Below are 255,882 nucleotides of genomic sequence, written 5' to 3'. Positions count from 1 at the left end.
CACTTGAGGTCTTGCTTCACTGCTGCCACCTGTAGGAAACTGTCTGAACTTCCAGGGAGAAGTTGGTTGCATTTTTCACAATCTAATTAAAATTAGCTCCACTATTACATGTGGATCTAACACCAGCCAGTTGGAGCTCATGTCCACCAATCAAACCTTACTTGCAGAATCCTGCCAGTGATTTAAAACTAACAACACTGCGTAGTCCCCAATGTCCAGTTAACATTTCGTCTGTAAATAATAATTTAAATATTGACCAATCACACTTCGCCTTTTATAACGTTATTTGGGAGCATACAAATTCTAAAAATATCGGGCGAGTCTATTTTAGTGGCCAGGGTACAGCGAACCATACCAATACGTACGGGGTGGGTTATCAGTCTTCAATTTTACATTAAAAATTATTTATTTATTTATAAAAAAAAAAAAAAAACTAAATTAGTCTTCAGTTTTACATTACAAATTATTTATTTTATAAAATAAAACATGTTTTAAGGCATTCGTAATTCACACGAAACATGTCGTATACCCTCAGGATAATTCGGAATGTTTTCAAATTATTTTTAAATCACTGGAAGGATTCTGCAAGTAAGGTTTTGATTGGTGGACATGAGCTCCAACTGGCTGGTGTTAGATCCACATGTAATAGTGGAGCTAATTTTAATTAGATTGCATTTTTCACAGTTGTTACACCAATGACAAGTAAACCGTGGGACACGTACTCAAGTACTTCGTAATTTAAAAAGTATTTTGGTGATTTACTTTTGCACATGCTACACTATATCTTGGATCATACACTCGACATCTGTATTGGTTTTGTCCATATCAAACCAGAATTGATAATGCTGCTTAATGATATTATAGTAAGAAGTGATGTAGGGACACGTTACACCAATGACATTTGGTATACAATATGTGTTAGATCAATAGTATTTCAGGCATAGAGTGGCATGTATTGTAATCTGTTCCATTAAATATTCATATGCAATATTAATGTTAATGAAAAAATATATATATATTAAAGATTAACTTTAAAAAGTCGCCAGGACCAAAAAGTTCCATCTTCTGGAGAATGACTCTGTGAGCTTTAGGAGGATAAGGAAGTATTGTCTGGAAAGTTATAAATTAGGCAAATTTTATGTAGGGACCCTGAAATGTTTTGAAGCAAAAAAAATAAAAAAATAATTGTGATTTTTTGCAATCGGAACAGATCTGCCGGCTACGGTTTTTCGATTTAAGCCAGTGCATCACGACTAGCATATCAAAGGCTGTGGTATCTGCTATTCTGTCTGTTGGGTGGTGTATATACTGTATATAAAAGATACCTGGCTACTAACGTAGCAGGTTTGCACTCTAGACTATACATGTCAAAAGTACAAAATGTTTGACATCCAATAGCTGATGATTAATAATTCAGTATGCTCTAGTGGTGTCTTTAAACAAAACAAACTTTAACTTATCCATTAGTCCCCCTCCACCCCACCCCTCAATTAAAACAACCCAATTTTACCATAATATATATTAAAACAATTCCTCACCTAACAGCAGATCAATTACCAATCTTGGGTAATTTACAATAAATACTGGTAAGACATTTTATTATTCCTTTATTGTTATTCTTAGAATTTTCAACTTGATGGTTTCTGCCAGAGGCTACTGAGGTTAAACTTGTATACCCTAAAATCTTGGAAATTAATAGATATGTTTAGATAAATGATAGTAAAAGAACTGCTGTTTATAAATGGGCATGTGCTTGAAATGTAATGTCCTAACCCTAATTTCAAAACATTTCAAACCCATAACCACCTAGATGAGGCACTTACATCTGTTTTGTTTTTATTACCTACCCTAAATATGATTTTCTTTTGGAGACAGTAGTTTTGTTTTTCATCATTATTTTATACCCTAAATTTTAGCAAGGCATAGGCATTTTTCTTCTTGCACATGTCATCTTATATGTAGCTTTGTGCAACTTTCTAATAGAAATCAAATCACATCATCAAAGTTAAATACATTGTTCACTACTTTTCTTAATTTACTGCAATACTTTTTAATTTTATACTTTGTTTAGTCACATTGATTTTGTTTCCTGTTAAAAATGTTTTTCTAAAATTAAATTAAACTTTAAATTAATACAACGATATATAATTAAGTTACAGACTAATGTACTTCTTCAAATGGATGTGAAATACTTAACATGTTTGTTTTTATATATTTCAGCAACTGGACCAGTGGATGTGGAGTCATTGATTAGATGTCGAAAATGAGATTCTGAAGACAAACTATTAAACAAATTACATTGCATCTTGATATTGAGAACAGAATGATAGAAATAATAGAACAGTTTCAACTGATATGTGAAAGAAAAACTGGGGCAGGGGATGAAATTGCTGCTGAAAATGAAACACTTTCAACAATTTCATTTAATACAATATTTTTTTATTTTTTTTGTGTTTGACATATTGCTGCTAAGGAGTAATTCAGACTTCCAAGACTTGGGATTCAGTTTGACACCACCCATCAAATGGTAATCCTTAATTGCTCAGTTGACTACAAGTTTCGAGGATAATAATTTGGAGATGGATACATTTTTGAATAAATATATTTATCTGTACCAGATTGCATGGGGATTAATATGTAAAGACCCTCTCTCTGAGAAAAAAGAAAATGTTAGGAAGTATTCTCATAATAAATATTAAACAAATTGTGCGAACTGCAATCTGTGGTTTAGTTTCATATTATATATATATATATATAATTTTGCCTCTTTTATATATATATATATATATATATATATATATATATATATATATATATATATATATATATATATATATATATATACATGTACATTTTTTTAATTAAATTTTTATTTTGTATTTATTATTATTTTGTAGGCATGGGTTGTCTTATAATATTTATTACTATTTTTATCTGCCTATGCCTCTAGAACAGATCAACTTTGTGAGTACATTTTGTGTGACAGTAGGATAACTAATGGGCAGGGGGGGGGGGTGAGATTGGGGGGCAAAAGCTTCAAGTTTGATTCCCAACAGTTGTTGCCACAAGACATGAGTTTATAATTTATTTAAATACTGTTGTACTGGCTTAATTGGCAAATATTTTACAGACTGTCCAGATATCCTACCTTTTCATACTTTTTGGTCTTTGTCCTATTTTTCCTACTTTTTCTTCAGAATACTTAGTTTTTCCTACTTTTTTGTTTGAAAATGCCACGAATTGCTGTTAAAGTGTGCATATTCCTTGTGTTATTATAAAAGTCATCAGTTATGGGAATTATTTTAATTTTTCTTGGCAGCAAGATATATCTCCCAATTTATGACACCATATACTCTCAACATATTAAAATTACACCCTCAAAGCCAACATATTTTCCAATGATTAATATGATTATAATGTACAATGTGTATGTATGACTTCAGAATCTATAATACATTATGGAAAACTTAAATTAATCATGTTAACTCTGTTTTACTGTGCATCAGCATTCCTATGCATGTAAGTATGTATATTGATTAACCCTTATCAGGCTGCATTGTTTTTTTTTAAATTTCAAGAATTTGACCTATCATACACTTTTAATGATATCTCTCTTAATATTTGGCATATTGAAATAAAAATATACACACGTATTCTATAATGGACTGGCTACTTTACTACAATATTTTAAAATAAATAATTTTATTTATGTTACCATGGCAACAAGTACAAAGTTAAAAAGATTTGTTCTTTGATACTACTTAATAAAAAATGTATTTTCAGTTAATAAAGTTCTTGTAATATAAGACTATATCTTTATTTATTAACTATATTTATGTTTTTAATGGATTTTTCCCCTAAAAAAAAACTTTATTTGATAAAAAATGACATGAAATGATTAGTACTATCAGTTTTGTTTCATCATAATTTTCGGCATTAACTACAGTTTTAAAAGTGTTACTATTGCTACATTTTTTGTTAATTATTCTTCAAATTACACACACCTTAAGAATATTAAATGTCCTTTAAATTAATATAATGTTTATAATTTTTAAAATCTGTTACCATGGTAACCACTGCAAATTGGGTAACTGCCAAAAAGGTGAAATTGAAGCAGGTTTAATTTTACCAAAATCATTGAATAGTGTTATTATAATCCTCTGTCTGTTAACAGACCATTATACAACAAGAATGCATCTGATTAATATTAAGGTCCTGAGGTCAAAGGTCATGTACATAGTTAATAATGAAAACAGTAGTTTCCATTGGATTACATACTAAATCATTTAAGAAATTTCTTCAAACATCTTACTTATGAACTTCAAACTAGGCAAACTAATTAATGCACATATTACTTTGTAGGTCATAGATTATCAGGTCAAAGGTCAAGGTCACATTAAAAAAGGGCAATTATTGGGCATTTCTAATCAAAAAAGATGCAACTGTTGGGCATTTCTCACAAAACTTCTTACATAAATTGTTAAACAAACCGACCTAAAACTTCTACTATGCATCACCAATCTATATTTTGCTTTTGGGGTCACCAGGTCAAATGTCAAGGTCACAATGAATAGAAAGAATCAATTGTCAATGTATTTTTTATGGAACCGTTTACTTATTGACCTTAAACTTCTAACTTAAGAACTTCAAACTACGCAAACTAACTAATGCACATATTACTTTGTAGGTCATAGATTATCAGGTCAAAGGTCAAGGTTACATACAAAAGAGGCAATTGTTGGGTATTTCTAACAAAAAAGACGCAATTGTTGGGCACTTCTTACAAAAATGGCAAAGAAACTGACCTAAAACTTCTACTGTGCAACACTGATCTATATTTTGGGGTCACCGGGTCAAATGTCAAGGTCACAATGAATAGAAAGAATCAATTGTCATGGAACTGTTTAAGAAATTGACTATAAACTTCTATCTTATGAACTTAAATTAGGCAAACTAATTACTTTGTAGGTCATAGATTATCAGGTCAAAGGTCAAGGTCACATTAAAAAAGGGCAATTATTGGGCATTTCTAACCAATTAAGCAAATACCTCATTCTGATTGGCTAAGAACAATGACCTAGATTGACAATTCTTTGTAGTGTAAGCTGACTGCCTGTGTCAGAAACGTGTGTATACGCTATTGAGTTTGTTGTTAATTGATGTTGTTTTAAGTCTTCTCAGCATTAAATTTTTGATGTAAATAAACAACACTAGTAAGTAATTGTAACATAGAAGGTGTGTTTTTGATAATTAGATACTAGTAAAAAAAATATTTGTAATGAATAAACAATTATTATTTATTAATAACAAATGGAACACTAATTAATAGATGTGCTACTGAACGTTTTTTTTTTTTTTTTTTCTTCTTAGTTCATTTAATTATTATTATTAATTTTTTTTTTAACAAAACTGGCCCCATGTCTGGGAATAAGCCCACCCCATGCTAAGCTCACAATGAGTTGTCTTGGCCCCCTGGGCTTATTTCCGGTCAAATACGGTAATGAAAAAAACTATATGTCAAAATTACCAAATGTGTGACATCCAATAGCCGATGATTAACATATCAATGTGCTCTAGTGGTGTCGTTGACACCCCCCCCCCCCCCCCCACACACACACACAACAACACACCTTTTTGTTGATCTTTGCACGGACATTACTTCAAAAATAGGAAGTTGCGCTGTGACGGAACATGCTCTTAAATTTGTTTTCGCCTGTGGCGATTTTAATCGTGTTAGAGGGCCGTGTGCAGTTTAATTGCACTTAAGCCCAGATGGGCAACTTGTTACGTAATACTTCGCGCGATCGGGCATTCCAATATGCACTTAGTCCAGCTGGGGAGGCCATGTGGCGAGTAGTTACGTAATACCTCTGCGAGTGCGGTTTTTACAACCGTGATTGGCGACGATGGCGTCAGTAAGTCTGACGATCAGAGAGAAATATATCGACACTAGTAGAGTGAAATATCAGATGATAGGGGGAGGTACCGCCTTGTACCCCCAGGCCAATTCTGATTTTACAATAAATAGCTAGTTTTTAGAGATATCTAGGAGAAAACGAAAAGGAAGCTCCCAGGGAACGTAGTCCGTTGGACTTTGGTAAATATCATTTCTGCTCTGTGTATAACCTTGATGTGATTGATGTGACTTTAAATATTTTAATACTGTATTATACCAATATTCTTTAGACAGTGTCTTCGGTCATCTGACGAAGTAAATCGTAGACTTTTTGTTCTAACATTATACGAGTATTTGGTAATATAAAGCTTAGCCAGTCATCCTAGACGACCTAGGTAAACTGTAGGTTATTGTCTTTATTGTGATAAGGTACCAGTATTAATTCTGTGTTACAAGGTTACTGAATGAGTAGTTAGGGGTAATTAAAAATTAACCCGTTAGGAATAGAGCTGTAATTCCTTTATTAATTAAGTTCCCCTGGAAGCGTTCCTAAATTATCACACGTTACTGAACGAGTAGTAAGGGTTAATTAAAAATTAACCAGTTAGGAATAGAGTGGTAATTCCTTTATTAATTAACTTCTCCTGGAAGCGTTTCTCAATTATCACACGTGTGGGTGTGGTGTAACGGTGAAGTGATTCGCATATTGTGTAACTAGACACCTAGAGATTAACTAATTAAGTGATCAGTTCTGGGTTGTTATTATTGCTGTTATTAATTAACTACTACGGCTGTACTTTTGTCAGCGTAGATTAATACAGATTCCAAAGTGTATTGTGTTTTTGTTGTGTTTCTAGTGAGCTAAAAGTGCTATATATATATATATACTTTATATAAGATCGTATCTCTGATCATACCTAGAGACGAGCCATACTAGGGTTTAACAGCCTGTTACAGAGAGATCTAATAGATATAGTTAGGAGAGATATTTTCATAATCGTGTTCTATTCAGTTACGGGAATTATAGAATCCCCGTGACATGCGCATTTTAATTAATGTTTTCACTTAATTTACAATTACTGTAATAACTACTTTTGACTTACAAAGTCGTTATCAGAACAATTTTTTTAAAATAAATAATAATAATATGACGAAAAAAGTACGAAACATATGCACACCTTTGAAAAAATAAGATCGTCTGTTTAAACTCGCACAGAAGATATCGCATTGAATGTGTTGCCGAAGATCCCAAATGATATGTGTTACCGAAAATGGTTAAATCAAAAGAAAAAGTTGTATTCTTCTACCAAAAATGTATTATATCGAACAATGTAGGCCTATTACTAAAAACTACGAGGCTGTATCGAAACAGGATACACCTAATTTGCATATCCAGGTCAGACTTCTTTGTCACGTGATTCTCCATTTAACTGTCGGTCGGAAAGCCCGAAACCATGGAAATTAAATATTTTCGATGTCAGTTTTATTTTAATCTAGTGTTCACCATTAAAATAATTTATCTTTGGTGTCAAATATCATTTTGACCGCCTTTATAAAAACGAAACTACTTTTATCAGTTAGCGATGTCAATGCGATGGATTCATTTGAAGAATATAAAAATAAAACGAACAGAAAATTTTATCCCACGTTAGAGGATTATTTCCAAAAATCTTTATTCTTTTCTCAAATCTATTTAAATCTTTATCAAAACATAATAACGAAACTTTGTATCGGTTCAGGCGCGTGTGCAATTTAGGGTTTCAGGGTGGAAACCCCTCCGTATTCAAGGAAATTTTCTCTTCCTTTCCCCCCCCCCCCCCCCTCCCCCCCAATATATTTTCCGGAGCATGACCCCATAAAACTGCGCTCGTCAGAGTAAGAACCCCTCTCCCTTTCTTGTTAAAATGCCTGCATACAAGCATAACCACGTCTACTGGACTAATGCAAATGCAGCGCCTTGCCACTCCATAATTATATGTGTTGAGAATACATAACCTACCGGTAGTTTCATTTAATGTAAGAGTGATTTGATGGAAGTTGGGGAGAGAAACAGTACCGAGCGTAAATGCAGTTCACCTTTATTAGTACAACAAAAACAATTCTTCTTATTATTATTTTTTAGGCAATTCATCTTTGTGAATAGCTATATAGGCCTGTAAATCGCATGTAAAATTACACTGCATTACCGTACCATAAAGTTTAGTGATTTTTTATGAAGTACAACAATAATAACTTAGTGATTTAATGCACATCCAAACAAAAACCAACAAAAATTTAAAAAGAAGGAAAGAAGTAAAAACCCAAACCCCCAAAACAAAACAACACAACAACACTGATATTCGTTGATACATTAGCGCTACTGATATCTTTCGTGATGAAAGGAAGTGGTACTTGTGCTGTCAAATGATCCATTTTTGTAATAAATATCAACTGCTTTATAACATCAACAAATCATTTTTTTTAAATCGATTGGGAAAGGAGAAACAATGACATCACGTGATCAGCTGTCGAAAATGGCGCGAATGTCCTTTTGGGTACCAGACGTCGTCAAGTCGTTATAGTAAAACGTGTTCCATATAACTACGTTTTAGTAATATTTCGAAGTGAAACTACACTGTTCTTGTAATTCTGGTGATATAGCAATGTATGATACAGTTCGTTGTAGCATATGTGGGTAGGCCTACACTGAGGAATAAAAACTGCAACATCATAGATTAAAAACAAACTTATCTTTATTTTTTATTTATTTTTTAAATTTGCAATAAACACCCATTCTCAGCTGTCAGTTGTCTATATCTTTGAGGATTTTATGCACCTATCATCCATTAAAGGGACATTCCTGACTTTGTTGGAATGCTATAAAGTTTCCGGCTAATAAAACCTTTTTTAATTGTTAGAATGACAATTTACTTACATTTCCTTGTCCAGAATATCTCTATCTGTATATCCAATGTGTTTTTGGTCCCCCAAATGTTCGTAGTAGCTCAATATGCATTTTTGCCAAATATTTTTTCGTACGTATCAATTTATTTTTCCCTTCAACTGTCAAATAAAGTCTATTTTTAGATGGCGGATTCCCTTCGACTTGTCATGCATTTGAAGCGCATCACGTGACCTTTTTGTGACGTAGAGCACATGTAAATACCATGCTGCCTGATCATTTCGTACCCTAGTCATTTCGTACCATTGCAAAAAGTCATTTCGTACCTTAGTTAGTTCGTACCATTGTGAGAAGTCTTTCCATACCATAGTCATTTCATACCAGTATATAAAAAACGAATCGACCATAGCATGAAAGCAGTGTTTTTTTTGTTTTGTTTTTTAAATTTACTTTGACAGTTTGAAAATCAGAACACATTATTGTGCAGCATATCGTTATTGATTTACCATAACACCATCTTCCATAACACCTGTCAACTGTTATTTCCATTTTACCTGACAAGAGCCGTATTTGGTATGTACTACTAACGGCCAACTTCGATGTTTTCTGAAATTGGTTCCAATTGACCAAAGTGTGCTTTTTTTACATTCATAATTAATAAATATGCTAATAATAATAAATAAATAAATAAATATGAATAATTTTTTTCAGTTACCAGCTGAAATGGTCGAATATTACTTATTATTACTTATTATCTTATTTGTTTAAGAAATAAACAATAACAACCACTGAAAACATTGACTACCCTATCGATTACCAAATCAGCCAATTGCTCATGTTTATTACTTATACACAATGACAATATTTTTTTATTTTTTTTTGCTGATCAGAAACGCCCTTAAATTAACAACAAATTTGTTTCAGTGTATGGTACGAAATGACTTGATCTTTTTTTAGGGACAAAATTAAATATTTAATGATTTATAAAGTCAGTTGCAGGTGGTGTTTGCATCTTATATACGTAATTAGATTGGGTACGATATGACTTTCAATTTTGCAATGGTACGAAAGGACCAAATTAGGTACGAAATGACTATGGTACAAAAGCACCAAGCTACGAAATGACTGGTACGAAAGGACCAAGGTACGAAGTGACTAGCAATTGGCCGAAACGACCAGATACCCATAAAATTGCACCATCACAGTATTATGAGTATAATGCTTGGGTTGGGGCGAGTTGACTAATGGACAAAGTTCCGATCTTTCCAACATCTATAGATCTCTATAGCTATAAGTACAAGTGACCCTAACCCTAAATGCTAGAACGATCAGAAGGCTTGCCAGGCCGAAGGCAATAGAAAAGAGACAAGATCAAAAAGTTGTTGAAGTTGAAAAAAAGAAAGAAAAAAAAGAACATTATTATGAAATCTTGGAATTGTTATCGGCATCATTTTTACTTGTTTCTTTTAAAATGCGTCCATTCGTATCGCTTAGTTTAACGAAAACATTTTTTGTTATACTACTGACTTGTAGGAAACAAATGGAAAGTCGTTGGTAATCAATGATAAACGTCAATATTAAAAAATAAATAACATTAAAAACGTGCTTTCCATACGGTTCGTCCACTGGACAATTCGTCCACGGACGATTGGTCCACTCGATGACTGCATTTTTTTCATACATATTAATAGTTATTTCTTTGACATTGTAATCGTTTCTTAACATTATTTTGTGGTATACTATAACCAAAAAAGTAAAATAGAGTTAGAATTCAACATTAATATCCATTTTTTATTAACTGTTTGTATTCATTATCATGCCCCGGACGATTCGTCCACTGACGATTCGTCCACTCGCTCGTACATTATCTCGCATGTCACGATATGGTAAATAGGTAATGCAAGCCTCCGCGTCGGAAGACTTTATTTGTGTTCTCGTCATCACTGCGACCTCTGACCTTCACCTTTCCGCGAGGATTTCAAATAATCGTGTCATGGGGAATCCCGAAAGTATTGTTCTATGTAAGTATTTCAATTTCGCATTTTTCATTGATTTTTTTACACAAATGTATTACAGGTGAGTTTACTAATCCATATTACTGTCTATTTTATTAGCTTTAAAGTCAGGAATGTCCCTTTAACGTTTCCATATGTAAAAAAAATTAAAACAGTCAAACCATAGCGACGCTATGATGACGGTTCCATGTGACGTCATAATACTTGACCTAGAACGTGTTAGTCCAGCAGATATGTGACAAAATTGTGCCTTTTATGATAAAAGCATGCAACTTTGCATGATGCTAGGACATACCCTAGTGACAAAAATTAGATATAAGGACATTGCAGATTTGTCCTCTGGGAGCCATAGCGGCCATTTTTCAAAATGGCCGCCATGACTAACGCAAGATCCAATGCGAGTGTCTGAATTTACCATATTTTGTGTCCTTTTTAGAATTAATTACACTGATTTATACATATGTCCATTGTACATGATGTAGAGGTGATAATTTATACAAATTTCAGGGACAGTCCCGGAATATAAGCTAAACGACGTTATTTTTTCCCCCTCATACACGTGTGCAATCATTCATGGTCAGTGTGTCCACCAAACTGGTAGAGAGCAGTGCACTTAAGTACAGCCGCCAGTAGTAGGGGTGTATAGTAGGTGGTTACAAGTGCCTCTTAACAATGCTGACTGGCCTCGGTGGCGTCGTGGTTAGGCCATCGGTCTACAGGCTGGTAGGTACTGGGTTCGGATCCCAGTCGAGGCATGGGATTTGTAATCCAGATACCGACTCCAAACCCTGAGCGAGTGCTCTGCAAGGCTCAATGGGTAGGTGTAAACCACTTGCACCGACCAGTGATCCATAACTGGTTCAACAAAGGCCATGGTTAGTGCTATCCTGCCTGTGGGAAGCGCAAATAAAAGATCCCTTGCTGCTAATCGGAAAGAGTAGCCCATGTAGTGGCGACAGCGGATTTCATCTCAAGATCTGAGTGGTCCTTAACCATATGTCTGACGCCATATAACCGTAAATAAAATGTGTTGAGTGCGTCGTTAATAAAACATTTCTTTCTTTCTTTCTTAACAATGCCAGAAGTAACTACTGAACACTCCCCGAAGAGGTCACACTAGGCCAACAGCTACAAGCTGATGAGGAATGGCAGCCTTGAAACACTCAGAGTGCGCTCCACATCCTTTTCTACAACCATATATAATGAGTTCTCTACATGCATTGGTAGCCCTAGGCAAGGTTGTCCAAATTGGTTACCAGCTGCTTGTGTTACCTTGATGCCATCCTTATTCATTTGGTGGTGGGAGTTCTGGTGCACAAACTAGCATCTGGCCCCAACAGCGTGATGGCTGGTACATTATCCTTTTCACATACTGTAGAAGGGTTGCCTTTGTAGGAGGTATTTGATCGAGTACTCTTTTTGGGAGGGTTGAAAAGCACAGGTGGCACTTGGTGTTGTTGTTAAGGCACCAACAACTAGTGTGACTGCATTTGCTACTTTCCAGATGGCCCAACTTCCATCCTTGCCCTTAATACCGAATGAAGACAGTAAAGCCATGGAACATGGGCAATGAAAGGCACCTGTCTGAACTCAAGACATGAGATATCTCATGGACAGCCAGGTATCGAAAATGTCCAGTACCAAAAGCCACCCAGATTTCAGAGATATTGAACAGTTGCTATGGTGCCAAGACGCCAGTGTGTTCTTCACTGACAGCATCAGCTACATGAAGCAATATTCGTGTGTCTGCCTCCTCTTGGGTATATCGGGCTATACTGGTGACATCTCTTGGCTGTTTGCATAGGACATTTTGAAGATGTGTGCCAGGGCTAGAGCTGGGTGTGTAGGACGTTTCACCAAATTATGTATAAAACTTCAAACATAGTAGAAACTGAGATATTTTCAAAAATAATATCAATTATGACATAAGAATAATTTCGCCATATTAAAATAAAATTAGCCATGTGTCCAAATGACCTGGCACTGTTTCCAACAGAACTGATTTCTTGGTAAGGTAGGAAAACAGTTCAGTCTTAGTAATCCATGCCAAGTTCCAGGAATTTTACTCAATGGCTCCATGTGCCTTTTCCTCTCATGTTTCAAGTGCTTGAATTCAGACTAGTTAGGTTGTAAACATCCCAGATGGCATCATTCCTTATAGCCTATTGTAATTGTGATACCAGATATGTGAGGAAGATCTGACCTGCATATTCATGGAAATTCCTGGTTTCAACATGTTATTTACAGCTTCACCATCAAGGATGCCTACCTCAACATGAGGTCTGTTAATATTGCAATCTGATGTAATAAGCTCCTCTAGGCAGTACACAAGGGGTCAGACTCAGTTTCCCTACATGTGGCAGTGATGATGGCCAGGCTTGATTCTCATGCTAAAACAACTCATCCAAGTTGACAACCTTTACCTGACAAGCAACGTCAAGTCTGGGAAACTGAGCAGACATTTGCTGTTGTACTTTGGATTTATTTCCAACTGGATGATGTTTAAAGAGCGGCAGAAATTCTCGATTGGTTCTTGGATGGATTTCGTCTCTAAAACATGTTGTTCTTTCACAAATATTCCATACTGATCCTGTCCTAACCTCTCAAATCTGCGCATGGTATAAACAATAGCATGGTCTGCAATGTATCGGCCGTCTAGTTTCTGTAGATTATCACTACTTTCACAAAATGGATCCCTTCTATGGTATTTGTCAGTGACTTGACATCTCAAAGAAATTATTTCTGTGTTTGTTTGGTCTGTTCATGTTCCGAATTTGCTGCCTTCTTCTGGCTCATCTCCATGGATGACTCAAACTATTAGTCGAGTTATCTCTGGTCCACATACCATCCAGCACCTAAGAACTGTCGGATTCTCTATCAGGCTTATAGCTCCACCATCACCTTTCACAACAGCGTTATGTTGGGTCTAATCAATGGTAATAGCAGGGAAAAGTCTTCTTGACCATCAACCTGCCTTCTAAAATTCGGAATATAAAAGAAGATGACATTCTTTAAGTGTTACCAAATCTCTCAAATGGACTGGAATCCATCTGGCATAATTTGTGTGATGTAAGGCAAAGAAGAATGGGACAATGTTGGTTAATGTATCAATGTACAAAAGAAACTTTGTCATCTGGATTGCAGGAACAAAGATCAAGACTTTCACTTCCAGCTGAAGAACCATGAACCGAACCAAAACTAAAACTGGGGACTTGCTTTAGCTCTGATACTTCACCGCTCTTCTACAAGTCTGCGGTTGCACCATGTATATGCCTTTTGTAGGAGTATGTGCAGGCTACAAGCTGTGACTTGATGAGCTTTATGAGTGTGTGTTACATTTGTAGCTTTTAAGAAAGAATCTGCTATAACTGCAGAGGCAACTCCAGCTTGTATAAGGGCATCTGTCCAACTACTGCCATCAAATAGATCCCTTACCTCCTTAAGGGCTGTCGTATCAATATGAAGAGCACCAAAGAACACAATAAAATTGTCTTCATCGTGACTTGCTGGCCGGGACCACGAATTCGTTTATCAGTGGCATACAAAGGTTGATCCAGGGTAATTATTGCCACCTAATCAGAATTTAAGATGTATGCATGGAAAAATTGTAAAAAAAAGTTAGGTTTTTTGTTTAACGACACCACCAGAGGGCATTGATAGGCTATTGGATGTAGAACATTTGGTAATTCTGTTAAATAGTCATTGTGAGGACACCTGTTACATTTTTCAGTTAGTAGCAAATGATCTTTTTAATATACAAGTCGTGGCGCACTGGCTGGAACGAGAAATAGACCAATGGACTCACCGACAGGTAATAATTCGGAAACATTGTAAGAAGGTGCAAAATTACGACACAGTCATGACTCTTTTTTATTAGTACTGTGCGTCCTGTACTACTTATAAAACAACAAATCATATATATTGTGAATGAAAGCAATTAAAAAATCATAATTTGTTCTCTATTTGAGTTCGGTGATACTATAAATTTATAATTAAAATTCAAAAATCATTAATTAAGGAACAAATAATATAGTAAATGGGGAGAAACGCTACCCTTTCCCATAGACAATTCTCTCTCATTCAGGATATGCTCTGGGATGTTTAACAAACTACACCTCTATATGTGCAATGGACATACCTATAACTCAGTTTAATATGAACCTTGTAAATACTTGCACTATAATTATATAAGCTATTTATTGGCATAGAACATATAGACACCATAGTTTCTTAATTATTATAATTCCGTTTGGCTCATACTCCCTACATGATGTGAAAAGGCATATCCATAAATCAACGTAATTAATTGTGTAAAGAATAAAAAGTAAGCTAAATTCAAACCCCTGCATCAAGTTGTGTTGTGACCATGGCGGCCATTTTGAAAAATGGCCGCCATGGCAACTACAGGGAAAATCTGCAATGTCCCTATATCTAGAAATAACTATTTTGGTATGTTCTTACTTTATGCCAAGTTTCATGCTTTTATCATCAAAGGCACAATTCTTCTATAATTTTCACCAATCTGCTGCACTATGTATACACGTCTGCAGCACTCTACGGGTTAATTAATATAGTGTACAGTAATTTGAAATAACTGTATAACGTGACCGTTACATAAGATTCACATTATTTTTGATAGAACACAAAATACATGTACAAACTAAGCACCACATAAAAAGGTGTTTTGAGCATGAATAATGTCGCTACGTACTGTTTCAGTCCTACTTTTGTTCTACGTTTTCCTACTTTTGTCCTACATTTTCTATATTTTCCATGGGCGGATCCAAGGGGGGGGGGGGGACCAGGGGGACGCGTCCCCCCCAAAAATTGTTCAAGTGCCCTCAAAATGTCCAAGTGCCCTTTTTGTTTGTAGAATTTTTTTTTTTTTAAGTAAACAATAATTATATTGTAGATAAATGAAATCAAGATTTTCGTGTACATGCGCAAGCTTGCAGATATGTGTCTGTGTTATTGAGTCTCAATGGGGCCCCATTGAGGTTCTAACGCGAGTGACGCCAATTTACTTCATTATTGCTAGTATATTATGACGTAGAACTGTAGGAATTCATATTAATTGTAAATATCAAAACTTGTAGTAAGGTGCCCTTTTGACGAGTCAATGTGCCCTTCTTTTTTGGTCCCCCCCCCCCTAAAAATATTTCCTGGATCCGCCCATGTTTTCATTCCTAATTGTGTCCAACTTTTTCAAAAGAGTGTGCTAGACAGCCTGATTTTATAAAGAAGGGATGGGGCACCCAAACGTAAACAGTCCTAATATGTCTTGTCAGAACGGAGACGGGCCAATATGTCAGTATACATAACTGGAGGGCCAAAGATGTGGTCCCCACCAACCATGGGCGTATAGGGACTCTTTGATTTAGGGGGGCTGGAGGGGTTGATTTGCCTGACATTTTACCCAGATAAAAACTGCCCGAATTTTTCCCACTGTTTTGCCCGAATTTGGGGGGGGGGGGGGGGGGCAATTGCCCATGCCACCAACCCACCCTCTGGCTACGCCATTTGTGGGGGTTTTGGGGGGGTTTTCGTGTATGGCTTTGGTTTCATAAATAGGGCAAGTGCCGTATATCCGTTGATTCAAGCTGTGCAGCTATGTAAGAATACACCCCCATAAACATCGCAATCCCACACTCTAAACCACTGCCTGCATAATTTTGGCACAGGCGACTGTATCCTGCTATACTTTTGTAACCTTTCGTGCATAAAATTATGGTACACTGATATCATTCCCACACGCCTTGTATTTTAATGTTACTGCTCACGCCCCCCCCCCCCCCCCCCCATTCTTGTTTTTTTTAAACAAAACATTTAACGCAACCCGACCAAAAACAAAGACGGTTTTAAACGGGTCGAGGCCGGGTCGTCGCCGCGCATTCTATTCTCTTGTTCCTCGGCATATCGGGATTCCATTAATATAAAAGTCGAACAACAACAACAACAAAAATTAAGATGAAAAAGAAGAAAAAAAACAAAAAAAACAAGACATTTTAATTTATCAATTCTGACAAGAAAAACGAGCATAGGATATTTTAAATGTTCTTTTGGTTGCATTCGACGTTCACTTCTGGGTTCTTTAGCCCGAGTACTCTGACTGTAAGAGAGCTAGACGGACATTTGGACATAAACACGCTCTCATTACAGTCAGAGACCAACCTATGTCTTTTTTTGGCAATTCCTGACTACCAAACGGTAGGTAACGAGTCCCGCTCTAATACCACAACAATCCTATGTTTGACGTCAAATACCTTTACATCAATCATTTTCGAGTTAAGTGATACCAAAAAATCCACATATTAATCACTAATACACATACTACAGAAAGAAACCCGACAGCACCCACATTCAGCTACGCTTCGTGACACTCCGTCGCAACAATTACAAAGCTCGGCGATCTATTTCGAAACTGGGCGATTCCGCCTTGCGCAGCAGTTTACAGGGGTCGTCTCATAAGAGGAGGCAGTACGTAGCACATACTTTGCCGTATCCTGTCGATAACACCCCAAATGTATCCTTCAAATTCAAAATGGAATCAATAATGTGTAATTGTTTTGGTTTAATGACGTAATGAAATCCAAATTCATCCAAAACGGCATTAGCCAACTCTTCCATGTTGTAACTTCGCTTGATATGAGACGGCCCGTGTAACTGCTGCACAAGGCGGAATCGCCCAGTGCGCGATCACGTGGTCTACGTCTCGAAATAGATCGCCGAGCTTTGCAATTGTTGCGACGGAGTGTCACGAAGCGTAGCTGAATGTGGGTGCTGTCGGGTTTCTTTCTGTAGTAAGTGTATTAGTGATTAATATGTGGATTTTTTTGTATCACTTAACTCGAAAATGATTGATGTAAAGGTCTTTGACGTCAAACATAGGATTGTTGTGGTATTAGAGCGGGACTCGTTGCCTACCGTTTGGTAGTCAGGAATTGCCAAAAAAAGACATAGGTTGGTCTCCGACTGTAATGAGAGCGTGTTTATGTCCAAATGTCCGTCTAGATCTCTTACAGTCAGAGTACTCGGGCTATGGGTTCTTGTGCTTCGATAAAATTTACTGAAGTAAAAATGGTTACGTCGATTTAAATCACGTTTTCATCGTAAATGTACCCTGTAGTGAAATACTTGAATGTCTCCTCTTGTCGTCTTTTCATTTAAACAACGATATCTGTAAATAAATTAAGGCAAAAACGTAATCGGCAGATCGGTTGATTTTGCTTACAACATATGCGAATTGGCAGCCATTATTGAAAGTTTGTCTAACCTTGCGTCACGGTGAACGTGGTTAACTCGTCATACGGAGGGGTGAGGTCAGGTGAGCGCGTTATCATTGTCCTACGTCCCATCTGCGATTATTGATGCGAAACGCTTGCCGATCACGCCATACAGAGATGTCAGTAGTTATACATCATATAGTAAGTGAGTGTACACGACACTACCATCAAAATGGAGATTCCTTTCACAAAGAAAAATATATTTAGTTTCCTACTTGTGGTGGTTTTCTACCTGTTGATTCGGGAATATGTTTTTTACAGGTAAGAATATGCCATTAATAACCATCAGGAGGTACTCTCTTTCCACGTTTTGTGTTTCTGATGTCGTTAAATATAGTACCGTGTAGTTCTTACAATATAGATGGTAACAAGGCGGAACTCTCCACGTTTTGTGTTTCTGACGTTGTTGCATAAATATAGCACCTTGTAGTTCTTACAAAAGAGGGGCCGTATGCATGAGGAGCGGATAAAACTAAACGCGGATAGCGGCGAAACGCGGATTGCTAATCGCGTTTAAATTTATTCGCTTTTTGGTATGCATAAACGTAAATGACGTCGCGAATAGCTATCCGGTGGCGTTATTTTTAGATTGAGGGAACTCCTCGCCGCGCATGGCATTCTGGAACCTAACGTTGCGCTTTTGTAAACAAAAGGAACAGTGTATCGTTTAATATTTATAAATAAATAAAATATATAAATACATTTATTTATAAATACAATACAATTAAATTAAATTAAATTAAATTAAATTAAATTAAATAAATTAAAAATTAAATTAAATTAAACTAAATAATAATAATACAAAAATAATAATGAAAATAAATAAAATTAAATACATAGTTATAAGAATTGTTTGTTTTTTTAAATATATATATAGCAAACCAGTTATTAACAGTCATTAAAAGTGCAGTATATATTTAGGAAGGGGTGCAAATTAAAAACAAATAATAATAAAATAGAGGCAAATACTCTTGCCGAATAAATGAAAAAAAATGGAGGACCAAGATATAACACCCAGCATACTAATAAAGTATAGAAATGCAGATACAGAGGGAAATAACTGGAAAACAGGTCAATAAATAAAATAGTTTGTTATGTTTAACGACACCACTAGAGCACATTGATGTATTAATCATCGGCTATTGGATGTCAAACATATGGTCATTTTTGACAGTGATAGAGAAAACCCGCTACATTTTTCCATTAGTAGCAAGGGATCTTTTATATGCACCATCCCACAGACAGAATAGCATATGCCACGGTCTTTGATATACCAGTCGTGGGAACAAAAAATAAAATAAAAAATAGGTCAAACACCAACCATAAGCGTCCTGGGGTGGGGGAGGCAATCTTCGAATTCGGGTAGAAACGAAGAAGACATTCGGGCAAAATGAGCTGGCCTTAAAACCTTTCTCTATGTATTTCAATCATTCTACTGACTATTATTTTTAACTGAACTGAACTGAACTGAACATTTATTTCTCTCAGGCCGTAATCCACGGCATATGAGGAACAATATATAATACAACAATTCACACTTTTTAACAAGATGACAGAGTAAAACTATTCACATAAGTATATCTACATAAAACGAACATGGGAATATAATTATAAATAATTGGTTTGGGTTTGCATACACAATAATAATACAATAAAGCTATGAGCCGGAGGGCTTGAAAGTATTCATAATATGTTTACAAAATATTGCAAGTTTTCGGAGGACACCAGTTTTTTTACAATTAAATAATTCGTGAAATTTATATGTGTTTGGTTTGGATCGATAATATTTCGGTATATATTGAAGTCTGAATTGGTTAAAATATGGGCATGTAAAAATATAATGGAATTCATCTCCGATGTCGTTAGTGTTGCATAAAAAACACAATCTATCATGTAATGGTTTACGTATCCATCTACCTGTCTCTATTGGAAGATTGTGGTTTGATACTCTAAAACGTAACAATGGGCAACGTAACCCATGTAAAAGGAAGGAACTGTTTTATTAACGACACACTCAACACATTTTATTTTCGGTTATATAGCGTCGGACATATGGTTAAGGACCACACAGATATTGAGGGAGAAAACCCGCTGTCGCCACTTCACGGGCTACTCTTTTCGATTAGCACCAAGGGATCTTTTATATGCACCATCCCATAGAGAGGATAGCACATATCACAACCTTTAATATACCAGTCCTGGTGCATTACCTGGACCGAGAAATAGCCCAATGGGTCTACTGACAGGGATCGATCCCAAACTGACTGCGCGAGCACTTTACCACTGGGTTACGTCCCGCCCCACTCCCCCGTGTAACAATGCGTGGTGATTCTTATACAGGCGTGTGTGCAGAGGGAGGGGGAGAGAGAGAGAGAGAGAGAGAGAGAGAGAGAGAGAGAGAGAGAGAGAGAGAGCCCTAGAGAGAGATGGGGGGGGGGGTGGAGAGAGGAGAGGAGGGGAGAGGTAGGGAGGGGTAGAGGGAGAGAGAAATAACAAAGAAATATTACGCGACAGGTAAATTCTTTACTCAACTTGATTACCTGCACTTGACGATGATAATATACTTTTTGTCCGAATTTATACAAATAAAGAATTGTTTTTTCATGTGGATTATGATCCCCACACCTACCCACACACCCCAATCCTACCACCACTGCAACAGTTTTCTTTTGGTTCAGTAAACAAAATGGACTGCATATTTATGAAAATAAACACCCAGTGAAACACACTTGGGGTTTTGTTAAAATGAATTACGGCATGCACAGTCATAGTCTAAAATATGTAGGCAGAACTCCCAAAAGAGAAAGGGAAACTGCTTTTAATACAGGGGCAATTTTCCGTTATCATTATTTAATAGCCATACAAAAGTAATATTAAAAAACTAAAAATTTAAAAATATTTTTAAAATCCAAATACAATTTATAATCTGGAATAAAAGTTAGATTTTAAAATGTCATCAGTATTATTTAACACGCATAAACAACTTTTAGAGGCATATCTAAGACATAGAGTGCTCAATTATGGACACAAGAATGGAACTTTTAATTTTAGTTTTTCATTAATTTGTCATTGCTTTCAGTCAGCTCTACAAAGATTTGATTTCCATTATTGTACCGAGTGTAATAACATTAGTCCATCCAACCAACTGTATCTTAAATAACTAGTGATGTTAACTACTAGTATTTACACTTTTAATACATAGGGACTTAATTCCATGCTACACGTATATATACTCTATTCCATGTTGAAACTTAAAATACGTTTTGTGTTTCTGATGCTGTTACATAAATATAGCACCTTGTAGCTCATACAAAACGGATAGTAACCAGGCGGTACTCTCTTCACGTTTTGTGTTTCTGATGTTGTTACATAAATATAGCACCTTGTAGCTCATACAAAACAGATAGTAACCAGGCGGTACTCTCTCCACGTTTTGTGTTTCTCATGTTGTTACATAAATATAGCACCTTGTAGCTCTTACAAAACAGATAGTAACCAGGCGGTACTCTCTCCACGTTTTGTGTTTCTCATGTTGTTACATAAATATAGCACCTTGTAGCTCTTACAAAACAGATAGTAACCAGGCGGTACTCTCTTCACGTTTTGTGTTTCTCATGTTGTTACATAAATATAGCACCTTGTAGCTCATACAAAACAGATAGTAACCAGGCGGTACTCTCTCCACGTTTTGTGTTTCTGATGTTGTTACATAAATATAGCACCTTGTAGCTCATACAAAACAGATAGTAACCAGGCGGTACTCTCTCCACGTTTTGTGTTTCTGATGTTGTTACATAAATATAGCACCTTGTAGCTCTTACAAAACAGATAGTAACCAGGCGGTACTCTCTCCACGTTTTGTGTTTCTGATGTTGTTACATAAATATAGCACCTTGTAGCTCATACAAAACAGATAGTAACCAGGCGGTACTCTCTCCACGTTTTGTGTTTCTGATGTTGTTACATAAATATAGCACCTTGTAGCTCTTACAAAACAGATAGTAACCAGGCGGTACTCTCTCCACGTTTTGTGTTTCTGATGTTGTTACATAAATATAGCACCTTGTAGCTCATACAAAACAGATAGTAACCAGGCGGTACTCTCTCCACGTTTTGTGTTTCTGATGTTGTTACATAAATATAGCACCTTGTAGCTCTTACAAAACAGATAGTAACCAGGCGGTACTCTCTCCACGTTTTGTGTTTCTGATGTTGTTACATAAATATAGCACCTTGTAGCTCTTACAAAACAGATAGTAACCAGGCGGTACTCTCTCCACGTTTTGTGTTTCTGATGTTGTTACATAAATATAGCACCTTGTAGCTCTTACAAAACAGATAGTAACCAGGCGGTACTCTCTCCACGTTTTGTGTTTCTGATGTTGTTACATAAATATAGCACCTTGTAGCTCTTACAAAACAGATAGTAACCAGGCGGTACTCTCTCCACGTTTTGTGTTTCTGATGTTGTTACATAAATATAGCACCTTGTAGCTCTTACAAAACAGATAGTAACCAGGCGGTACTCTCTCCACGTTTTGTGTTTCTGATGTTGTTACATAAATATAGCACCTTGTAGCTCTTACAAAACAGATAGTAACCAGGCGGTACTCTCTCCACGTTTTGTGTTTCTGATGCTGTTACATAAATATAGCACCTTGTAGTTCTTACAAAACAGATAGTAACCAGGCGGTACTCTCTCCACGATTTGTGTTTCTGATGTTGTTACATAAATATAGCACCTTGTAGCTCATACAAAACAGATAGTAACCAGGCGGTACTCTCTCCACGTTTTGTGTTTCTGATGTTGTTACATAAATATAGCACCTTGTAGCTCATACAAAACAGATAGTAACCAGGCGGTACTCTCTCCACGTTTTGTGTTTCTCATGTTGTTACATAAATATAGCACCTTGTAGCTCATACAAAACAGATAGTAACCAGGCGGTACTCTCTCCACGTTTTGTGTTTCTCATGTTGTTACATAAATATAGCACCTTGTAGCTCTTACAAAACAGATAGTAACCAGGCGGTACTCTCTCCACGTTTTGTGTTTCTGATGTTGTTACATAAATATAGCACCTTGTAGCTCTTACAAAACAGATAGTAACCAGGCGGTACTCTCTCCACGTTTTGTGTTTCTGATGTTGTTACATAAATATAGCACCTTGTAGCTCTTACAAAACAGATAGTAACCAGGCGGTACTCTCTCCACGTTTTGTGTTTCTGATGTTGTTACATAAATATAGCACCTTGTAGCTCTTACAAAACAGATAGTAACCAGGCGGTACTCTCTCCACGTTTTGTGTTTCTGATGTTGTTACATAAATATAGCACCTTGTAGCTCATACAAAACAGATAGTAACCAGGCGGTACTCTCTCCACGTTTTGGGTTTCTGATGTTGTTACATAAATATAGCACCTTGTAGCTCTTACAAAACAGATAGTAACCAGGCGGTACTCTCTCCACGTTTTGGGTTTCTGACGTTGTTACATAAATATAGCACCTTGTAGCTCATACAAAACAGATAGTAACCAGGCGGTACTCTCTCCACGTTTTGTGTTTCTGATGTTGTTACATAAATATAGCACCTTGTAGCTCTTACAAAACAGATAGTAACCAGGCGGTACTCTCTCCACGTTTTGTGTTTCTGATGTTGTTACATAAATATAGCACCTTGTAGCTCTTACAAAACAGATAGTAACCAGGCGGTACTCTCTCCACGTTTTGTGTTTCTGATGCTGTTACATAAATATAGCACCTTGTAGTTCTTACAAAACAGATAGTAACCAGGCGGTACTCTCTCCACGATTTGTGTTTATGATGTTGTTATATAAATATAGCACCTTGTAGCTCATACAAAACAGATAGTAACCAGGCGGTACTCTCTCCACGTTTTGTGTTTCTGATGTTGTTACATAAATATAGCACCTTGTAGCTCTTACAAAACAGATAGTAACCAGGCGGTACTCTCTCCACGTTTTGTGTTTCTGATGTTGTTACATAAATATAGCACCTTGTAGCTCATACAAAACAGATAGTAACCAGGCGGTACTCTCTCCACGTTTTGTGTTTCTGATGTTGTTACATAAATATAGCACCTTGTAGCTCATACAAAACAGATAGTAACCAGGCGGTACTCTCTCCACGTTTTGTGTTTCTGATGTTGTTACATAAATATAGCACCTTGTAGCTCTTACAAAACAAATAGTAACCAGGCGGTACTCTCTCCACGTTTTGTGTTTCTGATGTTGTTACATAAATATAGCACCTTGTAGCTCTTACAAAACAGATAGTAACCAGGCGGTACTCTCTCCACGTTTTGTGTTTCTGATGTTGTTACATAAATATAGCACCTTGTAGCTCTTACAGAACAGATAGTAACCAGGCGGTACTCTCTCCACGTTTTGTGTTTCTGATGTTGTTACATAAATATAGCACCTTGTAGCTCATACAGAACAGATAGTAACCAGGCGGTACTCTCTCCACGTTTTGTGTTTCTGATGTTGTTACATAAATATAGCACCTTGTAGCTCTTACAAAACAGATAGTAACCAGGCGGTACTCTCTCCACGTTTTGTGTTTCTGATGTTGTTACATAAATATAGCACCTTGTAGCTCTTACAAAACAGATAGTAACCAGGCGGTACTCTCTCCACGTTTTGTGTTTCTGATGTTGTTACATAAATATAGCACCTTGTAGCTCTTACAAAACAGATAGTAACCAGGCGGTACTCTCTCCACGTTTTGTGTTTCTGATGTTGTTACATAAATATAGCACCTTGTAGCTCTTACAAAACAGATAGTAACCAGGCGGTACTCTCTCCACGTTTTGTGTTTCTGATGTTGTTACATAAATATAGCAGCTTGTAGCTCTTACAAAACAGATAGTAACCAGGCGGTACTCTCTTCACGTTTTGTGTTTCTGATGTTGTTACATAAATATAGCACCTTGTAGCTCATACAAAACAGATAGTAACCAGGCGGTACTCTCTCCACGTTTTGTGTTTCTGATGTTGTTACATAAATATAGCACCTTGTAGCTCTTACAAAACAGATAGTAACCAGGCGGTACTCTCTTCACGTTTTGTGTTTCTGATGTTGTTACATAAATATAGCACCTTGTAGCTCTTACAAAACAGATAGTAACCAGGCGGTACTCTCTCCACGTTTTGGGTTTCTGACGTTGTTACATAAATATAGCACCTTGTAGCTCTTACAATATAGATAGTAACCAGGCGGTACTCTCTTCACGTTTTGTGTTTCTGACGTTGTTACATAAATATAGCACCTTGTAGCTCTTACAAAACAGATAGTAACCAGGCGGTACTCTCTTCACGTTTTGTGTTTCTGATGTTGTTACATAAATATAGCACCTTGTAGCTCTTACAATATAGATAGTAACCAGGCGGTACTCTCTCCACGTTTTGTGTTTCTGACGTTGTTACGTAAATATAGCACCTTGTAGCTCTTACAATATAGATAGTAACCAGGCGGTACTACTCCTCTAAAAATAAAGCATGTACAAAATAACTATTCACAGAATAGCGACCAACCAATATTGCTCATTAGTTCTGTTAAAGGGACATTCCCGACTTTGCTGCATTGTAAGATGTTTCCGACTGATAAAGTATTTCTACGATTAAACTTACATATTAAATATGTTTTCTTGTTTAGAATACCAGTGTCTGTATATTCAATGTGTTTCTGGTCGTCTTAATATTTGTAAGAAGCCAAAACTGGATTTTGTCTTCAAATAATTTCGTACGCACGAAAAAATCCTTTTTAGGAAATAAAACGAAATTTAACCTAGTAAAAATATTAGAACTATCAGAAACACGTTTAATATGCAGCCACTAATATTTTATGCAGAAAAATATATTTGATATGTAATTACAATCGTTAAAAAGTCTTTGTTAGTCGATAACATCTTAAAAATTGCAGCAAACTCAGGAATGTCCCTTTAACCCAGTTGTATGTATGTATGTATGTATGTATTTAAGAATGAATGAACGCACTGGCTCAGGAATTTTTTTTAAACTAAAAAATTATTATTTTCTAATTTTACCCAGGGATTTGAAATTGATTTTAAATTGACCGTTGGGATATACAAACTATAACTGTTTTTTGGTCAGTCTTGTTTTAAATTTATTTGGCTGTTTATCAGCCGAATACGATGTATTTGTTTTTAGCAGATTGTTAGGAAAAGGTATAACAAAGAAAGTTTTAAGTGAAAGTCTATGTATTCTGAAATATTGTACGATTCTGATCCACTGTCTGAAATTATCGAACGACCGGGTGGTGTGTTAATATCGGTCCCTGTTTCGACTGGCTTGTGGATTTTTGGAAGTAGATAAAATTTCCAGGTTTTTGATTGTGACCTGGCTTCTGAATATTTTACTTGTTTTGTTTTAAAATTAATAATGTGTGTGTGTTTGTGTGTGTGTATGTGTATATATATATATATATATATATATATGTATGTATGTATATATATATATATATATATATATATATATATATATATATATATATATATATATATATATATATATATATATATATTCTTCAAAAAAGGTAGGGGAACTATAATAACAATTGCCAACATTGTAAGGTATATTAGCTGTGGGGAATGGTTATATGATAATTGTGAATGAAAGGGACAGACCCTAGTTTTTAAACACTAAGACATATTGTTTACTATTATAACTGTTTTTGATAACTTAAATCATACTTCACTTAGATTTTATGGTTTAGATTATTAATTTCTGTACATTCGAAGTGTTTTTGGCCATCCTGGTGTTTTTAATATCACAAAATGCATTTCTCATATTTTTAAAAATGCACGTGCGTCTGAGAAGTAACAGTTATGGAGTCGAGTTTTAGTATATCTTTAGAGGGTATTTCACCATGTCAAAGTCACAGACTCGTGTTTCACTCAATTGTAACTGTATTCAAATGTGTTACAGGTTTGTAGATTAACTAAACTTAGTGTTAATTTTCATGGGTTGAAACTAGGGTATGTCCCTTTCATTGGGCAAACATTATAACCGGTAGTTCAGTATTACAGTAAGTTGTATGACCACTAAAGATCTTGAAGGACGACTGGGGTCAGAAGTGAAATTTGACGGGTTTTTTTATCAGTAATAGGTGATACCGTCACGATGTGTCAGACATTCATTCAGTCCACAATGGCCATTTGAGGGTGTCTGTTCCACTCCTCTTGCTGCGCCTGACCAAGTTCCGCTAACGTGGTCGGCGGTCTTTGACGTTGACGCAGTGTTGTAATTCCTTTATTAATTAAGTTCCCCTGGAAGCGTTTCTCTATTATCGCACGTGTGTGTGTCAGCGTTTCTCAATTATTACACGTGTGGGTGTTGTGTCACGGTGAAGTGATTAGCATATTGTGTAAACTAGACACCTAGAGATGAACTAATTAAGTGATCAGTTCTGGGTTGTTATTATTGTTGTTATTAATTAACTACTGCGGCAGTACATTTGTCAGCGTAGGTTAATAGTTTCCAAAGTGTATTGTGTTTTTGTTGTGTTTTCTAGTGAACTAAACGTGCTATAATAATATATACTTTATATAAGATCTTATCTCTGATCATACCTAGACGAGCCATACTAGGGTTTACCGCCCGTTACAGAGAGATCTAATAGATATACAGTTAGGAGAGATATTTTGATAACCGTGTTGCATTCAGTTACGGGTATTATAGAATCCCCGTGACAGTAGGTCAAAATTCAGCTGTGTCTATTTTATTTAGGGACCATTTAGATGTTTTGTGTAAAACTAGGTCGGTGTATACGCTCCAGTAAACCCAATAAAGGTAAACACGAACCAATTGTTGAGACGACCTGGACACGTGATGGTTTAACTGGTGCATAGCTCAAGTCGAATGGGAAAATAGTTCACCTTTTACGGATGGATAATTATGCAGCATGATGATATTATTAACGCAGTGAAATAAACCAGACGATGTAAAATCATTATATTAGATGTCTATGCTGGAAAAGCACTACGTTGATGTATATGTGTGTACATGTATTTATATACACTTCGGACATTTGTTTTTTTAAATTGAATGTCTGAAGTATATGGATGTGTGTTGTGCATTGTGTTTGCTGTGTGGGTTTGATGTGTGTGTATGTATGTATGTATGTATATGTGTGTGTGTGTGTGTATGTATGTATGTATATGTGTGTGTGTGTGTGTGTGTGTGTGTGTGTGTGTGTGTGAGAGAGAGAGAGAGAGAGAGAGAGAGAGAGAGAGAGAGAGAGAGAGAGAGAGAGAGAGTTTTGTTTGTTTGTTTGTTAATGCCTGAAAGTATGTTCTCATAAAGTGTATTCATACACCAAAGGATGTTAGTAGACGTTTTTCAACCTGGACCGATTAATATACGGTACTACACATATTTTAGAAATGATACTACATGTATATCTGTTGTTTGTTATATCACCACCACTCATCAGCATCATCATCATCATCAGTAACAGCAGTAGTGATAGTGTAAATGAAATGTAACAACGACAGTAGTAACAGTACTGGAAGTGATGGCTATGGTGGTTACCATAATAAAAAAATATTAAACTCCCAACAACAACATAATGTTAATATTATATCAGTGCTTGTAAGGTTTTTTTTGCTGAGGCTACACCTTTAAAAATAATACTAGTGTTATACTGCTAGTAGGGTTCCTGGTGTACTAGAGACATCAGTACTGCCTAACTATTATTATTATTATTATTATTGTTATTGTTATTATTATCATTATTATTATTATTATTATTATTATTATTATTGTATCCACCGATGAAAGGAAATATAAAAACCAAAGGAACAAAGTAAATAATATGAAAAAAATAGCTAAAGAGGAATTTGCAAATACGTTAGACAGTAAACTGATAGAATTGTGTTCAGAAAGTAAAACTACATGTTGAAAATATTTTAAATATATTATAAATAAACACAAACGTCAGACGGTAATTCCCTCATTAAAAGAACCAAAAACACATTTATTGGTTGCATTTCTATTGCTTCAGTAGATGGTACAAATAAAGAACTCCTTTCTCGTCAACCACGGTGTAAAGATAGATTTGAGTCATTAGTAATAAATGCAGAAGAAATATCGGATATAAATATACTAGCACCAAATAAGGCAATGGGTCCAGATGAGATTAGTTACAAACTACTTAAACGTATCATCCATTCAATCAAAGTCTTCACGTACATCTAAATTCCCTAACAGATGGAAGATCGCTCATGTTAAACCTCTCTTCAAAAAAGGTGACAAATGTTATTCTACTAACTATAGACCGATATCGTTACTAAGTTGCATTGGAAAAATATTTGAAAGAATTGTATTCAAACATTTATATAATTCCTTTATATCCAATGACCTTCTGTATAAATATCAGTGCGCATATCGCCCTAATCACAGTGCTGTTCATCAATTATTAGAATTATACTCCCAAATTTGTGAATCTTTGGACAAAAAGGAACACTTCTGTACTGTGTTCTGTGATATGTCAAAGGCATTTGACAGAGTATGGCACAGACGATGAATCCATAAACTTGAAAACTATGGCATAACAGGGAATGCACTAAATTGGATTAAAGATTATATATCAAACAGAAAGCAACGAGTCATCGTAAATGGTACTTTATCAAATTCAGGCATTTTAATGGCCGGAGTACCTCAGGGCTCAGTATTAGGACCTTTATTATTTTTAATTTATATTAATGATATTGCAGATAACCTAAACTGTGTACCGAGACTATTTGCTGACGATACCAACATAACATCTTCATCTAATGCTATCTCTTCCACTGAAAACAATCTTAACTCAAACTTATTAAAGCTTCACAAATGGTCCCCAAAATGGCTTGTATCTTTCAATCCAGATACAACTAGCGTTGTACTTTTTACAAAAGCAATCATACAGCCAAAACCTAACCTTGTATTTGGTACCAAAATATTAAACACAACATAAACTCATAAACATTTAGGTTTAACCTTTTCAGAAAATGCCAAGTGGACAACACATATTAATAATATTTGTAAATCGACTTCGGTAATGATTTCTGTACTCAGGAAATACAAATATTTATTAAATCGACAAACATTATTGAAAATATATATATATTTTATCCGCCCGATATTAGAATATGCATCGGAAGTATGGGATGGGTGTTCTTTAGTAGAGGAAGACAATATTGAAAAAGTACCATTAGAAGCCGCCAGATTAATCACGGGTTTGCCCAAATTTGCATCTAGAAAGGCTTTGTATTACGAAGCTGGATTAGCAACACTTACTTCCAGGCGTATATTCAAAAAGCTGTGCGCAATGTTTAAAATAATGAAAGGTATGGCTCCTGATTTTATTATACACAGTATACCACAAACAATTGGACAAAGATCCCCTTACATGCTAAGAAATCGGAATGATATTTCTCTACCCCCTGCTAGAACTAATTTACTTCAATCATCATTTATCCATTCGACAATAAAACTTTGGAACAATCTACGGGCTGAAATTCGAAATCGTCAAAACATATCTTCATTTAAAAAAAACAATAAAACCTGATGTCCCATGCGTTGCGCCATACTATTCATTTGGTATTAGAAGAGAAAATTATTACATACCAAGTTAAGACACAGGTGTAGTGATTTAAAAGCAGACTTATATCGAGTTGGTCTTAGCACCGATTCCTCATGCAGTTGTGGGTATAATTTTGAAAACAATTATCATTTTTATTTCATTTTATTTTGTTTATATTATTTCATTTTATTTATTTGTTTAGTAGTAGTAGTAGTAGTAGTAGTAGTAGTAGTAGTATATATGTTTTCTTTTTTATTCCAGTACCTTTCCCTCAAAACAAGCTGTTATTTTAATATATCATATATGAATTTAAAAATTGAAGGCGTTCTAGGCTCGGACTCAAATGAATCTTGACAACTATTTCTCTTTGGATTTTTTACTTTGATTTGTGACTGCAATGGTTGTGTGTATGCCTCAATATTCGACTCATAGTAATTTGTCATTACTTTTTCCGGGGAAGCATGTCTTAACCCCTAATAAAGTTCGCTAGCCACAGTTTATAGTCCAGGTGTAGATGGAGGGGGTGTCACTTTGAAAGGGGAATTTATGGGACTAGTATTTTTGTGTAGCTGACACCTTCCTGTAGTATGATCTGCCTGTTGATCGCACCAACTCTGGGGCAAAATACTAGTTTGACCCCTTTCTTTGATCTTACCCGGCCTATTTTACAACTTTTGTTTTTGCTATCAATGTGAAGGTTTATAGGCATTTACTCCATCTCCAAATAAGTTATATTAATAACCTTGGTACCATTGGATAGCTGAATCCAATAGCGTTCCAACTAATATAAACATTTAATCAACAATGCATGATGTATATACGAATACACTCGAAAAGAAACCCTACCCCTCAATTATTTGGCATTTTTGGGGGGGAAATCACATTTCGAATGATATAATTATAAACGTTTAGGGTCTTTGTCAATAATTTTATGTTTATTACCAGGGCCAATATTTCAGCAATAAAATGCATATATAGTGTGGAAATATCTTTGAATTTAGAACGCTACTAACATCAAAAACTAAAGTATACCCCTCATCTCAGAATTGGGTTATTTGGACACTCTGTAAAGTATGTAGCCATATATTTTCATTAAAACCAAAGCAAAGATTTGCTAAAGTGGTCTCAGATACACTGCAGATATATAGCTATCAAAACCAGGGGAGGTTACATACTTTCAGATTGGAGGGGTGGGTTGAGGGAGGCGGGGTGGTGGTTAGAGATAATTATTTTGGGAGGGGGGGGGGGAGGTGGCTAAACTACAAAAAAAAACCTCATTAACATTTAGGTTTTAGAGGTGAGTCCCTATATAAAACCCCAAAAAGGTGTCACAAAGGGACTAACACAGAGAGGTCCTAACATTGTTCTGTTTCAGCGACATGAAAAAATATGTATAATTTTAGCTGCAAATGTTTCAGTGGCAAAACGTGGCATTTGTAGGGTGTATACTACCAAATCAAATCCCATAGACTACAATAGTAACATATGTGGCTAAAACTCCTACCTGCAACGTATCAACCGACATAAACGCCACGGATATAAATACTACCACCCTTTACACTTAAAGTGAATCAGAAAAAAATGGGGGTCAAAATGCTCGTTTCTGAGATAACGGGTAGCGTCTATGACTACCCTAGTTTCGCACAAAATACGAGTACTTTTTTTTACAGGTACCCTATACATGTTTCAAGCACAAGGCTACTTGACACATTGGTACTAGATGAAATAAAATTGCACATTTGTTTTACCCAGATGAAATTATTATTTTTTTACAACCAACACACTCACATTTGTAACCAATCACAGGACTTGTGGTGTTCACTTCTCTATCAAAAGTTGGGTGCACCTCGAACTTTGACCCAGCCGGAAGTTATTTGGTTTAGTACTACCTATACTGATAACATACATTTTTCAATAAGTGTCCAGATATGTGTCTTTATGACAACCGGATCTGGTGTATTCTGACATAAACTGACAACCTCACTGAAACTGTTGTTTCTACAGTGCAACCTAATATAATGTACACCTCAAAAAGCATATATATTGCATATAGTTTTGTACAAATGCAATATGTCATATTAAACAACAAAATGTTTTAAAATAAAACTCCTAACGATATTTACTTTCAGTTGGGTGTGTGTACTCAGGTATATATGTAGAGATAGTCAGAGTACCTCTACCCCTTTAAAGAATTCCATTAAAACACATGCACTTGATTGACCCCTAGATTATGAAGACCTTAACAGGCACATCAAAGAAATATCAGTATTAAAAAAATACACTGTCTGAGGAAGGAAACACAAACATGACTGTACCTGTATGAAGTATTGACTTAATGTCCTGAACATTAGTGTTGGGAGGAAATCCTGTATGCTGGGTGTGGGTGTCTTCAAGTTACCAGGTGTGGGAATTTCAAATCCATCGGCCATGCTGAACCATCAAAACTATTGGCAGACACCAATATTCCTGACTATATTTTATTTATAGCATACTGTAGTTGGAGGTTTTAATAGTTGTGATATCTGGAATAATCATGCAGCTTTAACACATTTATTTTTGATTAATTACTGAAAAAAACTATTTTTAAATGACAAAATTACCCGAACATCTATTTTCTTGCATTATTTTCTAATCCGGATGAATACAATATGTACATTAGATGTATTCCTACAATCTGTAATCCAGCATTTTATTTAGCTAGTAACATTAGGTAATACAGCTTTAACAATAAAATAAATTATCAACTTAATCCAAGGCAGATAATCAAATCTGAAAAAATTGGTTCTGAATCTAGTATAAACTTAAAATGCTTTTTATGAGAGCTAACTAAGTGATTATTAAAAAAAAAATGATCTGGAGATCTAAGTATATGTTTAACAACCTTATTGTTATGTACAAATAAGAACAGAAGGCACAATAGTGACAACAAATTTAATTATGTTTTTGATAAAGTTTTTCTTCAAATTTACTTTAAATTTTGCATAAAACTACAAATTTGTCTAAAATATAACTTAGCACCCTATAAATATGTCAAAATGACAATAAAAATCAACTTCTTTACAAATTTGAGTTTTCAGAATTTCATACATAAAAAATTAACAATGTTAATGGAAACTAAAGACATTAACCCACTATTGGCACATGCTATTTTTAATATAAAAATAAATTGCTATTAAAATCTTAGTTCAGGTTGCCTATATATAATACCATATTTAAGAGCAGTTGTATATGGCAAGTCAAATACCATGTAAAAAGAAATTATTGAAATCTTTACAGTATGAATTATAGGCCAAAACCAACTTTTCTTCAGTGCTAACTTTGATTCAAACTCCATTCAGAGCCATGTACAGAGATTATTGTCAAGGTCAAGGTCATTGTGAACTTGCATGATCGAGTGATGGCTAATTAATCAACCAGTATAGTTTAATTAAATAAAATGACAAAATCATCATATTTTTTATTATGCACTGAATATGTGCTATAGGGTGTATACTACCAAATCAAATCCCATAGACGACAATAGTAATATATGTGGCTAAAACTCCTACCTGCAACGTATCAACCGACATAAACGCCACGGATATAAATACTACCACCCCTTACACTTAAAGTGAATTTGATGTACATGATCAAATGTAACATGTCTTTTGTGCTGTTTTTACAAATGCTTTGCAATAAATAATACGTACTACTTAAATGCATTTTTTTTGAATTCTGTTATCGAATGCAGATTCTTAAACTTGAGTACACCTACAGCAAACGTTCAACCAACTGCGAGGGTCCCCTCCCGTTTAAAAAAAAAAAAAAGTTCAGGGTTATATTTTCAAGTACCATGATTTTCATTTTTTTTAAATAATAATAATAATTATTATTATTTTAGTATTCTCTACACGTTATGTGATATAGACGTTCTCAGTAACTCCGATTTCTCTGTAAACAAAATTGTAATCAGAACAGAAACTACCCACTCACTAAGGAAATGTACTTTACGTTTCTAGGTTAACACTTTCTAAATGTATTTTCTTTCCTTTAGAGTATAAAACATCAGTCGAACAGAAATATAGCAAATAGCCACGCACGGTAGACTAAATTGAATACGTTTTAGTGTTAAGTTTGACCTAAAAATTCCGTGAGCAATGTGACAAACTTAATGATACAACAGTTTTCTCTTACCAAACGCTACACACATTTGGACAATGTATATATACTACTCAAAAGAATTTAAGGGTCAAAAATTTATAACCAAATAAGTTTCAGAGTGTATTAGATTGATGATGTAAACTACACCAATTTTTTTTTTTATTGTTCCATATTTACAAAAAACACACAAATAAACATCACTGTATACAAGAAAGTCACATGACATGCTGTCAAAGTTGAAGGTTGTCAAACATGGATTTTACACATTAGAACATTCGTTTAATAGTGTATGAATCCACCCCTGGCGCGAATACACTCGACACATCGTTGCCTCATGCTGTTGATCAGACGTCTGAAGAACTCTTGGGGAATGGCCTGCCACTCTGCCATAAGAAGTTGACCCAGATCATGAAGGTTGGCCGGAGGGGCATGGTTATCCCGGACTCTCCTGCCTAATTCGTCCCAGGCGTTCGCTATTGGGACCAAGTCAGGCGAATATGCTGGCCAATCCATCCTGGCGATACCTTGTTGTCTGAGAAAGTCCGTTACCACCCTGGCGCGGTGGGGTCTGGCATTGTTATCCTGCAGAACTGCCCCGCCGCCAATCTGCTGAAGGCCTGGGAGAACCAACGGCCGGATAATCTCATTCAGATAGTGGATTCCATTCAGATTGCCATCCACCACATAGAGGGGGGTCCTGTGGTAGATAGAGATGCCGCCCCACACCATGACGCTGCCACCACCGAACCGGTGACGTTGTCTAACGTTAACGTCAGCGAAGCGCTCCCCAGGACGTCTGTAGACACGAACCCGACCGTCGTTGAACTGGAGACTAAACCTGGACTCATCAGTGAACATCACTCGACCCCACTGAACACGTTGCCACCGCAGATGAAGCGTGCACCAGTGACGTCTGGCCGTTCTGTGACGTGGTAGGAGTGATGGTCGAACAGCCTGGCGACGGCAGCGTAGATTATTGGCTCTCAGACGATTACGTATGGTTTGATCAGACACTCGAGTTCCAGTCGCAGTCCGCAGATTGTCACGTAATCGGCGTGCAGTGGTTGTGCGTTGACGTAGAGCCATATTGGTGATGTAGCGGTCCTCTCTATTTGTAGTGCTTCGGGGTCTTCCCGAACGTGGACGATTTCGAACAGAATTCGTTGCTTGCTACCGTTGCCACAGTCGGCCAACGACACTCTGACTGACACCAAGTCTCAGAGCAACATTTCTTTGCGTATTGCCACCCTGAAGCCAAGCAATAGCCCTTCCTCGATCTTCGATAGTCAGTTGAAGTCGTACCATTGTCGAATTTGGAGTGTGCACCGTACACGAACGCAAGCTCCAATTATACGGAAATTCAGCATTGGGAACATGGAATACACGTGCAAAGCGTGCAAATGAAGCGCTTTGTGAAAAAGCAAGTTATGGGCACTTAGCAGACCTTTCGCTTTCGCCCTAATATACGTGCAAATGTAAGCATGTTTTCGTCATTAGAACTAGTCGACAGTGTCAATGACAGTGGATTTTAATTCATTTATGGGTTGCTTAGACCCACTTTCGTCAAAATGGAACAATACCATGCGTGACATTATGGTCTAGCTAATATAATTGACATTCAGAAAATAATGTCGAAAATATCGTCTGACCCTTAAATTCTTTTGAGTAGTATATATATTATTGCCCTCGAGGATTTTTTTTTTTTTTTTTTTTTTTTTGGACCCTCCACTGCATTCATTTAAAAGTATTTTGCTCTGTTCAGAAATGTATTGCGAGTTATGGTCTTTAATGTGTCAAAAGACTATAATTTAGTCATTAATTTGTTTTATATAGGCAACCATTCCTAGTACACTTTAATGTACTTTGTATTAATAATTAAAAATCACTAATATCTATAAGTTAAAATATTCTTTAAAGTAAGCTAGTGTCACGCATTCTGAGTTTCTAGGTTACCACAAGTATTTCATCCTTTAAAAGTAAGACACAGTAAATTGCGAACAAAGTACTGTTTGTATATAAATGTAGCAAAGAGTCTCGCTTGACACACTCAACAGAATAGGTTTTATGTTTGAAGTATTAGTACTGTGGTCAGTACGTACTTGCAAAAGAAACATACTCTCCTGATTGAAATTATATTACTTAAGGTCATAGATGACACCTGTTATTTCTATAGGTAAACAATCTCTCACAGACTCCACGAAATCTGGAGTTTCTATGGTATCGCGTTAAAATAGTCTCGCATGGTTGAAAATTCAGAATGTGTTTTATATTTGGAAAGTAAGCGTTTAATCCAAAAGTACTTTGACAAAGAAATATACTCCCATCAGTGAAATTAAACAAAATAATTTGAGATTCAGATATCAGCTGTGATTTCTATAGTGAATAGAAACTTAACCATGACATAGCAATTTTTAAATGTATGTTAATAGTCCACAGAACGGCAAAAAAAATGTCAAGTCAGTAACTCGTGGGTACCGGTTTAAAGTTAAATCTCATTGGTCAATAGTAACCTGTCAATAATTTTTAAGTTGTTAGTTATTGTTAACCGTTTCCAACAAAACTGGTGAACGCAAGTATTTTCACAGCATAGTATATAATTTTCAGTATCTTAAACAAATAAGGATAAACTAGTATTTGCCATTCTTAATTTTGACATTAGATTGTCTTTTAGATATCCTTCAAGAAAATTAATTGAATCACCTACTGTGCTTTATTTGGATTTTATACGGGCTTACCTAATGTTGTTTCAATTTGGTTTACCTACTGTTGTTTCACTTTGGATTATATACTGTTGTTTCAATTTGGAATACATACTGTATTATCTGTTTATTATTATATCGGATTACACTCTAGTTATATCACAAATAATGACAATAAAGAAGTAACGAATTAAATTAAGCTTGCAGTGTATAAGTAATATGTATTATAAAGGTAGGAGTTACAGGGTCAGCTCTGGGTGAGAAAACAATTTTGCCAAATGATATTTAAATTAAAATTACATAAACCTTTTTCACTATTTTTAAAAACCATTTTAAATAACATTTTTAAAAGGTATTTACCAATTTAAATAAATTTGTTAATGTTTTAACAATTATTTATGAATTTAAACAAAATTTGTTAATGTTTCAAAAATTATTTTTCAATTTAAATAAAATTTGGTCATGTTTTAACAATTATTTTTCAATTTAAATTAAATTTGTTAACGTTTTAAACAAATATTTTACCAATTCACAGTTGCCAGAATTGTCTACTTTTCACTATGGTGCATTACTTTGCCGTATCCACCCATGATTATCTACTGCCGTGATTTTATATTTGGAATACCTACTCTGAATATGTACCAGGAAACACCCTAGTTCATGCAAATAAAAAAATTAAAGTATTTCTTACAGTGTTTTGTTAGATATATAAAGAGGTATAACCAGAATTACCTGTGGTACACAATTATACTGCTATCTAGTAAACTAGTATAAGACTAATGTTTAAAAATATAACAAACCAGCGTTTTGTGACACAATCTATTTATTTCAAAACGTTTGTATAACAACACATAAAGTGGATACATGATTGTGTACAATATTTAACATATTAGTATGTGCAGGAAATACAAGGCGGGCTACAATATCTAAAATATTTACATCTAAAGTTATAAACGAATACATCATTCTGTAATGTATCTTTACTAAACTGATTCACAATATCGCTCATCATCAGGTCAGTTTTACACTTTTGTAACAAGTAATACAAACAATAGAATCCACACGTTTTAGCGTTCACGGTTTGAACGGATTTGTTATCGTACACGTAAGATGAAGAATGTCAGTAGTATAAGGGCCTTCCTGGGGCCATGACCTACTTTCCGTGACCTTGACCTTGGTGTACTTGGCAGGTGTGAGTCATAGTGGTGTGGTCTACTAGGGTGAACGCTCGCCCGTGTCCCTGACCGACTTAGGTTGGTACTGATGTCCTTGGACTGGCCCTGACCGACTTAGGTTGGTACTGATGTCCTTGGACTGGCCCTGACCGACTTAGGTTGGTACTGATGTCCTTGGACTGGCCCTGACCGATTTGTTTAGCATTGATCGACTTATAAGGCAGTGACTGGTATACCTGGGCAGGTGTGCGACCTTGGTGTAAGTCATAGCCTTGACGTACTTGGTGTGTGACTCGTCGCCTAGCCTTGACAGGGATGGTGTAGGATCCCAAATTGCTACTAATGGGAAAGTGCAGCGGGTTTCCTCTCTAAAAGTGTCAGAAGTATGTTTCACATCCAATAGCCGATGATTAATAAATCGAGATGCTCTAGTGGTGTCGTTAACCTACCACTTCTAAGGACTGCCCGACGCGAGGTAGTGTATTTAATTTTAGCGCGCTGAATGATGAATGGTTATCACTGTTTACATCCGGCAAGTGATGGTATCTTGTGTTGTCAGTCTCTAAATAAAATACTCTACGGAACTTCTAGAAGTTAAGTTCTCAAAGTCTGGCAGAAAGACGAAACGATTGAAATAGGTGAAAAAAGGAATTCTCGTTCTACACTATCTGATAGCGCATTCACAAGATTATTATGAACTGACCTATTTCGTCGCTTCATCCCGCGAGCACACACACACCCACACATATATATGGTTTAAATGACAGGTTTTGCCAATGTCTTGGTAGCTCAGTCGTTAATGTAGTCGACTTGAGCGTGAAAGGTACGTCGTTCGTATCTCATGTGGTAGAATATTTTTTTTCTATTATTATTTTTTAAATTAGTTTATTTATTTATTTATTTATTTGTTTTTATTTTATTTATTTATTTATTTGTTTATTTATTTATTATGTTCAAGCAGAACCCAATACAAGCATCCTCTAATAACCCTGTGTGGACGGGACGTAGCTCAGTGTTCCCTTGATGTGCGGTAGGTCTGGGATCGATCCCCGTCGGTGGGCCCATTGGGCTATATCCAGCCAGTGCTCCACAACTGGACAACGACCGTGGTATGTGCTATCCTGCCTGTCGGAAGCGCAACTAAACGATCCCTTGCTGCTAATCGGAAGAGTAGCCCATGTAGTGGCGACAGCAGGTTTTCTCTCAAAATCTGTGTGGTCCTTAACCATATGTCCGTATAACCGTAAATAAAATGTGTTGAGTGCGTCGTTAAATAAAACATTTCTTTCTTTCCTCAATCAATATCTGTGTGGTCCTTAACCATATGTCCGTATAACCGTAAATAAAATGTGTTGAGTAAATAAAACATTTCCTTCCTCGTAAAATAAAGATTAATTGAATACAAATATTTATTTTTAGTATTTTGTTTTAGTCATAGGGAAAGAAAGACATATTTGTCTCGAAGAAAGGAATGTTTGTTTGTTTGTCATCGTCCCGAAATGAGACATTTCTATGCCCGGATGCTGACGTATGCTCGGTGGCCCATACAATTACGTCAAAAACCAAAAGAACTTGCTAAGGTCGGTTTCTACTACACGGGAGACCACGATGCCATCACCTGCTACTGTTGCGGACTTCGCGTCTACCGATGGAAGAAGACAGACGACCAAGTGATGGAACATCACAGACTCTCTCCAAGATGTCCTTATGTGAACAACCTGTTCAAACATTAAATGTTTTAGACACTTGTGTGCTATGTTTTCATGTTGTATGTTGTGAATAAAACCGTGAATAACAGGTTTTGCTTTCTTATTTATGTCCTGGGGTCCACGAGTGTGTCTCTGGACGTGTCCCTATGGTAGTAACACTGGTAAAGGGTAATATTTTGGTAACGATTATTTTGGGGAGCTCGCACGATGAGATTTGTGCTTGGGAGGAGGGACACTGGTCATACGTATCACACACATTCAAACATTCCTGTACCATATCTTTATGCGTCATAAGGTATATAAGTAAAATAGTTTTGGAAAACTCGTCATTTGAGGTAGAACTTTCAGAGGAGCAACATGTCAGACCAGTACAAGTTATATGTACCCGACGTGGATAAGTGGACCCGTTTTCTATAAACTGCAGGCAGAAGGTAAACTTCAACCTCATTTTCCAGTGCAACGTGGTGGGAAAAGTCAGATCATGTACAGTGTGGATCGATGTCTAGAACTCTACGATCCCACGTGGAAAAAAGAAAAAGAGGAACAGAACAAGTCCCGGACACCCAAAGTCGTCATGGTCTCCCCAACACAACAAGTGGTAGAACAAGCCAAAGCCGATCTGAAACGGAAACATCAACAACAACAACAAAGTGGTACGGGTTGGAAAGCCCCGAAACTGCAGAAGCATTTCTAAATAAGCTATAAAAGGAACTATGTGGGTCAGATATCGTCATTTCATTTAGAGTCGTCATGCAGAGCACATGTTCAGAATGTGGTTTCACATTCTCGAGGAGAGACGCCATGTTAAGACATTTTCAACAAAAACATGCTAAAGGTCTACTACCACCACCACCACCGCAGCAGCCACCACCACCACCACCACCACCACCACCACAGCAGCAGCAGCCACCACCACCACCACCACAGCAGCAGCCACCACCACCACCACCACCACAGCAGCAGCCACCACCACCACCACCACCACCACCACCACAGCAGCAGCCACCACCACCACCACCACCACCACCACCACAGCAGCAGCCACCACCACCACCACCACCACAGCAGCATCCCCTAAGATTGCTACATCCCTTCACCATGATCGTGTCGGGACCCACGTCATGTGGAAAGACATTTTTGGTATACAAATTGTTGAGAGATGGTAAAATCCAGCCGCCTCCCCAGTGCATCATCTGGCTCTACAAACGATGGCAACCCCACTATGATATGATCAAAAAGGTTGCTCGAGTGAAATTTGTTCAAGGTATACCTGAGAATTTGGAAAAGGATCGTTATTTGGATCCCAGAGTCAGAAATCTCATCGTGTTGGACGACCTGATGTGTATGGCTAATAAAGACCCAAGGATCACCGACCTGTTCACAGAAGGAAGTCATCACAGAAACTTATCCGTCATCGCTATCAACCAGAACCTGTATCACAGCAAGGACCCGACACAGAGAAGAAACTGCCATTATCTAGCGCTGTTCAACAACCCCATCGACAAGCAGCAAGTTCTGACTTTGGCACGGCAGATGTATCCGGAAAACACTAGTCATTTCATGCATCAGTTTGAGGAAGCTACCCAACAGGCCCTACGGACATCTCTTGGTGGACTTGAAACCGACCACACCCGAACATTGGCGTCTTCGGCCTAATGGTTTAGAGACGGGGCCGTCCGAATGGTATAAAAGCACGAGCGTAATGGCGAATGTCTCAGAAGACGTGCAACCATTGTCGGCGAATGTCTCAGAAGATGTGCAACCATTGTCGAAGAAAGAGCTCTACCTGCAAATTATGCAAAGGGGCGCATTCAAGAGAAAACTACCAGGCATACCCGCCTACGAAAGTGACGACGAAGAAGAAGATGATGAGGTAGAACCCTATCTGAAAAAAGTCAAGAGGATGCAGTCTTGCGATACGTGTGGTCTGGTCTTTAAAGACGGAAGCGACTTGCAGCGACACGTGAAAACGTGCGAAAAGGGAACTGGAGAGCCGTCGCCCGACCTGGAAAACGAAGGCATTCGTCTCATGGTGGAACGTGAATTCAACATCAATCGTGACTATCTCCAAAGCAAGAGGAAACGCTACGAAGAAAAAAGCATGTCCCAAGATGCCATTGAAAGAAACATGAAGACATTGCAATGGAAGTTATTTAAAGACACGTACTCTCGCTTTCTGACATATATGCATTACTTTGACAAAGGTCCCAACACCAGGAACATTTTACAGTTTGTGAATCCAGACAAAGATGTGAGACCACAGATTCGTTCTAAATTAAATCAGTATCGTTCATGGATCGGCGAATATTTGGATGAACAAGACGACGACGATACCGACAATGAGGAGGACGACAGTGATGAAGAGAAATGAACACTCGTATTATTCGCATGTCGCCCTTAAGGCCTCTCGGTGTAACCCAATGTGTGTCCATTTCATGTGTAGTTGTCTCTAGAGAGACCAGTGATTGTAATTTAGAAATAAAACAAATGAAAAACCAAACCATTGCATTTGTTTTTTGTGTTTTTTACTCTATGACTAGATTTGTGATTGGATATTTCTACCGCTACTTTATAGTAGCAAGAGCTGTGTGTACAAGACAGAACATACCACGACCTTTCATATACCAGACATAATACACTGGTTGGCTATAGCTTAATGGGCCACCGACGGGGATCGATCCTAGATCTACCACTGTATTTACCCATTTGGTAATTAAAAAGTCCTGTAAAAAGGCTTATACTCTAGGGAAATACTTGTGTTTAAAATGCAGTTAAAAGATCATAGGTTAGGTTGGAGGGTTGAGTTGCAGTCACGCGTTCTTTCTTCAAAGCAGTGGGTTAGGGATGTTTCACACACACACACACACACACACACACACACACACACATTCCTTTCTTCCCTTAACAAACATCCCTTTCTTCTCCTTAACAAATATTCCTTTCTTCTCGTTAACGCATATGCCTTTCTTCTTAACAAACATTCCTTTCTTCGAGACAAATATGTCTTTCTTTCCCTATGACTAAAACAAAATACTAAAAATAAATATTTGTATTCAATTAATCTTTATTTTACGAGGAAGGAAATGTTTTATTTACTCAACACATTTTATTTACGGTTATACGGACATATGGTTAAGGACCACACAGATATTGATTGAGGAAAGAAAGAAATGTTTTATTTAACGACGCACTCAACATATTTTATTTACGGTTATACGGACATATGGTTAAGGACCACACAGATTTTGAGAGAAAACCCGCTGTCGCCACTACATGGGCTACTCTTCCGATTAGCAGCAAGGGATCTTTTAGTTGCGCTTCCCACAGGCAGGATAGCACATACCACGGTCGTTGTCCAGTTGTGGAGCACTGGCTGGATATAGCCCAATGGGCCCACCGATGGGGATCAATCCCAGACCTACCGCACATCAAGGGAACACTGAGCTACGTCCCGTCCACACAGGGTTATTAGAGGATGCTTGTATTGGGTTCTGCTTGAACATAATAAATAAATAAACAAATAAACAAATAAATAAATAAATAAAATAAAAACAAATAAATAAATAAATAAATAAATAAATAAACTAATTTAAAAAATAATAATAGAAAAAAAAAATTCTACCACATGAGATACGAACGACGTACCTTTCACGCTCAAGTCGACTACGCTAACGACTGAGCTACCGAGACATTGGCAAAACCTGTCATTTAAACCAAATATATGTGTGGGTGTGTGTGTGCTCGCGGGATGAAGCGACGAAATAGGTCAGTTCATAATAATCTTGTGAATGCGCTATCAGATAGTGTAGAACGAGAATTCCTTTTTTCACCTATTTCAATCGTTTCGTCTTTCTGCCAGACTTTGAGAACTTAACTTCTAGAAGTTCTGTAGAGTATTTTATTTAGAGACTGACAACACAAGATACCATCACTTGCCGGATGTTAACAGTGATAACCATTCATCATTCAGTGCGCTAAAATTAAATACACTACCTCGCGTCGGGCAGTCCTTAGAAGTGGTAGGTTAACGACACCACTAGAGCATCTCGATTTATTAATCATCGGCAATTGGATGTGAAACATACTTGTGACAGTTTTAGAGAGGAAACCCGCTGCACTTTCCCATTAGTAGCAATTTGGGATCCTACACCATCCCTGTCAAGGCTAGGCGACGAGTCACACACCAAGTACGTCAAGTCTATGACTTACACCAAGGTCGCACACCTGCCCAGGTATACCAGTCACTGCCTTATAAGTCGATCAATGCTAAACAAATCGGTCAGGGCCAGTCCAAGGACATCAGTACCAACCTAAGTCGGTCAGGGCCAGTCCAAGGACATCAGTACCAACCTAAGTCGGTCAGGGACACGAGCGAGCGTTCACCCTAGTAGACCACACCACTATGACTCACACCTGCAAAGTACACCAAGGTCAAGGTCACGGAAAGTAGGTCATGGCCCCAGGAAGGCCCTTATACTACTAATGTCTCTTTAAAAAATCTACAAACATTGGATTGTAATATTTGGGTGGTTTACCAAAACTATCGAAAAACTCTGCTTTATTATTATTATCAAAATAGAACGCCACCCAGTGATGACCAGGTAGGTGAGATGGGTCTGTGTTCACGATACAGCCCCAGGGATTGAACCGTTTCGTGCGTGGTAGTGTGTCGCTCGAGTAAACACCTACAATGTGTGAACCTAAATCTGGGTCACAGTCAATCGCGCACTGAATCTGCTTTCCATTCATGATATTCTTTATTTGATATACACGTTTCGGGTCTGGTCGATTTCAATCAGGCTAGGAAATTCACCATACACTATACAACTGACGGTTTTTGTCAAAGCCGATTTAAACTGTACTTCTAACCGTAAATTACCACTCTTAAGCAAACTTAAATAATCAGAGTCCACGAAAACGGGTTCGAGACTGAACACAAACAGACCATTTCCAAGCTCAAATTCAGTTCTTTCGATGTAGTTTCCAGTGTCTTGACCCCATCTGCTGACTCCCTCGAACAAATTCACATAGACACTCACGTCGTCTGCTTCGACTGGTCGACCGGGAACACTGACGCTGTCCAGATACAACGCCACTGTTTTTACAAACGAACTCTGAAAATTAAACGGGTTCTTTGTATACGACCCGCTTACGCCGTCACCGTTGACAAACCCGACAACCAGTTTGCCGGGACACTGCGACTAACACGCTGTCCCACACGTAGCTCTGCTGAGACGAAGGGATGCTGCTCATTTTAACTTCGGTTTTAATGAACGGATACAAGGCGTTAGACTTTTCAAACAGCTTGTTGTGCGTTAAAATAAGTGCACTGTTCATTTTCAATTTACATATCTTATAGTAAATATCTAGAAGCTCGATCTTGTACTCCTGACCCGACTTGCCAGCCATCAAACAAAATGGGATGGAGCTCCGAAATAACTTAAGTGTCATATCCACCCCATTCACCAGATATCTTCCTATGTTAAAAATATCTATACACAGGGGACCTTCCATGGTAACAGTTTTGCTGACAGCGATGTGTGCTCCTCGATCCGATACTCCAGAATTAGTACCAGTGATAGGATCGGTGCTTTCGATATCTGCTTGTGTCTCTCCGACGTCCTTGTAAAACAGTTGAGACTGGAGTTGCGATTGTTTATCTTCTGCTCCATAATTCAGTAAGGTTTGAATGTATGCTTTGTAGGGATAATGATTGTTCGCCGAACTCACCAGTTGACCTTGTAAATACACAGCTACTTGCGACCACAGAGCTTGCATGAATAAATTTACTGGCGCCACGTGTTCGTCCTTACCTAAAACCGTTCCATCGAAATGACTCACTTTCAGTTTAACATGTAAACGACTTCGTTTCAAATCCACGTAGTCACTTCCACTATTTGAAATTTGAAATTCTACTGGTGACGAATCTGTAATTTGACTAACAGGTCTAACATCGACGTAGTAATGTTGAAACACACTCGTTTGGTATGGGGGCATAGTAAACAGATCCAAAGCACTGGGTAAACCTTCCACAAAGTCTTTGTCTGTGAGGAGTGACATATTGTTTGTTGTTGTTTACGTTTATACAAATATATCTTTTTCACTAACAGCTGATTTGTACTTCGTTGTGGGAGCTAGTTTTTTCTGTACTGTCATGCGTCTGACTTTTTTGCTTCTGACAGTTCGATCACCAGATTTATGTTTAATAGCCCTGGTACGTTCCTGTTCAGCTTCGGCCCTTTCTACCACATCTTGTGTTTGTGACGTCATTTCTATTTTAGGTTTGTGCTTGTTGTCCACGTCACTGTTTACATGTCTCGGAATCATTGGAATCATATAAGAAAACCACTTGTCCTTGTAATTCCCAACTCCAGATCCAATCTGCTTATTTGACTGAACAACATTCTTTGTTCGTTTATCAAAATATTTTAACCATTTATTAACATCAGGAACGTAAAGTTTTCGATCCATGGTAATTTACTCTAAAAACGGATAATGTCGTAATTGTAGTGTCACACTCGTGCTCTCTTTGATAAATGAGACTGGAGTGGCGGATGCATCCTTTATATGTATTTCAACATAGGAACTCTCTGCCACTACAATAGGAATGTTCCACATTGTATTAAACTCATACCGTGGCCCGTCTCGTAAATCAACAGGTCTTAGTAGTGGTACAAAACTATAGCCTACTAGACTGCTGTCACACAAATTACACAACACGTCCACTTGCAAATCATTCATACTTTGAATATCAGTTTCTCCAAAATTCAAATCTACAAGAGACACAATCCACACACCTTCAAAAGTTAACCTCTTGTTTAACTTTACTCGAAAATGATAGGGGTTGTTGTCAGGAAACACTGGTTTAGAGTCAGTACTCTTCAATATAATGTACTTCTCCATGTCTCACGCAGTTTTCAGTTCTCCTTCTTCTACGTACGAATCGAAGCTAGGTGGCCACCCTAACCACCGAACCAAATAGTACACTTTTCCCTTTTCCTTCTTCTTTTTTAACACTTTTTCGATTTTCCACAGAATGTCTTGATTCTTATTCACTTTCTGAAGTTCGGCTGTGTAAAATATACCTTTCAGCACTTCGTCGTGAAAATCACGCAGTCTGTACACTGGAATACCCTGTCGTCTACTTCTAGAATGTACTTTAAACAACTCTTCTGTCCACCTCAAATCCTGCTCCTTTGTGAATGATTTACGCAAATAGCTGATTCTCGTTAAATCACTCACTTTAAATACAAATTTTGCTAATGGTTTCTTTACTTTAAGTTTCTTAACCATGGGCTCGACGTACAGATGTCGCCACACTTTAATTTCATTCTTTTTATTTACATCAGCCGGTGCCCAATGTCCCAGAGACGAGTGTACTGTATTGTTATAATTATTCACTAGATCTGCTAAAACGTCTATGTATTTTTGTGTATTGTTGTCAGAGGTATAGCGCGCGAGAAGCGAACGCAAAGTCCTTATGTACCTCTCAACATAGTTACTTTTGATATCTTCATTCTGCGTGACAATCAGTTTAATGTTTTCTTTTGACAGAAACTGTTTGAATACTCCAGCGAACTCTGTACCTTTGTCCACCCGAACTTTCTTGGGTATTCGACTGTCTTTTAAAACAGATTTGAATCCGTCTAATACCGTCTCCGGCCTTTTGTTAACTAGTGGTATGACCCACGCATATCTTGATAAAATATCAATAGCTACAAGCAGGTACCTAACTCCATTGTTAACATTTGAATGACGACTAACGTCCATCAAATCCATATCAAACATCTCATCTTTTTTGTTAACACGAACACGGAGACGCTTGAATGATCGACTGACCGGCTTGTGCAAACTGTATGCATCGTTGTCATTCATCCATTGTGTTACCGTACTCAACTTATAGTTTTCTAAACCACGTCTTTTCAAAGCGTCGTGAAACTTCTTCGGACCATAGAAAGCTCCAGCGTCTCTCGGTTTTGTATAATATTTTTCAAGTTCGTTCTTGTCACGTTCATTCTTTTCAGTGTTAGGTTTCACTCTGAACGACATCACTGAACTGACCTAATGTATTCTGTGACGTTAATTTATATCTACGCACATGTTCACTTTTCAAATCGATCTTCCAATCGCAGCATGTTCAATACTTGTTCTTTTAGTATTTCCATCCATTCAACAGTTTTAATATTAATATCCAAATAGTCTTTGCATTGGTACTGACACAAAATAAAACCTGGGGTTTCTGAAACATCAGGATCATCAAAAACAAGGCGTATCCACCTGGCACTGACGTCGATTTCGTTCAGTTCAGTTAATGCTATCGGATAGTAGCGTTTAATCATATCATCGTGGGACAATGTTTTACAAGTATGAGTTCTTTCCTCATCAAACATGCATCTCATACACATTTTGCTGAATTAGTTTACATATCTCAAACGCATAACTCAGTGATAACCAATTCTCTAAACATATTCTGTTCTCATCTACATCCACTTCATCCACGAGAACACGAGATGGTCGTATTTTCCTGGTAATTATTCGCTTGGTACTGTTAGTCGAATCACAGAAGGAACTTTTAGCATCCATATCGCATTCCGTACGACTCTTAAACCAGTGGTTAAATTTTCTTACTATTGTTTCATCAAAACTGTATTCGCATCTTAAAACATATTTCCAACTGAAGTAGACATCTTGTTTCTTGTCGTCAGTGTTAATCTTCTAACGCAATTGTTACAGATAATGATTAAAATACACTTTTCTTTATCTTATAACACATATTCAAATGCATTCGTTAAAAGACAAGTTGTTATTGGATAATGCTAACAAATGAAAACTGGTTTCAACTGGTTTGCTAGTCAAAAGAGTATTTCAACATATATCTCTAAAATAACACCTTTCAAAAACACCCGCTTTTCAAAGGGGGTCATTGTACCTATTGTCCCCGATACACGCTTCAACAAAAGTAACCCGGTTTCCTACGTATTTCGTAGCGTCTATAATAAGCCTCAGAACTCGGTCAACGTTACAATAGACGCGTGTCACCTATTGTAACTCCGAACAATACTCGGAACTCGGTCAACGTTACAATAGACGCGTGTCACCTACTGTACCACCGAACAATAGGTGCATATCTATTGTAATAATGTCAACAATCAGAGACGTCACCATTATACTGAGAAAGAACAATAGGGGATGTCTCCATTGTACTAAGAGAGAACAATAGGGGACGTCTCCATTGTACTGGAGTGGGGACCCATTGTTCCGGAGGTGCATATCCATTGTATTGGAGGCGTATCCATTGTATTCCCATTGTTGTCCCCGCTACTACAAATTATACTACTCATATATAATATTATATACCGTCGAACTTGTATATAAAAAACACTCAAGGGACCAACAGAAAGTGGCCGTTATGGACAGGTGGCCTTTATATAGAGGTCCCAAAATAATCAATCGAAACCCTAATTTATTTCTCTATAAAATCTTATTATTAATTGTTGTAACAGTTTAAGTTCCTTTGTTAATTCCAATACCCTCAAGAAAAGAAAAACAACATAAAACAATAAAAGTACATGTTGCTCCAAATTGCCCTGCTATCTTTCTAGCACTTAAACGTTCTTTCTCGGACATCCTGATAACTTCTACTCGTTGTTCTAAAGTTAAGGCAGAACGATTTTTCGGTGGCATTTTGTTTGATAGTTTGTTCATAAATAAATAAAACAAAACTAGACTTTATCTTGCTTTATAGTGATACCATCTCGTATCCTCCGGAGTCGGGCCGGCCGCACCACTATACCAACCCATGACGACTGGACTATACCCAAGTTTGATACTCTCTCTCATTCAGACGGATCCGGCTGTATGTATGTGTGTATGTATGTATGCCCCCACAAATGACTGTCAGGTCAGATGACGGGAATTAACGTGCTTATATCAATTTAATGTTCAAGCACGCTCGTTGCGAGCACGATTTCTGACTAGGGCCAGAAACTGTGCTCACAACGAGAGGGGTGGGGAGAGTGTTAGTAAAAAAAAAAAAATAATAATAAAAAAAATAATAATAAAAATTAAAAACGTTTATACATTTGATTAGATAAAAATACTAATTAATGGTTAAATAAACTTTATTTACAAGGAAGTTAAAAAGTGTTTATACAAAGGGTTAAAAAGGGTTTCTACAAATGATTAGGTAAAAAGTAGAATATTGACAATAAAATATGTCTGGTTAATCTGGTATTTATGTCGGAGGAGAGTAGACGGAAAGGTCTGCCCCATTTTTAATTCATTTCCCTAGGCCGTCCCATCCACCACCTCCACCATAATGGAAATGTTAAGAATTGAAAAGTGGAGATTGATGAATGATATCTCCATATTAACCATAACATGAACCCGCATAAAACTGTGATTGGTGCTGTGACTTAACTTAAGTCAAAAGAGCTATCACCTAACTTTTAACATCCATTTAAAACAATGAGAAGGATAAAAAAAAAGTAAATAATAAAATAACAATAAAACAATAATAATAAGAAAATAAAATAAGAAAAAAACCCACAAAAAACAACAACAACAAAAAACATGTCATAATAGTAGATTAAAAGCTGTTAATGTAAGTAGAAAGGGAAAAGGTGGATTATATTTTAGTGTCCAGTCGTATAAAAGTAAAGTAAAATTGTGGGCAATATTAATGTTAAACCCCCTCTGGAATCCCAATAAGAATACCAATCCATACGAGATGTAGTTCCAATAGGGGTCACATAATTATTAAAATACCTAAAATAATTTTGTTTTTATTAATCACATATGGTTAAGAACAAAAGTCAAAAAGTTAAAACGTATAAGGATTACTAATATACAGCGTATTACTCCTGCCAGAGAGATTAGACGCAGTGTAACCCTTGATAAATTAAACGTATAAAACACAGCATAAAACATAGAACATAACACACACACACACACACACACACACACACACACACACATATATACAGCATATATACATATACAATTATAAACAAGGGGGAGAGAGAAAAAAGAAGAAAAAAAACCCGGACAAACGAACAAAAAATCCACATTTTAAAAAAATGGAAAAAAAGAGGGAAAAAAGTGGAGCCAAGACAAAAGACTAGGATGTAGGTTGATATATACAAGGGCGTCAGCTATTAAAGGGACACACCCTAGTTACGGCTATTTGTTAACCATTACGGCGTTGTTTTTCGCTATTAAACCCCATTTTTCACAAATAAAATTGCATTTACTTACATTTTATTATTTAGAATACACATTTCCATTCACCTGAAGTGCTTTTTGGTAATCCTGATGTTTGTAAAACCACGAAATGCATTTTTTTGCATTTTTTCACAAGACGTTCTGTCGAGAAAAACCGTTAAGCAAGCGAGGTCCAATCTATTTTTAGAGGGGATATTTCCATTTCAATGTCACAGACGTTGGTATATCACGTGACCGTTATCATTTTGGTTCGGTTTGTTTTCTCGTGCACGGTTCGCGCAATCAACATCCGATTTGTTGTTGTTCATTTGTGAGATTTTTCTTCACAGTTCGTGAACATTTTCAGTAACAATAAAGTTTAGACAAGTAAGTGTCTCAATACAAAACGTTACAAACCCTTAAAACCAATAATTTTGCTAAGTCTTATGATATCTGGAGAGGGGATACAACCAGGACAGAACAGTTGGAACATGTCCAGGAGAGGTGAAACGAACGCACCCCAAGTCTGTGAAATTTGTCGTGACGGATGGATGGAACTAGGGTATGCGGCTTTAAGTTCTATATTTGAGGGGGATATTTACAGTGCATGTAATGTCTAGGGTATATGAATGAAGGAAGGAATGTTTAACGACACCCCAGTAGGGCTATATGAATTATGAATACTGCGGATCCGGCTTCTCAAGATCTGTATTTCAGCACAGCACTACACCTTCAACGTGTATCGACTGTCAATCTATTGGTTTTCTTGACGGGATGCAACCCATCTCGTCCCTTTAAGCTGTGCACCCAAACGGCCTTAACGAGGCCACTCGCGTGGACATATCGATCGGACTTTAAACTTTTAGATCTGCGTTCAAAATTTTATGTCGAAATTACTTCTTTTTAAAAAATATTATTAAATAGTCCGATCCTCTCTTCTTTTTCTTATTTACTTTTGGACTGTCCTAAAATGCTCCAAATTATATAAATATTCGGCCGAGCAGTCAATTTTTTATTTATTTTTGGCTTGTAACCTTTTCTTTTTTATTATTTATTCTATTAACTTTTTTACTAATTGCTATTTTCAAAATTCTGCCCATTTTCTCTTATCGGAGGTCGGACTCGGGATGGACGTGTTCGAAACCCTAGTATATGGGCACGTTAAACTAGTTATCATCATCACAAAACTGAAATTTACTTTTATTTAATTGGGATGTATTACTTAAGTGACATGTTCTACTCATTATTAGTTTTATGTTGCCGCTAATCCGTTGGTACGGTACTTGCACTGGGATTACGTCGCGAACCGCAAACAAAACAATTTTGGTAAACAAAGGTCGCGATTTGCCAAAGCATACCGGCATAATTAAATCCATTAAAGCCGCACACCCTAGTTCCATCCAGCGAAAATAAATTATAATTTGGTTAATCTACAAACCTGTAACACACTTAGATCACGTGTTTATCAAATGGAGTGAAAAAGCAGGTTTTATATCGATAAATACCATGGGAAACCCCATGTCCCAATTGCTTGAAATAATTTTGAAAGTTAGTATTTTGATGTCACCGGTAGATGTCGCTCGAAGCACAACAATGCCTAAGTCACGACAAATTTCACAGACTTGGGGTGCGTTTCTTTCACCTCTCCTGGACATGTTCCAACTGTTCTGTCCTGGTTGTATCCCATCTCCAGATATCGTAAGACTTAGCAAAATTATTGGTTTTAAGGGTTTGTAACGTTTTGTGTTGAGACACTTACTTGTCTGAACTTTATTGTTACTGAAAATGTTCACGAACTGTGAAGAAAAATCTCACAAATGAACAACAACAAATCGGATGTTGATTGCGCGAACCGTGCACGAGAAACAAACCGAACCAAAATGATAACGGTCACGTGGTATACTAACGTCTGTGACATTGAAATGGAAATATCCCCTCTAAAAATAGATTAGACCTTGTCTGCTCAACGGGTTTTTCTCAAACGTGCGTCCGTTTTTAAGAAACACGAAACATGTATTTTGGGTATTACAAACACCAGGATTACCAGGATTACCAAAAAACACTTCAGGTAAAGTGCAATTTCAAGTAAAGTGCAATTTTATTTGTGAAAAAATGGGTTTAATAGCGAAAAACAACGCCGTAATGGTTAACAACTAGCCGTAATTAGGGTGTGTCCCTTTAATGTTTGCCGCTTGGTGCAAACTGCTTGTGAACAAAAATCATGACCAGTTAACAGTAGGAACTACTCAGACACCTTGATTATAAATGCCTTTGATAATACCGCAACAACTTAGATACTGTAATACATTCTGCTTTCGTAGGCTACAGCCAATGAGAAGTCGCCTTGTTATCGAGTAACGATTGAGCTGAACTAACGAATGCAAATTATACAAGCGCCGGAACCGAACAGCTGTTGACATTTACCAAATTAACAAAAGGATTAAAATAATGCTTAGTATTAGTAAACGTATATTTGTTTACGACAATAACATCATATGATAACATCAAAATAATTTATTATTTGTTGAGTCGAATCAAATCGCTAAACTTTCCGGTCACGTGACACAACAATGGCGGCACTGCAGAAAAGGATGGGATTTATCGGGAACTAAATCGCTGTACGATTATATATGGTGGGAAGAATTTGAAAAAAAAATGGGGGGGGATATTTTGGCCGCTAATGCAGCTTCAGACCTAATTTTTGCTCAAATATAGTGGCCGCGTTGGACAGGTGGCCGCTCTAGAGAGGTCAAATAAAGAAATACATGCGTTGGGTTTTTGGGTGGTCGTTATGGGCAGGTGGCCGTTATATAGAGGTGCTCGTTAGACCAAGTTCGACTGTACATGTTAATGCAATAAAATATTTCAATCAAACACCACTTATTATAGGTAGAAGCATTCCGAATCGTATGTCACCGTGTCAAAGTTCGAAGTGTACCTAACGTTTAATTTAAGAGTTAACTACCTGTCCTTCCATCGGTGATAACGTGACTGCTTGTTGTTTCAGTAATTTAGTTTGAACAAACTGCTTAGCAACTATTGTGCTTTAAATATGTTCGAGGTCCTACTAAAAGTTGGGGCATTTGTTGTGTGCAACTGAGGTAGTCAAAGACACTTCCCGCTATATCTGAAACGAACAGCTTAACACCCCCATTTTAGAGAGAGAAAAAACCTTTTTGTATTGTAGCCATCAGTACATCAACTTAGTTCTTCACTTTCTACCCATATTGTTTTCACGGTCGAGTTAGCACTACATTACATTAGCTTAAGATGTTCACTATATATATATAGCTCTGTACCTAGTGTATGGACTCAGCTCTCTCATTCTACATAGGGTCCCCCCCCCCCCCCCACACACACACACATACACAGCGGTGCTACATTACATTAGCTTAAGATGTTCACTATACATATATAGCTGTACCTAGTGTATGGACTCAGTTCTCTCATTCTACATAGGGTCCCCCCCCCCCCACACACACACACACACAGCGGTGCTACATTACATTAGCTTAAGATGTTCACTATATATATATATAGCTCTGTACCTAGTGTATGGACTCAGCTCTCTCATTCTACATAGGGTATCCCCACCCACCCCCACACACACACATACACAGCGGTGCTATGTTTAATCTAAGTTGCTGGAGACAGCACCTTCCAGTCCACTCTCCCCCCCCCCCCCCCCCCCCACCAGTCCTAGTAGAACTACGTTCGGGTTTTTCTTTTCCTTCTAGATAGTTCTGTACACGTATAACAATACATCGACTCAGTTCTTCTATTACTCATAGATTTTTTCCACAGCACTACATTAGATTAACATTATTGCTATATAGTATTCTGTATAACAGCAGTAGTACATCATCTTAGGACCACAATTAATACCCTATTAGCACTAAATTCGTTTAAGATGTTCGTTCTTGATAGTGCTGTACCAAACTCAGTCTTTTCATTATACGTAGGTTTGTCAAGAGTATATTACTTTAAGATTTCCATTCGAGACAATGTTGCACATATAGAATGCTAAACGACATAGCCTGTCATACAGGTTTGGTATCTGACGAGCGAAAGAGAGTCATATACCAACACCCGTTCACGAGTTTCATAAAAATGGTATGAGAGGCAAGTTAGTTTAGTATTTTATTTATTACAAACCAACTGCAAACAAGCCGCAACGCAGATGTCGGGACCTACTACACGTTATATTTCTGCGATTTGGGTCAGAAAGTGACCTACGTCACGCTCACCTCACGCCAATATTACACTAGTTAGATATTGAGTGATTGTTATGACATGAGCAATATCGCTCACTGGTGTGTAATAAATAAAAACCTCAGAGTTTCCATTATGCATAGCTTTGTTAACAGTTTGCCATTTTCTCCACAGCACGACGGTTACGAAGCCACCAGAGATTCTAGAAGAAATGATTAGTATTAAAAAGGCACAGCTTATTGAATCCATGTATGTGAAACCACAATACGTACATCATGACAAAACCAATAAACCAAACCACTGTGTTGACAGTTATGATCTGGATCCAAAGAAACCAGCCGCAGCTTCTATGTCAAAGATAGTCTTGCTAGGAAATGAACGGAAATTATTTGAACTTGGGGAGAAGATAACAGTGCGAATGACACTTAGCGATGGGAATGGTAAAGCCAAATCAGTAGGTGGAGACCAGGTCAGAGTGTGGATGGTAGAACCAGCCAAGAAAGCCAATTCTGCTGGATATGTTATTGACCATGGGAATGGTACATACACGGGTCATCTAAAAGCATTGTGGGTAGGAAGTCCCGTTATAAAATCTGCGATAGCTATCACGTGTGAAGGTATTGGTGTCAGAAATCATGCGTTGAAGGTGCCAGGAAAACTGAGAGGGCTTGTGGGTGTTTTCAAGTCGGTAAACATAACCGAAGAAACAGACTGCGCACCAAGTCTTAACTTCAAAGGAGAGTTCTGCAATTTTACGGCGGAAAATTTTGGTCTTCCTTGGTTCTGCGCTCGACCAAAAAACCTTAAGCTGCTGTGCCATGACTGGGTTAAAGTGCGTGGAATTTATAAGTTCTTTTACACAGGACAGGAGAAGGCAATAATGAAAGGGTAACGTTCTACTTATTCTATACAGATGTTATATAATTATATATGAATTTACATAGTATTTTAGAACGTAAAGAGGGCACTGAAGTTTATTTTCAAATATTTTGTCAGTGCAAATGTATTATTTATTTGTTTTATCATAGAAGTATTATTAAATCATGTTCTGACACAACCCTTTGATGGATTGACGTCACCTCAAATGACCGAGGTGTTTGATCCTGCGATGCAAGCACCCCAAGCGATCACTAAACCGACTGAGCTAAATCCCGCCCCTTGATGTATTGATATATTATTTTCAATATTTTATTAATGGTAGTATATATATTGTAGGCCACCCGGCTAACAAAAGGAAAAAGTCAGGAATGGTAGACAACATCAGTTCAGATTTATTTACTGCAGCAGATAAGCAGCCACAATAACACAGCAACATCAACATCGTTATCCAGTAGATCCTGTCTGATGTTCAAGTGAAGTTAACTACAAACTTAGCAAAGTAGTATAATAGGAATGCAGGCACAATTATAATTTCATTTCGTTTAAACACTTTAAACTGTTTGTAAACAGTGTCAATCTCCATTCCAAATGTCAGGTCTAAATAGTTAACTATTTGTCATAAAGGTAATCTTCCATTTTCTTTTTATTATTATTTTAATTATTATTTGAGATGTCATGACTTTAACAGCGAAGTGCAAAGTGATAAACAAACGATCCTTCGCTCTTTTTATACTTTTCATATGACGCCACATGACGTCAGCTAACTAATCGCGTTACGTATTTAAATTTGGCTTGAGATACACCAGGGCCCGTGCTTATAAAACTTAAAGTCTAGACTTTAATAAAGTCCAGACTTTAACGTCATGGCAACGCCATTCAAATAGCATTACGTTAAAGTCTGGACTTTATTAAAGTCTAGACTTTAACATTTTATAAGCACGGGCCCAGATTGGATCTATTTCACAAAGCAAATGCTAAATAACCTTATAAATAATGTGGGGCAGGCTCTTCCCCTAACGATCCAGAATCTACTATTACATAGCATTCATGTGCACTTTACTGCCCCAAAATCAAGTAAGTATTAGCTGTACAATTTATAGGACAAACATCGAGTCGGCCGCTCCACTTGTTTCGAACATGTACGTTGATTGCTACTTGTTTTCTTAATGTTCATAAAGTAAATACGAAGGGGCAAACTCTGCCCCAAACGGAATTAGTGGAGCACAGCAGTACTTAATATTATACAACAATTAATTTTACGATATAAGTCAACTTAAAACCATGCCTCATTATTTTGTGGTAATGTATCCAAAAGCCGTGCTATAAAAATAGACTAGCCTACCAAGCCCTATACAAATCACCAGCAAACTCGTATAGCACATCGGAGCAATTCTGTACACATTATAAACAAATAGCTTTATCATTTAACATCATTTTACACAATTTAAAGTTAACAAATTAATTTATGTTTAACACGTTGTATTTTCGACCCCTGTTGCAACAACGCCGGTGACGTCAATATGGCGGACATCGATGAATTCGTCTGCGAATAGGCTCCAAAATAACATTAACTAAGGGAAATAACATCATTCTAGGTTAGTTAGTGTACAGTAAATCCAGTACCAACATGTACTTAGTTACCAGTTCGTCGACATATCGTCTTATTAAGTAAAATAAATTTACTCTCAGCTAAAGTGTCAAAATCAGCTGCTTGCCATTACTATAAATACTCATAATAATTAATGGACACACTAGTAGCCGATAGTAGTATATAGTCGAGCACGGTTGTGTCGAACTTGCTTGAGTCAATTCATAACTTGTGTCAGTATGACTGGTCGATCCCGGCCAAAACGTGTATTAACTATCATGTTTTTATCTCGGTTGAGTCGCTACGTTTCAGTCGATATTACGTTTGTGTCGATATATTTTTGGGTCCCATTGTAGACTTATTTTGAAAAATGTCTCTATGTGTCGATAATAATATTATGTGTTAAAATAAATAAAATATTTAAAAAGATAAATATGAATTGTGCGATCTGATATCAATGCCATACCGGTATTGTGAGTAGGCCTATGTAACCAACCATCAAAAGAGATGCTCACATTTGACTGTAAACACATGCATTGTACATGTAGTTACTATAAAAGTTCACGTGTAAGATCAACGAATAAAATTATCTAAACTATGTTGATGCAAGGATTGTCACGGAAAATGACTTGACGTCGATGTGAGTTTTAGCTCTGCAGCTTTGATGCCACGAACCAATGCGCGACAAATATTCCTAGACGTAGGTGAATTAGGTGTGGGATTTTTTTCTTCTTCTTCTACAAAACATTTCGTGTAACTGTATTTTGGTATTATAGTTTTCTTATAAGTTCATGTTTGTTAAAAGCAAAATTTAGATTGTTCTAACGTCCACAACTGGGGCGGATCTAGAGGGGTCCAAGGTGTCCGGACCCCCCCCCCCCCCCTCAAATTTGAGAAGTTCCCCTTTTATTTAGGATTTTTAGGTTTTTTACAAATTTCTTTATTCTGTCAATGTATAGAACACTGTAGAAAACGTCTGCCAGCGTTCCTGTTGTAGCACTATTATATTATGGTCCATGTGAATCCTGTGTAATTTTTCAGTAGTGCCTTTTCATAATGTTATGGTGCCCTTTTTGTCTTGGACCCCCCCCCCCCCCTCATCAGAAAAGCTGGATCCGCCCCAGCACAATTATTTTAATTTATAAATATTTAAAAACATTATTAACTCTGTTCAGAACGTGCATTGCGGTACAACTGATTGATTAATTTATTTTTCACAGCATAACAATTTTCATTGGCTTAAATAAAAAATGTATGATTCGAACCCCTCCAACCCCCCCCCCCCAAAAAAAAAAAAAAAAAAAAAAAAAAAAAAAACAAAAAAAAAAAAAAAAACAAACCCAAAACAACAACAACATTTATATATATTTTATATACTGAACCAAAAAATAAACTTCCGATTTGTACATATAGTATTTGTTGTGTTAAAGAATTCATTGTGCAATGAAATTATATAGGTAGTATTAGCCTTGAGCTGTATTATCAGGATTCATGAATTTTATCGATTATTTTTGCACTGTTAATCGTCGACCAAGTGTGGTAGGGGTTAAAAAAAAAATCACCCACTTAATAACGGGTATGACCACCTCTTGAATTGACCATTGCAGTGCATCGCAGGCGCATAGAATTGACTAAAGTGTTGATTCCTGCCTGTGGAATATTGTTCCATTCCTGAATGAGCGCTTGACGAAGTTCGTTGTCGTTAGCGGGTGGGTTGGGACGACGCCTCAATCGTTTTCCAGACTATCCCAGACATGCTCGATGGGGTTGAGATAAGGACTTTTAGCGGGCCAGTCATCAATGAAATCAATGTTATTTGTCCTAAGAAAATTTACAATGTCTCTAGCTGTATGAGAGGTGGCATTATCATGCTGAAAAATCGAGATGTTGGCGTTGTTATGGAACAGAGGAATGACGTGATGAGCGAGAATGTCATCGCGGTAACGTTGAGCATTTAAATTGCCATCAGTGACGACTAGTGGTGAACGATAACCATGGGCAATGGCTGCCCAGACCATGACAGAACCCCCACCCCCGAAACGATCTCGTTCAAGAACACAACAGTCAGCATAGCGTTCATTTCTCCTACAGTAGACGCGCACCCTGCCATCACCACGTTGTAAAGAAAATCTGGATTCATCCGAAAAAAGAACGGTATTCCAGCGTCGCCGTATCCAACGAGTGTGTACACGTGCCCAATTAAGACGATTTAGACGATGACGTTGCGTTAAAACGCATCCGACGTAAGGACATTGTGCATGTAAACCGTTCTCCCGCAGACGATTACGAACAGTTTGCCCACTGATTCGGTTATTATGAAGCCCAGGTGTGTTAGCAGCAGTAGCAGTGGCAGTTTGGAATCGATTGCGCAAATGCGTGTTCATGATATAGCGGTCTTGACCACGCGTTGTAACACGCGGACGTCCACGACGTGGCAAGTCGTTGGTGCTTCCTGTCGTTCGAAATCTTACGCGAAGATTTCGTATCGCTCGACTAGAACTCCCAACATGCCTTGCAACGTCTTCTGTCGACATGCCAGCATCAAGCATGCCAATCGCCCGTTCGCGTAAATTATTGGGTATTCTTGGCATACTAAAAATGCTACAATGTAAAAAACGTTAATTTTTTTACAAATTTTGAAGCGTTTTCGTTCACTTGACAACAATGTCAGCAACACAAGTAAAACAAATTGACCGAATACTACACGAAACATGTCGAACCATGCATGCACGTGCAAATTGAATTTCAGGTTGTCGACGATTAACAGTGCAAAAATAATCGATAAAATTCATGAATCCTGATAATACAGCTCAAGGCTAATACTACCTATATAATTTCATTACACAATGAATTCTTTAACACAACAAATACTATATGTACAAATCGGAAGTTTCTTTTTTTTGTTCAGTATATATAAGACATGGGGCGATTACATGACAAAAGTAATCGATTACGATTACTTAAGAATGTCATGATTACGATTACGATTACAAGGAAAATGATAGTAATTGATTATGATTGCGATTACACTGCCCAGTAATCATGATTACAATCATGATTACATTTTCATCTGATGACTGTCAAATTTACCAAATGTTTGACATCCAATAGTCCATAATTAATGAATGAATGTACTATAGTAGTGTCGTTAAACAAAACAAACTTTACTTATTACATGAATATTTAAAACATATTATATTTAACGACAAAACGTAATTGCATGTCTGTTGATCCCCAAGCTGCTAAAAGAAACCAAAGCATGCCCCTTTAATCGCCGAACTGCTCTAGTTCAGTGTCACATAAAACAAGACATATAGTTTACAGTTATCAAAGGTACGAGTTGTCAAATCTGATCATTTGACAATACATCAAAAGTGTTGAATGCGATCGGTTGTACTGTGGCAGACTCTTTGCTTTTGTTAGTCTTAATGACTGCAGACGGACAGGCACAACCTTAATCTCTTGTCTGTAAGCTTAACTGGGCAGCCAAATCCACACACAGCAATAAGTTATTTAACATATATAACCCCTCCCTTCAAAGCATCACTACAATCGTTACAACTTTAGGTAACCATTGGTATAAAGTAATATAACCCACAAATTAAAAAAGAAAGATTAAAAGATTCACTTGACAGGTAAAAACCATAAAAAACACACACAGGACAAAACGTCACAGGAAAAGAAAGTCACAACTTTTAATAATAAACAAATATTAGGCAATGTGTAACTGACTCCTAGTTTCTTTTGACATTAGTTTGGTCGTTGTTTTATTTTATAAGCTTATGTACGTTATATTCAATTTACTTATTCATTTCCTTCTTCATTTCCCTTGAAGTTTTATAGCTTACCAGGTGTACATAACATATGGTACATAATATAATCATTTACAGACATAATGGAAGGTGTTGGTATAAAACAGTTAATGTGTACAGAACTCTATTTAAACTAAGTAACCATAGATTCACGCCTTCTTATTATTTTGTATAAATATTTTCCAAACTTAATACTTTGTTTACATTGCTAGTAGGTAATAACTTTATTACTTTAAAGATACATGTATATTGAAGGATGCTATAATAGTAGTACCCAGGCCTGTATGGGGTCATGACCTACTTTCCGTGACCTTGACCTTGATGACGTCACGGCTTGTCACGTGACCTTGTCCTTCTGACCCGGCCCTGACCTACTTAGACTGACCTTCACCTACTTAGACTGGCCTACTGTACCGTGTGCAACGTCCTACTGACCCGGCCCCGACCTACTTAGACTGACCATGACCTACTTAGACTGGCCTACTGTGCCGTGTGCAACGTCCTACTGACCCGGCCTTGACCTACTTAGACTGACCTACTGTGCCGTGTGCAACGTCCTACTGACCCGACCTACTTAGACCGGCCCCTGACCTACTTAGGTTGGTACTGACGTCCTTGGACTGGCCCTGACCGATTTGTTTAGCATTGACCGACTTAGAGGGCAGTGACTGGTATACCTGGGCAGGTGTGCGACCTTGGTGTAAGTCATAGCCTTGACGTACTTGGTGTGGGACTCATCGCCTAGCCTTGAAAGGGATGATGTAGGATCCCTTGCTACTAATGGGAAAGTGCAGGGGGGTTTTCCTCTCTAAAAGTGTCAGAAGTATGTTTCACATCCAATAGCCAATGATTAATAAATCGAGGTGCTTTAGTGGTGTCGTTAAATAAAACGTACCACGTCTAAGGACTCTGCCCGACGCGAGGTAGTGTATTTTTTTAGCGCGCTGAATGATGAATGGTTATCTGTTTACATCCGGGAAGCGGTGGTATTCTATTTTATTGTCGATGAAATACTCTTCGGAACTAGAAGTTACATTCTTAAAGACGTGAAATAAGAAATGATTTAAATAGGTGTAAAACAGAATTTTCGTTCTACGCTGTGAATGCCCTATTTCGTCAGTTCATTCCGCGCTTCGCCGCTCGCACATATAATGGTTTAAATGACAGATTTTATTAACATGCGTGAAATAGTCAGCTGCGAACGACTTCGCGTCCAGCGCTGAGGGTACGTCGTTCGTATATCATATGGGGAAATTAAATTTGTTCTATTATTTTTAAAACAAAATAATAATTTATAGTTTGTTTTTATTTTACTTATTTACTTATTTATTTGTTTATTTATTTATTATGTTATGAGGTTGTTTTTTTCAAGCAGCCTCTAATAACCCTGTGGGGACGGGATGTAGCTCAGTGTTCCCTTGATGTGCGGTCGGTCTGGGATCGATCCCCGTCGGTGGGCCCATTGGGCTATATCCAGCCAATGCTCCACAACTGGACAACGGCCGTGGTATGTACTATCCTGTCTGTGGGATCCCAGTCGAGGCATGGGTTTTTTAATCAAGATACCGACTCCAAACCCTGAGTGAGTGCTCCACAAGGCTCAGTGGGTAGGTGTAAACCACTTGCACCGACCAGTGATCCATAACTGGTTCAACAAAGGCCATGGTTTGTGCTATCCTGCCTATGGGAAGCGCAAATAAAAGATCCCTTGCTGCTAATCGGAAGAGTAGCCCATGCAGTGGTGACAGCGGGTTTCCTCTCAAAATCTGTGTGGTCCTTAACCAATTGTCTGACGCCATATAATCGTAAATAAAATGTGTTGAGTGCGTCATTAAATAAAACATTTCTTTCTTTCTTGCATAACCGTAAAATAAAATATATTGAGTAAATAAAACATTTCCTTCCTCGTAAAATAAAGATTAATTGAACACAAATATTTTATTTTGTTTTAGTCATAGGAAAAGAAAGACATATTTGTCTCGAAGAAAGGAATGTTTGTTAAGAAGAAAGGCATATGTGTTAAGAAGAAGAAAGGAATGTTTGTTAAGGGAAGAAAGTATGTGTGTGTGTGTGTGTGTGTGTGTGTGTGTGTGTGTGTGTGTGTGTGAAACACCTCATCTCATTGCTTTGAAGAAAGAACGCGTGACTGCAACTCAACGCTCCAACCTAACCTATGATCTTTTAACTGCATTTTAAACACAAGTATTTTCCTAGAGTATAGACAACCAGTGTATTATGTCTGGTATATCAAAGGTCGTGGTATGTTCTGTCTTGTACACACAGCTCTTGCTACTATAAAGTAGCGGTAGAAATATCCAATCACAAATCTAGTCAAAGAGTAAAAAACTCAAAAAACAAACGCAATGGTTTGGTTTTTCATTTATTTCTAAATTACAAATCACTGACACATATATAAAATGGGCACACATTGTGTTACATCGAGAGGCCTTAATATATGAGTGTTCATTTCTCTTCATCTTCGTCCTCCTCATCAGTATCATCATCATCGGTATCGTCGTCGTCTACTTCATCCAAATATTCGCCGATCCAGGAATGATACTGATTTAATTTAGAACGAATCTGTGGTCTGACATCTCGGTTAGGATTCACAGACTGTAGAAGTTTCCTCGTGTTGGGGCCTTTGTCAAAGTAATGCATATAGGTCAGAAAGCGAGAGTACGTGTCTTTAAATAACTTCCATTGTAATGTCTTCATGTTTCTTTCGATGGCATTTTGGGACATGTTTTTTTCTTCGTAGCGTTTTCTCTTGCTTTCGATATAGTCGTGATTGATGTCGAATTCACATTCCACCATGAGACGAATGCCTTCGTTTTCCAGGTCGGGCGACAGCTCTTCTTCTGTTTCATTTCCCTCTTCGCACGTTTTAAATCGCAGATGTCGCTGCAAGTCGCTTCCGTCTTTAAAGACCAGACTACACGTATCGCAAGACTGCATCCTCTTGACTTTTTTCAGATAGGGTTCCACCTCATCATCTTCTTCGTCGTCACTTTCGTAGGCGGGTATGCCTGGTAGTTTTCTTTTGAATGCGTTTCTTTGCATGATTTGCATGTAGAGCTCTTTCTTCGTCGGTAGCTGCAACTCTTCTGAGACATTCGCCGTTACGTTCGTGCTTTTATACCATTCGGACGGCCCCGTCTGTAAACCATTAGGTCGAAGGCGCCAATGTTCGGGTGTGGTCGGTTTCAAGTCCACCAAGAGATATCCGTAGGGCCTGTGGGCAGCTTCCTCAAACCGCTGCATGAAATGACGAGTATTTCCAGGATACATCTGCTGTGCCAAGGTTAGGACTTGCTGCTTGTCGATGGGGTTGTTGAACAGTGCCAGGTAATGACAGTTTCTTTTCTGTGTCGGGTCCTTGCTGTGATACAGGTTCTGGTTGATGGCAATCACAGAGAGGTTTCTGTGGTGACTTCCTTCCGTGAACAGGTCGGTGATGTGAGGGTCTTTTCCAGCTGTATACATCAGGTCGTCCAACACGATGAGATTTCTGACTCTCGAATCCAAATAACGATCCTTTTCCAAATTCTCAGGTATGCCTTGAATAAATTTCACTCGAGCAACCATTTTGATCGTATCATAGAGGGGTTGCCATCGTTTGTAGAGCCAGATGATGCGCTGGGGAGGCGGCTGGATTTTACCATCCCTTAGCAGTTTGTACAACAAAAATTTCTTTCCACACGACGTGGGTCCCGACACGATCATGGTGAATGGATGTAACAATCTTAGGGGCTGCTGCTGCTGCTGCTGTTGTTGTTGCTGTTGCTGCTGCTGCTGCTGGGAAGGCTTATTTTCAGATTCCAAGAGTCCATGTTTATTTCGTACGTGCCGAGTTAGGTCGTGGGTCCAAACATATTTTTTTTCGCAAATGCGACACTGATTCATGTTGTTGATTGTTGAAGTGTTCGACGTGAATTGACGATGTTGAAACTGCCATGCCCCCTTTTATAGCCTTCTCAGAAATGCTTGTGCCGTTTTTGCCCAGTCTGCTCTCATCGTTTCTGTTCCACGCCACTCTGTTCTCGTTTCCGTTTCAGATCGGCCTTAGCTTGTTCCACCACCTGTTGCGTTGGGGAGACCATGACAACATTGGGTGCCGGGGGTTTGTTCTTTTCCTCTTTTTCTTTTTCCACGTGGGATCGTAGAGTTCTAGACATCGATCCACACTGTACATGATCTGACTTTGCCCACCACGTTGAATTTCGAAGTGAGGTTGAAGTTTGCCTTGTGCCTGCAGTTTGTAGAAACGGGTCCACTTATCCACGTCGGGAACGTACAGCTTGTACTGGTCTGACATGTTGCTCCTCTGAAGGTTCTATCTCAAATGATGATGGTTTTTGACAGACATCCTATTTATAGAGATCCTGCATATCTCCAGCTATCCGTGACCACTGACCATACGGTTTTTGCTTTCATCTGATCCAGGTGACTGTCGTCCAAAATGAAGGCTAACAAAGGGGTGTTTTGTTTCAATATACGTTTTCTAGTTCTATTCATCACGGCACGTGAACGAGCATTTTCATCATGTTCAGATATTCATTGTTAAACTGTAAAAATTGACGTTTCTGTCCTGCTCCGACGTGAATACGTCCGACCAGCAACCCTTGAACGATCTCCACCAAGGCCAACATTGGTTCTTCATTCATATCATTCAGTAATCCCAGAGTCATATGGTAATCGTGAATATTCGTCATCAGTTTTAAATAATTGTAATGTTTTAGAACGTATTCAGCCATGTTTCAAAACCAAAAAGGCTGCGGCTTTACGTGCAGTGTCACCGTCACTGGTCCTGTGATAAATGAGGCTGGATTGCCATCTGCATCCTGTATATAGATGTCCACGATCTGCATATCTTCCAGTCTCAGGGGTACGTAATGATAGTTTGGAAACACAAAAGATTTTTCCTTTTTATTCCCTATCAAACAGATGCGTCTCAGCAAGGGCTTCTTTCTTTCTCCAACGTGTGAGCTGTAGCAGATGTTGGAACACACGTAAATATCATGGCTGTCTGATTTTCTCGAAACTTCCCAGTTCTGAATGGTGATTTCGGTGGCTGCTACCACCCACTTTTTTCCGAGATGTAGTCTGTCATATAGATTGACTCTAAAAGACCAGTGTGTGTTGTCGGGAAAGTAAGACGTGCTGTCTGTACTTCGAATGGTAATATACTTATCCATGGTGCTTATTCGTTTTGATCTTGGGATTTGGCAGCAAATAACCCAAGCTACTGCTGAGTAGTGCTGCCCACAAGTTAGAATTACCTCGATCGAGAGATAAGTTGATGATACACGTAATCACCACCACGTATATGATGATGATTTGAGAGAAAAATACCGTTTCCGATTTGACCACACGTTTACCAAAAAATGTCCAGGTATTACCCGAATGACTTCTTGACAGAGGTTGTGTCTCTATAATTTCTTACATGATAATGAAAAGTCAAACATGTGCTGAGGTCTTTTATACTGTCTGATATCGAACAACGTCTACTTCTTGAATCCACGAATTGTACTTCTTAGGCCAGTGAAGCCATTTGACCAACACTTCTTTCTGTTTGTTACGAGTTCTCCTTTTCACAATGTCTTGGATACGGTACAGTTGATCAGGATTCTCAGTCACCTTTTGAACTTCAGATGCATAGAATGTCCCTTCGATGGCATCACCACCCCAGTCCTTTAATTTGTACAAGTCTTTACGTTGAGAACAGTACCTTTTCTCAATGGTAAATATTTCGCCAGACCATTTCTCTTGGTATTCCCGATCAAAGGTGCCCCGAAGATGACTGACTCTTACTTTATCACCTATGTTAAATGTAAACTTCTTTTTGTGGATTGCCTTTTTAGGTTTGATCAGGTACTGAGACAGACGGACCTCTCCTTCGTTCGTTTGGTTGACACTGGCTGGTGTTTGACCTAACATTCGATGCTTGGTGTGGTTATAGCTATAGACGACCTTCTCTAGGACATCCATGTACATGTAAGTAAAGGTTTTTAACATGTAGCGATTGAGACGCATTTTGATGATTTTAATGACCCGTTCAGCATAACTTGCTTTGGTTTCATTTAGAGCAAACAGCTGCGTTATGCCATGCGACTTCAACAATGCTTTGACCGTATGGTTCTTGTATTCTGACCCTGAATTGGACTGAAACAGTTTAGGTTTTTGGACTCTAATTTTCAGAATTCTGTCAAAGCATCTACCACGTCGTTCCCCGTTTTCGACTTGAGTGGTAGCACCCACAAGTACCTGGAGAACAGGTCAATGATCACCATGAGGTATCTCACCCTGTCATTGTATTTAGCCAAACTGACCATATCCATTATATCGGATTGCCAGTGACTGTCTAACCCTTCCACAACATAGGTATTACGTGGAAACTTTCGCCTCACTTGATGTGTCATGGTATAGGTCTCTTGACCTTTCAACCATGATTTAATACGTGTCAGAGGAATTTTAAATTTACCCTCTGCTTTAACAGCTTGATACAGTTTACTAGGACCTGTATAACTCCCAGGATGTTTTACATCGTAGTAAATAGACTCTAGGTACCTTTCCCACCGAGACATGATTCTCAACTGACATACATGTCACAAAGTCATGCTATTTATAAATAACGGAAGGATACAACACAAAATTTTATTACTAAACAACAAAAATATAGTACATAAAATATATGACAAAATATACAGCTATGACAAAAACATTCAAGTGTCTCACGCGTGTTTGAAACAGTTAATGTCTGAACATGTTATTCACATAGGGACATCTTGGAGAGAGTCTGTAATGTTCCATCACTGGGTCGTCCATTCTCTGCCATCGGTAGGCGCGTAGTCCACAACAGTAACAGACGACGGCATCGTGATCCCCTGTGTAGAAGAAACCGGCCTTGGCGAGCTCCCTCGGTTTCTGGCGTAACTGTATTGGCCACCACCCAAATGTCTGCATCCGCGTGTAGACGTGGTGCATTTCGGGACGATGGCAGAGCAGGTAACGTCTCGAACATCAGTCTTCATCATCCCAGGCAGCGTCTGTTTTATATTCTCGAGCGGCATCTGTTTGATCCACGGGTTCTTTGATTTCACCATCTTCATTTTCATCCATATCGTCACAGGAAGCATCCGTTTGATCCATGAAATGTTCTTCTTCTGGTTTGGTAGCCACTCTTTTGATTGTATGTCTTTCTGAACATTTCCAGACCAAGATGTCGTCCTCGTCGCTACTGCTGCTGCTCCTAACACTGCTCGAATATCCCGATGCCATCCTCTTCGTTCCAGATAGAGTGCAACAAGACACAAGAATGTCAGAATCATAAAACACGTCTGTTCTCTAGTAAAACGAACGTAGATCTGGTCGTTTTCGGCTAGCGAATCACAATTAAACCGTATCTAGCCTTTTTATACTCTTTCGTGCCAGTCTAAGTAGGTCAGGGGCCGGTCTAAGTAGGTCAGGGTCAGTAGGACGTTGCACACGGCACAGTAGGCCGTGACGTCATCAAGGTCAAGGTCACGGAAAGTAGGTCAGGGCCGGATCAGTAGGACGTTGCACACGGCACAAGGCCGTGACGTCATCAAGGTCAAGGTCACGGAAAGTAGGTCATGGCGCCATACAGGCCTGGGTACTACTTATAATAATGATTAATATATAATCATAAAAAGTGCAAGTTCATACAGTTTGAAACTTTAATCCTAATGTAGTAATCACGGAAGTAATCATAAATTACGAGTACATTAGCAATGTAATCGATTACGATTACGATTGCATGGTATTCTCAAACAGTAATCGATTACGATTACATGAAAATTTGTAATCGATTACGATTACTGATTACGATTACCCCATGTCTGATATATAATGTAGCAGTTCAGTTACGGTTCAGAACAACTAGTGGTTGAAATTCATCTCTTTATTACAGCAACTCATATATATACAGACACCCTGTAATAAATACAGTACAATATAATATTTGTTATTACATTCTAAATCCTAAAAATCAAATACATATATAAAACCATACATTGCTCAACATCGAATAATAAAAACAACCTAAAAAGGGAACGAACTCTTGCATATACCATCTGGGGCGATATTGCTTATATATTAAATGAAATGGGTTTATTACAGACGTTAATACTAATATATATATATATATATATATATATATATATATATATATATATATATATAATTATTGGTAAGCTTAATGCATTCCTTTTATCGATTCATTTACTATTCAGTTACTTCATTGATCCTCTTTAAACTATTTATACAACTTATTAATATTTATAATTAAACTATTTGAGATATAAAATATATTATTATGGTACTTAACATATTACTTAAACATACCCTGTGGATAAGACGGGGGTGTAATATTAACTGGCTGGCTCCCAACTGTTTACCAAAACCTGTACAGAGCAAATAGTACATAATTAACCTATAGGGTATAATGCATGTCATAAAATATAGATTAGATCTTCACTCTGCAATATTATTTTACTACAGTAGGCCTAAACAACATATACAAATGAAGACCTGATATATACACATATCTCAGTTGCAAATAACCAAGTAAAAATAGCATAGCAATAACAACTGGGTTATAAAAAAACACACACACAGAACTCCAGCTATACTCATTACCAAAGCAATATAATCTAATATTTTACTAACCTACATGTATTTATATTTATTTATTCAGATTTACATTTAAGTAAGCAGATTATTTTTATAATTAAGTATTTATTTATTTAAACTAAATTGTTACCAATCTGCATGTAGCTTGTCTTTGCCTTGATTGTCAGAAAAAGGTGTGTCCCAAGTCAGTGAGAAAAGCATACAAGCGTGTGCAGTTAGTGTTCAGGTCAAAAAGGTTACAGTGTTAAGAGTTAGCCAATGAAAAGAATAGAAATAGATCAATACAAGTGAGCTAAAGGTGAACAGCACACACACTGCTGTACCGTGAGTGCTTGTCAGGTTATGCTTCAATCCTTACTGGTTACACTGAAACAATGAAATCTATTAAATATAGGAATAGCCTGCCACAAGAAATATTAATTACTTGGGATACTCCTTTAAACATCTGTAATGTATACTTTGTAAGCAAACAGCCTGAAATAAAACATTAGTTACTTAAATACTTAACATTAATTTATTTACAATTATAACTTATTAACATATGCTAAAACCCACGTGTACTACATATATATATATATATATATATATATATATATATACTGTGCTCAATTTTTAATGATTTTGGTCGCTTGCCCGGAGGGCAAGTATGGGTTCACATTGAGGTTTCCCCTCCAAAAATTGAGTTGCCTGATTTCATCAGTTTTTTTAAAATAGAGTTATATTTATATTCCAATAAAACAGCAACCAACAGGTTTGGAATTAATATGTTGTCAATGTAAAATGTAATATGTACTGTTTGACAATAAAATACATTACTTTTTAATAATGTTTTTAAATGTTTGTAGTTATACTCATGTACACATAGGGCCTAATTGCTTAAGATTTTTGTGATTTGGCGACACATCAGCTATTTTCCAATCGAATGCACTCTTATGTTCCAATCGAATGCACTGGAATGTTTACTATTCGGAATACTTCAGCCGATTACGATTTTCCCCGATGTCTCACAGAATCCGCCGAGGAGTTCCGAGTGGCAAACAAACCCACGTGATTTCGACTGATTGACTGACGCTTAGTGTAGATAACGACAGTTTAAAAGCGATTGTGGGTAAGGAAACTGCATATTATTATGCGACAGAACTCGCCTTTTGGTGTAAAAAAAAAAAAAAGTCAGTCGTCTGACGGGCAACTAGTATCATAGAATTAAGTTGCCCGACTGAATAGTAGGTCGTCACAGACGACCGTAAAAATTGAGCGCTGTATATATATATATATATATATATATATATATATATATATATATATATATATATATATATATATATATAGTCAAACTTCGATAACTCGATCTTGAAGGGGACGAGAAAATAGTTCGAGTTTCAAGGAGTTCGAGTTTTCGAAATTAATATATGAGTTCAAATTTGAAACTGCATTGCAGCTTTGCTGCCTACCTCTGAACTCTAAAACTATGCATCCCCAGTTGAAAGGCGAATTAATATATCAGTCACCTCACCCCACGCCACCCCATCTCACCCCACCTCATCCCAGCTGTTGGCATCTTCGACGCATGTGGTGCATTCATTGTGGGCATATTGTAAATGTAAGTAAATAAAACAAAAACGATAACCCATATGAATTTCAAATAAATTATATGCTTGGGGATATAGGCTACATGTATTTATTGACAGAAAAAAAGAAAACGAAAAAAGAAGGCATTTACATACATACATACATACATACATACATACATACATATATATATATATATATATATATATATATATATATATATATATATATATATATATATATATATATATATATATATATAAATAACAGAAAGTAACGTTGACGTATTTTACAGTTGTCACAACATGACGGAACGAAACTAACAAAACACTGAATGCCGAATAACACTGTAAGTACATTTGTTTTACACAAAATTATTTACGCTTCGCACCTCTACTTTCTTTCTCCAATCTGGCCACCCACCCCCACTGCTGGGACCTACGCAAGATTGTATGTGATGACAAGAAAGCAGAACTTTTTAAAACCAATCTGGCAAATCCCACGTTACCGGGACCTTAGCCAGATTTCTCGATCTATGATGTATCAATTTTTAACATAACTAAATGACTGGTATTTGATAAACATTAACTGATACATAAATAGAAAAGCTAACGTTTGACACGATTCACGCCTTTGAGAGTAAAAACAAACAGCGCTAACAATTATTACACATGCTCTTTGAAGTTAACCAGACTGTGTCTGTAACTTTGCATTACCTAGCGAGGGATTCCTACTCGAGCTAGCGATGAAGACGGACGCTGTTCCATGCTCTCTCGTGTTAAAACACACCCCCCCCCCCCCCCCACCTGGGGGGATTAATTACTTCGTATGGGACGCTGATGGAGTACCGCGTCGCGTACATCGGATCACGGGCAACCGTGACTTTGGTGTACGGCGACCCTGCTCCACAAAAGAAGGGAAGACGACCGAGGAAGAGGAAACGTGCGCCATGGGCGGCACAGGGAGGAACAAAGCTGGCGGCTGAACCGCCAGCGGCGGTCCCTTCTGCGTCGTCGCCCCTAGCCCAACCGGGCAAGCCAGCCAAGCCAGCTGAGGAAACCCAGCAAGTGAAGTCTGACGAGTCGACGCCAGGAGAGGAGCCGTTGAGACGAACAAGGAAGTTGGTGTTGCGAAACGGAAGGCCGTCACTCCCCCGAGTGACCAGCCAGCCAAGGCACGGCCTTCTGCCTCTGGCCGAGGCAGGGACTTTGCCGAATGGAGTCTCGCTGTCAGCAAGATCAAGAGCCAGTACTCTAAAGTACTTGGTTGGTGATACACCACACGTGGGCTCACTGCCGGGAGGTATCCAATAGGGAAGTTTCAAGCGCTTCCCCGACGGCAGTGAGGTGGCCATCCACGATACGGACTTACGAGATGGGACGCTCTGCCTAGTGGTGACGACGCGCCGGGAGGGTCTGTACAGACAAGGAATCCTTTTCAGGGATATGGACAACAACACCGTCCACAGAGATCATCGCCGGCATCCATTACGTCGAGCTAGCAAAAACCCTGCTAGGTCACAGGTGGAGGAAACTTGTGCCACACTTCAACGGCAAGCAGTTCATCTTGTCTCCGTAGGCGCCAACCTCCTCAAGAACAAAACGGCCTTAACGAGGCCACTCATGTGGACATATAAATCGGACTTTAAACTTTTAGACCTTCGTTCCAAATTTTATGTCGAAATTACTTTTTTTTACAAATATTATTAAATAGTCCGATCCGCTCTTCTTTCTCTTATTTATTTTTGGACTGTCCTTCTAAAATGCTCCAAATTATATAAATATTCGACCGAGCAGTCAATTCTTTTTATTTTTGGCTTGTAACTTTTTATTTATTTATTTTTAATTCTATTAACTTTTTTTTTTCTCACTAATTGCTATTTTAAAAATTCTGCCCATTTTCAACTCTAACACACACACACACACACACACACACACACACACACACACACACACACACACACCATCCCGAGTCAGGCCACCGATCTTATCGGAGGTCGGACTCTATAGTCTATCTATCTTTAATTAATTAATAGAATAAAAAAAATAGTGTAATTTTATAGTAATTTAATGAATAGTGAAATATAATTATTGTTATTTATAAGTATGTATTGATCATATAAATATTTTAATTCGATGTTACTTAATTATATTATTGATTAATTAAGTAATTGAATGATTAATTATATTATTTATTATTATCCACCATTGTTTGTACATATTGTATATAGATGTATTTATATTTATGTTATTATTAATGCTGATAAGATGTAAATCTTAAGGCAATAAAGAACTTGAACTTGAATCTACCTAGCGAGGCTCGCCACCACGGACGTACACCGACTACCAAACACATGATCAATTCGTTCCGCTTTATCGTTCGGCGATTTATTATTCTGTAATTATCACCTTAATCCTCGACGGCCAAGACCACCCGAGACAGGCGCGCCTCGCTTGACTGACATGATTGACAATACATTCGTCTTTAAAATACTATCGTCACCAACAGTTTGATCAATCCACACGCGTCGAGTTTTGGAGGTGCATACTCTATTAAATCTTTATGGCAGGACCAAAGAATTAGGTCGAGAGATCGATGTTATCGAGTTTTCGAGGTTTGAGCTTTCGGAGGTCGTTCAGTTCGAGAGATCGAAGTTTTCGAGAGATCAAAGGTGGAGTGATCGAAGTTTGACTATATATATACGCCCTGACAAAACGCTTTGCTGTCCTTTAACAAAAAATAATATTTAGTTTACTGAATTTAATTCCACAAATACGACAAAAACAAGGTCAGTAATCATCAAATTGTGTATGGAATATCTCGCAGATTTAAAAACGTACATGATACATCAAAATGCAGTTGGAATCGGCACACTGATGATTTTATGTTACAAATAAAAAAATGCATTTGGCGGTAATCAGTAACTGTTCAGTATAAAAGGGAGGGGAAAAGTGGCCATTTAACTTTAAGACGGGTGACCGCTGATAACAGATGGCCGCTAGGACAGGCTTGACTGTATATATATATGAGGTTAATATTCAAATATTTTGCTAGTGCAAGTGAATTAAAATCTATTTGTTTCAGACACATACTTCTGAAGCCAGATATTAAGATAAACGTCACCACAAAAGGTAATATAAACGAATTATTATTATTATTATTTATTTATTTATTTATTTTTAATCCTACTGTCCACTTTCTGTCTTTTGAATTCCATCTCATTTCTTCCCGATCTAGAAACTTCTATCTTTCAACTTCTTTCGCTTTCCGCCTCCACATCCGAGTCCTTGTCTCTCCGATCGTGACAGGTGCTTGTGTCATGTGACTATCCGTGCCACACATCATTTCAAATTGTGTTACACAGTGATCATTCTAAACATTATTTACATTATTCTACATGAGTGGCCGTTAGATACCATTATCTTAATTTTTTTGGATCTAAAACGTACTTAACGAGCGAAGGCGACTTGGATAGGTTTTTCAACAACGAACTAAATGGTATCTAACGGACACGAATGTAGTAGGGGCAGGAGGTAGCCCAGAGGTAAAGCGTTCGCTTGATGCGCGGTCGGTCCAGGATCGATCCCCGTTGGTGGAACCATTAGGCTATTTCTCGTTCCAGCCAGTGCTCCACAACTGGTGTAAAAAAAAAGAAAGGCCGTGGTATGTACTATCCTGTCTGTGGGGTGGTGCATATAAAAGATCCCTTGCTGCTAATCGAAAAGAGTAGCCCATGCAGTGGCGACAGCAGGTTTCCTCTCTCAATATCTGTGTGGTCCTTAACAATATGTCTGACGCCATATAACCGTAAATAAAATGTGTTGAGTACGTCGTTAAATAAAATATTTCTTTCTTTCTTTCTTTCGAATGTAGTATTCTATTTCTAACATATCCTCATTTCTTACACATCCTCAAAAGTCAGGTTTTAAGCAAATCTAAAAAAAAAATCTGAAAATAACTTACAGTCCTTGCGATTTTGGCAAATCAAACCATTGTCTGGTAGTTATGGCGTTGTTTGTATCTCCAGATTAATTACAGAATTTCGAACATTTTTCGTGGATTATAACGAAATGGCCTCCTCCCTCCGTGATCATTTCTAGTACAGCCCGAATATAGAAAGAATTAATAATCACCAGAAATTCAGGAGTTAAAAACGTGACTTTAGATCAGTTAGAAGCAGAGCTGTTGATCACATTTGGTGAGGCATTACCACCATTTTAAAATTTAAGATGGACGTTCTCAAGGACGAATGACCTAACAACCAACATATGTTTTTCATTAAACTGATGGCCTGACAATAACATCCCAAACTTTCTAAGAATATACCCAAAATTACTCGTGGAGACCAGAGCCTCGTGGACTATAACCACAGTCTGGTTATAAATAATGACCTACTCTGAATCAAAATTCTATAGAACATAACAATAATATCGTCACCTGACCTTTTATCATGCGCCACAGTTATGATGATAAAGAGTTGTTTGGGTTTGTATTTCATTTAAAGTTATTTTCGTGCTTATATCCAATTAAGGTTCAAGCACGATTTCCCGGGCACACACACCGGGCTGAGAACCTTGTACCTATTAGCCTTATGTCCGATACCACCGAGGCCGGTTTTTGTGTAAATATCTTTAGAAGTAAATCCTTCTAAGTCACCAAGACGTTAGGAAATGCAGGAGGCTCCTGGTGGTAAGGAACACACGCGTTTATTCGTTTCCAGATCATATTTGAACATTTTGGTTTGGAGAATCACCGTGAAATGTGTTGTTGATTACAGAAACATTAACGTAATAACACATACGTCGATAACATGTTAAAGACGTACGACTGGCTACTCCCATGTGATGACCAGGTCACCAATGCCATACCATCCAATAAAAAACCCCAAAAAGAACAGTCGAATCGATCACTCCGTGACATACACGTTAACCTGAAATTGACATGTCTGTGACGCACAAGGTAACTATAAGCAAAAGGGCCGTAAATAGGTTTTCGTTGGAAAAGGCATTTATATTTATTTTAAAACTGTTTTTTTTTGTCAGGATATGTAAGAAATAGAATACAACGTTCGTGTCCGTTAAATACAATTTATCTTACAACTCGTTGTTTAAAAACGTATCCAACTCGCTTTTGTTCGTTACATGTTTTAAAACAACTCGTTGTAAGATAAATGGTATCTAACAGCCACTCATGCAGTATTCTCTATATATCCAACGACTAGATGTGATGAAGTTAAATGCGTTCTGAGTCCGCCTTTATCTAGCAAGAATCTGAGAAGTAGACACAAGAATACACAGTTCCATTTAATATTTATGATACTAATCCTATTTTAATTGGACTTTAATGTTGCTCAATGTAAGGATTTATTCAGTAAGACCCAACCATTTTGTGGTAACAAAACGGTATTGATACATAGTTTATGGAATAATATGCGATTTGTGTCTTATTTATTTTAGGTAAAGAGCTACATGTATCCCCACCACCAGTCGCATGCAACAGAATTCCCAACATAGAGACCTGGTCTTTAAGATCCCCAGTAGGATTTTTCTTCCAGGGCAAATGGTTGTCTACGTACTGTACAAGCACTATTGAACACTCGGTGGCCGCTTATACAAAATGTCTTCAAAACCATCGTATTCAGATAATGGGAGATTCAACCTCGCGGCAATGGCTAATGTTTCTACAAAAGATGCTTCATTTCCATAGTCTGTATAAGTTTAGGCAACACAGACCAATGGTGACTGTCCAGAAAACTCATAACATAACAATGTCCTGGTTCACACATGGGTATCCTTTCTTGCATCCAGGTTTTTCCAATAACAAAGCGTTCAGCAAACCACCCCATGTGTATTTGGATAAACTTCCAAAAGGATGCAACGATATCATCATTGTCAATTTATATCTTCATTTTAATCAATATAACCCTGACATTCTGCAACGTCAGGCACACGCTCTGGTGAAGTCCGTTAAGAGTCTGTTGAAGCGTTCTCCCAATGTGACGATCGCCTTTAAGGGATTTCATGCATTTCGCGACGATCGCCTGTTTCTAGATGATTACTGGGCATCCGTGTATGAATTAATCATTAAAAGAGAATTTGCTTCAATACAAGATAAAGTTATCTATCTTGACTGCTGGGATATAACTGTTTGTACTGAGAATGTAGGCTATCACAATTCAAAACAAATCGATAAAGAAATGGTGCACAATGCATTCAGTCACATATGCAGATAGACATTATTTAAATATATTTTATATGTAATTGTATATTGATGTTAATGTTTCTGAATATAATTTTAACATTGCATTTTCAAAACTAGCGACCATTCATTCGCGTTCATTCATACCTCGCAAAATACATATATACACTAATACTATACACAGTAATACAAATGGTGCACGTATACACAAGATATCCTCCTAACCCACATATATTATTGTTTCACAATTCAGTCTTATATTAAACAGTGTTGTCCAAATCATTCACGATGAGGTTGTGTTATTATCTAACACGACGTCAAGTTGTCATCCACAATGACAACGTTGAAACTATCATCCACTACGACGACGTTGAAGTTGTCATCCACCCCGACGACGTTAGGGTGGCATCCGCCACGACGACGTTAAAGCTGTCATCCACTCAGACGACGTTAAGTTGTCATCCGCCACGACGACGTTAAGTTGTCATCTGCCTCGACGACGTTGACGCTGTCATCCACTCCGACGATGTTAATTTGTCATCCTCCACGACGACGTTGACGCGGTCATCCACTACGACGACGTTAAGTTGTCATCCTCCACGACGACGTTGACGCTGTCATCCACTCCGACGACGTTAAGTTGTCATCCTCCACGACGACGTTGAAGCTGTCATCCACTACGACGACGTTAAGTTGTCATCCACTACGACGAAGTTAAGTTGTCATCCACCACGACGACGTTAAGTTCCCATCAACTGTAACTGTCTAGCACAAAATGTGTACCGATGTCCTTCACACAGCTTTACACACAGCTAAACAGCCATCCGACGATCCCCTTGCTGATCACTGCAATAATATATCCCTTGTCATAATTTTATACAAACTCTATAAAGATATATGCTATCATTCCGTTATACAAAATGCACCAACTGTACAAATAATTCCACCACCTAAATAACTTACACCGACTAACAACTTATGTTCAAACCGTGTACACAGGAAACTATAATATCTATTCACTGTTACGTAAGTCAGTCAGTCAGTCAGTGTCTCTCTCTCTCTCTCTCTCTCTCTCTCTCTCTCTCTCTCTCTCTCTCTCTCTCTCTCTCTCTCTCTCTCTCTCTCTCTCTCTCTCTCTCGACTTGTGTAATGCGGGAAGTGTGGACTATTAACATGCCCAAAGGTTCAGGCTCGCCATTTATATGAATGTTATATAAGTGTTATAGATTTTAAAATATTTAGCAGGCGCATAGTTTTCTATCGGGCTGGTCTAAAGAAAAGATATAATTACAACTTAAAATTAATATATTATTAATATTTATTATTAGCCCTGGAGTGAAAGGGTTCGCAAGGGGGGGGGGGGGGGGGGGCGTCGCGTCCAATCCAGCAAGCGCGGGGGGGGGGGGGATATGCAGACATCCCTATCAACCCAAACCGCCTACGCCTATTGCAGCCAAAACTGCACCCTACCACGGCGCCCCCCCCCCCCCCCCCGCATCCCGCCTAGCCCCCAAGTTATCCATACAGCAATTATTGGGTAAGTATTTAGGATGTTGGTGATACGGTTGGTAAGGGTAGGAAGGGAGGGAATGATAGGATAGGAAGAGGAAATGATGATATGAATTATAGCATATACAACTTACTAATTTAATAAATAAAAAGATAAAATTTAAACGGGCATATAACCATCACCATAAATAAAACATATACAGACATAACTGGTTCAAGTCTTGAGTATAAAAATGGGTCACAATAGGTATAGTTGGACTAAGCCAAGTCTCCCCAAAAGTAATTACTAAATATAATATATATAAATACAGTAAGATAAACAATAAAAGAAAACCACTGACCCTCCGAGAGGGAAGAGGAAACACTGCCAGATGTCTCTAACCCCCCCCCCCCCCCCCCCCCCCCCGCCAAAGTACCCGTTGAGTCACCTCTAGCACTCATTTTTCACTCATAATGTTTGCTTACAGGGACATTCCTGAGTTTGCTGCAATTTTTAAGATGTTGTCGACTAACAGAGACTTTTTAACGATTGTAATTACATATCAAATATATTTTTCTGCATATAAATATTACTGGCTGCATATTAAAGGGACATTCCTGAGTTTGCTGCAATTTTTAAGATGTTGTCGACTAACAGAGACTTTTTAACGATTGTAATTACATATCAAATATATTTTTCTGCATATAAATATTAGTGGCTGCATATTAAAGGGACATTCCTGAGTTTGCTGCATTGTAAGATGTTTCTGACTAATAAAATAGTTCTACGATTAAACTTACAAATTAAATATATTTTCAGTGTCTGTATATTCAATGTATTTCTGGTCGTCTAAATATTTGTAAGAAGCCCAAACTGGATTTTGTCTTCAAATAATTTCGTACGTACGAAAAAAATAATATTTAGGAAATAAAATGAAATTTAACCTAGTACAAATATTAGATCGATCAGAAACACGTTTAATATACAGCCACTAATATTTTATGCAGAAAAATATATCTGATATGTAATTACAATCGTTAAAAAGTCTGTTAGTCGATAACATCTGGAAAAATTGCAGCAAACTCAGGAATGTTCCTTTAAACGTGTTTGTGATAGTTCTAATATTTGTACTAGGTTAAATTTCATTTTATTTCCTAAAAAGGATTTTTTCGTACGTACGAAATTATTTGAAGACAAAATCCAGTTTTGGCTTCTTACAAATATTAAACAAGTGTTTGTGCATTATTAATTCGTGCAGCTTGTTTCGTTTTGATGAGAGTAAATCTTGATTGAGGTCACCGACAATAATAATGTTGCTGCACATACCTAAAGTTTTTTCTATCGAATAGTCTAACCTGTCCCAGAATGTTGTCGGTATTGGGCGGTATACCACGCATAATAGTAGTGATTTCTGTTTAAGTTTAATTTGTACCTATATTATTTCGTCGTGAGGCATCGTGTATGGGCTAGATGTGAATCGACATAAACTGCGACACCCCCTCCGTGATTGGTGCGGTATCTTCGGTACGGTTCGTCATAGTGATCTATCTTTATTTCCTTATTGGATACCTGATTATCAAGATGGGTTTCGGTGAAGCATAGGATATGAAAGTCAGTAAGTATTTCCGAAAGTTCGGGTATGCACAGTTTATTGCGTAAGCTACGTATATTTAAGTGGAAGATTGATAATTGTTCATAATTTTCAGTGTTTAGGTTTGGCCCGGGATTTGTTTCAACATCATTTCGCAATAGAATTAGCATGAGAAGAAGAATTGGGTTTGACTTGTCTGAATTATATAAAGACAAGTAATGCGAGCTTTAGCCATGGATATGGAGAAAAACAGAGACTTGAATTCTACGAATTCATCGAACATGTACGAACTATCAAAGTTAAATGTGGATCGAATGCGATAACTCCATGATCTCACCCTAATATTGAAAAGCCCGACATAAGCTTCTATGTCATTACCTATTGGGCAGTTTGAAAATATTAATATATTCCTTTATACAGAGGTCAGGCAGGCTGGTCAACATGAAGATGAGAAATTGTTGATTGTTTTGCACGTGATGTAATCTAATTGTAGGTACAAAGTTAAGGAAATAGATAGGGAAAGTATCAACAAGAAATTTTAAAACAAAAAAACATATATTACAAGGAATGCCATTCATTTTAACTGATTAAGGTTTACAAGGGCGATTATTTCAACGGAGTAAATGTCAAGGATATTGAATGATTTATAAGACAAATGGTATTGTTGACAGTTAACTAGGTCATGCATAGACATACAAACACATTCATATATACACTTACATATACATGTGCAATACCCACACATACACACATATACTGTGCTTTACATGTAACTCTTTTGAAATTAAATGGACAAACATACTTATGTTACAAATGTAAAAAGCAGACATTTTAGTTAGAAATAAAAATCCTTATTATAAGTTGAGTATATATTTCAAATATTTAAGAGAATATCCATAATCACATACTCGATATTACTATTTATCATCCATTAAAGGCTTTTGTAGGAGATATCGCTGGCACTATAATTTGCAATATCTCCTGCGGATTGGTCAAATTTTAATCACAAGACAATGTTTTGTTGCGTCACTGTGTTTGTTTCAGGGCTAAACCTACCATTAGTGACGTCACGCCACTGCCGTTCTGGGGCCTATTTCACAAAACATCGTAAGTTTACGTCTGCGACTAGCAGTTATACCGGACATACATTTACAAGTGTTTGGCATCTATTTCACGAAGAAAATTACATCATTACAGAAGATGGAGCAATTTACGGACAAAAGAAAATGAAATATGTGTACTTTTAATTATATTTGTTGTACTATAATAGTAATAAAAACTGGTTTAGTCGTAGATTTACGTTTACGTACAAAACTAGGCTTACGATGTTTTGTGAAATTGGACCCTGCTAGTTAATGAGTTTACCGCTGACATTCAACCCACATTACTGACATTGTTTACAACTGTCGCAAATGAAAAGAATGATAATGGATACTAAAAAGAATAACCCCTCGTGTCTTGTGATATAATTTATCAGCACTCGTTGATAAAAGTATAAAATCCTCGGCAAGCCTTGGATTTCATACTTTTATCAACTCGTGCTGATAAATTATGATATCACAAGACACTCGGGGAGTATCCTCTATATATTTACCTGCCATATATATCTGGATGTGATTATTTTTACTCTTATTATATCAAAATAATTTTGTAGAAAACAAAGTGTAAAAGAATATAATGACACAGTGTCAGGTATCCTTTTTTGTTTCCTTTAAACATAATAAAATAAAAAAAACATTATTTGAGATATATATCCATATTCACATAATTGTCATATTTATCCAGATGTAATTGTATTTACTATTCGGATATCACAAGGGTATGGCATGAGACACACGGTTAGTATTCACATATAGATAAATGATTATCTGTCATATATAAGTCCTTACAGTTATATAATCACATGTAACCTGTATGAAGGTATGATATACCTGTGCATCTTAGGTAAATATTCACATGTAGGTAATGACCCAGGACTCACTCTGCCCATTGCTAATATTTATACAATGTGATTATAACATTTAGTATTTGTATATACATTTTTTTTAATTAATTAGCCATTTTGTAATATTTTTCAAAGAAATACCCAACATATCTGAACTTTAGCTAAAATAAAATTATTCAGAGTGTGAGCCCTGATGATCATGTCACACACATCTTAAGCATAGTTCATACAGTTATATACAATCTGTGTAACACCTATGAGGGTACACTGCTATGCATGCTAGTGTATATCATATATGGGTGTATATAATCCTGTCACACACGTCCAACGTATAGTCTGTACAGTTTTATAATCATCTGTTATATGTATGAGGTAAAATAATACACATGTACATCTTGGGTAATTATTCACTTATATTTTATATATTCATCTGTTATATGTATGTGGACATGATGCTATATTATTATGCATGTACAGTGCCTTTCGCAAGTAGGAAATGTATACACCTGTAGTATACTGATCCATTATGATTTCACATATATAATATTGTTTTAGAGATTTCATGTAAATTGTTGTATAATAATGTGATATGCAATCAATTAACTATGTTTGTTACTTAAGATTATAGTTAAAACGTGTATGATTGTGAAAATTACAGGCACCTTGGGTAATTATTAAAGTTCAATGTTTTCTTTATATATAATATATTGTATATGGATAAGTATTCATAAATAAACATTTACAATGAAAATATATGAGCTCTGTTACTTTCATTTATATTTATAACATGTACAGCATATTGGTCATACACATATAATAATACATGTACATCAATCTAATTAAAATTAGCTCCACTATTACATGTGGATCTAACACCAGCCAGTTGGAGCTCATGTCCACCAATCAAAATCTTACTTGCAGAATCCTGCCAGTGATTTAAAAATAATTTGAAAACTTTCCGAATTATCCTGAGGGTATACATGTTTCGTGTGAATTACGAATGCCTTAAAACATGTTTTATTTTATAAAATAAATAATTTGTAATGTAAAACTGAAGACTGATTTAGTTGGGGATTTTTTATAAATAAATAAATAATTTGTAATGTAAAATTGAAGACTGACGCATTGGTATGGTTCGCTGTACTGCGGCCACTAAAATAGACTCGCCCGATATTTTTAGAATTTGTATGCTCCCAAATAACGTTATAAAAGGCGAAGTGTGATTGGTCAATATTCCCCCACCTCCTTCCCCTCCCCCACCTTTCCTGCCATGGACGGAAGAGCCGGCTCTGAATGTGCACGTAAAACCCTATGACATGACATGGTCAATATTTAAATTATTATTTACAGACGAAATGTTACCTGGACATTGGGGACTACGCAGTGTTGTTAGCAATCCGATTAAAGTTAGTTCTACTGGTCTAACTAAGGCATTCGTAATTCACACGAAACATGTCGTATACCCTCAGGATAATTCGGAATGTTTTCAAATTATTTTTAAATCACTGGCAGGATTCTGCAAGTAAGGTTTTGATTGGTGGACATGAGCTCCAACTGGCTGTTGTTAGATCCACATGTAATAGTGGAGCTAATTTTAATTAGATTGATGCACAGGGACATGGCATGACTTATGCATATACACACATACAAATTGTCACTGGTAGCTATCATTATATTTAACAAATATACACGCACGCACGCACACACACACACACACACACACACACTATTTATTAGTCTACATGTATAATTATGCAATGATATTATTGATTCGGGGCTTGTTGATTGTTTACGTTTCTCGCTCGCCGCCATTTTGTTTTTGTTTACTAATTGTCCCCGACAGTAGTCAGTACTATAAAAAAAAAAAAAAGTATTTTATTTAACGACGCACTCAACACATTTTATTTACGGTTATATGGCGTCAGACATATGGTTCAGGACCACACAGATTTTGAGAGGAAACCCGCTGTCGCCACTACATGGGCTACTCTTCCGATAGGCAGCAAGGGATCTTTTATTTACGCTTCCCACAGGCAGGATAGCACAAACTATGGCCTTTGTTGAACCAGTTATGGATCACTGGTCGGTGCAAGTGGTTTACACCTCCCATTGAGCCTTGCGGAGCACTCACTCAGGGTTTGGAGTCGGTATCTGGATTAAAAATCCCATGCCTCGACTGGGATCCGAACCCAGTACCTACCAGCCTGTAGACCGGTGGCCTGCCACGACGCCACCGAGGCCGGTCAGTACTATAATGCTGTTTTATGCTACAATGATCTTTCTAGAATGACAATTAACTCATCTCTGCCATTACAGACAAACCTAAATACTCTTCCTTGTGTAATTCTGGTTCTTGAAATTTTAAACACTTCGTATTTTGACGTCCATTGTGCCACACCCGACTACTTTCTTCGCTCTGCCGCCAATGCTTGAAGAGAGTTAAGAGCTTGATAGTATAAGAAATTTTTGTGTCTTTTTATGTTTATTAGTAGTTGAAAGAATCCACTTGAGTCCGATAGTATGACAACAAGTTCTGTAGTGAAAACACAAACATTGTTGGATAAACGAGCCCTACAAGAGTATGAAGAGAAGGTATCAACTTGCAAGTCGGGTGCGACATAAAATGTCATTCCCATATTGCCAGACTCAGGATCTTTGGAGCGATTTGTATAAATGTGTATAAAATCGGGATAGAAGTCATTTATTGCTGCTTTAAAAATAATGTTCTTAGAAAGGTGCAAATTCAGTTTTAAGTGTTTCATGTCTCAAACGTAGAGAGACATTTGGTTTATTAATTATCCAAGATGGTTTCATAGAACTAGTATTAGTATCAGCACTCGGGTCCAGCAGCTCTAAGTTAGAAGCCATTCTGTCGTTAAAGTTAATAGCAGAGTTAATAAAAAAAAATATAAATAAGAGTGGTTGTTCGGCTTCATAACCGAGACTGGGTTATTTGGAACTTTACTTTTAATTTTAAACCAGTGTTTAAGACTGTTTGGTATGCCTAATATTTAACAGGAGAATATTAAGTTCCACACGCAGGCTGTCATTTGGGGTACCCGGGAACACCTTGGCGATTATCTGCAAGGCCTTGTTATAGACTACTTATAGTCTATTCACCTGCCTTGCAGATGCATAGCTAAAGGCCTGGGCACCGTATTGGAGACTGGAGACGATCAGTACTTCAAATATCACCAAGAGTGATTGTCAATCTGCTCTCCAGGTAGTTGCAGATAGTACTCTTAACAGGTTTGAATAATTAGTAGAGGCATTTACCATATCCGTGATTTGTGTAACAAAGCTAAGGGCTTGGTCGAAGGTAATTCCCAGGAACTTAACGAAATGAACCTTTGGGATAAGAATATTATCAAAAGGATATGTTAATTTAGTTCTAGTTTTTCTGGTTTGATCCACAAACAGCATAGCGACAGTCTTAGATCTGAATACAATAACTCCCCAAATTTCTGCCCATTTTTGTAAATTATCAATATATTTTTTAATATCTTCTTTAATTTGGTTAATACACTTTCCAGTTCACCTAAAAGTCGTATCATCGACAAAAAGTCCTATGCTTAGCTAAGTATCTTTTCTAGAATTATTTAATAAAGTTGTAGCTAAGTCATTGATAAAAATACTGAAAAGTGTTGGGGCAATAACCGAACCTTGTGGAATACCATTTTCAAGTTTGAGTACCTCTGAGTAAGACTCTGCTACATTGACAGTGAAAGTTCTATTGTAAATAAATCTTTCAATAAAATGTAAACATGGAGCCCCTAATACCAATGTCGTACACTTTAATAAAAAGTCCATGGCGCCAAACCATGTCGTAGGCTTTCTCCAGATCTACAAATATACCGACCGCCTTTTCGCCAAAACTAAAAGCTTGTGAAATTTCCGATTTTGAGCCTAATTAGGTGGTCGGTAGTAAAGCGGCTCTTTTTGAAACCACTCTGGTAAATAGTTAATAAATTATGGCTTTCAAAATAATGACTAAGTCTGGACTCTATGGTTTTGCACACACTGAGCGTTAAAGAGATTGGTCTGTCTGTAACTGGAAGGATTTGTAAGGTCTTTGCCCCTCTTATGGAGATTAAAACACTTCTGCGTGTTTCCATTCGAGATTATAAAGTTCCAAGAAAAGACTGAGGGTAGCATGGGCATGTTTTTGAAAAAGTTATAGTTAAATTTATCAGGACCAGGAGTAGTTCCTTTACGATGAATAAATGTCTCAGTCATTTCTTGGATAGTAAAAGGTTAATTATAATCAGCTCCGGAGAATTTAGCATCCAGGGGAATTTTAGCTGTTGACTCTAGCTGATCTTTTTAATATTTTGAAATTTTTGTGGAAAGTTAATGTTGCTAGAGTTTGTTTGAATTGTGTTCCCATAAATATCTGCTTTTTGCCGAATACTGGTATAGTTTTTTTTGTGGATTAATAATGAAGATTTAGGAGTAGATTTCCCCTGAACGCGTTTAATCTTCGACCAGACATCCTTGCCATTATATGTTTAGTGAGTGACGAACAAAATGTTTTCCATGAATCTTTTTAGCATTTAAAACACACCTGAAGTGTGTAATTTTAAATTTACTTAATAAAATTATTTAAGTTAGTTACACTATTGTCTTTTTGGTAAAAAAAATTCATCTTATTTCTATGTTTTGTTAATTTGGAAAGTTCATCATTCCACCATGGTTTTCACACATCACGAGTCGACATAAAAATTGTATTCGGAAAAAACACCATGAAATGGTCTATTTAATATATACATCTTTCCTAATTTTTGACAATATCTTTTGCTTTTTGTTAATATCTTTTGCTTATTCTATCGAAAACATGTAACACCATGATATATTTCTACCCATGGTACTTTTTCATAAACATTACTTGACCATAGACTTAATAAATTATCTTTGTTAAAATGTATTTAATAATACTGCTGTGCAAACATACCTGTCAAAGCGATCCTCCAAAAACTCCCACAAAAACAAAACCAATCGAGATTCGAACGCCATTAAATTTTTACACTTACACTCAATGACACTACATTGTGTCATCATTATTTAGCTTCATATTCATTTCGTTTTAGATATTTTATCATAATTGCACTTCGTATCCTTTTTATATAGGTACAGTTGTTTAAATTACTTCTTTTTTTTTCTAATACGATCAGATGCATTGGTAATCATCAAATTTAAATACGAAGAAAGGACACAAAGGGAGATAATTTAATCATGCACTTTTACAAAAAAGTAAATACGATTTCTATATTTTCACTGTAGCTAAAATACAGTGAAAATATGAATTTTCACCGGATATCATTTTTATGGTTTCCGTAGATCTATATATTTCATTGCTATGTATATAATAAATATAGATATATTGACAAAACATTAAGAACACTTAGTAAGTGACTAACATGTGGCAAATGAAATCAAAAAGACCAATAGACCATACCACTGGTAGTTGCATTTTGTAACTCGCATTAGGCGATGGGTTGAGTACTTTCTGTAGCTCTGCAGTATGAAAGGGACAAGGTACACCAGACAACAGAGGTGTAAAGAATACATTGGGTGAGGAACATGATATATAGGCCTGTCAGGAACATAAGATAATGAATATGATTATATGGATATTTAAAAAAATATTATGTAAAAATAAATATGCAAATAAAATAATGTAATATGTAAAATTTAATAGCATTGATAAACTACCAAATCCATTACAGCATGGGGTTTGTTTTTTGTTGGAGGGGAAGAACAACATCTAGTTTTCTGAAAAGTAAAAGTAGGGCAGAACCAGGAACACTCCACCCCAACTACTATTTTAAGAACAACATGTTTGTTATGAAAGTTTCTATGCATCAACATAGGTAAACTGTGTATCGCTTGAATATTGGGGCAGGACTTAACCCAGTGGTAAAGCGTTTGCTTGATGTGCGGTCGGACTGGGATCGATCCCAGTCAGTGGGTCCATTGGGCTATTTCTTGCTCCAACCAGTGCACCACGACTGGTATATCGAAGGCTGTGGTATGTGTTATCCTGTCTGTGGGATGGTGTATATAAAAGTTCCCTTGCTGCTAATTGAAAAGAGTAGCCCGTGAAGTGATAACAGCGGGTGTCCTCTCTCAGTATCTGTATGGTCCTTAACCATATGTCTGACGCCATATAACCATAAATACAATGTGTTGAGTGCGTCGTTAAATAAAACATTTCCTTCCTTTCCTTTTCGGTTCAGTATTGTACGTAAATGATTACTTAACTTCAGGGTATCACCTATGACACTGGTGGAGCAGACATCAAGGCTGGTGGGGTGATGGCCGGAATGCATCGGGACAAGTGTGGAGCAGCCACTGTGGCTGGATTCATGAAGGTAAGTCCAGAGAAAACCTTGGCCAGTTACTGTGGCTGGATTCATGAAGGTAAGTCCAGAGGAAACCTCGGCCAGTTACTGTGGCTGGATTCATGAAGGTAAGTCCAGAGGAAACCTCTGCCAGTTACTGTGGCTGGATTCATGAAGGTAAGTCCAGAGGAAACCTCGGCCAGTTACTGTGGCTGGATTCATGAAGGTAAGTCCAGAGGAAACCTCTGCCAGTTACTGTGGCTGGATTCATGAAGGTAAGTCCAGAGGAAACCTCGGCCAGTTACTGTGGCTGGATTCATGAAGGTAAGTCCAGAGGAAACCACGGCCAGTTACTGTGGCTGGATTCATGAAGGTAAGTCCAGAGGAAACCTCGGCCAGTTACTGTGGCTGGATTCATGAAGGTAAGTCCAGAGGAAACCTCGGCCAGTTACTGTGGCTGGATTCATGAAGGTAAGTCCAGAGGAAACCTTGACCAGTTACTGTGGCTGGATTCATGAAGTCCAGAGGAAACCTCGGCCAGTTACTGTGGCTGGATTCATGAAGGTAAGTCCAGAGGAAACCACAGCCAGTTACTGTGGCTGGATTCATGAAGGTAAGTCCAGAGGAAACCTTGACCAGTTACTGTGGCTGGATTCATGAAGTCCAGAGGAAACCTTGACCAGTTACTGTGGCTGGATTCATGAAGTCCAGAGGAAACCTCTGCCAGTTACTGTGGCTGGATTCATGAAGGTAAGTCCAGAGGAAACCTTGACCAGTTACTGTGGCTGGATTCATGAAGTCCAGAGGAAACCTCGGCCAGTTACTGTGGCTGGATTCATGAAGGTAAGTCCAGAGGAAACCTTGACCAGTTACTGTGGCTGGATTCATGAAGTCCAGAGGAAACCTCTGCCAGTTATCAGTCTTTATTTAAATATATTCCAGATGGGGGACTGAAATCAGGTCATTCTTGTGTCAAATGAAAAAATGGAGGTACAGAGTACTAGAAAATAATATTTTAGTAATAAATAGCCTTGTATAGGGATTTTTTTTTCGGCTGTTTCTTCGTTTCTTCTTCTTGTTTCAGCTTTGTATGTGCGCGCACGCGCGTGCGTGCGTGCGTGCAATTATGTGTGTGTGAAATTATTTTTACAAAGTAGACTGGATTTGATCTGAAATTCTGAAAAATGACCTTTATTTAGGTATATTATTGAAGTATCAGCTTTTAAAGATCATTTCAGTTTTTATTTTTAAATGAGTTTCACATCCCTGCTGTTTGTATATTCGGACCAGTTCATGGTTTAAGGAGATGGTGGGAGTAGGATAATGCACATGGTTAGAGGTTAGGTTAAGAATTCATTAAACTAGAAAACAATTGGGGTTTTTTCCAGTAGATTATGGAAGTTTTTCTTATACATAGTGTTACAATGAACACTTTTCCTCAAGCATTTCTCGCCCTACATTTCACATTATTCTGTTTATAGTCAATGCTATTCTAATTATATTTACACTGGACAAATGCCAAAGTTATTATAAACGCAATAATAATACTGGAATGTAAATTGTCCGACTGTATACCTGATTGTCTGTGTGTCTGAAGCCGAAAGGTCTCAAAGTTGTCGCTGGTTTGGCCGTGGTCAGGTGAGATCAGTGTTTAATCATTTCTTTGTCTACTTCTTTTGAGTGCTCGCCTGAGGTGCTTGCGTCGCAGGATCGAATCACCTCGGTGGGTCCATTCAAATGATTGGGTTTTTTCTTCATTCCAACCAGTGCACCACAACTGGTCAGATGCTGTTATACCAGAATGTCATAGTGTAAATATCTTGTATACAGAATGCTACATTACATTATGAATATCTTATACATCAGAATGTTATAAATTATTATAAATAGAATGTATATGGTGAATATACATTATATATTACGATGTTATATTGTTAGTATTTTATACACTAGAATTCTATATTGTTATTATGTTATATCCCAGAATGTTACATTATGAATATTGTTATATCCCAGAATGCTGCATTATGAATGTTCTATATATATGAGAATGTTATATTATGAAAGTTTATCCCAGAATACTATATTATGAATATTTTACGAGAATGTTATCTTATGAATATTGTTATATCCCAGAATGCTGAAATGTTCTATATATGAGAATGTTATATTATGAATATGTTATATCCCAGAATGCTACGTTATGAATATTTTATAAGAATGTTATGAATATGTTATATCCCAGAATGCTATGTTTCTGATGAGATCACGTCGCGGGGGACGGGGGGGGGGGGGGGGGGGGGTTCGATACTGAATGAAGGATGGTGATGACAGACGTACTTTGTAGGAGCAAGGAACTCGTAAGTTCTACATCATAATTCACTTCACTGTAAACTGTTTACCGTAGTTCACAAGGGCCATTCCACAGTTATATAGAGCTTGAGGGACAGGGTTATCCAATGTGTTTGTTTGCATTCCATATACCTATTTGTAAGTTATGGGATGAGAAGCTAGGAATATGGGATGAGAAGCTAGGAATAAAAAGATTACCTAATTTTGTATTACATAATTGCTAAGTGGCATCAACACTTGGTGTATCAGGGCTCGCGCTGTCGGCAGCCAAATTAGCCATTGGCTAATTTCTTTTTTAAATGTGGCTAAAATTTTGGCTAAGCCATTTTCACTGAATAAAATTACTTTACAATAATCATATTTGTTAGATAATGTTAGATATATAAAGTGACGATCAAAAGAAAGTATACCAATTATTTTTTCAAAGTATTAAAAACAACACAAAACACAAGTTGATGCAAATGTTTTATTTTGAAAGTATAATAATTTGGCGATAAATAAACACGAGTATACTCAATAAAACCCATAAAATGATAATATCACAGTTCACAACAGCACTAGGGGTGAAATGTGCGATTTCATAAAGGACCACTCATAACGAAGGTGAATAAATTTGACCACAAAGAACATGTTTCAATAGCGTGTATGTCCACCATGTGCAAGTGTGCAAGCATGGACCCGACGTCGGACAGATTTCCGTCAATGACAATAAGGTCTGTCCGCTGTTTGCCACAGATACCGCCCCAAACCATCACAGATCCACAACCAAACGGTTTAGTCTCCTGAACACAGCACGGAGCTGTTCTCTCTCCTGCACGTCGGTATATCCGAGTCCTGCCATCAGCTCTGAATAACTGGTACCTGCTCTCATCAGAAAAGAGTACACGTTGCCAGTTCCGATGTTGCCAACGTTGAAACTGACGTGCCCCCAACGTAAATGTCGAAGTCGATGTTGCCTCGTCAATGTCATCCCTCTGAATGGTCGATAGGCCCTGATACCATGCTGTCGTAGTCGACGACGTACAGTGAGACGACTGATGACATTTCCAAGGCCTGTTGCTGCAGATGACGTCATATCATAGTGAGGAATCTGTTATGTAAGTGTAAGATGCGGAGATGGCGGTCCTCATTGGCTGTTGTGACGCGGGGTCTTCTACTTCGTGGTCTGTCTGCAGTCCTGTCAGTCACCCTGTAACGTTGTATCAACCTGGTGATCGTCCATTTTGTGCAATTCATGGTTCTTGCCACATGGGCATAACTCGCACCCAACTCTCTCTGTCTCTGTCTCTCTCTGTGTCTCTCTGTGTGTCTCTCTGTGTGTCTCTCTCTCTGTCTCTCTCTCTCTGTCTCTCTCTCTGTCTCTCTCTCTCTCTCTCTCTCTCTCTCTGATCTTGATCTTGATCTTGATCTTGACCGAGGCATGTTCTAAGCAATGGCACCCTTTTTTACACCCTTATGTGCACGAGTATCATGTTTCTCGTGCAGTATAAATTTGATGAATAAACTCATTTTGCACGTGCGGCATCACCCAAACGTAGCAATGTGCGACTATTCGTCATTGATTGCATTATAACGAACAATACTAGAACCTATCTAACCTTCCATGAACGTGTATTGTGTTTATTTATCATAAAAATAATTGGTATACTTTCTTTTGATCGTCAGTTTATTTGTAAGACTGTGAGGTGACATTTAATAAGTTAGCTGGATTTTAAAAAGACAGTAAGTTTTAATTTTATTAACGATTTTTTTAATTTTATAAATGGAATACACTGTGAAGTTAGCATTCTTAGCCTAGGTATTTTACAAGCAGAAATCACAACAAGCATTTAACACGACGCTGAAATCAACAGCAACAACATGGAGCAAATTATGGAATTGTTGGGGCTGGGGAATTGATGGGTTACCTAAACAAAAAGTTTAAAGAAAAAAAAAGAGAAGCTGTTCAAACTAACATAAAGATTGCTATTTAAAGAAATAAATGAGCTCTATATTAAAAAAAAAAAAAGCTCTCAAATTTTTATTTGGAATAGAAAGGAAGAAAGAAAAAAACCACCCTCCATAAACATCCACCAACCCCCATATTTCTGTATGTTTGTTAATTTAATGCCATAGGCCTTGGAAGTAGGGGTGGGTGTACGGGGTACTGGCTTCCAACTCTGAAGATAATGCATCACCCCCCCCCACACACACACACACACACACACACACACACACACACACACACACCTGCTAAAAAATCGAAGTAATATATTAACTGCCCCAACCCCCATTGCTGTCTTTGATTTTGATCTGGTAATACGGTTTTGTTATTCAGATTTATTTCAGTTTGTACACAATTAGCTGAAAAAGATGCATTTTCATATTCATATATAAAACTCTATACAATAATACAGTACTGCATAAAACAGTTTTGGCTAAAGCATTTTCAATATGGCTAATAAAAATTCCATTTTGCTAATATTTTGGCTACAGGTATTTTTGATCCAGGGTGAGCCCTGGTGTACATTTATTGGATGTTAAATAACCTGTCATTATAATAATGTTCTAGGCGGCTATTTACGCTAAAATAAATATACTTAAATATGAGATGTTTCCATCAACGTTGGAACTGAACTGATATCAATTTTCTGTTGATGTATTTGCTTTATAACTTATATATAGGTTATAAATATTAGCTTTGTCATTAAAGTTACTATGTCATATTCCAGGATGTTGAAGCTGTCAATCCTAAGATTGTCACCATCGCTACACTGACTGGACATTCAATCCGAGCTGTTGGACCCAACTACACAGTACGTTACACCCCCCAATCTCGAATCGTGTTGTTATCTTCATATTACGTGATGGGGCTTTAAATAAGTGTGCAGGTTGTTTAATTTTTCTGTCATCAGAATATATAAATATTACTTACTTCAGACAGTTGATTTCATTAGCAGGCATCATCTATAGATACACTGGTTGGAAAAAACTGATATTTCAAATTTATTTAGTTCAGATCTTGAAGGTACTATATTTGAAATTCTTTTAATGTTAAATAACAATGTTACTTCAGTTAAACCAGTCATGGAACCATGTTCTACAGTACCAATTAAAGGTTTAGATAAAACTTCCTGAAAGTTCATCCAACTATGACAAGAAACAAGTGCTTTTCAGCGATTTTCATTTCTAGTTGATGTCCTTGTTGGCTATTAACAGTACATACTAATATTTGTTAGAAATATAAAATTATTTACATCTATTTTTGTAATAACTAAAAGATTCATCTATACAAACATATTTGGATATGTGTATTAAAGGGTTCATGAGCACCATGTTTTTGTTGGTTTGTTTTGTTTACAAATGTTTTAGATATGTTACTCTTTGCAGTGGTAAAGCACTCGTTTGGTGTGTGGTCGGTTTAGGATCGATCCCTATTAGTGGGTCGTCTCGCTCCAGCCAGTGCACCATGACTGGTATATCAAAGGCTGTGGTATGTACTATTCATATATAAAACTCTATACAATAATACAGTACTGCATAAAACAATTTTGGCTAAAGCATTTTCAATATGGCTAATAAACATTCCATTTTGCTAATATTTTGGCTACAGGTATTTTTGATCCAGGGTGAGCCCTGGTGTACATTTATTGGATGTTAAATAACCTGTCATTATAATAATGTTCTAGGCGGCTATTTACGCTAAAATAAATATACTTAAATATGAGATGTTTCCATCAACGTTGGAACTGAACTGATATCAATTTTCTGTTGATGTATTTGCTTTATAACTTATATATAGGTTATAAATATTAGCTTTGTCATTAAAGTTACTATGTCATGTTCCAGGCTGTTGAAGCTGTCAATCCTCAGATTTTCACCATCACTACACTGACTGGACATTCAATCCGAGCTGTTGGACCCAACTACACAGTACGTTACACCCCAATCTCGAATCGTGTTGTTATCTTCATATTACGTGATGGGGCTATAAATAAATGTGCAGGTTGTTTAATTTTTCTGTCATCAGAATATATAAATATTACTTACTTCAGACAGTTGATTTTATTAGAATATTTCAGTGACAAATTGAAATCTGCCAAATGTGAGGCATCATCTATAGGTCCCAAAAACTTGATGATTATTATAACCAAACCTATATGAACGCAGAATATCTGGGGGAAAATCAATCAATCAATCAATCAATCAGACAATCGATGGAGTGGCTAAGTGTGCGAGTGAGTGAGTGAATGAATAAATGAATGAATGAATGAATTACTGGTTTGTGAGTGAATAAGCGAGCGGATGAATGGAATGAATGAGTGTGAATGAATGAACGATCGAACAAACGATAGACACTTCGGCATGAAAAATATACTGCTGACTGGATGTTAAACATTGTTATTTAACATTAAAAGAATTTCAAATATAGTACCTTCAAGATCTGAACTAAATAAATTTGAAATATCTGTTTTTTCTAACTAGTGTATCCTTGACAATGGACCAGCTAAGAAGATGAATAATGCTTAGAAAATTCAGGAAGTTGGTGACGAGTTTGGTGATCCATTTGAAATATATAATTATTTATTATAACAGTCATCAGTAGAATGTTTGAAATGTAATTTACATTGCATTTTATGTTTGAGTTTGAAAAACAAATATTAATAAGTCATTAGAAAAAGACATCTTTTGAATGAATGAATGAATGAATGAATGTTTGTTTAACGACACCCCAGCACAAAAATACATATCGGCTATTGGGTGTCACAAATGGTAAGTATATGAACATATTTATATATATTTATGTAAAACCACAGTGTAAGGAGCTGTGGGGGGAAAGTATAATACAATATACATGGCTGTTAACAAAAGTAAAATGTTGCGACTGAAATTTCAATGTACACTGCATTCAAAATGGTAATGTTTTATATGACAATTGTAGTCCACTTTAAACATGTATCCCATCCCACACCCTGTTATTTTTTTTATTTGACAAAAACATTAATTTGATGGGTCCTGCAGTGAACCTATATTAATGGAAATAGCAGTGGCGTAGGCAGGATTTTGTATTGGGGGGGGGGGGGGGGGGGGGGGGGGGGGCACTTGTGTAGTGGGATATGACACAGAAACCTTTTAAAAGTTATTAATAAGCGAAAAGGTAAATATTTCCCAGGATTGGGGGGGGGGGCATACATTTACATCGGGTGGCCCTTGTGTTATTGCAAATTCATTATGGGAGGGGGTGGGGGTCGTTAAAAATTGAGGTCTGATATTGCATTACGCTAATGTTGAATAGTCCTTTGTTGATCTTTGTGTCATTTAACAATACGTAACGCAAAATCTTGCAGTTTCAATACCCCTCTCCCCTTGTAACGTTTTGTGACCGTGTCATATTTCACTTTGGGGTCTTTAGTAATACATATATGTTAAAGCTGCAATGTCTGGTTTCAATCGTATATAATCAAGTTCTAAGTTCAAATACAAGCATAACTGCACTTTTAATTCACTTGCGAGTTGTCGTCATTAACGCATATCGTCAAATGCTTACTAGCCAGTTAGAACAATTCTCGCCATTTTGTAATACCGAGGGATTCTAGCAGGTTGCATAGTACCAAAGAAGAGAGTACCGTGTCAAGGTTCGACGTGCACCGTCAAATATTTACGGAGTAAAAGCAGCTGTGGGTGTGATTGGTAGTAATATGTGACATTGATTATTTGTGCTAATACTATTATCCATTGACAATAAATAAATACACTTTTATTTGTTATACAGTTGTTATGCAGTATATACCAGAGGTTGAAACTAATGCGGGGTACCCCCAAAAATGGAACTGCAATTTTCAGCAAAAATGACGGTTGCTATTAAAAACATAAATTAAATCTCTTAAATGATACGTGACCCCCCATTTTCTTGCAGCTAGATTAGATGTGAGGTGCCACACTTTCTATTGCTGTACTTCCTGGGTGTGTTGAAACGCTGCTTATATTAGTTTTATTAGTAAACGTTAACATTATCGGCAATAGGAATTGATTTGGTCTAATGGAACCTCAAGCTCTCACCCCCACAAGGTTGCATAGTACCAAAGAAGAGAGTACCGTGTCAAAGTTCGACGTGCACCTCAAATATTTACGGAGTAAAAGCAGCTGTGGGTGTGATTGGTAGTAATATGTGACATTGACTATTTGTGCAAATACTATTATCCATTGACAATAAATAAATACACTTTTATTTGTTATACAGTTGTTATGCAGTATATACCAGAGGTTGAAACTAATGCGGGGTACCCCCAAAAATGGAACTGCAATTTTCAGCAAAAATGACGGTTGCTATTAAAAACATAAATTAAATCTCTTAAATGATACGTGACCCCCCATTTTCTTGCAGCTAGATTAGATGTGAGGTGCCACACTTTCTATTGCTGTACTTCCTGGGTGTGTTGAAACGCTGCTTATATCAGTTTTATTAGTAAACGTTAACATTACCGGCAATAGGAATTGATTTGGTCTAATGGAACCTAGCAGCCACTTCCTAGCAGCCAATTACGCTAGCAGCCAATTTCAGCAGACACGCATGGCGACGTTCTAAACACCGGACTCATACGCCTTTTTCTAATGTGTGTTGTGGTGTGGGCTATACGAAACTAGTTGAACATCCTACATTACCGTAGTACAGACTGATTTTTAAAGTGATACTTCAGATATTATAAAAGTGCTTAATAAAACGGTTAAGTTGTATTTATACGGATATTAGTAACAATAAGACTGTGAAAATGAGTCTTGGTTGTTATTTTGTTGTTGTGTTGTTATTATATACAGATACTCTTTAAAACTCTAAAATTCTTAAGTTGTAGTGAATAATAAAAATTAGCATAACAGTTTGTTTAAAAGTGTGTTAAATCATGGGCGTCAATCGGTGGGGGACAGGGGGGACACGTCCCCCTCACTTTTCAGCTTGGGGGGGGGGACAGCATAGGAAATGTCTTTCCTCCCCCCCCCCCCCCCCCACGGGACAACAGGGTTGTCCCCCTCCCCACTTTTTTCAGACGAAACAAATATTTTCTAGTATATATAGCGTAACTGATCACCATTTGGCATTTCGCCTTGGAGTGCCGGCTCTAGACTGGTAGTAAATATACTAATTATTTTACAATCTATTTGTAGTAGTTTTTATTTTAAACCTTGAAAATAGTTGAAGATATCCCCAAATAAATCACAAATATTCATTGTGCCCACTATATAATAAAATTATTAAAATAACTATTTACCGAAATACTTTATTTCCTGCCATGCGCAGAGCACCGCAGACCACAGGAAACTACAAGAGAATAGACTGAGCCAGCTTACTGTATACGAGTATGAATGAACATGTCGAGCTCAGATTAAACATCAAACACCACACTGTCTGACTTAGAACACTTCTCACACCAATCGTAATTGGCTTTAAATAAACGTCTTGTCATCAGTTCTCTCGCCAATAGGATACCGCCTTATCCACTTGTAATTGAGTGTTCTGTTGTTTCACGTTATGCTCCGGCGATTTTAAGCAACTCGAAGCCGATGTTAAACTTTTAATTAACAACAATAACAAAATTTTCGCAAACCAGATTTGCTAAAACATGAAAATAAAAACACGCCCATTTCAAATTTACCAAACCTCGAAAATGAAAAACCTCGAAATGTTTCCGGTTATACGGTATCTAAATACGCGTTATTGGTTAGGTAAAAATAACTATTAAAACTTAATGGTTCTTTCTTTTATACTGAAATTGACTAATTGGTTTCGAACTTCATATAAATAACAGGTATTGCTGATTTACTCTTAGCATTACGTCACTAAGTGTATATGCTATTTTGAATAATAATATATATGCTCTCTCTCTCTCTCTCTCTCTCTCTCTCTCTCTCTCTCTCTCTCTCTCTCTCTCTCTCTCTCTCTCCTTTCATCATCAATAGAAATATCAATCTATAAACTTAGGTAGTGATGTGTAATTTGAAATAATTATACCCAAGTGTTGGGGCAGAAAGTCTATAAAAATGTAACACCAGAAATGTTCAGTACTGGCGTCTACTTTTTTATAATTTGAAAAACCCAATGAAAGACATTTGAAATTAATAATAAAATAAAACACGTAAAGGAAAGACGGAACGAAAGTTATATAAATAATGGTTACTAGCGATATTTGTTAATTTGTCAAGTAAATAATATTGTTTAATTATTATTATTTTTTTATTTATTCTGAAAAAATGCGTTTATTTTATTTTGAAACAAGGACATCGGATCAAACTATCAATAGCGCATGCGCGCTAGGTAGATGATGGTCACTAGTTTAGTTGTTTTAGACCGGCCGTGGTTATATCGTCGGAAAAACAACTACTCCAGTCTCCAGGAATCTAATAACGAATATTTTGCATACAATGTATTCGTCAATTATCATTGTACCCATAGGCTTATATCCGGTTATTTTGACATGCTATTTGATACAACAATTCGAATTTGATGAATTACACGCAGGTTATTTGGCAAACTGCATCGTCCAGGACGAAACGCTAACGGAGATAGCATACCGTAGAAAAACTACCATGGACATTAAAAAGTTCTTCACTGCCATACCACGCCATGCCCAGACTCTGTTGCGAGTAGGGACGACACCGGATTCAAATGTCGAAGTTGTTGGTGAAGATGTTAAAGAAAAAACAGAGAAAAGAGTCAGTTCTCAGACACGGTTGCCCATCTTACCGCCAGTGCCGTACCAGCCACGGGACGTCAACTGCATGCCGGTGCAACGGCTCGCTAAACGAACGCTATGTTTTCAGCGCGCGTGGTTCGATGGCTTTCCATGGCTCCACTTTGACGCTAACGTTAACGGAGTACTCTGCTTTACTTGTGCTAAAGCAGCATGCATGGACTTGGCCGGCATGGCGCGGTCTTCAGAACGGATTTTGCAACTGGAAGAAGGCAATTGAGAAATTCAAAATCCACGAAAAGACATCTGCACATATGATTTCTCATAGCAACCTGAAATTCCGGTCTTCCAACAACGACGTTGACGCACAGTTAAGTACGCACCATCTTGAAGAACAAACGAAGGCGTGCAACGCTCTGCTGAAGATTGTGACGACCGTCCAGTATCTAGCGCAGCAGGGATTGGCAATACGCGGCAAAGAGTCAAGCGACGGTAACTTCATGAAGTTGTTAGAGCTGCGGAGCAACGATGACGTCGTGTTACAGAGGTGGTTGACACGCACAACTTCATACACAAGCGTTGCCGTGCAAAACGAACTGTTAAAAATCATGGCACACATGGTGCTGCGAAATATTTGCAAGAACGTGGGCCTTTTTGCAGTCATTGTCAACGGAAGACATCCAAGGCGTTGAACAGGAGGCAATATGCGTGCGATATATAAACGACGCTTACGACGTTCACGAGGACTTTATCGGTCTGTACAGCGTATCTGAGACGACTGGTGCCAGCCTCAGCAATATGCTGCAAGACGCGTTGCTCAGACTCAACCTCCCAATCACGCATCTGAGAGCGCAAACGTATGACGGAGCCAGCAATATGTCGGGCAAATACCAAGGCTGCCAAGCACTGATCAAGAAAGTACAACCACTGGCAAACTACACGCATTGCGGTGCACACATCACGCACCTCATCTGTGCGAAGGCCATCGAGAGTGCACCGTTCCTTCGCGATGCTCTTAACGTGGTGCAGGAACTGGGCGGCTTCTACAACTCATCAGGCAAATTAAAAAAATTGTACCTCGATCTGCAAGTTATGGATGATAGCCCTTCCCCTTCACGCCTGAAGCCGCTTTGTCCAACACGCTGGCTGTCACGTGGGATTGCCGTTAGAGCCGTCCTTAGCAACTACGCACACGTGCTGGGGGCACTGAATGAGGCATCATCTACATTTGGCAGCAGCACAGCAGCGAGGGCTAACGGCATTCACAGCCTCCTGTTTACCGCGAAATGTGTACTTGGTCTGGTTGCATCTCTCCCAGTGATCGAATGCCTCGAAAAATTCAACACAGTGCTACAAGGGGCAGAGACAACTGTTGATGGGATGCTAGCTGCTGCATCTGTTGTTAGCAAGAACCTTCTGTTATATCGGCGCGACATAAACATGGAGTTCCACGCGATTTTTGAGACAGCAACTGACAAAATTCGAGAACTGAACACTGAGACAATCTCCTTGCCGCGCACTCGGAAAATTCCACGACGATACAATGACGGCGAAAAATCCCACACGCATACCAGCTCAGAGGAGTTCTTCCGTGTGCAGTATGTGGCGGCAGTTGACAGTGCTGTTGCTAACATTGATGCCTTCTTCACCTCTACGGACTTTACCTCATACAAGTAGTTGTCCGACATGCTCACCACCGGTGTCGTAGACGAAGACGTCGTTTCTCGCTACCCCGAACTGTCTGAATCACTGCAGCAGGAGCTGACATTCTTCTGCCGACAGTACGAGCACTCCAGCGTGGACAATGTGCGCATCACATTTCGCAGTATGGTACCAGAAGTTAGAAAGTTGTTTCCGCAAGTGTCAACCCTACTACGTCTCCTTCTGGTATCGCCTGCAAGTTCGTGCTCTGCCGAGCGTTCATTCAGCGCACTTCGCAGGGTGAAAACGTGGCTCCGGAGCACTATGACCCAGCAGCGTCTCAACCACGTGATGGTCTGTCATGTGCACAGAAATCGTCTTGCCGAGTGCATTGTTGGAATACCATCAGTGGCACCATTGTTTTTATTCATGTTCATTATTTGTACTTGAATTAAGAAATTTGACCAATAAAGTTATATTGTATCTATATACCATTTGTTCAGTTTAGTCACAATAATTAAGGCGAAAAATATTTTGTTAGAAAGCAGCTCGGCTAGCCAGCAGAAAACACCTCAGAACAGCCCTAGAAGGGGTCAATTTTCCGGCAAAAGTGTCCCACTTTGAAAATAGTGGGTTTATTTTTAACTTAGAAAAGCCATTGTAGTGAAACCAATTCGGAGTGCGGCGTCTTATATGTACCAAACGTAATGGTATTTTCTGTTCTAAATGCTTAAATAATAAAAATATTCCAGACAATGCACGTTTAAAATAAAATGGCAATGACTGGTTGCATTTTACTTTATGAATTAACATTACGTTGCACAATAACCTCCTCCCCCCCCCCCCCCCCCCCCCCCAAATTACGTTTTGTCACATCCCATAATTCCCACTCTCCTTAGTGCACGTTGCGTAGTTCTCGAATGATCCCATTATTCAATCGTAAATAATAAAAAAAAGTAACATACCGCTGGTCGGTAAATGTTATATTTGACCGGATCAACTTTATTAAGTTTCAATATCTATAATACGCAATCTAATATTTCCCAGCAGAACTATTACATTGTAACAGTGTTCAAACTCGCACGTGCTGTTCATCATATGATGTGACATCGGGTACGGCCATTACTTCAAAGGGAGTGAGTAGCACATTTAAATTAAAGGTAGGGTTTTTTTCACTTAATTTACAACTACTGTAGAAACGTTTGTTTTGTTTTTTTAATTACAAAAAAACATACCAAAAATGATTTAAAAAAAAAAAAATAATAATAATAAAATATTTGAAGAAAAAAGTACGAAACATATGTACACCTTTTTACAAAATAAGATCGTCTGCTTAAAATAGCACAGCAAAAGTGCAGGGTGCACATTAAGTCAATACTTTACTTTCTACGTCCGTTCGGACTATGTAAATAGCGGATTGGACGTGTTGCGAGAGATCCCAAATATGTGTTAACGCAAATGAATGAATTAAAACTAAAAGTTGTATTCTTCTACCAAAACTGTATTATATCAGACAATGTAGGCATTATTACTAAAAACTACGACACAACAGACTATGTATCAAAACAGGATAAAACTAATTTGCATATCCAGGTCAGACTTGTTCGTCACATGTTCGTAATCGATCGGAAAACCAAAACGAAACTTGTTCGATGTCAGGTTTTTAAAAAAATATACAATTAGCTAAATTTTAAAACATTTTTATGAGTTCAAGTATCCGCGATAAGAGCAACTTTGGGAATCTTTATTGGGAAACTGTTGGGTCAAAGGGTCGAATTGGGGAAAAGGTTTGATATTGGATTGGGAATTTACGTTAGGGGAATGGGGCCGTTCATCGGCCCCAAAATGTATGGTAGATTATACCCATCCGATAGGTACCTAAAGGGGGGTCAGTGGGGCAAAGAAAACGGCCGAAGTGATCGGGTTGACATTACAGAAACCAAAAACGACCGAAGTGATTCTCATTTTTAAAAAAATAAAAAATAAAATAAAAATAACAATTTCCACAATTTCTCTGACGACGGAAATCCGTTTCACGACGGACAGTTAACAGCCATGAATATATAAAATCAAGTTAAGTATATTTTGAAATTTTGTATAGAAGTCAGTGTTTTAAAAACTTTACAATTAATATTGGATGGAATTTAAACGATTCCAAAACATTTCTGTTGCCAAATATATCATTTCTTGACGGCTTGAGATGATCACACTCCACCAAAATGTGCCGCACAGTCAATGTACCCTGACAGTGTTCACACTGAGGAGGAGGGTCCTTCTTTAAAATAAATGAATGCGTCAAATATGTATACACTTTAGGAAATCCTTCACATTTTTTCTGTTACGTTTAGTAGCTGCGATTTCTAAGCATGTGTCCATACCTCTTAAAACATTTATCAAACAGGTCATCATTAAAATATGGTATTTTAGAAATATATTCTACAAACTAGCCGACAGAACTTTGAAACCGCCATAATCTAGTAACAGGGCAACACACAGTAAAAAGTGATCTTTTTTCCTGCAGGACTACGACTTCGTCAAGGGTCCGTCCGAGTATGAAGATCTTCTGCAGGCTAACAACCAGCCTTCAACAATGACCGCCAGAGGTCACCAGATGCCTACAGCGTTCATGATCGGGGCGTCGGGGATGGACAAGCATGGGATCGACTCAGGCAAACCACTACCCTACACACACCTCGACATTGCCGGGTCCAGTGGGCCGTACCCCGGAGTCCCCACGGCTAACCCCCTTGTCGCACTGATCGGTCACTTCGTGGTGCCAAGGATATGCCCAGGATGTAACAAATGAGCTTGTCGATGAAAGTTTCAGTTTTCAACAGCAATGTTAATATTTGTTGAGAACGAAATAGTGCCATTATTCAGACCGATGCTCCGATTCTTTGGACTGCACATTCTTCCTTTGGGCACCTATCCATTGACTTTATGCTTCCTGCTTATTCCCTTTTTTTTTTTAACATCCGTGCTACTATACACTGAACCATTCTTACTAAAGTAGGCCTGTAGGTTGTAGAAATAATTATTGATTAGTGTTATGTGAGATGTCTGATTAATGATTTATACTTGAAGATTGTTTCGTTTCTTACATTTACGAAATAATTTTTAAAGGAATACACAAATTATATAGCACAACTACATGCTGCTTTATTATTCAATTAAAAGTTCCAAACACTGTGATATTTATAAAACTAGTCCTTCATTTACAAATAATTAAATTTCTGTTGGTCATTACAATGTAACGTCATCCCAATGGTCCAGACGTAGCAACAGGAGTTTGTTCATTTATCAATGAACGTGAAAAGTCGAATGGCAACGCCATTTTATATGGGCAAGTTGTCTTTTTTAGCTTTATTGTTTATGGACCAAAATTCAAATGTGAACTTTTAGTGTTATTAGCAAGTATGATTTAAATTTAATTATAAGTATTGTGTGTGTGTGTGTGTGGGAGGGGGGGGGGGTTTAACGTTCATCAGGGATGAACAAAAAAAATCATCTGCAAACTTGTGAGAACGGCTTCGCCGATTCAGTTTGCAGATTATTTTGTTCATACCCTGATGAACGTAAAAGAAATACGACAATCCTTAAATGTTATTGGATGTTTATCCCAAGTGACAATGTTCCTTCAGTTAGACCAGTCATGGAACCATGTTCTACAGTACCAATTAAAGGTGTAGATAAAACTTCCTGAAAGTTCATCCAACTATGACAAAAAACAAGTGCTTTTCAGCGATTTTCATTTCTAGTTGATGTCCTTGTTGGCTATTAACAGTACATACTAATATTTGTTAGAAATTATTTTCATCTATTTTTGTAATAACTAAAAGATTCATCTATACAAACATATTTGGATATGTGTATTAAAGGGTTCATGAGCACCATGTTTTTGTTGGTTTGTTTTGTTTACAAATGTTTTAGATATGTTACTCTTTGTTGGTCGGTTTAGGATTTATCCCTATTAGTGGGTCGTCTCGCTCCAGCCAGTGCACCATGACTGGTATATCAAAGGCTGTGGTATGTACTATCCTGTTTGTGGGATGGTGCATAAAAAAAAATCCCTCGCTACTAATGGAAAAATGTAGAGGGTTTCCTCAATTACCAAAACAAACTTTAACCCATCCGAGTACAAAGTGAAAAGTAGAATGACAACATGTTTTGAATTTCTTTTATTGAATGAACTGTACAAAATGGAATAAATTATGTACACATGGACATATGTTACAGCATAAGATCTAAATTTACAATAGTAATTTTGTTTTGCATCCGTGTTGTAAACGCTATACTAAGTATTATTTGTGATGTTCCTTTTGGGTAACTAATGTCACAGTATTTAGAAGGAAGATTTGCTTTACATTTTTTGTACTTCAATACCCCCAAAAAATCAAAATGTGACGATTTAATTTCAAAAACATGTTTTAATGACTCATGTATGAACACAAAATTAAGAATTGTTATTCAACACTTAAATTCTGTAGTTCATTTTCTTTTATTCTGAGCATGGAAGGACATCAAAAAACATTTATTACTGAACTATTTTAATATTAAAACTTGTGCTTGTGCAAAAGAGGAACTGGGTTTTATTTCCTCACCAGTACCATCATCTGTTGTACTAGACCTGATCAAGTATAAAATAATTAATAGCATCAAAAGCTACTTGCACTGTGAGAAAGTCGTCATGGAGTGTACATGATTGGGTATCACTCACAATTCTTACATTCTGTACATATAAATACACTGCATTTTTCACAATTTCAGTTGGTATAACTGATAATACCAAACTCCCACATAATACAGTAACTTGGGACTAGACATAATAACCATCTTAATGTAATTATAAGTGTCATTTGCTGATGGACAGTATAAACATCTAGTCATTTTAAGTATCGGGATTCTTGTGAACAGAAGTCAGTCTTGTTATTCACTGTACATCACACAACTGCGCTTATGGCAGCTCTGAAGCATCATCTTGTGTTTATCTCATTTTTACCACAAACTGATGGTATTATCTGAATGAATGTCACACACGACTATGAACAACATACAGAATTACACCAACAGGTATGCAATGGGTTCTTTCAGATGGATGAGTTTGTCGCATAGCACGCTTGTATGCCATCCAGTCATCTTAAGATAGCTATTGGTGCGTTCATCCTCAAACTTCACAATTGGAATGTGTTCATCCATCAATGTCGATGACAAGTCTTTAGCTTTCTTCTAAAACTGGGGTGTTTCTCTTCTCTGATTACTCACTAAAGCTGTTATTTTTTCACACAATGTTTGTCCGTCTTGCTGCCTCAACTGACGAGCATTCTGGGAGCTATGCTCATGGACATAAGCTCCTGAAACAACAACTTGCAAGCGTATGGCATCCGTACTTGTGAAATCTGAAATACAGAACAAGTCGTAACCATGGTGAAACGGAATAACATTTTACTTCGTTGTAATATCTGCTTCTATCCCATAAATTTGCAGCACACAATTCTGGGCAGCACATCCAGGAGATGGGGGAATCGGAGGAAAGAAGTTAAGGCATTGCATTGCCACACTGGGTGTGAGATCTAGCTCAGCAGAGTGTTGGCCTGAGGTGCTCAGGTCATAGAATTGAACCCCCCTCGGTGAACCCATTTTCTGACTGGATCCCACATACACACACAGACACAACTCGTATATCTGGTATGTACGGTCCTGACTGCAACCCCTGCAATTGCCCACTGGATCCCACACACACACACAGACACAACTCGTATATCTGGTATGTGCGGTCCTGACTGCAACCCCTGCAATTGCCCACTGGATCCCACACACACACACAGACACAACTCGTATATCCTGACTGCAACCCCTGCAATTGCCCACTGGATCCCAGACACACACACAGACACAACTCGTATATCCTAACTGCAACCCCTGCAATTGCCCACTGGATCCCCCTGCAATTGCCCACTGGATCCCCCACACACACAGACACAACTCGTATATCCTAACTGCAACCCCTGCAATTGCCCACTGGATCCCACACACACACACACAGACAACTCGTATATCTGGTATGTGCGGTCCTGACTGCAATCCCTGCAATTGCCCACTGGATCCCCCCCACACACAGACACAACTCGTATATCCTAACTGCAACCCCTGCAATTGCCCACTGGATCCCCCACACACACACAACTCGTATATCCTGACTGCAACCCCTGCAATTGCCCACTGGATCCCACACACACACACACACAGACAACTCGTATATCTGGTATGTGCGGTCCTGACTGCAACCCCTGCAACTGCCCACTGGATCCCACACACACACAGACACAACTCGTGTATCTGGTATGTGTGGTCCTGGCTGCAACCCCTGCAATTGCCCACTGGATCCCACACACACACAGACACAACTCGTATATCTGGTATGTGTGGTCCTGGCTGCAACCCCTGCAATTGCCCACTGGATCCCACACACACACAGACACAACTCGTATATCTGGTATGTGTGGTCCTGACTGCAACCCCTGCAATTGCCCACTGGATCCCACACACACACAGACACAACTCATATATCTGGTATGTGTGGTCCTGGCTGCAACCCCTGCAATTGCCCACTGGATCCCACACACACACACACAGACACAACTCGTATATCCTGACTGCAACCCCTGCAATTGCCCACTGGATCCCACACACACACACACAGACAACTCGTATATCTGGTATGTGCGGTCCTGACTGCAACCCCTGCAACTGCCCACTGGATCCCACACACACACAGACACAACTCGTATATCTGGTATGTGTGGTCCTGGCTGCAACCCCTGCAATTGCCCACTGGATCCCACACACACACAGACACAACTCGTATATCTGGTATGTGTGGTCCTGGCTGCAACCCCTGCAATTGCCCACTGGTTCCCACACACACACAGACACAACTCGTATATCTGGTATGTGTGGTCCTGACTGCAACCCCTGCAATTGCCCACTGGATCCCACACACACACAGACACAACTCGTATATCTGGTATGTGTGGTCCTGGCTGCAACCCCTGCAATTGCCCACTGGATCCCACACACACACAGACACAACTCGTATATCTGGTATGTGTGGTCCTGGCTGCAACCCCTGCAATTGCCCACTGGATCCCACACACACACACACAGACACAACTCGTATATCCTGGCTGCAACCCCTGCAATTGCCCACTGGATCCCACACACACACACACAGACACAACTCGTATATCCTGGCTGCAACCCCTGCAATTGCCCACTGGATCCCACACACACACAGACACAACTTGTATATCCTGACTGCAACCCCTGCAATTGCCCACTGGATCCCACACACACACAGACACAACTCGTATATCCTGGCTGCAACCCCTGCAATTGCCCACTGGATCCCACACACACACACAGACACAACTCGTATATCCTGGCTGCAACCCCTGCAATTGCCCACTGGATCCCACACACACACAGACACAACTAGTATATCTGGTATGTGCGGTCCTGACTGCAACCCCTGCAATTGCCCACTGGATCCCATACACACACAGACACAACTCGTATATCTGGTATGTGTGGTCCTGACTGCAACCCCTGCAATTGCCCACTGGATCCCACACACACACACAGACACAACTCGTATATCCTGACTGCAACCCCTGCAATTGCCCACTGGATCCCACACACACACAGACACAACTCGTATATCTGGTATGTGCGGTCCTGGCTGCAACCCCTGCAATTGCCCACTGGATCCCACACACACACAGACACAACTCGTATATCTGGTATGTGCGGTCCTGACTGCAACCCCTGCAATTGCCCACTGGATCCCACACACACACAGACACAACTCGTATATCTGGTATGTGCGGTCCTGACTGCAACCCCTGCAATTGCCCACTGGATCCCACACACACACAGACACAACTCGTATATCTGGTGTGTGCGGTCCTGACTGCAACCCCTGCAATTGCCCACAGCAATCAGCAATGCCGTGGAGTTTTTCATTCTCCACAGCACTTTTTTGCTGTGGACTATATTAGATTTTTTTTTCAACGGCTTGTTTTTTGCCATGAACGTTTTCTTAATTGCAGGGTTTTTGATTGTGGGTAAATGTATATAAAAGATTCTTTGCTACTAACAGAAAAATGTAGCGGGTTTCCTCTGAAGACCAATTTGTATTATTTAGTGACACCACTAGAACACATCAATTTCTTAATCATAATTGTTAATTCTGACAGCATTAGAGAAAACCTTAATTTTTTCATTAACAGCAAGGTATCTTTTATATGCACCCACAGACAGGGCAACACTTTCCACATTTAAACTAAATTTACAATAATAATCTTTTACACTGTGTCGGTACAAATAATAGGTTAGAGCTAGGGCAAGTATCTTTCAAGGTTCAGTTAATTAGAAAATCATATCCGGCCACGTCTGAACAAATAACATAGATAAGAGTGAGGGTAGATGGCATTGCTAGTGCAAGTATCTTTCAAGGTTCAGTTAATTAGAAAATCATATCCGGCCACGTCTGAACAAATAACATAGATAAGAGTGAGGGTAGATGGCATTGCTAGTGCAAGTATCTATTAAGGTTCAGTTAATTAGAAAATCATATCCGGCCACGTCTGAACAAATAACATAGATAAGAGTGAGGGTAGATGGCATTGCTAGTGCAAGTATCTATTAAGGTTCAGTTAATTAGAAAATCATATCCGGCCATGTCTGGACAAATAACATGGATAAGAGTGCTGGTAGATGGCATTGCTAGTACAAGTATCTATTAAGGTTCAGTTAATTAGAAAATCATATCCGGCCACGTCTGAACAAATAACATGGATAAGAGTGCTGGTAGATGGCATTGCTAGTGCAAGTATCTATTAAGGTTCAGTCAATTAGAAAATCATATCCGGCCATGTCTGAACAAATAACATGGATAAGAGTGCGGGTAGATGGCATTGCTAGTGCAAGTACCTATTACGGTTCAGCCAATTTAAAATTCAGAAAAATAACATACAGACTTTATAATCAAGATGAGATGTTATCTTTTATTGTATCTGTAATTGCTACATACCTGTGTTTTGTTTTTACATCCCCGACATTCAAATGTCTGGTTTCTCAAGTTAGCAATGGCGATCAGTCCACAGATGTTACACACATGGACCCGGTATGGGTCGGACACTTCAAACAAACGTTCTCGCAGAAACTGAGCGGCTCCATGGGCAATCTGACAGTCCCGCTCCATCTCTCCAAAACGCAGTCCACCATCACTAAAATAAAACAGGCCATTTTAATATCACTAAGATAAAACAGTTTTAGTATCAGTGTCCATAGATTTTGATGTCAAGCAATTTTAAAAATGGAACGTGTTCTGTTAAATATGTATCTTGAACCCAAAGGAAGATGTCTGTTTTCCCCCCATCATTATTAGTTTTTATCCAAGCTACGACTTGCCCACATAAACAATCTGAGATGGCAGTTATTATTTATAGTTAGAATTTTCAGTTAGTACATAAAGTTACCAATCTAAACAAAATCGACAAAACTTGTTATGATCAAAACTTATCACTGCACAAAGTAGTCAAAAGGGAACTGGTAAGGTTGTGCCTGCTTCTTAAAAGTTGTTGATAAGATTGGTTAGATAGTATTTTATGATAAATGATCAGGGTCAGGTGGAGTGAAGAAAGATTGCCACCACCAGTATACCACATACCGTGATCGTCCCTCCATAGGCTGTCTGTTGAGAATCTGGAGCGGCCCGCGAGCCCGCGAGTGTATCTTGTCATCCACCATGTGCTTCAGACGTTGGTAGTATGTCGGACCAAGGAAGATCTGGGCATTCATCTTACGGCCAGTGAAGCCATTCATCAAAACCTACAATAAGCCAATTACCAGTTAACTCATACACAGAAGAGAATCAAATTCACAGTTTCAGCTGGGCTTTCATTATTTTTCAGTCGATTATGAATCAACTGATACATAAAGAACCTTCAAATTCACATGAACAGTCGTTTCATAATGGTTAAAATTAGGGCCCTACTTATTCGAAGCAGGCAATTGTGTCAATAACCTTCCCAAACAATGTAATATATCTATAAAAGTAGCAGGCATTAACATAACAAAAGCCAGTAAAATTAGTCGAGTGCCAGCTTATTTTGAGTGACTTTTTACCTCTTACCTAAAAAACAACCCTACCACAAATACTTTATTTTCACAACATAAACAGGAACCCAATACTCATTTGAAACTAAACGTTTAAGTGATCTTTAAGAAGTTGACAACTGCAACATAATAAAATAAAGGTCTTTTCTGGGCAAATCCAATCTAGTTTGTGCAAAATGTTTTTTAAAAAAAAGAGCCAAAATTAGACGAAATTTGTTTTTTAAAAATCCATTCCTACATAAAGCATTATTATGTGGTTTAGTATTTTTAAAATGTTTCTTATATATAAACAAACATACTTCGTTTCCTCTCTGGTGGTATCCGTATTGATGCAAGAGGTTTGAGATTTTCTGGACGTTCACCGTGTCGTTGAAAGGTGTAGCATCACCAATCTCACCCTTGTTAGCAGCAACCTTGCCCTGCAGGCACTCGATCAAGTGACCAATGGTCATACGAGATGGGACGGCATGAGGGTTGATGATTATGTCAGGACTGATGCCTTCAACAGTAAACATCATGTCCTGAATTGAACAAAAATTGCAACATACTAATTTAGCTATTTCATAACAAAAGCATTTCTTACAACTTTTATAAAGTTACTGAACAAACAAGAACAACAATCGTACAAGAATTCTGCCACATTAAATGTTATCTACCACAAACTGATTCAGTGAATAAAGAAATAATTTGTGATGTAACATTCAGAATTAATTAATTCTTTAAAAAAAACATTTTTTTTAATTAAAACTTTAATTTAATAAATTTATAATTTTTCAACATACTTAGTGGTGAACATTCATAATGCAACGAGAAACTAAGTTTCAGTGATCTAGGACTTATAGTTTGCGAGCAATGGATCATGCAAAAAACTTGACACTAGAGCTAAACTCAATGTTGATAAAGTTGCCACAGGAAAATTAATACCCATAATTTGTTTTTACTTCATCAAGGAGAGACAAAAACTCACACTGTCATATAGGTCTGGGGACAATAAACATATATTTAAAAATTAATTTTAATTTTTTTATTATTATTAACTGAACAACTAGATAAGAAAGCTGTGCCATTTTTAATTAAATTTTTTTAAACTCTAATCAGTAATTCTGAAACATTTATACCTGATAGAACAATATCAACAATAAAAAATCAGCTGCTTTAAAGGAAATCAATAAGCAGAGAGATTGAGAAACAAGATGAACAATTTCACGTCTAGATATTTTACTATAAAATAGAAAAAAATAATCTCTTCACCTCTTGTCTGTAAGTAATTCCACAGGTTCCTTTCTGTCCGTGACGACTGGCGAACTTGTCCCCGATCTGAGGAGTCTTCACAGTGCGTACACGGATCTTACAGAACTTGTAACCTTCGTTGTTAATGGTCACCATCACCTGCAATAGATTTTTGTTTTAAACATTTAATTTTAACATTAGGTATGGGATTGGCAAACAGGCACATGCCTATATTAATAGCCTATATTAATAGAATATAGAATAGAATGAATTTCAAATAAACACAATTTTTACGAACTATAATATTTAACATAAAAAGTAGCAGTTGACATACTTTCAAATTTTAGGCTATTTACATGCATAAATATTGATGTTTAAAGAAAACAGAAGTCATAATTTTTAATCCCTTTTTGTTAAACAGATTATTTTCCATTTTGCATATAAGACAATAGAATTTCATCTGTTATATCATTTACATTTAAAGCTTTAGCAAGAAACAATTGAAAATGTCTCGGCTACCATAAACATATTTGTACACTGTGATGAACATCCACAGGTGCAACTATCAACCAAGTGTCAATGATCTAGGATCTAAAGGCAAAGATTTAATTCAAAAGTTGACGCCATCACTGCCATCCGAAAAAAGTAATACCTGTATCTCACCTGTTTACTGTGTAGAGTGAGACAGAAATGCTAATGGATTAAACATTCTACTGATTACTCAACAACCATGTTTTAACTATTCTGGATCATTTACCTGGTCAACAATGCCAGTCTCTGTCCTCCTCATGAACACACTGGCATCTCGCTTGGCGAAACGACGAGCTGTGGAATCGAGCTGAAAGAGAGAAAATTAAAACATTCACATTTTGGTAATTACTGTTACTTTATTTATTTACTTGCCTATATCCAAAAGCGGCTCAGGCACTTATTAAAATGCATGTTGTCTATTAACTTCACTCAGTTTACACATTTATAGGATGCATTTAATAAAGTAGCAACAACAACAAAAAAAGACTTTAACCAAGAAAAGGTAAAAGTAAATCCAGAGTTAACGAGTTCACAGACGGGGCTTCAATCCTTCCACCTAAGCATCTCGGGCCTACTGAGTTAGATCTCACCTCAATTTCAACAAAGACACAACTGAGACGTGTCCAATTAACCATTAACAACACAGGTGACACAGCAGTGATAGAAATAAGCACCCTTTTATTAGTCCAATAGACAAATACATCTACAAATCTACTTGTCCGCCAATATTTTCATTTGTCCAAATAACTGGTTTGTTTGTTTTAAGTACAAGGATGTTTTTCATTGCTTAAAATAAAACTACATTGGCATTTTCACTTGTCCACAGAACCACTATCAAGGTACATTTCGCTTGTCCGAATAGATTTTCACTTGTCAGGACAAACGGACAAATACATGTCTTCTATTATACTATGTAAGGTAATTCCTCCATGGGTCTAGATTCTGGCATGGCCACTGTCAGATCCCATGGCAGAGACATACATTGAAGATACCACAGCTGCTATCTATACACGAAAATCTGCATCGATTTTCTCATTTCAAATATGTAATTACAAATGAAGGTGTATTTCTATTTTCAAGAAACAAACAAACAAACAAACCTCATCCTCATTGGCTGGCAGTGTGATGGTTTTTCCAATAAGAACATCATCTCCAGACACCCTGGTTCCAGGGGCAATAATCCCATCGTCGTCAAGTTTGTCATAGCTCGCATTTCTCATTCCTGAAAACCCCCACAAAAAACCCCACATTACTTAAAATTATTAGAGAAAATAAATTGAATAAAATCTTTAAAAAATTAGAGGAACATTTACCTGTAAGGCTAAGACATTCAAAATAACTGACATAAAACTGTCACAGTGAACAAATATAAGGTAATGAGAAATCAATTTGTTCACGGGATACTGGTTGCAACACAACCCATAACAGCAATGTGGATCTACAGACATGTTACTTTGGGATCTCACTCAACACCTCTATGATGAACGAATAGAACTCTCGACAGATGAAATCAAAGTCATTTCTTAATAAAGACAAATTGACAGTGCCAAAAATGCCACAAATCTAGACAAGACAAATAGAGGAGACAGAAGGAAGAGGATGTCACATCACTGGAAGTGTGTACACATGGTACAATAGCAGGTTATAGTCATTTAATTGGCTGCTGGGGTTTTTAGACCAGTTAATAAGATGGAATGAATGAATGAATGTTTAACAACACCCCAGCATAAAAATACACATCGGCTATTGGGTGTCCATTAGTAAGATGGAGTCAGAAACACACTAAGGTTAGAGGATGGGTTAATGTATGAAAAGAAAACTCAAGCGTGAACAGAATACATTTGTGTAGCCAACCTTGCACCGTTTCCCGTGTGGGTTTCTCAAACAATTCCTCTTGATCAAGTCCTTTTTTTGATTCCGCATCTTTGTATGAACGGAAGAAAAATGACCTGAAAATAATAAATATTCTGAATCAACTTTTGTTAAAATGAAAATACCTTCCTACTCCCCACTTCAAGAACATTTAACAACTTGTGATTAAAAAGCCAGTTTTCCTCTACCCGTCCCATCCATTCTGCCAAGCTAGGTCAACAGATCCTTTCAGCATCAGTGTAAATCATGATCTCACAATCATGATAATCTCGAATCATTGTTATAAGGCCAAACAAAAAAAATGGTTTGTTTCCGGTCACCCGACCGACCCTAAATTTTGCCACCGACCCTGAACTTTTTTTTTCTGCTGGGGTGGGGGGAAACACACATATAAGTTGTGGTCGCGGATCGACAAAGCAGACAACAGAAGTACTCAAGTAGGATAACTCTTACACGTCAGTGTGTGTTAAATGGAGGTTGAGGGGTGTGTGTGCGTGGGGGGGGGGGGGGGGGCAGCAGTGATGGTTTTTATACACCCCCACTGAAATTGGAAACATTAACCAGTGTTCTACGTTGCGACCATTTTGGTCGCCAATGCGACCAAAATGTTGGCGTGGCGATCGATTGAATTTATTATCGTCGCCATCTGGCGACTGACTCCAAAAACGTCTAAGTATTAAATTATTTGCCATGTGCGTTCAGAGTCCTAGCAGCGAAAACAAATGAAATTTGTTGACATCATTGTGCAGTCGGAACATTTCACTATTTACGAAGTTGTCCGATTGATCACTGTGAATTCCATATTAATTGTCGGTACAATTCAGAACTTATCGTTGATTTTAGTAATTTGGCGAAAACAATCCAGATACTTACAACCCATTCATAAATGATACAAAATGAGTAGTGTCACACTGTGGCGAGTAACATTTTAAGCTTGGCTAGTAAATTTTGTTTGTCCACTAGCCAAAGAAGAGTAAGTTATAAAACCGAGTGTAGAACACTGTTAATAACACGTGCTCTTATTTATGTACCACGGTAATTGGTGACACACGAGATCGCATGACAGTACGGTAACGTGTGTGGCGATTAAACGGCTTTTATTACAAACTGCTAAATACTGTAGGCCTATAGAGGAAAATATATCGTATTATCTTAACTCCAGTCATCTCATACAATGTAGGTTTATTTTCCAAAAACAACAACGTGCGATCTCAACAAAACAATAAAGGATTTCTCGATACCACATGCACAGACTACAAGTCATCGCGTTTTTTCCACATGCAAAGGTGAAGGTCATTTGAAGAAGACTTTGTACAATTTTCGTTGTTGGCTACTGCTTAGGCCTAGTACCCAGAATTTGTTAATATACACGGGTGTAGCCTGTAGGAAGATATCAAAAAGTGGGGTGGGTGGGTACACACATGTATAAAATTAATATATAAACCATCGATGCCGCTTCCTACACCAGTGATGTAGATAGGCCTATCAACTGCTGAGCATGGGTAATAATTAAATAAACGGAATATTCAAGAATAACCACTAACATTAAACAGTTCACATTTATTTCAGTGTTTCAGTTAATTGGGAATAAATTAATTTGAGTGATTTTAGCATGGGTCCGTTCAATAGGCTAATAAACATTAAAACTATAAGTCCGTCCCACAGGGAACGCCTTAGCCCGAGTACTCTGACTGTAAGAGAGCTAGACGGACATTTGAACATAAACACGCTCTCATTATTTATGTCCAAATGTCCGTCTAGCTCTCTTACAGTCAGAGTACTCGGGTTAGAAATGCCTTTTTTATTACTATGAAATTTACTACAAGTTATTCATTTCTAAGCCGATTGATTTGTAAATTGCACACAAAATTAGTATTGTTTTGTTATTTCCAATACAAGTTGGATAAATCTGTGAACTTTTTGTGCAAACATCTATTGACCAACTTGGACAAATTTGTGCAGTCGTCCTATGACAAAACTGGACAAAGCTGTGAAGTTTCTGTGCAGTCATCTACTGACTTTTATTGGTGAAAGGAATAGTTTGAACTTTTTTTGTTTTTCTGTCTTTTGAAAATGGCATGTGAAACTTAAAACTGACATTGAGATTGTTTTTATTTCTCTCTGGCTGCAAAGAGTAAACTAAGATTTTTCAGACAGCTTGCCTTCATGTCTTTCATCTTGAGATTGAGTTTTTCTCTGGCAAACACATTTAAGGTAGGGTAACTTTTCTTTGAACTAAAAAAAAAAAAAAAAAAAAAAAATCCTACCTACCTAGCCCTACTTTTTTTGGCCATGTTACCTGAAACAAACTTCTTTTTTTTTTTGGCCTAAGCACAATTATTTGTTGAAAGCACCCACCTGAAGAAGCCTCGATCAATAGATGAAGCATTGATGATAACAGAATCTTCCTGGTTGTACCCCGTGTAACAAGCAATCGCTACTATCGAGTTGATACCTACAAAGGATAAATAAATACAATAAACTTCATCATTAACAAAAAGATGGCTTTTGGGGTTTTCTAACTTGGCTTCAAGTGTTTTTGTGGCACTACACTACTATTACCCGTATGCCTCTTTTAGCATGTATATTTAGGAAACAGGTCTTTTTATACAATTTTAAATAAAATAACAAATAGCTGACCTCTGTAATATATTTTTTTAATTGCCATTTCTTTAAGTTATTTGCTTCATATTTTTTAAATTCTAAATAACAACTGTGCATATGGTATGATATTACTTGGAAAAGGGTATATAACAAATTGAAACGAGGCTTTAGCTTAAGGACTGACACAAATTTTCTCCTTAACAAAATTGCAGTTCTAAAATGCAAGTGAAGGCTTTACGTCTTTACTGAAAAACAGTAGTTACTCACCAGCAGGGAGTTCTCGGAAACGCAGGTACTCCATAGATCGAGTTGTAACGAGTGGTTTCTGGGGATAGAACAGGCCATGGGCTAGCGTGTCCATTCGGACGTGGTAGTTTGTGATGTACACACCCATGGCCTGCTTACCCATAGCCGACTGGTAAGTGTTACGTGGAGACTGAAAGTAACATTGCATAACAACTGTATGGGAGTAAATTACAGATAATGAAAAAGAAGATTGCATAATGGTCTTACTTCAAATTTAGGTCTGCTGAAAGATCTGGATAAATTTGTAATAAGTAAAATACACAGGTATCACGAGAATTTTTTTAATAACTGGAGAATTTCCACACACAAAATAATTTTTACCACTTACTACAGATGACCAATTGAAAATTGTAACTGGTAAGTCTATCTTGTTTAACAACTGAACAGGTCAATGAATCTAAAACCAGATTATCTTGATTCCATCAAGGATAAGTAATTTACCTGTCAAGTGACCTAAAATGTTACTGAAAAAAATAACAAAATGCTATTAATAAAAAAGACCAAAATACAGTAAACGTACCTGATTGTGATCGGGAAATGGAATGATAGATGCGCACACACCAAGGATCATGGCTGGGTGAATTTCACAGTGTGTGTAGGTGGAACAGTAGGAGGCGTCCTTCGCATTCTGCAGGTCATCAGGAGTCATGGCGAGCATAACGGTCTCCTCTTCCAACGGATCAATGTACTCCACCACTCCACTGGCCACCAGATCCTGCCAACTGGGAGAAGAAGTACCATGCTTACTTTAAAACACATCAGGAAAATAAAGAACATAATATATGTTCAACGACATCTCAGATATTTTAAATATGTGGCTATTTGACATCTAAATATTTTCATACTTAGTTTAGATAATCAAACAGTAAAACTACTGCTGTTACAGAGGCTAGATTTAACAAACAGCAGCAAGGGATTTTGATCTGCAATTTTACAAGAACAGACCATAACACAGCAATTAATATACAAGTCATACGGCATCGGGCTGGATGAGAAAAAACCTGACCAATCTACAGAGGACAATCAATCATAAGACCGTGTGTACTACGGCTCTACCACTAAACTACATCCATATCCAGGCCTGTATGAATAATATCTCAAGTGAGGGGCACAATCCCTAGAGGAGGTGCACATGACAGGGTGTTTTTTTCAATTTATATAAAGCAGAACAAATAATCATACATTTTTGTCCCATGAGCATGATATCACAAAGGAAAATAAGTCTCTTGAGACAATCATTATCAGATTGTTTTGGGTTTTTCACGCATGTCAACATCATTTTACTGTAACTCTATTAATATAAGAATTGAAAGGAAATGTAATTTAACTCATAGAATTATTTTAATTTAATAATTATGTAATTATTGGTTTATAAATGAACTGGGGTATTCACTAATACATCAGTACTTAATGTAAAACCCAGATAACCAACAACTGTTAATAGTAACCTGTAGTTGTTGTATTCTCTCTGCTTCAGTTGTTTGATATGACTTTGTTTTAACAGCAGCTTCTGGTTCTCCACAATCAAGAGAGGTCGACAAATCCTTCCAGCATCGGTGTAAATCCTGATTTCACGATCGTGGTAATCTCGAATCATTGACACCTGATACAAATGAAGGAAACGTTATAGAAATGTGCAAACATATTACTTTTAAATTTGTTTGTATCCATACATACAAAAAGTAACACGATTCTTTGAAGCGAAATAATGTTTTTTGGTATTTTCTATGCTGGTATATAGTATATAATTTCATATTGAATTATACATATTAATTAAAAGCTTCAGTCCCATAATATATTTTTAATACTTATTTATAAAAAAAGTGAAGATGGCACTGTCAGTGTGATTTGTAAGTTGGGGAACTGTCAGTCCAATTGGCGGGAGTGAGTAGTCAAATAGGTGTTCAACTATGGCATTTCCAATATTTTGCGACAAAATATTTTGCAGCTATCAAACCCGTGTTTCTCCCCATCCATTCTATGACCCCTGGCTTTTTCAGCAATACTAATCTTCTATTGTGATTACAATTTCGGTTACATTCAGATAGTGTTTTAGTTTAATAATGCATACCAACGATCTTCCAGTTGAATGTGATAGCTGGTTTCCCCATGTAAAATATTACATACATACAATTGCGTAGTGTGAATAGAAGTGCAATAATATAGCATGGAAGGGATTTAAAAATTACAAGGTCACCGAAAACTTTGCATCAAAATAACACAAAAACTCAAACTGCCAAACCTCGGAGACAATGATGTCCATCTCTCGTCTCAACTTCCTCAGTGTGCTCATCAGCTGGTCCGGATCTCGATGAATTCCCACCCAGCAGCCATTCACAAAGATTTTGGTCGATCTGAAAGTTTAAATAAATCATTGCACTAAATTAACAACCTTATTTTTGTACAAAACAAAACAAATCGCAGGGCTTCTAGAATTTGTATAAATATCCACTAGTCATAGGATCAGTGATTTAAAAAATGTACTAGCCACGACTTAAAATTAACTAGCCCTACTTTAAGTAAATACAATTTTACTAATAGTAATAACCAGATAGGTTACCTAAAGAGGAAGATAGAGCTTAAAAACCCTTAGATTGGGGTGGGTGGGGGATGGACAGGATATTCATATTTACAAAATATACTTAAATGCAGCATTTGACAAAAACCTTTCACTAGTCATCGGGCATGGTGATTGTAGTTACTTACTAGCCCAACATTGAATATCACGAGCCATGGTAGTGGGGCTACCATAATGTAGAAGCACTGGAATCGGGCACAAGCATGAATGCCAACGAAACCAACTAATTTTGATTTCTACATTTCTTCCAAAGTGAACAATATATGCAGCTGATGCATAAAATATTTTTGAATCCCTGTCAATTGCCATTTCAGTTTAACCAGACTGACTATATCTGAAGACTAATGTTAATGACTGACTGATTAATTAGTTACCCCTGTATGGCCGATGGTGCCACCTCCTCCAGGTTTTCCATGCTCCACTCCTCCAAGAACTCCAGGATGGGCGATGGCTGAGATCCTACAGATATGTACGCCATCAACGCCAGATTCTTCACCAGGCCCACAGCAGCTCCCTGACAAAATAAGTTTAATTTTAAATTTTCAAAACTTGCTGAGAGTAAGTTACAAAAAGAGGTCATTGCATGTTTATTTCACAAAGATGCAAGTCATAAACACAGACAAAACAAGACCTATGTAACTCCACCCAAACAGTTTTGTTTTATTATTAAATATACAGATACTGAGGCAAATTTGGCCTGTTTTGTTGCAACTTTTTATAAATTCAAAAAAAAATTGGGGGGTGGGGGGGTGGGGGTTGGAAGAGTTGTAGGTAGCAGCAGCAAGGGCATGTAGTGTCATAGTTGTTAGTTATTATATAAACAGACAGCAAAATCATTAAAAACTAATAATAATAATGTGCTATATATTTTATTTATAAATGTGATATTTAGAAATATTAGTTTTCTTTGAAAACCTTGTTAAAACTTCCAAACAAATCTAAGTATACTATTGAAAATTGTTCAAATCCAGGCTCTGTGTTTATAAAATGCTTAAAATTGTAGACTTATGCTTCCACACATTTTGGAGAGTTAACACTGTGGTAACACCATATCAATGCAGTAGTTCAGATTTTTACAAGTGTTAATACAAACCTCGGGAGTTTCAGCAGGACAGATCATTCCCCACAGTGTGTTGTGCAGCTGTCGAGGCCGGGCAAGCTTACCATCACGACCAATGGGAGAATTCAAACGTCGCAAGTGAGACAGTGTTGACGCAAATGTGAGTCGGTTCAACACCTAAACAATACAGAAAGAAAAATAAATGAAGCAGAACACATAAAAATTATTATTCATATATAACCGATTGTAAATTGAGTATTTTTAGGCATACAAAAAGCTTAAAATTCACACAAATCACTACATATATTAACACGTATAAGGGCAGCAATCTCTATAAGAAATATTACTGAATTACCACTATAGCTAACAGATAAGCACAAACAACTCTACCAGATTAAATTTTCCTGTTGTCAGTAGATAAACCAGCTAAGGAAATTAGGCTCTTCAGTGATTTCATTTTTAGCAGATTTTCTAATCATTTGGTAGCACTTAGGCTAGTCAGAATTAACCGGCAAATGGCCATTTTATCAGCTATTGTAATTTCCATGCTAAGAATGTTTTAATAAATATACTGCAGATTGAACACATTGATTAGGAAGGTGTTCAACATTGCTGCCTACTTTTAATAAACAGCCTCCTGCACCTGAACAATAAGGGGCTGGATTTAGCTCAGTTTGTTGAGTGCTCACTTGAGGTGCTTGCATCTCAGGATCGAATCACCTTGGTGGATCCATTCAGCTAACTGAACACCACAACTGGATAAAGGCTGTGGTACGTGCTTTCCTGTCTGTGGGAAAGTGCATATAAAAGATCCCTTGCTGCATTAGAACAAATTTAGCAGGTTTCCTCTGATGACTAACAGTCAGAATTACCAAATGTTTGACATCCAATAGCCGATGATTAATTAATCAATGTGCTCCAGTGGTGTCGTTAAACAAAACAAACAAACTGAACAATAATGATCAAGTACAGTGGAACAACAAAGTCATCCAAACCATGTAAAATGTGAGACGTACCTGAGACACACCGGCCCTTGCCTGGTGAGCTTTCTTCTGGTCTCCCCAGTTGCCGGTGGCCAGGGAGTATTTCAGTCCATCGGTAATGATTCTCGTCTTAATGGCCAGCTCCATGTTGAAGTCTTTCCCACGATCAATGAACTTCTGGGCATACATCCGGACTTCCTTCATCAAGTTACGGAACATGCTACAACACAAAAACAATCAATTAACATTGCACGCTAATCAACACAGCTGATGACAATGTAAAATAAGCATTTTTTAAGAGTACTGCTAAAGCAATACGTCCTCTACTAGGCACAAACCAATTTGTTTGTCTTCTAACTGAAAGAGCCATAACTGGGTAAATTGCAGTCAAACTTTAACCAGGGCTTCTAGAATTTTTATAAAATCCACTATCCATGGGATCAGTGATTTTTTAAACATTTACTAGCCCAGTGGTTGCAAAACAAGGTGTCGCGCGTCGTATGCGACGTTTACTACCCTAATTTCCGACGTCTATTTTCGCCACAGTTGCTCAGACTCCAGTTCATATTTTCTTGGTTCTTGTCTAAATGTTTCCCATGAATACAGCGTCCATTACTGCTCATTGCCTTTGTTTTTGAAATATATTTTGTTTTGATTCATGTGCACACTCAGACCCAGTGATTTTCCGCAATTTTACTATTGCCACATGCTGTAAAACTGACTGATCCATACACAGTACTATTGGCAAACGCTAGACTGGATTATGCGCTTCAGGGTAAACCAAGTGGTCACATTGGGAACCAATCAAATACTTCGCGAACGTTAGCGAAACATTTGCTGGCTGAACTTGGGATGGTTTACTGCTTAGTCTGTTGCACCTGCACAGATGGGACAGGGTTTTTTTCCCCATGAGTAAGTTGCTAACGCTCGTCTTCGAAGACATATTTTTTACGCTACACATTAAACCGAATGACCATTTCAGGAACCACCAGTCAAAATATGTTGGCAAACGTTTAGCAAAAAAACGGCTGGCTGAACGTTGCAATGTTACTTTATTTCCGCTGTGTCATGCGCATACTTCAATTTGCAGACGACGTTAGACTCAAAGAGATGATAAAATAAATGTTTATGTTTTGTGCACCCTAAGCCCCGTTGAATAAAGCAGTGCACTTAATTGTTGGACAGCCATGCTTTATGTAGTTATAATTGTAGCCTTTGCTCCTGTTGTGATATTTCGCTACTAATATGTAGGCTTACTTTGATTTAATGACAAATAGCAACGCGTGTCGACATCAGTCAATTTTTGGACCCTTTAATTTGTCACAACTTGAGTTAGTTCAATTGTTAATTACATATTGTAGTCTCAAACGGAATTTACAAAAAAATGAAACGGAAAATAGCTTTTTTTTTAAACGGAACACCACCGAGTCAATACTTGTTCTATTCTTGGGCCAACAATTTCACCAACTATATGCATTACAAGTGGACTACATTGCACATTTCTGTGGTAACAGACTCTGGCCCATAGAGCCCCCCCCCCCCCCACATGCCCCCATTACTGAGTGTCTGTAGCTCCCGATAAACCCCCAACTCCTACTCTGTCAGTTCCAACGCCTACTAGTACTTCGTTTTGCAACCGCTGCTAGCCACAATTAAAAATTCACTAGCTCTACTTCACTTTAAGTTAATAAAATTTATAATAATCGCACATGTCACCTAAACAGAGAGATAGAGCTTAAACACACTAACACTGGGGGATTAGGTTGGGTGCAGGATATTCATATTTACACAACAGACTTAACTGCAACATTTGACCAAAAGATTTTAGTAGCCGTCAGGCATGGCAATAATAGACATTTACTAGCCCAACATTGACTATCACTAGCCATGGGAGTGGGGCTACCATAATCTAGAAGCCGTGCTTTATCGGTAACTATACATAATGATATACACATTTTGTTAGCTCATTGTCGTGACATGGGGGCAAAAAACACCTGGAAAACTATGTGTGGGACAGAAGGACAGAATGACAGAAACTAAGTCTATAGTCCCCACCGGTTGGAGACTAAAAATATGACAAGGTTAACAACATTTTCCTTGTAAAACCAAAAAAACAAAAAAACAATCAGATTCATAAATATTTTTAATTAACCCCTAAAAAGTAGTTCATAAAGATGTCCTTTCAAAACTATAACCAATAAAGCAAGTATAATTAAAAAAATAATAATAATAAAACAAAATGTAAAAGCAAAGCACCAAAAGATCTGATGATATTAAAAGTGTCTAAACCAATCTATCAACTGCCACGACTCCAATTACTGTAGTTTAACAAAGATTTATGTGACGAATTTGCTAAAATACAATACAAATAATAATATTGAGAAATTACAAAATTATTCAAACACAAACCCTCTGAACAAAAATGCTAGTAGTGGTCCTGCTAGATCAAGTCGTTTGTTGCCATAGTGATCTCTGTCGTCCACCTCACGACGACCCAGTGCTGCCAACAGCAGTCGGTGAACCATGTACCTAACAATAACAAACATTTCTGTCATGGTTTCAAAAAGGAACAATTTCCGACAACTGTTAAGATCTACATGTAAACATCAGTAACATGAGATGATAACTCTGCCAATAATCACAATTATAATGATCTTTTTATTTTACGTTCATTATGAGAAACACGTCATTTACAAGTTAACTTACATCTCTTATAAAATGTAAGGACGATTTTGCAGTGGCACCGACTGAAATAGGAGTTAAACTCCATTAGTTACTGTTAAATTTATTGAATTAACTGAACCCTACGAATAACTCAAAAGAGAAGAGAGCTCTACAGCAAATCTAAATCGAGTCTGAAATATATCAAATAATATATATGCAAAAACAAATAAGACACACCCAAGAAAATAGGCTTTCTTTGTTTCACAAAATTCACTGACTCCGACATGAGGCAACATTTCCTTCTGTAGAATTTCTCTCGCATATTTGATTCGCTTATCTTTGGTTACCCCGGGCCGGGCTCCTCTCGCTCCAATGAAGTTCAAAGCCACATTCTGTTCTTGTATGACAAAAGCTTCATCCAATGACGGCTTAACCTGGTAAAACACACACACACACACACAAAACAAAGCTTTATTTTTTTTAATTAAAATAACAATGTACAACAATTTCAGCTTTTATACAACTGAGAAGAAGTATCAAATCATAAGTGTGATATTGATGAATTGGAAAACAAAAGTTCGAACTTGTATCCACATTTTAACTTAAGTAAAAGGTCTGGATTTTTTATTTAAAGTACTTTTACAATTTACATGGTCTCCTACCGAATGATCATACATAGGCTTTAAAAAACATTATTCAAAAACATTGTGCTAGTTTTGCTGACAAACGGGGGGAAAATCACACACACATACAAAATTAGTCAATTATATGCAAACAATACAAAATCAATATTCATTTGACTAAACAAATCTACTTCAGTTTGCAAGTTTTTTCTTAAAATGTTCATTAAAAATGTGCGACATTTTATTGAGCTCTGCTTTACTTGATAAAATGTGCACAACTGAGGCATTGTTTTCTAAACTGCACACAAAAATAGTATATTGTTATTATTTTCAAAAAACCTTTACTTTGCTTTTATGAAACCCAACTGAAACAATTTTGTAGAATGATGGGACGGACTATAGTTTATTAAATCACTCACCATTTCCATCATCTCCGGGTCATCGAAGTCGTAGATGATGTGTTCAAGAATATCTCTGTCTGACACAAAGCCGAGAGCTCGGAACACAATGATGATCGGGATCTCCTGCTTGATGTACGGCAGAATCGCTATGATTCTCTGACCAATAGCACTCTTCCTGGCACCCTGAAACACAGTGGCGGAATTCTAATCGTTTGTCTGCTCAAGTCTGAGAGAGTAAATTGTATCAAATCATTGGACTTCACCTGAATCATACTGAATTTCAGTCTAGCTCTTTGTAAGCAGAAAATTTCAACAAATTATTTATTAAACATCAAACATTACAGAAACTCGTTATTTTGTAACAAAACATGTCAATTATTACAAGAAATTATTTTACCAAATCATATGTTCTAACAAAATATCAAATATAACATGAAATTATTTCTTGAACTTTTATTAAAATTCACCAATTGTTTTATAATTCACAGCTAGTCCTGGATTTAGTATGAAATATAATATATGAGGATAATATATCGCTGACAAAGCTGAAACAGCTAATATTGGTTCTGTCGGATCACCATGATAAAATAAAGCCCGTCTTACCCCACCACCTCTTGCCATCATGTTAACCCACAGGGTACTGGTAGGTCTGGACGAGTGCTCAAGACAAGAACGCAATTCAGTTTTGAAAGCATACTTTGAATCCTTCTGTTGGAAAACGTATACTGAAAATAAATGTACAAAACATGTATAGTCTAGATATACACATACATATACACATACACATATATATAAGGAATTTAACAGAGATCTAAATAGTTTTATAAAATATATAAAAAAAGTAAGAATAATAAAATCCAGCCGATTAGGTTTAAAAAGAAACAAAAAATTAAGTCAAATAATTCAACATCTAGATCACCAGTATATTACTGTAGTTTTTCTAAAACCTTGAAATGTTTATATCAGTAGGAATTATGATTACATTTTTTTTTTGTCTGAACACAGTTCATCCAATAATTTGTATGAAGAATCTTACCATTTAAGAATGCACGAAGAACAAGCCTACAATAACTTTCGCTATGGCACATCAAAGAATCGTTTCCAATAGGTATTTTATAATTAAAAATATCAGTTTTCAACAAATATTTGAGAAAGTCACTAGCCCTCACAGAAGCTTTGGCTAGTGCCCTATGTATTATAGTGATACAGTTGATAATTTCCACTAGCCCAGACAACAAATTAACTAGCCAGAACCGAGGACTAGTGGATTTATCGAACCCTGTAAATACACGTTGAAGCATATACCTGTGTTTGTAGCCATCTTCTCTTGAGCTATGAGCACCTTTTCTGACCCGTTGATGATAAAATACCCTCCTGGATCGAGGGGACATTCGTTCAACTCTGTCAAATCACGATCTGTCAGACTGTTCAGCAGGCAGTAAGTCGACCGGAGCATGATGGGAATTTTCCCGATGTAGGTTTTCTGATGCACAGTCTCCACAGGATCCTCACCTTCCTTGATGATCGTCTTCGTGATGTCCACATACAGAGGAGCGGAGTATCTGTAACACAATTAAACTAGTCAGCAACTGAACTAGAGCTTTTGCCAGAGGGGTACCGAAGGTAAAATTAGCACATACCCCCAAAAAACCCCAGATTTATGGTACCAGCCCAAGCTAAAAATTTCAAAGGTATTTTTTTCATTTTTAAATGTAGCTTAAAGAATCATTATAAGATTGGGTATCTCCTTGTATCAGAACCCGCATTTAAGGGGAGCTATCACGTCGGCTTACTATTTACTGCCCTCCGAGAATAGTTCAAGGAGAGTAAACTTTTAAATAAAACAAATAATACTAAATATGGGATTATCTGAAATGGGGTCCCCTAATCTAATTAATTATTCCCTCAATTTCATTCATCGAAGTCTGCTGTGTGCATCATGGAACAATGTCTTTCAAGTCACTCACTGTGGATCTGAGAACTGTGTGTAATGTAAAGCAAGTAATATTATAAAGTGGCACTAATATTACAATCTCACGTTAAATTACGGAGTCGAGCCTCGTTCGGCATCATGGGACTTGGAGCTCCATCTTTCTCCCAGTGGGTCGGTTTCGACAGGTAAATCTGTTCAAACTTCAGCACGTATCTGGGCTGTAAGACAAAACAAACATTAATTGTAACAAACTCTGTTTAATATTGCAAAAGACAAAAAAATTACAGTTTTAAAATAACCAATGGATATGCAAATTACCGGGGTCTATTTTGAACTCCCATCTGTAAGGCAACAATTTCTATCTCTACATATAATTGTGTTGTATATAAAAAAAATGCACTGCTTCTAGTAAGAAAACGCTGGGCGGTTTCACTGGTTACAAATGGGCAAATGCTTTTATGCTACACAAACTTTGCATATTAGGCAGCCAAAATGTAGCTGAATTTTATGCCAACTGGTATACTGTGAATTGACATGTTTATGGTCTAATTTTTTTATATAATTCAGGCCTAAGTGTAGCTCTGGCAATTGGCCAAATTTTCTACACACCGAGCCAGCCCTGTAATTTATAGAGTAGTACTGTCTGCATTTAAAAACACAACAAAAAAATATATAATTATATCTATATATATATATATATATATATATATATGTATACACATAACACAAACTTATATTTAACTTTATTGATCCAAATATTTCAGTACCCAACGAAATATGTTTGGTTTTTTCAAGCAAAACCACTAAAGGTAGTACTAAACCAAATAACTTCCGGTGGGGTCAAAGTTCAAGGTGCACCCAACTTTTGATAGAGAAGTGAACACCACAAGTCCTGTGATTGATGATAAATGTGAGTGTGTTGGTTGTAAAAAAATAATAGTTTCAACTGGGTTAAAAAAAAAAATGCAATTTTATTTCATCTACTACCACTGTGTCAAGTAGCCTTGTACTTCAAACATGTATGGGGTACCTGTAAAAAAAAAAAAAAAAGTACTTGAATTGTGTGTGGAACTAGGGTAGTTATAGTAAAGTTTGTTTTATTTAACGACGCCGCTAGAGCACATTGATTTTTTATCTTATCATCGGCTATTGGACGTCAAACATACGGTCATTCTGACACTGTTTTTAGAGGAAACCCGCTGTCGCCACATAGGCTACTCTTTTTACGACAGGCAGCAAGGGATCTTTTATTTGCGCTTCCCACAGGCAGGATAGCACAAACCATGGCCTTTGTTGAACCAGTTATGGATCACTGGTCGGTGCAAGTGGTTTACACCTACCCATTGAGCCTTGCGGAGCACTCACTCAGGGTTTGGAGTCGGTATCTCGATTAAAAATCCCATGCCTCGACTGGGATCCGAACCCAGTACCTACCAGCCTGTAGACCAATGGCCTGCCACGACGCCACTGAGGCCGGTAGGGTAGTTATAGATGCTACCCATTATCTCAGAAATGAGCAGCTTGACCCCAAATTTTTTCCGATTCACTTTAAGTGTGAGGGTGGTAGTATTTATATATGTGGCGTTTATGTTGATTGATACGCTGTAGGTAGGAGTTTTAGCCAAATGTTACTATTGTCATCTATGGGATATGATTTGGTAATATACACCCTAAATGAAAGGATTTTAGAGTCCTTTTGTTTGAAAAGAACAGTCAAAAGAGTTGATATTTACAGGAGTTTCGAGGATGCCTGACCGATGCTGAGCTTCAGCCTGGAGGTCGATCGGGGGAGCATCTTCTACAATCCTCTGTACGGACATCTGAATGAACTCATCAAACGAGTCGAGCTGCTGTCGCACAAGACCCTTCTCGTCGAAATATGAGCTGATGACAATCCAGCATGCTTCCTGCCAGAGATCAGACGTCAACTCTTCACCCTCGTCATCCTGCTCTAAGTTCTCTGAAATTAAATACAAAACTTATAAATTAGACAATAAATTTCTATAACAAATCTACACATGCAAACAGATATAATATAAAAATCATATTGTAATGTAAACTAAAACATCCTTAGATGAGTATATGAAATAGGAAGTATTTAGGGCTTCAAAGCAGACCATGTTAATTGTTATTTGGGTTAGGATGGGGTTTTTTAAAATGACCATCTGACTTCACAGTTTTTGATGACACCAACATGCCATTGTAAACCAAACAGAAAACCTGCTTTTCAATTTAAACCAATGCAGTTTTTGTGAGGTTATTTTAAGTGGAGGTAGGGCATGGCTTCTAGAATTTTTATAAAATCCATTAGCCATGGGATCAGTAATTAAATTTTTTACTAGCCCCATTTAAAAATCCACTAACCCTACTTTACTTTAACGTAAATTCAATTTTACTAATAGTAATAATCAGATATGTCACCTAAAGAGGGAGACAAGCTTAAAAACATTAAGATTGGGGAGGTAGGAGTGGGGCCATGATATTCATATTTACAAAATAGACTTAAATGCAGCATTTAACAACTTTTTTCCATTAGCTATCGGGCATGGTAATATTAATAGCCCAACATTGAATATTACTAGCCACGGGAGTGGGGCTACCATAATGTAGAAGCCCTGGGTAGGGGCACCAGATCCACCTCCCAACATTTTCAGCCAAAGAGAACACTGTGTTATTTGAAGTTAGTTAAAATGTTTATTTTACGTTTCTAACTCTCTACATGTAGCTTAAATGAATCTAAAGTAAGGGCAAGTACGTCCAAACAATTATGACTTCAGAGTTGTTGGTTGATATGACCTAATCTAACAACATCATGACATATGCTAAGGTATAACAAACTCATTATGACGACAGATTAATTACAGCACATACTTTGGCTTCCACCCCTACTTTTGAAGGGTATTCATAAACAAGCAAATTGGCAGACGGCAAAAAACTGCATGTGTTTTGCCCTATGCAATCTCAACGACGTCGATACCAGTGATATTCTCAGTCTTGTATGTGGAATCTGTGTCACTGTAATGGGGTTGGGTTTTTTTAATAATTTGTGTCTGGACAAAATTTGGAGAAATCTAATGGTAATTAAAGGTAGGAGAGCAATTTATCGTAGTTAAGGCATTATGGTCCGTTATTAACCGAGTGGTCACTCATAACAGGGAAAATATTTTCCATATTTTCTCAGTGAGAAATATTCTGCATTGGTCTAACAACCTATTGGACAATTTGACACATACAAACCAATAACCTTGTCAGTACTAAATACGACATTATCACATAACATGATTAAATTACAAAGTTATAGCAATACTCAGAACAGTGTGTACAAAGGTTTACATAATTTCTATACAAATATGTGCTTGTGTGTTGAAAATAAAGACATTTAGAGACAAAATAGCTGAGGTAATAAATAGAATAACAAACTGTACAAGTTACTATCAAATTTATGTCGCTCATGAATTAATTTTCATTTGTCACTCGCTAAAACACGTGACAACTGAAAAGTATTTCACTCAGGACATAAATTTGATTATAACTGATAACTTGTTTAGGCCTATTTTCTACTATTTGCGTTTCCTCAAGTCATTATCTGGCATGGGACTAAAATTGGGTTATTCTGTATGAGGTTCCGATTCATTCTGTCATAGTACACCCCTATGTCAGTATGTGAATCGGACAGAATTTCAGAAATGCAGGTTCTGACGAGTGTTGTGTTGTGACACTGACAGACAGCTGAAAAACTAGACTGGTTGCATTTAAATTAATGCAACATTGAGTAAATTAGGTTAATTCAACACTTCAAGGCAGTCAGATGTCGGGGAGAGAATAAGGAATTTCTTCTGCTCTTGCTTAAATAAAAGAGGTGTCTCGAATCAGCAAAATTAATTTGTAAAATTACGTGTTTACCAACTTTTAAAGTTTAAGCTACCGGTATACTAAAACAAACATTGAAATGACCAAACAGTTTACCCTCATCTGGAGCATACATCTTTCAAATAGAGATTAATACACTTCTTACTAGATTACAGTGTAGAAAAAAGCGTCAAAACAAGTTTTAATTGGTGATTACATCTGATTTAAAAGCTACCAACAACAACACATCTAACTACACCGCCATCTTTGGCGGAAGTGACTTTTTTTTATTATTGTTTCGTTATAAATCGGAAAACTTCGGCCGATCTCGTAATCATCCGAAATGTTCTGAATGTTAAGGGAGACAACTCGTGGAGTGGAATGGGGGACTCGCACTGGTTTTTCTGTAATGCTAACTGCTAACAGAACAACCGGTCGAATTTGTGGGAAATGTGAACACTAATTTTGTAATTTGTAAGTGTAATTGATCATTTGATGAACACTAAAAAATCCCAAATTAACTTGAACTGAGGAAAATATGGCAATGGCTTCAATGTAATGATGTTATGAGCTAGGCCCCCTATATACAATTTACACCACTTTTTTGTTTGGATTAATTGAAAATATATTTTTAATTTATTGCATAAACTTAAATAAACAACAAAAGCCTTGAAAAGGATTGGGTACAAAAGTCCGAACCAAATTGTTAACAACTACGATAAATTAAATCCTACCTTTAATTACTGTTCAGACTTTAGGACCTCTCCTATATATATGCAATAAATACAAACTTTTTTCTTTGCTATGCATTTAAGTTTTAGTTTATCAAAATAGTGGAACACTGTGACTGGAAGGAGCCTTATAAGCCCAAAACACACTGGGTCTGGCGAGTGTGGCACAGACGCCATGTCTGGTGTATTTTGACATCTGGGTCTGTAACTGTAATGTGTTATCAACATATATATATATATATATATTAATGCATTTATATCTTTAGATAAATTTACTTATAAATCTAAACATCAACAATAAGCATGAGAAATCCTCATTGATTAATATATACCTTTCCAGTCTGGCAGTGTGAAAATACAGGGCATATTCTGTGACATCTGTTGCCAGATCTGTAGTTGACATCAGCACAGACGCGGTGTGTTTTGTACATTCGATTCAACATGTTTCATTTTGGACTGGCTCTATACTTGCCAAGCCCAAATCCAGTGTGTTTTGGGTCTTAAACATCTGAACCACAACAACTACAATAAATTATTCTCCTTCCTTTAGTTACTGATAGATTTTACTCACATTTTGTCAAGACACAAATCGTGAAAAATCTATTACAATGACACAAATTGCACATACTAAAGTGTGAAGCACATTGTTAAGAACTACAATCAATTATTCTCTAGCCCGAGTACTCGAACAGTAAGAGAGCTACAGTCTGTCCCACAGGGAATGCTTTTTTCATGCTATGAACTTTACTACACGTTATTTATTTCTGCCTGAGCCGATTATTTTCTAAATTGCACACAATTTGTTTTAGTATTTTTGTGTTATTTCCAAAACACCTTTTACTTTTCTTCTTATGTTAAACCAAACTGAAATTATTTACAAAAAACATTTAAAATAGTAGAAGAATGAGATGGACTATAGATGGACATTTGGACAGTTATCATAAGAGACCAATTTATATATATATTGTGCAATCACTGCCTAACGAATGGTAGTCAAAGATTCTCGCTCTAGTACAACACCAATGCTATGTTTGACATTAAATATCTTTACATCGACTATTTTCGAGCTCCCTGATAAAAAATGTATGTATAATACACACACTACAGGAAGAAACTTGTCAGGAAATACAGTACATTTCTTTTCCTCTTCACCTGTCCTCAAGGGTATTTGTTTGAGGACAGGTGAAGTATCTTAAAAATGAGAAAATTTTCTCCATTTTCAATTGACACTTTTCTGATGGAGCCCATTGCCGCATTGTTCTCGTCACAGGAGAAATAATCACAAAATTCTCTTCATTTGTTTCATCTATTTTCAGGTTTTTAACAAAATAAAGCTATGGCAGTCCCACAAGATCTGTTTACATTCAACCCATTAGGCAAAAAGGTTCAGAAAGAGCAGGTGACGACACACAAGCTGTCTTTGCTTGTGCTGGTCTATGAGTACCAGCAGCAGAAGAAACCGCCAGATCCTCTGGATCCTCCAATTTTTTCTGAGACTGAGAAACGAGACTTCATGACGACACTGCTCGACTTGTTACAGGTATGCATTCTTGTTCCAACCAGTGTACCAGAGCTGGTATATCAAAGGCTGTGGTATGTGCTATCCTGTCTGTGGGATGGTGCATATAAAAGATCTCTTGATACTAATAGAAAAATGTAGTGGGTTTCCTCTAAGACTATATGTCACAATTACCAAATGTTTTACATCCAATGTGCTCTAGTGATGTCATTGAACAAAACAGATCTTAACAAATGGTACAGGCATACTTGTTCAGATCATTCAAGCAAATTATTAAGTTCTGTTCGTAAATATTTTACGGGTATGATGAACATTTTAATGTGGATCGTAATAAAAGTAATTTCAGTCAATTTTGTAAAATAATTGGAATTTAATCTAAAATGTATTTAAATATGTACAGTTTTGGTGTTTAAGAAGGTTTTTAATCAGATATTCTTTTCTTTGATCAGAGTCTTCATCTTGAGCTTGTGGTCCTCAAACAACGACTGGAACCCATTCTCAAGCCCTGTCTCTATGAAGGCTTCATTGCCAGGTAGGAGCAACCAAGTCTAAGTAGGGTTTTGTTTATCACCTTCTCAGTGTATAGATATATGATACCTACAGCCTAAATCATTGTCATTGGTTCATTTTGTTTTCTTCTTCTTCTTCTTTTTTACCAGTCGACCATGAGGTAATAAATCCATGTTTGAGCTGCAGATATTTAATCTGTAAGTTCATTTATTGAAATAATTCAGCTGTATTCTGCATAATTTGTGTGTTTCAGACTGAAGGAGTTTTCAGAAGAAGGTGTGCAACCACTGATGGATTTCTTTGAACTTGTCAACAATCTCGTGTTCCCGGAGCCTCCCGATGATCCACAGATTGTGAAAAGCAGTGTTTTTGGTAACCATCCGTTAAACGGGACACGTTTCATATAGGGATGGGGGCGATTAGGTTTTTTATATTTTTGATTCTATTTCAATATTTGGTCCATGGTTTGATTTATTCACAATGCTTTCCAATTTCCACAAGTACTTGATAAACTCTTTTAAGAGTAAGACACTTTATTTTTAATGGTCAGTTGTAAAATAATTGACTAGAAAAAGAACATTTACCATGCCGTAAATTTGCAGGTTCAGTACAGTATCCCAATTTGACCTAGAGTCACCGTCATCCATGTAAACATGTTAGGTGTAAGGGAATCCAGTTGGCATAGTGCAGAAACGTTTATACATGTAAAAAAAAAAATATATATAAAAATCAAAATAAACCATGGTACATAAATAGGAAAACGGTGCATTGAACTAAGGGCCTAAAACGGTGATTTTCTTGAACCGAGATTAATCGAATTATTGTTGTATATACAGCATTAAATGGCATGTTTCTGTTTGCAGGTTTGTTTATAAGACGTATGGTATTGGCATTTAACAAGCTGTCATTTAGTCAGGTGACCTACTTTCACAGCAAGGTCAAGGCCTACTACAGTGTCCTCGTAGAGGCCGAATCTGAACTGGCAAAGTCAATGACGGAATCTGTTATGAGTTTATCTGGGATGGAACCTCTTACCAAAAGTGGACTGGGCAAGTCATTTGATGGCCTTCACCTTCCTAGCGAGTATGTGACATTCGTTTATTTGTCGGTCTTCTCCACCAGAATTATGAAAAAAATTACCTTTTACTTGAATAATTTTCAGTTGGTTATTTGAACTTGTATAGGTGAATTTGCAATCAACATTCATTAATTTGTCTGTCTTCTCAACCAGAATTATGAAAAAATTACATTTTACTTGAATAATTTTCAGTTGGTTATTTGAACTTGTATAGGTGAATTTGCAATCGACCTGAGATTTTCGTTTTATTGAAAACCTATATGTAATACATCCATAACAAATATATGTTCACATATACACATTTAAACCAGATGTGGTGTATTCATAGCTCTAGTATGCAACTATGTTTAGGTACAGTTCTGTTATGAAAACTAAGAATTTGTATATAGCTTTCTTGTAGTTCCTGGATTGTTCTGTAGAATATAGCTATGTTATATTTAGTAGCTATTTAAAATACTTAATTTAGAAAGGTTCTTTTTCCTTTTATTTTTTCCCTAAGGACTGTTCCTGGAGGATTTTATTCTCAAAAACAAGCCGAATATTTTATAGCACAGCAGGTAAGTGGCATGCTAACATCATACAAGTCAACATGCATTAAATTGCATGCAATGCATTCCATAATTGATATTCCCTGCCATTTTACACATCCATTGATCCAAGTAGTCATACATATTAACAGAACAACATGAAGTTACTTTGTTTTTGTTTTTTTTCCAGTGAAATAATAACTGAGAATTTTGAGTTTAAAATGTTATTTTTAGTTCATATTTTAGGTTGACAACAATGGTGGGACATATTATAGTCATTTTGAGAAATTGACAACTATTGTATCACAAATATGAAATAAACATTTTACGTTGGGGTTTTTTTTAATTTATTATTACTTTTAAAATAGTTGTTATTGTCCAGGTGTTCAGTAACTTGTCTTTTAGTTTTATTAGAATAATGGTAGCAGGTCTATACTGTCCAGATGTTTTGCCACAAATGAGTGAAACTAAGCTTGACATTGATATTTTTTGCAATAAGTTTAGATGACAGTAACTGGTCTAAAATGACAACACAAGTAAACAAACAAAAACATGAAAATAAGACCAGCCTTATTTTAGATTACTTATGAATTATTTGAATTTTCAGGCATTCATGTTGCTTCATAATGAACAAGCTGCATTGCCTCCTGGGAAGCTTCAAGAAAAGATAACTGCTCTGTTAAGGGACATGCCAGATATGGCAGAAGCTGTAAATATAACTATCTTTTTTCTTCTTATTATTGTTTACTTTAATTGCAAACTGTAGTTTACATGCTTTAAATTGATATCTGTAACATTCTGACCTGGTATGACAATATTTTTTCTGGATTTATGGAAAACTACCTTAAAAGTAAGAGAGTTTAACTAACTATTCACAGGACTGGCAGTCTCATCTCTGAAGATAATGCATCCCCCCCCCCCCACCCCTAGTTGAAAATCAAATTAATATAGAGCCCCATCTCCACTGTTATTTCCAATCTTTCAGTAATGCATATTCCTAAACGTCTTAGTAAGTCATCTATGATCTCTATTTGTTTTGAATTTGTTTTAAATTTGTTTTAGTTCAAAAGCATGCATTTTCACAAATCTTTTATTTATTTTTTTAAATATCAGTAATTTTGTTAAAAGTAGAAAAAAACACCTACTGCAAATAACTGAAAAGTCTTATTTATATTGATATTGGCTTGACATCGATGATATCATTCTTTAAACAGGCCTTTAAATAGTGTAACTATAAATGTCTGCTTTTGTGTTGTGCAGTATTTTCTGAGCTACCTGAACAGTCTGAGGGTGAAAGAATACTGCACTGCCCTGCACAATCTGTACAACTACTTCAACCGTAGTGCCAACATGGCGGAGGAAAGTGCCACTCCGGGCAAGGGGCAGGACGAGGATGTTTCACGCAGATACGCGGCATTAAATCTGGCAGTTCTTCTTTATCGGTTTGGTCACAAGTGGGTATTGTTTAACATTCGTTTAAACAACTAGAAGGGCAAAGACATGATAGCTCATAGTTGCAGTCCGTCTCATCCTCCTACAAAAATATTTTTTCTAAATAATCTGGTTTGACGTAAAAAGAAAAGTAAAAGTGTTTTGGAAACAAACAAAACAAAATACTTGTTTTGTGTGTAATTTAGAAAATGGTGAGCTCAGAAATAAATAACTTGTAGTAAATTCCATAGTATGATGAAAGGCGTTCCCTGTGGGAAGAACTATAGTTTCTGGTTGTGTGAGATAGGTAATTCAATATAAGGGCTGGAGCAGGACGTAGTCCTGTGTTAACTGCACATCTGAGACATGGTCAGTTTAGGATCGGTGGGCTTACTGGGCTATTTCTCATTCAAGCCATTGCACCACAACTGGCATATCATAGGACATGATGTTTGCTATCCTGTCTGTGGGATGGTGCATTTAAAAGTTCCCTTGCTACTAACGGAAAAATGTGGCAGGTTTTCTCACTAAGACTATATGTCAGAAATGTTTGACATCCAATAGCTGATGATTAATAAATCAATGCTCTAGTGGTGTAGTTACACAAGACAAACTTTCAATATAAATCCTGGATATGTGGGTTTTTTTAATTAGTAAGTCTGTAAGAAGCATTAATCTTGGCTAAGACAACACCTGTCAGAACATTTTGTAATGCTTTCCATATTTTTACAAACTTTAGAACATATTACACAGTTATTGAATCATGTTGTTTTCTCCAGTAGCTCAAAACTGTTTTAAACAGTAAGGTCTTACAACACAGATGCTATATATTGCAGAGATATATTATTTTGAAACGGTTTCTTTTTTTATACTACAAGGACTGAGGCAATGGAAGCCCTCCAGGAATCAATACGCATGGCTCAGAAGAAGAATGATCATGTCTGCTTACAGCATGCACTGGTGATTCTATTATCCAAGTTTCAATTTATTTTGTATTTTTCCTTAATAACAACCTGATATTTTTGTCAATAATATAAGTGAAATTACTATAAGCTGATGATCAATTAACAAATGAGATGATCGCTGGAACAGGTATTAATTGAGGCCCATCCATGACAGGCGAGCAGTGAATTGTGCATGCGGACTGTTCATATGAAAAGGGAGGGGGAAAGTATTTCATGCTTACCTTTCATTATTTCACTTTAAAAGGGCTTTTCTTTCTTTCTTTCTTTTTTTGTGATTTTTTTCTCCATTTGTTTTTTTTGGGGGGGGGGGGTTGTGGGTTTTTTGGAAATGCTCTACTTATTTGAAATTTTTGCCATGGAATTATTATTAGAAAAGCTATTCTGCTGTTTTCAAATGGAAAGATCTGAAATTGATATTAAATATTTTGACATGTCTTTAATAATATTGATATTTCTCATTCCAACCAGTGCTGTACATTTGGTATTACAAAAGCTGTGATATGTACTATCATGTCTGTGAAATATCCATTGCTGCTTATCAAGAAGAGTAGCTCATTTTCATTACCTGTCCAATGCCATAAATTTAACAAATGTGTTGATAGCTTTATGAAATAAAACGTTTCTTTCTTGTAGCACTGTCTTGTAGCACTGGTAATTTGCTAATTTCAGATTAGTTTAATCAATATTTAATAATTTATAGTTTTCGTATATTTATTTTCTCTTTCTGTGATGAATGAAAACATTGATTTTAATCTTTTTATTATGTTATTTTTAATTGTCAGTGCTGGCTACATCGTCTAGGGGACAATAATGTCGCTCACACAAAAAACCTAATGGAACGATCGGTGTCAAAGAGTGCTGAGCTGTCTCTGCCGGTAAGAGAAAATACTTCCAGTTAAAATTATTGATATCAAACATTATTATATTGAATAGATATTAAAGATGAAATAAGTCAGGGCTTCAAGAATAGGGTCGCGACGCCATATAACCGTAAATAAATGTGTTGAGTGCGTCGTTAAATAAAACATTTCCTTCCTTCTAGAATACGGTAGGTCGATGCTCATGGCAGGTGTTTTTCACTGTTGGGCAAGTAAATAGTTTAAATGGCTAAGCCTGACGGCAACAGGTGCATGGTCCTAATATAGTTAAGATATTTCTATTTCTGGTCAGTGTAAACTGATTGTAGTTGATGATTGTTGGTGATATTTTAACCGATTCCCAACACTATATTGTTGTATTTTGCCAGAGACATTCAAGCATCATGTGTGTGGTAGTATGTGGTCAGCTTCTTTAAAACAGACATGATTATTTTCCGTTATAAAATGGATTCCTCTTTTTAAGTATTCCGTTACCCATTTTTATTTTCTGCTCGTTATAATTTTTAATGGGTAGCCATCTCTCAGTCTGCGTTAAGATCGCTATGTTCAAAGAAAATCAGTTTTTTTCGGTATGGTGCACAATCAGAGTCTGTTTATAAGACAAAGATATGTGAGACGTCAAACAGCTACAGGTTAAAATGTGCAGAAATGTTGGTAAACAAAGATTTCATTGTTTGTAACTTTATTTAACTGCATATTTGTTTTGCAGTATCTAACATCACTGGGAGTGCAAGCCTTAGCAAAACACAATGCCATCACAACAGCAAAGCCATCTAGGTTAGTAATTTCTAGATCTGTTTCTTATTAATCCCCTACCGGTCCTCCTGCAGTTGACTAAGATTATGTCTCCCTCTCCTGTCCATCTGTCCAGATTTTATTTATATAGTTTGATTTTTATGGCAATTTACCCATTTTTGACAGAGTTATGGCCTTTGAACTTAGGATATATGAAAATTTGTTTTCGTGACTTTGTGTTTTCGTATTAGGATATTTGTTGGTAGGGGACATGTATTGCTTTAGCACTACTCTGACAATGCTTGTTATATAGAAATTTGTTTAATGTATTCAGATTTAAATACCTGGTATTAGTGTAATGTTACATATTGAATTTATTATAAGTTACCTGGTGCAATTTACATACACAAAGTGCTTTTCTGGTATAAATCTCACCAAAATATATTTATTAATCTTATTCATCTTCAAATTTACACAGTTCTAACTTCCTTATTGTATGTTAGTTCTTTTCATTGATATGCTTGTGTGTTTTTGTTGTTGTCTTTTGACAGTGTGTTTGAATACCTGGTTAAAAGTGACATTCTCAACTGTCAGCACTCTCTCGTTGGGTTGATGTGTATTAGCTATGCACAGAAAGCAGCCCTTTGGAGCATGTATGGTAAAAGGTAGTTTATTTAACTTACATTTAGTTTTGACTGTTTTTTTTTGGGGGGTTTTTCAAATTCTCTATTATCCCCAGAAAATAGGTCATGTCAGGGTTGGGGAGCCCTGAATAATCACCTTACAATATTCTTCCTTTATAAGTCTCACCAACACTGGGAATACATTTAGTTTTGACTTGTTTAGGGAAAGGTATTTTATTTAGATTACTTTCAGTTTTCTACGTACGTAACCTTTTGTGGACTTTGAGCTAGTACAAACCCCAGAATGATCAGAAAAACATTGGATTTGTCAAAATTATTAATTTAGTTAGAGGTAATTTAAAGGTAAAAAAAATATTTTGTTTAACAACACCACTAGAACACATTGATTTATTAATCATCAGCTATTGGATGTGAAACATTTGGTAATTTTGATGTATAGCCTTAGAGAGAAAATCTGCTACATTTTCCCATTAGCAGCAAGGGGTCTTTTACATGCCCCATGCCACAGACAGGATGGCACAAACCACGGCCAATGTCTTACAAACTTTTAAGTTCTAGATCAATGAAACTTGGTTTATAGTTTCATCTATGAATGTTCATCTCAGTGCATGTTACAAATATAACTATAATACTTTCTTTCGTTTAAGTTTTTTTAAAGTTTTTAAAATTGTAATTATCTTTTTAAAACTTGCATTAAGGTGCACATTTATGAAAGCAACTACAAGTGACACCAAATAAGTTCATAGTTTAATTTTGTGGAATTCTTGTTTAATACAGAGAATGTTCCAGCATGTGCAGTCAACTGGTTTTGAACCTGGATACCTCAGAAAGTATGGTTTATTATAACGGAGAGTCAGTCTGTATAGCTCTGTGCAATCTCGCACTGCACCACAAAGATGAGGTAAATACATGGAGATTATTATAGTTCCATTAATATTGTATGACACATAACTCAATTTTTGATTATTTTTTTTTCTCAAGAGTAATAACCCCTATCATTGGCAAAATTAAGAAGAAGTGGGGGAGGTTAATTTTTAAAATGATTTTAACAACATAATGTGCTAAATATCACTTTGTAATATATAGATTTGTTTTAATTGTTTATTTGTTTCATTAAAATATTTTGGTAAAAAATACATACTATAGATGTACTCTTGTTGGAGGTGCAGGAAAGTTTGAATGTCAAGGACTCATTATGGATTAGCACAATTGTTTTCTCTTATGTGAACGTCCACATTTAATGGTTTAAATTTTATCAGGGTAACTACACGACCGCTTTGGACCTTGTTGGCAATGCCAGACACCGTTTTCCGGCCAAATCCCAGTACGCACACATCTGGATGTGTTGTGAACAGGTGATACTGTTTGACAGAAACCTCTACAACAAGAAGTGGAGTCAGGCGGAGCAGGCTGTTCTCAACCTGAGAGCTTTAAATGAAGATGAAGCAAATCTCAGGTATTTTTCCTTTTTTGCCCAGTGGTAAAGCGTTCACTTGATGCATGGTCGGTCCAGGATCGATCCCCGTTGGTGGACCCATTGGGCTATTTCTCGTTCCAGCCAGTGTTCCACAGCTGGTGTAACAAAGGCCGTGGTATGTATTATCCTGTCTGTGGGATGGTGCATATAAAAGATCCCTTGCTGCTAATCAAAAAGAGTAGTCCATGAAGTAGCGACAGCAGGTTTCTTCTCTCAATATCTGTGTGGTCCTTAGCCATATGTCTGACGCCATATAACCATAAATAAAATGTGTTGAGTGCGTCGTTAAATAAAACATTTCTTTCCTTTTTATAGTACATATACAGAACTTTACATACATTGTTTTTGCTTCCTATTTAGTGCACAAGTTTATTATGCGCAAAAATATATACCACGAGTGGTATGTACTTGTGCAAAATAAACGAGTGCAATAAATAGGAAACAAAAACAGCATATGTGAAGTTCTGTATTTATTACATACCTTCTTTTATGTTTTACAAAAACGGTTTTTAATTTAACGTCATAACAACTCTGTTAAATCTATGATTAATACTCCTTTCATGGATTTACTTAACATTAAGAATCATACTCTGCGGCAATCTTGTGCAATGTTTCAAATATGATGTGACATAATTTATAAATTATATATGATGTCAGTAACTAAAAGGCACTAACTGCAGTAAAAATAAAAAGGGAATTCCCCATTTAAAAGTTCCATTCCATTTGCTTGACACCCACAAGCCAATATACATTTCATGCTGTGGTATCGTGAACATTAATTCATTTTGGGTTCTTTTAACCTGGGACAGGCTAATTGTAATAAATATTATAAATAATAATTAAAACATTTTTAAAAGTGTCACAGGTACAGCTGCTGCGGGATTGAAAAAATATTGGATTATGAAATTGTGATATTTTTTTGTTAATTGTAGACATGGCATTCTGTTTTGTAGACATGGCATTCTGTTGCGGGAAACGGGTGAGGTAACAGAAGCATCATCTGAGCTGCACAGTATTTTAAAGAAGGAGAGCAGTAGAAAGAAAAAGGAAGTATCACCAGACTATGAGTGCAGGTATTTGTTGTAACACATTCATTGTTGTAACACATTCACTGCTGTAACACATTCATTGTTGTGACACATTCATTAGTGTAACGCATTCATTGTTGTAGCACATTCACTGCTGTAACACATTCATTGTTGTGACACATTCATTAGTGTAACGCATTCATTGTAACACATTCACTGCTGTAACACATTCATTGTTGTGACACATTCACTAGTGTAACGCATTCATTGTTGTAACACATTCACTGCTGTAATACATTCATTGTTGTGGTACATTCATTAGTGTAACGCATTCATTGTAACACATTCACTGCTGTAACACATTCATTGTTGTGACACATTCATTAGTGTAACGCATTCATTGTTGTAACACATTCACTGCTGTAACACATTCATTGTTGTGACACATTCATTAGTGTAACGCATTCATTGTTGTAACACATTCACTGCTGTAACACATTCATTGTTGTGACACATTCATTAGTGTAACGCATTCATTGTTGTAACACATTCACTGCTGTAACACATTCATTGTTGTGACACATTCATTAGGGTAACGCATTCATTGTAACACATTCACTGCTGTAACACATTCATTGTTGTGACACATTCACTGCTGTAACGCATTCATTGTTGTAACACATTCTCTGCTGTAACACATTCATTAGTGTAACGCATTCATTGTAACACATATCCTGCTGTAACACATTCTAAAAAACCTATATGTGGGACAGACGGACAGACAGACAGAAGGACGGAGATGAAACCTATAGTTTTACTTGGCCTGTCCCATTTGTTTAACAACACCACTTTTTAATGAAGTCACTAGATTTGTTGGTGTTGTCTATTTGATGTTTGCAGAATCATGTAATTAACCAGTCACATTATAGAACATACTCACCATCAGAAAGAAAAGAAATGTTTTATTTAATGATGCACTCAACACATTTTATTTATGGTTATATAGCGTCAGACATATGATTAAGGACCACAGAGATATTGAGAGGAAACCTGCTGTCGCCACTTCATAAGCTAATCTTTTCAATTAGCGGCAAGGGATCTTTTATATGCACCATCCCACAAACAGTGTAGTACATACCACAGCTTTTGATATGCCAGTTGTGGTGCATTGACTGGAACAAGAAATAGCCCAATGGGCCCATCGACAGGGATCGATCCTAGACCGACCGCACATCAAGCGAGCGCTTTACCACTGAGCTATGTCCTGCCCAACTATTTGCCACCAGTTTGCAATTATTGTTATTCCAGTGTTGTGAATCATGTAATTAACCAGTCACGTTATAGCACATACTCGCCATCAATTTACAATTATTGTTATTTCAGTGTTGTGAATCATGTAATTAACCAGTCACGTTATAGCACATACTCGCCATCAGTTTACAATTATTGTTATTCCAGTGTTGTGAATCATGTAATTAACCAGTCACGTTATAGCACATACTCGCCATCAGTTTACAATTATTGTTATTCCAGTGTTGTGAATCATGTAATTAACCAGTCACGTTATAGCACATACTCGCCATCAGTTTACAATTATTGTTATTCCAGTGTTGTGAATCATGTAATTAACCAGTCACGTTATAGCACATACTCGCCATCAATTTACAATTATTGTTATTCCAGTGTTGTGAATCATGTAATTAACCAGTCACGTTATAGCACATACTCGCCATCAATTTACAATTATTGTTATTCCAGTGTTGTGAATCATGTAATTAACCAGTCACGTTATAGCACATACTCGCCATCAATTTACAATTATTGTTATTTCAGTGTTGTGAATCATGTAATTAACCAGTCACGTTATAGCACATACTCGCCATCAGTTTACAATTATTGTTATTCCAGTGTTGTGAATCATGTAATTAACCAGTCACGTTATAGCACATACTCGCCATCAGTTTACAATTATTGTTATTCCAGTGTTGTGAATCATGTAATTAACCAGTCACGTTATAGCACATACTCGCCATCAGTTTACAATTATTGTTATTCCAGTGTTGTGAATCATGTAATTAACCAGTCACGTTATAGCACATACTCGCCATCAATTTACAATTATTGTTATTCCAGTGTTGTGAATCATGTAATTAACCAGTCACGTTATAGCACATACTCGCCATCAATTTACAATTATTGTTATTCCAGTGTTGTGAATCATGTAATTAACCAGTCACGTTATAGCACATACTCGCCATCAGTTTACAATTATTGTTATTCCAGTGTTGTGAATCATGTAATTAACCAGTCACGTTATAGCACATACTCGCCATCAGTTTACAATTATTGTTATTCCAGTGTTGTGAATCATGTAATTAACCAGTCACGTTATAGCACATACTCGCCATCAGTTTACAATTATTGTTATTCCAGTGTTGTGAATCATGTAATTAACCAGTCACGTTATAGCACATACTCGCCATCAATTTACAATTATTGTTATTCCAGTGTTGTGAATCATGTAATTAACCAGTCACGTTATAGCACATACTCGCCATCAATTTACAATTATTGTTATTCCAGTGTTGTGAATCATGTAATTAACCAGTCACGTTATAGCACATACTCGCCATCAGTTTACAATTATTGTTATTCCAGTGTTGTGAATCATGTAATTAACCAGTCACGTTATAGCACATACTCGCCATCAGTTTACAATTATTGTTATTCCAGTGTTGTGAATCATGTAATTAACCAGTCACGTTATAGCACATACTCGCCATCAATTTACAATTATTGTTATTCCAGTGTTGTGAATCATGTAATTAACCAGTCACGTTATAGCACATACTCGCCATCAGTTTACAATTATTGTTATTTCAGTGTTGTGAATCATGTAATTAACCAGTCACGTTATAGCACATACTCGCCATCAATTTACAATTATTGTTATTCCAGTGTTGTGAATCATGTAATTAACCAGTCACATTATAGCACATACTCGCCATCAGTTTACAATTATTGTTATTTCAGTGTTCTGCTAGCCCTGGTTGAGGTGTATACCCAGACAGGGAACCCAGCTACAGCTCTGCCCCACGTGATGGACTGTATCACAAGAGCCAAGGAACATCACCTGCACTACCTCCTTGCTATGGCTACCATTTACCTGGCCTTCATTCAGGTATTCAGCATTGGCTATGACATTGATACACTTTGTAGGCAGTGAAAAAAAAGAGAAGACTTTTGCAGCAAAATAATAAAACGGAAATGTTATTTTGCTGTATGTAGACTTATTTTAAATGCACTAATGTTATATACTGGCAAGTAATGTACATCAAAAAAAAAAAAATTGGCCATTATTGGGGAGCTTTACCGATGGCACAAAAGTGCCTATGGCAATTTATATCTCAATGACGGCAATTGCTGTTGGTGCCATCGTTAAGTTCTCGTCCTGAAACTGTATGTAGAATGGGTACTTACTTAGTATCTACCAACTTCATGATTAACAGCAGTTGTAGGCAACTTTAACACTTGTTGTTAAAGGGTTTTCTTTGGTTTATTGTAAAAGATGTAAAACAAATTGTGTTTCTTCTAAGACATAAATGGTTTGCTTTTATCCTTATGCACGGGTGATGGAGCATGTTAGGCCACTCATTTAAGCTGGATGGGTATTTTTCATGTAAAAAACCAAAGAAGCATTTATTATTTCTAAAACAGTTAAGTGCCTATAAACAGGTGGAAATGCATCAGAAAACAGCTAAAATTCAACAAAGTGTTTTACGGTTTGGGACCTGAACACTCTCAAACTGTTTTCAGCAAGCATTATTTAGAAATTATGTTTTTTTTCAAGGGAGCATTAGCAACTTGAGTCTTATTTTATACCACTTCTACTCAGTTATATTCTTACTGGTGTTTTAAAGGTTAACTTTATAATTAAATTGTGAACTATGAGCTATTTGGTTCAAATCTATTTTACTGTATACTTTGTATTCCCCATAACTAGTAAAAGGTGTTATGCCTACTTTTGCTTTCATATAAGTGCTGCAAAGCATTTAATCAAATACCTATGCTAAGCATACCAACTTTTGACCAAAAACAAAGATGCCTTATATGTGACGACATTTTAATGTTTTTATATAGAGCAGAGGGGGAGGGAATCATACAAATGGCGTCACTATTCAAAAGAAAATCATACAAACTATATCACTATTAAAGAAAGGAAAGGAAATGGTTTATTTAACGACGCACTCAACACATTTTATTTACGGTTATGTGGCATCGGACATATGGTTAAGGACCACACAGATATTGAGGGAGGAAACCTGTCACCACTTCATGGGCTACTCTTTTCGATTAGCAGCAAGGGATCTTTTATATGCACCATCCCATTCACTATTAAAGAAAGTTAACTCTTGGTCATTTTTCCTTTTAGCGTATAAGCTATTTTAAAAGCAAGATTTTCTATAATTTTTATAAAATTAAAATAGCTGTTATTGCAAATGAAATTAAACGCAATTTGACTATAACTTGGCCTCAAAATAATTTTGGTCTGGTGTTAACTTCATTTTATTATTAAAATTAACTTTTAAGGTGGAGATCCTGGCAACCTCTACTATAATTGTTTGAATTTCAGTTTGACATGCGACTGTATGAGCAGGCATTGGGCCTAATAGAGCAGCATCTGCTGACAGTGTTAACTCACGGCAGCTGTCTGGACAAAGCCCGCACCCTGTACCTGTATTCCAAGTGTTGTGTGGCTGCAGCTAGCAAGGCCTCTCCAGCAGATCGACGCTCAGGTAACATGTACTGAATACTGTATATATCATGAATATTCATGATTTTGCCTATAAAAATTATTATTTAGTGATCCTGTGTGTAAAGCATGTATTTATGAATTCTGACAGTTTAATAAATTATTTTATTTCCAGCGGCCTAATTCACAAAGGTCTCTTAGGCTCTGCTAGACAACAAAGCATCCTCTTTGTAAGTCTTTTTGCATTGCACTGAAATATTGTAGAGTTGCGAGAGTTTAGTGAATTAGGTCCTTGGGGCTTGTAACTCAAAGCACTCGTAAATATTTTGGTTTTACGTGGTCGCCATGACAGTATGTTGACAGTTGAGGGAAGAGATTGGTAGTATAACCCAAAACACACATAGCTTTGGCGTAAATCAAACGTAAAGTTAGAGGAGACACGACTGTAATTTGAAAGACTTATACACTTACGACAAGAGGATTCCCTTGTTTCCATAGATCCATAGAAAATGCTTGTAACACGTACTGACAACAGATGGGTTGATGTAGTTCAGTGGTAGAGTGCTCGCTTGAGGAGCGATGGGTCGACGCAGAATCGATCGCCCTCAAGTGTACTTTAATTTTTTCCTTTCCACTTAGTTCCCCATGACCGATAAGTCAAAGACTGTGTATACTGCCATGTCAATGAGAAAGTATATATAAAAGTCGCGTGCTTACTTTTGAAAGGAGTAGTCGGACCAAAGTGTCGAAATAACCATGTTAGACATCAAATAGTAGTAGTTTATCAAATGTGCAGAGGTGTCGTTAAATAAATTACAAATAACGTAATTAACATAAGACTATAATTACAGATGCAGAGGCATACAGCAATTGTGACCAATGCATTTGTTGTCGATCATCTTCTAATATCGCAAACAATTCAGTAATGCTTGGCCTATATAATATAATAATCTAGTTAACATTATGGTTAGCAGACCAACATTGAGAACATAAATTACTGTCTAGACATGAAGGTCCTTTTAAGGGCATTACAAACAGTCATACTAAGGACTTTCAACAATACTTCCGTAGGGTGCCTCCCACCAATCGACAGTGCCCTTCTCCGAACAGTCTCAAAACGGTCACCCAAGGACTGAGTGCTTATAAGCACTAAAAGAGTGCACCTATGAGAGTCAAACCACCACACCCTCCATGAAGGCAAGATTCCAGCAACGAGCTAGCATTCAACCAGTTATGCGTCCAAATTACCATCACGATATTACGCAACAGTTTCTATTTCACTATAATCCCATGGGATAATCCAATAGCACCAAAACCACCAACCTCGCCTGATTCCGACCCCAGTCAGGCTGCCTGTACTCCCTAGCACATGCCAGCACAGGCATTTCCCTCTCCCACATACCCCTAACACTTTCCTGTCTTGGATGGAGGAGCAGGTGAGAGCCGACACCTGTGCCCATGACAGGCGTGTGCTACAACGGCTTTTTCTGAATGTGCATGTTAAATTCTATTGCCTAACCTGATTAGGGTTAGAATCATAACACCCTTCGTCGGTTTAACATCACACAAACTAATGTTACGTTGATGCTATGACTGGTCTGGGGTAGAACTAAATTTTGTCGTAAATCTGGAAGTTGGTACCGGTCCTAGGTGAGGAGTAAAATTACGAGTGGTTCGTGTTACACACCTAACTTTTTTGTATTGCTTTCTGACTACCATAAGTTTAGTAGGCCCTTCCGACTGTTTCAAGTTACAAGCCCTTGCTCTGTATTTAAACAGCAATTAGCAAGCATTCTCTGAGAGTACTGCTAAAGTCAGATATATCCCCTACCAGGCCCAGCAAATTTCCAGATCTCCTACATTCAAGGGCCATTACTCTGTAAAAAATGGTTAAATGTCCATGAAAGTAAAACTTGATCTGTAATGGAACATGATAAAGCTTTATACAAAATTTCAGCTAAATATCTTGAGGCATTGAGAAAAAAAGAAGTCTAGAAAACATATTTTTGTATCTCCTAAGTTCAAGGGCCATAACTGTCAAAAATGGATAAATCGCCATAAACATCAAAACTTGATCTGTAACAGTACATGAAAAAGATATACACAAAAGTTAAGCTCAATATCTCAAGGCATTGTGGAAAAAAAAAATTCAGAAAATTATATGTGGGACAGATGGACAAACAGACAGAAAGGCAGAGATGAAACCCATAGTCCCGTCGGGTTGGACTGGTAGGTCAGAAATAAAGGGGAGGAATCTAGCTCATTCGGTAGAGTGCTCATCCAAGGTGTAGAACTGAATCCCCAAGGTGGACGCATTCCCTGATATATATTTTTCTTCACATTTTAACCAGTGCCCATGACTGGTATATCAAATGCTATATTATTTGAGTTGGTATGGGTTTTAAATTTAATGGGCCAAATGAACAAAAGCTGTTTTTTGTCACTACATACATTTACAATGCTTAAACACCTGCTTTTTAAAAAAACTAAAGGCTTCGTAAGTTCGGTCCATTATGTTTTTATTTTAAGTTTATTCATTAAAGAGTTACATGTCAATTCATTGGCCCGCTTCCCTTTTGATACGTACAGACAATAGCCGTTATTTAATATAGATTATAATAGAAGTTCCTTTTTCAGTTCTGTTATTTCATCAATATTTAATGACAATGACAGCTGTAATTGTTTGTGGGGTTTTTTGTCTTCAGCTCTGGCCTCTGCTGTGAGTGTGATGAACCAGGTTATTGATCTGTTCAAGAAGATAGAAGCCAATCACCGGGTAAAGGACGCCTTGTACTATCAGGCCAGACTCTTCAACGATCTTGGCTACACTGCAGAGCGGAACAAGTGTGCCTACCAGTTCAAACAACTCGATCTGCTGTCAGCCACGGAAAGTCCCATGGAAGTCACCATGTTCTAATGTACCAATAATCACTGAAAGTCCAATGGGTGTTGCCGTGTTCTAATGTACCAAAACACTGAGAGTCCAATGGGTGTTGCCATGTTCTAATGTACCAAAACACTGAGAGTCCAATGGGTGTTGCCGTGTTCTAATGTACCAAAACACTGAGAGTCCAATGGGTGTTGCTGTGTTCTAATGTACATAAAGACTGAGAGTCCAATGGGTGTTGCCGTGTTCTAATGTACCAAAACACTGAAAGTCCCATGGGTACCAAGATATGGCAGACCTTGTGGGCGTCACCAAGGCACAGAAAGTCCTGTGGGTGCCATGGTATTTTGATGTACCAAACGAGGGAAAGTCCCATGTTTGTCAGTGTTTCAAGACAGAAAGTCCCAAGGGTGTCACTATGTTTGATGTACAGGACGCAGAAAGTGCCATGGTTGTCATTGTTTTGATGTACAAAACAGAGAAAGTCCCCAAGGGTGTTGCCATGTTTTAATGTACCAAGACATCAAAGTCATCCTTGGTGTACTAAGATTTGGAAAGTTAAGTAGCAATGGTTGTTTTTTCATGTGGTGAGGTATCAAGCTACTAAAAGTCCATTGCAAAATGAGAGACTTTCCCACTGATGTTGCCATACTCTTGATAGACGAAATTAGGAAAACTGTCAAGGATGATAATATATTATTGACCTAGTTAAGGAAATGCCCACGAGTGTTACCATGGTGTGGCTGACAAGTTAGGAAAAATAAATAAGTTGTGATCATGTATTACAAAGAAAAGATGTGCATATTCAAGTGTTATATATACCAAGATTGAGGAAGGCTCATGTGATATCACAAGTGCAGATGATCCAAGGTAGATAACCAGGGGCATTCCCCATAACAAATTAAAATGTCCATATTTTTAACAATGTCTTTACAATTTTATTCAAAGTGTCCTTTTTTGAGGGAGTTTGTCCAGGTTATCATTCTATATTATTTCCTGGGTCTGCTGTTGCATGGATAATTCCATGTGTGTTGTGACACGAGAGGTAGTCTAGTGGCAGTGATACAAGAAAAGACTTCTGTCAATTGTCTGTTGTCAAAAGCTGGAAGAGATACCCATCATCTTGAGTACTGAATGGGTATCGAGCTATCACTTAGGAGGGTGTTTATTACCTTGGGAATTGGGGGCAGCAAACATTGGTGGTGGCGGTGGCAACAGTAACTGTAAAATAAACCACCACTTGTCACCCACTAATAAACACTGTTTAGTGACCTGACCTCGTCAAATACTATGGGAAAGTGCATATAAAAGATTCCTTGCTAATAGCACTGAAACAATGTAGGAAGTTTCCTCCGCGACTACTAGTAAACAATTTCCAAATGCTCGACATCCAATAGCCGGTGAGTAATAAATCAATGTGCTCTAGTGGGGTTGTTAAACAATACAAACTAACTTTTATCAGCACTAAGCGATTAAGCATTCAGTGTGTTGTGTTCAGCAAGAAAGGGACACATTCCTCACATCCAAATGAAACTGGAAAACTGTCACGATAGGAATCCATTTGATAAAGACAAGTGAAATTAACTGTTGTATTGTCACTCTAGGTTCTGACATTGAATAAAAAGATAAGAAAAAAATATCAAGATGTTTTTTTATTGTATTCTTTCACACTCGCATACTTCATAATACATGTTCAACTGACATTAGTCACACATACATTTTTTTTTTTATCTTGCATCAAAGGTATTAAAATTTTTGTGCTGAAATCCATTTGGACATATATCAGAGATGAAAGGGGGTTATGAAATAAAAAAAATTAAAGTTTTGCACAATGATCTAAAATGGCAGACGCCATTCAGAATGGAGGCAAAGCATCAGCCAAAACCATATTGTATATTTTGGACAAACAATATGGAAAAACATTTAGAAATCCAGAAACTTCCATCTCTGTATATATACACACAACTTAAATATATTTTATTCTTCCACCCATTTTGTTATACACGTATGACATGTAATAATTTTAATCATTAAAATAACCACCACCAGCTCCAAAAATAATTTAAGCAGTTCATGTCTAATAATTGCTTCAAAGGCAGTGCTACACAATATGATGTAATGGAACAGGGTTTTTTTTAAATCAAATACGGAAACTTGACAATGTATTACTTGTCAATCAAATTTATTTTTTGCATTAAATGACTTAAAAATGCATACTAAGTATATATGTTTATCTTTATGGCATAATAGAAGTAAGAATTCAGTAATAATACCTACTACAATTAGTGTTTTGTTAAGTTATTTTTACCCCCCCCCCCCCCCCCCCCCCCCCCCCCAATTTCGACTAGAAAATGTTAATTTTGTTTCTTTGTAAAATACTTGCTTAATCGACCGACTATATTTGATAGGCAATCAAGCCCATGAAATACGTCCATGTTAATTTTTACTCAGGAGAACCATGAAAATTACCATCCTATCTATTGGAATACTGAAGCTAAGTTAGGACATGTGACAAGATGAACCGTGATTTCTGTATCTGCGATGCAATCTGCTGTTCTTGTACAATGTACACAATATTGTGTGGCACCACCTTTAGTTGTCATCAATGATTAGTTAATGAAAAATATCATTCTGTCTGGCTGGCATTTGTCAGTCGGTGTTTGTGTTTCCTGATATGCACTTGGTGATATATTTTATAATGAGTATATTTAATCAATTTTTTTTCTTTCTTTTTTACTCCTATACCCTCCACCTTCCAAATACCTGAGTAGACAGCAAACATTTCTGAATTTACGAAGCTTGTTTTTGACTTACACACACGTAACCACATACATTTACAACACTTAAACATCTATGGTTTAAAAAAACCAAGCTTCATAAATTCGGTCTTTCTACTCTAAAAGTAACAACAATTGTTGCCAGTATCTTTATGATGATAATATCTTAACACAACTTTGTTGATTGTCAGAATATCTGTACAGTGCTTTTATTGACGATGTGCTTAATGTTTTGGGAACATGATTGATGATGCCAAGTAGATTTTACAACACGTGGCTGACAAAAAAAAGAGATAATTTATGGAACACCTATTCTGACACTTATACTTACACATTATACACAGATTAATTAATATTTACACATGTACAAATACTACAGATTTATATACAAACATTGTGGGTTTTAGTTTTATTAAAATTACATTTTACAACCATGAATAAATACTGATGGAAAGAAATAAGGAAACATTCAAGACAAAATTTAATTCACTATTAAGGCCACGCCACACAATACGAGTGTCTAATACCAGAATTCCCCAGAGAATAGCTGACTGTGACAAGACAACATTGGTTGCTATGCAGTTGGCTATTCTCTCGTGAGACATTCATATTGTATGGCACCGCCTTTAGAGTAGTTAAGTCTGTATATAATACAGAGACATAACAGGACACTTTGATACCATGGTACTGAGGGTTCTGGTAACAGTACATATTTGTTGTTTCTATTCATCTGTTCACTTATTTCTTCCCATCAGTATAGAGTAAAACATAAATTTAGTCAACATGATGATATCAAGGGCTGACAACCTGAACTGGTTCGGTCTAAAATAATGGTTTTTAGAAATGTAATATTAAATGTTTCAAAAATTACAAAAAATCTGAAAAAGTGTTTAAAAATTATTCAAATAGTAAAGCTTTTCAACCTTCCTATTCTTTGTATACTAATTTTAGTTTGTCTGGAATCTGTTGGAAATCCATTACCAATTATAATTGGTTTGCACCAATTGATCAACTTTCAATTACACAATTGATTAGAATTATATGCACATTAGACAGATTTATTATTAGGACTATGCACCTATTGTCATGTCCATCGAGAAAGACTACAAACTGCTAATTTTACATTTAATACCTATGCAATATCTGTTTTCTTTATACATGAAAACAAACCCAAACCACAGTATATTTACGGTACACAATTCCATCATTCAAACTTTAGGAACAATTGGTGAACATTTCCCCCAAAACAATTGATTACGGAGTTTTATAATAAATCATGACATCAGTAGAGCACAACTAATCAATTTTCAATTATAATTGATCGATGGAACATCACTACTCATAAAAAAGGAGAAATAAAATTGTGATATGATATAATTTTGGTAAGATGTGAACATATGCAAACAGTTTTGGTTGTAAGCCCTTGATATATACATGTACACTGGTAGCACTGTCAGCAACAGAAAAGTTGAACTTCTAATTCCCATGATAACTGGATGGTAGCATGGAATAACTGTTTTGTTGTAGAATGTCAACTTGATGCATTTCCTGAACAGTCATATACAACATTAAACAGTAAATATCACAGGTGGACATAGGTCTCATCACAGTTATAAATAAAATAAAGATCTATCAAATATAGGTACATCTAGATAATAAAATACTTTCTATTTATTAAAAAATGACTTTGTGTGGATTTTGGCCCTAATCGAACTTGTTCATAACTGGCCAACAGTAAGTTAATAATTTTGTATTGTATAACAAAGCATCCTACATTTTTTTTTAACTATAATTATTGTAACCACAAAACGTGGTCAATGATATGTCTATAAATTGCTGAACCCTAAAATTACGCAAGACGATAATTTGTTCGTAAACAATAATACTTTTTAACAGCGAGTCAATTCTGCTTGCAGATGAGTTTATGATGTTGCCATAATTGACAGCAAGGTAAATGAAGATTCATCACAAAGTGCTGTTTATTCGTTTCAGCATCACGGATAATTTCACAAGTTGAGGCTTGTAATCAACAGACTATTTACTTGTAAAAACCCTGCTGGTCACAGTTCAGTTGGTAAAACTTGACTAACCTTTATGAATTTTGTGCAGCAAGCTGAGTGAAAACTTTAAAAGGAGAATTAAAAAAAATTGTAACCATGATTATCACCGATTTTAACTATTGCATGCATTTGATAATAGCTACTGACTGGCAGTTTACAAGTAGATAATAAGGTTTTTTTATAAAGCTTTTATTAATAATTAAAAAGCACAAAACTAGTGATTAACTAGTGCTCCTTCCCTTGTACTAGTGATTACAGAAATAAAACAAAAAAACCAATAAGTTCTCGTTTCACACCATTTAAACCTGAACTTGTCAAAATGAAACAATTTAAACTCAAAAGAAAATATTATTAGCTGTAATGGGTGTTTTACATAAATATGGACCCAATCTGTTTTATTATTTTTTAAAGGATGAAGAATTGCATTGGACAACACCACCAACAGACATAAAAATCTAATATATGGTACAATTGAGCAATATATGGATTTCAAAGACGATACCAACATGCTTGCATATACAGGAATATGGGATGAAATTGTATTTGGGGATGGGGGGGGGGGGGGGGGGGCATTATTGTGGAACGAATTTGGCCTTGAAAACTTGAGTGACCTACATATATTTCTACACCAGCAAAACTTATAGACAGCACATATATTAGCAATCTCTTAACCCTGCGTAAGCAATACTCCCCACCTCAAAGACTATGGCCCGAATTTACAAAGCCTGTTTTCGACTTGCACATGTGTAACTACATATATTTACTATACTTAAATGCCTGTGTTTAAGAAAAATAGGCTTCGTAAATTCGGTCCTACATGTATAACCTATTAAAAGGATCTACTTTAAAAAAGTCTATACCCACATAAATAGACAAGTTCCCAGTTTGTGAGATGCTAACACACCCACTCCCACCCCATGAAGACAATGATCACTTCATAATTTTGTTCCACAAGTGTAGAATGTAGAAGTGTAAGTCTTCATTACTTACAATGTACTGATGGAAGGAAATAAGGGAACATGTGGTAATTTAGACCAAATTGTATTCACTACTTAAGTAGTTGTATTTTTGTAAAATACAGAGATGTAATACAGGACTAAGTGTCATTACTGTGTATTGAATCTCAATAACCGTTAACTTTCTGATATTATGGTTGCGATAAATATTTGCTGTAATATTTATGGGTTCCCTTGTGGGGGTTTTCCATCAGTATATTAATTTATTAAAACTCGGTGTTAATTTGCTAAACATAGTGTAGATACAAAATACGCCAGGTATTGTAAAAATGGTTAGCTCAAGATTACATCAAATCAGCATGTGGGAAAATCTGAATTACACTGCAATCCACTTTGTAATAATTTATAAATGATATAATGAAACTTTATACATTCCATTCTTTGATTTAAAAAAAAAAGTTGAAACTTTAACCAAATATATTTTACTTATAATGTTAAAACTGAAAAGTTTTTTAAAAATAAAATCAATAAGGTTTATCTACAATAAAAGGCTGTTCCAAAAATAATATCGCACAAAATCTAGTATTGGGAATCAGTATACAGTAATAATTAGTTAGGACTAAAATATTCTGTTATTTTTACAGTTAACAAAATTATTCTGAATGATGTACAGACATTTCTGTTTAAAAATAGATCAGGTGTGCAATTTTCAGAGGTAAAAACTTTTGTGTTATTAAAATCAAAGCAATCCTAAACACATAGGAAATGCAGACATTGAATACTTAACATAACACCTCTACCTATGTGCATTTCCTCCCATTACAATGGACTGCAAAGAAGTGAGGGGTTATTATGTGACAGGGAAACAGAACATTTTAGCCACTCACTGACTATTTGAACCATGGTGTCATAACAGGGAAATGCACACACGTAGAGATGTCAAGTTATGCATAACGAGTAAGAAATAGCAAGTAACATTATAATTCAGCTGAGGCTTCCTAAGTAAAACACACAGGAACAAGTGCCTTTAACAAGAGCTCTGTGGTTACAATTCGTCTTTGGATTTCTGCTGGGAAGTGCTGGACTCAGTTGAAGATTGTGTAGAATGTGATGAAGCATCCTGTCTAGTCCTTAAACCATCACCAGATAGAACGTGTCCATCGGACAAATCACTCTCTTTCACACTCACGTGTGTCCTAACATTTTCACTTCCTTCACCACTAAGTGTCTGACTAAACTCTCTGGAGGAAAGAGACTCACTGTGAGGTACTGAATCTTGTTCACGGTTTTGCCTTGAATCTTGGTCAAGGTCTTTACCTGAATCTTGGTCCTGGGTTTTTATCTCATCTACTTCACCCTTTCTGGATTGCGAGTCATCGACTAGAATTAAAACTCCATTCTCGTCAATTGTTGCTCCAAAGTTATTTGATTTGTCTTGAGCATGGACACGTACCCAGGAATCCCTGGAGTCAGTGTTTGTGTTTTCAGAAGAATCGGACTTCTCCGATTTGCTGCCTTGTGTCTCTGTTCCTGCAGACTCGGCAAAGTCTTCCGCTGATGCATAGTGAGCCTGGTCCTTGGAACTCTTCTTCATATCCTGGGACTGTTTTGTTAACAACTCGGAGGTGAGTTTTTCTATCAATTCTTTAGTCGAGTAATCGAACAACCCAACACCTGTGTTAGACGATTCGAGAAAGCGTGCAATTGCATTCAGGTATTCATTTTTATCCCTGAGATCATTGAAATTGGTTTTTTCTTGAAGTGTTTTCATCAGATCTGCATAAAGCTGATTCACATCTGGTTTCGTTTCTTCCGTCTTTTTTTCCTCATCCATGCTGAAAGAAACCTCTATAGAACCATCTGATTTCTCTCGGATTTTCAAAATCTTGTCTTCATCTTTCTCCACAAGATCGAATGCTTCTTGATTATTTTCCGTCATCTTGACCTTCATGTGCACTCGACGAGAGTTCACTTGGAATGACACTGGAATGTCTTTGTCTGGCCCACGTTGTGGCACGCTGTTGTATGGAGGTGTCTGGTCGGGGATATATGGCTTGGAAGGTTCCGCAGGCTTTGATCCTTCGGGTTGCAATGGCTGAAGCACACCTGAAGGAACAAAAGTTAAAGTTTGTTTTGTTCTACAACACCACTAGAGTACATTGATTTATTAATCATCGGTTACTGGATGTCAAACATTTGGTAATTCAGACATATAGCAAGGGAGTAGTAGCACCATCCCACAGACAGAATAGCACATACCATAGCTTTTGATATACCAGTTTCTGGTGCACTGGTTGGAACGACAAATAGCCCACTTGGCCGACCGCTCATTAGGCAAGTGCTTTACCATTGCACTACGTCCCACGTCTGAAGGAACAAAGTTACCACATCATAAAAACAGTAGTGTATTCTCATGGGTAATTTAACACCTTTTGGGGGCCTCATGACTGATCGTTTCATTTGCCTATTACTTGTGTAACTCTAGTTTTGGGGGACAATATTTCAAACTGTTAAGTAACTAGGACTTGGTGCATGTGATTTTTACCTACTAGGTAACCGATTGTTACACAAAATATATCTGCATAGAGAATAAAGTACTTATAATCCTGAAATTTGTTACTTTTAATTTAATTTTAGAATGTTACAGTGTACCACTTAACCAATTTAAAGTTATGTAACTGAACACAACAGTTCGACTGAAACTTTGTACTCTGTGGTTTTGCGCAACACTTTTTTTAATGCCTTAAATTGAAAACAGTATTTACATAGTTGTAAGTTATACAAAATGAAAGGGACAGGCCTCTGAAAATTGTGAGAACGATCGTTTCGTTCGCGCAAATCTAATTTTACGTAACCTATTTTTTGTTCACGCAAAATTTGGAGCACCATTTACCTGGGTTACACAAAAAGGAAATGGGTTACCTTGATTTATTTCTGCGTAACCGATAAATGGGTCACGCAGACTTTCCATTCTCTCAGGCCTGATTAATCGTTTACGCATATTTTGTGTAGTCAGGGAAGATAACCACAATATTACTTCTGTTACTTCCTTCACTTGAGAGAGGCATCAGGAGATACACTACTTACTTTGTGAATGGCCGTCTTGGAGGACGACCTCGATGATTCCGAGTGTTTGCACAGCACTCACTAGCTCAGCACCTTCCTTCTTGAAGAGGAAGACCATCGGAATGGTGATGTCATTCTTCCCATCGCCAGACATCGCAAACAGGGCCTGGCTGTCCGCGGAGCTGCCCTCGTTGTGATCTGGAAATCATTTATTTATCACTCATTTTAACTCTTATGTATTCTTCAGAAATGGAAACTGAAAGCTACCATGGTCATTAATTTTAATTTTAAGAAGAGATTATTAACATATTTTCCAAATAAAGAGTAAAAGAATATGTATTAATTCAATGTGGTAATTTCTTTTATTATTGATTTAAGTGCAAAAGAAACTAATTTTAAACAATGAAAGCATCAAATTGTATCTCGAGCTGTGAGGTGAAAAAGAAAAGGTTTTTTTCTTCATCTGTTGTTTCTTTCAGCAAAGCAAATATAGCATTGAAAAAGTGTAAATATTGAAGGGAAAATATGACATTTTTACAGTTATGTGGTATTTATTAAGACTATAATGGCTAAGCTTACCAATAACAATGCCACCAATAGCACCAGCTTTCTCCAAGTTTCTTGCCTGAAACCATTAAAAAATATCACCATTAGTTTGTTAAAAACATCCACTATTACTTTTATTTAGACTTGATGGCCAAAGATTGACATATTTACTGGACAATCTAATTATATGTAAGATGTAAGTAAAGGAGATAAATATGTTCTTTGTCTAAATTAATAAGTTATTTAAGGACTGTCTGTTATTTCTGTTATGTTCATTAGGGTATGAACAAAAAAACATCATTCACACTTAAGGTTGCCAGTTGGGTTTTTTTGCTCATACCCCAATGAATATAAAAGAAATAACAGACAATCCTTATAATTCATGTTATTATGAATTCTGGTTGTTGTTTTTTTTGTTCAATAATGTACAATGAGACACAGTACCAACATAACACTGTACAATAGCCGACTGCATCACAAATATAAAAATCACAGTTAGTATTGTCCCACATTCTAACTTAGCTCCAGTAAACTACTACAATATCATTTCTAGTCAGTGTATACCAATACAACACTGTACAACAACAGCCGACTGCATCACAAATATAGAAATCAGTATTGTCACACATGTTAGCTCAGCTCCAGCAGACTACTACAATATCATTTCTAGTCAGTGTATACCAATACAACACTGTACAACAACAGCCGACTGAATCACAAATATAGAAATCAGTTAGTATTGTCACACATGTCAGCTCAGCTCCAGCAGACTACTACAACATCATTTGTAGAATGAGTTTTGAAACACTTGCGGAACTCACCTTGTCGACAAACATACAGTCTCCCCTTTCAAGCATCACTATTTTACCAAACAGCTGGTTTGAGTTGGTCAGAGGTGAACAGGCCTTGAATGGATCACCAATAGCCAGCTGACCTTCAACCTGTTAACAGAATACCACATTAAAATGCTCTTTTGGCTGACAACCAAAAATGTCCATGTTCAGAGTTATAGTTTCAAGAAAAACAAGTTTATAAAATTCGGACAAAAATAACAGCAAAAACAAATTAATATAAATTATATAGCTTTGTATCACTGTTATTCCATGTTTGTCACCCCCACCCCCAACCCCATTCCCCATCTAATGGTGCCACACACACACACAACTGGTATGACAATGACAAGATGTTAAGTCTCATACTCGATAGTTTTAAAAGCAAGGAACCTATAGTCTGTCTCATCCTTCTACAAAAAAGGTTTTTGTTAATAATAAATAACAAAAAAATACTATTTTTGTGTGCAAGTTACATATCAATAGGCTCAGAATAACTTGTAGTAAATCTCATAGTATGAAAAAGACGTTCCCTGTGGGACAGACTATAGTTGTCAGTCTTCATATTTGTGCAATTTATTAACTTTATATTTTGAAGATTCACATTCCTATCAGGCTTGAATTTGGATACTGGATGACTGGTGAAACATACAGCAATAAATATGGATCCCATTTAATAAAAAAATACTTGATATAATAACACTAATTACAGTTGAACATTTTTTGTTTTGCTAAATTTGGTCAATCATATTTTATTCTTAATTCTTCAAAACTTTTGTCAAAATGAAAAAAATCTACCAATTACATTTAAATATTGACTTTAAAAGTGCTGAATGTTAAATATTTTGTCCATTGTACTGCAACATATTAATGCATATAATTAAAGCATCATAAAATTACCGGTGGTGAGACTTTTAAGTCGTATCCGAACTGAGCTGGGCCAGCCCGGTACGGTGCTGAACCTGTGAATGTTGGAGTCAGCACTTTGACATACATCGGATCATGCTGGGCTGTAAAATAAAACACAGTTATATACTACAGTCCCACCTGTTTTAAACAGCCACGTAAGAGAGTATATGATGGTATATGCTGTCAGGGCTTTAGATTGCATCAAAGTCGAGGCGATAAATATTGTGTCCAAAATACACATGCCCCAAATTAATCATGCCTAAATTAAGTACAAACAAGCTGACCTCAAAATATTTCATTTCAAAACCACTGAAATGTTAAGTTTAATTATATTAAAATAACTTTAAATACATTTATGAATATTGACAGCAGCTGTTAATGACAGTACATAACAAAACCGACCTTCCTGCACTCAGAAAAGACAACAATTCCTTTTGTGCCCAATTAGTGAGAACTAAAGCCCTGGCCGGGAAATGTTGTGGTAATGTACCTCTCTAGCAAGTGGATCGATATCTTTGATGCGCCAGAGTAAGTCTTCATTTTTTTCACTACATTATTTTTTCACTATGTTTTTCCAAAATCCATCTGTTCTGTTGTCCACAAAATACACTAATCTGACGGAAATAAGACTGTTGATAGTGTAGCAGATCTGCTCCTCTTGGGTGTAGATGGATGCTGATCACTTACATGTATGTCTTCAATAGCATGTTGTCTCTTTCTGATATATTTTATGTGTGTGAAAGACTGATGATACAATCTATGGTACCCATGATGCCTATTATCTAGATGGGAAGGAATGTCCTTGCAGATACAGGTATATCATCAAGTCGAGAGTTTGCATCATATGACAAATGTCTTAATTTTTTTATCAACTACCTGAAGTTAGAGGCTTAACAACGGTATCAGTTTTGGGTGGGTTTTTTCAGTTAAGGATTATGTAGGTTCGGTCTACATCTGTGCTGCAATGGTACGACTTTGTTGTCTGTAATTTGCTACACATTGCCAAATATATGTATGAAAATATGGGCTACAATGTATCCATACAGCTATCCTTAATTTCTGCACAAAATAATAAAGCTGCAATAATTTTCATGTGGCAAAGAACTGAATTTTATTTTTGTATGAACTTAACTTTAAAAAAAAGTCACATAAATTACCAGGGAAAGGGGGGAGGGAAGAGTCCCCGATCTGGTTCACGGGTATAGATAACTAGTACAAATAATAAACTTTAAATTTACACATTCTTAGGAAAATTAAATAAGTTTAAAATACTGGCACTTGTGCAGGTATTTATACAGGGGTGGTGGCTTCGACACTCTGGCAGGAGAAACTAAACAGGGTGGGTCCATTGGGCCCTCAAAACCCCCCAACTTTTTAGCTTATGTGGGGAGTTTCCACCTCCTAAAACCCTTTCCTGCACGAACACCTTGAATGAAATATGTATATATTGCACAGCTACCAACATTTTGGTATACTGTATGCATAATTAATTAATATATACCTGCATAAAACACAATAAAAGGCGATGTCACATTTTTAATAAGCTAAGTCAAAATGATGGGTAGAGGTGGCATTATGCACTTAACGTGTTTGACAATCCAGTTTATATAACAACTGGTATTATTTCTTACTGCAGAAGAGGTATGAACAGATATTTAGATCCATACAAGTGACTTAATGTTGTACCGAAACTGGATATCACGTTTATTGATATCAAATTTTGCAAATTATCAAGAAAATTCATCCATTTTTTTTACGAAAAAAGTCTTTATAAATATAATAACTTCTTTATACCGGTAGCTGCTATTATGCAATATCTGTTTTTGTTGAACAGATACCTTTAATTTAATACCACACAGTGATAGGCAGAGGTAGAGGAATATAGAACTTACAAACAAGTTCGGATATTGACCCATGTGGATTTAGCTTAGCCGCCATCATGAATTAAAGATGGCCACTAAAATTGTGAAGGAAAAAAACGCCAACAATGGATTTATGTTTCTTTGGGATATAAATAATTTTAAAAATACAGTTATTCCAAATGTAGCAAAAAAAATGCAAACCCGAAAATCATGACATAACAGTCGAGACTATGTCCTGTATGCAAGAAGTTCGAATATTCCAGACCAGGTGTCACGTTAAACAGACATTTCAACATCTGATTAATTAATAATAACCACTGGTCAGTTAAAGCATGTGCTGGTATATTGTTAAACACTCCTTCATTAAATCTGCTAAACCATTAATGATCATATATTCTGCATGAACTTCTTTTTGAACTGTTAAGACTTAATATTGTGCACAATGAAAGCATTTTATTATAATAGCAGTAAAACACAGCTCTAACAAGTTTGTAATTTTCATTCAGCTGTGGTAAGATGGTGTCATCTGTCAGTTTCATACACAATGATGTTTAGTTACAGCTGTTGTCAAACAGTATTGATTAGTCATTGTTTGTTTCAATTATTTGTGGCGAGATCAATACCATGTATTGTTCTACAATATGACTACTATTCCTCAACTGCAATACTAGTGAATAGTGAGACAGCTTCAATAAACAGCCTGTGACAACTAGTTAAATTTTAAACAGACATTTTGTTCATAAAGAAAAGTGAAAGACTGGCATTCAATTTGTAGGTGAGAAACTGGGACACATACACATATATCTAATGTAGTGTTTCAAGCCTTGCAAATTTCAAGAATGGTGTACAGTGAAACTCCTCTATATTGGACACCCTAGGGACCAAGTAAAAAGTCTGGTTTTAAGAGGTATCCAGTTTAGTAGTGAAATGACTCGTACCTGTCCCTTCTTGTGTCTGCAGCTTTGACAGCTCAATCATTTCCTGCATAAACTTCATCCCATCCTCCGCATCAGCTGGACTCCCAGCCTGCATATTTCAGAAAGTATTACATACCTGTTCAACATAGTCATATAACACTGATGAATAATGTTATTAGTACATTACTCCATCATTAAGATCAAGAGGTGACATTTGGTTATGGGCCATATTTCACGAAGCAATCATAGCCCTGCGATCTTAGTCCTAAGATCACCTGAAGTGCATAAAGTACTTATGCACCGAAGGCGATTTTAGCACAAAGATCGTTTTGTGGAATGGGGCCCTGGTTTAAACATGAAATTTGTATGCGATTCTAGTACTAGGACATGAGGTGACCAAGTGGTACAAGATTGACATTCCTTTGGCTAGTGAGGAAAAAAGGTTAACATTGTCACAGCAGTCTATATTATATTATAAAAAAATATTTACTTACTATCCAACTGTGATCCCGTTTAATTACCAATATTCAAATTGTCCATTTGAAAGCTCTATAACAGATAATATAAACTGTAGAAAACTGATTATTTTCTCTTTTCATGAATATTTAAGCCATTTCACTGGTTGTTGGGATGTTCGGACCAGTCTACTGTAATAGGGGGAAAACAACATTAGCGAGAGGTCAGGTTAAGTTGAAAAGAAGGAAGGAAATGTTAAATTTAACGACGCATTCAACACATTTTATTTACGGTTATATGGCGTCAGACATATGGTTAAGAACCACACAGATATTGAGAGAGGAAACCTGCTGTCGCCACTTCATGGGCTACTCTTTTCGATTAGCAGCAAGGGCTCTTTTATATGCACCATCCCACAGACAGGGTAGTACATACCACGGCTTTTGATATCCCAGTCGTGGTACACTGGCTGGAACGAGAATGGAGAAAACTTGAGTGTTTTCTCTTTTATAGATACATTACCTGTCCTCAAACAAGTGCACCTCCCCCCCACGCAAGTGGTCTGGTCCGATCATCCCAACAGCCAATGGGATGGCCTAAATTCTTCTACTGCATACTGCTCTCTAGTTCCGGTCACATGACTGTAACTTCCTTCTTTTTCCCTGAGCGCATCGCACGGAGAACAGGAAGCGGGGAGGCCCGGGCGGGATGAATCTTGAGGACAGGTAATGTATCTATAAAAGAGAAAACACTCAAGTTTTCTCCATTTCTATAGACATTACCTGTCCTCAAACAAGTGCAGCATTCAACAGATGGTGGTGGGTGCCGAGATCCGTAGATGCTTGTGATAACTCCCCAACCGGAAAGAGGCTGACTAGTGGAAGAATAAGGCCAACCTTGGTAAGCCCTCATCCTAGGGATGCCCGTCACAGACCAATGCAGGTGATGTTAGTAACAACAACCAGAATGGTGGCATCCGTCAGCAGTGGCAGGTACGGCTCCTAGAACACATGGACCAGGAGGCGGAAGCCACATCTCATGCTGGTTCTGACAGGGTGGGAAGACGTAGCCACCAGGGATGCAGGTGTTAGGTAACCCTCACGTATTGAAGTGTTATAGTTTTTCAATAACAAGCGACAACCTAATGAGGTGCATCCGTCAGAACATTGAACAAAACAAGACCCCCGAGTGTTTTCTGTCTAGTACACCAAAGATCTGTTAGTTCAATAACGACAACCAATAACCACATGCAGTGCAGGGTAAAGGTTATCGAGACAAAAGTTCCGGCACCAGTACGTGAACTGTGCAAAAGAACAAAAGTCTAAGCAATCCTCATCTGTCTATTCGATGGACATCTCGGTATGCAGCCCAGAATCAGACAGACATCAACGGCGACGAGGACGGCTTGTATTCAACAGAGTCTGTGCAGCAACAACCGGACCCAGATGATGGAACCCCTCAACGTCTTCTGTGGTGACATCCCTCAGATAATAGTTGGCGAAGATGGAGTCCGTAGCCCAGAACCAACCAGTGATAATGTGCTGAATGGGTGTGTTGCAGTGCAGGGACATCGTGGCAGCCAAGGCACGGAGTTCATGCGGATTAGAAGCAGACGGAGCAGGTAAACCCTCCTTCTGATAGGCGGTCAGGATAGAAGACCGGATCCAGGTGGCCACCGTGTTCTTGGTAAGGTCCCTCAACCGACTCTGGTTACAGGAAAGGAAAAGTCTTTTGCGATGTTGTCGAAAAGATCTGGTCCTCTCGATGTACTGGTGCAGGGCTCTGACAGGGCACAACGCCAAGTCCTCAACGTCCGCCGGACCAACGATAGAGGAGAGGGCCTGCACAACATACGAACGAGGCGCTTGGTCTGGTAACTGATTCTTTGCAACAAAGTTCATGAGTAACCCCAAGTTGACTGCACGCCGATTTTGGTGAAAACGTACCAAGTCTACATCAAGAGCATGGAGTTCTGAGACACGGGCAGCCGTGGCAAAACCGAGTAAAAAACACCGTCTTCCGCATCAAGTCTTGCAGGGAAGAGGATTCGATCGGCTCATAAGGTGCGGTCGATAACGCTCGTAACACCAGATTCAGGTCCCATCTTGGTGGCCGAAACCGGTGTACTTGATCATCAAGGCGAAACCCTTTGATCATCTTATGGATCTCAGGAATACCCGATAACTTCGTTCCAGTAGCGACATCACGAACAGTAGCGATGACCGAAACGTACCCAGCGATGGTAGACCCCTTTAATCGTAAAGTGGTCCGCAGATACAGCCAAAAAAAACCCAGCAAGACGAAGTATCTGGATCGTGTGAGGTTTGAGGTTTTGCCGGAAACACCCTCGGTGAAAGCAAAGCCATCTGACGTTAGTAGTAGATGATCTGTGCGCTTTCAAAATGGCCGCCGTAGACTGTGAAGAAAAACCTTTCTTTCTCAAACTCTTGGCGATAAAGTCCACGCGTGCAGTTGGAACAACTGCGGACGTGGATGGTATAGTCTTGACGTGGGATGCAGCAACAGATGATCCCAGTCTGGCAGCGGTAAAGGATGTGGATCGGCAAGACGTATTAGATCTGGATACCACATCCTGGATGGCCACATTGGAGCAATGAGTAACAGGCGACAATGGTACAGCTGAAACCTCTGAAGCACCCTTGGAAGGAGGATTCGTGGAGGAAAAGCGTACGCGTCCATCTGTTCCCAGCTGATGGCCAAGGCGTCGAGATCCAGAGCTTCGGGATCCAGCACCGGAGACACGTAAACCCTCAGCTGATGGTTGAATCGTGTGGCGAAGAGATCGATGTTTGGTGTCCAAAGTCTGTCGCACACCCATCGAAACGCTTCGGGATGGAGCATCCATTCCGTCGGCTGTGGAGACGACGGCCGAGACAGTGTGTCGACTAGTACATTGGAAACCCCTGGAATATGGCGAGCCCGAAGTTGCAACGGAATCTCGTCAACCAGCTTGTAGAGACGATAAGTCAACTGCAGCAGACTGCTGGAGTGGGTTCCGCCCTGACGGTTGATATAAGCCACCGCGGTAGTACTGTCTGTGGCTACCATGAGAGAGGCGCCTGACAGCATCTCTCGCCAATGAAAGATGACGTAACTGACAACATCTCCAACAGGTTGATGTGTAGATCGGCTTCATCTGGAAACCACAGCCACCAACAGGGACTGGACTGCAAGGCGACTGGTAACCGGATCAGCAAATCTGCGTTATTGTACTGAATGCATGGATTCAGAAACAAACTGGATACCGCGACCTCTAAGCATAAAATGTTGCGCCGACGTTAAAATTACTCTTGCAATGATACTTCATGAAACAGTAATAGAGTGATTCAGGAATCAAGACATCGGAAACAGCGACCCCGTGATACAGGCAAGAGCCAAGACAGCGTAGCAACTCGCTACGCTACATGCCCGATATACCTGGAAGTGAAGCAACGCAAAACAGCAACCGGCTAAAATCCACGGCCGTCACACCACCCGGTGCGAAACAGCAGCAGAGACCATCTAGACAGCATCGGTCACGAACTCTGGCGGTAACAACAGTAAACGTCAGTGAGTTGATAAGCCGCAATGAACCATAGGAAAACGGTGACGGTAAAAACCCCCGTACCACGTGATGGCAACTGGATAACTTCCGGAACCAGCGGAAGTAGCGACTGTCTTGCATCGCCACCGGATATAGAGAACGATCTGCCGAATGTCGCTGAACCTTCCTCGAACAAGAGAATATCGGTGCACGGGATCTCAACACAAGTGACCGGACCAGTAGACTTTCTTCGTCACCAACCCGGAACGCTTGTAACGTCGACCCCTTCACGGCAAAGAGCCGTATGTAGACCACAGGTCTGCCAAGATTACCGGCTTGTGCTGAAAGTCAAGAATGGATCGCTTCAGGCAAGTCGGTTGACGATAGTGTGCAATCGTAGTGCACATCGACGTCACGGAAGATATAAGGTAGACCAACATCAAAGTCGACGGCTAGAACAAGGCATATCCTCTGGCATCCTGCACATGAGGAGTTATGGTCGCCATGTACAACATGTACGCTGAACTGAAGCCATCGACAGGACGTGCCAATCTGTAAGTTCTAGGAAGACGTCTGGTCCCGCCGGAAACAGCGTCATCCAAGGCCGGCGTCACACCGTTGAAGGATAGGTTGAAGACGGGATACGTTCGTTGTGACGAATGGGGAACGGCACAAACGAAGTCTACTCAAGTAAACCGACATCGGATCAGTCCTCAAACGGAAACCTTCTAGAATGGTGCGAGTGGACTGTGAAGTGACGAAAGCATATACACCGCAGCGAGACAAACAGTCACAGCCATGTGGGTCACTGCGTCCGGATCTTCTATAACGGAAGGTGCCGACGCATCATCTGGAAAATCGGTCAGTAACCTGGCACAGGCACTTCGATCCAATGTACTGGCTGCATCGGAAAAACACGGACCGTGGACGGTCCCGTCAGGAGCCGGTGTAACCCTGAACGCCGAATCAGCTGCCGACTGGTGTGGACGGTACGATGTACACGGACCGGCAGGAGCCGGTGGAACCCTGGACACTGCACCACTTCGATCGATCACGGGACGACGGTACCGAACGGTGAGCCGATGACGCAATTTTCCAATTCGTTACAGGGCTCCGTCTGCTTGCTGGAACAACGATACGCACGGGCCAGTTACTGGTAGCCGTGTAAACCGACGGGGGCCTGTGGCAGCCAACGATCGAATGCCGATATCTGCCGGTGGAACCTCCGTGGCGATCATCGAACCCGGACCCTTCTTGGCTGAAAACCGGTGGATGGGCCAGCGGCGGTAGCATATCAGATATGACAGCCAGACAATCCCTCAGTGACAAGTGGTCCGCCGCATCCAGATCTTCCAGCACCGCATGAACCGATACATCATCAGAAAGTCACGTAGCACCCGTGAACAGGCCAGTCGCTCTGGTCATGGCCCGATGGAGATACCGGAGAACCGGACCGTGGGCGGTCCCGTGTGGATACCAAGGAACGGATGACCACATCGTCGTTGGATGTGGCAAGGACGGCAACATGTCGTAGACAGCCGCCAAGCAATCCCTCATAGTCATATGGTCCGTAGAGTCGGGCTCTTCAATGACAGATGCCGCAGGCGCTTCATCACCAAAGTCTCGTAGAACTCGAGCACAGGCCAATCGATGTACCGTAATGGAAGCCGCTGGTTAAACCGGACCGTGGATGGTCCCGTCTAGCCCTCGGAGGCCTTGGAAGCCACATCAACTGAAGGTTGGCGCTGACGATCTATGGAACCCGTAGGGAGCCATACAGGTCATGTGGAACGGCTACGGTCCCGGCTCCGATGCGCCGAAGGGGACTTCCCCGCCGAAGATCGGTGAGCCTTGGAATCCGTGGAGCGTCTATCTGAATGAGCCGGCTTCTTAGAGGGCTGCGTAGAGACCGCAGGCCTGTCATCCGAAGTCTTAAGTAACGGTGGAGCTGAAGAAGCCGCACCCCCTGAAGAGGGGACTGGAACCGGACCTGACCCCGAACTCGCCGATTTAGGTAAGGTCGCCATTGACGCCATTGTTTCTTCCAGCATGGTCGGTAGAATTGAACTCTTCCGCCACGGAGTCAGCAATCGAAGGCGAAGATTCCACCTTCTTGGTCCTCGAAGATTCCACCTTCTTGGTCCTCGCTGACACCACCTTCAGGTAAGCCGCGAACTCGACATCAGACAAGCCCGCACAAAGGTCGCATCTAGAAGTGAGGCCACACGAACACGACAACCTGGGTCGCCGCCGGCTAACTTCTTCCAGCGTAACACGCTCGAACTAGTCGCCTGAACATTATCAGATATGATAATAGTAATTTTTCAATCTGTGAAAAGAAAGAAAAACCAACCATAACACAAATACAAAGCCGGTAAATAAAGACGCCATTTTGCAAATGGCGTCCGACACGACAACCGGCGATATAACAACATTTCATGTAATTAACACTTGGCAAGTCAAGCGAAATACGCGAAAGACATATGAAAGCTAACGAAAGCTAACGAAAATTAAGGTGAAAAACATTTCACCCAAACACAAAGCCAGTCAACACAGACGCCATTTTGCAAATGGCGTCCGACACGACAACCGGCAATATAAACAACATTTCATGTAATTAAACGCTTGGAAGTCAAGTGAAATACGCGAAAAGAACATACGAAAGCTAATGAAAACGAAGGTGAAAAACATTTCACCCAAACACTAATACAAAACCAAAGGTCTTATAAAAGTTGACTCCAAACAGAGCCAAGCAAAAGGACGTCCAGACCCTTTAGCGAAGAGAAAAAGAAGGAAGTTACAGTCATGTGACCGGAACTAGAGAGCAGTATGCAGTAGAAGAATTTAGGCCATCCCATTGGCTGTTGGGATGTTCGGACCAGACCACTTGCGTGGGGGGGAGGTGCACTTGTTTGAGGACAGGTAATGTCTATAGAAAATAGCCCAATAGGTCCACCGAGGGGATCGATCCAAGACCGACCGCACATCAAGCGAGCATTTTACCACTGGGCTACGTCCCGCCCCTAAGATGAAAAGAAATACAGATGATTGTCAAACCTCTGAGGCCGTGTGAAGCAGCTGTATTCGGCCATCGGACATGGTCTGGATGCGGATCCCCATCCGATGCAGAATATCCAACTGCTCCTTGTTACCTGCGATGAAGTCACCTGCCTTCAGTCTGTCCTTTGTCCTGAAACAGCATACAGATCTCAACATTAGATCCTTTGAACAGACCAGGGACAAGTTTCAAAAATAATCGTAAATCTAATTTTGTACATAACATAAACTTGTCTACAACTAAACCACAATTCATATTACTGCTAACAGTACAACTAATATAGTTTGAAATACACATATTTCATTTCCTTTTGTCCTTACATCATGATCATATTGATCATTTATTATCCACACCCAACCCATGTTGTCAACATTTTCTTTCTTACTTTTTCTTTTCTAGTTATTTTTTTGCTTATATCCAATTCAGGTTCAAGCCCACTGTCCTGGGCACACCCATCAGCTATCTGGGCCGTCTGTCCAGAACAGTGGGTTAGTGATTAGTTGTTAGTGAGAAAGAAGTCAGTATAGTGACTTTACACCTACTCACAGAGTCACAGGTAAAACTCAATTTACACTGTGTAAAACCAGCATTAAGGTCTGCAAATTGCATCACTGTATTTCATACAGGCACAATTAGTAGTAGTGAATTAAATCTGGTCTCAAAACATGAGTTCCCTTATTTCAGGGCTACCTCTGGCACTCACCAAATTCACCAATTGGTTAATTTGATTTTAATTTGGGGAAAATAATTTCATGTAATAACTGACATTTTGCAAGGAAGTAACTGGGCTTTTGCCATTCTTGAAGCTGAGTACCTAATTTGGCAAATTTTTCTGCTCACCCAGAGCTAGCCCTGTTATAATGTCTTTCCATTGGTATACATAACATGGAGTGTGATTCACGTAAAACTCACCTGTGCGGCGGAGGACTAACTTTGTTGACCAGGTTCTTCATCTGATGGCGCAGCCCGTGTGCGAAGTTCTGACCTCCTGGTAATATGACGTGCAGGTTTGGACACGTGTTGTGGTTGGCATCGAGATCCATACCGGACTTCCTGCACTCAGAACTCGACGTGTCTGCTTCAGACATCGGCTCCGACGACTCATAGTCTTTATCCAAGTGACGGTAACTTTCAGGCTCAACCTGAAAGAAACAATTTATTCACTTGTTTAAAAACATTTTGAAGATTTATATGTTTAACTAAACAAAAACAAAACATAGCAACAAAATAACAATAAACCTTCAAACAGTGGTAACTCTATTATTAGTTCAAACATGGTATGGATCGTAACAAATCATAATTAATTGTTAAAATAGAACATCTTCATAAAATATCTGTAGAACACCCTCCCCTTCCCCAACAAATTTGTATTTTAAATAATAATTTATAGTACTGCCTAGGTTAGATATGAGGGCTATAGTATATACTGTACTATAAAAGTAATTCAAAATAGTGTGTACATACAGCAATCTGACAAATATCCCTAAAGACAAAACACTGGTTTTAAATCCCATTCATTGACAAAATTCAATGATAATTCTTTTCAGAAAACAAAATGTGGGTAGGAATACTTTAAAAGATAAACATTATAAAAGGAAATGAACATTTACAAAAATTAAGCTTATCATACAGAATGCAAGATGGCCATATGTTTATTAATTTGAATTACTGATTTGGGTTTTTTTGTATGTTAAACATACCTTTGCTGCTGATCTTGATTTGTTGGTGATAGACAGAGACAAAGGAAGCAGGTGCGCTTCTGTTGTAAAGATGTAATCATCAATCTCAAGAACCTGATCCTCGGGCTCGGAAAACAGTAAGAACAAGTACTTGAATGTTTCTGCCAGCATGTAGGAATCCATCCTGCAAAAACACACATATTTAGTCAAGTCCAGAGAACATTTTTATCAGTATTGTGTCTAAATTCACTATATAACAAGGAAGTAATTGGAATTTATTTTGAATCTGAATAAAATCCAAATATTATGAAATCTTTATTTATCCACAACTGACCATACTGGTGGAATCAAATAAACATTTTGAACCTACTAAATCTGCTGAGACAATCAATTGGATCCAAAGGAAATTCAACAAGCTTCTTCTCATTAAAATACCACTTGCAACTTAATAAATTCTTTCAGTGACAAAGATTTAATTGATTTTCAAACATATGTATTTGATGTTACTCTGTAGGAAATTAGTTATTTGACATTAACTTTTTTTCTGTCTACAAATACATTTCTAAGGCTTAAGGGTTACTTACTGATCTTCATGTGTTCCTTTTGTTAAATCTTTAATAGCTGCGTAGCCACAGCTGACCCGTGCATGGGTCTCCAGATTATCAATGATCAGTTTGCCTACATCCAGATAGTGGGGATCACCAGTTGCCTGAAAATACACATACATTCTACGTGAATATTTTTTGTCATAGTATCCCTTTAAAAAAAATTCAGAATTCAAATGAAAACTGAAGATTTTGAATATCAATATAACAATGAAAAGAAACACATCATTTTTGGGGACCACATTAACTTCACTATATAGATTAATTTGCTTGTATAAAAATGTCAGTACACTGGCACTGAAATGTCAGTGAGGTTTCTGGTAGCAGTCAATATTTGCTGTTACTGTTTATTTGTTCCTTTATTTCTTTCCATCAGTATATATATATACATAACCATCACAGCTATTTTATCAAACAAGGAACACATATTTCACATTTTTCAACACCTAACATGTACCATCCACCATTTCGAGACTAGTAATGCAGTGCATTACTGCTATGGGCCAATCTGAATTACTGCTATGGGCCAATCTTGGACTAAAATCATTTGCTGTAATCCAAATCATAGAATCAAATCACTCAAATAATAAATTTTGTTTCCTAGCAAATCATTTCTCTTTTTGTCCTTGTTTCATTATAATATATGAAAGATAATTCTGAAAAACTGCCTTCAAGCCAATCCTCTATTAACTACTGGTGGGTAGGACTACAGCATGTATCTGGACTTTTCTTCAACACATGTTTCACTAGGAGACGGTTTTAACGCACTTTCTAACCATACGGCTATATTGGCAAACAGTTAGTCAGTTAGCTTCCAGCTAAATGTTTTACTACAGCTACAGAAAACTAATTTTGAACAAACTGTAATACCTTATATAAGAAGTATGTGGATTCTACAAACTCCGGTCTCAGTGGATGGTGACCCCAATGAATTCTGAAATCTGTTGTAAATGCCTGAAATAGAATAAAATAGAATAAGGCAGATTAAGTACATTAAACCACCATCCCAAGTTGTTCTTACATGTGAGGTTTGATGATCCTGTATGCATCTGTATGCAAGATATGGTCCAGACAAGGATTTACTGTTATGTGCAGTAGCCCATGACAAGTAGGTTACAGTGACCTAATAATAGTATGCAACACACCGCCATCCTAAGTTGTTCCTACATGTGAGGTTTGATGGTCCTGTATGCAAAATATGGTCCGGACAAGAATTTACTGTTATGTGCAGTAGACTGTGAAAAGTAGGTCGCAGTGACCTAGTAATAGTACGCGACACACCGCCATCCCAAGTTGTTCCTACATGTGAGGTTTGATGGTCCTGTATCCATCTGTATGCAAAATATGGTCCGGACAAGGATTTACTGTTATGTGCTGTAGACTGAAAAGTAGGTCACAGTGACCTAGTAATAGTACACGACACACCGCCATCCCAAGTTGTTCCTACATGTGAGGTTTGATGGTCCTGTATGCATCTGTATGCAAGATATGGTCCGGACAAGAAAAAGATAACAGACTAACGGACGGACAACGCCATACCACAATACGACCTATCATAGATGAGTGTATAAAAATTAAAAACCAGACACGTATAAACACTTTACAAACGTAACAAACTCACTTTAAGATATTTTTTTTTAATTTTGGCTAGCCTTGCTGTTACAGATTTACTAAGGCTTTATTACGCCTCTTAGAAAAGAAATGACACGTATAATTTTACTACAATTATTATATTGAATATATACTTCCCACTTAGTTTGAGTTTTTAAAAAAAAAAAAAAAAAGTGAGAATCCTATTTCAATATTTTTAAATATCTGCATTAATGAACACCATCTTACTTCAGGTAAGAAGTTGTGTCTCTGCATCACTTGGTACAACATCTCATGAGTTTCTACCGCAGGTCCAATGTCACCTTTTAATACCTGTAATTAAGGTAAAATTAAAACAATTACTCCATATGTACAGAAACAAGACATTATAATAAACAATGTATACTGACAGAAGATTGATGATCCTGCTCAAATACATTTCTTCCCTTGGATGATTGGTTTAGTTTTTTTAACGTTTTTCTTTTAATGTATTATGTTATATGTGCAGAAATTTAAGTAATATTAATTTCAACATGTAATTTTTTACTGGTTTGTTGTTTCACTCATTTAGTAATACGATATGTTTAAACTGACAGGGACTGGTGTTAATACAGGCATGTGCCTGTTCGCAAATGCCACTGCTATTACTGAAAATAAATATTGTTTTTAATTTTTTTTAAAAGCTGAATAACTTTTACCAACGAGGATATTAAATAAAGACCTGCTGACAGAATTACCTGCAGGCCTGGCCAGAATGCCAGGAGGGAGTCCATGAAGTTACGCGACACAGCTTCTGGCTTGTGCATATGTACATCCACCAGCAGAGGGCCCTGACTCACGTAACGCATCACAGCATCATAGTGCTGGAAACACAAACACACAAGGAAATCTTTTTAACACTGTCAACACAGTATTCTCCATTGAAAACAAAAAGAGAAGGAAAATAAAGAAACAAAAACACCTACATATTATGTGAAAACTACAAAAAGAAAACCACACCTGTAAACTTTATTTCATACTAAAGCATAAGCACTGCACCTAACCCCCCTCCAACTCTGTATGTGCCCCTACACAAGTTAAAAGGAGAATTAATATTCCTGGCTACTCCAGTTGCTGGCATGTTCTGCAAGCATGTTTGTGTATGATACCTCAGCACAGTTTAAACTACAGCTATTAGACCTGAGACCTCTTATTGATTAGCAACAAATTCCTTTTATATGCATTTTTCTACACAGAGGATTACAAATACCAAGGCCTGGTCAATTAGCACAGCATTTAAAAACAAACAAAACAAACGGAGTAAATGTGAAGTATTTATCTCACATTTATGTTTTATCACAGTACACATTATTCTTTCTATGACACCGTTTTTAATATTATTTTAACTATGGGTTTTTTCTTCCACATATTATTTTTCAAAAGTAGTCTATTGAGACAATAGAGTTACAAGCATATCTTATGTTCTAGTGTTCATACCTTATTGAACCTGTCCAGATATGTCTCATCGCCAAGCAGGATGTAAGCCTTAAGCACATACTCATAGTAGGAATCGATGCCCGCACCAACACCACTTTCTGAAATTTAATATACACATTATGTTATATACGTTATAATAGGAAATAGATCCTGCATCTGCAGAATATTTCCTTCTTGAATGTTAATACAAACATCATTGGCATAGGTAGAATTTTATATTGGATAGAGGCATACACACAGGGAATATTTTGTCCAATATCGCATCGTAATTTGCTATGCAAGTTTTATAGATTGCTACACAATTTTAACATTGAATAGTAGTTGCTAATTAATTTTCCATCGACTAGAACTGTCACTAATCAAAGTTTGAAAACAAAATGTTCCCTGGCAAATATATAAAAGGTAGGGGGCGGAGAGGGAAAGAGATGTGATTTTCCAGCTACATCAATGACAAACATCAAACAACATTTAACATGTATTACGATGTTTATCATGGGAGTCAGTACTGTCCCAGGACCACATTCTGACATGTAATACAGATCATGCTGCACACTCACTCAATGCCCACATCAAAAGAAAGGCAATGTTGCCTAAACAATATTACTTATATTAGTAGTCAGTGTTGTAAGACTAACACCAACATCTAAAATTTTCAAAACAAGTCTAGTGCAATTTTGTGTACCTCTACGAATCCAGTCACCATTATGGATGTTGATAACCATGCCCATGAGATCACTAGTACGGTGACGCTGATTCCACAGAAAGTCCATCGCTTTTTGAGCCTTCAGCTGTAACAATATCACAATATATAGAAAAGTAAATCATTTCAATGTTCATCTGGTCAGACTGCAGGTACAATTTAAGAAATACAAATATTGTATATGTTATTACCACACAGTATTATCTCGTTTCTAAGCCAACCTTGGTGTACAGGTTCAGTGGAATGACCAAAATACATTGTAAATGAAATTATTACCCCAGCAGGCACTCATAACGACGAAAATAAAAATCATAATTTCTCACTGAGAAATTATCATGCATTGGTTTAACGTACCCTACTATTGGACAATTTGACGCCAACAAACCAGTTACCGTGTCAGTACTAAATATGATGTCATCATGATTTGGCAAAGCACACACAATGACGTCACATAGTTTAAAGCATTTGTGTCTACGTCTTTCTGGTTTCAGTGTAGATTTTTTGTTACAGAATATATAGAACTTTGGGTTTTTCAAATTATCTGTGAACCATGAATAAAATATAAAATTAAAGGCTTTAAGAGAAAACCATATAGCTGGAGTAATAAATAGAATAACAAACTAGGTACCAGTTATTATCAAATTTATGTCCCTCGTGAAATAATTTTCACTTGGGACATAAATTTGATAATAACTGGTAACTTGTTTATTATCCGTTATATGTGAAACACCAAAATTAAAACTAGTTAACACCACCACTAGAGCATATTGATTAATTAATCATTGGCTATTGGATGTCAAACATTTGGTACTTCTGACATGTAGTCATCAGAGGAAACCCACTACATTTTTCCTAATGCAGCAAGGGATCTTTTATACGCACTTTCCCACAGACAGGAAAGCACATACCATAGCCTTTGACCAATTGGAACGAGAAAAACCCAATCAGTTGAATGGATCCACTGAGGTGGTTCGATCTTGTGACGCAAGAATTCAAGTCACTGAACTAAATCCTGCCCCAAAACATACCAAAGGCCTCAGAAAATTGCTTCTTCTTGTTTTTTTCAGTGACCCAGAACTTGCATAATTTTGCATAAACCAATTTTTGGTTTGAGTATTAAATTTAGGCAATCATTTACATTGTTTTCATGGGTTAATTCCCTCCAAAATTGGGCTACCTAAAATCTTTTTGACATAACACACAAGTTTGCAATTTCAAAGAACTTAAGTGATACCAATTGCCATAGTTGCAACAGGAATTGCTGTCAGTCAGAGGCTTCACTGATGGCAGTCTTTTGACGATGGCAGGGTTTCTGCCAGAAAGACATTTTTGGGTATGGTGCTATGGAATCAAATATTTACAATGTGTGTGCTGAATGCAACCGCAGAAAGAAAATGGGTTAGGTTTAGAGCTGGGGTTAAAAAAATCATAATTGTGTCAAAAGGTTAACTTAAAAAAATAAAATCTACAAAAATTTGGGTATGGCCATTTAACCCTCTGGCAGAAACCCTGGATGAATGAAACTTATTGCCAAAGGTTTTTATATTTGTTGCAAAAGTTAATATTTCAAAATTGCCATAGGCAGTCTCAAAATTGCTGCCAGTGAGTATTTTGTCTATGGCAAAAACATTTCAAAATTACCATAGGTAACAAATTCGTAAGTTCAAGCCCTGATGTGACAATAATCTTACTTCGTATTTGGGATCACCACTCAGTCGACTGAGGGCAGCGAACTCTAGAATCATTGTCCCAGCACAAGCAGTGCACGTGTCTCTGTTCTGAGAACTGATCGTTTCACTGATTCCGCTCCGTAAGTTTATCTGTAAGACAAAATACATTGTAACCATGGCAACTCGCATAATGCGCTTATATATTCTGTACATGTGTTAGTCACACATTTAAAAAAATAATAATTTAAACTCAGTTTAAGAAAAGAAGTCATAACTTCACTTGTTCAGAATGAATCTTGATTGACAGGTGTATCATTTTATTAAGTTCAGCAAAATGTACATGAAATTAGAGCACTTTACAAATTCTAATATTTGAGAATTGATTTTCACAATATATCGTGGTGCATATCGCAATTCAGGTTCCTGCATCACAATGATTACAATACGAAAATTTTGGTAACATCCATCACTAGTATTAAATGTATTCTTTATTAGACAAGAGTTAAATGAATTAACTCACCCGTGGGTATGGGATTCCTGTAGTGGTGTTAAAAGCTGGCATCAACCGATCTCCCACCTCTCGCGCCATCTCAAGTAACTCCTGGTTGTACCACATCATTCCTTTCTTCCATTTCTTAAGGTAGCTTGCAACCACATGACCACCAAGCAGACCACTACGATGTAAGAAATTATCATCAAATTACTTTTCTAAACTCATAAGTAAGTCAAAGAATGCATTTTCTAAACTGTGTTCATAAATTTACAACCTTCATTTTTACAGATATTTTTTATGTGAATGCATCCTAAAATGTTCATATACAATACAACTTAAGAAAGGGCCAAACTAGGAGAATAAGATAAGGCCTAAATAATACATAACATTTTTAAACAAAGCATAAAATACTGCACAGGTTACATAACTCAGATTCAGATAACAAATGGACTGAATGAAAACATGGTTAAAAGAAATGGATGTACAAATAACGAGGATGACACCCTTCAGTGGAAACGTATTAAAATCTGAACTGTTGAAAAGCCTCACCCTAAAATTCTGATGTTGGTTTCAAAGACAGACACAATGATGTCGGCATCAAACCTGGAATCTTTGATAACATTCCGAACAGCAATATCAAACTCATCAAGTTTTCCCAGAACCTGAAAATAAAACAAGCATTTGTAATGTTTTTAAACTGACGCATATGATGTGTAACAGTTTGAAGATTTTGACACGATTTAATAATTTTTAAAAAGTTAAAGTTTGTTTTATTTAACAACATCACTACAGCACCTTGATTTATTAATCATCTGCTACTGGGTGGGAAAAAAGTTAAAGTTTGTTTTGTTTTGTTTAACAACAACACATTAATTTATTAATCATCAGTTATTGGATGTCAAACAGTTGGTAATTCTGAGTCTTAGAAAGGAAACCCTGAACATTTTTCCATTAGTATCAAGGGATATTTTATGTGCATCATTCCACAGGCGGAACAGCACATACCACAGCCTTTGATATACCAGTGGTGGTGCACTGGCTGGAATGGGAAATAGCCCAATGGGCCCACCAAGGGGACCAATATCAGACCAGCCGTGCATCAAGCGAGAGATTTACCACTGAGCTACATCGTGCCCAAGTTTTAATGGAACAGCAATAAAATTTGGACAAAAAAACATCAACTATTCCAGAATTCCCCCAGTTCGATACAATATACATCATTGTTATTAGTATGTAAGTAGAGCTAGTAGATTTTTATGGTTACTGAATTTCATAAAACTATTGAATTTGATGTAAAAAAAAAAAAAAAAAAAATCTAGCAAATTATTTTGTATCTATAACTTTATATTTATTTCACACCAATTTCTTTATTGAATTATAGAAAAGGTTTTTTTTTATTGAATTTTAAAAACAATTACTGTACACACATACTTACCACCAAACTGTCCAGGGAATCTATCAATGTCAGTGTGAAACTGAAACAAACAAACATTAAGCACTGTGAATGAATACTTAATAATAAAGATATAGATATTTCCACATAATTTTGTTTTTCATCATGATTATATTAAAGAATTCCACAGAATTAAATATCTCACCTACCATAAACTTTTTCAATGAAACTATAAACCAAGTTTCACTGACCTGGGACTTTATAGTTTGTGAGAAACTGATCTCAACACGTAACTAACTTTAAACTTTCATCCAAAAGTTAACACTTCCATCATAATACCTTTTTACTTCATAAACCCAAGACAAAAACATACTGCCATAAATTTTAGATATTGATCTTTGGTTAAGTTATAGAAGTTCAAAGTTCTTGTTATAATGATGATTAACATCAGATCAACAAGCTTACTTTCCTAGTGTATCATCGACATCTCCTCGGCTTGGCTTTGTTCCTCTGTATCTTCCTTTACAACTCAGAGGCATCAGCTCATCTGCTGGATATGCATGTTTCTGAAAAGTAATTGTTAGCTACAATCATTGACCAATGAAGCACTCGACACATTTTAATTATGGTTATATGGTATCGAACATATGGATAAGGCCCACAAAGATAATGAAAGAGGAAAACTGCAAATGCCAGACAGGACAGTACATACCACTGCCTCTGTTACACCAGTTGTGGAGCATTACCTGGAACCAGATATAGATCAATGGGCCCACTGATGGGGATCGATCTTAGACCAAACGCACATCAAACGAGCACTTTACCACTGGGCTACGTCCCACTCCTAATTACCAAAGAGACTACACCCAAACCTAGAAAAGCAACAGTGTTATCAAAAACTAATTTTACAAAAATTTTAAATTCTTATTAATTTCAATGTTGTATAGCTATTTTATCTGTAAAATGAAATAACCAATATACAGCAAAAATAGAACAAGGTTCTTACACTTGAATGCAAGGACATTTCCAGGATTTTTTTTTAAGTTTACAGGACATGAAACGTTCAATCAATGAATGTTTTTATAACAAATTGTTGTTTGAATTTAGAGAGGTTATGAGGAAAACAAAAGTAAAGATGCAAAAAAAATAAACCACAAATTGTTTTGCCTAAATTTCAACATTTCCAGGACACAATAAAATTTAGTGCTTTTGACAGCACATTCCAGGCGTGAGTTTTTAAATCATTTAATTCAAGGGCATTCCAGGATTTCTAAACATGTCAGATCCAACTTGAAACCTGTGGAAGGCTTAACTCCTTAATCTAAAATTGTACTTAAATTAAGATTTGAAATTTAATTAAAACAACAAAACTTGTCAAAAGATACTAAACTGATTATTTGTATTAAAGTTATACATTAAATATTAAACCCAAGCAATTTAAAACGAATGCTGGTCAACTCGCCCCAGAACCAACTCATCCCAAACTGTTTAGTAGTGATTTGTCTAGAAATTTGGCAAGGCATGGTAGATAAAACACTTTTTGGGGCATTTTCACACTTGTTTTTCATTAAAAATAAACAAAAATTAATTGAAATAAACATTAATGTAATTTATGTGCTTTCTTTAATAAATGAATGGCAAAAGACATAAAAGGCAAATTTTATTAATTAATAATACCTTTTTGGTTGTTTTATAAAGGCAATTTTAGAATTAATTAGTGAAAAAGGCTGGTTTAATCTCAGGGCAGCATGGTGCTGATTAAGGTCAAGATGGTGCTAGACTATTGAGGCATGGTGCTGCATCATGCTAAAACAAGCTAGGGAAAACACTATGTTTAGTCAACTCGCCACCACAAATGTTACCAACTCACCTCAATGTTTGGACAACTTGCCCCACTTTCAACTTTAATGTCCGTAATTAAAAGTGACAAAATTAGAAATAGATGTCTATAACTTTGTGATGTCATTTTATTTAATAAAATATTAATAGGATTTTAAATGCTTCAAACATGTTTCATGGGTTGGTTGACTGATATTTAGTAGCTCCAAATTATCAATACTTGTATGGTTACAGCAAACGAAAACAGTTTCATAATTGTTCATTGCTCATGTTACTACTGTGGCAATTTACACCTTTGAACTCACTGTGTATATTTTGGTATGAAATATATTTCAGATCCATCAAATCTAATATATTGTACTTTGAACAAAATAAAGTTCAACTGGGGTGAGTTGACTAACCACTGGGGTTACATTTTTAGGACAAGTTGACTAAAAAGTGTGGGGCGAGTTTGATTTGGAGCGAGTTGACCTGCTCCCTTTAAAACAAAATGTAAAAGTACTCACCATATAAGATCCATAAGCATGGTCAAACATTGCAAGAACATGATCCCTGCAAGTAAAATCAAATATCAAAGTACATACATGTGCATTTTTATCAATATAAAAATAGAGGATAATAAATGAGTTACTAACCTAAACGTCAGCCAGCAAACATTTTGCTAAAGTTCGCTATTTGACTGGTTCCCAACATGGCCATTTGTTTTACTGTGATGCGCATAAACCAGTCCAGCAGACAATTTTTGTTTTAGATAACATTTATTCCGTCTTTTACATGGCAGTAGGGATTGGTCAACAGGCATAAGCCTATATTAGGACCTTTGCCCACAAATTTAGAACAGATCTATACATTCATGTAAACAAAATGACAGTCAACAGTAGCATATACATAACTAGCCCGAGTACTCTGACTGTAAGAGAGCTAGACGGACATTTGGACATAAACACGCTCTCATTACAGTCAGAGACCAACCTATGTCTTTTTTTGGCAATTCCTGACTACCAAACGGTAGGCAACGAGTCCCGCTCTAATACCACAACAATCCTATGTTTGACGTCAAATACCTTTACATCAATCATTTTCGAGTTAAGTGATACAAAAAAATCCACATATTAATCACTAATACACATACTACAGAAAGAAACCCGACAGCACCCACATTCAGCTACGCTTCGTGACACTCCGTCGCAACAATTACAAAGCTCGGCGATCTATTTCGAGACTGGGCGATTCCACCTTGTGCAGCAGTTACAGGGGTCGTCTCATAAGAGGAGGCAGTACGTAGCACATACTTTTGCCGTATCCTGTCGATAACACCCCAAATGTATCCTTCAAATTCAAAATGGAATCAATAATGTGTAATTGTTTTGGTTTAATGACGTAATGAAATCCAAATTCATCCAAAACGGCATTAGCCAACTTTTCCATGTTGTAACTTCGCTTGATATGAGACGGCCCCTGTAACTGCTGCACAAGGCGGAATCGCCCAGTGCGCGATCACGTGGTCTACGTCTCGAAATAGATCGCCGAGCTTTGCAATTGTTGCGACGGATTGTCACGAAGCGTAGCTGAATGTGGGTGCTGTCGGGTTTCTTTCTGTAGTAAGTGTATTAGTGATTAATATGTGGATTTTTTTGTATCACTTAACTCGAAAATGATTGATGTAAAGGTATTTGACGTCAAACATAGGATTGTTGTGGTATTAGAGCGGGAATCGTTGCCTACCGTTTGGTAGTCAGGAATTGCCAAAAAAAGACATAGGTTGGTCTCTGACTGTAATGAGAGCGTGTTTATGTCCAAATGTCCGTCTAGCTCTCTTACAGTCAGAGTACTCGGGCTAATACATAACCAGTGTTTCTGCCAGAAATACATTTTTGGATACAGCGCTATGGAAATGAATGCAACCACAGTTATTCACTGATAAAAGTAGTAACAACAGCTGTGGATAATTTAATATAAAATAATCAGTTTGACACAACACTGACAGCAGATTACCCCCCCCCCCCCAATTTTTTTTTTAATAAAAACACACAAAAAAACAACAACAAAAAACAGGAGAAGTTGAGCAGAGGAAGAGACCTGAATTTGAAAGTGGAGAGAAACAAAACAGGGTGTTTTGCTTTTCAGTCTGGCCGAAGTTGGTCCAGTTTAACTTCAAGTTGATATCAAATTTATGTCCAGTCACCGAGTCAGAGTGAAATAATCATGTTCACTTGTCACAACTTTAGCACTTTTAGCGAGTTTACAAAAACATTTATGCATCATAAAAGTTGGTGGGGGGTGGGGGGGGGTAATGAAATTCCGTAAAATTATTTTGTAAACTCTTAGTGAAGTTAGTCCTTACTTGATTTTCTTCTTTTCATCAGGAGACATAGAACTTGAAGCAATAATATTTGACAAAAATATAATTAACACAATTAACAGAACAATGTCTGAGATCTTTCTAGACTCCATGGTACCAAATGGTACAGATTAAACCAACTGTTTAACCGTATAAACTGCATGGAAAACGTGGAGATGTTATTTTACTTTGATGATAAACGTCAAATTTTGTTATTCTTCCATGTTGCCAAATCATCTCGCGCGATTTGACGTGTCAAACGAGAGTTGAGGTGTAAAACCCCTTAACCACCAAATGCCTACCCGGTATTACATTCGTTTGTACATGTATATGTACATGTATAGTGGAATATTTTTATGCACTAATTTATTTTTAAATATATGCTTGTGCGCACAAAAAAAATGCTTTGCATCATAAATCCATGAACAAACATATTATTTTGATAATATTGTGATTAAATAGGCTTTAAAGGAATGTTTAAGCAAGGCTTTTGTACTGGTATGCATATTCAAAAATATATAATGCACATTATTGCTTAATATCAACAAGTATATTATTATATTTAATTAATAAAACGGTTAAATGCGACGGCTATAGATATAACGGGCGCAGCCATTTTGTTCCATTCCAGTGAATACTAGTACGCCCTCTGGCGAGCTGGGGGTTACGTAATACTTAACGCGTAACGTCAGGAATGAGTCTTTTCCCTTAAACTCAGTGTATTTGGCGTTGTACGCGCAAAAAGTAGGTCTACTGAAACGTGAGCAGTTTACAGTGGAAGTTAAAGGTAGACTAAACTCCAACAAGAGCCTTGTGTGTTGGAAAGATGCATACCTGGACCACCAACACATACTGACACTTTAACAAATGAAAAACGCGTAATTTTAGAATTAATAAAAAACCGTGAATATTCCTGCTAACTGGGGGCAGCCATTTGGTTTCGTTTTTGTGACATCCGGTGGTATAGCTTGGGGCGAAGTGACGTCAGCTCAGGTCCAACTTCTCTATTATGCACAGTGTAAACAAATGCTCTAATTTACGACAAGGCGCTTCGCTTTCATCAACCTGATTTGTAAAACAACATAAATGACTTGATAGTATAATCAACTATTTAACTAAATATATTTCAATTTGCATCAATATAACGAAATGGAGTTATAGTATTTTTTTCTTTTAAAAAATCCAAAGAAAACAATGCATATTATTAGGCCTATTGGTACGATACGTTTGAGCAAAAATGACCACTCACGGGCTCGTCCAATTCGTCGTCTTCCAGTGGGCACAGTAGCCGAGACAGCCGGGGCCGGAACCTCTTCCATCTGGGTCGTCTTCCTCTGGTGAGCGGTGTTCGGCGGTCTAACAGAAGGAGTCGCCGCCGGCGGTTTAGCCACCGGTTTTGACCCCCACTGCGCCGCCGCTGGCACACGTCTCCTCTTCCTCCACCTTCCTTTCTTCTGAATCCGGTCTCCGTACACCAAGGTCACGGTTGCCCGTGACCCGGTGTACGAGACCCGGTATTCAATCAGCATTCCATAGGTATTCATCAGTCCCCCCAGGGGGGGGGGGGGGGCAGATCGAGAGAGCAAGGGCTAACGTCCGTCGTCATCGAGATATTAGATTGGAATGTACGTTCGAGCAAAAACGACCACTCACGATACCCAAGTAATAATTTTCTTTTCTCTGGGACTACGTAATTGGTCAGTTTTGTGATTTTAGATGGGAAAGTCTACTTAATCAAGGGTTTTACAGAATTACTTACAATAATAAAGCTGGTAAAGTCCATTACGGTTTGAGCTTATCACACAATACCCTGTGATATTAATAAAAGAGGCACGTCTTTTTAGTGTGTCTAGACACAGTGTCTAGGGGCCGTCTAAATATACACCTGCCAATCAAGAACCACAAGTACAGGCCACGGAAAGAAAAGACCAATTAAGCAAGAAAACACTCCGACTATTATTTCAGTACGTGGGTTAATTTATATACAAAATATAATACAGTTATTTCAACACTTTGACAATGGTGGTTTATTTTGTCTTGAAAAATAAACCACATATACACGTTGCTGTGTTACTGGGATAAATATTATTACAGAACATTGCGATGCATCCGCAAAAATCAGGTATGTTTTGTTTTTTCAGTTCGAAGACTAATTCCTGACGTGACACGTTAGGTATGACGTATCCACCAGCTTACCAGAGGGCGTATTCACTGGGATGGTACAAAATGGCTGCGCCTGTTATATATAATAGCCGTCACATTTAACCGTTTTATTAATTAACTATACGATTATACTTGTTGATATTAAGCAATAATATGCATTATGTATCGTTGAATATGCACACCAGTCCAAATGCCTTAATTATCCTTCCTTTAAACTACAGCACTTAGATGGTCATTGGCGAACTCCGGCACGAAAACGAAAATACCGAACTATCGATGCCAGAATCCGGTCTCTCAAAATGAACTGTGGAACTGAATTATGGAAACAATTAATGTGTTACTGAAGTTTGAATAAAAATGTTATGCTACTTTTAAATTGGATAGTTTGTTGTATTAACATATAAAATTTAACAAACAGACACTGTCTGAGACAGACATAGATACAGAAAGACAGACGACGGATGGACAGACAGACACATTTACACCAGAGCCGTTAAAACTTAGGTTGGAGCCAATATTATTGTGTATCATTTTAAAATTTATTTTATTTATTTGTAACACCTACAAGTTCAACATAACCAGTGACACAAATTCTTAGTGCTAATAACTGCACTGTGGTACAGAATTAGTTCGTTGTTACCTTTTGACTATACACACCGTCAGCCAGGTAAAAGGGCAATTAACGAGTACCGGTACGTAGATAGATCCTAATTAGTACACATCAACAAGTCCCGCGACGTACAATTAATTTTAGGACCATTTATACAAGTTTATCTACTTTCAGGGCCATAACCACCTGTTTTTTGCGGGATGATAAATAGTCAATCTAATTAAAATTAGCTCCACTATTACATGTGGATCTAACAGCAGCCAGTTGGAGCTCATGTCCACCAATCAAAACCTTACTTGCAGAATCATGCTAGTGATTTGAAAATAATTTGAAAACATTCCGAATTATCCTGAGGGTATACAACATGTTTCATGTGAATTACGAATGCCTTATTTAGACCAGTAGAACTAATGTTAATCAGATTACTAACAACAATGCGTAGTCTCCAATGTCCAAGTAACATTTCGTCTGTAAATAATAATTTAAATATTGACCAATCACACTTCGCCTTTTATAACGTTATTTGGGTGCATACACATTCTAAAAATATCGGGCGAATCTATTTTAGTGGCCGCTGTACAGCGAACCATACCATACGTACGGGATGGGTTATCAGTCTTCAATTTTACATTACAAATTATTTATTTATTAAAAAAAAACATGTTTTACGGCATTCGTAATTCACACGAAACATGTCGTATACCCTCAGGATAATTCGGAATGTTTTCAAATTATTTTTAAATCACTGGCATGATTCTGCAAGTAAGGTTTTGATTGGTGGACATGAGCTCCAACTGGCTGCTGTTAGATCCACATGAAATAGTGGAGCTAATTTTAATTAGATTGATAAATAGTCATACATTGTAATGTTCTGTAATAATATATATCCCAGTAAGCCAGCAATAAGTATATATTACAAAATATAATACAAAATAAAACACCATTGTCAAAGTGGCTACACAACAAGTCGAAATAATTAACCATGTTTTGTCTATGTATTAACCTACGTACTAAAATGATACACGGAGTGTTTTCTTAGTTAATTGGTCTATGCTGTATTGAGTATCGTGGGTTGTCGTTTTTGCTCCAAATGTAGCATATCAATAGGCCTAATAGTGTAAATTTTTCCTCTGGATTATTTAACAGAGAAAATTACTATAACCCCATTTTGTTCCGTTAATGCAACTTGAAATATATTTAGTTAAATAGTTTATTATATTATCACGTCATTTATGTTGTTTTACACAAGTCAGGTTGATCAAAGAGAAGCGCCTTGTCGAAAATTACTGCTTTTGTTTACACTGCACATACAGGATATGGTCAGGAGCTGACGTCACTTCGCCTCAACCTAGCTGTACCGGACGCCTCGAAAAGAAAAGAAAATGGAGCTAGCTGTACCAGACGCCTCGAAAAGAAAAGAAAATGGCTGCCCCCAGTTAGCAGGAATAGTCACGGGTTTTTTATTAACACTAAAGTACGCGTTTTTCATTTGTTAAAGTGTCAGTATGTGTTGGTGGTCCGGGTATGCATCTTTTCAACACATAAGGCTCATGTTTTAGTTTACTCTCCCTTTAAAAATGCATAAAACATATATGTGACGTCACAGGCGCGTGTGCAGAATTACTCGACAGTGGCGTAGGAAGGTGTTAAAAAGTGGGGTGGGCACACTTTTACACTATTATAAAGCAAATATAAAGCAAAATATCTGAAAAGTGGGGGGCGCATGCACCCTCCCCCCCCCCTTCCTACGCCAGTGCTTGAGTTTCGGGATTCGAACACACACACACACACACACACACACACACACACACACACACACACACACACCAGTGCTCATTTTATATTACAAAATATAATACAAAATAAAACGCCATTGTCAAAGTGGCTACACAACAAGTCGAACTAATTAACCATGTTTTGTCTATGCATTAACCTACGTACTAAAATGATACACGGAGTGTTTTCTTAGTTAATTGGTCTATGCTGTATTGGGTATCGTGGGTTGTCGTTTTTGCTTCAAATGTAGCATATCAATAGGCCTAATAGTGTACATTTTTCCTCTGGATTATTTAACAGAGAAAATTACTATAACCCCATTTTGTTCCGTTAATGCAACTTGAAATATATTTAGTTAAATAGTTTATTATATTATCACGTCATTTATGTTGTTTTACAAGTCAGGTTGATCAAAGAGAAGCGCCTTGTCGAAAATTACTGCTTTTGTTTACACTGCACATACAGGATATGGTCAGGAGCTGACGTCACTTCGCCTCAACCTAGTTGTACCGGACGCCTCGAAAAGAAAAGAAAATGGAGCTAGCTGTACCGGACGCCTCGAAAAGAAAAGAAAATGGCTGCCCCCAGTTAGCAGGAATAATCACGGGGTTTTTTATTAACACTAAAGTACGCGTTTTTCATTTGTTAAAGTGTCTGTATGTGTTGGTGGTCCGGGTATGCATCTTTTCAACACATAAGGCTCATGTTTTAGTTTACTCTCCCTTTAAAAATGCATAAAACATATGTGACGTCACAGGCGCGTGTGCAGAATTACTCGACAGTGGCGTAGGAAGGTGTTAAAAAGTGGGGTGGGCACACTTTTACACTATTATAAAGCAAATATAAAGCAAAATATCTGAAAAGTGGGGGGCGCATGCCCCCTCCCCCCCCCCCCCTTCCTACGCCAGTGCTTGAGTTTCGGGATTCGAACACATACACACACACACACACACACACACACACACACACACCAGTGCTCATTTTCAATTTTTGTGTATGAGCTAGCATGATCCCGAACACTTGTAGAATTGACATACACGCATTAACATTATAACAAGAGATCGAGTCAAACCATCTCAGCTAACTTTTTGCAAATACAAAATTCTACATATAGTCATTTGGAAATAATACATCATGACGTCTTCGTACATTTTATAAGTATATAGAATCAAGATAATAAATTTATATTTTTGAGCGAAGACAACTAAAGTAAATAAAAGGAGAGTTCGAGAGAAAATGAATGAATGAATGAATGAATGAATGAACGAACGTGCCAGATGAAAATTACATTCGGTAGGCTCATTTAGAAATAGGTGAAAGTAAAAACGGTCAATGGTTAAGTTATTTCGAAACTTTTACAGGCTTTACTGCTAATATTTATAATGAAGTCAGGCATAGATCTGAATATGCTGGTATTTTCTTGGTTACTAAGATTCGGATCACAAAAAAAGAAAAGAAAAGTGTTACAGTTGAGATTCAAATGATTGGTCAAGTACGTGGGTATTACAAACCACGTCGTATAAGTCAATAGCACAAAAAGTGTTCCGAGGTGTTTTAATGGGAAGAACCAGACTAGCTGTTGTTTACGTGTCGTGCAAACATATGGCCATTTATATTACTATTACCCAAACGGAGTCAGTAAATCTGTTGTCTTCTGTTACCTACATAAAAATAATATGGTACAGTGGAGTCCAATGTATTAATTTGATGAATTTAATGATGAAGAATTAATCCTATTAATGTCGGATGATATATTATCCATATAACTTAACCGCAGAAGGAAAGAAAGAATTAGAAAAGAGTTTTCTTCAGTAAACATATACATGTATATAAATAATATGCCCTGAGTGTATGGTATATATTTATCTCGGCAAAAAAATATGGAAATTGTTATGTTAAAAAAGAGGGAATTATATAATTAAACGGTTTTTTGTTAAAGTTTGTACATAATGCAGAATTCACATGGCGATTTCTTATTTCTGAAAAGCAAGAAGCCAGTTTTTGTGTACAGCACTATAAATGGTTAAAAACATCTTGCCAAATTTATTATTTTGAAGAGATTGAGCTTGCAGAAGGATGCAGATTCAAATAACATATATTTAAAGGGACAGACCCTAGTTTCAACACGTTAAGATTAACACTAAATTTAGTTAATCTACAAATCTGTAACACATTTTGATTAAGTTACAATTGATCGAAACGAGTCTGTGACTTTGAAATGGTGAAATACCTTCTAAAATAGAGTAAAACTCGACTCCATAACTGTTATTTCTCAGACGCACGTGCGTTTTTAAAAATATGAGAAATGCATTTTGTGATATTAAAAACACCAGGATGGCCAAAAACACTTCGAATGTACGGAAATTGATAAAATAAACCATAAAAGCTAAGTAAAGTATGATTTTAGTTATCAAAAACTGCTATAATAGTCAAAAATATGCCCTAGTGTTTAAAAACTAGGGGTATGTCCTTTTAAGCGTGATTGAAACTCGGGAGATAATAATAATCTTTATTTGAAGAAGGTTACACAAATAGTATCTTTCTTGTGGCCTTCTGTCTATTAAGCATTAAAAAAGAAGAAGTGCTGGAACATTAATTGGATATAAGCATGAAAATAAATTGAAATTAAATTAAATGCATTAAAAATTATTACTACAAATAATAGTGCACTAATCTCCCTTGTGGCCTCCTGTTTATTAGGTATTAAAAAATTATTACTCTACAAATGATTTGTATCTTTTTTTCTAGTGACCCTCTAGATAGCCTATATTTAAATTAACGAAACCCAATTCATTATTTTAAATTAAACTTTAATAGCTATAAAAGTTTTTTACAAAATCACCTCGTTTAAAATTTAGGCTAGGCTACTCAAATTAGTTATGCACCATTTTTGTCTGAAACCGAAACCTGGTGAATCTTGTAATAGCCAAACCATTTTTAATTCAAATAAAACTCATTGCTTGCCACTGTGCTTAAATATTTATTTTATATTCCTAATAATAAGTTAAAATATGAAATAACAGTGAATTCTTTACGCAAGGGAGCTAACTGTATTATACTCATATTTGAACTTACCTCATCAGCGTGATCAGGTGAAGTAGGGGTGTGTATTTTAGATCAAAAGTACTTCCGGTTAATTAGCGGTTGTGGTTCCATTAGACCAAATCAATGTTAATGTTAACGTTTACTAATAAAACTGATATAAGCAGCGTTTCAACACCCAGGAAGTACAGCAATAGAAAGTGTGGCACCTCACATCTAATCTAGCTGCAAGAAAATGGGGGGTCACGTATCATTTAAGAGATTTAATTTATGTTTTTAATAGCAACCGTCATTTTTGCTGAAAATTGCAGTTCCATTTTTGGGGGTACCCCGCATTAGTTTCAACCTCTGGTATATACTGCATAACAACTGTATAACAAATAAAAGTGTATTTATTTATTGTCAATGGATAATAGTATTTGCACAAATAGTCAATGTCACATATTACTACCAATCACACCCACAGCTGCTTTTACTCCGTAAATATTTGAGGTGCACGTCGAACTTTGACACGGTACTCTCTTCTTTGGTACTATGCAACCTTGTGGGGGGGTGAGAGCTTGAGGTTCCATTAGACCAAATCAATTCCTATTGCCGATAATGTTAACGTTTACTAATAAAACTGATATAAGCAGCGTTTCAACACACCCAGGAAGTACAGCAATAGAAAGTGTGGCACCTCACATCTAATCTAGCTGCAAGAAAATGGGAGGTCACGTATCATATAAGAGATTTAATTTATGTTTTTAATAGCAACCGTCATTTTTGCTGAAAATTGCAGTTCCATTTTTGGGGGTACCCCGCATTAGTTTCAACCTCTGGTATATACTGCATAACAACTGTATAACCAATAAAAGTGTATTTATTTATTGTCAGTGGATAATAGTATTTGCACAAATAGTCAATGTCACATATTACTACCAATCACACCCACAGCTGCTTTTACTCCGTAAATATTTGAGGTGCACTTCGAACTTTGACACGGTACTCTCTTCTTTGGTACTATGCAACCTATGTCAACAAAATATATTTTTCAAAAAGTGTCCAATTGGGTGTTTTCATGACTATCAGGATCTTCTGTGTTCTGATATGATGTGACAACATAATTGAAAGTGTTGTTCCTACAGTGCAACCTGATTTAATGTACACCTCAGGAAGCATCAGTGTTATGCAAAGTTGTATACAAATGCAATGTATCATATTTAAAACAAATAATAAATAAAAATACTACTCTTGAAGATACATACTATGGGTTGGTTGTGTATGCTTAGTTGTATATGTAGTGTGTGGATGCATAGTCAGAGTCTCTCATTTCCAATAAATAATTACTGTAAAACTCATTTATTGCAGTGACCCTGTGTTTTGAAAGACTTTAATGGGCATATGATAAGAACTTCACTAGAAAAAAAGCATATTACATGTGGTATCTGAAATGAACACCACTGCATCCACAAATAGTAGTAAATTAATGTGGTACACATCATGGTGGGGTAAACACCCAAGGTATGGACTATGCTTGGATGTCAAGTCACTGAATGCAATATTTTCAAACCCATCAGCCTAGTTGGTTTTTATATATGCATTATTAAATCCACTGACAGCTACCAATATATCTGTTGATATTTTATTAATAATCTCCAGTGATTGGTGCTTACAGACATGTATCATATCTAGAGTTATCATTAGGGTTTTACATCTTTATTTTTTATTTGTCATAAAAAAAAAGCACATTCAATCCATCAAAAGAGTGCGAAAGTCATTTTTCTTTAATTATTTTCTGTTTTAACTGAATATAATATTTATATCATATGCATTACTACAATCTGTAATGTAACACATCATTTACATAGTAATACTGGAAAATATAGCTTTACAAGTGTGGTAATAGTGGAAGATAATACTAACACACTCCTAGGTAGATTAACAAATGTGTCAAAATTGCTCTTGTACTTGGTATATACTTCAAATACCCTTTACTATAGAAAACTCACTGAATATATGGACAAGATTTAATGAACTGACCTAAAGCTATCATTACCAAGCTTATATTTGTGTACAAATAAAGAAGAGAATGCAAAATGGCTACACAGAACCCACTTCTGTAGATTTTAATGTTTTTGCCAAACTCACAAAAACAATTGTAAAAACTCCCATATTTGCCTAAAACATAATTCACCAACCTAAAAAGTATGTTAAAATTACAGCAGAAATCAGGTTATTGAAATATAGTCATTCCAGAGCCAATTGCATTCAAATACACATCGTTGATGGAGATCTAAAAGCTTAACCTAATATCAGCTAACATTATTTTTTAACTAAAAATAAATTATTACTAATAGCTTATTTCATCTTGCCTAGACTTATTATCCTAAATAAGATTAGTGTTATATGACATGTCCATCACCTTGGATAAATAAGCTTTAAAATATTTTAAGTAAAAAAATATGGGCCAAAATCTCCAATTGGTCAGCGCAGACTTTTTTTTCAAACTCTATTCTCAGCAGTGCACAGTAAATTAATGCCAAGGTCAAGGTCATTATGAACTCCCATGCCTGAGTGTACCCTAATTAAGCAATTATGACTGTCAAATAACAGTAAATGACATACAATATAAAATAATGATAATATAGTGAATATATGCTATAGGTTCCATTAGACCAAATCAATTCCTATTGCCGATAATGTTAACGTTTACTAATAAAACTGATATAAGCAGCGTTTCAACACACCCAGGAAGTACAGCAATAGAAAGTGTGGCACCTCACATCTAATCTAGCTGCAAGAAAATGGGAGGTCACGTATCATATGAGAGATTTAATTTATGTTTTTAATAGCAACCGTCATTTTTGCTGAAAATTGCAGTTCCATTTTTGGGGGTACCCCGCATTAGTTTCAACCTCTGGTATATACTGCATAACAACTGTATAACCAATAAAAGTGTATTTATTTATTGTCAGTGGATAATAGTATTTGCACAAATAGTCAATGTCACATATTACTACCAATCACACCCACAGCTGCTTTTACTCCGTAAATATTTGAGGTGCACTTCGAACTTTGACACGGTACTCTCTTCTTTGGTACTATGCAACCTATGTCAACAAAATATATTTTTCAAAAAGTGTCCAATTGGGTGTTTTCATGACTATCAGGATCTTCTGTGTTCTGATATGATGTGACAACATAATTGAAAGTGTTGTTCCTACAGTGCAACCTGATTTAATGTACACCTCAGGAAGCATCAGTGTTATGCAAAGTTGTATACAAATGCAATGTATCATATTTAAAACAAATAATAAATAAAAATACTACTCTTGAAGATACATACTATGGGTTGGTTGTGTATGCTTAGTTGTATATGTAGTGTGTGGATGCATAGTCAGAGTCTCTCATTTCCAATAAATAATTACCGTAAAACTCATTTATTGCAGTGACCCTGTGTTTTGAAAGACTTTAATGGGCATATGATAAGAACTTCACTAGAAAAAAAGCATATTACATGTGGTATCTGAAATGAACACCACTGCATCCACAAATAGTAGTAAATTAATGTGGTACACATCATGGTGGGGTAAACACCCAAGGTATGGACTATGCTTGGATGTCAAGTCACTGAATGCAATATTTTCAAACCCATCAGCCTAGTTGGTTTTTATATATGCATTATTAAATCCACTGACAGCTACCAATATATCTGTTGATATTTTATTAATAATCTCCAGTGATTGGTGCTTACAGACATGTATCATATCTAGAGTTATCATTAGGGTTTTACATCTTTATTTTTTATTTGTCATAAAAAAAAGCACATTCAATCCATCAAAAGAGTGCGAAAGTCATTTTTCTTTAATTATTTTCTGTTTTAACTGAATATAATATTTATATCATATGCATTACTACAATCTGTAATGTAACACATCATTTACATAGTAATACTGGAAAATATAGCTTTACAAGTGTGGTAATAGTGGAAGATAATACTAACACACTCCTAGGTAGATTAACAAATGTGTCAAAATTGCTCTTGTACTTGGTATATACTTCAAATACCCTTTACTATAGAAAACTCACTGAATATATGGACAAGATTTAATGAACTGACCTAAAGCTATCATTACCAAGCTTATATTTGTGTACAAATAAAGAAGAGAATGCAAAATGGCTACACAGAACCCACTTCTGTAGATTTTAATGTTTTTGCCAAACTCACAAAAACAATTGTAAAAACTCCCATATTTGCCTAAAACATAATTCACCAACCTAAAAAGTATGTTAAAATTACAGCAGAAATCAGGTTATTGAAATATAGTCATTCCAGAGCCAATTGCATTCAAATACACATCGTTGATGGAGATCTAAAAGCTTAACCTAATATCAGCTAACATTATTTTTTAACTAAAAATAAATTATTACTAATAGCTTATTTCATCTTGCCTAGACTTATTATCCTAAATAAGATTAGTGTTATATGACATGTCCATCACCTTGGATAAATAAGCTTTAAAATATTTTAAGTAAAAAATATGGGCCAAAATCTCCAATTGGTCAGCGCAGACTTTTTTTTCAAACTCTATTCTCAGCAGTGCACAGTAAATTAATGCCAAGGTCAAGGTCATTATGAACTCCCATGCCTGAGTGTACCCTAATTAAGCAATTATGACTGTCAAATAACAGTAAATGACATACAATATAAAATAATGATAATATAGTGAATATATGCTATAGGTTCCATTAGACCAAATCAATTCCTATTGCCGATAATGTTAACGTTTACTAATAAAACTGATATAAGCAGCGTTTCAACACACCCAGGAAGTACAGCAATAGAAAGTGTGGCACCTCACATCTAATCTAGCTGCAAGAAAATGGGAGGTCACGTATCATATAAGAGATTTAATTTATGTTTTTAATAGCAACCGTCATTTTTGCTGAAAATTGCAGTTCCATTTTTGGGGGTACCCCGCATTAGTTTCAACCTCTGGTATATACTGCATAACAACTGTATAACAAATAAAAGTGTATTTATTTATTGTCAATGGATAATAGTATTTGCACAAATAGTCAATGTCACATATTACTACCAATCACACCCACAGCTGCTTTTACTCCGTAAATATTTGAGGTGCACGTCGAACTTTGACACGGTACTCTCTTCTTTGGTACTATGCAACCTTGTGGGGGTGAGAGCTTGAGGTTCCATTAGACCAAATCAATTCCTATTGCCGATAATGTTAACGTTTACTAATAAAACTGATATAAGCAGCGTTTCAACACACCCAGGAAGTACAGCAATAGAAAGTGTGGCACCTCACATCTAATCTAGCTGCAAGAAAATGGGGGGTCACGTATCATTTAAGAGATTTAATTTATGTTTTTAATAGCAACCGTCATTTTTGCTGAAAATTGCAGTTCCATTTTTGGGGGTACCCCGCATTAGTTTCAACCTCTGGTATATACTGCATAACAACTGTATAACAAATAAAAGTGTATTTATTTATTGTCAATGGATAGTAGTATTTGCACAAATAGTCAATGTCACATATTACTACCAATCACACCCACAGCTGCTTTTACTCCGTAAATATTCGGTGCACGTCGAACTTTGTAACGGTACTCTCTTCTTTGGTACTATGCAAAGTAGGGGTGTGTATTTTAGATCAAAAGTACTTCCGGTTAATTAGCGGTTGTGGGGTGAGAGCTTGAGGGGGAACTGTCATTTGTGAGACAACTCTATTTTCTAAGGAATCATGGCATTGCACGTTCGCATTTCGAATAATAATTTGTTGAGATTGCTGAAATTACGATTGATGCCGTATGCAGCGCAAGTTCACGGCGAGCACAATCTTGACAAGAACTGTCAGCGTTTGTCAAGTGAAGATCTGACCGAGGTATGTTAAACATGTTAAGCAGGTGCACCATGCACTTTCCACACTATTTTTGTGGGGTTTTTTTTTAATTTTCAAATTATTTATTCAGTGCAACGAATGAAACTAACCTATATGTAATACTTAATGTCCCCTCTCCCCCGTACCCCCTCGCCAATAAAAAAAAATAGATGTAGCTCAATCATCAATGGCCTGAATAATTCAAGGTGAACCCAAAACTGTCATTTCTCGAAGTCCGGTTTGCTCTCCCCCTCCCCCATTCATGGTCTCTCCTGTCAGTAAGAGTTCAGCTTCCCCACACCCAGATTTATACATTTAGCTCTCACAAAATGCCATCAGTCACACCTTATGTACGGCAATGATCCCCGCCGCAATGTAGCGTTGACATCAACAAGGTCTTCTGAGGCATAGGTGAAAGTTTCTGTAACAATACTGTAACTAGTCATGCTCCTGACCTACGTCAGATTTATATTTCAGTGACGGCAATTGCCATCAGTGCCGTTATTACGTTTGACCCATGTAAATATACTTTATTGTGTCATAATATGTTTTGCTACTTTGTGGAAAAATTCCTACTTGTGCCCATATCAACTGTTAACAGTAGTTATGGTGCAGTTGTAGAAACTATATAAATAATTCAGCCTAATAGACTTTTACATTGGAGTTGAGCTCTCGATCTGGCATTGATATGTGAATTGGCGGTGGGTAATAGATTGTTTAGCCCTTATGACCAATTCGCCAGAGTTGATTTATCCTGGGTCAAGTTACCTCTATGTCGGGTCATTTTGCTCTAGTTTTATTTGGAGTTCTAGTCGAGCGATACGAAATCTTCGCATTAGATTTCGAACGACAGGAAGCACCAGCGACATGCTACGTCGTGGACGTCCGCATGTTACAACGCGTGGTCAAGACCGCTATACCATGAACACGCATTTGCGCAATCGATTCCAAACTGCCACTGCTACTGCTGCTAACACACCTGGACTTCATAATAACCGAATCAGTGGGCAAACTGTTCGTAATCGTCTGCGGGAGAACGGTTTACATGCACGACCTTACGTCGGATGCGTTTTAACGCAACGTCATCGTCTAAATCGTCTTAATTGGGCACGTGTACACACTCGTTGGATACGGCGACACTGGAATACCGTTCTTTTTTCGGATGAATCCAGATTTTCTTTACAACGTGGTGATGGGAGGGTACGCGTCTACCGTAGGATAATTGAATGCTATGCTGACTGTTGTGTTCTTGAACGAGATCGTTTCAGGGGTGGGGTTTGTGCCATTGCCCATGGTTATCGTTCACCACTAGTTGTCGTTGATGGCAATTTAAATGCTCAACGTTACCGCGATGACATTCTCGCTCATCATGTCATTCCTCTGTTCCATAACAACGCCAACATCTCGATATTTCAGCATGATAATGCCACCTCTCATACAGCTAGAGACACTGTAAATTTTCTTAGGACAAATAACATTGATTTCATTGATGACTGTCCCGCTAAAAGTCCTGATCTCAACCCCATCGAGCATGTCTGGGATAGTCTGGACAGACGATTGAGGCGTCGTCCCAACCCACCCGCTAACGTCAACAAACTTCGTCAAGCGCTCATTCAGGAATGGAACAATATTCCACAGGCAGAAATCAACACTTTAGTCAATTCTGTGCGCCTGCGATGCACTGCAGTGGTCAATTCAAGACGTGGTCATACCCGTTATTAAGTGGGTTTTTTTTTTTTAACCCCTACCACACTTGGTCAAAATTTCTCCCAGTTTCTGTTAACCTATGGCCATGATTTTTGCACCAAACGATGCATCATGGAACACTCTTTAAACGCATATATAACAATTATTCCCCCAGTTTGTTTTCATCAAGTTATGTTCAAGCAAAATTAGCGGAAGTTTCTTATTTTGTTCAGTATATATAGAAAGAAATAAGGGAACACATCGAATTGTAGACCAAATTTAATTCACTACTAGCATAGTAATGTCTGTATTTTATACCAAGTTGTAATGTGGGATTGAATGTCTGTAGTGTTGAATGAGCTGTCTATATGTTCCCAGTCAACTTCTGACAATATGAATTGATTTTTGATGCAGTCATTATTTCTTGTTGCTATCTGTGTGATCCTTTCTTTCTTTCCATCAGTATATATTATATATATGGTGAACGCCAAAAGAAACTATTTAAACCTTTTAAAATGCTATAATTTTCTAAAATAATTAGACAAATTCTTTAAATATGATCACCTAACAAAAGTTGCAATCAGTCAGGCTTTCATGGGCTGGACATAAAAAGCACAGGTACAATTAAATTAAAGTATGCAAAGTGGCTACTTCATACTGAATAGTAGCCACTGAAGAAACTTGAAAATCATATTGGATATTTAAGTGTTAAATGGCTAAGCTCAATCAAATTCAATGCAAAGACACTTCAGTTCATTTGGAGATTCAAATCAGTGTACACACAGTATGCAGAATGGTGAGACATAACCAACAACCCCATACCCTGCCTGCATTGCAAAACATTGTGGGACGTGAACAGCAAAACTTACTAGCAAATTTCATACAGCGACATCTAACAGTGGACAAATACATTATTATTTTAATTATTTTAAAGACACTTGACTCTCTCCATATACAATTTCCGACTGGGGATTACGATTCGTTAAGATTTGTTACCATTTGTTTTATTTTGAAAATGAAAAGAAATTTTGTAAAGTGGTTTGTTTGTTAATGAAATCTGATTTTATATTATCAATCTTAAGATTTTTTTTCTATTGCAAGAATTAATGTAAAAAAAATTGTAAGTGTATAGTTTTTTTTGGCATCCAGTATACAATTTGCATAGTAAAACCCCCCAAAAGTAAATGTTTTCAGCGCCAAGTAAGCTCTCTCTCCCTTTCCCCCCCCCCCCCCCCCACCCCCCCCCCCACACATCTCCACCTGATTCTCCTCTTCTGAATGTTTTCATGAGAGTATCATTTTTCTTCATCTAAATATATTGCAAAATGAGTTCAACTTGTTAAGGAGATTTATGTCACAAATATGTTTGATTGAAGATGGATTGTTTTCAAAGTTAAATGTTTGTTTTGTTTAACAACACCACTAGAGCACATTGATTAATTAATCATCGGTTATTGGATGTCAAACATTTGGTAATTCTGACACATAGTCATCAGAGGAAACACTACATTTTTCCTAATGCAGACAGGAAAGTGCGTACCACAGCCTTTGACCAGTTGTGGAACACTGGTTGGAACGAGAAAAACCCAATCAGTTGAATGGTTCCCCCGAGGTGGTTTGATCCAGCGATGCAAGCACCTCAAGCGAGCACTCAACCGACTGAGCTAAATCCCACCCTGATTGTTTTCAATGCTGTTTAAATTTTAACATATTTTTTTTCCATTTCCAGAGTGACATCTGCCATGGTGGAACACAGAATATATGTCACTTGCGAGACACTCACATGTACATGAGAAGCATGCATTTAAACTTCTCGGATAATACTGACATTGACAAGTGTTCGGAATACCGGTGCGTTAGACTTTCTGACTGTACTCCCACTCACAGCGGTCACTGTTGCCATGACGCCCATCACTGTGATTCTCAGATGCAGAAGAAGAATGCTGCTGTTTGGCCCATGTCTCTGCTTGATGTTCAGAAACTACTTTTCTCTTCAGAGTATCAGAAGATGGGTACTGCATGTGATATACTGGATGACATTTTCAAACCCATTCAACCCACTAGTGATGATATTTTCTATAACGAAGTTCTCAGGCGTGAATCGACAAACAGCGTTACAAGACATGACATTCACTATATTGGTGACGCGTTGTTGAGAAGAAGCAATAGTTATTCCGTGGGACTTGCCAGCTTTGAAGAAGGTGTTGTGTTTTGTGATGGCAGTGCTAGCAAAACCGATGAGTCTAAGACCAAGAAATCGGACAAAAGTCCTGGACCTTCTGAAGAACAGCTACGAGTTGTGCATGACTATTTTGTTAACTATGTAAGTTTTACTTTTATTACTTCTGATTAATACCAGTAAATATTATATATATGATTCTGTTATCATCATTTGCTTTGTTTCGCATAATATCATTTTGAAATTGTCTCAGTTTGTTCATGGTCATTAATTATGGTCAGGGTTTCTGCCAGAGGGTATGGGGGTTAAAATTACATACCCTAAAGTGTTGGAAGTTAATGGATATATTTTTATGGTATTTATATAGATTATAGTAAGAGAATTGAGCACTGTTTAAAATTTGTCAAAATTCATGGAATGCAGTGTTCACTTTTAAAACATTCTAACACGGAACCACTTTGTAGGTCACTTATGGCCTATTTTGTTTTTATTGTGTACCCTCAAATAATTTTTTGGCAAAAAGCATTATAGTGCATGTTATAAAAATCGAAATCATACTCCCTTTTTTATTTTTTTAGGTCTATTTAAAATATATTAACTTATTAAGTATTTTAAAATTTTAACTTATGGCCTATTTTGTTTTTATTACGTACCCTCAAATTATTTTCGACATAAAGCACTACAGTGTATGGCATAAAAGTCCAAATCATATTCTCTTTTTTCTTTTTTTAGGTCTATTTAAAGTATATTAAGTATTTTAAAATTTTAACTTCCCTAATTTCATCAGTGTAGTGGGTCATTTGGGGTTTTGTTGCAGCATGTTCACTGAGACACAGAATGAGAAAAAAAAGACTTAATGTGTTTTTTTGTTTTGTTTTTTTTTGCAGTTGCCACAGTTCTTTCGACTTAAGCTGGATTTTCGCTCCTGTCATAAAGACATCATTTTTGAGAACAATTATTGGGGAAAAAACAAAATTGTCCAGTATGTATTATTTTTGTATTATTCTCATTATCTTAATATAAAAAAAACTTTCCAATCTCTCCCACAATTTCAATCTGTTTCAACCCTGTCTGTCAGTTTTCTCCAACTCTGTCTTCTGAGCTGTTCACACCATCACCTACCTGTCTTAACATCCTCCACGGCTGCAGTAGTCTCTGTGTACTTCCCTATACTAACCTGGCATCCTCGTCCTTTGCCACTAATAAAGCTGGTTTAACCAACTGCACTAACTACCATCTGTAGTAGGGTAGTATAATAGGTGGTTACATGTGCCTCTTAACAATGCCAGAAGTAACTACTGAACACTCTCCAAATTGGTCAGACTAAGCCCACAGTTAAAAGCTGATGGGGAAATGGCACGGATAGCCACAAGGGACAAGCACATGTCGAAGTTGAATAGACAAGGACTGGGATGTGGAAGTGGACAGCGAAAGAAGTTGAAGATAGAAGGAGCCGCCAGATCGGGAAGAAATGAGATAGAAGTCAAATAAGAGAAGGAAAGGGGGCAGTGGGAATTTTTTTTAAAAAGAAGTCCCGTCCCCCCCCCCCCCCCCCCCCCCCCCCCCATGTCTAAAGTTAAAGTTTGTTTTGTTTAACAACACCTCTAGAGCACACTGATTTATTAATCATCGGAGATTGGATGTCAAACATTTTGTCATTTAGTCTTAGAGATGAAACGTGCCACATTTTGTAGTTTAGTGATAAAGCCTTTCCTTGAGGTATCATAGTTCTTAGGATTTACCCCACAGCTAGAGGACCAATGTTTTTTGTTTGGATTTTTGGGGGAGAGGCTTTGTACCATTCAGGGGGCGGGACGTAGCCCAGTGGTAAAGTGCACGCTTGATATGCGGTCGGTCTAGGATCGATCCCCATCAGTGGGCCCATCGGGCTATTTCTCATTCCAGCTAGTGCACCACGACTGGTATATTAAAGGTGGTGGTATGTGCTATCCTGTCTGTGGGATGGTGCATATAAAAGATCCCTTGCTACTAATGGAAAAATTTAGCGGGTTTCCTCTCTATGACTATGACAATGTTTGACATCCAGTAACCGATGATTAATAAATAAATGTGCTCTAGTGGTGTTGTTAAACAAAACAAACTTTTGTACCATTCAGCACCCTTAAGGTAGTATTAAACCAAATAACTTCCGGCTGGGTCAATGTTGGAGGTGCACCCAACTTTTGACAGAGAAGTGAACACCACAAGTCCTGTTATTGGTTATAAATATGAGTGTGTTGGTTGTAAAAAATAATAGTTTCATCTGGGTAAAAAACAAAAATGCAATTTTATTTCATCTAGTACCAATGTGTCAAGTAGCCTTGTGCTTGAAACATGTATGGGGTACCTGTGAAAAAAAGTACTCGAATTTTGTGCGGAACTAGGGTAGTCATAGACGCTACCCGTTATCTCAGAAATGAGCAGCTTGACCCCCAATTTTTTCTGATTCACTTTAAGTGTGAGGGGTGGTAGTATTTATATCCATGGCATTTATGTTGATTGATACGCAGCAGTTAGGAGTTTTAGCCACATATGTTACTATTGTCATCTATGGGATTTGATTTGGTAGTATACACCCTTAAATTATTATAGTGTATAATACTATCTGTCTGTGTGAAAGTACATATGAAAAATTCATTTCCTGTTTTGTATAAGTAACCTGTATGACATCAGGTATGTTTCTCGCTTTAGGCCTATAATGTTGCAATAACCACTGAATATCCAGTCTGAAATGTTCTGATGTGTTGCTAAACAGATGTTGTTTTTGTTTTTCTTCTGATGTTATTCCTAACTTCCTACATATATATTTATAGGGAGGGACCATAGCCCAGTGGTAAAGCACTCGCTCGATGAACGGTCAGTCTGGGATTGATCCCCGTCGGTGGGCCCATTGGGCAATTTCTCGTTCCAGCCAGTGCACCACGACTGGTATATCAAAGGCCGTGGTATATACTACCCTGTCTGTGGGATGGTGCATATAAAAGATCCGTTGCTGCTAATCAAAAAGAAGGTTTCTTCTCTCAATATTTGTGTGGTCCTTAACCATATGTCTAATGTCATTTAATCATAAATAAAATGTGTTGAGTGCGTTGTTAAATTTTTTAAAAAAGAAAAAGAAAAAAGTATATATTTATATTTACATTGATAATACAGTAAAACCTGCTCTAGCAGCCACTTGTGTTAAGAGGCCAAATGATTTGTATTTACCAAAATCATCTTATATGGTATAAAGCAACCACCTGCCTTTAAAAGGCCATTTTTAATACTCTAGTAATTGGTGGCTGCTTAACGCAGGTTGGACTGTATATTTGCTATTTGCATGCTTTATTTCTTTATATGTGGAACTACATTGTTTACTTGTGACTGTTCAGTCATCATTATCTTTTTTACATCTGGATGTATGTCTTCACAACACCTTGATAATCTACTGTTTGACATGTGGGTGTAGTCATTATTTACCAAGTCTCCAAAAACCTGTTTCATCATCAGATTACTTCCATGTATTTACCCTCAGTAACCTGAGTATATTTGTGTATTGATGTATTTAACTATGAAGTAATAGAAAAAGGTTCAGTTATTTATTCTTTGAAAAAAAAATTTGGTATGTATACATATTGTGATAGATGCCATGAGGGTAAATCAAAGTTTGTGAAGAAGGTGGCATATATGATCAAGAGGTGGCATGATGGTGCACTTTTTAAAAGAACGGTTCATAATTTATTTTTGATACAAATTACATATATTTTAGTGCAAATTTTTCATATTTTGTTTGGACAGGTGTTTTGTAATTTGATAAACTCTTTTTGTCAGGGTGAGACATAGCCCAGTGGTAAAGCGCTCGCTTGATGCGCGGTCGGTTTGGGATCGATCCCAGTCAGTGGTCCCATTGGGCTATTTCTCGTTTCAGCCAGTGCACCACGACTGGTACATCAAAAGCCGTGGTATGTGGTATCCTGTTTATGGGATGGTGCATATAAAAGATCCCATGCTGCTAATCGAAAAGAGTAGCCCATGAATTGGCGACAGCGGGTTTCCTCCCTCAATATCTGTGTGGTCCTTAACCATATGTCCGACGCCATATAACCGTAAATAAAATGTGTTGAGTGCGACATTAAATAAACCATTTTCTTCCTTCATTCCTCTTTTTGTCAGCTCTTAACCTGATTTAAGTGTGTTATTAAATGTGTTTGTTGTTTCCAGTGGCGTTACTGCTTATGCCAGTGAATTGAACAAGATACGCTTTCTGGCTCTGTTGAAGTACACCCGTGTCAACATGCATATTCTGAAGATCACAATACACACTGAGGACGGCACTGTCCGGGTGCGCTGGAGAATCAGTGGCATCCCACAGCTCCGAAGCCTTTTCATCGGGAGAAACCTCTTTTCAAAGGGAAAGGAAAATGACGATGTGTAAGCTTCATACTCTTTATTTGTTTTGCTAGACAAAGGTCGTGGTATGTGCTTTCCTGTCTGTGGGAAAGTGCATATCAAAGATCCCTTGCTGCATTAGAAAAAATGTAGCAGGTTTCCTCTGATGACTACGAGTCAGAATTACAAAATGTTTGACTTCCAATAGCCGATGATTAATTAATCAATGTGTTTTAGTGGTGTCGTTAAACAAAACAAACTTCATTTGTTTTGTTGCCATTTCTCATTCCAGCCAGTGCTGCACACCACGGTTGGTTTATCAAAGGTTGTGGTATGTGCTATCCTCTGTGTGGGATGGTGCATATAAAAGATCCCTTGCTACTAATGGAAAAATGTAGAGGTTTCCTCTCTAAGACTATATAATATGTCAAAATTACCAAATGTCATGGTATGTGCTGTCTTGTTTGTGGGAATATGCATATAAAAGATCCCCTGCTGCTAATGGTTTCCTCTGAGATTACATGTCAAAAATTGCCAGATGTTTGACATCCTTTTTAGCTTTAGTGGAGGATTGGGTAATGCTGGGTGGGGTGGGGATGATTTTATGTCATCATGATTGTTTGAACTGACAGGTTTAAGGGCTGTTCCAGAATTGACCATATGGGGTGGGGGTTGTATACCCACCACCCTACAAAATATTGTTTATTGATTTAAATGAAATACATGTATATGCAAAGAGAAAACAAATTGTTGCAGACCAACCAGGCATAAAGTAATAATTAGTATTTTATGGTGTTTCCCACCAGAATATATGTGAGATGCACATTGTGGCTGTTGTTTATTACAGTAACAGAGTTTATTGGCAGGGGATGCTTCTGTCTGTAATCAGCAAAAGATATTTGATGGAAACAAAGTTGAAATATCCCTGTTAGTCCTTTTTTGTTTTACACTTGTATCAAAGTTCATTTAATTTTTTTTTTATTATTGACCTTTGAAATTTGGCTTGCTCTATTTATTGTACAGTTACTTTAACTATTTAAATGTCTTTTCTGTTTGAAGGTGGCATGATGGTTTTTCTGTGTTTCATGTTGGAAAAGATGGTCTAATTCACAAACACCGGGTCGATCGTGTAAGTTATAGTCGTTACCTTGGAAACAATAGTTCAGATTGTATTACGGCCAAACAAAATATATATTCTGGTCTCTGGTCAGTGTGTATATCGATTTATACCCTCGCGCGTCAACTTTTTTCTCGTGGTATGATGTCGATTTTTGCCAGGCTCGTCTTGTAAAACCACATTTGGAGACAAAATGCCATTGCGCATGAACTAGGACGTGCATTCTGATTTCAATTTAAATATGCCCATTATTTCAGTATCAAATACATGTATACCAACCTTTTCTGTGCAGTCCATGCTTTAAAAAAAAAAAATTGGAAAAAAAAAAAAAGAAGAAGAAAAAAACTGCATTGCGCATCAATTCTGGAACTTTAGTCTGACCAGAGACTGGCTCCCCTTTTTTTATTTTTGCAGCACTAGTTTCTTATTAGTATCTATTGATCGTGTCAACATTTGGAACACCCTGGACAGATGTCATTAGGAAGATGTCACTTTTACAAAGTATTTTTGGCACTTTAGTTTTTCAGTAAAATTCTCTAGTGTTTTACAGACCATAAGGCCTATGGTATTAATTTAAGGACCATACTTCAGCTTTTTAAAGTTATATTAATTTAAGGGTTTTTTCTTACCATTTATAGGTGATGCCAGATGAAGAACGTCAAGTGAGCAAAGCAACTTCCTTTGCTACAAGGCTTGCAATCCTTTTAGGGTTGTCACCGAAACCAAGTCTGACCGACTTCTCTTCTCTCTTCATGAGAAAGCCAGCACTGACGGTCAAGTAGATAGATTGGTGTTTCCAGTAGTGTTGTGTGGACTATTTACACTTTCACGATCAAGTCATTAGTGTCTTCAGTACTGTCGAGTGTGTACTGTATTAACACCTTCACAGCTAAATACCCTACATACATGTTTTCAGTGCACATGTACTGTAGAATTTGTACTGTATTAACACCTTCACAGCTAAGTAATCTAGACACGTTTTCAGTGCTCGAGTATCGTACTGTAGAATTTGTACTGTATTAACACCTTCACAGCTAAGTAATCTAGACACATGTTTTCAGTGCTCGAGTATCGTACTGTAGAATTTGTACTGTATTAACACCTTCACAGCTAAGTAATCTAGACACATGTTTTCAGTGCTCGAGTATCATACTGTAGAATTTGTACTGTATGAACATCTTTACAGCTAAATAACCTAGACAAGTGGTATACTGCAGGTAAGTAAATAGTATATTCAATACGTAAGTACAGTCAAATGTGGGCTGTACTAACACTTTACTGCTACTTTGACCAAGGCTTTTTAGTATTTCTGTATAATAGGGTGTGTTAGCATTTTACTCAAGATGTAGGGGTTGGTATTAATATTCCACCAATGCCCCTTTAAGGGCTGGGGTGGGTAGGGGTGGGTATTTTTTTGTATTGGGACACTCAAGTGTCCCAGAAAGAAATTGTCATGTCCCCTGCCAAAGACCCACTGAGATGAGGGAGAGAACTAACAAATTTAGTAGAAGTGACTTCAAACCTAAAGTTCTTGGCCTTACTCCTTATCTGAATTTATCTTTGATAGATCTTGGAGCCCAATTTCAATTTCCCAAGCCAAACATGGGGATTCTTTTTCTTCTAAGAGATGATGAGGTGTAGTAATAAAGCAGGCCTCTAAGAATTGAAAATTTGCATAAACCATTTATGGGTTACGCCAAAACAAATTCAAACAATACTTGCGCGAACGAAACTATCGCCCTCGCAATTTTCAAAGGCCTGATAAAGAGAAACTAAAAACCATTTTTTCCTATACGTTTCTTTCCCTCACAAATTTGTTTTATTGCAATCTGGTTAAATCAATTTTATGAACTGAATCTAATTTGTTCTGTAGATTTTATTAAAACAAAATAGCTTTTTGCACATTTGCCATTCTTAATCAATTTTGTGAACTATATGTACAACATACAGTGTATATTATTAATAATGGGCATGTATTTGTGGTGCGATATTTTAAGTTTGCTAAATTGAGAGAAACAATGCTACTACAGGATCTTCCCATTTGGTTGAATTCCCATTGGTCAAGTAGTCAAGAATTATTAATCACCTGCCTTTTATTGGTAATATGACAGACACCTTGTATGCATAATATAAAGCATTTAATTAAACATTTAAAAAATATAACATTTTGATGAAATAATTTCAAATTGTTATGACTTCAAGTTTGCTTAAATGTTCTAAAATATTTTGAGATGCCAATTACTAGAACCTCGTTTACTACACGTTTGAATCTTATTTTAAGATTCTCATTTACTATCTCTGTGTTGACACATTACATTTAACGAAGCAAAACCATTTAGCATTAGGTAGCTAATGCCACGAGTAACCATTGTTTTGTTTTTTGTTGTTTTTAGTGTTTTTGTACTAATTTCATGTAGAGCAAATAGAAATTCAACCAAAAGAGAAGGAACCAACTGTAATATTCTCTAACTAAAAGTGTGATTTTTTGTATTTTTGTTTGAATATATTTTTGGAGTTCACAGGGTTAGTTAGTTAGTTTGTCCATTTTCTGCCTGACCTTTTTTGTAAACAGACAAAAGTGCTAACATTTATCTATTTATGTCCTTGAGCTAATATTTTGCATTTTATGAATGTGTCGTAAAATAAAGCAAAATCGTCAAAAAGCACATTTTGTTCATTTTGTTTTATTATTATAAAAACAAAGCTCGAAATTTGAAGGGAGCAGACATCAAATCCAACCCAAGTAGCTTTTGTTTTCCATCTTACTTTTTGCCACTATTCCAGATATATTAATATAATTTATTGCATGTATAAAAAGTTATACTTCAAGTTTAATTAGGAATCCGATTTTTTAAGACTAATTTCTAAAATTGCTTCTCACTTTTTAGCTTTGCTTCCACATTCCACAAAATGAATTTTGAGCTTTGTTATAAACAGCAGCACATGGAGAGTATAGCATGTAATGTCTTCCTATGTGTACACAATGGTGGGACACCCCAGTGGTAAAGCAGTCGGCCTGAGATCGATCCCAGTCAGTGGGGCTATTTCTGTTTCAGCTAGTGCACCACGACTGCTATATCCAAGGCCATGGTATATGCACATAAAAGATCCCTTGCGTATAGCATGTACGGTCTTCCTATGTGTACACAATGGTGGGACATCCCAGTGGTAAAGCGGTCGCTTGATCTGCGGTCTGTCTGGGATCGATCCCAGTCAGTGGGACTATTTCTGTTTCAGCTAGTGCACCACGACTGATATATCCAGATTCCAAGGCCATGGTATATGCACATAAAAGATCCCTTGCGTATAGCATGTACGGTCTTCCTATGTGTACACAATGGTGGGACACCCCAGTGGTAAAGCAGTCGGCCTGAGATCGATCCCAGTCAGTGGGGCTATTTCTGTTTCAGCTAGTGCACCACGACTGATATATCCAAGGCCATGGTATATGCACATAAAAGATCCCTTGCGTATAGCATGTAGTCTTCCTATGTGTACACAATGGTGGGACATCCCAGTGGCAAAGCGTTCGCTTGATGGGCAAATTGGATATGTACACAAGATACCATCTACTACCTCAACAAACGGGGTTGAAAATTAGCAGTCGCCCGGTTGCCCGTAGCGACATTTATTGGCTATGGGCGACTATGAATTTCACAAAGGTAGTCCATTGGGCAACCATTGATTTTAGAGTGGCGAATATGGTACAAGGTGAAAAAAAGTAAAAAAGTTTGTTTTATTTAACAACGCCACTAGAGCACATTGATTTTTTATCTTATCATCGGCTATTGGACGTCAAACATATGGTCATTCTGACACTGGTTTTAGAGGAAACCCGCTGTCGCCACATAGGCAACTCTTTTTACGACAGGCAGCAAGGGATCTTTTATTTGTGCTTCCCACAGGCAGGATAGCACTAACCATGGCCTTTGTTGAACCAGTTATGGATCACTGGTCGGTGCAAGTGGTTTACACCTACCCATTGAGCCTTGCGGAGCACTCACTCGGGGTTTGGAGTCGATTAAAAATCCCATGCCTCTACTGGGATCCGAACCCAGTACCTACCAGCCTGTAGACCGATGGCCTGCCACGACGCCACCGAGGCCGGTCCCAGGTGAAAAATTTAACGCACTGAAATTGAATTGAATGTGACAAAACACTGCTATTGTGCTGGTGCGAACTACAGATCTAGCAAAAGACAACAATATAGAACATGTTCTATATTTTGACAACGCCTGACTCAGCCTCAGCTTCTGAGATTTTGGTCCAAGGCTTTAAAACAATATAGCTCAAAACGTATTGCAAACACATCATGTCTTTTTTTTTTTTTTTGAAGTTGTCGAACTAATGGACTGGATATGCCATAATTATTTAGTAGACCTACTTTTTGACATTATTCAATGTATTAATCGTATTTAATTAGCTTACAGGTATATTATTCTGGGACAAAATCAAATTTTAACATGTACTTTTAACTCACACTAACAATGAAATGAAATAACGTTTTTGGGGGTAAAACATTTAGTGTAAATAAAAACAATATATATTTATAAAACTGCATAGGATAAATCCAACGTAATCTGAAGACAAAAACCGTAATACGAGATCAGGGCCATATCTCTACACAATGTAGTCGATTGGGTATTTGGCAAAATAGTGGATGATTCCATGAATCTTTATCTAATGCATCGTCTTTAGGATGACAGCCACTCCTAAGGAGATCCTTTACTGGAGAGATCTCCATATTGAACCACCTCTCACAGGTGCACAAAGAAGACTGTCATTCCCAGACTAATATACTAAAACCCACACAGTTCTACCTTTAGTCTCTTTGTATTGCATTATCGATTACTTTAGAGACAATGCAAGTGAAGCTGCATACCTTGGCTGTTGTAGCTTTTTTTTTGTATCCCTGTATTAAAAATTATATTTAATCTGTATCATTTAATGGTAACTTTTAAAGTAACTTTTATTTATACTGGACTATTTTTTTTTTTTCTCTCTTTAAATGTGATTTGGGTTGGTATGAGTTTAAAACTTAATAATATGTTTCTAATATGAATTTTAACTTTATTGGTTTTGAAGTTACATGCCAATTCATCGGTTTCCTTTCGACGCAAATAGACTATATACATGGTTATTATTATACATGGTTATTATTCAACAAAGAACATTTTGGCTGTGCAGTTAAATTGGAGGGGTAGTTGAATTTGAGAAGGGCCAGTAAGATTTTTCTTCAACTGGCCCTGCTGGAAACCATGGGTTTCATGTTAATTTTCAACCCTGAACAAATATATACCAAGGCTTGCCAGCAGTCCATGCCGGTATACAGGATAATATGAAAGTTGGTGCACATTCAAAGCATTTTCTGAATTTCTGACAGGCTGGCTGCTTTTCACTGCGAATATAATTCATTCATCAGCATTTTGGCAAAGCAATTGAGTCAAATATAGGAAATATAGGAAATGAATCTCAATACAGGAGTTTTATAGGATCTTATAAAAAATATAGGAGATCTGGGAGGCCTGAAGTATGCAACACACCACCATCCCATGTTGTTCCTACATGTAAGGTTTGATAATCCTGTATGCATCTCTATGTAAGATATGGTCCGGACAAGAAAAAGTTAACAGACGGACGGATGGACAACGCCATATCATAATACGACCCATCATAGACGGGTGTATAAAAATGTAGCAGGAATATATCAAAATTACCAAAAGCTGGACATCCAGTATAATGAATTAATGTTTAATGACCCCCCCCCCCCCCCCCACACACACACACACACACACAAAAACAGCTATCAGCTATTGGGTGTCACAAAAGGAAGTATCTGTATATAAAAATATGGACATCCAATAGTTGATGATTAATAAATAAATGTGCTCTAAACAATACAAACTCCTGTATGTACACTGGAATGCAAATGCTTCTTTTCAGATTCTATGGACATACACTAGTCTCCACTTTCATTTTGTAACAAATGAAGATTGTTATCATACCATACTTCACTTAATTAATAAAACATTGTTTACAGTTGTCAATTTTCTCCTGTGATGACATTTCACCAGGCAACACAATTAGTCTTCAGCTGCTGTTGTCCGTCTAGTAGTATGGCAACCACTCAAGAGAATGACAAATGAAATCTGTACATTTTACACACAAACATTCATTCAATCGTTCCCTAATCCCTTTCTATCCACCAAAAATACATGCAGTTTTGAACATCCAACAGAATTAATGTGAGATCAATTCAAGTTGGGTAAAATAACCAGGTCGGGCGAGTTTGTGGTTAAATAAAAAGTTGGTACTATGTGCACTAAACATTCATGGGCGATGTATTGTAACTCTGTAAGATAATCTGTATCATACTGTATCACATCTCTGTAAGATAATCTGTATCATACTGTATTGTAACTCTGTAAGATAATCTGTATCATACTGTATCACATCTCTGCATCGGTATAGCTCCAGAGATGAAAATGGAGAAAACTTGAGGTATTTTCTGTTTTGAGAGCAAACGAAAAAGAAGGAAGTTAGAGTCATGTGATCAGAACAGGAAGGAGGACTCAATGGGAGAATTTTAGGCCAACCCATTGGCTGTTGGGATGTTCGGACCAGACTACTATCCTTAGGGGAATATGCATTTGTTTTGAGGTCAGGTGAAGTGAAAAAGAAATGACTGGACAAAAAATCCAGGGAGGGGAACTAAACTGCAGAAAATTGCTGGGTCTTGAAAGTAGGGTTATTGCACCAGGGCGACAAACTTTGCAGAATTTTCTAAAACAAAAAATAATTTTCTTGCTACATGTATTCCATAAAATCTGGAATTGATGCCAAATATCCAGATTTTATTTTGTTTGTTAAATTTTACTCTTTACTACATAACATTCTAATAATAACAGAGGTGTATTGTTATGCATCTTTTTGGTGGTTGTTATTTTGTAAATATATTATGAAAATGTCATTTTCACATATTTTAAAATTTTGGTAAATGTTGCTTTTGCATGCTGTAAATATGAAAATATCAAAATTGTCCATTTGGTTGGTCACCCTGTTACATAGTTTTTATCAAAACCACAGAGACAGAAAGAATTCTTGGGAAGGGCCACCAAAATCTGGGAAAATCTAGAGGCTTCACCACCACCTGATAAATGATAGAGCATTTGCCCAAGGTACAACCAGGTGAAGGATCAATTGCCCTCAGGTCCTCTGCTAAACCAGACCACAACCATTGGTACTAATATCACACATGTATGTTTTGCAAATTTAAAGTGACATATAGCTTTTATTCAGGAGTAGCCCAATGGGCCCACCGACGGATCAATCCCAGAAGGACCGTGCATCAAGCGAAAGGTTCACCACTGGGCTACGTCTCACCCCTTCAGTAACGAGAGATTGAATGTCGGTAAGGAAAGATTGAATGTCGGTAACGAGAGATTGAATGTCGGTAACGAGAGATTGAATGTCGGTAACGAGAGATTGAATGTCAGTAATGAGAGATTGAATGTCGGTAACGAGAGATTGAATGTTAGTAATGAGAGATTGAATGTCGGTAACGAGAGATTGAATGTCGGTAACGAGAGATTGAATGTTGGTAACGAGAGATTGAATGTCAGTAATGAGAGATTGAATGAATGTCAGTAACACAGTTAACTTTAACATTATGGATGTGGATTTTGGTTGCAGTCACTCTTACAAGTTACCCGTCTGTGGGCCAATTGGGCTATTTCTCGTTGCAGCCAGTGCACCATGACTGGTATATCAAAGGCCATGGTATGTGCCATCCTGACTGTGGGATGGTGAATATAAAAGATCCCTTGCTACTAATGGAAAAATGTAGCAGGTAGCAGGTTTTCTCTCTAAGACTAAATGTCAAAATTACCAAATGTTCGACATCCAATAGCCTATGATTAATAAATCAATGTACTCTAGTGCTGTTGTTAAACAAAACAAACGTTAACTTTCTTCTTACAAGTTACATATTGGTGTGATCCCATATTGCTTTTTACCAGTACATATAATCAAATTTGATCCCAAATTCAATTACAACATGCTCTTAAATTGGTATCATGTGAGACCCATAATGTATTAATTATAAGTCACAGGACCCTAAATTATTTTTCTTATGACGAAATATTGTTGAATGAAAACCTTTTATTTGTCATCAAGTACAAGTGGCTGATGAAAGAAGATATTGGTGGAGTCATGTCAGTTCAGAGTCGACTAAAAGAACACTTCCACTTGGACCAGCCTCTGTCATCACTGGAAGGACCGTATTCCTGGAGTTCACAGCAGCAGGTACAGTGACTGTGGAATTTCTTCTGCATTCGTCAACCTTGGAACTCTGAATGTGAAATGCTGGTGCTACCCATGATCCACAAGGACATCGTTCACCTATATATAAAGAAAAAAACAATGAGACACTAACTGTGAATGATGAGCGAAAGAATACGATATATTGCAGGAATTTCATTTCATTTCAACTTATTTTCGTGCTTATATCCAATTAAGGTTCAAGCATGCTGTCTTGGGTACACACCTCAGCTATCTGGGCTGTCTGTCCAAGAAAGTGAGTTAGTTATTCATTGTTAGTGGTTAGTGAGAGAGAAGGGGGTGTAGTGGCCTTACACCTACCCATGGAGCCGGTACCGAGCCGGTTTTTCAGCAATAATCTTACTAATACAATGTAGTTCTTCATGACAATGATGTCTTTACATATTTTACTTGCTTTATTACAGAAATGAGTATGATTTGGCAGAAATTCAGAGTAAAACATCTAGGATTTGACAAATTAATAGCTTTATTGGCAAGAAACTGTAAGATGTCATCTATTAATATCTTTATTAGTTAGACATCTCAATATCACATTAACAAAATGACTGAATTATTGTTGAATATTTTCAATTACAAATATATATAATAAATAATTATGTAACTTACCATACCATATGAATGATCCAATCTTTGCTGAACATTTGGGACAGGAAAGCTGTAGTAGTAATAAAAAATGGTAAGAAATTAGTATTTCCACAATAAATAGGAAATTGCCTCCAAACAGATTCAGATATTCTTTTTTATAAGTATGCTACAATAACGTGATAGTTACGCATTTCGTTTTCTGTTGAAAATCTCCTATTAGTTATACATGTACTGACAGATGATGCATCAATTAAATTGAGTTCGGATTTCACTTTGAAAGTCACAAGTTTTTTTAAATTCAAGCACATTTACCAAGAAAGTGCTAAACATTTTAGTCTTTGTATACTGATGCAAAGTGAACACAACAGACATTTGTTTCATATATGTTTGTGTCCTATTTGTCTTGTATATTTCAGTAACTCTACAGTAAACCCAACTAAATTCTGTCCTCATGTCCATTATTTCTCGGTTAAAAATGTATTTACGTATTTATTTACTCCAATTGAATTCTTATCAAATCAAAAACAAAATAATACAGGGTTTTATCACCTATGTTTATAATCGGCACCATTCCCCACCATTTCCCAAAAGCTATGTCATTTTTATTCCCAATTTTGGAGTAAAAAGTTCCCAATCAATGTAAATAAAACATTTTTTTAATTATTATATAAAGGCATATTTTGAAAACAATACATAAGACTAGATATTAATTTGCATAAATACAAGTATATGTATAGTATTAGTCTTTTCGATTCTAACAAGGCTTACTAAGATGTTTTTTAAATGAAACTGAAAATTCCAAATCTTTTGTAAAACAACCCTAAAATTTCCAAAGTCAAAGCCATGGATGTCAAGTCAAATTTTAGAAATTAAACCCTGTAGCGTTAAATTATGGCTAGTTGAAAGTAAAGCACAATATAATTCTTCAGAACAGTGCTGCCTTTATACAATAATCATGTTTATCATGCAACCACGCTTCCTGTGGTCTGATATCAGATAACCCCTACCTGATAATTCAAAGTGTTATTATGTCACTGCCAGCTAATACTTCTGTTGCTAGCATGATAACCTTGGCATAGATCGAATACTTTTATTGTACTATATATAACTTCAACCTTGGCGTTGATATATGTTACCAGGTCACTAGGACATAAATTATGCACATGACAATGGGAATCAGGAGTGGGAATTGGTGAACTGTAAAAAAGAGGAAATCTAGAGGGGTTCAGGGGCATGCTCTCCCCCCACCCCCAGAAATTCTTGAAATCCTAGGTTACAATCTGTGCCATCTGAAACATTTTGGAGGCTAAAATAAGTCTCAATAATAGCACTTACTGAGTATTTAGTAGTCATCTTTTCACACACATACCTGCTCACAATCTTTCTACAAACACATTTCCAAAACTGTGTATCTCTACTTTGCTGTGAAGAAGCAAGATATGGAACTCTGCTTTGTTTTTTTCCCACGATGATTAAAATGTGAGGAAACGCAATGTTCCATGAGAGGAAAACTGTGGATCCAAGGAGAATTCCCACCCCTGGGGAATATCAGGTTACTAGGAAATACATACTGTGCATGGCGGTGGTTTGGCAACTAATTTTTCAAACATCCATTTCCAGCAATAAATGGTGAACTGCATAATGAAATAAAACTTTTACACTCCGTAACATTAGAATATCTGCTATTTTTCAATTCTTCATTCTCTGCTCTATTTCGGAATGAACAAGCATTTTGAATTAAACATTTAAATTAAAAAAGGCAAGTAGCTTCCTGCAAAGAATGTTCATATTAGAACAGTGGCTGATGTTACATGTATTACAATGTAGTGACATAAATAGCAGTGACACAGAAATGCTTAACAGCCAGTGACTGTAGATCTTCCTTGAATTAAATTTCCATAAATGGCTGAAGCCCATCTGTTACACCATTATTACAGCCTGCCTGTTACACAATATTATCTGATATTCTATATTAACCAACCTTTCCATCCATTGTTTCCGTACAATGTTTCATCCACTTGACTGGTTCAATGAATAGTGACTTCTTGCAGGTCTCTTTCTTCTCAGTCTCGTTCGCAATTTTCTCATTGGCGGCCATTTTGCCACGCCAGTCAAATGCTGATTCTCCCTGCCCAGTTTTGTGATGCAGAAGTGCACCATCTTTAAATAAAGCTAATCTGAAAACAAATGTCACATATTAAAGTTACTAAACAAAGCCATTTGGTTAACAAGAGTACCGGTAAGGTACATGATACACCTGTTATTTGTATCACAGTGATCTAGTAATTATATGTGACACAATGCCATCCCAAGTTGTTCCTGCATGTGAGGTTTGATGGTCCTGTATGCATCTGTATGCAAGATATAATCCAGACAAGGAACTTCTGTTATGTGCAGTAGACAGTGAAAAGCAGGTCACAGTGACCTCGTAATAGTATGTGACACACCGCCATCCCAAGTTGTTCCTACATGTGAGGTTTGATGGTCCTGTATGCATCTGTATGCAAGATATAATCCAGACACGGATTTACTGTTATGTGCAGTAGACCGTGAAAAGTAGGTCACAGAGACCTCGTAATACTATGTGACACACCACCATCCCAAGTTGTTCTTACATGTGAGGTTTGATGGTCGTGTATGCATCTGTATGCAAAATATGGTCCGGACAAGGATTTACTGTTATGTGCAGTAGACTGTGAAAAGTAGGTCACAGTGACCTAGTAATAGTATGCAACACTGCCATCCAACGTTGTTCCTACATGTGAGGTTTGATGGTCCTGTATGCATTTGTATGCAAGATATGGTCCGGACAAGGATTTACTGTTATGTGTAGTAGTGTATGCTGTTTACGATAGACAGACAGAGAGAGAGATATATCACACAAATATACCAGTGATCAAAATATAATTTTTGTGAAAGAATCGGGACATTATCATGTGGGTTGAGTAGTGGGACAGTAGATGCTGACTGTAAGTCAACATTAATTTATCACCAAAATTTGGACATAGCCAAGTATGCATATGCAAACACATATACATGACCAGCTACAATACACGCACGCACACACACACACACATATACACACACACCCACACATTCATTCATCCATCCATCCGACGCAGGACATAGCCCAGTGAGAAAGAACTCGCTTGATGCACGGTCGGTCTAGGATCAATCCCCATCAGTGAACCCATTGGATTATTTATCATTCCGTGGTACATGTATATCAAAGACCGTGCTATCCAGTCTGTGGGATGGTGCATACAAAAGATCCCTTGCTGCTAATGGAAAAAAGTTGCAGGTTTCCTCTCTAAAACTCTATGTAAAATTTACCAACTGTTTGGCACCCAGTAACCGGTTATTAATAAATCAATCAATGTGTTCTAGTGGTGTCGTTAAAGCAAACTTTAACCATCCATGGATCCATCCATATGTACGTACATACACACCAACCCACCCACATATCTACCTACAAACCTACATGCATACATATATACATAGATACACGCACACACACAGACACACACATCCTTCATAGTAGTCCATTTCAAATGAATGGATTACAACCAAGCGAAAATCCCACTCATTTCGGCACGCATGCACATTTTCAAAATGTCCACATGCCTTTAAATGGTTTTACTAGAGCCCCACGACTGGTATGTGACATCCTCTCTGTGGGAAAGTGCACATAAAATACCCTTTGCTGCTGATGGGGAAAATGTGACAGGTTTCCTCTCAAGATTACATGTCAGAATTATCAAATGTTTGACATCCAATAGCCGATGATTAATTAATTAATATGCCATAGAGGTGTCGTTAAACAAAACGAAAAAACTTTGAAATGTTTTATTTGTAAGTTTGTTTTTGTTTAACGACACCACTTGAGGACATTGATTAATTAATCATCGGCTATTGGATGTCAAACATTTGGTAATTCTGACTCGTATTCATCAGAGGAAAACTGCTACATTTTTCCTAATGTGGCAAGGGATCATTTATATGCAAATTCCCACAGACAGAAAAGCACATACCACAGCCTTTGGCCAATTGTGGTGCACTGGTTGGAACAAGAGGTTTTATTTGTAATCCGAAATATTTCTGCACTCAAATTTTTTGTAATAATGGTTCTAATTGTTGTTACCGGTGTAGCATTGATACATTTGACAGATCCATGAGTAATATCAAAAGTTATCATTGTTATAAAAGTTTATTATGTCAACGTCACCAAGTTGTAATCAAATGAAAATTTATATTTATAGTAATGCAATAAGACTTGTTAAGATTATTACTATAGTGTTGTAAACCTCAACTGTCTCAGTATATCATGTAAATGACATCTAGGTTTTTTCCAGTGACCTCTTCATCTGGATTATGTTAATGAAGCTAAGTCTTATCTGTATTGCTAAGTGACTTCTGTCTTTCTTGTGTCTTGGTTTGCGTTCAACTTCCCATTAGATTATATCATATAACTGATAAAATTAACAAATTATCACACCTGCATGACCTATCCGTTTTTGTCCATCCATCGTGTGTAAATTAGACTGATCTTTACATATATGAAAGACTATTATTTGGTTATAGCATTTCTGGAAGTAAAGAAGGTTTATAAAAAAAATGGTTTAACTTCCCCATTTTTTTTTGGCCCTGCCCCTTAGGTCCATGGAGAATCAGAATGACGGAATTCAGATATTTGTTTCTCCATGTATCAAGAAAGCTCCAACAAAATCTGAATGGAATTGGTCATGTATTTTGGGAAAGCTTTTTAAAAAAAAAAAAAATGGCTCAATTTTACCCTTTTGGGTCCAGCCCCTCAGGCCCTAGTTACGGTATTGTAACGGAAACTTTCGCCTACGTCGATGTCAGCGCTACGTTATCGTATCTACTCAGGCCCCAGCAGGGTCAGGATGACCACATTTACTACTTTGTTACAAAGAAGCTTTCCACACAATTTTGTTGCCATTGTTTATGTCGTTTTGGAGAAGAAGTTGAAAATGTGAACAATTTGTAAATGTTATTAATTTTGGGTCCACCATTTATTTCCAGGGAGGAGATAAAGTTTACTATAGTTATTATGTGCAAATGAAGTGAAGATCAATATCGATATAAAAATTCAAAAAGTAAATTAAAACAGTGTAAAGAGAAATGCAAAAATGTACAGGTGAGTAAATTGTTATTAAACAAAACCACACTGTAGAAAACAGAAACTTTGTTTCCATGTCATTACACAAAGCCACAATGTAGAAATAGAATATTCAGAGATTATTATACGAGCTTGTGTGTCGTACTGATTTTACGAAACGAGTGTCAGTATTATTGTATTATCCGAGCGAGAGCGAGGGTAATACACGAATCCTGATACAAGTTTCATAAAATCAGTACGATTCACACGTGAGTGTAATAATTTCTTTAATATCCACATTATTCAAAATATAATTTTTATGAATAACAAGTTAGGACCATGTCAAAACTTTTGAAACGTAACTAAAAAGAGTTACATTGAGGAAGCCACATTAAGTTACGACGTTATTTCACAAAATTACGTCATTCGTGGTGCACGTGAAATCATTATGACACACGTGGGTCATACTAATTATATTTCCCTGAATATCTTGAACTATGTGGATAATAAAACAAGTTCTTATGTCAATCTTACCTGCATTTCTTACATTTGAAAACAGTGTCACCTTTAGTGTCCTCTGACATCAGCTCATCAAGAAGAGGACCCTTGTACACTCCTGAAAGTAAACAACACAACCCAGTGAGTTTTCAATCTACATTTTTATACAATAAATAGAAATTACATGTATAATACTTCCTTGAAGTGTCAATACAAATATTGCAACAAAACCAATTTAAGGCAACTGATAAATCTGAAGAAAACCAAACATTGTTAATTTACATTATACAACGGTATTAGTGTGGCTACTTCAATGTATCAAAGACACCAATAATATAGGAATAACATGATTATCATTATTTAATAAAATCACACCCAATATGTACAATGCTGACTGTTAAAGAAATAATTATCACAATATACAGTGAAAGCCCTCAAAACAGACCCTCTGTGAACGTAACTAGAAGGAAACAACAAAATGGCAGAATTATCAAAAATGATGTGATTTTGTAAATTTATTTCCAGCCATTTGTTGTGCACATGAAATCATTATGACACATGTGTGGCATACTGGTTATAATTTCCTGTATATTTTGAACTATGTGTGTAATAAATCAATATATCAAACTCATAATGTGAATGTGGTGCTGAAGAACAAATGCCAGAACACATCCTACAAAACTGCCCACACCTGGAAGAGAAGTCAGACAGTTTGGACACAAGACACACCCCTCAATATCAAACTCTGGGGACCTCTCGACGACCTCCAGAAGATGCCACATCCGGATTATTGATCTAATATGGCCAAGTCTTAATTGAACGCAGAAGAAGAAGAATCAAACTCATGGAAGTATCTTTTACAATTAAGGCAAAATACATACCTGCTTGTACTCTAGCAGCCAGTTTACCGAGCTTGTACTGACGGAATATACTCGATGTCTTGTCCACACAACAACCCATGTCTTCATACAGTTTAAGTTGCTCTTGGAAACCACAGTTCACTCTATAATCAAAACAGTTTTTAGTTCCGTACTCTTAGAGCAATGCAAAGATCTTGTTAATGCTGTTCAAGAAATCAAAAGCCCTACTCTTGCTTTTTAACATGTATTTGAAATGAAAAGGTCACTTAACTCCTTCTGTTACCTATTGTTTTAATGACCCCTTAATTAAAACCTATGGCAATTATTGACTTCCACTACATCCTCAAAGTGTGGACAATGTTACAACATATTTTTGTCACAGCCTTTATAAAAGGTATTATTCAGTCACTGCCTAGAAACGACACTATGGACTCTTTATCATCCATAATAATAAAATTAAAAATAAATACATTCCTGACAAAAAGAAGATGCCTGTACACTGTAAATATTTTTGTAGGAATAAAACGTGAAAGCCAATTTCAACATAGAGTAATAGAGCTAATTATATACCGTACTTACTTAACAATAGGTCTCTTTTGCTTCACCAAGTTTACTGCTTCCTCTTGTTGCATTTTGTTCTTAGACATTGTGTATGCTATCACCATTGTTGCACTTCGTGATGCTCCAACAAGACTTCAGTAAAAAAAAGAAAGAAAAAAAAAAGATAAATGACTATAAATGCATGAATTTCACATGAATTTAAATTTGCGCAACCAACACATGAACAGAACATATGTGATATGTAAATGAGTTTTCACAATCCTATTATCTGGAAACATGGGTTTTGTACTAAGATGATATATAGACTAGAGGATTTGTCACTAGTGTTTTTTAATATGAAAAATATCTATGTTAAACAAATACCAGTTAACTAGACAAGGTTGATATTTTACAAACACAAATAGCAAATTTTACTTATCTTATAACACTTCTAAAATAACATTTTAATTCGATATTTAGTAAATCAAAGTTCTAAAGTCACTTCACCGGTAATATGACGTCATCGTGATTAACACAATTGTTGTTGTTTTTTTATGTAGTTTGATGTCACACATTTCAATTAAATCTCATCAAAACATTATGCTCAGTTGTACAAATGTTATTGGCTGTAAACAAATGACCCATTGACAGAAAAACATTATTAACCAAGTTAATAATGATAAATATCAAATGGGTTTATGACATGGATATTTTTATAAATAAATGTATAAATATATATTAATTAATTACTGATGTTCAAGTGATCAGTTATTATCCAAAACAGATGATTTTGTTTTTACCGATGTGATGACCAATTACGGGGTTCAAACTTAACAGACAGCATTGCTATGGATAGGTAAAGGTCCTTACAGTTAGTGATGGCACGTTTTTTGCCACTGGATACAAATTATTGCCGTCTGTTGGAAGAGATAATACTTGCTTTATTTGTTTATCTGTTGCAGAAGTTACTGGTTTAAAACTGCAGTCTAGGTAACAAATTATCAAGTTAGAGTGCTGAATGGATTTGATGTAAATATGCTGGGGTTTGGATTTGTTTTTATTTCTCTAAAAAGAAAACATACTGAATACATATGCTGGTACAGTATTACCATTAAAGATCTGAGCCGCATGTAGATGACATACACTGTAATAGATCTGCAAAATCCTAATAATTCAAATCCTTTCTAACTTCTAATTGATTGTATATAATTAAAAGTTGTTCAGTTGATCAATATCAAATTCAAAACAATTCCCAAAAGTAGTAACAGTACTCCCCCCCAAAAAAAAAAAAAAAAAAAAAAGAGAAAAAAAGAAGACATATATAGCACATTCTAATTGTAAGGTTTCCATGTTTTTAAAAGTAGTACATAGTCAAAATGCATACATTTTAAATGGTTGAACTAACTCTCACTCTCTCTCTCTCTCTCTCTCTCTCTCTCTCTGTATCTCCCCAACACTTCCTTTCTCTCAAAGCACACACACACACACAGAGGGGAGAGACAGAAAGACAGACAGACAGACAGACACAGACCATTATGTAAGCATGAATATGTATGTATGTATGTATGTATATATATATATATATATTGATCTGAATACAGTAGGTTAGGATTGGCTAGGTTCTGTTTACCAAGCAAGCACTAGAATGACATGGCAACTTTTCTACTAGACTCATACTGGGGTGATTTGTTCAAACACTGTGCAAGTTGGTACAGGATAAAACAAAACATACTGTTTGGTTTGAAATACATATATATGAGATGTTGAAATCAGTATTTTTTATTTATCCTGGGTTCTTTTGAAAGACCCTAAAAGTGATTATGAAGGTAACAGACTGACAAATAACATGACTCAGCAAAAATATAAAGGTCATTTAAAAAAATATATAAATAAATTAAATAGTCACAGAAATCAGGTTGACAGCCAGAGATGGGTTACTACCTGTTAACAAAAAACAACATGACTCAGCAAAAATCGAAAGATCATTTAAAAAAAATATATATTTAAATAGTCACAGAAATCACATGTTAACTGAAAACAAGAAGTCTGGCCTGGGTTTTTTCTGATTATTTCATATAGTATTTTTGTGTTTCTACTACTACCGAGTACTACAGACTAGAAGCGTCTCATAAAGACTGAAGGCAAATTGTGGTGATCAATATACATGTACAGTGATTATAGTTGCTCTGAGATTGTATGCAATGAAATATTCTTTTGACATGACTTTGGCACGACATATTTATTGCAATCAAAAAGACTCTTAAGATGGGGTAAGTCCCACTATTCCGAAACTTTGTCCGTAATGTACATCATAAATGTCATCATTTCATGGCAAATGTCCAATTTAAATATATATCAGTATATGTATGCGAAATTTTACAAATGCGACTCAGCTCAGGATTTATAGAGTACTTAACATTAACAGATCTTCAGAAAACAGACATGCTTTACAACTTAGAACTAAACTTTATAATCAGTTACATGTGTGCCATGAATCACTAGCACTCAAGCAGACCTATAGGAACCAGCTGAGGGGGAAACACATTCACACACATTTGAGAATAAAACTGTAAATAATTTTTATCTATACTCTATATAAATAAGATAAAAATATGGCCTGCCATGTTAGATACATCTGCCGTCAACTCACTTGACACAAATGTATTGGACTACCCAGCACTCTCGATCTAACTAGAGCTGAGCAGTATACCATACAGTGCTGTCCGGTGTATCGACGCACCTAAGCATTCAAAGACCATTTTCTATGTGAACACTGTGAAATACTATATAAAATGTGTCTCACCAATGAAGCAGTGGATAATCTAAAATACACTACAAATTGTTTTATGTCTGTAGTAAATAAAAAAAAAAAATTGTCCATAAATGTAGACATGTAGCTTGTATCCAAAACGATTTGCATGTCCGGTGATTCGGCTCAGTAAATGTGGATAGGTGACCCTGCTATTTATAAACCGCCCATGACCTCACTTTGTATCCTATAAACATTACACTATTGTTCCAGGATTATTTCAGCACTTTTTTGTTTTGTCTTGTTAAAAATATTACTATGAAAATAAACTATTACACATGACACATCTCATGTTCGAAAGAAAGAAAGAAATGTTTTATTTAACGATGCATTCAACACATTTTATATGTCAAGGACCACACAGATACTGAGAGAGGAAAGCTGCTGTCGTCACTTCATGAGCTACTCTTTTCGATTAGCAGCAAGGGATATTTTATATGCACCATCCCATAGACAGGATAATACATATCACGCCCTTTGATATACCAGTTGTGGTGCACTGGCTGGAACGAAAAATAGCCCACCGACGAGGATCGATCCCAGACCGACAGCGCATTGAGCGAGCGCTTTACCACTGGGCTACGTCCCACCCCTCTCATGATTGGTTTCTAAACCATTTTCTTGAGTGGCACAGTTTATCATTACTCCATATGCATGGCTAAGATCCCAAAATGGATTTTTTTCGTGGGTAGATTGTGCACATACATGTATGTGGGTCTTATTTCACTTTTAATTTTTGTAACAATGTGACAATAATTGTGAACTGGACTGACTGTCAAGCAAGGTGTTAAAATTTTCATTTTGTTTGCATTTTTCTGTGTTTTCCTTTTCAGTTTAAATAAAAATAACCGAAAAAAGAATTATATTGTTTACTATAATTTAAAAAATGCAGGAAATGTGTTTTTTAGACTGGTTTTAACTACTTCACCTTTATTTACATGAAAACATGATTTTTTTCTTCAAATTATGATATAATTATTGATAATTATAATAATGTTTAATTGCACCCGTAACAATAAATATGCTGATACTTGATTAACTATTGAAAAAGGAACTGAGCTTTAAAGGACGGGACAATTAAGGCATTTGGCCTGGTATGCATATTCAAAGACATATAATGCATATCATTGCTTAAAATCAACAAGTATAATCGTATAGTTAATTAATAAAATGGTTAAATGTGACGGCTATTATATATAACGGGCGCAGCCATTTTGTACCATCCCTGTGAATACGCCCTCTGGCGAGCTGGTGGTGACGTAATACCTATCGTGTCACGTCAGGAATTGGTCTTCGAACTGAAGAAAGAAAACATACCTGATTTTTGCGGATGCATCACAATGTTCTGTAATAATAGCCATCCCAGTAAGCCAGCAACAATTATATATTATTTTTCAATACAAATTAAACCACCATGTCAAAGTGTTGAAATAACTGTATTATGTTTTGTACATAAATTAACCCATGTACTGAAATAATAATCGGAGTGTTTTCTTGGTTAATTGGTCTTTTCTTTCCGTGGCCTGTACCTGTGGTTCCTGATTGGCAGGTGTATATTTAGACGGTCCCCAGACACTGTGCGTTTTTCATTTGTTAAAGTGTCAGTATGTGTTGGTGGTCCGGGCATGTATCTTTCCAACACATAAGGCTCTTGTTTGAGCTGACTCTACCTTTAATTCACTAAAAACACTGACAACATGACAACTTCTTAAGCATACTTAAGCAAAATACCAAGTGCACCAAATCACTGGATGTGCCAATACATCAAACACGGCTGTATATACCATTTGGTATTGGTAAAATTCAATACCGATTTACCATACTGAGTAAATTTCTAAATACCAAAATTTCTGTATTGAAAAATGTTATTCGTCATTTAGTAAAGCACTAACAATATATCTGACAAATGCAAAATAGCTAAAAAGAAGAGAGATGAGGGCCTTGTGCATGAATTTTATTTTATTTAGAAATTAGATGAAATCTGCGGGTGAGACTTAACTCAGGCATGCACTTAAAGCAGAGTATACCGAAAATACTGCTTGAGATCGGTATCGGTATTTTATTAAAGGTAGGGTCAACTCCAACAAGAGCCTTATGTGTTGGAAAGATGCATACCCGGACCACCAACACATACTGACACTTTAGCAAATGAAAAACGCGTATATAGTATTTTTCTCTGTTTAATAATCCAAAGGAAAAATGTACACTATTACGCCTATTGATATGCTACGTTGGAGCAAAAACGACAACCCACGATACCCAAGTGATAATTTTCTTTTCTTTGGGACTACGTAATTGGTCAGTTCTGTGGTTGTAGATGGAAAAAATCTACTTAATCAATAGTTTTACAGAACTATTTACAGTAATAAACCATGTCCATTACTATTTTAGGGGCGACAAGTAATATTCCACAATACCGGTATGTATTTTTGTGTCTAGACAGCGTCAATTAATTGGCTCGTCTGGTTACCAATCAAATACACATCTGCCAATCAGGAATCAAAGGTAGAAGCAACTAACAGCATAGACCAATTAACTAAGAAAACACTCCGTGTATCATTTCAGTACGTAGGTTAATGCATGGGCAAAACATTGTTAATTGTTTCAACTTGTTGGGTAGCCACTTTGACATTGGTATTTTATTTTGTATTGAAAAATAATATATATATAGTGCTGAATATACTTACTGTTGGCTTACTGGGATGTGTATTATTACAGAACATTGCAATGTATGACTATTTATCATCCCGCAAAAACCAGGTAGATTGTGTTTCTCTAGTTCTAAGGCTCATTCCTGACGTGACGCGTTAAGTATTACGTAACCACCAGCTCGCCAGAGGGCGTACTCACTGAGATGGTACAAAATGGCTGTGCCTGTTATATATAATAGTCGTCACATTTAACCGTTTTATTAATTAACTATACGATTATACGTGTTGATATTAAGCAATAATGTGAATTATATATGGTTGAATATGCATACCCGGCCAAATGCCTTAATTGTCCTCTCCTTTAATGCCAAATACTGAACCGATACCAAGGTAAATTACCCAAAAAATATTGATCAATACCAAACCTGAAATTTCAATACCACCCAGCTCTCAATCTAAGAGTTTATTATATAATTTCACCATTCCAAGCATGGTTTTATTTTTTCAACAATGTTAATCTGACCATGTATCTACATCAAAACAGGCGTACCAGTGAACCAAAACTCCGCCATGATCTCTCCCTTCTTCGATAAACTGATTACAGTCGTCCATATGTGTTAATAAGTCCGTATCTGGCAGGTCTAGTCCATGGACATACTTTGAAATGAAGCCATTGGTGGTTTCCTGACTTAAAGGTCTGTCGTCAATAGTCAAAATATGTGTAATTCCACACGTCTTCAAAGTCGATGTATCCAAGGCGGCTTCAACGCCTCCAAGATAAAGTTTTTCAAATATTTCACTCATGTAGAGCGACATTTTCCAAAAGTAATGTTTTATTAGTGACTAGTATTACTTTATTTTGTAATCACTGACAATGTCAGTTGATGACACTACCTATTTAGAAGCAAAAATATTGCCAATCGTTGTTGAAATCGTTTCTAGCATGGGCGCAGACATCTTGAAAACCTCTATTTATGTGACTGTCTAAAACTAAAAGGATCTAAATTAACAAGACTACACATCAAAGTGAAAAAAAAATGACTTTGAAACATGCCACGATAACAAAACTGTCAACTCCAAAGTTACATAAATTATGACATCAAAAATGAAACAAAAGCTACAAAAGTATAGAAGAGCAAAAGACACCCCTCCACCCCCACCCCCACCCCCAAGTTGATGGGAGGCCGAGAATGAAAATTTACAATGTTACCGTATATAATCTTGTAATAAGCGAGAAAATTCCATTAGTATCAAGAAATCCTTTATATGCACTTTCCCACATACCAAGGCTTTTGATATACCAGTCGTAGTCGGGATGAGTAAAAAAAAAAAGAAGAGAGAATGGGACCACTGAGATAATTCGATCCTACGACACGAGTATCTCGGAGAACGCTCTTATAATGTTAAAGCTACAAGTTTTAAACCGACTTTTTGCAGGAGCGGATAGTGGAATGCAATGTATAAAAAGTGCACACTTACAGTAATCAGGCAGAGTGAACAGTCACAAATGACACCTAGAATACTCCCCCAAAACACTAAGCCAACAAAGATATATATAAATTTATTGTACATTGTAATTTTTTTTACACACTGGATTTTTCGCGGAATTTCGAAAGGGGATGTGCACATCCAGCACCTCCCACCTGTATCGGCACCTGGTGTGACAGCATTGATCTAAACCATAGAACTGTTTTAACTGTTAATTATTTATTATAAAAATTTATATACAAGTTAAATGTGTAGGGATGTGTGTGAAATTAACCTAATTACTTTTATGACACTCAGTAAAGGTATTCTATTTGCTTGCTGAAGGTTCAGAACGTCCCGATTTTGAAGGGGGTGAGGTGGGGTGGGGAGAAAAAAACATTGGATTTACATTTTTGCGTGAGACTCCTAGTTCTCTTGTCTAAGCAAACATATTAATTAATCATACATTATAGTATACTACATATGTGCACGGGCTCCCTTTTTCTTTTCTTTTTTTCTTTTTTTCTTCTTACAGACTGATTTTTGTCCGAATTTAAAAACAATGCCAGAATCTGGATAACATCATAAATGTATTCATATTAGCATTACCAGTGTATCGCTACTCGGCTACTGCTTGTTTTTGATACGGACATTTTACATTTTATTGATTTTACTACAATGAGCACTGGCTGTGGCTGATGCTATGGATCAGACAACAAAAACACAGGTAAAACCTCTATTTACATTGAAGTATAGAAACAAACTCAAGTTATACTCTTCAAAATTAATACATAATCTGTAGTATTATAAAATTATTGAAAATGCTACGGAACGTTTACTGTCTGGAAACGAACTGTTGTTGATTTTTAAAGTCGAAATACGGGGCGTTTACGATTTTTGACTGACGAGTTTTGTCTTATTTGTTTTAGAATTCTACATCAAGATGCAAATATTGTCGAAAACAAAATTGAAAATGTTACGTCAGCTGTCAAGACACATATTGTAGATTCACCCAAAAGAGAAACTGTCAATTTTAATTCCACCCAGTGACATTTCACATCTGTCTCTCAGTCTGCCTCTCAGTCTCTCTCTCTCTCTCTCTCTCTCTCTCTCTCTCTCTCTCTCTCTCTTGTATCTTAATTTTGGTAAGGGATTAAAATAAACCACTATAAACTATGTATGTGTGTAAGAGATTACGTGTATATATGTATACTCGTGTATGTATATATCTTGCAGAAATCACATTTTTTATTTGATTGAACAACAACGTGTCAAACCAAAGTGAAAGAAAGCAGCTGTGCCTAGTGTTGACCAATTTGCAACGGGAACAAGACCAGTTCCCCATTCCACAATATGATAGCTTCAAGATCCTGGCCCATATTCGGATGGGATTATCCGACATATAAATTGAATGCACTTCTGAATTTTAGAAATGACAAAACGATATTCATTGTTTATCAATTATGTTTTATCTGATCAAAACAAAAACATTTTAAAATGGTCAAATAATCATGTACTTTTTCAATTATTAATATCCGAGGAGGAACAGCCAATACAGTATCATAATGACAGAGTCAAATGAACAATTCAATCAACAATTCAACTGAATTGAAAACAATATTTCATATTTCTGAATGTAATGTGTTAGATGGCCTGTGATGATGATATTGGCTGTTTTGGTGTAACGAATAAGCTATTTGAGTATTGTAATATTTTTACAGTACATAACAAAAGAGCACTCATTATTAAACTTAAATGCGCCTTGCAAATGAGTAATTAGCATTACCCAATATCAACTGAATTGTAAACAATAACCTGGATCAAGACAATCAGATTGGGATCAAGAGGAATGGATGTTTCAAATGTTGAGTACGTACTAGTACTACACAATCGAAAATTAACAGTGTTCTTAAATAAAAATTAAAACGCCAAATGATTAAGTTAAAGCTATAACAGAAGTTTCGGATGTACCCGTCCATAGTTTCTTTGCGACATAGAATTTAAACAAGTTGTATTTGGCCAATTTTACACATTGTCCCGTGTCGTGTAAACGATGGACGCCATTTGAATGTTTTACCACATCCACACATTTTGTTCATATCACCCAATCTAATTAAAATTAGCTCCACTGGTTAATTACTATTACCTGTGGATCTAACAGCACCCTGTTGGAGCTCATGTCCAGTTGACCTTTCATTCGACCAATCAAAACCTTACTTGTAAAATCATGCCAGTGATTTGAGTGCGAGTGCGAATAATTTGTACATGTTCATATACCACTAGAATTTCGAGCATGTCCGTCCCGGGGCCTGTCTCTGGATAGCCAGTGACTTGCTCCGGGACAGAAAAAAATTAAGGGGACAATTTTGAAATTTACATCCAAAAATTAATTAGTGGGCCTTTAAAATTTTGATGCGCATCTCTAATTAATATAATTAATAAAAGAAAAATCTACTCATTAAATTTGGTCGCTAGATTAGATTGGGCGGTCAAAAAGAAATTAGATAGATAGATAACAAGTTTAACGGGGGCGGGGGGGGGGGGGTAAAATGGACAGAATTTTGAAAATAGCAATTAGTAAAAAATTTAATAGAATAAATAAAAAAAAAATAAAAAAAGTTACAAGCCAAAAAAAAAAAGAATTGACTGCTCGGCCGAATATTTATATAATTTGGAGCATTTTAGGAGGACAGTCCAAAATTAAATAAGAGAAAGAAGAGAGGATCGGACTATTTAATAATATTTTTTTTTTAAAAAGAAGTAATTTCGACATAAAATTTTGAACGAAGGTCTAAAAGTTTAAAGTCCGATCAATATGGTCCGGGCCGGAGGGGAGGGGGTAAGTTTGAGGTGGGCGGAATTTGGAATACGAATTTAGTCCAAACAAAAAAATTAGACTGCTCGACCGAAAAGGTTATAAGGTGGTTTGAGCAATTTAGACGGGCTTCCAAAATAAACTGCGTCGGACTGTTTAAAAAAAAAAAAACATAAAATGTTGAATGGGGGCCACAAATTTTAAAGTCCGACTAAGCCCTTGGAAGGTTGGTGACTACGAAGGGCTGAGAGGGGCAGCCTTGTCCATTTTGGGGAGCAGATGTTTCTTGTGAAGCAGGGTCCGTATCACGTGCAGGTACACAGCGTCGCCGCAGACTGCCTTGACCATCCGGTATATGGTGTGGCTATCCATTTCCGGGATGAGTATCGCCTGTCTGTAGACGTCCTGACGGCGCTGTGTGACCACAAGTCCTGGTTCTCCTTCCAACCTAATGCTGTGAAGTTCAAAATGCGTGTCGTCGGGCAGCTTGGTCCATGCCACGTTGAGGAACTTCCCTCTGAGCTTCTTCGGACCAGCAGTGTCCCCCTGCAGAAGTTTCCGGTACTGTGGCTTGATCTTATCCACGGTTAAGTGCCAGTCTCCTGCCGGTTCTGCGGGGGGGGGGGGGGGGGGGGGGGGGGGGGGGGGTAGACGGATGTTGCGGCGGTGCCTTGTCGGGCTGGTGGGTCGGCGAGGTAGCCTTCCTCTTGCCTGTAGCAGCAACAGGCGACTCAACGGAGGCGGTCGATAAAGTTGACCGCCGCGCCGGAGACGCAATCCTCGGAGTAGAAGTCGGTGGCTCCCTCCTCTTCCTCTGGTACATCGCTGTATCCAGGACCGAGTAGGTAGTTTCCGGGGACTCCTGGGCCTTCGGCTCTGTCGTCCTCTTCTGAGGGGGCGGCGACGCAGAAGGGACCGCCACTGGCGGTTGAGCCGCCAGTTTTGCTCCCCCCTGTATCGCCCCTGGCACGCGTTTTCTCTTCCTCCATCCTCTTCCTCTTGTCTGCGGGAACGCGTCACCGTACACCAAAGTCACGGTTGCCCGTGACCCGGTGTACGTGACGCGATACTCTTAGCAACATTCCATAGGACTGCACAAGTCCCCCCAGGTGTGTGTGTGTGGGGGGGGGGGGTAATTGCAGAGCAACTTCGGCGACGTCTACTCGCAGCGGAGTCATAGCTAGGAATGATTCGGTGGATAGTTGGGCTGTCCATCTGATGTACAAGAATCGCTTGTCTGAAGATCTGCTGGGGTGTCACGATAAGTCCCGTCGCGTCGTTGAACCGTAGGGTGTGAAGCTCGTAGTGAGTCCCATCCGGCAGTGGCTTCCATTTCTGGTTGCTGTACCGGCCTCTCAACTTCTTCGTGTCTGTTGTATCCCCTTGGACGTAGTCCCAGAATTGTCACTTGAGTTTCCCCAAGGCCAACTCCCACGAGTCTACGTCCTCCTCTGCAGCAGGCGGCTTTGCCTGGTGGTGTGACGGCTTTCCGCTTACAAGCCGCGGCAACAACTGTATCCATTGCCGACTCAACGGGAGCGGTAGGTAGGTGGTGACTGGTACATGGCAGTGTCCAGTGTCCCGCTGGTCGCGTCCGTCGACTTCTCCGCCTGTGGCGAGATGGTCTTCCGCTGAGTAGATGGAGGGGCGACGACGAAGATGGAACTGCCACTGGCGGTTGAGCCGCCAGGTTTGGTTCCCCCTGTGTCGCCCCTGGCGCACGTCTCCTCTTTCCACGTCCTCTTCTCTTCCTCTTCGGGGTATCGAGATCGCAGTACACTAAGGTCACGGTCGCCCGTGACCCAATGTACGCGACTCGATACTCACGCAGCACGCCGTAACTAGCTTAGTCCCCCCAGGTGTGTGTGTGTGTGGGGGGGGGGGGGGTAGCTCGAGAGCACAAACAGCAACGTCTTGCTTCATAGCGAGTTGAAATCGGAGTGATTTGAAAAGAATTTGAAAACATTCAGGATTATGCCGAGGGTATACGAAATGATTCGGTTGAATTACGAAGTATGCCAGAAACGAATTTCAATATAAAATTGTATATAAAATTCGTTTCATAACGAAAAAAACCCACAAAAATAACGTGATGTTATAGACATAAAATCTGTTTATACTAGTATACAATCCAGAGTTTATTACTGCACTTTTCCCACTGTTTTTTAATGTTGAAATAGACCAACAAGTTCGCCTATTGCATAAATAGTCTCGCCCGATATTTTTAGAATTGGTATGCTCCCGAATAACGCTATAAAAGGCGAAGTGTAATTGGTCGATATTTAAATTGTTATTTATAGATGAAGTGTCACCTGGACATGGAAGTCCACGCAATGCTGTTAGATCTACTGGTAGACCAGTAGAGCTAATTTTAATCAGATTGCATATCACTGTGCTTACCAACCATGTGATTTTGCAGGGACGCTGATGTTTTGAGTTTTGATCCACATTCTTGGCATGCATATTTTCAGGGTCATCACCGATACATGGTCCTTTGTGTTTTCACATACTTGAAACATATGCAAAATATTTTGAGTATTTAAGGCAGTTGTAAGGCTTGTTTCCGATATGGTTATTCAAATGGCCGAAATAAAGTGACTTATCACAGTATGTCTTATCACAATCCGTACACGAATACGTGTATGTCTTAGCATGGTGACGCTTTTTGTGTATAGAAAGTCCCTGTCGAGTTTTGTAGACTTTAGCGCACACCTCACATAAGCAGTTTGGCATCACCGTGCGAGAAAGTAGCATGCTGCCTTAAATCAAATTTACCGGAATATCTTTTCGAACATTTGTCACAACTGAATGTTTTCTTCTCATGCTTAGCCATGACATGTCGTTTCAAATTACTGCCAACTGGACTTTCGTAAGTACAAAGATCACTTTTTTTTTGGTCTTTAATACTCCACTAACCTTTGATTTTGGGGTTGATGTTATAACAGGTTTACAGTTGTTAATGTCAACATTAATATCAGTACAGTTGGTGATATAGTTTTCTTTGACATCTGAGAAAAAAAAAATTCATTGATATATCAGTTTGTTTCATTAATGATAACAGACGATTCAATATATGAATGACAATTCCGTAATCAAACTAATTCAGTAAACACACCGTAACACCGTTGAAAAAACGCCGTAACCTATAAATAGAAATCATCAAAATTCCGTATCGTTTCTGTTTTGATTTAGAAAAGGTAAAACGTGCATTTTCTGATATTTTAAGGCAATGTTTTGACAATAAATGCTAACATATTTATTCTATACAGAAAATGTAATGCTTGTATGAAAGTTACAGTGAACATAGGTAGTCCTGACATATTATTTTTCTACGGATCCTTTTTTTTTTTTTAGCATGCTCTATTGTATGACACTGTATTAAAATAGTACTTTAAAATACGCTATACATCGCTATGCACTAAATTAAACACGTGCATATATATACGGTACGTTAAAATTAATATCCGAGTGGTTTGAATAATTAAATATGAAAGTTACCTTATAAGCATGAATAATATTGTCTAAAAATCTACCGGAGCTCGAACAAGAAACAAGCAACACGCCGTAACAAAAATCGTCAACAATCCACTCTCGCTGTAACCACTTAGTACCGATACAGTGATTACTGCCAAATAGCTATATATGGTTGCAAACGAATCACTACGCATTTTAACATAGATTACAACTGATAATGTGGGCAGAATTATAGAAATACATGATGAAAAAAATCCAGGTCAGCTAATTTTTCCCTAACATCTCTAATGTTTTTGCCCGAATTTGAGGATTTATTCACATATGGGTTTTCCAACAAAAACGTGCGTCTATAAATTTACGGCGCTTCTCCTTGCACAGTTATACGTCATATGTAAATAACAATCACTTTTGGTAGTGTTAATGTTACTGCCCTTGTCATCTCACGATGTTTGATATCAAATAGCCGATGATTATTAAAGCAGTGTGCTTTAGTGGTGTCGTTAAACAAAGTAAACTAACTCACGATGACGCGGTGAATCGATCCGCGGTCTTTGAACCAATTCCCCAAAAACGTCTACATCTTAATAATATAGAGAATAATGCATGAGTGATCGTTAGATACCATTTATCTCAAAACGAGTTGTTTTAAACTGTATCTAACGAGCGAAAGCGAGTTTGATACGTTTTTAAACAAGAAGTTGTGAGATAAATGGTATCTAACGGACACTAATGTATTATTCTATTTCTTACATATCCTCAAAAACCAGGTTTTAAGCAAATTTTAACATCTTTATCGACTAAAAGATATTTACAACTTTTTTCACTTGTAGCTGACTTACACATCACAGACACATGATTGCCAGGTTAACTATACGTCACAGTGTAATCGATTTCCAACGTGCTGTGTTTTATTGTACGTATGGCATTGATGATCTGGTCTTCATCTAGGAGCAGCCAGTCGTATGTCTTGAAATTGCTAAGATACGTACGTGTGTAAACAGCTATGTGTTAACAAAAATAACGCATGCATGTTGTTCTCACCAACGGGTGTGTAAGAAATGTTTAAGATAGGCCTACATTTTAAAACAACTCGTTGTGAGATAAATGGTATCTAACGGCCACTCATGTATTATTCTCTATTTAACACTCATTATGGGTGCCAGGCGATACAATACAATACAATAACTTTATGTCCATGTTCATATATGAATAATAAAAACATAGTCTGGTTGACCAGCAAAAATAAAGTACATAAAATATTAATCGCTAACATCAAAAAACTAAACTACAACTCTAGCTAATAAAGTACATGTAGTGTAACAGATTCTATTCTTGTGTCTGACCTTTGATACTCGGTAAATTAAAATAAATATTATTAAGTGGCAGGGGGTCTGGTTAGCAGAGTAGTTCGTGCAGTGTCCAAATCTGAGCAGAGTTGTGCGACTGTAAATTGTAATGAATTGTGTTTTAGGGCAGTTGATGATATAATAACATTGTTCATATTTAGTTAGTGTTTGGAATATTGGGAATTCGTGTGCTAGTGTAATAAAATATTTTCTTCTGTTCGTTTCTAGCTGTTTGCTCCCTCAATATCTGTGTGGTCCTTAACCGTATGTCCAACGCCATATAACCGTAAATAAAATATGTTGAGTGTGTCGTTAAAGGGACAGACCCTAGTTTCAGCCCATGAAAATACCAAGAGTCTATATTACTTTAAAGGTCTAAAGGCAGAACCACTACATCACCGAAGCCGGTACAAGACAAACGGAAGGAAATGGTTTATTTAAAGGGATATACCCTAGTTTTTAAAATCTAAGGCCTATTTGTTTACTATCAGAACCGGTTTTTTTTGATAACTGAAATCATACTTTACTTAGATGTCATTGTTTAGATTATCCATTTCCGTACATTCTAAGTGTTTTTGGTCATCCTGGTGTTTGTAATATCACAAAATGCATTTCTCATATTTTTAAAACCGCACGTACGTTTGAGAGGTGACAGTTATGGAGTAGAGTTTTAGTCTATTTTTAGAGGGTATTTCACCACTTCAAAGTCACAGACTCTTGTTTCACTTAGTTGTTACTTTATCCAAATGTGTTACAGGTTTGAAGATTAACTAAGCTTAGTGTTAATTTTCATGGGCTGAAACTAGGGTCTGTCCCTTTAACGACACATTCAACATATTTTATTTACGGTTATATGGCGTTGGACATACGGATAAGGACCACACATATATTTAGGGAGGAAACCCGCTGTCGCCACTTTATAGGCTATTCTTTTCAATTAGCAGCAAGCGATCTCTTATATGCACCATCCCATAGACAGAATAACACATACAACGGCCGTTGATGTACCAGTCGTGGTGCACTGGCTGGAGCGAGAAATGTACAAGACAATAGCAATTTAAAGGTCCACAATCATGACACATTATAAATACACAGTATATAAAAAGAATACATAAAGATTACATTATTAACCATAAAAAAAAAAAAAAATACCACCCCAATTATTAATAAAGCGACTTTTTGTAAAACGCTCGGGGAAAAAACACCGATCCAGTCGATTTGACCCGCATCTGACCTGTGACGTAGCATCAGGTGAATTCCATTCATTTGTTAGTAGGTTAGCATGGCGACAGCATGTAATGATTCTTCGGAAAATAGCTCATTCTTATCGGACGTTAGTTTGGACATTTCGGACTTGTCGCATTTGTCTATTTATTCTAATGCTACCTCAATTGGTGAGAAAGAAGAAAAGAAAAGAAAGAAATGTTTTATTTAACGACGCACTCAACACATTTTATTTACGGTTATATGGCGTTAGACATATGGTTAAGGACCATACATATTTTGAGAGGAAACCCGCTGTCGCCACTACATGGGCTACTCTTTCCGATTAGCAGCAAGGGAGCTTTTATTTGTGCTTCCCACAGGCAGGATTGCACAAACCATGGCCTTTGTTGAACCAGTTATGGAGCACTGGTCGGTGCAAGTGATTTACACCTACCCATTGAGCCTTGCGGAGCACTCACTCGGGGTTTGGAGTCGGTATCTGGATCCGAACCCAGTACCTACCCGCCTGTAGTCCGATGGCTTAACCACTGCGCCACCGAGGCCGGTGGTGAGGAAGAAGGAGAAAATCCGTTAGGAGTACTTCGCTATCAGTTTAAACCGTAGTACACCGACGATGATCCGTCGAGCCAAATGCGGTCAGCCTATTTGCGGCCCGAAGCCCGGACGTCACCCGGTGACAAAAACAAAGCCCGAATGTTAATGCCGAGGTGTACATTGTTCATATTTGGCACAAAGATACACCTCAACACGATGCATTGATATATGTTTAAAAAATAAATGTAGGAAAAATATTTTTTTAGAAAAAATACTAATTAATATTAACTGATGACTGGGTAGCATTTAAATAATTAATGTATTGCAATTATTATTAAAAACAACAAATACACGTACATACATTAAATATGTTTTTAAAAAACAACATTAAATATATTAAACAAGGCGCATTCATTGTCAGTCTAATCATTACTTGGTTATAGACACCTACGATTGGTATCTGTTTCGTTTACATAATATGAAAATAGAAGATTTTATTGTTCGAAGTTAATCCTTTAATTGGCTAACTAAAGGCTTATTTGCAAAAGCAATACATGTCTACAACAGCTTGTTCTGAATGTGCACGTAAAACCCTATGACATGACATGACATGTCTACAGATTTCGCAGACATCGGTAGCTCGGACAGAACACACATTTTATTTTTTAGCCAAAAAATATACATTTTGTAGGCATACATACATATTTATATATATAATAATATAATGTGCACACTGCGGGGAATGGTATGTAGCATCGGGTTATAATCGATAAAATTCTATAGTAAATGGGTAATGCATGCATAGCAATAATATACAATAATAACATATGTCATGTATCAATGTTGTCTGTTCTATGCGTGGTAGCCCGAGTACTCTGACTGTAAGAGAGCTAGACGGACATTTGGACATAAATACGCTCTCATTACAGTCAGAGACCAACCTATGTATTTTTTTGGCAATTCCTGACAACCAAAAAGTTGGCAAAAATTCCCGCTCTAATACCACACCAATCCTATGTTTGACGTCAAATACCTGAACATCGATCATTTCCGAGTTAACTGATAAAAAAATTCCACATATTAATCACTAATACACATACTACAGAAAGAAATCCGACAGCACCCACATTGCGATTTTTTCTACATTTTGATTATACCATATGTAATCAAAACCATTAGTGAGAAGCAGATCTCTTATTTGACTAACCCAGTTAACAGAACGTGGTTTTCAAATGCACTCGTCATATAGGGTGTTATAACACTCTTTCAAAATACAGTTATCTGTATTCAACAAATTTATCCAATATTTAACCATACGGATGTTCCTACTTATGTACAAAGGTGATCTACCTAATTCAAAATAGACCATCATATTAGTAGTGCTCCTTTTCACGCCTAAAATACGTTTACAGAATTGTAAATGTAGGATCTCGTGACTATTTGCTTTGTTAAAACCCCAAACTTCACAGCCATAATTTAAAATACTACTAACATATATCAAACAGTGATAGTAATGTTTCTGCATTTAAGAAATAGTTACTAGTTTTACCAAATAGAGCAGCCATAGCTTTTCTACCTTGGTTGCATATTACCTTCTGAGCGGTATTAAATTTTCCATTATAATGAAGACAGACCCCAAGATAGTTAAAACTGTCAACAATTTCTAAATCGGTTTCGTGGTATGTCCACTTTTCTTCAGGTTTCACATTTCCACCTTTTCTGAATACTACAATTTTACTTTTATTAATATTTACTTTTAAATTCCATTTGTTTGAGTATATATACAAAGTGTCTAACATACTCTGCAATTCAGGCGCACTTTCGGAAAACAATATTGTATCATCGGATACATCAGTAGACAAAGATGAAGCATATTTAACTGGTATAGTCGGTCGGTGGAATTTAACAGTTCCATTTCTAGATCGTTAACAAATAAAGAAAACAAGAATGGCGAAAGAGCTTCTCCTTGGGGGGGGGGGGGGGGGGGGGGGGGGGCTTGGGACAATCTAATTAAAATTAGCTCCACTATTACATGTGGATCTAACACCAGCCAGTTGGAGCTCATGTCCACCAATCAAAACCTTACTTGCAGAATCCTGCAAGTGATTTAAAAATAATTTGAAAACATTCCGAATTATCCTGAATTAAAAATTATTTATTTATTTATAAAAAAACCCAACTAAATCAGTCTTCAGTTTTACATTACAAATTATTTATTTTATAAAATAAAACATGTTTTAAGGCATTCGTAATTCACACGAAACATGTCGTATACCCTCAGGGTAATTCGAAATGTTTTCAAATTATTTTTAAATCACTGGCATGATTCTGCAAGTAAGGTTTTGATTGGTGGACATGAGCTACAACTGGCTGCTTTTAGATCCACATGTAATAGTGGAGCTAATTTTAATTAGATTGCTTTTTAGCAAGCGACTTTTTATTGCGAATATATTAAAAATGGGTAAATTTTTTAACATTTATTTTATTGATACTTTAGATATATATTGTAAAAGGTATACGTAGATAAACAATAGTGAATTACGTTTTTGATAAATGTAGACCTTTAAAAATAATTTATTTAGCAAATAGACCGCGATGGCAGGACTGCGCATGATCAGTGCGAACCTTTGAAGTTGTTGACAAGTGTACAAAGCGAAACTGAATGAGCCTTCATGACCTGTTGCGTCAACTGTATCGCGGATCTAAATATTTGCATAGTCATAGGGGGATTTTCCTTCATGCGCTTGGCATGTGATGTATGTGGGTTGTGATAAAGCAAAAACCAGACATGAGATGGGGAAAATTTATTTTTTCTTTTAACACAGACTATTTAAGGTCTCAGCTGCTATACAATCCGATATGCAGTTGCCAAGTTTGTGATGTGCAGTGAATACTGAAATGCCTGAGCTAAAACAGCTAGCAAAAATCTGTATGCGTCTGATGTAGATATATAATTTGTGTATACAGAAATACCAGCTGGTTTGTTTGTTACATATTGTTTTGACACCTACAATTTATCTTCACATTTGTATGTTACAGATCCCCAAAAACTAAGCAGTGTTATGAACAATAGTCAACACAATAGCTACATGAAAACTGTTAATAAAAATCATCAGCATGCATACGTTTGTGAGAAAAGGAGCTATCTTAATGATGAAGGGTCTGAAGCTGCCAGCTCAAGGCGAATCGACAATGTGCAGCTTGACGAGAAAGCATTTTGGGACAGTTTGTGCCGTTCTGCAGAAAGTCAAAGAAGTGCCGCCACCAGTGGAAGAAAGCCTGCAGGCACCTTTACCCCAGGTTGATTTACCACAGGTTGATTTACCCCAGGTTGATTTGCCACAGGTTGATATGCCAGACTATTTGGAGGTTTATCCCGAAGAACCTCAAGTTGCGTTCAGAGGACTGCAATCTGACTTCCCATGTGTTTCTCGCAAGTAAGTAAACTAAATAACAGTTCTTCAACTTTAATCTGTAAATTATCATATTATAAAGGAGGGGGGCAGGATGTATCCCAGCGATAATGTGCTCGGCCCGTCTATGATTGACCAGAAAAGAGTTTGGAACATTCCAGCATGCCAATACTATCGCTGACCCCAGTGCTGGATTTACCAGACCCCCCAGACTAAGGACTTCCTTTAAATAAAAAAAATGTAATGTTGCTCTCTCATTATATTTGTCTCCCACGGTTAACCATATGTCTGATGCCATATAACCATAATTAAAATGCCTTGAATAAAAAGATTCCTTCCTTCCTTCTTCAATTATAATGGTAAATGAAAGTTCTATTCGTAAGACCAGCAGAAACCTACCATGTAATAGATATCAGAAGATGACGAACTGGGGAGAGATATTAATTTGCCTCCCCCACCAGACCTAAAAGCTTCCGATGTCTATACATATATGGTGTTATCATCAGTGTTTAATTACTTGTTCACCTAATGCGTGGTCGGTTTAGGATCGATCCCTGTCGGTGAGGCCATTGGGCCATTTCTCATTCCAGCTAGTCCACTATGACTGATATATTGCTATCCTGCCTGTGGGATGGTACATATAAAAGAACCCTTGCTATTAATGGAAAAATGTGACATTCCTCTCTAAGACTGTGTCAGAATTACCAAATGTTTGACATCCAACAGCCGATGATTAATAACTAACCTAGTGTTGTTATTAAACAAAACAAACTTGAATGTTTTTGGTGGAGCAGGGCTTCTAAATTATGGTAACCCCACTCCCATGGCAGTGATATTCAATGTTGGGCTAGTAAATAACTACTATTGCTATGCCTGACGGCAGTGAATATTTTTGAGTCAAATGTTGCAGTTAAGTCTATTTTGTAAGTATGAATATCTTGTCCCCACCCTACTCCTCACTGTTAGTGTTTTTAAGCTCTATCTCCATCTTTAGGTGACATATTGGATTATTACTATTTTTTAGTAAAATTGTATTAACTTAAGTAAAGTAGGGCTAGTGAATTTTTAATTGTGGCTAGTAAATTATTTAAATCACTGATTCTATGGCTAGTGGATTTAAAAACAATTCTTGAAGCCCTGGCTGGAGATTTATAAAAGTTAAATTATGCGACTGGAAAAAAATACTAACCTGGAACCACTTGACCCACCTTGTTACCAAGCTATGGTCCTATCATACTGTCTTTACAAACCTTGATGACTGTCTTGCTTTTACCAATTCTTGTAGTGACCATCATTCTGTACCAATCCTTGCAATTACCATTTTCCAAAACACACTCTTCATGTACCAACCCGTATAAATGTCATCTTACCTTCACCAACCCTTGTAATTGCAATCTTATTCTCACCAACCCTTACAATTGTCATCTTGTCTTTACCAACCCTTTTAATTGTCATGTTATCTTCACCAACCCTCATAATTGCCATCTTATCTTCACCAACCCTAATAATTGCCATCTTATGTTAATTCACCAACCCTTGTAATTGCCATCTTGTGTTCACCAACCCTTGTGATGACCGTCTTATTTTCACCAACCCTTGTGATAACCATCTAGTCTTCAACTCTTTTAGTAACCATCGTACTGTCTGTGGCATAATGCAATCAAAATTACCAGTCTCAGTGGTGTAGTGGTTATGGCATTGGGCATAAGGCTGGTGGGTACTGGGTTCACCTCTTGGTACCAGCCCTTACCCAGAATGAGTTTAATCACTCAATGGGTAGGTGTAAGGCCACTACACCAACTCCTCTCTCACTAACAACTAACCACTAACCCACTGTCTAGGATAGACAGTCCAGATAGCTGAGGTGTGTGCCTATAGGACAGTGTTCTTGAACTTTAACTGGATGTAAGTAAGGAAATAAATATAAATGAATATATAATTAAAACGAATAACTCATGTATTGGCAGCTATTGTTTTTTTCTCACAAACTATTTTTGTGGTCCTTAACCAAAATGTGTTGACCGTTTCTTTAAATAAAACATTTCCTTCTTTTTTAAAATTAAGATACATGTATTAATTAAGATTCATAGGATGAGGTGATTTGTAAAAAATGCAAGGCTAAGTTCAGCAAGTATAGTTATGCAAGAATGTGCAGCTTTAGGACCTAGTCTGTGCCAGATGTTATAATGGACATGATGCAATATCCTTGTTGGTGCATGTTTTGTTAGATCACACTAAATAAATATATGTTGTTTATCCAACCAACTCATGAACAATTAACATATCTCTTGAGTTTTATCCTGGTTAATATGAATGATGCAATATGCCAGCTGGGGCATGTTTTGTTATATAAGTATAAGTATATGTGGTTGTCATCCAACTGACTCATTATTATTTTATTTTTTTTCACCCACAGTACACTTCAGTATTAAATTCTTAACTTCATTTCATCAAAATAGCAGTTAAGAAAGAAAACGTTTCTTTGTTATTAGTTAATACTTGACATTAGTATCAATTGGTGGATCAGCCTTACCATTATTATATTGAAGTTTGTTTTGTTTAATGACACCACTAGAGCACATTGATTAATTGCAGTGGCATAGGAAGGTGCCAAAAAGTGGGGGGCATACTTTTATATTTACACACTTTTACACTATTATAAAGCAAATATAAAGCAAAATATTTGAAAAGTGGTGCACTGGCTGGAACGAGAAATAGCCCATTGGGCCCACCAATGGGGATCAATCCCAGACTGACCGCACATCAAGTGAACGCTTTACCACTGGGCTACGTCCCGTCCCCCTGAAATAAGGAACACATAAACAATAACAGCAAATATTAAGTAGAAAAAAACCTTCATCCATAGTAGGGGTGGGACGTAGCCCAGTGGTAAAGCACTTGCTTGATGCGTGGTTAGTTTGGGATCGATCCCCGTCGGTGGGCCCATTGGGCTATTTTTTGTTCCAGCCATTGCAACACAGCTGGTATATCAAATGATGTGGTATGTGCTATCCTGTCTGTGGGATGATGCATATAAAAGATCCCTTGCGACTAATGGGAAAATGTAGCGGGTTTCCTCTTAAGACTATATGTCCCACATACAATAGTACTAGTGACAGTAATAGGAATGTAACACATTTTATTTTCACATGACATTTGTTTGATTAAAATGTAAAACTATGCCATTTTGAAGGAAAGTGTATTTACGCATGTCACTTATATATATTTTAGACTTGTTATATATGCTGAATTTAAATTCAGTTCATATTTGGCAGTCAGATGACAAAAAGTTTGTTTTGTTTAACAACAACACTGGAGCACACTGATCTAGTAATCATCGGCTATTGGATGTCAAACAATCAGTAATATTGACTCGTAGTCATCAGAGGAAACCTGCAACATTTTCCTAATGCAGCAAGGGATCTTTTATATGCACTTTCCCACAGACAGGAAAGCACATACCAGAACCTTTGTTCAGTTGTGGTGCACTCATTGGAATGAGAAAAAACAAATAAGCTGAATGGATTCAGCGAGGTGGATTGATCCTGCGACGTAAGCACCTCAAGTGAGCACTCAACCGGCTGAGCTAAATCCCACCCCTGGCAGTCAGATGACAGATTTTATCCTGAATATATAATTTGCCAAATTTAGCTTCAATTCGTATTTGGTGAATTACAGCTCAAATCATTTGCAGGTAACAGTAAGCTCAATGTTTATGTATGTGTATTTATTTAATAAAAGTTCAAGCACGCTGTCGTGGTCAAACATTCAGTTGTCTGTCATTGACAGAGTATTAGGATTAATGTAGCAAAGAAACCTGTATCCACATGGATTACTCCTAGTGATTAGTAACAAGTGATCTTTTATATAAACTGGCCCATGATTATAGCAACAGAGAATTGGTTTATATGCACTTCAAAAAAAAAATGGGGGCAAGACATAGCCCAGTGGTAAAGCGCTCGATGCGCGGTCGGTTTGGGATCGATCCCGTCATTGGGCTCATTGGGCTATTTCTCACTCCAGCCAGTGCACCATGACTGGTACATCAAAGGCTGTGGTATGTGCTATCCTATTTATGGGATGGTGCATATAAAAGATCCCTTGCTGCTCATCGAAAGGAGTAGCCCATGAAGTGGCGACAGTGGGTTTCCTCCCTCAATATCCGTGTTGTCCTTAACCATATGTCCGACGCCATATAACCATAAAACAAAATGTGTTGAGTGTGTTGTTAAATAAACCATCTTCCTTCCTTCCTTCCTTCCAAATTTTAAAAATTAATTAACCTAAAAATAGACTCTTATAACGGCCTAAAGAAATTGTGCATTTGGCATGAAAATACCTTTGACCTATATTTTTATATTGGAGCCCTTTGACACTGGTTATCAGTAGCTGGAGTGGAATTTTTTATTATAATCTACATGTTCTAGATTATTGACCAAAATGAGGTCAAATTGCTGAGATACTTTTATACAAGACTAGTCAAGTGTAAACACAAAGTGACCGATTTCCTTTGCATGCTGGTTGTTTGAACCATTACAGGTTCACTCGTCCTTTAATATTCTAATCAGTGACCTTTCTCCCACCTCCTTTTTCAATACATTAATGTATGTTTAATTAAGGTTCAAGTACACTGCCTTGGGCATGCACCTCAGCTATCTGGGCTGTCTGTCCAGACATGGGGTTAATGGTTAGTTACCAGCCTCAGTGGTGTCGTGGTGAAGCCATCGGACATAAGACTGGTAGGTACATGGTTCACAGCCCGGTACCAGCTCCCACCCAGAGCGAGTTTTAACGACTCAATGGGTAGGTGTAAGACCACTATACCCTCTTTTCTCTCACTAACCACTAACAACTAACCCACTGTCCCACTTTGAGAGAGAGGGAGAGAGCGAAATTGAGAGAGAGAGAGAGAGCGCGCGAAATTGGGAGAGAGAGAGAGCGAAATTGGGAGAGAGGGGGAGAGAGAGAGAGGGAAAAAGGGAGAAAGGCAAAGAGCTGCATGTTGGTCACTCCACAGCAAGGGCTCATTTATATGCACTTTCCCATAGGTATAAAGGTTTTTGAGGTACTGGTTATGGGGCACTGGTTGGATCAGGAAAAGTTTAAACCCCTAAGTTCATCAAAGACCATCACTCCTGCAATCCTTCACACCATTGAGTTACATCCCTCATGTTAAAATAACATGTCCTGTGCTAAGATAAAATATTAATGACTTGTGTTAAAAAGATATCAGTGATGAATTTTAATGTTAAAATACATGTAACTAGATGGATTATTGTGTTGTAAAATGTCATTGCAATAATGATTTGTTAAAATATGTATAATTTTTTTTTAAAATGACAATAATTTGTATTAAATAAATACAAATGACTGCTCCTAAAATATATGTATTAATGACTGGCATGAATGACTTTTAACAATTTCTTTTTATTTGTATGATTTTTTTCAGTCAGAAAACTGGTCCAGAGCCTGAATATGGGAACATCACCACTGGATTTAAATTGTTTGCTGACAAAACTCCATTTTATCTCAAATACAACAAGGGTGTGCTGCCTGAACTGAATATCGCGTACGAGACATGGGGACATCTTAATGAGAAACGAGACAATGCTGTTATGATCCATGCTGGTCTGTCAGCCAGCTCACATGCAAAGAGTCACAAGGTACAACACACGTAGAGGATAACAAATGAGTTACCGGCTATTACCATGTTTATGTCCTGAATGAAATAATTATCATTTGTCATGTGCTTATGAATGACAAATGAAAATGTAACGATAAAAGACATGAACGTGATAAAACTGGATCCAAGTTTATTGCTTTTTTATTACCCACAAAATTATACTGATTTTGTGGGGGAGGAAGTTACTTCTTTTCTTTTTTTCTTTTTTTTTTTTACTTTTCCTGTATTACAGTACACAGAAATTGTTAAAGTGATTAAACACATTTATTTTGTACAGTAATTAGTAATATGTTTTAAAGTATTGGAGCTACAAACTGTTAAAGGAGCATGCTGTTAAAAGCTGAATGAAAAAATATTTTTATATATTATAGCAAGGGATCTTTTATATGCACCATCCCACAGTCAGGATAGCACATACCACAGCCTTTGATATACCAGTCGTGGTGCACTGGCTTCAGCGAGAAATAGCCTGACGGGGATCGATCACAGACTGATCACGCATCAAGCAAACACTTTACCACTGGGCTACGTCCTGCCCCCATCTACAGAGTAGGCTTCTACAATAAAATATTTTTAAACTGCAACTGTTTAATAGTTCATATAATTTTATTATTAAGTTAACCTTTAATTTCCTAATTATTTCAGCGCAATTCACAACCAGGTTGGTGGGAGAAGTTTGTGGGTCCAGGTTGTGCTGTGGATACAAGCAAGTTTTATGTCATCTGCACCAACAATCTTGGAGGTTGCTATGGGACATCGTAAGGGTCTTTGTTAATTATTGACTTTATTTCAAAACCTTTTACAGCTTTATGTCATTTTAATCTCTGTGCTCATCGACAGAAAATTAACCAGGTCTGTCTGCAATATCAAATACTTAGTATACTGATGGAAAGTAATAAAGGAACACATGGAATTGTAGACCAAATTAAATGTACTACTAGCATAGTAATTTTATACAGTTGTTATGTGGGATTGAATGTCAGTCGTGTCAACTTGATTGCCAGTAACACAGACAATTTCTGAGACTATGGATTGAGAGTTTTAGTTACAGTCACTATTTATTGCTACTGTTTGTGTGATCCCTTATTATTTCCATATCTATACTGATGGAAAGAAATAAGGGAACACATCAATTTGTAGTATTGTCTGTATTTCATACCAAGTTGTAATGTGGGATTGAATGTCTGTAGTGTTGACTGTGTTGCCTATATGTTCCCAGTCAACTTCTGACAATATGAATTGATTTTTGATGCAGTCATTATTTCTTGTTGCTGTCTGTGTGATCCTTTATTTCTTTCCATTAGTATATATATTGCAAACAGACCTAGTTACATGAAATTCTTAGTCGACAAGCTGTAATTGGAAACATGGGGAGGGAAGGGGAATGCAGCTCAAAGGTGGAGCACCCGCTTCAGATATAATTGGTCGTAACAAAATCTTCCTTGCTATTAATCCTGAATAGCTTTTCTGGCTGGAGTAGGTTTCTTCTTTAACATTAAACAAAGTGTCACAATTACCATGCTTCACAATGGCAAGTAGTATATAACCATATTTTGAGGTGTGGCTAACTTGTATTTCATTTGTTAGTAGCACGGAGTATTCTCACTAAATTTATTTCCACCCCATTCTGTAACAATTCACTAAGTTTTGTACATCCTTGGATCAAGTACATGTAATATGTTAAAATTTGGTAAAAATGAAAATCATTCTTCAAAGAAATTGGTTTTGCTTTAACCAGATCACCATTCTGTCAGACATAGTAAATTATTCAATACACCTTTGGTCTCACTACACAAGTGTCATCTGCCATTGAAATCCATGTTAAATTGCTGAACTTCAAAATTAGATTGCCAATAGACCAGGTTCTCGTTGGTATAAATAGCATACACTATTGCGAACATACATTATATAAGCATTTATTTTCACTAAAACTGAGAACATTTCCGTCTCAGGGTTTTGCTATATATGACCGCATCTGGCTGTAGTACCTGTCTAAACAGGTGGTTCAGGAACCAATTCACACTGGCTGCTTGTTCCATTATACACCCATGTACCAAAAAATCAATGCACAATATTACAGGGGCAAAATCCAGCCAGAAAGCTTACCATTGAAAAATACAAATTGTGTTAATTTTTCCAAATTACTAGAAGTGAAAATGTGAACCACAACATATGTCACAGGAACTATAGTGGACTGTAATGAATGATATCTCACTCAGAAATGAACTGTGTAGTGAGACCTATGGTTAATGAGTAAATCGGCTGATTAAAAATGATGTGTACAAATGTCTGCACACTTGGCAGTTTTCTGGTAATGGTATCAATAAGTTTGATTACTGATACATGTATATCCATCTTTTGTATAAGGTGAAGATGTTTTTCTAAAACCTCTTTCTACAATTTTGAACTCAACAATGTTGCCTGGTATACCTGTCAAACTGTAGATGTCAGTATGTATAAACATAAAATGTGAATTACGGTATGCTATAGTGCCCTTATCAGGGGAGATAATTCAAATGGATTCCATATTTATAATATCTACTGAAGCCTTCAAGGAGTAATAATATTGCATTAATATACATGTAGTAATATGTTTTGTAAAAAGACCTGGAACAATTGTTGCAATACTTTATTCATATTTATATGATGTCTGTTGTAGGAAAAGCTTACTACATGTATAACATTAATATTTTGATTGTACTTGCACAAAATCACTGTACAACACCACCTTAATTAACATACAATAATGATAAATAGTAATATAATTGCTGTTGTACCAAAACGTACAACAAAGTGTTCCAGTGGAACATTTATTATGTTTATGTCAGCTTTTATTTTCTACAACAGGGGCCCTTCGTCCGTGAACCCCCTCACCGGCAAGGTATGATGATGTGCACAAAACTAAAGTATCTTTCTAGCTTTTGCACTAGTTAATTACAAGTAAACACTCTTGTTCTGAAGTAGCTTAAACATGTGTATTTATATGTGTTAATAGCAGTTAATGTGTTATACTTTGATTTAATTTGTTTTCCATTCTAGTAGCTACATGTATGTTCTTTATATATATTTTTTCTCAACAAATTGTTGCAAATCCTATTTGTTTTGTAAGTCTTTATATATATATATTTTTTTTCCTTCTTGATTTTAATATTTTAATGAATTTTTTTCAATGTACATTATTTTAGAAATGATGTTTTGTCTGATATGTGCATGACTTTTATAAAATAAATACCTATAGATATCTTTTGTTTATTGTAATCACAAGTTTATATATTGTGTAAATGTTTATCAGCAACCTGTAAAAAGTATACTGTATTCTAAAATAACAAACTTTGGGCTAAACCCTGCCCCCCACCCATTACGACTATGTTTGAACACACAAGACAGGAGTGGTGAACGGAATGAAACTTTGCTCCATATATGTATTTTTTGTTAGTTATTGCATACCTGGTCAAGATTTTCTAACTAGACATATTTCACTAATTTAGTAAAAAAAAATAAAAAAAAAATAAAAGTTTTTAAATTTCCATCATGGACGTAGCATGGTCTGGATATGGGATGGGTGGGTGGGGTCTTGAATATGAACCTAGTAGACATCTATATGAACAGTCTAATATTACACTGTAAAACATAATTGTTTTAGTCTCAGCAGGTTGGGGAGGTGTCCAAACCCTCTGAACACCCTCCACCTAGTTTATGCCCCTTTTCATTTGCATATCCCATATACCAGGGGCTGGACCCTTATTTGTGGCCAATTTTCTTTCATTTCAACTTATTTTCGTGCTTATATCCAATTAAGGTTCAAGCACACTGTCATGGACACACACCTCAGCTATCTGGGCTGTCTGTCCAGGACAGTGGGTTAGTTGTTAGTGGTTAGTGAGAGAGAAGAGGATGTAGTGGTATTACACGTACCCACTGAGTCGTTAAAACTCGCTCTGTGTGAGAGCCCGTACCGAGCTGCAAACCCTGTACCTACCAGCCTTACGTCCGAAGGCTTAACAACAACACCACCTAGGCGAGTGTGGCCAACTAATTAATAAATGTTTCCTTCGAGGAATCTTGTTCATTAGTGCCAATGAATTACCATGCATTAAATTGATGAAGCCCACCCTCCACTGTAGCCATGATTTTATATTGGTGGGGGGCACTACCCAAAGATGTGATTACATTTGTACTACCTAATAATATTTGTAGTGAGTTTTTTATGGTTGGACCAGGCTATGGTTACCACAGTGACCGTTTGTCTATTTGTAGCCATATGGAACAAGTTTTCCAATAGTGTGTGTTGAAGACATGGTCAGGGCCCAGTTTCTACTGATGGATGATCTTGGGATTGGAAAGGTAATACAATTAAGGATTGTCTGTTATTTCTTATATCTCCATTGAGGTATGAACAGATAAAACATATAC

General features: G+C 37.1%; 8 protein-coding genes across 10 annotated transcripts in view; 5 read left to right on the top strand and 3 right to left on the bottom strand.

Moving 5' to 3' along the window:
- Positions 1-18,116: 18,116 nt before the first annotated feature.
- LOC121383135 (NXPE family member 1-like) lies at positions 18,117-79,881 on the top strand. Its single transcript, XM_041512947.1, has 4 exons — positions 18,117-18,336; positions 55,994-56,707; positions 75,404-75,450; positions 77,776-79,881. Exons 1-4 carry the CDS (start codon positions 18,248-18,250, stop codon positions 78,549-78,551), a joined length of 1,626 nt encoding a protein of 541 aa, XP_041368881.1. The 5' UTR covers positions 18,117-18,247; the 3' UTR covers positions 78,552-79,881.
- Positions 79,882-86,062: 6,181 nt separating this feature from the next.
- On the top strand, positions 86,063-105,966 carry LOC121383712 (putative aminopeptidase W07G4.4). The gene is made up of 4 exons (XM_041513807.1): positions 86,063-86,134; positions 89,809-89,913; positions 94,947-95,030; positions 105,061-105,966. Exons 1-4 carry the CDS (start codon positions 86,063-86,065, stop codon positions 105,343-105,345), a joined length of 546 nt encoding a protein of 181 aa, XP_041369741.1. The 3' UTR covers positions 105,346-105,966.
- A 738-nt stretch (positions 105,967-106,704) lies between these two features.
- LOC121382804 (DNA-directed RNA polymerase II subunit RPB2) lies at positions 106,705-133,616 on the bottom strand. The gene is made up of 24 exons (XM_041512423.1): positions 133,470-133,616; positions 131,237-131,463; positions 129,609-129,721; positions 128,876-129,132; positions 128,174-128,295; positions 127,589-127,753; positions 126,784-126,980; positions 126,292-126,411; positions 123,916-124,102; positions 122,933-123,076; positions 122,214-122,353; positions 121,504-121,615; positions 120,710-120,864; positions 119,782-119,983; positions 119,223-119,391; positions 118,710-118,806; positions 116,334-116,428; positions 115,580-115,701; positions 114,706-114,786; positions 113,970-114,107; positions 113,018-113,239; positions 112,270-112,430; positions 111,631-111,826; positions 106,705-107,935 (listed from the first exon to the last, which is right to left on the bottom strand). The coding sequence occupies exons 1-24, from the start codon at positions 133,486-133,488 to the stop codon at positions 107,846-107,848; spliced, it is 3,531 nt and encodes a 1,176-aa protein (XP_041368357.1). The 5' UTR covers positions 133,489-133,616; the 3' UTR covers positions 106,705-107,845.
- A 94-nt stretch (positions 133,617-133,710) lies between these two features.
- LOC121383162 (anaphase-promoting complex subunit 5-like) lies at positions 133,711-154,154 on the top strand. Its single transcript, XM_041512989.1, has 18 exons — positions 133,711-133,826; positions 135,400-135,623; positions 136,052-136,134; positions 136,366-136,484; positions 136,976-137,195; positions 137,690-137,747; positions 138,325-138,426; positions 138,978-139,171; positions 140,027-140,108; positions 140,896-140,988; positions 141,701-141,768; positions 142,278-142,391; positions 143,148-143,271; positions 143,630-143,826; positions 144,801-144,920; positions 147,909-148,056; positions 149,509-149,671; positions 152,334-154,154. The coding sequence occupies exons 2-18, from the start codon at positions 135,420-135,422 to the stop codon at positions 152,543-152,545; spliced, it is 2,301 nt and encodes a 766-aa protein (XP_041368923.1). The 5' UTR covers positions 133,711-133,826; positions 135,400-135,419; the 3' UTR covers positions 152,546-154,154.
- Positions 154,153-187,507, bottom strand: LOC121383161 (ER degradation-enhancing alpha-mannosidase-like protein 3). The gene is made up of 22 exons (XM_041512988.1): positions 187,286-187,507; positions 185,448-185,493; positions 183,568-183,668; positions 183,145-183,184; positions 182,259-182,371; positions 181,737-181,890; positions 181,238-181,366; positions 179,529-179,634; positions 178,847-178,944; positions 178,108-178,233; positions 177,620-177,703; positions 176,651-176,734; positions 175,760-175,884; positions 175,197-175,359; positions 174,409-174,638; positions 173,496-173,628; positions 166,460-166,547; positions 163,651-163,760; positions 162,742-162,861; positions 161,954-161,999; positions 161,396-161,572; positions 154,153-160,414 (listed from the first exon to the last, which is right to left on the bottom strand). Exons 1-22 carry the CDS (start codon positions 187,393-187,395, stop codon positions 159,354-159,356), a joined length of 3,444 nt encoding a protein of 1,147 aa, XP_041368922.1. The 5' UTR covers positions 187,396-187,507; the 3' UTR covers positions 154,153-159,353.
- Positions 187,508-200,539: 13,032 nt separating this feature from the next.
- LOC121383149 lies at positions 200,540-212,774 on the top strand. Its single transcript, XM_041512977.1, has 6 exons — positions 200,540-200,761; positions 204,174-204,767; positions 205,511-205,605; positions 208,824-209,033; positions 210,051-210,120; positions 210,747-212,774. The coding sequence occupies exons 1-6, from the start codon at positions 200,621-200,623 to the stop codon at positions 210,888-210,890; spliced, it is 1,254 nt and encodes a 417-aa protein (XP_041368911.1). The 5' UTR covers positions 200,540-200,620; the 3' UTR covers positions 210,891-212,774.
- Positions 212,775-218,253: 5,479 nt separating this feature from the next.
- On the bottom strand, positions 218,254-239,316 carry LOC121382980 (dual specificity protein phosphatase 12-like). 3 transcript variants are annotated; one of them, XM_041512687.1, is made up of 7 exons: positions 239,291-239,316; positions 226,090-226,203; positions 225,532-225,653; positions 224,687-224,768; positions 221,015-221,210; positions 219,055-219,103; positions 218,254-218,508 (listed from the first exon to the last, which is right to left on the bottom strand). In XM_041512687.1, the coding sequence occupies exons 1-7, from the start codon at positions 239,299-239,301 to the stop codon at positions 218,318-218,320; spliced, it is 765 nt and encodes a 254-aa protein (XP_041368621.1). In that variant the 5' UTR covers positions 239,302-239,316; the 3' UTR covers positions 218,254-218,317. The 3 variants fall into 3 exon arrangements, with proteins under 3 accessions (XP_041368621.1, XP_041368620.1, XP_041368622.1); XM_041512686.1 differs by lacking the exon at positions 239,291-239,316 and adding an exon at positions 232,061-232,622; XM_041512688.1 differs by lacking the exon at positions 239,291-239,316 and adding an exon at positions 232,405-232,618.
- A 5,754-nt stretch (positions 239,317-245,070) lies between these two features.
- Positions 245,071-255,882, top strand: part of LOC121382979 (serine O-succinyltransferase-like) — an 18,232-nt gene continuing 7,420 nt past the window's right edge. The window contains exons 1-5 of the mRNA XM_041512685.1: positions 245,071-245,810; positions 251,236-251,449; positions 252,115-252,227; positions 254,317-254,350; positions 255,727-255,813. Of these exons, the coding sequence (XP_041368619.1) occupies positions 245,491-245,810; positions 251,236-251,449; positions 252,115-252,227; positions 254,317-254,350; positions 255,727-255,813 (768 nt within the window). The 5' untranslated portion in view covers positions 245,071-245,490. The remainder of the gene's footprint in view (positions 245,811-251,235; positions 251,450-252,114; positions 252,228-254,316; positions 254,351-255,726; positions 255,814-255,882) is intronic.

Source organism: Gigantopelta aegis, chromosome 10 (assembly GCF_016097555.1).
Source record: "Gigantopelta aegis isolate Gae_Host chromosome 10, Gae_host_genome, whole genome shotgun sequence".
NCBI classification, from domain to species: domain Eukaryota; kingdom Metazoa; phylum Mollusca; class Gastropoda; order Neomphalida; family Peltospiridae; genus Gigantopelta; species Gigantopelta aegis.
Note: the sequence above shows the minus strand (reverse complement) of the source record. Positions and strands in the feature narration are given on the sequence as shown.

Bases quoted from the DNA above. Each gene is read 5' to 3' on its own strand.
- LOC121382980 (XM_041512686.1), bottom strand. From the start codon at position 232,326: ATGTCGCTCTACATGAGTGAAATATTTGAAAAACTTTATCTTGGAGGC. The intron at 226,204-232,060 runs GTACGCCTGTTT...TTTTTACTGAAG, and splicing joins GGCGGAGTTTTGGTTCACTG to TCTTGTTGGAGCATCACGAA. The intron at 219,104-221,014 runs GTTGGTTAATAT...TTACTACTACAG, and splicing joins CGGAAACAATGGATGGAAAG to CTTTCCTGTCCCAAATGTTC.
- LOC121383161 (XM_041512988.1), bottom strand. From the start codon at position 187,395: ATGGAGTCTAGAAAGATCTCAGACATTGTTCTGTTAATTGTGTTAATT. The intron at 178,945-179,528 runs GTACACAAAATT...ATTAAATTTCAG, and splicing joins TGGTGACTGGATTCGTAGAG to AAAGTGGTGTTGGTGCGGGC. The intron at 163,761-166,459 runs GTACGAGTCATT...TTTATTTTACAG, and splicing joins GCAGACACAAGAAGGGACAG to CCCAGCATGATCCGATGTAT.
- LOC121383149 (XM_041512977.1), top strand. From the start codon at position 200,621: ATGGCATTGCACGTTCGCATTTCGAATAATAATTTGTTGAGATTGCTG. The intron at 205,606-208,823 runs GTATGTATTATT...TGTTGTTTCCAG, and splicing joins GGAAAAAACAAAATTGTCCA to TGGCGTTACTGCTTATGCCA. The intron at 209,034-210,050 runs GTAAGCTTCATA...TTCTGTTTGAAG, and splicing joins GGAAAGGAAAATGACGATGT to GTGGCATGATGGTTTTTCTG.
- LOC121383712 (XM_041513807.1), top strand. From the start codon at position 86,063: ATGACAACAAGTTCTGTAGTGAAAACACAAACATTGTTGGATAAACGA. The intron at 89,914-94,946 runs GTAAGTCCAGAG...GTCATATTCCAG, and splicing joins CTGTGGCTGGATTCATGAAG to GATGTTGAAGCTGTCAATCC. The intron at 95,031-105,060 runs GTACGTTACACC...TTTTTCCTGCAG, and splicing joins CTGTTGGACCCAACTACACA to GACTACGACTTCGTCAAGGG.
- LOC121383162 (XM_041512989.1), top strand. From the start codon at position 135,420: ATGGCAGTCCCACAAGATCTGTTTACATTCAACCCATTAGGCAAAAAG. The intron at 137,748-138,324 runs GTAAGTGGCATG...TTGAATTTTCAG, and splicing joins AATATTTTATAGCACAGCAG to GCATTCATGTTGCTTCATAA. The intron at 140,109-140,895 runs GTGATTCTATTA...TTTAATTGTCAG, and splicing joins TCTGCTTACAGCATGCACTG to TGCTGGCTACATCGTCTAGG.
- LOC121382804 (XM_041512423.1), bottom strand. The intron at 124,103-126,291 runs GTTTGTGTTTGA...TTTGTGTTGTAG, and splicing joins CTAGCATTTTTGTTCAGAGG to CATGTTCCGTAACTTGATGA. The intron at 118,807-119,222 runs GTGAGTAACTAC...TATCCTTTGTAG, and splicing joins TTTCCGAGAACTCCCTGCTG to GTATCAACTCGATAGTAGCG.
- LOC121383135 (XM_041512947.1), top strand. From the start codon at position 18,248: ATGGAGATTCCTTTCACAAAGAAAAATATATTTAGTTTCCTACTTGTG. The intron at 18,337-55,993 runs GTAAGAATATGC...TTTTCTCCACAG, and splicing joins CGGGAATATGTTTTTTACAG to CACGACGGTTACGAAGCCAC. The intron at 56,708-75,403 runs GTAACGTTCTAC...TATTTGTTTCAG, and splicing joins GAGAAGGCAATAATGAAAGG to ACACATACTTCTGAAGCCAG.